This window comes from Stenella coeruleoalba (assembly GCF_951394435.1).
Source record: "Stenella coeruleoalba genome assembly, chromosome: 11".
In the NCBI taxonomy this organism is placed as follows: Eukaryota; Metazoa; Chordata; class Mammalia; order Artiodactyla; family Delphinidae; genus Stenella; species Stenella coeruleoalba.
In genome coordinates, this window is record NC_137157.1 from 6,324,951 (window position 1) to 6,609,932 (window position 284,982).

General features: G+C 48.6%; 3 protein-coding genes and 1 long non-coding RNA gene across 9 annotated transcripts; 3 read left to right on the forward strand and 1 right to left on the reverse strand.

The window, feature by feature from the left end:
• Positions 1-16,980: 16,980 nt before the first annotated feature.
• On the forward strand, positions 16,981-154,955 carry PACSIN2 (protein kinase C and casein kinase substrate in neurons 2). Of its 3 annotated transcripts, XM_079937925.1 has the most exons (12): positions 62,396-62,417; positions 63,889-63,956; positions 115,846-115,984; positions 133,298-133,454; positions 135,505-135,740; positions 137,904-138,059; positions 141,917-142,092; positions 144,143-144,263; positions 147,519-147,640; positions 149,716-149,838; positions 150,281-150,477; positions 154,510-154,955. In XM_079937925.1, exons 3-12 carry the CDS (start codon positions 115,925-115,927, stop codon positions 154,620-154,622), a joined length of 1,461 nt encoding a protein of 486 aa, XP_079794051.1. In that variant the 5' UTR covers positions 62,396-62,417; positions 63,889-63,956; positions 115,846-115,924; the 3' UTR covers positions 154,623-154,955. The 3 variants fall into 3 exon arrangements, with proteins under 3 accessions (XP_079794050.1, XP_079794052.1, XP_079794051.1); XM_079937924.1 differs by lacking the exons at positions 62,396-62,417; positions 63,889-63,956 and adding an exon at positions 16,981-17,103; XM_079937926.1 differs by lacking the exons at positions 62,396-62,417; positions 63,889-63,956; positions 149,716-149,838 and adding an exon at positions 16,981-17,103.
• A 12,403-nt stretch (positions 154,956-167,358) lies between these two features.
• On the forward strand, positions 167,359-222,386 carry ARFGAP3 (ARF GTPase activating protein 3). 3 transcript variants are annotated; one of them, XM_079938560.1, is made up of 16 exons: positions 167,359-167,552; positions 174,282-174,400; positions 181,868-181,940; positions 184,331-184,462; positions 185,540-185,623; positions 188,472-188,559; positions 191,627-191,689; positions 192,986-193,032; positions 193,615-193,757; positions 199,264-199,392; positions 200,298-200,420; positions 205,820-205,951; positions 213,868-213,991; positions 215,227-215,317; positions 219,977-220,098; positions 221,302-222,386. In XM_079938560.1, exons 1-16 carry the CDS (start codon positions 167,484-167,486, stop codon positions 221,317-221,319), a joined length of 1,557 nt encoding a protein of 518 aa, XP_079794686.1. In that variant the 5' UTR covers positions 167,359-167,483; the 3' UTR covers positions 221,320-222,386. The 3 variants fall into 3 exon arrangements, with proteins under 3 accessions (XP_079794686.1, XP_079794687.1, XP_079794685.1); XM_079938561.1 differs by having other exon boundaries at positions 191,627-191,686; XM_079938559.1 differs by lacking the exon at positions 221,302-222,386 and having other exon boundaries at positions 219,977-220,705.
• A 21,824-nt stretch (positions 222,387-244,210) lies between these two features.
• On the forward strand, positions 244,211-268,942 carry A4GALT (alpha 1,4-galactosyltransferase (P1PK blood group)). 2 transcript variants are annotated; one of them, XM_079937421.1, is made up of 5 exons: positions 246,930-247,087; positions 251,333-251,527; positions 256,724-256,884; positions 265,524-265,665; positions 267,083-268,942. In XM_079937421.1, exon 5 carries the CDS (start codon positions 267,126-267,128, stop codon positions 268,188-268,190), a length of 1,065 nt encoding a protein of 354 aa, XP_079793547.1. In that variant the 5' UTR covers positions 246,930-247,087; positions 251,333-251,527; positions 256,724-256,884; positions 265,524-265,665; positions 267,083-267,125; the 3' UTR covers positions 268,191-268,942. The 2 variants fall into 2 exon arrangements, with proteins under 2 accessions (XP_079793548.1, XP_079793547.1); XM_079937422.1 differs by lacking the exons at positions 246,930-247,087; positions 251,333-251,527; positions 256,724-256,884 and adding an exon at positions 244,211-244,256.
• Positions 268,943-279,410: 10,468 nt separating this feature from the next.
• LOC307194847 lies at positions 279,411-283,529 on the reverse strand. The gene is made up of 3 exons (XR_013830645.1): positions 283,453-283,529; positions 282,792-282,919; positions 279,411-279,536 (listed from the first exon to the last, which is right to left on the reverse strand). It is a non-coding gene; the product is annotated as an uncharacterized lncRNA (long non-coding RNA).
• Positions 283,530-284,982: the final 1,453 nt, after the last annotated feature.

Genomic DNA, 284,982 nt, shown 5'->3' on the forward strand with positions numbered 1-284,982 from the left:
GGCCAGTGGGGCCTTGCTGGCCTTGTTCCCAGTGGCCCTCCACACCGGGAGGTTGGAAGCTTGGCCAGGATGGGCCCTGTGGGTGGCAGCAGCAATTTCCTTGGAGCACTTGACACCCACTGAGTAGCCTCCAGTGCCAGCCAGGGCTTTGAACTCGGCCCCTGGGTCTACTTCTGCAGGGGCATCACCTTCAGAACCTCAACCTTGTGGGACACCAATGACCCCAGACTTCTTTGTGGGTATACTGGGTTGAACAGTGTCCCTCCAAAACTCGTGTCCACCCAGAACCTCGGAATGTGACCTTGTTTGGAAATAGGTCTTTGCAGGTATAATTAGTTAAGGGTCTCAAGGTGAAACCGTCTTGGATTTGGGGTGGGCCCTAAATCTCATGACTGGTGTCCCTTTCAGAAGAAGAGAGGACACAGGCACAGAGGACAAGGCCGTGTGAAGACAGAGGCAGACGCCGCCCTGAGCCAAGCAAGCCAGGCGTTGCCGGCTGCCACTTCGAAGAGAGGCGTGAACAGATCCTCCCTTGGAAGGAACCACCCCTGACACCTTGATGTTAGACTCCGGCCTCCAGAATTGTAAGAGAATAAGTTTCTGTTGTTTAATCCAGCCAGTTTGTGGTCATTTTTTCCAGCAGCTCTAGGACACGAACACAGTGGGTGAACAGCAGAGACAGCCCCAAGGAATTGGCCCTCGACCGAAGGGCCGACTGGTGACAGGTGACCACCTGGTTCTCAGGTTTGCTCCACCGCTCCCAGCTCTCAGTCCTGCTCAGACTCCCTACGAAGGCCCTGCAGGCTCGGCAGCGCTGGGCTGGCCACGTCTGTTCTCGGAGAAGAAGCATCACACCCGTGCCTTCTCTCTCCCCAGAGCCCAAGCCTCCGCGACCTCCCCTCCTGAGTTCCCGGGCCTGGCTGTGCTTGTCCCCTGTTCTCTAGTTCCTCTCTCACCTGAGTCAGATGCTTCAGAGAAAGCCCAAGTTTTCTGGGTTTTTCAGCAAATGTGATTGCTATGCTGATGTAGGTTGTGGGTGACCCTCTTGCCTGAAGGACAGCAATGGCTGCGGTGTGGTGTCTCTGCTGGTACAATGGGTCGTGCCTCTGGTGTCTGATTCAGGGCCATTCTCCAAGCTCCTTTTTTTTTTTTTTTTTGCAGTTCGCGGGCCTCTCACTGCTGTGGCCTCTCCCGTTGCGGAGCACAGGCTCCGGATGCGCAGGCTCAGCGGCCATGGCTCACGGGCCCAGCCGCTCCACGGCACGTGGGATATTCCCGGACCGGGACACGAACCCGCGTCCCCTGCATTGGCAGGCGGACTCTCAACCACTGCGCCACCAGGGAAGTCCCACGAGTGCTGAGCTTTGTCCGCTGACATCGTCCCCGAGGAAGAGAAAGCAGTCCCAACAGCCAAGAGCAGGCCTGGTCCCCGCAGCTTGGTGTTCTCCTGTGGAATGTAAATAATCGCACAGACCATCGGCATCAGACCAGGCCAGTGTGTAACTGATCATCAAGGCAGAATCCTTCCATCCTCGTGTCTGAACCTGAATGGCAGCATCAACATTGTCCAAGCCGCAAAATGACCAAGCTTCCCCCCTCCCTGTCCCAGCCACAGGACTGACTTCACCAATCATTGCTCGTACCTGCCCCAGGCTCCACTCCCTGTAGACAAGGTTTACTGAGACACCTGGTTACAGAATCACCTGCCCTTCCTCAGAGCATCCAATCCAGAGCAAAGCCCACCTCCTCAGACCTGTCACCCAGAAGGCACCCAGTGCCCTAAAGTCCCAGGCGCATTCTCCTTCTAGGTAACAAACGATTCACCCACCTTGTTGCCCCGCATGGATGTTCCTGTCCTTTGGCTGAAGAACATAAGACTATGGGAATGTTTAATGATTTAACATGGGGAATTGCACTAGTTTTGACGTGGCTGAGTTTTAAAAAAGACTGAGTCCTTCCCCAAGGTTGGCAGAGGTCCTGTTCAGTCTTAGAAACAGGTAAACACGTTTTTCTCTTCAGTTGGTACTACAGATGCTGTGAGTGGGGAGGGGATAATGAAGGAGTCCCGGCAGCAGCTTGGAGAAGGAAGCTGGCCTGCGGTGTCCCTGCTCAGGAATGCAGCCACCTCCCTTACTGCAAGGTGGGGGGATGGTGGGGGGAGAACCAGGGAGGCCCAGGCACTGGGGTGGGGGGCTGCCGTGTAGTTATTTAACTTTTACAAATTACATTTCCCACAAAGCCTTGAGGGCCTACTAAGTTAAAAACAGACAAACAACAACAACAAAAACCCAGCACCTAATCTGAGAGACACAGAATGCTGCCCAGTCCTTCATGTGCGGGAGGAGGTGACTCCCCAAGGTCACACAGCTGGTGGAAGACAGAGGCTCACTGGAGCCCGGTGCATGTGATTTCCCACCCAGCTCTTTCCAACACAACGTGTTCTTGCCTATGGAAAAGGCAGGGCAACACCAGGTCCCTATGGTAGCAGGACAGTATCCAGGGGTTGAAACTGGAGATTATAAAATCAACAAATATTGATTGTCACTTGCCATTCAGAAGGTTTGGGAAGTTGGAAGATGCGCAAGGGAGACTGCAGGGGGTAACAGAACAAGGACGGAATCAGGTATCAGAAGACCCGCGACCTCTCCCTGCTCTGCTGCTTGTTTGCTGTATGACTCTGAGGTTTGCTTTCTCATCTGCCTGGTGGAGATTATAATCTGTGCCCCGCCTACCTCACAAAGCCATCACGAAGAAGGAAAGACAATGATTGCAAAAGTGCCAAATCAGCATTAGTTAATGTTTTTTGCTGTCACTTGAGTTTTAAGACCTGGTGTCTGCCCTCAAGGAGTTCACAAACCACTTCTTGTAAGAACAGTGAGAAAGACAGACTGAGCCTATACTGTGAGAGAAGTGGCACGAATAATATATGCTCCAGCAGCTGTGCTCTGGGTCGGCTGGGTGATCTGGGGTGGTTTCCTTGAGCTGTGTCTTAAAGAATGAGTGGAAACTGGATGGGAGGCAGGGGAGCAGTGGGGGGTGAATTTCATAAAGAGGATTCAGGACCAAATTATGAAGGATCCTGGATGCCAGGCTAAAGAATCTGGCACTAGGGAGCCATTGAATGTTACTGAGGAGTAGAGTGACAAGGGAGGTCTTCTTAGAGATGAGACTCTGTGGGTGGTTCAGAGGATGATCGAGGCGGGGAGAGGCTGGAGGGAAGCACAGCAAAGAAGAGCTGAGGTTATGGACTAAGGAGGATATTGGGGGTGGGAGGGTTGGTGGAGGAAGTGGCTTGTGCACCCCGGGTTGCAGATCTTTAGAGCCAGGAGCAATTCTCCGTTGACCAGCAGGGGGCGTGTGTGTAAAAGGGGTTTGAGCCTTCGAAGCAGAATTAGGTAAACTTGGCAAAGTTACGTTAACTAAAGTACTTTCCAGGAGCTGTTCAGTGAGATCCTATTATTCATGGCTATGAAATAATATTGTTTCCATGTAACAACTGTGCAGCGAGAAAGTCACTGGTTTACTTCGGTTCCTGAATCTTGTACTCAGAATAAGAATGAAAATAAGTCTGCCGGAGAGCTGGACTGACAGGCAAACTCTTCTCACATACGGTCTGTCCCAGGCACAAACTTCTCCTTAGCATGCGGAATTCCCTGTTTTCACATTAAATCACCCAATACCGAAGGAGCGTTAGCGATTTGATAGCACTGGGTGCTGGGGGCACAGCCCTGAGCAAAACAGGCAAGTCCTTGCTCTGCAGAGTTCAGTCTGAAGGGGAGAGAGATGAGAAAGGAACATTCCCAGAGGTGGGCGAGACCAGAGGGCAGGCTGCTCAAGTGGACCCTTGGAGGGGCCATGAAGGGCCTGGAAAGAGCTGACTGTGACTGGGCAGAGGTTTTGGAGGGGCGGAGGGCAGCGGATAAGAGAGGCTGGCTCTCTGTGTTGTGTCTGGACAGATATTCAGGATTAGGGGAGCCATCTGATCTGCTTGGGGGATGGGAGGGCTGGCTGCTGGGCACAGGTGATTTCTCCTGGTCTGGAAGGAGCTTGATCCCCCAAGTGGGTCTTGGGGACATGTCTGCTACTCGGGTCAGCACAGAAACTGTTGAGGTGAAGGCCCCTTGAAGACGTGTTCCAGAAACAAGCTTCAGAGGCTGAGACTGGGGGCTGTCCGGTCACTTTCTTTCCCTAGTCCTGACCTTTCAGTTCTTCCTTCGATTGCACGGAACACTGCCTGTCTCCTTCCTGTAACTCCACCACTATTTTCAGCCAGAGTTAGAGAGAGTTGGCTGCAACTGAAAGAATTTTAACCTGTAATAGGTCACTCAGGTTACGATGTGGAGAACAGATGGGAGAATGGTCATCCAGACAATAGATGACGGTGTCCTGGAGAAAAAAGTGGTGTTTGGAAGTAGCGTCGACAGGACTTGGTGGGGGAGGATGGGTGAAGAAGGGGAGAGAGACCTCAAGAAGGATGCTCAGCTTTCTGGAAGGAGGTACCATTCATGCAGGGCTCAGGGGAAGATGATGCCTTTAGTTTTAGGGATGTTGAACTTGAGGAATCTTGGGGACACTCCTGTGGGGTGTCACGTTGGCACTTGAGGATCTGAAGTTGGACTGTGATATAGAATCGAGGGCCACTGGCATGGAGCTGGGAACGGATGCTCCAGGAGATTGCCTGAGGGCGGAGGCCACAAGGAACAAGAAGAAGGGGCTGAGAAGGGGCAGTCAGAGAGGAGTGAGGAGCTCGGCTCAGCAGCTCGTGGAAGCCGGGATGTAGGAAAGCGTGACGAGATCTGCGAGGGGTCACAGGAGCTCAGCCCTGAAAGGGGCTCTGGGACTTCACAACCGGGGCCATGGTAGGCCTGGTGAGGTCAGGGTCGTGGCGTGGCAGGGAGATCCCAGAGGAAGTGGACCAGCCGTGGGGATAAGTATTTCAAGTAGGGAGGTGAGGGAGAGGAGAGGAGAGAGAAGGAGGCTGTGAGGTGCTGTGCACCCAACTGAAGATTATAACTTTTAATAGGCTTCATTCATTCATTCATTCTACTGGTATTTACTGGGTGCTCACTGTGTGTCATAGCTGTTTGAGGTCCTGGGGACACTTTGCTAAACAAGGTGGGTCAGTCCCTGTCATCATGGAGCATAAAATCCAGAGGGTGCTAGAGGAGAAATCTTCGTTTTGAACAGTTTTATTGAGGTCTAATTTACACACCATAAACACACTCTTTTTTTTTTTTTTTTTTTTTGCGGTACGCGGGCCTCTCACTGTGTGGCCTCTCCCGTTGCGGAGCACAGGCTCCGGACGCGCAGGCTCAGCAGCCATGGCCCACGGGCCCAGCCACTCCGTGGCATGTGGGATCCTCCCGGACCGACGAACCCACGTCCCCTGCATCGGCAGGCGGACTCTCAACCACTGCGCCACCAGGGAAGCCCCTGTCTCTTAAATTTTAAAGCATAAGTCAGATCATACCTGAGACTTAACGCCCACCAAGAAAACTTCCCTTGTAATTTAGAATAAACTCAAGCTCCAGCCTCATCTCCCCACCGCCCACTCTTGCTCCTTTTGCTGGAGCCACAGAGGCCTCTGAGGGTGCCACGCTCACCACTGCCTCAGGGCCTTTGCACTGGCCTCTACGTGGAATTCTCTTCCCCTTGATCTCTGTGGGGCCGGCTCCATCTCTTCATTTAGGGCACCTTCTCAGAGAAGCTTTCCTGATCATCCTTCCAGCCAAAGTATCTTATCATCTTCTGTGGCTTTCTTCAAAGCATTGATCGCTATCTGAAGTTATCTTAGGTATTTACCTGCTTTGCTACTTTCTCCCCCACAAAACCATCAGCTCCGTGAGGGCAGCACAACCTCTGCTTGACCCGATCCAGAGTATGGCACGCACTTGATGGATGACAGTTGAATGACTGACTGAAGGAGTCTAAGGTGCCTGCTCATTTGTGATGGCCCTCGCCCTCACCTGTGTGGCTCCTGCTGCCCCAGGGTCACTGCCACGCACCCCCAGGCTGAGGTAAGAAAGAACTGGGCGGGCTGGAATTTGTCCTGCGTGGCTGGGGCCCTCAGTGGTCACTGTGTGAAGCACTTCTGGACAGAGTTAGAGCAGCAGACGCTGGCGGCAGTGACAAGCCAGAGCAAGATCAAACAGTGTGTGAGGGGCTTCCCTGGTGGCGCAGTGGTTGAGAGTCCGCCTGCCGATGCAGGGGACATGGGTTCATGCCCCGGTCTGGGAAGATCCCACATGCCGTGGAGCGGCTGGGCCCGTGAGCCATGGCCGCTGAGCCTGCGCGTCCAGAGCCTGTGCTCCGCAACGGGAGAGGCCACAACAGTGAGAGACCCGCGTACCGCAAAAAAAAATAAAGGGGTGGGGGGCAAACAGTGTGTGAGGAATTGTTTAAAATTGGAAGAAATTTAGTCTCAAGAAGAGAAGATTTAGGGGTGACACAAAATATTGAAGGGCCGGGAGTTCCCTGGTGGTCCAGTGGTTAGGACTCATGCTTTCACTACAGTGGCCCGGGTTGAATCCCTGGTTAGGGAACTAAGACCCCACAAGCCATGCGGCATGGCTAAAAATAAAAAATAAATAAAAATTTTTAAAAATTGAGGGGCTATTAGGTGAAGAGGAATAATATGTAGTCAGGGTGTTTCAGAAGGCAGACCCAGGAGCAGGGGGCAGAAGTGGGGCGGTAGGTGTTGGTTTGGTGTAAGGGGGCCCTTTCTTGGTAGCATTGCTCAGGTGCAGAATGGGTCATCTTATGAGCCTCGCATCTCAGGAGGGTACCACTCCCAGGGGTGCGGTAGAGGGCATCCATCATGGGTAAGACTGGCACAGGTGGCTGGTAGGGCCTCTCTGCCTCTGAGCCTCTAGCAGTTCCCTGAGCTGAAGGCATGTGCTGTCCCAATGTTCAGAGGTGACCTAGAACTTTCATCTGGGGCTTAAGGGGAAGAGTCATTTCAGGGCATGGGGAGGAGAGAGAGCAACTTGCCTGTGCCAGCCCAGCACCGCTGGCGGGGAGAGGACGGGCCAAGTTCTAGGACCCTGCGAGCAAATTTTCTGTTCACTTGCTGATTTGTGGAGTATCCCTCTCCCCCTCTGCCCCAGGGGATTTGCCCCACAAGGACAGGGACTTGTCATCTCATTCACCACAGCACTCAGAACAGTGGCCAGTGGATAGTAGGTGCTCAATAAATCTCTGATTTCAAAGCCTGACTCTGGAATCTGAGTCCCGGGAGAACCCTCGTCCACTGACTGTCTGTGTGGGTCCGCACCATCACATCTCTGAGTCTGTTTCCTTGTCTCCAAAGTGTGCATGATGACATGAGGGTGATTGCCATCCTTCCCTGCCAGCTGGGAAGAGGCAGTGGCCGAGCTTGTGCACCTGGGTCTGGGCTGCCCTGGTTGCTGTCCTGCTATTTTTATTTTTAAAATATATTAACTTTATTTGGCCGCACCGTGCAGCATGCAGGATCTTAGTTCCCCGACCAAGGATCGAACCCATGTCCCCTGCATTGGGGAGCATGCAGTCTTAACCACTGGACCGCCAGGGAAGTCCTGCTGTCCTGCTATTTTTAGCAGCAATGATCACAAAGCTTTGTTGTGGGGCTGCCTTCTCTATTCCCACTGTCCCCTGAGCAGCAGCCTCCAGGTCCCACCAGCTGGCTTGCGGAGGAGAGCAGCCCAGCTGGGGAGTGGGAACTGGCAGAGCCCTGGGCTGGGTGAGGGTTGAGTCACAGCCATAAAAACTGGGGTGGGGTGGGGGTCATGGTTACATTACACTCACTTCCTGCCCAGAGGGTGCTGTGTCCCACGCCTCCAGGCGAGTGAGCCCAAACAGAAAGGCTTTGAGAAAGCAAGGAACAGGAGGACAAATGGAAAATTTTAGTGAACTGGCAGCCCAGGAATCCCTTCAGCTTGGGAGCGTTCTTGGAGCCTCAGCTCCCATACCTGGAAAGGCCTGTCATTTGGCCTGGAGCAAGTTTCCTACTTACAGGTACGGCGGAACCTCCAGGCATCCCGCTTCCCAGCCATTCATGCCCCATGCCCACCTCACAGTCCTGCTGTTCCCACAACCTGGCATCCTCCCCTCCCCTCCCCTCCCCCATCTGCTGAAATCCTGCCCATTCCTGAGGCCCAGTTAAACGACCACGTCCTTGAGTCTCTAAACCATCTTCTGACCCAGCACCTGCCACTCTCCTCTGCCGGCCCTTGACTTTTCAGTTCCACACAAGTGAACTCACTCTCACCTCTCACCTCTCTCTCCTCCCACTAAATCATCCTCACCTTTCCCCCCAGCTTGAGTACGGTTCTGGTGGCCTCAAACATTTTCATATAACTCCACCCATATTTATCCAAATTTCTCATAGGTGCTTTTTCTGATCTCACAGTTCTATGACACAAAAGCCTGTAAATACAAAGCTGAAAAAAAATATCACCATTCCTTGGTATTTACCTAAATGAGAACTTATGTCCACACGAAAACCTGCTCAAGAATGTTTATAGCAGTTCTATGCATAATTGCCCAAACTTGGAAGCCACAAAGATGTCCTTCAGTGGCTGAATGGATAAATAAACTGTGGTACATTCTGGCAATGGAATATTATCAGAGATGAAAAGAAATGAGCTATCAAGCCACAGTAAGATGTGGAGGAAACTTATATGCGTATTGCTAAGTAGAGAAGCCACTCTGAAAATGGAACAGACCGTATGACTCCAGCTCTATGACATTCTGGAAAAGGCAAAACTGTGGAAAGGGTAAAAGGATCAGTGGTTGCCAGGGGTTGGGGTGGGGAGAGGGATGAACTGGTGGGGCACGGGGGGATTTCAGGGCAATGGAACTATTCTGTCTGATATAATAAGGATGGACACATGTCACTATGCATTGGTCAAAGTCCAAAGAATGTGCAGCACAAGACATGAAGCCTAATGCAAACTCTGAACTTTAGTGAATGATAGTGTATTAATATTGGTTCCTCAATTATAACAAATGCACCACACTAATATGGACATAAATAATAGGGGAAACTCTTGTGTGTGGGGGGGTGTGGGTAGGTGGGAACTCTGTACTTTCTAATCAGTTTTTCTGTAAACTGAGGGCACATTAGCAGGTGAGCGGGGGACAGCAGAGCAAGGAAGTGGGAGAGGGCGCAGAGACCACAGAGTAAGTGCCTGGAAACAGTGCCTGACATCGGGCCAGGCTCCAAGGCCAGTGCTCAGGGAGGCCCCCAGGCCAGGGGACACTGACGAGTGACAGGGCCTCTGCTCTCCCCGTGCCCTCTCTACTGGGAGACTCAGCGTGGTGTGGGGTAGTGCAAAGGGTATGGCTTTGGAGCCAGACAAGAGCCTATGACCTTGGACAAGTCACTTTACCCCTCCGAGCCTCAGTTTCCCCAAGTGCAAAAAGGACTTGTCGTGAGGAAGCAGGAGTTCTCTTGTATAAAGCACCATCCTGGGGCCTGTCGCCATGGAAGGGGGTCATTTTGGTGGTGAATGTGATTGTTATTGGGGCCTGGAAGAAGCCAGGGCCAGTTCAGCCCCTTGGGCCCTCCGTGGACACCCAGCAGGTGATCTGTCCCAGTAGGTGCAGGGTGAAGGCTGCCTGAACGAGGGAGTAGCGGCAGTCTCCCAGGCCTGGTCCCCGGGAGGCCCTGGCTCGGGGAGCCCACTGTCTGGGCGCCCAACAAGAAGGCTGTGAGCTGCAATGAAGCCAGGCCGGGCTTGACGGGCTGGCTTTCCCCAGAGTCCACATGATACTCCCATCAGCCTCAAAGACTGCATGGGCCGAAATCTGAAACCCAAGCCACGGGCTAGAACCAGTTGCACAGAGAACAGAGTTGTCACAACAGGAAGGGCGTGTCTGAGCCTGCTGGAGGGACAGCAGGAAGCAGCCTCGGCCCTTCGCCCCCCAGCCCCCCGGGAGCTGCCAGGACCCAGACGCCCAGGGGATAGCTCCCGGGAGCGTGCCCTCGGCTGGCCGCCCCTGCCCTTGGTCTCAAACCATAAGGAGGGATGTTTGACTACAGCCTTGAGGAATCTTCCTGTGCTTCACCTCGGGCTGACTGACACCCCTCCGCCCCGCCCCTCACTGCTCCCATTACCTGCCCCTCAGACCCGTCCTTCCAAGTCCTGCCCTGTGAATCTTCCAGAATCTACTCAAACTCTGCTTTTCTCAGGGGCCCTCCGGGACCCCGTCCCCAGAGCACTGCTTGGGCCCCTCAGCATCACTGCTCACAGCCACCTCCTCTGGCCCCCGCCAGCATTACTTGCTGGAAAGTGGGGAATGAGTGGTTTTCATTCATGCCCAGCTCGATACCCGGCGTCACATGTCTGCTGTGTTGGAGGGAAAGGGGGGATTGCTGTGGGGAAGTAAGGAACACAGGAGAAGCAGCCAGGAGACCCCGGTTTGCGAGGGTCTCTGGCCCTGTTGGCTGGAGAACCTCTGGTAACTCGCCTGACTTCCCTGGACTTCCACTTCCTCAACTTAGGAGCAGGGATGGACTCACCTGGTCATCCTTTGGGGTCTCTGGCCTTGATGTTCTGTGGCCCCCAAACAGCCTCCTCCACCAATCTCTCCCACCCACCCCACCCCCTGCCCAATACTGCATTCCAATATGAAATGTCGCCCCTCTGCCTGTTACCCTGCTGACCCCCCATTCTGAACTGCTGTCCATCATTCATGCTCCTGGAGAAGAAAAGGAATAGTCCTTCGTCACACACACTTCTGAGCACCCGCCACACGGCATACACAGCTCCAGTTCAGATGGTTCAAAACCATCCGTGACCTACCCTGGCAGGCTCTGGTGTGGCTCTACCATCTGCTGCCCGGACCCAGAGAGAGGAGGAAGTGGGTGACCATGGGCAGTCCACAGGGCACAGGAATTTCTTGAGCTCAATGTGGAGTTGGCCTCCCCAATCCCCTGCCCACAGTGGGGCTGTCTGGATTGGAAGGTGGTTTCTGACGGATCTCAGACTTGGTCGGAGGCTCCCACAGAGGGAGAAGGGTGCACAGGGAGTCCAGGCGGGGGCAGGAACTGGGCCTGGGAAGAACAGAGGGCTGCGGGAGTGGAAACACAGGCAGCAGGGTGGGGCAGCCGGTGATCTGGAGGGATGGTGCCCACATTCCTTCGTGGAAGATGATGCCAGTGAATCTGGCACTCACTTGGGCTGGAAGTCCACCTTCCCTGGGCCATGCCCACTTTGGGGAGCGGCACCCCGTGGCTCTGCTTCTTGTGGGGCAGGGGGTGCAGGAGAGGGAGAGGGTGCTGCCACGTCCCCTGGGCCCTGCCAGGCCCCTCCCCTGCCTGCTCTCCCCTTTACAGATGAGGAGGTGCTCCCCGCTCCACCTCCTCACTAAGCGGCATGTGGGATTTAGTTCCCCCACCGGGGATCAAACCCCTGCCCCCTTCAGTGGAAGCACAGAGTCTTTTTTTTTTTTTTAATTATTATTTATTTACTTGGTTGCACCGGGTCTTAGTTGTGGCAGGTGGGCTCCTTAGTTGTGGCATTCATGTGGGATCTAGTTCCCTGACCAGGGATCAAACCCGGGCCACCAGGGAAGTCCCAAGGAGGCGCCTGATGGTTTGGGCCGATACCCACATCAGCATCAGTCGGGCGAGCGCCTGCTGTGCGCTGGGCACCAGGCAAAGTCCTTTTCATCCATTAGCATGTTTAGTTCCTCCACCCTCCCAGGCGGGGGTGGTGGTGGTGGTGAGCCGCTGTTCCCCTGTCCAGTTGAGCACATTGAGGCTGGGAAGCGAGGTGACATGTCCAAACCTGTAAACCGAAAACTGCTCTGCAAAAACAAAAACAAAGCAAAAAAAGAACAAGGAACCCCTGAGCCTTTGCCTGAGTCCTAGGTTTCCCTCATTGTTGGCAGGGGGGAAAATTCTTTTTCACAAAAGATAAAACTGGGCCTGTGGCCCTCAGGCCTCTCCTCCTTTCCTCTGACACCAGGAAGCGACCAGGGTGGTGGTCGCTTTAACCAGCGTTGGGGTGGAAGTCTGACCTCCGGCGCTGCTTCTTGTACTACTGCCGTGACAGTAACATGGAGACACATACAATCCCGTGCCCTGGCTGAGGAGGGGTCCCAAGTCCCACCCACCTGGAGGTGCCCACGCCCACCCCAGGTGAGATGTGGACGCCCCCAGGGCAGAGCCCCTGTCCAGCGTTCACAGATGGTGATTCAACAAGTCGGGCACGGACACACGGATGAAGGTCACTCCTGGTCAGAGAACCTTTGGTAATAGCTGGTCTGGGGGCGAAGAGCAGTCCTTGAGGGCTCCCCACTGTCTCCAGCTGTGGTTTCAAAACCCCTTTATGTTTTTAATTGTGGGAGTCTTTCCATGACATCCTACATGTAATCAGTAGCAGCATTTTATTGGTGTCCATTTATTTTATAATGTAAGTATTGGTGTACAACTTCTTTCAAAAGTTCAATTTCATAACATTTACATATTTGTTATAAAATGAACCAATAATAAGAGCAATGTTACTTTTTTGATGAATATACAGTTTGAGATCTTTTTGTTTCGGTTTTGTTTTTATAGATTTTTTTCATTTATTTATTTTTTGGCTGCGTTGGGTCTTTGTTGCTGTGCACGGGCTTTCTCTAGTTGCAGCGAGCAGGGGCTACTCTTCATTGCGATGTGCGGGCTTCTCATTGCGGTGGCTTCTCTTGTTGCGGAGCACGGGCTCTAGGTGCATAGGCTTCAGTAGCTGTGGCACACGGGCTCAGTAGTTGTAGCATACGGGCTTAGTTGCTCCGTGGCATGTGGGATCTTCCCGGACCAGGGCTTGAACCCATGTCCCCTGCATTGGCAGGTGGATTCTTAACCACCGCGCCACCAGGGAGGCCCGACTGTTCCAGTTTTTAAAAACAATTAACTTCAGTATCTAATTTTATTTTGTATCAAGGAAATCTGGATTCACAGGAATAGATGCACATGATAACACTGTAAAACAAAATCTTGCTTTACAATCACAGGATGACCTTCAATTTATCTGATCTGGGAGCCTGAAAAAGGGTAAGATGATACTTTGGATTCAGAATGGAATCAATGTGGTGTTCAGGACCTCCTCATCCTCCTGAAATTCAGGGACTCAAGGAAGGAGTTCCTGAGGGAGTTTATATCTTTATCACATGGTAGAAAATACAATGTATCACATAAAGTCTGGGCATTGCCAGGCCTTCATTCAAAGTTTCAAAACACTCAACTTGAACCTATTTGTCTCATTGTTGATACTTGTTCCACTTTGGCACCAATGGCAACACTGTAACCCGGAACTCCCCAAATGAGCTTTTCCACCTAGTAAAAGTTAGGGTATCTGTCAGTGTCAGGAATAGAGCTTCAAACTGTGTGAGGCATAAGAACCAATTGAGGAACTTGTGGGAAATGGGGTGATCCCAGTGCAGGGCATCCTGGAGATGCCCACTTTGGGAAACGCGATCCAGATGATGTGACCATATCTTGCCGACTTTGGACGGGAGCAGGCTCCAGGCCCAGGGGTCTTGCCCAGTGGTGTTGAGTTGAGCCTGGCGCATGTGAGTGGAGCCGTGTACTCGCTGGTACCATTTTATGTGAGCAGACGCGTGCAGGCAGGCAGGCGTGGAGCAAAACAAAGCAAAGCAAGAAAGCCTGGGGTAATTGCCTCCTAATCAAGGACACATTTACAAGGAATTCAGATCTTTACATGACTTGGCAGAGGAGAGCTTCATTCCAAGGTATATTCAGAAATGTGTTCCTCCGGCCTCAACAATTAACACTTTGATGTCTCTAGACTATTAACAGTTGGTGCAGAGAGCATGTTCTTGGGCCCATGTTCTTTTTTTAATCACAAATTTTTAAAAAGAGCACTTTTACAAAATGCAAACAGGTCCTTGGAAAGCGCTCAACAACCTCTGGCTGTGCCAGCTATGTCCTAAGAGCATCACAGACGTGATCTCAAGAATCCTTGCGGTTTCTCTAAGTGTTAGACTCTGTGATTATACCCATTGTACAGCTGAGAAAACTGAGACCTGGAGTGGCAAAGCAGATTGCCAGCATCACAGGGCTACTCACTGCTCAGCTGCATGCTCCAGCCAAGCAGAACCCTCCTGTCTCCTTGGACAGCAGGATTGCTTGCCTCTGGGCCTTTGCCCTCATCCTTTCCATCCACTTTGGCTCAGTTAAATATCACTGCCTTCAATATCGTCGCCCTCCAGGGATCACTGCGGTCACTCATTGGGGAGGCCTCTTCTAGACTCTACGTCCTTGCTGAGTCTTCCCAGGAGCACAAACAGGACCCAGGTCCGTCCCTCCCTCGATCCACCCCCTCCCTTGCCCTGCACATTCTCTAAACATTGGAAGTACTTGTCGATCAAGTGAATATCTGTAACAGATTTTGACTTTTTTTTTCTTGGAAGACACACGTATATCACTGTACAAGAACTGTATCTGGACGTTTCAAATTTTTTGGAGAATGTTTTGTTCTCTGTGAAAGTATGTTTTAACATCGGCTGTCTGTTTATCCTGGCTGTTTAGTGGGAAATGGCTAATAAAGGACCAGTCAACCTTTGCCCCAGACTCAGGTAATGAGCACATTTTGCAAGAAGAAGGGAGCAAAATGACATTGACAAAGTGTGACCACGTTAACCGCTCAGATACTAAGCACTCACGCCTGCATCCAGAGCTGCTTCCCATGCTTCTACCTGATTTGCCCCATTTACTCCTTGCCACAGTCCTGTGAGGTGAGCTCTGTCATCACCCCCGTGTTACAGATTGGGACACAGAGATGCAGAGAGCTGCAGCGACTTGCCCAAGGCCCCTCAGTGGGGGAGGAGCAGACGCAGGATTGGGCTCCCGGCCTGTTTGGATCTGATGGGAGGAGGCTGGGTGCAACATTGTGAAATGTTTGTGGGGGTCAAAGTTGGGATGCTCACAGCTTGGAAAGGGGAGGTCTCTTTGGAAAAATAGCCTGATAAGCTGCTGGAACAGAGATGAGACTCAAAGAGCTGAGCAAGTGTCAGAGTTCTGGTGAAAGAAATGAGAGGAATTTTGTTTTTGTCTTCAGAAGGAAGGGGAGAGAAAAGAAGGGAGCCAGTGTGCAGAGCCCAGAGCGCTGCCTGGGTCACATAGCCAGGTAGTGACCTCAGAGCCAAGAGGCCAAAAGGGCTCAGGAGGTGTCTCGTGTTGCTAGGCAGTGCCAGGCTGGATGCCTCCCTGTGGGGTTCAGTCTGCAGGAACCCCTGCTAGCCTCACCAGTGGTCGGTGTGAAGGGGGATTATGTGAGTGTGTGCAAATGGAGACGGGGATGATGGCAAGGACCAGCGAACATGTGGGAAAGAGCAGGAGGCTGGAGGCAGAGGTGATGCACTTGTTCAGAAACCATGGGGAGACTCTGGATCTTCAGAGGGCCTGGAAAAGCAGTGCACCTGGAATTTCCCCAGATCTCAGAGGGCTGGGAGACCCCAGCTGATGACTGAGTTCTGCACACATGGTCCAGAGGTGTTTTGGGTGGCAGAGTGGTCCCTGTGGGCTGAGTTCTGGAGAATGGCAGGGAGTTCTTGGCAGTAGCTGGTCCTGGCACAGCATGGTAGTGCTTTTTTAAAATATATATGTCAATTGTATCTCTTTTATTATTATTTTTATCGGAGTATAGTTGATTTACAATGTTGTGTTAATTTCTGCTGTACAACAAAGTGATTCAGTTTTACACATATATACATTCTTTTCCATATTCTTTTCTGTTATGATTTATCACAGGATATTGAATATAGTTCCCTGTGCTATACAGTAGGGCCTTGTTGTTTATCCATCCTATATATAATAGTTTGTATCTGCTAACACCAAACTCCCAATCCATCCCTCCCCCACCTCCCCTCCCCCACCTCTCTTTAGACTGTATGGATCCTTTTTTTTTGTCTTGATTTTATTATTTTTTTAACATCTTTATTGGAGTCTAATTGCTTTACAATGGTGTGTTAGTTTCTGCTGTATAACAAAGTGAATCAGCTATACATATACATATATCCCCATATCTCCTCCCTCTTGCGTCTCCCTCCCACCCTCCCTACCCCACCCCTCTAGGTCACAAAGCAGGTGGTCCCTTTCTTTTTCCTCTTTCTTATTATTATCACAAGCACATTGCAACAGAACAAATACTTAAAAAGGGAAAAACCACTCTGTTTCTGGTCCTTGTGCAAAGGTAGTAGCAGTTTTAGAGTCCCCACCATTTCGTATCTGGCTTTTCCTTTTAACATTTTAGTTTAAGCGTTTTTCCATATTGCTGCACCATCGTCGTGATTATTTTCAAGGTGGTGATGTGGATCCACTTCAGGCCTGGGATCTGGCTGACCCGGTTTCTAATCCTGGCTTTGACATTTATTTATTTACTCCGGCCCCCCCGACAAGTTACCTGGCATCGGTTCCCCAAACCCTCGCGTGGGCTCTGTGAACACGCACGAGCGCGCGCGCGCGCGCACACACACACACACACACACACACACACGCTCTCCGTCTTGCTTAAACTAAGCTGGCTCAAGTGAATCTGAGGAAGCCCTGATGACATTGGCTTCTGTGAGTGCCTTAGGGGAGAAAACTTTCAGAAAGACTACCTTCCCTGAATTCCCAGTTAAGTGCGGTGCGACCCTCCCGCGGCCCCCACCTCTGGGCGCCCGCAAAGCCGAAACACTGACTCCAGGCTGTAAGTCTTGCGGACCTCAGCCTCTGAGCGACTCGGGGAAAGTGACCCCAGCCGCCCTCTCCTCGGTTAAGCAGGCTCTCCCCCTTTGATTGACAAAGGTAGTCGCCAATGACGCCCACGAGAGGTCCCTTTGGCGCGCTAGGGGGCGTGCCGCCTCGTCGCTCCTCTGGCCCAATCAGGGACGCTGAAGGGGCTGTGGGGCGGGGCAGGCTCCCAGCAGCCAATGGCGCGAGCACAGCGGGCGCGGCGGGGGCGGGGCGCTCGGGGCTGGCGGCAGAAGCGGCCGCGGCGGGGCAGGGCAGGGCTGGACAGTGCGGCCAGAGCGAGGGCGGGAGCCGGGCCGGGGCCGGAGCCGGGGCTGAAGACGCGGTCGCGGTCAGAGAAGGGTGCGCGGCGTGTCGGGAGGCGAACAGCGGCCAAGGTGAGGGGCACGCCGCGACGGTTGGGGCGCCGCGGACGGACGCGGGGCGCTGGTCGGCGGCCGGGCCCGCGCCCTGTCAGGCCGCCACGCTGGGGCCGCGCTCCGCGCCCGAGGGCAGCCTCTGGGGCCGCGCCGCCGGCGGGCGAACTTCCTGTCGCTGTGGGAGGGGGTGTGTTCTGGGGCCACCGCGGGCGCCGAGGGGCGTCCGGGGGCCGAGGGGGGCGCCAGAGAGGACGTCGAGGGGCCTCCGGAGGGCGGGTGGGCTGGGCTTGAGGAAAGCTGGGGGCCGAGGGGTGCGGGGTTGGTGCGGGGGCGCCACAGGGGAGAGGACGAGTTCTCGGGTTGAGGGCTTGCTGGAGAGAGAAGTTGGGGAGCGGGGCCCGCGGAGGCAAGAGCGCTGCCGCAGAAGGGGGGACGGACGACTTTAGGAGAGACTTGGGGAGGGGATGCGGGGAAGCCGAGGGGTGCAGGGGTTCCCTGGGGGAAGCGCGGGCGTCTCGGGGAGCCGCGCCGGAGGAGAGGGGGCCCGGTTGGCGCCGGTTAGAGGGCAGGGCTGGGCCCGAGGGTGGCCTGGAGGGGAGGGGGCGGCCAGAGCAGGCGGGACACATATGCGGACGCGCGTATTTGGGGCGCTTTGATGACCGTCCTCCATTTCCTTCCTTCCCACCCTCCCTGTCCCTCTTCTGGCTCTGTGGGGCGGGGGGATGGCAAGCCGTTCTTTGTGAGCGGGTCCTAGGACTGGGGGAACGGGCAGGAGAGGCTGGGGGTGTTTGCCCGGTTGCCCCTCGTAGTTTTCCCAGACTGTCATTTCTAGAAACGTGAGTTTCCAGCCTGCTGGGGCATCCGGAGAGGCCTAGGATTGGAGAGGTAGTGATTTCTGCTGCTGCTCAGTTTCAGTGGCTTGTTGGGTTTCAGCTCCACCTGGGAAGGCTGGTTTTCTTTTCAGAGGAGTTGGTCAGGGGAGCGAGTTGTGCTGTCGCCGGGAGTCCCACACAGCTGCAGCCTTTGAGGATGCTGCTCTCGGGTTGGGTGCCTGAGGGAAGGCGGCCTTCAGGTGGGGTCTGTGCACCATTCCTGGGTCTTGTCTTCTCTCCTTTACCCCAACTGTCCTGTGTTCCTGTGGTTAAGGAGGGTTGGCTGCTCAGAGACTCCAGGGCTACTCATTACACTGTTTACCAAACACACCCTGGCTGTCCTGATGAAAATCAGGAGACCAGCTCAGAGAATTTAAACCTGGGCTACGGGCGGTGAGCTCACACCAATTCCTTCCCTTCTCTGCAGTTCCTTCCTCTTCAGTTATCCCAATATGCTGAAGTTCTGTTTTAACCCAGGGCAAGGGAGCCAACCAGGTGGGCTCAGTTGAATGCCAGCCCTCCCCTTCTTGCACGAAAGTTCTTATTACACTTGATTCACAAGCCTGCCTGCAGCCTCCCCATAGAGGCATTGAATGGGAGCCAGTGCAACTGGGGTTTCTCTTGATTCACATGGGAAACAATAATCTGTGTGCACTTAAACTTAATTCTAGAGTTTCACAGTCTCCTTGGTGAGGTTATGTTAGTTGAGATATGAGACCACTACATCAAAAACTTTCCTGTGGTGTGTTTTTCTTTTGACAATTGTCTTGCAGCTTTAAAGAAACTGGCCATTAGGCTGATGATATTTATTACTTGGGAAAGTAACGTAACACAGAGGAATAGATGAGTGATTAGGTCTGCACTCTTAATTCACTTTTTTGGGGAAGAATAAAAATTCATTTGAATGGAAATATCATTCTTAGCTCATGCTGTTGGGGAACTGAAACTTTATTACTTTTAGTCTCAAATGTATAAGATATAGGTCATAATATTTAAATGATCTAACAGCAGGCATATATAGAAAGCTGTATCTGTTTTTTTTAAAATAAATACTCCATGTCCTTTTTTATAAAGCGTGTTGATTTTTAAAAATTCATTCATTCATTCATTCATTTGTGTCGGATCTTAGTTGGGCGCATGGGCTCAGTTGCCCCGCGGCATGTGGGATCTTAGTTCCCCAACCAGGGATCGAACCCAGGCCCCCTGCATTGGAAGGTGGAGTCTTAACCAATGGACCACCAGGGAAGTCCCAATATCTAGGTTTTGAACATGGCTTGTTGCTGGGAGATAAAGTTGTCTTTCCCAGTCTTGGATGCCCAGTCCAGATCTCTGATGGCCAGGCAATTTCTGGGGTGGGAGATGAGGGGCATTTGTCCTTACATTTTTTCATTTCTTATTATTCACTTGAATAATTATTATTCACTTAAATAATAATAATTATTCACTTAAATAATAATCTGTGCAGACCAAGTTAAGGGCCTGGTGCTCAGGTTTCCTTCTTCTGACCAGGTCACAGTTGATTCCAGGATGTTATGGAATATCAAAAAGGTGGCATAGATTCCTTAATAATAGTAATGGCACCTTGTGTTTAGAGATCATGATAGCTTTTACCAAGTGCTCTCTGGCTACCCTTACCTGGACCTCCCATCTAACTCGGGCCTGCCTTATCTGCCATCAGATTGTACTGGTGACTTTGTGGAGGCCACCCTGTAGATTATTTGGGTAATGACCACATTCACATGAGCGATAGTGCTGGCTCAGTTTTTTTCCAATTAAGATTGTTTGGAAGTGCAGCGGCATACCTGAAGGCAGCGCAGCAGTGCGTTAGTTACGAAGTCAGTCAGTGTGCATTCCACAGGTAGAGACCTTACTTTATGGCCCTGGCATTGATCCTTCGCATACCTGAAAGCATGTCAGTGCCTGAAACCTGGTTCCTGATGGGCCCAGTAGTGGTCCCTGGGATGGCTGTGTAGGAGTGCCTTGAGACTGGTGGTATTCAGACGATTATGCTATGCTGACTGAAGGCAGTGTTAAAAGAAGAATTCTCAGAGTATTCTGCACAATGCAACATTCTTGGCGTATGTGTGGTTCCAATGGTAGCTATTCGAGGGGCAGTGGCCATCTAAGAGCACAAGCTTTGGTATTTTAATTAAAAACACAAAATGACAAAAACTCCTTACTTATGTTATATATTAGCTTGTAGTCATTCCCATGATTGTATGTTTATCTGTTTGCTTAATAAAACAGCATCATGTAGTCTAGTTTTCTTGTTTCCTAGAATAAAATCTTTATTTTCAATATTAAAACATCATCTGAGTGTTTCCTGACATTAGGCACTGAAAGAACAGCATATGAGAATATAGAATGAATAAAATGCTATCTCAACAATCAAAGGCCTCAGCGATCAAAGGCCTCAGAAGCATTAAGAAAAAAAAAAAGGATGGAAATTTTGCTATAACTTTAGAAACCACGTGTGTGGTGGTTTTTGTTTTTTTTTTTAATTTATTTTTGGCCGCGTTGGGTCTTCGTTGCGCGCAGCTTTCTCTAGTTGAGGCGAGTGGGGGCTACACTTCGTTGTGGTGCGCGGGCTTCTCACTGCGGTGGCTTCTCTTTGTTGCGGAGCACAGGCTCTAAGGCGCAGGCTCGGTAGTTGTGGCACAGGGGCTTAGTTGCTCCGCGGCATGTGGGATCTTCCTGGACCAGGGCTCGAACCCGTGTCCCCTACATTGGCAGGTGGATTCTTAACCACTGTGCCACCAGAGAAGCCCCATTTTTAAAAAAATTATTTATTTAGCTATGTGAGCTTTATGTGACTTTTTTCCTCCCTGGAATGTGCGATAGTAGAGGGGGAGGAGCATAGATGGAGACTAGGAACGCTGGGCTCTGTCCAGCCTTTTCCTGACTAACCCTGAGGCCTAGGACAATCACATATCTTATGGTCTCAGTTTTCATGTTTGTAAAAGGAGAGCCTTGGAGGTTCTTAACCTTTTGAGAATCTGATAACAACTATGGACTTCTTCCCAGAAAGCACACTTGTGGACAGCATCAGAGGCCTGGACCCCAGATTAGGAATTCCTGGATCATCCCATCTCTAAGCTCCCTCTCACCTCTGATATTCTGTAATCCTATTTTCCTGGTCTTCTTTGAGCTAATAATAATGATGACTTGTATTTATGGAAGACACGTTCCAAAGCATTTTCACCTCTCATTTTTTGTCCCCAGAATATTTCTGAACAGTGTGGGTGGTGATGGATATTCCTTCTTCTGATGGAGAAAGGGGTACCAGACCTGTCCACCACTTTAGTAGAGTTACACAGCCAGCGGCCTGTGCTGGGACCAGAGTCAGGGCTCCTGGTTGCCAGCTTGGGGTTTTTCCATTAGGTTTTGCTTCCTTGGTGGTTGGTTATGTTTGGCAGTGTAGATATCCCAGAATGTGTCACTTGTAGAGGAAATACTGGTGCATCTGCTGAAAGGACTGTTTTTTTGGTCTGAATTTGGATCACTAAACACCTTTCTGCCTGACTGTCAAAAGGTTACTTATTTTGTTTTTGTTATTTTTTTGTGCCATACTTTTCATAGGGAAACATTTGTGGAACTTGAGCGTTTTGAGCAGAGTTGTTTCATGTTTATTGATTAAAGAGTACATTGAGATGATTACTTTTCAGTTGAGTGGTACTTGAGAAACTTGTGAAATAAATGTTAAGTGAAAATTCCAAACATTTGACTTGTTCTGTCGAATATGTCCTCACAGATGAGACTTTTCCTGCAGCCTGAGAGGCCCCTCCCTGGGCCCAGAGCTGCTGGGTGGGTTTGAGAGTTGGGTGTGGATTGTGCCAATGACCATGACTATCCAACAGTGACTTCTTGTGGCCTTCTGGCCAGATTCTGAATATTTTAGGGACTGTTTTTTTTCAGTTTATTAACAGAATACAGTGTATCAGCTGTATAAAGGGCTTGTGTAAGCAAAAAAATACTAAACTTTAAAGCCTCACAGATGTTAAATGGTTTATTACTGATGAAAAGAATCATCATAATAAAGATGTTCTGAATAATCAGATATGGAGGTAATAGGATGGTATACAGTAGGTACCACTCAAATGTGGTATGTGTGTGTGTCCTCCAGTCTTCCTATTATGTTATGTCTGATACCTGTAAGGAGACTGGCCGACATCATTCACTCTCCAGGCATGGAAAAGGGTATTTGCTCATTTCACAGTGCATTTCTTTAGAGTACTGGAGAGGATGAGGCAGACATGCACAGCCTCACTGACATCGAACATAAAGCGTGATGTCATGTGTCAGCTTCCCTAGGTGAGTTGCTCGCCAGAGAGGCATTGGTGAGGAGATGAGGCTGTTAGAGGCCAAGGCCCACGATGAAGTGTAGACTCCAGGCTGCTGCCACCGTGCAGGGATGGCATCCAGTTAACTACACAACCTGCCTTGAGGTCTGCTAGTATTCACGGGCCCTTCTCTGACCAGGAAACTTGCATCTGTTGGCTCTTTTTTTCCAGAGGCCTGTCTGTGATTTATATATTGATAGAGCGGCAGAGTTGTCAGTAATGAGCTGGGGAACTCCATTAGGCTGCTATGTCGAAGTGCCTGCTTTTTATTTAAAGTTCACTCCTGGGCTGAGTGTTTGGAAGGAGTGTACGCCGATGATGGGAGCTGGGCAAGGTGGGTCGAAGGGAGCCTTCCTGGCCACTGTGTGTGCAGTGCCCCTGACACTTGTCTCTCCTCACAGTTCTGGGATCCCGAGATTCAGGTGACTGTCAGGAGGTGAGCTTAGAAGCGATCCCATCTTTGTGACAGTAGCAGATGGGAGTGTGTACAAAGTAAGGGCAGACAGAGGAGGGTGGATCTGACCGCCCTCAGGACACTGCACAGAAGCTGGCCTTCAGGGAGGTGACTTCGGAGTGGTTTTGCCACTCTCCAGGCGCTCTCCAGGTGGCAGTGACTGGAAGGAGAGGCCCAGGCAGAGGCACGGCATTGTAAAGAACTTGACGGTGTGAAGGGGCTGCTGAGGGTGGAGGAGGGGAAGGCTGGGTGGGCAGACTTCAGGTTGTGTGACCTGCCTTGCAGGCCAAGCTCGGGTTTGGACCTCCTCCTGGAAGATGGAGTTCAATAGGGAGCTGTTTTGGGGTAGTAGACACAGGTTGAAGCTCTGCACAGAAGAGAGAGCGTCGGGTGAGAAGTCAGAAATGCAGATGGGGGAGGGGTGATTCAAGTGGCTTATTTTAACAAAAGTCACTTATGTCCCTGGAGGCTCAAGGATTAGTGTGGAAGTTCTTAGGAAGCAGTGCTAAACTCTGATGAGAGGGGCTTCCACAGTAGGACTGGCGTCAGTCTTAACTCAGTTCCTTTGCCTGAATTTATGTTTTTAGTTGGTAATACAGCAGCTGCCTGGGTTCTGCCTCTCTTTTCATATGGCTTATGCTCACAAATCCATGCAGTTAGTGTGTAACTTCCACCGCCAGTTCCTGCAGAAAAAAGGTAGTATTTGCAGTAAGGTATAGGAAGTAACATGGTTTCAGAGCCACACAGCCCTGGGTTTGAGTGCCAGCGCTACTACTAGGTAACCATGGTCTTCCTTGGCCAAATATTTCAACATCTCCAAAACCAGGATATTGACAGCCCCCTCCTCATACAACTTGGGGAGGGCAGTGTGAGGGAGCGGACCATAGACCCCGAGAGCTCAGCACCTGTCCCTGATTCATGGTGCCAGCGCAGTAACTTCGGTATCGCTCAAAGTGCAGGGTCTACTTGAGTGAATTTGCTAATTAAGAGAAATATACGTTTAAAGGGCTCAAACTGATGTTATATTATCCAATTCTATTGAAAATCCTTCTAAGATGTGTTATTCTTTTCTCAGCCTAAGTGTATTCAGTATACTCGGACCTCTCCTTGGTGACTCAGGGTCACAGGGATGCTGTTGAGGTTGTCGACATGGATGAGGCTTCTGACCCTGCATGGAACACACTCCCATCCCGCCCCTCACAGGGCCTGTCTTGTCTCTTCTTTCCACCTCCAGGCTTCTCTCTGATTCTGTCCCCTTTGTTGGGGTGAAGGCTTGAGGGCGATCTTTTCCTTCCTGGATTTTGAGGGCAGCCCTGCCACACAGAGGCCTTGCTCCCATCTGGGTTGGTGATTTTGTGCTTGAGTTGAATGTTACCTAGGTTATAGAAAGCCTGACCCTTGGTGTTGTGACTAGCCTTAGTGACTCAGAATTGGAAGGAACCATGTGTGATGGTGACAGTAGCTCATACTTAAGTAATGAAAAATTTAAAGGCTTGAAAAAGCAAATTGTAAAGCAATAGGTATACTCATCACAAGTGTAAAATATTAAAACAATATACAGCAACTATAGTTAAGGTTGTAGAAGTACGGAAAGTTTCTCCTTGATTTCCAAACTGTTCCATTGGCCTTTTACTTTTAGAATTAATATTTAAGTAATAACTTGACTCTGTAATTTAAAAAATATATATATGAATGGCTTGATTGTGTAGGCATTTTCAGTTTACCAGGAATTTTCCCATAGTCCTGATTTTGTTTTCAGAACAGCCTTGTTGGTTTGCTCCCCTCTTCATTTTTCAGAGGAGGATAAGAGGGAGGACTGGAGGGTCATTGGTTTTGACTGAGGCTGGCCAGCCAGGACCCCAGGTGGGCCTCAGCCCAAGTCTGTAGCTCTTAGAGATCCTAGTTATGGGGATCTCTGCTGGGGCCTGCAGGGTGGTCTTTCACATATAGAATAAGCTGTGGCTAGTGCTTTGAAGTTTCCTATTGAATAAATGAAATTTTATTATTGTAAAGTGATACCCATAGTTTGTGAACATTTTCATATTTTTAAGTACCATTGTATCCAGTTATGTTGTCGCCAACTGAGCACGCCACGTCTGTGAGTTGTGGTCTTCAGAAGAACCACAGAGCAGGCTCTGCACCCCATGTGGACCTCCAGGCCTGCTGTTGGTGGGTTTTGTAGCTGACTGATTGCTGGAGGATGGAGCGGGCCTACCTGGGTGCTGTTTAGCTTGGACATGACAATGTTTTAATTAAGGAAGCAGTTGTGCCCTCTGCACCAGTGAAGGTAGCCATCAGCTGAGGAGCGAGGGCAGCCAGTGAGGGGGGTAGATCGGGGGCAGGGCATCACCGTCTGGGACAGGCCTCTGGGGCTTTCTGAGGGACCGTACAAGAAGCTTTATGCTCCTGCTCATTTAATTCTTGCAACAAGATAAAGTTCACTTTACACATGAGTAAACCAAAGCTCTGAGAGATGAAGTGACCTTCACAGCGTCACCGGCAGAGCTGACCCTCAGCCTGGCTCTGAAGCCACACTTACCTGCTGTCTTGAATAAGTGTATTCTGAGTCACTTGCCCTCAAATATGAAAAAAATCTTTAAGTTAATCTTCCTTCCCCACTTCTCAGAAACATAGAAAAGAGGCAAGTTATGTGGTCTTTTGTTTAAGACAGGATCTATGCCTACAACTAACTTGATTAAGATAATCCAAAAGTTTGCAATAATTTATGCAGTGGGGAGATAAGGGCAGAAAGGGAGAGGCTTCTAAACAGTCCAGAGCTCCTGGCTTCGGTGGGAATGCTGTTGCCTCGCCTTGGTGTCATATGAGATTGAAAAAGCACTTACTTAGGGGAGGGACTTTCTTGGTGGCGCAGTGGTTAAGAATCCGCCTGGGGACACGGGTTTGAGCCCTTCCGGGGTCCAGGAAGATCCCACATGCCACAGAGCAACTAAGCCCGTGCGCCACAACTACTGAGCCTGTGCTCCAGAGCCCGCAAGCCACAACTACTGAAGCCCGCGCACCTAGAGCCCGTGCTCCACAAGAGAAGCCACCGCAGTGAAGAGTAGCCCCCCGCTCTCCGCAACTAGAGAAAGCCTGCGCAACTAGAGAACTAGAGAAAGCCTTTTGTGTCAAAAGGCTTTTTTTTTGTTTTGTGTTTTTGCTTTCTAGTCTTTTAAAAATTGAAGGTACAACATAGAAAATAGATTTTTTTTAATAAAAAACTTTGTATTTTACTTTGCATATGCATAGGGGTTTTTATGTATCTTAGAAGCAGTAGCTGCCACCTACTGACTACTTTGTTCCATGCTTCAGAAGAAGCAAGAGGCATTGCCTCTGTCTTCACAGCAACACTCAAGACTCTGAGGTTACCAGTTTGAACATGAGGGCCCTGCAGGTAGTGAGATCATGTGCTTAGTCCAAGGTCATTAGTGTTGTAAACAGGGGAGACAATTTGAAGCCTATACTGGCTACATGTGGTTGTCCCCTTCTCGTCAATCTACACTGTCACAATTGTATTCATCAGATTCCCTTAAATATTTTATCAAATATCATGTTTTTATCATTGTCCTTAAAAAGATTTTTAATGGTTATGTAATCCTGTTAATGTTTCTTTACGTACTTTTTTTTTTTTTTGCGGTATGCGGGCCTCTCACTGTTGTGGCCTCTCCCGTTGCGGAGCACAGGCTCCGGACACGCAGGCTTAGCGGCCACGGCTCATGGGCCCAGCCGCTTCGCGGCATGTGGGATCTTCCTGGACCGGGGCACAAACCCGTGTACCCTGCATCGGAAGGCGGACTCTCAACCACTGCGCCACCAGGGAAGCCCTAATTCTGTTAATGTAATGAGGTTAAAACATTCCCCTAATGATGGACATTTTAGGTTATTTCCACTTTTTTTTTTTTTTTTTTGCTATTCTAGATGAATTTGCAGTTTACAATTTCATTTTTCTTTTCTCATTTGTGTAATTAGTTCCTGGGTACAAATTCCCAGAAATAGAAATCTTGGATTAAAGGGTATGAACATCTTAGAGTGTTTTGAAAGCCTACTCCGTTGCTTCTGGGTTTATCTTTCTGATATTTATGGATGAAAAAAATTGAGGGAGTTTTTTTTTTTCTCTTTAAAATGCTTTGGCCTTTAGAACTTCCAAGTATCTGTGAGATAAACTTTTGTGAGGTTTTCTTAAATGAGTCACATTTCCTCCTAAGTTTCTGGATATCATTTTACTTGAATTAGATGTTTTTACTTTCATAAACAAGAAACAGTCTTTGAAAAAGTCCTTACTACTTTCTTTATTGATCACCTGAGCCAATGTTCTGCATTCCCTAGGTTGTAAATGTTTGTGGTTGCATTCCTTCATCAATTCAGCTGTCATGATACTCTGAACCACAGTCTCTCTGAACTTGTTCTTCTTTTCTTTTCCTCACTTGAAATACGCATAGTGGGAAAGACCATGCAAGGTTGTTTCTGCTGGTATCGTCACACATCAGGACAGCCTGGGGGATCTCGAGATCCTTTGGATTTTGCCTGTGTAGCTTCTAGATGCTGCTCTCACGGACATTCCTACCATTGCTAGAGGCAAACATCTCAGAGAAGTACTGGGAGGTTTGTTTGTTTGGCCGCAGTGCGCAGCATGTGGAACTTCCCCGACCAGGGATCGAACACGTGCCCTCAGTACTGGAAGCACGGATTCTTAACCACTGGACCACCAGGGAAGTCCGAGAAGTATTGGGAGGTTTATAGTGTTGGTGCTTACACTTTTTTTTCCTTTTCTTTTCTTTTTTTGTCTTGTTTGTTTTTCTGTTCTGAAGTCACTGTGTCCTTTACCATGTCCCTTCACCATGGGCTGGCTTACTTTTTCACTTTCCACTGTTCCTTAGGTATTCACCTGAAGATTAAGTGGAGTCCTAGTTTCCTGGTGGTTCATTTTCAGGGTTTGCAAAGGAAAAGGTGCTTAGCAGGGACAAGGAGGGCCCCAGGTGGGGAGCAGTGGCCAGCCCTCAACTCTCACCCTCGGGTTCTCTCTCTTGGATTCCTGCTGTGCCTCCATCACACTCCTCCACCCGCAGAAGGCTGCTTCCTCTTTAGTTCTCTGGCCTCATCCTGGGCAAAAACTCCTCTTTTCTTGGTTCCTCTTATCCTAGCTAAGAAAGTCTGACGTTCACAACACAACAAAACAGAAAACATTAGTATGTACTCAGGTAGAAATAAGAGGAACTAATCACAAACAACACAGACGCATAACAAGAGTTTTGTTTCTCAGGCGCAAGTAGGTTTCTGATGCCAGCACTGTAGGGCTAATCTGACTGCATTGGCTCAGCTAGGTGCTGCCTAGCTTCCTGCTTCCCCTCCCCACCTGTTTATTTAGTCAATAAACCCAAATTTTAGAGTAATATTTTGCTCTGTGCTTGGTAATCTGTGTTTTTATCAGAAGTATGGAAATTGTACTTTGCCCTGGTTTCCACAGATGCCTAAACATGTCTGAGTTGGCTGTTGCCTGGGTAAGTGGCTGAGCTGTTGGTTGTGTGTGTGGTGAAGGCTCTGGTAGAGGCTGGGTGGAAGTCCCAAGACATCCTTATGGCTTCTCAGCCAAGCTGGATGGTAACTACCAAGCCCCAGAGGCACACGTTTTTGGCTTCCCCTTTGTCCTTTCCACGTTTCCTGTTTTATTTCCTGAGAAATCTCTGCCCAGTTGCCCCAGCTTGGCAGGGTGTGGCATGTAATGGAATGGGGCTACTTTATTTCAGGACATGGACCTTTGGACCATGAAGCATGATTCCTTAGCAGCCCTTAACCCCAGCTTTATTCTGGGTTGGACAGGTGCACGGTGTTCCATCAAGTTTCTTCTGCTTCTTAGAACTGGGGCCGGTGACTGGAGTCCAGAGGTAGGCCTTACCTGAGAGTCCCACAAAAAAAGGGCCTTGAAGTGGGGCCTGAGGTGGTAGTCCTGGCCATGCGGAAGTCATGGAAAAAAAATAATTTGATTGGATAATTGGAGTGCTGCAGTATGCTTCCTTTTATGAAAACCGAGTGAAGTGATTGGTATAGTACAAGACTTTTTTTATCTTTTGGATTTCTTTCTTTCCTTCTTGCTTTTGCAGGTGTGGGTCTGAAGTTGCTTGATTGGGGGTGGGCTGGGCTGGGCTGTCTCATTGTCTCCCTTTATTTTTAAAAATTTATTTATTTATTTTTGGCTGTGTTGGGTCTTCATTGCTGTGCGCGGGCTTTCTCTAGTTGCAGTGAGCGGGGCTGCTCTTCGTTGTGGTGTGCGGGCTTCTCACAGCGGTGGCTTCTCTTGTGGAGCATGAGCTCTAGGCGCGCGTGCTCAGTAGTTGTGGCTTGTGGGCTCTAGAGCGCAGGCTCAGTAGTTGGGGCGCACGGTCTTGCTCCGCGGCATGTGGGATCTTCCTGGACCGGGGCACGAACCCGTGTCCCCTGCATTGGCAGGTGGACTCTCAACCACTGCGCCACCAGGGAAGCCCCTCATTGTCTCCCTTTAAAGTTCAGACAGGTCACCTTCCTTGAAGTTTTTTTTTTTGCTCCAGAATTGCTATTTTGGACTTGTGCTTTTTGTCTATAACTTCCAGTAGGAACTTCCAGGTTCATGAAATTTAGAAATAGTTGAAAATAACATGCTCTCTTAACTAACAAGTAAAGAGGCAGGGAGAAAAAAAACCCCAAACCTTTAAATCCCTGCCTTACAGAAACTTAATGTTAGTAGTGTGATTGGAAGAGGTGGAGGCCCACTCTTGAGAAGCGAACTCTGTCAGCAACCTACGCCCCACTGCACCCCACCCCGAACTCCTGGGGGGGTGGGTAAGAAGAGGGAACTTTCCCTCCCTGGGGTAGGGGTAGAAGATTTTCAGTATCTACAGGGGCTGCAAAGGCTCCTGCTGTTGATGGGGGGCTGGCTTTTGGTCCCAGGTTGCTCTCCCCTGTAGGAGGGCCTTCTTGGAGCAGTGGGACAAGCCCTGCTGAGTTCTGGTTATGGGCCAGCCTGGTGTTCTGTGCTGCAGGTGTTACGTGGCAAGTTTATCACATCACGAGCTCTGCAGGCAGATTGCCTGGGCTTGAATCCCAGTTCTGCAATTTATGGTGGGTCCCTGGGAAAGTTACTGATCTCTCTGTGCCTCAGTTACCTCACCTCTAAAATGGGGATAATGATAGGATTGGTGTGAGGACTGGATGAATGAGTATGTGTCCTGTACTTGGTTGGGGGAGTGCTGCACTTTAAGAGCCCCATTTAGTGTAGCCATTGTGTGCCTCTGAGCCTCCCAACTGTCCTGCCACGTGGCTCTTTGATTGTCACTTTACAGTTGAGAAAACAGGCTCACAGAAGCTTAATAACTCCTTAGACCCAGATCTGCCTCAAGGTTCTCTCTTCAGTGCACTGGTGGTTCCCCACAGGTACCCTGGTTCTCCAGGACGCTAGGGGATGATTACAAAGGGATGGCTCACTCACAACTATACCCACCAGGCATACTTTGTAGGTGGATTTTTTTTTTTTTACTGTCTCTGTACACAAGCAAAGACACACAGACACACAAAACATTTATATGTTACTGTATAAAAATGATGGCTGTGCTTACAATGAATAAAATACCAACTCATTTTAAAGCTTGAATTTATCGTAGCCATTTGTCATCTTGATTTCCTCAATCATTGAATGCGAAAAGTACTATCATCTAGGGATCTAAGGACCTTGTTAATATTAAAAAAGGGTCCTTTTGGGGGGAGAATTCAGTAGATGTTTATTGTTGCCCTTTTCTTGCCCTGTACATTTTTTTCAAAAAAAAATTTTTTTTAATAAATTTATTTATTTTTGGCTGCATTGGGTCTTCGTTGCTGCGCACAGGCTTTCTCTAGTTGCGGGGAGCCGGGGCTACTCTTCGCTGTGGTGCGCGGGCTCTAGGTGCGCGGGCTTCAGTAGCCGTGGCACACGGGCTCTAGAGCGCAAGCTCAGTAGTTGTTTGCCCTGTACTTTAGTATATGTCTTTCTGTATGTCTGGCATCTGCATGCCTCCTCAAGGATCAGGGCATATTGTGGAGATGGAGTCTCCATTGTGGCTGGGCCGAACTGTGAACTGGAAGCAAGGTTGGGAGCTCAGAATCCATACCAGGTTCAAACAGGAGGAATATCTGAAGTCTCCATGGGAGCAAAGAAGGTACTTACACCTGAGGTGTCTTGAATTCTGCTGGATCCCTCGATTCTCTGAGGCATTGATTCTGGTTCACCCTCACTAGTGTCTCCTAGGGTGCCTTCCTGGGGCAGACTGATACATATATATTTTTAATTTTTATTTTTTTTTAATATTTTATTCTATTTTATTTTATTTTTGGCTGCATCAGGTCTTAGTTGCAGCATGTGGGATCTTTCATTGCAGCACATGTGATCTTTCGTTGCAGCACGCAGGCTTCTCTCTAGTTGTGGCTCGCTTGCTCAGTAATTACTGTGTGCGGGCTTAGTTGCCTCACGTCATGTGGGATCTTAGTTCCTTGACCAGGGATTGAACCCGCGTCCTCTGCATTGGAAGGCAGATTCTTAACCACTGGACCACCAAGGAAGTCCCTATATTTTTTAATTCAACAAATTCCTGCTCCTCTTTAACGTAAGGCTCTAGTTGCAAAGTACATTCCCAAATCCAAACCACAAACTTAAAGGCTGGGGCCTGCCCCTGGCTAAGCTGACAATTGCATGGTGGCAAGCCCCTGAGAGGCCTTCTCTTTTCTAGGAAAGCTCTCCTCTTTGTTAGATTTTGCTCTGCAATGTTACTTCCTTACTCACCTAACCTTGGTCATCGGTGTTCTGATATATGTGCTTGAAACTCAGCACTGTGCTTCTTGACCTTTATTTGGGTCTCAGATCTCCTTCAGAATTTCATGAAAACAGATTCCATCCGCTCCCCGCCCCCACCCGGCAAAATGGACACAAACATTTTTGCATTCACTTCTGACAGGTTCCTAAATCCCCATTCATTTATTGAACAAATATTTGAATTTCTGTCATGTGCCAGACACAGTTCTAGGCACTGGGGTTACAGCAGGAACACAGTAGACCAAGACCATACATTCTAGTCGGGGGAGACAGAATATGGTTAGACAACTCGTGTCCCTTATGGAGGGAAGGTCAGCTTCGGTGGGCTGGAGCATCCAGGCCTCATCCTGCCTGCTTGGGACTAGGCTCTTTGCCAACCTCCCAGTTCACTTCCAACTTTCACCTTCCTGAACTGGCTTTTGACGTCACCATCATTATCACATAGATTTTTAACGATTTAATATTTATTGAGGCGTATTTTGTGCCAGGTGCGCTACTTTTCCATGCATGATTACACTTATTCTTATGACAACTTTGTTTTGCAGGTGGAAAGCTGGCCTTAGAGAGTTTAAGTGACAGGCCTCATAGCTAGGAAGTGTGGTGCTTTTGATCAGTCTGCAGCTTATGATTGTGGAATTCAGCAAGCCAGGCCTGAGGACATCATCAGAAATGGCAACAAAAATTAAGTGTGACCATTTTGTCCTGGACATGTCCATTCTCTGACTGGTTCCTTTAGCGGTCAGAAATTTTTCACCTGTCACATCAAATTGCCTTGCTCAAGGCTGGAAACATGAGTGGAACATGCTTTCAGGCCTCTACATGGTAGACGTTACAGACACTTGAAGTTACCAAATATATATTTACTGTTAGCAAGATTGCATAATTCCATCCTCAGTCCCAAATAACTGCCTTATGAGTGACATTTGAAATGCACATTATTTAGTACTTGGCTAAGGAGATTTATATGCACACTGTTCTTTCCACACCAGACAGTTACTTTCTTGTTTTAATTTTTAAGGCACTACCCAATGAACAGAATAACTTCCTGAAAAGTTGCTTTAAAAAACTTTGTATTCTCTGCAGAGGGTGGAATGAAACAGTATTAGTGATCTTGACTCAGCCCCTGACATAACAGAGTCATTATTCTGACTGGAGGTTTGCAAGCTGCCATCCCCCTGGCATTAACAGCTGTTAGTTCTTTAAATATTTACGTTTAATAACTTTATATCTCTGCTTCCTTCTAAGGCTTGCTGCAACTTCACGTCAAACACAAAACTGCACCTTTGAAGTTATTTTGGAATGTGACTAAATGCCAGGGTGAAGTTTCTCTATAGCCATCTCACATCATGGAGGAACAGTTGGACTGTGGGTCTGGCTCAGTGCTCATTAAATGTTGCAACGTCCAGCTGTCCTTCCTGGGCAGCTGGGTCTGGAGAAGCCCCAAGGATTGGAGGGGGAAGTTGTCCCTTTGTTATGTGACCAAGGTGCGATTGTTGGAAGTTGAGTCCTGAGAGAGTCCGGGAGGCATTCTAAATGGAGTTTCCAGTCTAAAAGGTGAGGCAGGGTTGGAGGAGTCTAGGTTTGAAGCCCAGCCTGTAGGATTTTTGAGCAGGGTGGGTTGGAGAAGGCATCTGTTGTGGCTTCTTTCCCTGGCCTCCCCTTCTAGACCATAATTCCCTGTCCCAGTAACCCCTTACCCAATTGCAAGACCTGTTTGGGCCTCTTCCCTGGCTGTGTCCCACTGGACCGGGTGGACCATGCCATCGTGTACATATGCTTCAGGTTGAGAGGTGGTCAAATGGTGGTTGTGTGCAGGGCGTGTGTGTGTAGATGGGGCTTGGGTGTGCAGGTTAGGGTGTTCCCACAAGTGCACTGGGGGTCCTTGTGGAGCAGGGCACTCACTGCTCTGGATTCATTGTGTATCTGGCTTCTGGAAATAACAAAGTCCATACTTATTTATTGAGTGTGCTTGTCCCATGCCATCTCTGCTGCTTATGGTACCCTGCGGAGCTTGGAGGTGTCCCTCCCTGTCTGATAGCTGGGGCTTGGGGAGGTGGGTTCAACATCAGGCCTCCCCTGCTCAGCTGTTCTTGGCATTAAATCAGGCACACCAGAGGAGGACCGGTTGCATTGTGCCATTTTACCCGAAGTCTCCTTCTAGGACTTGAGGTCTTTTGGATCTTGTTAGCATTCTGGCACAGTATCAGAAGGATTCTAGTTTATATATCATGGTCTTTTTTAGAGCTCATATTTTATTTCCATTTTATCCATGGACTTAAGCCTGGAAGATTCCCAGTGAACAGCTTTAACATTGTCATATATGACTTTTCTTTGCCGCAAAGCACAGATACTCTGGCTCAGGGGTAAACAGCTCTTCTAGAAACAAGTCAGTTCACTTCAGCAGCAGCAAAGCAGCGCTCCAGGAACCTTTCAGGGCACATTCTTCTTGTGACTTCTTGTCCTCCAGGAGGGGCGGGACACAGTGTCTCGGGTCACTGCCCTAGCTGCAGTGTCCCACAGTACACGTGACCATCCCAGTGGCGTTGGAGCTGGAGTGCCGTCCCTCCAGAAGTAGCTCCAGGATGGAGATGGAGACAAGCATGGGGACTGCCTGAGGACTGTGGAGTCCTCAGCATGTCCCCGGCCCAGAGGGTCACAAGAGCTGGTCTGAAACCTTGTTCTCACAGTGTAGTTTTTATATGTTAAGATTAGCAACTGCCTTTTCTTGGGCAGGATTCTTTTAGTATAAGATGGTGACCTTTTATCTTTCAGTTTTTTGTTTCTTTTTTTTGGCTGTGTTATGTCTTCGTTGCTGAGCACGGGCTTTCTCTAGTTGTGTCGAGAGGGGGCTACTCTTCGTTGTGGTGCGCGGGCTTCTCATTGTGGTGGCTTCTCTTGCTGCGGAGCATGGACTTTAGGTGCGCGGGCTTCAGTAGTTGTAGCTCGTGGGCTCTAGAGCTCAGGCTCAGTAGTTGTGGCGCACGGGCTTAGTTGCTCTGCGGCATGTGGGATCTTCCCAGACCAGGGCTCGAACCCGTGTCCCCTGCATTGGCAGGCAGATTCTTAACCACTGTGCCACCAGGGAAGTCCTGTATCTTTTAGTTTTAAAATGTCTTTTCTTTTGGTGTTGTTGATATGAGCTGGTAGTTTTGTTTTGTTTTGTTTTTTTTAATTTATTTATTAATTTTGGCTTTGTTGGGTCTTCATTTCTGTGCGAGGGATTTCTCTAGTTGTGGCAAGCAGGGGCCACTCTTCATTGCTGTGCGCGGGCCTCTCACTATCGCGGCTTCTCTTGTTGCGGAGCACAGGCTCCAGACGCGCAGGATCAGTAGTTGTGGCTCACGGGCCTCGTTGCTCCGCAGCATGTGGGATCCTCCCAGACCAGGGCTTGAACCCGTGTCCCCTGCACTAGTAGGCAGATTCTCAACCACTGCGCCACCAGGGAAGCCTGAGCTGGTAGTTTTTTAAAGAGTATCCTTACTTAACAAAATAAAAAGTTAGCAGCCTTATGTAATTCTCCAAAATTCTAAACAGTTTTATTGACTATAACTGACAGTAAGTTGCACATATTTAAAGTATACAATTTGATAACGTTTGACATATGAACACACCTGTTAAGCCATCACCACACTCAAGATAATGAACATATCTATCACCGCCCCCCCCCCCCCAGTTTCCCTGAGCCACTTTATAGCTTCTCCCACCGGCCCCTCACTACACCCAGGCAACTGTTGGTCTGCCTTCTGTCACTGTAGATTAGTTTGCATTTTCTAGAATTTTATATAAATAGAATCATACAGTGTACACTTGTTTTTTTAGTCTGACTTCTTTCACTCAGCAAAATTATTTTGGGATTCATCCATGTTGTAGCATATATCAATGTTTCATTCTTTTTAATCCAGTGTATGGATATGCCACAGTTTGTTATTCCATTCACCTATTGATGGACATTTGGGCTGTTTGTAGTTTAGGGTTATTACTAATAAAGCTGTTATGAACATTTGTGTACCAGTCTTTGTACAGACTATGTTTTCATAGCTCTTGGGTAGATACTAGAGTCATATGACTTGTTGATATGGTGGTTGTTGGTTTAACTTTTTAAGACACTGCCAAATTATTCTCTATTTCTAAAGTGCTGAACCATGTTACATTTCTCACGAGCAGTGAGTGAGAATTCCAGTTCCTCCATGTCTTTGCCAATACTTGGTATGGTCATCTTTTTAATTTTTGCCGTTTTAGTAGATCTGTAGTGGTGTCTCATTGTGGTTTTAATTTGCATGTCCCTAATGACCAGTGATGTTGAGCATCTTTTCAAGTGCTTGTTTGCTGTCTGTATATCTTCCTTTGTGAACTATCTATTCAAATCGTTTGCCCATTTAAAAAATTGGGTTGTTTATTTTATTAATTAGCTTTGAGATTTCTTCATATATTCTGGATATAAGTCCTTATATATGATTTGCAAATATTTTCTCCCCGTCTGTAGCTTGTCTTCATTCTCTTGACGGTGTGTTTTGAAGAGCAGAAGTTTAAAAAATTTGATGAAGTCAGTTTGTTCTTCTATGGTTTGTGCATTTTTGGTTGGTGTCATAACTAAAATCTTTGCCTAACCAAGGTGACAAATGTTTCCTTGTAGAGATTTTATAGTTTTACATTTAGGTCTGTGATCCATTTTGAGTTATTTTTTGTGTATGGTGTAAGGTATGGATTGAAATTTAGTTTTTGCCTGTGGATGTCCCAATTGTTTCAGTACTGTTTGTTGAAAAGTCCTCCACATTTGAAGCGGGGGGTAGTTTTTAGTTGGTGAAATCCAAAGGTCTGGGAATTGTGGTTCTAGGCACCCTGATTTCTCACCTTTTATGACAGTTTCACATTAGCCTGGCTTTCTCTTTATTTCATGCATGTCTTGAGCCCCTTGATGGAAGAGGTGCTACCACTGGGCAGCATGTGAGTAAGGGACTGGGTGATGCCTGCTGGGATCCCAGGGGGTCTCTTCCTCTGCTCTGGACCTTCCAGATGCCTGGGCACAGAGCCTTTAAGGTCTTTCTGGTGGGTGGGTTCCGGGCAGTGTCTCATTTCCAGAGGTGACTGTGAAGGCCTGCCAGGTACAGAGAGGTGCAGGGACAATAAGCCTTCTGTGCCTGGATGGGTGGGGGTGTGCCCAGGCTGGGGACGTGGCTGCAGTTGAGGAAGGTGGGAGGGGCCGTTCTCTTCTGTGTGGGCTGGCAGCAGTGTGACCTGTCATCAGACTGAGAGAATGTGGCTCCACTCTGGGCTCCTGGTCCGCCTCAGCCCAGCTTTATGACTGTGTGTACAGGGAATGGGTGTTCATTTTTCTTTTCTCTTCAGTCACAAAGGGGTCTGAGAGGCCTCCACCTTTGTACCACTAGCCAGCAGCTTCACAGGGGGCAGTAAAACGTTTGTCCGCTTTTTACCCGTGTGCAGTTCTCTTGGCTCTTATACTGCTGGTATTACTAGTACTAGCACTACTGGTACCATCACCAGCATCTAACAGCAATGGAGCTTTTCCTCTGCTCTAAGCCCTTTACCTGTGTTACCCATTTAGTCCTCACAGCTACCCTATAGGGTGGCTACAGGCCATTTTACAGATGAGGAAACTGAGACACAGAGAAGGCCAGGTGTGAGAAGTCTTTGGGCCATGCTTTCCATCATTCAATGTTGGAGGAGGGATTTTTTTTTTTTTTTTTTGCAGTACGCGGGCCTCTCACTGTTGTGGCCTCTCCCGTTGCGGAGCAGAGGCTCCGGACGCGCAGGCTCAGCCGCCATGGCTCACGGGCCCAGCTGCTCCGCAGCATGTGGGATCTTCCCGGACCGGGGCACGAACCCGTGTCCCCTGCATCGGCAGGTGGATTCTCAATCACTGCGCCACCAAGGAAGCCCAGGAGGGATTTTATTTAACATTTGTCATTAACTCTTAGGAAACAAAATGGAAATAGTGGTTTATGGGCCTCCCTCTTCTAAGTCTTCATTTCCTTATCAGCAGTGGGGAGCAGTTGAACTGTTTAACCAGATTAACATTCTTCTTCTATTTTTTTTTTTTTAACATTTACTTATTTGTTTATTTACTTGGCTGCATCGGGTCTTAGTTGCGGCATGTGGGATCTTTGTTGTGGCACCTGGGCTTCTCTCTAGTTGTGGTGCACGGGCTCCAGAGTGTGTGGGCTCAGTAGTTGCAGAATGCAGGCTCTCTGGTTGTGATGCGTGGGCTCTAGAGCATGCAGGCTTAGTTGCCCCATGACATGTGGGATCTTAGTTCCCTGACCAGGGGTCGAACCTGCGTCCCCTGCATTGGAAGGCAGATTCTCAACCACTGGACCACCAGGGAAGTCCCCAGATTAAAATTCTTTAGTGGCTCCCTGTTGCCATCACAGTAAAATCCAAACTTGTGATCTGGCCATTTCTTACCCCTTCAACCTCATCTCTTGCCACACTGAACTTTGTTTTTCCCTTCTCACATGTGCTTTCCACAGACCCTGTTACATCTGCTGTAAATGCCCTTTCTAACCATCTTTCCCTGCTGAACTCCTACTCATCCTTCAAAATTCAGCTCTAGTTTCACCCCCTTCTCCTTGACCTAAGGTATCCTGCCCCTGGGGCTACAGAGTGCAAGGTCCACACCTGTCCCAGTGCTCCTCATGTATGGTATGATTGACTGACTACCTGCTGGTCTTCTTCCACTGGGCTAGGTGAGGGGGAGGGAAGGGACTGCCTTTTATCTTGGAATTCACAGTTCTTACCTTTGTACTGGCATGTAATAGAAGGCAGACATTTGTGGGATGAACAAATGTGACGTGAATAATATGAGGACCCTTAGTTCTCAGACCTGTTGGTTTGTAATATCATCTATGACTGCAGGCGCCCAGGGCAGCCTTCATGGGGAAAGTGATGTTGATGCATTTAAAAAGGATTATTATTGGGACTTCCCTGGTGGCGCAGTGGTTAAGAATCCACTTGCCAATGCAGGGGACATGTGTTTGATCGATCCCTGGTTCAGGAAGATCCCACATGCCGCTGAGCAACTAAGCCCTTGCTCCACAACTACTGAGCCCATGTGCCGCAACTACTGAAGCCCGCGCGCCTAGAGCCTGTTCTCTGCAACAAGAGAAGCCACTGCAATGAGAAGCCCATGCACCGCAACAAAGAGTAGCCCCCGCTCGCTGCAACTAGAGAAAGCCCTCGTGCAGCAATGAAGACCCAATGCAGCTAAAATTGATTAATTAATTAAAAAAAAAAACATTATTCAGTGATTCCCTTAAATCCTGAGTGAGACTTACATAGATCTTTTTATTTTCCCTCTATGAGAATGAGTTTTCTATTGTGTTAAAAAAATACTATTTCTTTGACCATCTTTTAGATCATAAATTTAAATTTCTACATTTTCCCCCCAGATGCCTGTGATGCCATTGTAATTTTTATGGTAAGCTCAATAAATAATTTTAGAAAATGTTTCTTTGGAATGTTGGGGCCAGCATGGATTGCTTAGAATGGATCAAGTTTCGTTTGGTGTCTCTTTTTTTTTTTTTTTTTTTAAATTTATTATTTATTTATTTTTGGTTGCGTTGGGTCTTCATTGCTGCACACGGGTTTTCTCCAGTTGTGGTGAGTGGGGACTACTTTTCATTGCGGTGGGCGGGCTTCTCATTGCAGTGGCTTCTCTTGTTGCGGAGCTCTAGGCACGCGGGCTTCAGTAGTTGTGGCTCGCGGCTTAGTAGTTGTGGCTCACTGGCTTAGTTGCTCTGCGGCATGTGGGTTCTTCCTGGACAAGGGCTCAAACCCATGTCCCCTGCATTGACAGGCAGATTCTTACCCACTGCGCCACCAGGGAAGTCCCCGTGTCTCTTTTTTTTTTTTTTTTTTGGCAGTATGCGGGCCTCTCACTGTTGTGGCCTCTCCCGTTGCGGAGCACAGGTTCCGGACGCGCAGGCTCAGTGGCCATGGCTTACAGGCCCAGCCGCCCCGGGGCACAAACCCGTGTCCCCTGCATCAGCAGGCAAACTCTCAACCACTGTGCCACCAGGGAAGCCCCCCCCCCCCGTGTCTCTTTTTGAAGGAGAAAGAAGTTTGGCAAGAAATGCTAACTGAACTGTGTTTAGTACAGAGAGCTATTTAGAAGTATTTTGCTGCATTTCACTGCAGTCCACATGCCTGTGACTATGTGGTTTTAGTCCTGAGCTGCTGTAGTTCAAGGAATTTTAGACTTTTGGCTGATGGATCCTGAGGCTGGACTCTCCTGGGTTGTTGAGATACGAACCTTTGAATTAAATTTCCAGTTCATTGCATAATGTATTTTTTGCTTTAATTATTAGGAGGCAGGATTAATCAATCTTACCCGTCTACTTTCACGTTTGTGTGTGTGTGGGGAGGGGGAGGAGGGAGGTAAGGGAAATAGAAGGTTGAGTTGTATCTTTATGAAAATGGGTTTAAGTTTCACTTGGTAGCCATCCACTCCTGCTCTTGGCACATGTCTGACTTCTGAACATGGTACCAGTAGGGGTGTATGCAGTCTTTCCTCCTGAGCTCAGAGTGGGTGGTCTTGAACCACCATGGTGGGTGGCCAGTGAGGTCTGTGAGGGGAAGAGCCAGCTGCGTTTAGGGGTGTTGTTTAGGGGCTTGAGATAGAATTCTCCTCCGTGGAGAGCTAACCAGCCTGAAAGCTAACAGTAGGGATCAGTGTTTCATCCCCTACCGTGTGGGAGGTACTTCACATACATTATATCCAGCCCTCACTGTAGGGGTTCAAGGCTAACACTGTTACCTCCTCTTTACACATAAAGGAAACAGGTTCAGAGAGGGAGCTAAGCTATTTGTTCAGTTTTACCAGCTAGTAGGTGCAGAGCCACGAATTGAAGGCAGGCCGGTCTTGGTCTTTGCCCGTAGCATGGGGCTGGTAGGCATATGGCACCCTTGGGCTCCTTGACACAGCCTCTTCTCTAAGCGTCCGGCCGCAGAGGGCAGTTAAGACAGCCTGGGATGTGAGCGCGCGGCCTCCGCTCACACATAGCTCTGCGCGAGGGTGTCAGTGGTGATGTCTGTCCTGTGTTCCTCTGAATGCTGTGATGTGCGTGGCTCCGTCCTGGTCTGTGTTGGGGGGCAGAGATGTGGACACACCCCAGCCATGGGAAATGTCTCCTCTCATTAACCAAGTATGGAGCGGGTAGCAGACTCCACAGCTGTCAGAGTGGTGTGAGGGGAGAGAGCTGTGGGTGCAGCCAGGAGATGGTAGTCAGGGGAGGCTTCATGGAGACAGTGGAGATGTCTGTATCTCTGTGTGGTGTGGGTATGCATAATTTCCATACAGTAAAATTCGCTTGAGAAATTCAGGGACTTGGATATTATACAGGCATTGGGAATCAACAAAGGTTTTTAAGCAGAAGAGTAGGATAAGATCAGATCTGGGTTTCAGGAAAGTTTTCTGGAATGGCTAGAAAAGGGTAGAGTTTGTATGTAGAGTGGAATGGCTAGAAAAGGGTAGAGTTTGTATGTAGAGAGGCAAATGTTTGATGCAGTAATAACTGCCCCTTCTTAGAGTCTTTGCACATGTGGTTCCTACTTCCTGGACTGTCCTTTGCCTGGATGGCTCTTTCTCATCCTTCTGGTTATAGCACCAAAGCCACCTCCTCAGTGGGCTTTCCCTGACTACTCAGTCTAAATTTGCTCCCTGTCCTGCTATCTCTGTTGCATGTCTGAAGTCATCGTGCTCACACATGGATCTCAGTGCGTGTTAAGTTACCTCCATCCCTCTCTATTAGACCATCACACAAGCAGCGGCCTGTCTGTCCCGTACTCTCTCCTCTCAGAACAGTGCGGGCCTTGGAAGGCCCTGATGAACGTGTGGTGTGAATGAGCAGTTGTGGTGTGAGATCTAAGATGTGGTGGTTTGGAGCTGGTCTGGTGGTAGCATGGCTAGAAAGGGGAGAGAGGCTCCAAGGTCCTTCTTTTAAATTTCGTTTAACCAGCTTAATGCTGCCCTTGGCTTATATTTGTGGATGTTCCAGTTGGGTGGCCACTGCTCTTTCCTAAACAGCTGGGATGTTTGCCAGACTTGCTGACCACTTCTGTGGGCGAGCTTTGTGGCTTATGACAGCGGCATCATTTTGTTTAGTTTGGATGGCTTTTCCTTTCCCATTGAGCAAGTTTTCTTTTGCTAGCTATCATTGTCCTCTTTTAAGTCTCCAGTGTAGCTCCTGGTCTCCCTTTTCATGTTTCTCCCCTGTCTAATGCTTGTTTTTTCTGTATTAATTCTGAGGAAAAGGAAATCAACTTGGAGTTGCCTGACCAGATAATGTAGAACATTTTGAAATTAAAATTCGAGCTTCCTGATTCTGGAATTTTGCGGTGTGCCAGACCCTGAGGCTCAGTCAAGATGACCTTGATGTGTCCTTTGTGCTGGTGGTGTGGGGGTGAGGATGGGTGGCTGGTGGCTCCATATGAACCCTTAATGGACATCAACGCTGCAGTCGGTGAGGGGAGGGTATGGTGGGGTGGAGGTGGGTGGAATGGCTCCAAGTGGAGACAGGGCTGTAGAGTCTGGGGGGAGAAGGTGGGTGTACTCAGCGATTTCTGGGTGGGGATAGGGTGGGGAGCACTTGTCAGGTTTCAAGGTCTTTTTCAGACTTGACCCCTTCATTCAGAATATGATGTGGTGTAGAGGCAGAGGTTAAAACCACCTGAAGCTGTAAGACAGATGTGTGAGTGTGTGTTTGGTGTGGAGTGCGGGGGTGGGGCTGTTCTTTGTGCTGTTCCCTTTCTGTTAGCAAGTGTTTCAAAACCAGGTAGGCCCTTCTGAGGGGTTGGCTGAGGACTGGTTCATGCGGTCAGATGGGGGTGCTGTAGGAAAGGGTAACCTTGCTGAGCCCTGGAACTGGGTCTGGGTGTGGAAGGAAGTGAAGCCAGGGGTGTGTAGAGCCTGGGACCACCATGGAGCCTCCAAGCATGCCCATGTGCTGGCCCCAGGGGGCAGAGTGTGGAGCCCATCAGGAGCAGCCCTGGGAGGAGCCAGCCAGTCTCTGGGGGTGAGCACCCCGCCCTGAGAGGTGTGCAGCTGAAGGAGAGGGTCTCTCTCTAGTCGCGCCATCCCTGCACACTTCCTGATTTCATTTTTTATAGGGAGCATCCGGCTTTCCTGACCTTTGGTTATCAAACAGAAGAAACAAACCAATATATGTCCATCTCTAGGGTTTAATTTAGAATAAGGAAAATTAAGTATTGGCCTCATTTCTGTTTTCCAGCCACTGTCCCTGCCCCACCCCGCTTCTTTTGGGCAAGGACTTGCTTCTTTTGGTGTATTCACAACAGCTTGACTTCAAGATCTCATCGTTATTAAATTGGTGGCATTGTCGGTGAGCCAAGGGGAGGAGGAGACCTCTATCTCCGTAAGGGGGATGTGTTCAGCACTTCCCCAGGCTAAGTTAATCTTGAAATGGTCAAATAGGCCAAAGCTTTGTAATCTTTTGGCACAGGTAAGGTAAGAGAAATTTAATTTCCATTTCCTTCTGGTTTGCTCTGCTCCTTATTCCCAGATGTCCTGAAGCACCAACTGAAGGGAGTGTTTTTTCCACTTGGAGCCATCTCTGCATCAGGTGTAGCTAACCAGCTGTCCTGGGTCAGGCACAAAAGCTCATAGGCATCATGCTTTTGTCCCTGGCAGGTGGGTTTTCACATTATCTCCAGGCTCAATTTGGGGGGGTGGATGAGGGGAGGTGGATGAGTGCCAGGTGGGAGCAAAGTTTTGTTTTTGTTTTATACAGCAGGTCCTTATTAGTTATCCATTTGGGAGCAAAGTTTTATTACGTTAACATATCAACATCAGAGTACCTTCAGGGAAACCTGAGGCTTTTTCTTTTCTTCCTTCCTTCCTTCCTCCCTCCCTCCCTCCCTCCCTCCCTTCCTGCCTTTTCCTCTTTCTCTCTCTCTCTTTCTCTCTTCCTCTCTTTCTCTCTCTCTCTCCCCCCTCCCCCTGTCTCCCCCTCCCCCTCCCCCCTCCTGTCTTTCTTTTGTGCTGGGTCTCGCCTGCTCCTTAGTTGCCGCATGCATGTGGGATCTAGTTCCCTGACCAGGGATCAAACCCAGGCCCTCTGCGTTGGGAGCGTGGAGTCTTAACCACTGCGCCACCAGGGAAGTCCCTTCTTTTATTTATTTTTATTTATTTAATTTCAGTTCATTTCCTCTTTTGGCCACACCGCGCGGCTTGTGGGATCCTAGTTCCCAGACCAGGGAACGAACCCGGGCCCACAGCAGTGAAAGTGCCAAGTCCTAACCCCTGGACGGCCAGGGAATTCCTTGGGGCTTTTTCTTTTAGATTGGAAATTGAGAATTCTGAATTAGATACTTTTTATTAATTTGTCCTGGTCTTAAGCAAATTGTATAGCTGTTCTATTTTCACTGATGGCAGGGAAGAATGTTTTTAATGCCATGCTAAGTGTGGTGCCTCATAGCCTGTGCACAGCTCCTTCAGCTGAGTCTTAGTTTATTTTACATGAGGCAGTGCTGTTCCCAGTACTTGATATGACCCCTGACCAATGGTAGCTTAGCATTTGTCTCATGGGACTGAGACTGGCCAGTAGTCAACTAACTGAAGAAGTTAGGTAAAGCAAGAATCATTAAAAAAATGCATAGTTTAGGCATTTTATTTCTAACTTTAAAAAAAGATTATATTTCATGTGCCAATCTTTCATTGACCTTTTCTTTTACTTTGAATCTGCTGATCAGACTTGTCAGTTTTCTTGCATAAACTATGCCTATAATTTACTGTTTGATATTGGTTTTTGCCTGAAGAGGATTGAGAACTTGGATATGTAAAGCAACCTGAGTCGCTAAATCCTAGATTTTACAAATTTTCACCCAGTCCACTTATCTTACCTGTCTTACCCACACCTATGATTTAGTTAGGGTTTTTAAACTTTTTAAAAATCTTAGCAACTATACACTTATTTCATAGGCTTATACAGTGAGGTGTATATGTATGTATATATATACATTCACATATACACATCCATATATATTTGTAAGTACATATGCATTTATTTATTTAAGATTTAATTTTATTTATTTTTGGCTGTGTTGGGTCTTCATTGCTGTGCGTGGGCTTTCTCTAGTTGTGGTGAATGGGGGCTACTCCTTGCGGTGGCTTCTCTTGTTGTAGAGCACGGGCTCTAGGTGCACAGGCTTCGGTAGTTGTGGCTTGCGGGCTCTAGAGTGCAGGCTCAGTAGCTGTGGTGCACGGCCTTAGGTGCTCTGTGGCATGTGGGATCTTCTCGGACCAGGGCTCAAACCCATGTCCCCTGCATTGGCAGGCGGATTCTTATCTACTGTGCCACCAGGGCAGTCCCTGCAATTTATATGTACAATTGACATAAACAGGTTTGGGGACAAACACTTGTTTAGTACACTGGGCAACATGGGGTTCTGTTTGTCACATGTGGCCAGAATGCCAAGGGGGTCTTTTAGTAAATTAGACAGGGATTCTGTTCTCAGGAAACTTCCAGCCTGGTGGGGGCAATTTCTGTATTTCAGAATCTGTAACACAGTTAAAATGTGGCAGATGCCTTCAGAGACAGCATATACTCCCAGCAGGAAGGGATCAGAGAATTCATGGAGAAGCAGGTATTTGACCTGGGCCATTCATTTCTTTCTGTCTTTAGTTGAATATTTTTCTGTTAGTAGAGATATAAACAGATGTAACTGTCACTGGGCCTTAGGCAGTGGGAAGAATGTCTGAAGCCTTTTGAGGTTTCTATGTCTATCCTTTGTAGAGGCACTTGCTATTTCTCCTAAGTGACAAAGCTTCATAATACCCCTGTTGCTGGGGGTTCCTCAAGAAGGATGGGGTTCCTTTCAGTCAGGAAACAACGTACTGGTCACAGTTCTGTGGTGCTAAGCTAACCTGAGCATAAAAGCACTTCCTTGGGAGACGTTGGGTAAGGTAGCTTCACAGACCCAGGGGGACCCTGCAGAGGAGCTGGGGAGGGGATTGTTTCCAGGGGGTGGGGGATTCCTCAAAGCCCAGTTGGAATGTTGTTGCCAGAAGGAGGAGGAATGGATGCTAGGCAAAGAGCAGCCTGTTGGGAAACGCTTTGTAGAGTGCCCATGAAATGGATAACACATTAACCAAAGGCCAGGATGCATCCTGATAGCAAATGCACTTTTGTATCATCTCCAGTGAGTCCACCTGAGCTTCTAGAGGCAAAAAAACATAGCACATCACCCATAGGAGCTCAAGAAATATGTGATTCTTATGAATTCAAGAAATGTTGCCAGACTGCCTCCCGAAACTTACTGCCCACATGAGCATAGCAGTCTTCCTGAGTTCTGCCCTGTGTGGGTGGGTGAACTCAAGTGAGGAGAAACGGTATCATCTGGAGTGAAGAGCCCAGCTTTGCGGTCAGTCAGCCGGACAGAGGGTGGACTCTTGGCTCTGCCGCTAACTTGATGTGGACCTCGTGCTCTTCTTTGTTGTGTGCAATGACAGCTGTTTGCAATATTCTTTATTAGATTTCTCAAAGTTACAGGTTATTGCATTTTTTGCTATATGCTCATGCCAAGCGAAACAAAAAAGATGTATGCACAGCAAGATGGTAATAAACCTCCAACACCAACAGTCTGAGATGAACCAGCGTTGACCACTTCAGTGTAGCAGAGCCTTCACAACTTCCTCCAGGCTCTCACAAACATCAGTGTGTTTTTAATAAAAGGACTAATACTGTAGGCATCACTCAGCAACTTGCTGTTTTCACTTCCCTTTAGCTGTCACGCTCCTGATTTTAAGCTCTCTGAGAACGAAGATTTAACAAAGTGCTCTGCATGTGGTAGGTGTTTATTGTGGAGTGAATGAATGAATGAATACTATACTCTGGGTATCTCTCCAGGTCAGTAGTTTCTGGAAGTTAGGCCAGATTGAATAGCTTCAGCCTTTTTGTAGGACATACACCAACAGTGTATGAGGACACCATTTACTGGGCATTTCCACCAGCACTGGATGTTTTTTTCCTAATTTGATGGGTAAAATTCATATCCCATTGTTTTTTTTTTTGTTTTTTTTTTTTTGACCAGGGATCAAACCCAGCTGGGAAGTGAAAGCGCCAAGTCCTAACCACTGGACCGCCAGGGAATTCCTTCCCATTGTTAATTTGTACTAGTGAAGTTGAGCATCACTTCACATGTTTATTGGCCACTAGTATTTCTTCTTCTTCTGTGAATTCTATATACATGCTTTTTGTTGCCCCCCCACCCCCCCACCCGGCATTGGATTGTTTTTCTTTTCAGTTTTTAGGAGGTTTTGTATATTGGGCTATAAATCCTTTGTTGTTACTATTGCAGATACAACAATCCCCCTGGCTACTGTTTCTATGATTTGTTTTTCCTTCGTTTAGATGTCTTTTTCCATAAAATTTGAAGATTTTTATGTAGTTAAATATGCTTATCTCTTTATAGTGTTTAGGTTTCCTATTTCCCGTTCCATCTATTATCTAGAGAAAGCTATAGACCAATTTCCTATGTGTGTGTGCATATATATGTTTTTATATATATATATATATATATATATATCTGCAACATTTCTAAATATGTTTCTAAGTAAAACAATAACTTGAATACAGTAGTGTGTTAAAAGATTAATTCTCCATGACCAAGCAAGGTTTATTCCAGAAGTACAAGGGTAGCCTCATGTGAGGAATTGTGTCAGCTGGAGAAAGCTGTGGCCTAGGGCTTAGAGCATATTTTGTATCCCAGTCCTGCCATGTACTACTCTGACTTTGGCCAAATGGTTTAATCTCCCTGAGCTTCAATCTCATCTGTAAAATTAGCAGGATAAGAAGAGTGCCATCGTACAGAGTTGGTGTCAGTACTAAATGGGATATTACATGTAGAGTGGTTAGAGCAGGGCTTGGTGCATAGTAAGTGCTCAATTAAATGTCATGCATAACAATTCAGTACACAAAAAGAAAACCTGCGTTGACTAAATCAGCAGATGGTTGGAAGGCATATAATAAAATTCTGCAGCTAATCCTAATAAAAATCTAAGAAAAATGGTCATAGAACGAGTACAGAAATACTTACCAGAACTCAGCAGTGAGCACGTTAAGTGGCCATTTAATTAAACTCTAGGCTTGACAGGGAGGCCTGCATGCAGTACTCTTCCCTCACATCTGTGGATCCCCAGATGATCCTTTGGACTTGACAGGCTTGCAGGGAGAGGGGCCAGAGGAGCCGCTGTGGCAGTGTCTGTCCAGCCTGAGCTGGCCCTGTGTTTCTCTTCTGTCTGGAGCACATGACCACCTGTTCCTAAGGCCTGCCCTTCCCACTGTACCGTGGGCGTGGCTTCTGCTCTCACTCTGCAGGAACCAGGAATAAATTCCTGGGGTCAAGGGGGGAAGAGGATTGCAAAAAGTAACAAGCCACCTCTAAACGGCCAGGGGAGCAGTTTTGTTGTAGTAGTAGGAGCACTGGGAACCAAGTATGACATCTAGGGCACCGAGGGTCAGCAGCAGGTGGCTTAGCCTGGCAGGTGCACATGGTTCTGTTTTCTCTCTGCAAGGAATTAGCCCAGTCATAATTTCTAACCTTCCCCTTCCTCTTCCGCATGCAAAATAAGTGGACCAATGTTCTCAAAATGAGAGAGGGAGGGAAGGCCTGAATGATCCGAACCCTGGAGGGGTACAGGTCAGATTAGACCTTCCAGACTGGCCTGGAAAGCCTTGGTGGGAGGGGCGGGTCTCAGCATTGGTCTGATTTTAGCCTGGCATTTGTTGAACACCTGTGTTTTTTTCCTTGTGTCTTTCTTTTTTTTTAATATTATTATATATATATATATATATATATAATGTCTAACAGAATGTCTAATTTTATTTATTTAGGGCTGTGTTGGGTCTTCGTTTCTGTGCGAGGGCTTTCTCCAGTTGTGGCAAGTGGGGGGCCACTCTTCATCACGGTGCGCGGGCCTCTCACTATCGCGGCCTCTCTTGTTGCAGAGCACAGGCTCCAGACGCGCAGGTTCAGTAGTTGTGGCTCACGGGCCTAGTTGCTCCGCGGCACGTGGGATCCTCCCAGACCAGGGCTCGAACCCGTGTACCCTGCATTAGCAGGCAGACTCCCAACCACTGCGCCACCAGGGAAGCCCCTCTTGTGTCTTTCTTATAGCACTATTCTTTTTTGCCTCTAGTTTAGAAATGCTTTATTAGCTTAAAATTTATGTAAACAATGGGTGATGGATATGTACGTTTCGAAGCATAATTATAAAAACCTCAAAAGCAGCCTCCCAGCTTGAAACCATTGTGCACCACAGGGAGGCTCTTGGTTGGGGCTTCCTGCCAGGAGCACAGGTATTCCAGGATATTTGATCATTCTCTTGCTTTTTTAAAAAAGAGAACACTTACACACATATATATGTGTCTGTAAATAATATATTCAGTTTTTATGAGCTTTATCAAAAGGGAATCAAGTAATCTGCGAATTTCATTTTTACTGCTGAATAATATTCCACTGTGTATATTGTATTTGGGTTCTCCAGAGAAAGAGAAGCGATAGGATCTATATATGTACAGAAAGAGATTTATTTTGAGGAGTTGGCTCACGTGATTATGGAGACTAGCAAGCCGGTAGTGCAGTTCCAGTTCCCTGCAAAGGCTGGCAGCCTAGGGACCCGGGAGAGTTGATGGTGCAGATGAAGACTGAAGGCTGACAGGTGGAGAATTCCTTCTTACAAAGGGTTGGCTTTTTGGTTCTGTCCAGGCCTTCAAGTGATTGGATTGGGGCTTGCCAACATTTTGGAGGGCAATCTATTTTACCAATCAAAATGTTAATGTTATCAGAAAACACCCTTGCAGAGACACCCAGAATAATGTTTGATGAAATATCTGGGTATTTCATGACACATAAAATGTAACCATCACATGCATAGACCACAATTTATCATCCTCCTGTCAGCAGATATTGGATTGCTTCCATTTTTTTTGACCAGTAGGAGTACTGTGGTTATGAACCTTCTTTGTACAGGTCTCCTGGCGCACTCATTCCTCTAAGGTTTGTATAGGAGTAGACTTGCGGCCTCTGGGGTTGAGTGTGCTCAGCATGCAGAAATACCTCCTCCAGGTTGGGTGCCAGTTTACTCTCCCACCCAACACATGTGTGAATTCCCATTGCTCACATCCTCGCCCAGACGGGCTAATGGTCACGCTGCTTAATCCTACCCACCTAGCGGATGTCAAATGTTATCTCATTCTGGTCTGAACTTACCTGCTTACTGAGGGTGATGAGCCTCTTTCCACATGGGTGTTAACAGTTCATGGGTTCTCTTGGTGACATGCCTGATTAAGGCTTTTCCCATTTTTTCTCTTGGGTTGTCTGTATTTTTCTTATTGATTTGTATGGGTTCTTTATACATTCTGTATACCAGTTGATTTATTGGTTATATGAGGTACAGGAATTGTCTCATAGTTTGTGCATGTCTTTTCACTTTCACTATGTTGTCTTTTGTTAAACATTTAAAATTTCAATGTAGTTGTCTATATTAATCCTTTCTTTTATGATAGGTATTTTTAAGGACTTTTTAAAGGAAATCCTTTTCTGCTGCGAGATCATAAAGGTACTCAGTATTTTCTTTTAACAATTTTAAGTTTTTGCTTTTCCTATTAACCCTTAGTCTTTGTGGAGTAATTTGTAACTGATTTTTGAGTTTGGTGTGAGGTAAAAATCTAGTTTTCTTTTCTTCTGAGTGCATGTTTGATTGAGACAGCCTCACTACTGAGTGGCCCTCCTGAACCTTGGGACTCTACCTCTGTCACTTAGGAAATCTTGAAATATGTGTGGGTCTGTCTTTTTTTCTAAATTAAAATTGTGTGTGTGTGGTAAAATATACATAACATAAAACTGACCATTTTGATAATTTTTAACTGTACAGTTTTGTGGCATTAAGCATCACGCATTCACACTGTCGTGCAGCCACCATCACCAGCCAGCCATCTCCAGAGCTTTTTCATCATCCCAAACTGAATCTCTGTTCCCACTAAACGAAAACTCTCCGTGCCTCTCCTACTGCAGCCTGTGGGTCTGTTTCCGGTCTGTACCTGGTCAATATAAGAAGAGGCAACCCCTCCTTCCTCTATTCTGCTTTTTAATAGAATTATTTTAGTTTTATCTTCCTGATGAGTAAATCACAAGAATGGGGGCTTTGACTTAAACGATCTTTGTATTCCTTGAAAGCACTTAACTTTGTGGTGAGCGTATGGTGGAGCTTAATAAATGCTAATAATTGAGCGTTGGCATTGGGTTTGAGAGAGTTCATAAGTTAAACTCACTCAGGTTCAGACCTATGAGAGAGTGATACAAGAGAGTCAGAATGTGACCAAAACACCACCTTTGTAACAGGTCCAGAGGATATGGTGCACGCAGCAGATGCCGCGCTAGCCGGGGGATGTGCTGACTTGCCCTGACTGTGTTCCAGGCTTTGGCACAGCCTCTGCAAGGGTCAGCTGCATCCGTAGAGCAGACACGCTTGCTCCACATGGCTGCCTTGTGTTGGTCTGGGATGGAGAGAGAAAGAAAAGGGGTGGGAGGGGCTGATCTTTTTACAGTCGAGGAAACTGAGACTCAGAGTGAAATCACTTTGTGAGGCCACAGCTGGTAGGTTGTGACCTGGGATTTGTTCTAGGCTTCGAGTTGAGGTGCACTTCTATTCCTGAGGCTTGGCATTCACACCTGAGCTGTACACGCCCAAGGGCGAAGCTGCCATTTCTCTCATGGATTTTTTTTTTTTTTCCTTTCTTCTTTTGGTATATGCTGTGCCCCTAGGTACTAAGCCCTGTCCTAGGTGCCAAGGAAACGAGGGCAGTGAGACAGGATGGGGAAGGGAGGAGGAGGGGACAGGCACAGACCTAAGACTGGATGGAGTACAACAGCCTGCTTCCGCAGCAGCTCAGAGAGGGGAGCATCCACCCCACCAGCTATCTGGGGAAGGGGGCCACGCCTGGCACTGGTGCGGGGCTTGTCAAACCTACCGGAGCCACAGGCATGTGGCCTGAGAGCTTGCCCATGAACTCTGCAAAACTGACAAATGTGTAAAGTCCAAGGTGTATTTGGAAAGTTTCTAGTTTAAGAAAACATTAAAAAAATGAATGGGGGAACCATATGTAGCCTTTTTCTTAATGTGACGTTAAAGGGTGAAGCCTCAGTGGAGGGCTGTTGAGCAGTGACACTCTTGGCCAGATTCCTAGTTGCATACTTCAGGGCACTGGGGAAGTTTTGACTTGCATTTTGTAAGACTCTCTTCAGTTACTGGATAAGCAGAAATAATGAAGTTGCTCAGGAGGGATTGCCTCATCGATGAGGAACATGGCAGATTGTGTTCATTTTCAAATTGTTACGGAGAACAAGTACAACATTTTTAGATTGTCATCTTATTTTAAGATTATTTTAAAAACATCAGTGCTGGTTTCCTCTCTTTGTCTTTCAGTAATTTTGTTGCAGGGCATTTTGGGCAGGAATATTTCACATAAGTTCTTATTTGGGCTGACGTTCAAGCGCAAGACATGTTTGCTTCTGCGCGAAGGCAGACATCCGGCTGCTCTGCCACGGGTATTTACTTTTGCATTGCTTCCAGCCACAGAAGTCATCTTAAATCTGCTTCAGAATGAATGAAATCCCCACATGCTGTTCATAGTTTGAAAATCCAGAACTGCACTTTCAATTCTAGAATTGTGTCCTATTTCAAATGTAGGATGGTGCTGTTATAAAGAAGCACGTTCAAAGCTATTTAAAAGCACGAGTGAGCACTCGTAGGCTCGGTTGTTCCAAGCGTGGTCTCCAGGTCAGAAAGACTGAAGGTAGAATGCTGCTGCTGCTGCTGCTGCTGCTTCCAGCCCCTCCCTTGTTCAGTGCTGCAACTTCAGGTTTCCTGGTGTACAGTTCTGATCACAGTTCATCTTTTCTCTAGATAAACTACTATTTTAAAAAAATGAATTATTATGTAGTGGTTTGTAATACCGCCTCCTTTTATTGCATTCAGCTTAGTGGTAACCTGCAGCCCCTCAGAGATTGCCGAGTGAATGAAGAGAGGTGCTGGTGCTCTGAGGATGGGCTCGTGGGGAGAGGACCGGGGGGAGGCTGGGGGCAGCTTAGGGTGGTACAAGGAGACTGGGTGGGCGCCTGACCAGCACTGCTCTGGGTGGAGCGGGAGACCAGGCAGGGGCAGCCTCGAGGTTAGGAAGTCACTTCTGGCTGTCAGCCCAGTTCATTATCACAGTCACAGGTTCCCCAGTGGTGTGCTGCCACCAATCACCTGGTGTGGCCGGGGGCCCTGCCTTCATTTCAAGGTGCTTACTTTCTTTGAGACTTTTTAACAAATTGCTTTGTTTCTTTAGGTTTCATCTTCCCAGGCTGAATTTTGAAATGAAAACTACATTGTCACTGACTCCTTCTTCTGAAGGATATAATGAATACTCATTAGCCAGTTAAATTTTTTATATTATTATTTTTGTAATAAACTTTATTTTGGAAACATTTTAGATATACAGTAAAGTTGCAAAGATAAAACAGATTCTTCATGTACCTTTCACCCAGTTTTCCCTAATGTTAACTTAACCTAAACATGACACATTTGTCAGAATTAAGAAATTAACATTGGACAGTGTTATTAAATAAACTACAGGCTTTACTTGGATTTCACTAGTTTTCCTACTGAGGTTCTCGGACTGTTCCAGGATCCAATCCAGGATATCACATTGCATTTAGTCCTCATGGCTTCTTAGTCTCCTCCATCTGTGACGCTTTCTGTCTTTCCTTATTTTTCATGACCTTGACAGTTTTGAAGAGTGCTAGTCAGATATTTTGAGGAGTGGCCGTCAAATTTGGGTTTGCCTGGTGTTTTTCACATTGTTAGACTGGCCTGATGAGTTTGGGTGAAGAATATGCAGAGGTGAAGTGCTGTCCTCATGTATTGTATCAGGGAGTACAGTGACGTCAGCATGGCTTATCACTGCAGAGGTTCACCTTGCAGGCTTAGTAGTTTTTTTTTTTTTTTTGCGGTATGCGGGCCTCTCACTGTTGTGGCCTCTCCCGTTGCGGAGCACAGGCTCTGGACGCACAGGCTCAGCGGCCATGGCTCACGGGCCCAGCCGCTCCGCGGCATGTAGGATCTTCCCGGACCGGGGCATGAACCCGTGTCCCCTGCATCAGCAGGCGGACTCTCAACCACTATGCCACCAGGGAAGCCCCAGGCTTAGTATTTTTATTCCTTGATTTTATACATGTTTTATGTGGCTCTGGTTCCCCACTGGGTTGCTAGTCCTTCAGGCCAATGCCCCTGCTTTTCTTGCTTTGTGCCTCTTCCCAGCGTGAGGATGCGTGCTGTGGACCTGCAGGGTCAAGTAAAGATGTATTTGAGTTGCATGCTTCTGTGAGCATTTAACAATTTTCATAATCATAGGTGGAACAAGATTGGCCATGTGTTGATAATTGTTTAAACTAGGGGTCATTGTTCTAGTCTCTCTTTTTTATATGTTTAACATTTTCGATAAAAAATAAAGAGAAAGGGCTGCCCTGGTGGTGCAGTGGTTAAGAATCCGCCTGCCAACGCAGGGGACATGGGTTTGAGCCCTGGTCTGGGAAGATCCCACATGCCGTGGAGCAACTAAGCCTGTGCGCCACAACTACTGAGCCTGCGCTCTAGAGCCCACGAGCACAACTACTGAGCCCACGTGCCACAGCTACTGAAGCCTGTGCGCCTAGAGCCCGTGCTCCACAACAAGAGAAGCCACCGCAATGAGAAGCTTGTGCACCACAGTGAAGAGTAGCCCTGGCTCACCGCAACTAGGGAAAGCCCGTGCGCAGCAACAAAGACCCCACGCAGCCAAAATAAATAAATTTTAAAAAAAGAGAGAGAAAAACATTTCCAATCTACAGCTATAATGAATCCCAGGTTGTTTTTGATAGTGTAGGTGTTATGATGTTGATTGTTGCCAGAGTTGTTCAGGCTATTACTCATCTTAAATGTATTTGTTTCCTCCTCAAGGCCCGGATATGAAGAAAAACTTGCAGCTAAACCAATGTTAAGTGGTACTGCTAATAACTATGTAATACTATTTCTTAACATCTTTGAAGAAAAAAAATCATTAGTGTGCCATCAGACAATAATTCCAATTAAAATGAGGTTACAAATTAGTTGGAATATATTTATGGAATAGAAAGAAAATCTTGACTATTTATTGTCACACTAATTTACTGCAAAGAACATTTGAATCTAATGAATTTGGATGCAGCCTATTTCTCATATGTGCAGCAATTTGACCTTACAAATTGTGAGTCTGGTCTTTCAGTGAATGTAGTTAGATAAATACTGATTCCATTTAAAGATCCTAGCCCCTCCTCCTGAATCCCAAGGGACTATCTAAGAGGTGGGGCATTGTCAGTGGATTGTGAAGGGTATACTGAGGGAACAAGCACAGCGTGACCCAGGATCTGGATAAACTCGCTATCTTTGTGCTCCCTCAGTTAACCTGCAAACACACAGTCACCGAGTTATGAGTTGTAAAAGTGAACATTGTCATGAGGTATAATAAGCACACTTGGTGGTGTCACACTTTAAGGATCTTGGCTCTGGAAGTTAGTACTAACTTGTGACTGTTTATACAGTTACCCCCAGCCCTACTCCCAGTGTGTAGGTTTGTCTCTTCTTACCTGTTTCAGGCCTTTATGACAGCTTTGTGTGTGTATGTTAATTGAATGCGTTTGGTGGTCACCGATCATGTGAGCTGTCAGAGGCACTGTCCCCTCTTAGGGAAGGGGCAGTCTGGCTGTTGAGAGCCTAAGTCTCGTCCTTGCCTGTGTGTGGATGGCGCTGGGGATGGGGCCTTTCACTTGGTTCTCTTCATCCAGCAGACTAAGACTTGATTATATACCAGATTGTCTCCCTTAGACCTGCCTCTGCATGGAATTAATTCATGTGATGTGGAGGTTTTAAATAACTTCCCCACTGTGGATGAGATCTCTGGCTTGAGGCTGGGGCCAGCACCTGCTGCTTTTCAGTGCGGCTGGAGAGTCTTAACTCTTCCTGGAACTTGTGTTTCTTTATAGAAGTGGTTTGTAAAATCTCAGACTTTATGGAATAAATTTTGTGGAGTGCTCAGGAATCCCGTCCCTCCTCTTTCCCCCAAGAAATATTGCACCATTGGTGAAGCCAGCTGCAGAAGGTGACATGCCCTGCAGGCAGAGGTTTGTCTGTGACCTCCCTGTATCTTCTGCGAGTTGTGGTCCTGAACCCCCTCTCAGTAGTGGGGATCTGGACAGCCCTTTTGAACCCAGCCTTGGCATCATCTGTCTGGTTTTAAAAACTCCTAAAGGAACTCATTTATTTCTTCATTATAAAATCAGTACATGTACTTTGTAAAGTACAAATATAGATTTTGAAAAGAGAAAATCACTGTCAGTACCTAGATGTACACTTCTCCAGATTGTTAAAGTCACACACACAAATGTGATTTTTAAAAACAAACGGGAGTGCTCGCTTCGGCAGCACATATACTAAAATTGGAATGATACAGAGAAGATTAGCATGGCTCCTGTGCAGGGATGACACGCAAATTCGTGAAGCACTCCATATATTTTCAAATCTAATTATGTGCTTCATCCCCCTTGCCTATCAAATGCTGGACATTTTCAATAGCATCTTTGCCTGTAAGATATCAATGAGATTAATCAGTTTTTCTGTCTGATATTTTATCAAATTAGGGCTTTTTGGTATGATTAAAGGATAGCAACTTTAAAAACAAAACGAAGCAAAACAAATGGGGTCATAATATTTAAACTGTTTTGTAACCTGTCCATCTTTAGCTTAGTTTCACACATGAGAGATACATGTCCCTCATCTTAAGATGGGTCACCTGTCACAACTGCAAAGTGACCACTGCCAGGCTGAGTGGCTTGCTTTCTCCCTGTGACTCCTGCCAGGTGCTCAGCCCAGTCAGCCTCTCGGCAGGGTTCCCTCACTTTATCTTCCTTCATGAGACCTTCTGAACCAGCCTGTCCATATCCATACTTCATTCCTTGTGGTCATTGTGAGTTTGTTTCCATTTGGATTGTTATGACATTGATTCATTGATTTTCCGACATTTACTAATTGCCTACTCTCTGAATTTCCTGGGGGTTAACCTTATGCTGCTGCCGCCTGAGTATGTGCCTCCTATGTTTCAGCCCTACTCTTGGAGAGGCCCCTTTGACCCTTCCCTGACTTTAGTTGTGATCAGCATCCTCTGGAGCATCCAGTTCTGTCCTGAGGAGGTGATCTCCATGCTACCATTGAAAAACACACTACGCGTACCTTATCTCACTCAGTCTTCCCAAGCCCTGAGGTGGTTATCGAGGCTGTCTTCATGTTACAGGCCGAGGCACAGGAAGCTTACAGACGTGCCAAGATCCTGCACCTGCTCACCTCTGCCCCTCTCTTGTCATCTGGCCCAACTCAGTACTGCTTTTCTCACGCAGAAGTCTGTGGAGGACCCTATAGGGGACCTGCCTCCAATGGTTACCTGGCCTGTGTCCTCACACGGCAGGATCATGACCCGTGCCAGAGTACGACTGGGAACATTGTGTTAAAAGACTGTTTAGTAGACTTCCATTTTAAATGGTGAAAGTAGAAGAAAAACGTAAAATTTGTAAAACAAGATACACTTCTAAGTTTGTATTATATTTATAATCATATTTCAGACAGAGAATGGAAGCTTTTAGAGGTTAGAGACCATGTCTTTTAAGTTGACTTTCTATAACACTCAACAGTGCCTGCGAGCTTTAGATTCATTCATTTATTAAACACTTAATGTATTCTTATTACATGCCAAATTGAAGTACAGGATTGAAAGTCTTGAGTAAGAGTTCAAATGTTTCCAGTTTCTTGGCACATGGGGTTCTTGATCTTTTCCATCTTTCCCACCTTATGCCTAGCACAGGTCCAAAATGGGGAAGGAGAAAGGAGAAGGTGATGGTAGCATTCTGGAGTTCTTGGGATCACGTTCATTTATTTACATATTTATACCTCTCCTGGTTTCACAAAGGATTTGAGTTGGTTGTTTGGGACTATCAAAAATAGATAAGTAAAAGGTGGCAGAACTGAATTCTTCCTTTGCTATCGCCAAAGCAACAGCAATAAAATAGATGTTTAGTATCTGATAAGGACCTCAGACGTCACCTAGAACGCTCCTACTCAGTGTTTGTGGGACCCAGGACAGCCTCCGCTGTCAGAGGGAACCAAGTGTAGCAGTTCTGCCCATGCACAGCCACTGCTGCGTGACCACAGAGAAGCCACTGCCCCGTCGGCCGTAGTTTCCTCATCTGAAAAATAGGGACAGTACTCCCACCTTGTAGGGTTATCATGAAGTGTGGAATCATTGTATGTAAAGATCCTGGCAAATGTATATAAAATGTCATAAAATAGTCCCTAATTTAATCCTCTATTTGCAGGGTTTCCAGACACAAGTTTATGATGGTATTTTTACTGCTGTGCCGCCAAAATATCAACAGTATAATCATTGTTTAAGCTAAAGACACTTAGTTTGAGGCTTTTCGTTTATTCTGAAGTTGTATGACCCACTTTTTAGTGTTAAAATACCTTTTTAAAATTATTAAAATGCCTTTGAAATGGAATAATGCTAAGTGCTAGGTTTTCTCTTTTCTTAACGTCCTTAGTGGACAAAATAAAGTTGGCAGCCTTATGTTGGGTGATTCTGCCTGTTGACCGAAAAAAAATGCACAACCTAAAAGTTGAGAGTTATGTTTTATTTGGTGGACATTCTGAGAACTTCAAGCCTGGGACACAACTTCTCAGATAACACTGAGAAACTGTTCCAAAGAGGCATGGTGGGGAGCCAGGATATATAGGAGTTTTTGCAACAAAAGACCAGGTAGTCCAAACATCAAAGGGTTACTGTTAATAAAAGAAAACCAGATATCTCAAGTTAAGGAATTTAGCACTTTTTTATGTATGGGAAGATGCAAGAGTCTGGGCTCACTGAAACATTCCTTTGATATGCACCTCAGCTACATGGGGCCAGCATCCTGTGCTTTCTCATCCCGAGTCTCCTCAGGGTTCACCATCGGGGTTGGCTGAGGCAGTTGACTGCTAGATGGTGGGCATCTTGTTTCTATCCTGAGTTTCTTCAGGGCTTGCTGTCGGGCCGCTGTAATGTGGTGGCTTGATGGCTGTAACATCCTTTGTTCACTGATATGGCAGGCAATATTTTAGTTCACATGCCCTTAACGAAAGGCGCTGGTCAGTGAAGTTGGAGCTTTCATATGGTGCCCTGCCCTCTCCCCTGGGGAAGAGGAAGCCATAGCCAGATGCAGAGTGACACAACCCCTTCTTACCTGACTCAGCTCAGGGTCCCCTCTCCTGGGGAGTCTTCCCACATCTCTTCCCAGCCTCCCACCCCCCAACCCCCTTCACTCCTGCTTAGGTCTATTACGTAGCACTTGTCACACTGTGTGGTCCTCTGGGGGGCTTGTCTGTCTACCCTACTAAACTCTAAGCTGCTTAAGGAAAAGTGTGGTGAATTATTTAGCTTGTGACTTCCAGAGTCTAGCAGAGAGAGCGTACGTATAAATAAATGAGGGGGGAAATCACACCAATAAGCCTCTAATAAAACATTAACACAGCATATCTCAACTCTGTTCCTGAAAATACCCCAAAACTCACCACAAACTCTGCGCACCACTCTTTTTTGAATTCAGACCTTCTTCTTTGGGTGTGTTGCCCAAAGAAGGCTCGAGCTGTTCCTGGGACTGGGGGGCAGCGGCAGGAGCTGTATGACATCCTAACCACTGAGATGTTGTGTTAGAAGTCCAGGTGTTGCTTCTCATGCTGGCATTTTATAAAATGCATAAGGAAATAAATTAACATGTTTTTTCCTATCACATTTGGTGCTTTGAAGTTCTTCTTAATTGGGCTTTCTGCTTTAATTAGTCTGGCTTCATATTTTCTTTCTTTCTCTTTTTTTTTTTTAAGCTTTCAGCAAGTGTCAGAGAAGCAAAGAAGCTTATATAAAAGGTCTTAACCTTTTTTTTTTTTTTAACTTTGCCAAAGATAGAACTGGTACTTAGCTTGTCCTGGCACCTTCTTTGATAGAGAATGATAGAAATTTGGCTTTGTTTATTCCTTTTTATGTACATTATGTGAGAAGAGTATTAAAGGTAAGATGGCTCTGTTTATGTCTTGGTTCATGAAAAATATGAAAGGCTAACCAGTAGGGTTCGAACACAGCCACTATCCTCTCCCCAACCAAAAAACAAAAACAACAAAAAGATCAGAAGGTTTTTATATAACCTATTTATGAACATGGTAGGTTTCTAGAATTTAAGATTTACTTATCAATTAAAAAAAAGGAAAATCTAATACCTGTAATTATCGTTATTAGATTTTACTTATTTACTGACTGTCAACCATTGAAACCTGTCACTGAGAGCTGCCATTTCTAAGTTGCTGACTGGCATTATCAAATTTTACTGCAGTGATGATGGAGAGAACTGAGCTAACCTGGTTAGAAAGTGGACCATTCGGGCTCATCAGAATCATTTGTGTGTGTTAGAGGATCAATTATGCTAAGAATTGAGACCTAATAAAATATACTTAGTGCTAACATTACACAGAACTTATTTTATTTGGCCTTTGAACCAGAGGACCTTGAAGTTCAGTTCCTGGTGAATGTCCATCGCTGTTGTACCGCTGATGCGGATGCTGGGAGCAGGAGAAAGTTCTGTTTTTCAAGTTCTGCAGAGGGCTCCTTTCCTCCTCTTCTTCTTTCTTCCTCTCTCCTGTCCTGTCTTCTCCCCCTCCTCCCCCTCCCTTTTCTCTTTACTGAGATATTAATTAACATACAACTGAATGCCCTCATTTAGAGGCTTTGACAAATAGATACTCCTGTGTAGCCACTGTCCTAATCAAGACACAGAACATTTCCATCATTTCAAAACGTTCCTTGTGCCCCCGTGCAGTCAGCCCCCCTGTCCCCAGCCCCAGGCATACATTGATCTGTCACCCTAGGTGAGTTTTTCCTGGGTTAGAATTTCATGTAAAGAGGAGACACACGGTGTGTATCTTTTGCATCTGGCTTCGTTTGCTCACCATGATGTTTCTTTGTTTCCCTCATGTTACTTCTGTCAGTGGCTCATTCCTTTTAAGCGCCAAGTAGTTTTCCACTGCATGTCGATGATGCTGCACACAGCTGTTTTTTGATGTCCTGTATGGAGAAGTGTGGCAGAGAAATCAGGGCTCTGCAGGAGTATATACATAGTCTGTTTGTAATACCCCCTTCCCCCAACTTTTCTTAGCACTTGAGGAAGGCTGAGAGGAAGAGCAAATAAACAAACCGAGATTTTGGGGGTGTCACCTTTTCATCAGAGCCTTGACTCTTGTTAGTCCTTAAGTGGTTTGGCTTCTCAGAACAACACTATTCTGGTGACCCTTAGCTTGTGGCAGCCGATATGATCTTGGTATTTGTCTTTCTGGAGATGGGGGGATGGGCATTCCGAATGGTTTAAGGTCTTGTGACTTAGAGAGGCTCTTCTAGGGCTTTCGCATGATTTGTGCCATCCCTGCTGGCGCTAGGCCGCTTGGCTCTGCATTTAGGGCTTGCTAAGTTCCAAGACATGTGAACCGTGTAGCACATGTAGCATGGGGATGCCAGGCACCCCCGCCTCCCACCCCAGCCTCTGCCTCTGAGTCGTCTGGCTCTTGTCCTGCTCTGTCCTGGCTCAGCTGTTAGCTTTAGCCCAGTTGGGAGGAATAAAGCACAGAACTGCAAGTTGCACTGTTTTATTAACAACCCAATTACTGTGTGCCCATAACCTCTTTAAGAATCACCTTGTGAGACTTCCCTGGCGGTCCAGGGGTTGGGACTCCGCACTTCCACTGCAGGGGGCACGGGTTCAGTCCCTGGTTGGGGAACTAAGATCCCTGTGGTGTGGCCAAAAAACAAACAAAAAAACACAGAAAGAATCACCTTGTAAGAGGCAGTGGTTGCTTAGGGCTGGGGGAAGGCATGGTGGGGTAGGGAGAGGGGCGATAGCTAAAGAGTACAGGGTTTCTTTTTGAGATGATGAAAATGTCCTAAAATTGGGGTGATGGTTGCCATATCTGTGAATATACTAAAAACCATTGAATTGTACACTTTAAATGGCTGCATTGTATGGTATGTGAATTATACCTCAGTAAAGCTGTTTTTTAAAAAAGGGTGGTATTAGAGCAAGGACAGACCAATAGAGGAATGGGGGGAAATTGACATAGAAATTTTACTCTTTCTCCATATGACATGACCTGTTGCTAAATATCCTAGTTTGCTTCACAGCTCTAGTTCCATGGGGGGCATAAGAGTGTGGTAGAAAGAGGATGGGCTTTGACGTATCAGGTGAACCTGAGTTTGGATCCCCATTCTGCCATTATTGGCTGGGTGACCTTGGGCAGGTCACTTAACTTCTCTGTGCTCGTTTCCCCTCTGTAAAAGGCGACTAGTAGTACCTATCTTATGGGATCTTTTAAACGAGCTCGGGATGGGCTTCCCTGGTGGCGCAGTGGCTGAGAGTCCGCTTGCCGATGCAGGGGACACGGGTTCGTGTCCCGGTCCGGGAAGATCCCACATGCCGCGGAGCAACTGGGCCCGTGAGCCATGGCCGCTGAGCCTGCGCGTCCGGAGCCTCTGCTCTGCAACGGCAGACGCCACAACAGTGAGAGGCCCGCATACCGGAAAAAAAAAAAAAAAAAAAAAAAAAAAAACTCGGTAGAGGCAGCCATTTTCACCACGTGACAGTCATATAACAAAGGTATCAGATAGAAGAGGTAGCGTGGTGAGACGCTGTCTGTGAGTTCTGTGAGTTCTGCTAGGTTAACGGCTGTTCACTCGAATCCCCCTGCTGATGTGCCTTGGTAACAATGGCTGAGCTAATGGATGACCCTGGCAGTCTTTAGCTAATTTGCTGGACTCTCTGCTTCAGAATTTTTTTTCTGCCTTAATCCACATGGTTTGAGTAGGTTGGTGGCAAGCTCTTGGAGAACCCACTTGTGTCCCCTGCTTTGTGAAGCCTTCCCACCCTGGGTCCCTGCTCCCTTCACACTGTTCCCTCAACCCTTGGCACACGTTGGTTCTAGCATTTATCAGCTGGTGCCATTTTAATTTATTTACACTTCTGCTGTGCCCATAAACTGTGAGCAATGCAGGGAAGGGACCTTGGCTTTTCAGTCATGGGGCCCCGAGGCCCTAAGCACTGTGCCTGGCACTAATGTTTGTTGAATGAATGCCCAATGGTTTCAAGTCTGGTGACAAACCAGTTTGGAACCAGAAATACCAGTTTAGGCACCGCATGCTAGAAGTTAGCAGGTGAGTTTCCCTGGAGCAGTGTTTCTGTCCCAGCACCACCTCCAGGGGCTGCACCCCTGCCCCAGGATGGGAGAGCTGCCAGAGGGCCAGGAGAGCTTGCCTCCTGCCAGGCATCCACTGGTGAGATGTGGCTGAAGTTACGAGGAGGGAGAAGGTGCCCTGGCCACGCTGGAAAGCTGGTCTTGTTACTTCATAGTGCTACTGCTATCTGCCTTCTTAATTCAGTTCATATACAATTTTTATTAAGCGGCAGCTGTATCCAAGACCCAGTTCTGATTCTTCAGGGAAGCCAAGATGGAGAGGCAGTGTGGTGTAGTGGTTAACAGCTGGGCTTTGGAGGCTGACTGCCTGGGGTTCATTCCTGGCCCTCGCCTTGAACCAGCTCCAGGACACAGGGCAAGTAATATAACTTCTCTGTGCCTCAGTTATCTCACCTGGAAGATGGAGGAGGTAACAGTACTTACCCTCATAGGGTTATTTTCATGATTGACCATAAATAAAGTAAGCACTATATAAATGTTTATTGAGCAGCCTTTGTTTGTTGGATTTAAAAAAAAAATAAAGAGCATGAGGCTCTTAAACCTTGCTATGATTGTCCCTCCCATAACCAAGAGCACTAAGAGGGGCTCTGGGGCAAAGAAGAATTTCCTGTCATGCTAGCTGATAGCAAGAAGAGGTAGACAATCAGCTTGCTTTGCTAGAACAACTCAGGTGTGTATTCCTTCTTAGTGGAAGAAAATACCGCCAGACAAAGGCTTTGGCGACCATATTTTTATGCCGCTTAAACTTAAAGCATGTACTTTGAAAGATAACTGCCATGCCATTGGTTTTAGAAAGCCTGTCTTGGTACTCAGCAAGCCTTTTAACTTGTTGCTCAACTTTTTCCAGCCTTAGTGTCCACCACTGGACAAAATGACCTTTAGGGCCATTAGACCTTCAGTTCCTGATCCTGTCTATCCCACAGCAAACCCTGGGATGAAGTGGCCAGCCTCCCTGCAGATCAGAGGACGCTACTGTGGCGTGTGCACCTCTGTAAGGGTGTAACTGACTTAACTAAGCTGGCGGCAGAGTACGGTGAAGTCTGTGTTGGGTTGACTTCGTGGGGAGGGTGAGGGGAAAGTGGTATCATAATATTCTGAGTAATGTGAATGATTATCACATGTCAAATAATTGAGGCTTTTGTTGATATGGCCTTTGCTTTATTGGTGTTTTTCTATTAAGGAATTTCTAAACCGAGATTTTTTTTTTTAAAGAATCAATTTTATTTATTTATTTTTGATTGCATTGGGTCTTCGTTGCTGTGCGCAGGCTTTCTCTAGTTGTGGTGAGCGGGGGCTCCTCTTCGTTGCGGTGCGCGGGCTTCTCATTGCGGTGGCTTCTCTTGTTGCGGAGCACGAGCTCTAGGCACGTGGGCTTCAGTAGTTGTGGCTTGCAGGCTCTAGAGCACAGGCTCAGTAGTTGTGGCACACGGGCTTAGTTGCTCTGCGGCATGTGGGATCTTCTCTGACCAGGGACGGAACCTCTGCCCCCTGCAGTGGAAGCGCGGAGTCTTAACCACTGGGCCACCAGGAAAGCCCCTTAAAACACTTTTTATTCAGGTGTAAATATATATACATAAAAGTGTGCATATTATACGTGTGTATACCAATGAATTTTCATAAATACACCATACCCATAACAGCTCAAAAACCAGAACACTGCTCAGAAGCATTCCTGGTGACCCCTTGCTGCTCTGTCCCTCTCTGCTCTGCCCTGTCCTGGCCTCGCTCGGCACAGAGTTGTGCCTCCTCTTTATCTAATGGGAATTAATATAGTATGTTCTTGTGGACGCATACATTTGAAAATGAGGAGTTAGGGGGATTTCCCTGGTGGCCCAGTGGTTAAGACTCCGTGCTGTCAATGCAGGGGCCCCAGGTTTGATCCCTGGCCGGGGAACTGGATCCCACATGCATGCTGCAGCTAGGCGTTTGCATGCCACAACTAAGGAGCCCGCGAGCCGCAACTAAAAGGAGCCCACCTGCTACAACTAAGACCTGGCGCAAATACATAAATATTTTTAAAAAAGGAAACCTCTCAACACTTGAAAAATAAATAAAATGAGGAGATAGGATCTCTTCCTCCTCACCTAAAGTTATATTATTATTTTTTTCCTTCACTTTCAGTTCTTTGTAAAACTCTAGGAAGTAAAGTGTTTTTGTGTTGATTTTTACTTCTACGGAATCACACTTGCATATTTGAGTGCCCTAGTTCCTAGGAGGCAGTCACACTGCTGAGACCAGGGTCCCCTGCCTGTGTCCAGCATGAGCCTGTGTCAGGCTTCCCCTGCATCTCCCACTGTCAAGCTGCTTTGCCTTGTGTGTGGAGTCACAGAGAGAAGCCGAGTTTTACATGTAGGGGCAATGGAAGATTATCCCATGCAAGTAAACCCCTGTCACATTAACTCCTGGCTCCTTAGAAACAGAGCATGTCTTTTTTCCCTCCTAAATGGGAGGATCCCAAATACAAGAAGAGACTCTAAGACCATCACATACAGTGTAAGTTAGTTTATATATAAGTTGATTTTGGGGGGTGATATGATTTTCGTTCTCAGTCCTTTTGTCTCTGATTTTCCATGGAATACTGAGATTTCTGTTTGGCTACTTACTGAAAAGACAGCTCTTCTGTGATGGTCCCAGCAGGCTTGCAGAGGTGGTCTGAGAACCTGGTGCCTGTAGGGTGAATGCAGCAGTGTGGGGGAATGGCCTTATCTCGGCTGCAAGGAGTCGGCAGCCAACAGGAAATGATGAAATGTGCTGGGAGAATTCAGCTGGGAGCCGAGGTCAGACATACCAGCAGGGACGGAAGGAGGCAGGTACGGAAGCTGATCTGCAAAGTTAGGCAGTTGAAGCCGCCTTTGACAGGAAAACGTGAGTGTGCTGTTTAGAACATGCATTTCCTTTAAGGGAGACATGCTGAAAGTAAAATTTTCATTGATTTTTTTTTTCACTCCAGAGTGATTGATTTAACAGAACCCTTACCTTTCAAGCACACCTAGTTTTAGAGCTTCTTGATGGAAATGTTCACCCAGTTCAATATCAACTGAACAGTGTGGAGTGTTTTATCCAAAATGCTTTGAGAAAATGTTAGAGTACATGTTTGATTTTCTTGATGAATACATCTTGACCCAAACAAATGAAGGACTATGCTTTATAATTTCTACTCTGGTTTTAGAACATATGTGCATGCTTCATTTCAAAATAGAGGGAATAAATTAAAAACTTAGGCATGTTTTAGACTAGTTTGCATACCTCTGCCTGTATTTTTTTCTTACTGTGTAGCTAAATGAATTACTTGAGTTAACAGTTAATAGAGGGTTGGTTTCTTTTCCCCCTACTGTCAGGCATTCCGTTTATTACATGCTGCAACTTCCTTTCTTAACAGCCACAGCTAATCTACAAACTCACAACTGGGACTTGTGATAGAAAATGAACAAATTAGCTTTTCCAGTTAACTGTAGTTGCTGTTTCATGACCGTGTCTTCCAGAATCCCAGAATTAGCATGCGGCTTGCTCCAAGGCCCCCCTCCGTCTTCCTCCTCAGTCAGTTCTTATTTTTCTTCTCATCTGGACCCTGTGCTCTCATCCCCATCTGACTGCTATCACTGGACACTTTATTTTCATTTTTATTGGATAGCAAAATGTAAAACTTTTATTGTTTCAATAGCTGAGCAGCTTTACGTACATATTTGTTTCTTATCTTGAAGTCGTACTCTGGAATTGAAAAATTTTGGCTCCCTCTTCCTTTCCTTTGTTTATGCAGTACTGTAATTCTAATTAGAAGATTTTTTTAAAAAAATCCCGATATGTGAGTGATTCATCACTATTTATTGGGTTACCTATTGCTGTGAACGTTAGAAAGGCAGTGTCCTCTTTCTGTTCTCCAGAAGGTGCCATGCTGGTACAGTCTATGCCACACACACAAGCATATTTTCTCATTAGGTCATTACCTAGTGTGATGTATGTATTTCTAACACTTTTAAGGTTGCATATTTCCTATTTTCTAGACCTTAATCAGGTTTCCTATCTTCAGACGTTAATCAGCTTTCACCCTTGCTCTTATAATTTAGAACAGGGGTCCCCAACCTTGGGGCCGTGGACCGGTACCGGTACTGGTGTGTGGCCTGTTAGGAACCGGGCTGCACAGCAGGAGGTGAGCGGCAAGAGAGCGAAGCTTCATCTGCTGCTCCCCATCGCTCGAATTACTGCCTGAACCTTCCCCCTCTCGCCTGCCTGTGGAAAAAGTGTCTTCCACGAAACTGGTCCCTGGTGCCAAAAAGGTTGGGGACCGCTGATTTAGAATATCTCAACTTCCTTCTTTCTTCATATATAAGATGTCTTACCTAATTCTAGGTGAACTTTAATGCTGCATTTATGAAAATAATAAACAGGTATCCTAGCTTCAAACTGAAGCATGTCTTATAGGTCTGAGATTTATGCCAGTAGTAAAAATAAGCCCCCCCCCAACTTTCATATATTGTTAGTATTCTGTTTTGCTCAGCCATATAATTCTGTTATTTAGGAGGTGGCATAATTAAAAAGGTGGGACCATGATCTTCAGAGTTGTAATGGCTCTTGGAGTCGTTATAGTCAGGCCCATTCATTAAAAAAAATTTTTTTTTTAATTTTTACTTATTTATTTGGCCCTGCCGTGCAGCATGTGGGAATCTTAGTTCCCTGACCAGGGTTCGAACCTATGTCCCCTGCAGTGGAAGCATGGAGTCCTTTTTTTTTAAACATCTTTATTGGAGTATAATTCTTTACAATGCTGTGTTAGTTTCTGCTGTATAACAAAGTGAATCAGCTATACATATACATATATCCCCATATCTCCTCCCTCTTGCGTCTCCCTCCCACCCTCCCTATCCCACCCCTCTAGGTGGTCACAAAGCACCAAGCTGATCTCCCTGTGCTATGCGACTGCTTCCCGCTAGCTATCTGTTTTACATTCAGTAGTGTATATATGTCCATGCCACTCTCTCACTTCGTCCCAGCTTACCCTTCCCCCTCCCTGTGTCCTCAAGTCCATTCTCTGCGTTTGCGTCTTTATTCCTGTTCTGCCCCTAGGTTCTTCAGAACCATTTTTTTAAGCGTGGAGTCTTAACCACTGGACCACCAGGGAAGTCCCCCTTCATTTTTTTTAAACAAAGGAATTAAGACTGAGAGGTGAAATGCCTTGCTGACTTGTCCAAGGTCACATGGCTTGTTGGTGGCTGAGTGAGTCTGGAACCCAGTTCTCCTGACTTCTGGGCCATTGGCTTTTCCTTTATCTGCTTCCTCCACATGTTATCTCAAGATTAATAGGACTTGGCCAAGACTAGCTTTTTTCTTCTTATGACTCCATTTTCATTTGTTTCATTTTCAAATACTCAGCTTTTATTCAAGAATTTCCCTAAGTGAGCACCATTCGGTATAGGTGTGCAATGAATTACCTCAAGCACAAATTACCTGTCAAACACAGTGAGCATTGACATTTCTCCCTTTGTGAGAGATTTTTCTTAAAAACAAACAGTTCTCTATTTTATAAAGGTTTTCTTGTTTCTCCCCTAAACTAGGTCTTACTCAGTTGTTACTGTTATAAGAAAACCTCATTATACGATTATCTGCTACATGAGAAATCCATACTTGATAAAATCATAACTAATAAAAAAATAGACGAAAGTACTTGATTCTTCTTTGAAAAGAGGATTCTTCAGTTTGTGAAAGGAAAACCCTGAACTCTGTGGGAGCATTTTGGCCCCTAGGAAGGAATACTGACAACTCTATCTTGCTAACTCTCAGTCTGGACTGACAGGGTTTTGGAATAGGATAGACTTTAAAATAATACATTATAATGTAAATAAAAGGGGTAGTGATTTAATTTATAAAAATGAAATTTATCTACAACCTTCCAGAAACATTTAAAAATAGTCTCTCCTAAAAATTGAATTTGAATCCTCTGAAATTCAAGTATGGGAATTAGATGCAAATAGAGGCATGCTGAGAACAGTGAGTGACTGTCCTTAGACCTTGATGTGGCTCCCACTCTGTCCAAAGTCACCTTAAAATGCCTTGGAGACGTTCATAGAATAGCACTTATTTGTATTTTCTGAAGTACTTAGAGTATATGTTGTGGAGAATTCTGAAACAAATATACTACAGGAAAATAGGCATTTTTATAAATATTTTAATTGTACTTGAAATTGCAGTCAATAACGTTATACCTATTTTAATTTATAAAACCTGGGAATGAAGTAGGGTACATGAGCAATGTTTTTTTTTTTTTGTTTTTTGTTTTTTTAACGCTGACTGTGGACGTGCATTCTTGCCTTCTTTGCCTGCAGATGAACAATGCTTTTATGCACTAGGTTGGGACTGTGTCTTCCCTCCTGGTATTCTGGTACCACTTTTTGTCATTGTCCTTGACGAAGCTGCTTTCAGTTGGTGAGCCAGATGACTACATCGGGGGTTAAAGAAAGGGTGAGGAGCCTGCTTCAGGGACTGGCTTAGTTCACTTCTCCCATAATTTAGTTACCTTTGTTCCCCAATTAGCATTTTATATGTCCTGCTATACTTTCAGTACGTGTTAACTATAGAATATTTTAACTGGCTTCCTTTTCTTAATACATATTGGGTTGGCCTTAATAAATATATAATTATATATATGTATATATAAACATAATTAATATATAATAGTCCTAGTCAGTAATAAGTAATATTTGACATTCCTTCTTGCCCCTAGCTTCTGTCCACATTAGTGTAAATTCTGATTGTGCCTGTGAAATTTAAATATGTGAAGGAGGATGTGGTGCTGGCTTTGCTGCAGGCTGAGGAGGACTTTAAAGGCAGCCCCTGAGGCTGCTCTTGGCCCAGAAGTCTCTGAGAGTATGTGAGGTTGGGGTTGTCTGGGCCTTCTTCACTTCCGTCTCTGCTCGAGGCATCTCTCCAGGCCAGCTTCTAGTGGTGGACTTAGAACCTCCGCCAAGGCTTTGAAGAAACTTCTCCTAGTAGCCCAAGTAGATCCCAGGCTCCAGAGGCAGGTAAAGAGGACTGTGTGTGTGCTGGGGGTCAGAGTGGGGGTGAATAGTAACAATGGAAAACATGGGCCATTAATTTGAATGAGTGAGTGAACGAATGAAAGGGTTGCAATGGTCTCCTTCCCACAGAGATTGAAGGCACTATAGTTGTGTTTCACTGGGCTGGTCTAAATGTATTTGCATCTCACAGTTCTGCCTTTATGTCAAGTGGCAGACTAGGTGTCTATTTAACATCTCCAATAGCCTGGGAATCTGGCCTAAATTTTTTTTTCTAATTAGACTGTCATACGTGAATCATAAGACATGAATCTCTATGTGGCCTCACAAAGCACAATGTTGTGTTTTTTGGATAACTTAAAGAATCTAACACAAAGTGTTCTGAATTTGAAATGTGTGACGATGGCCATCACAATAGTATGGGATTTTAAATTTCTTTATGTTAATGGGAAGCCTGTGCTACGAATTTCATACTCAGTCTTGTTTCTCATTGGAATTTGTTCTGCAGTGGAGTCCTTGAGGGAGATCAGGGAGAATGATTTTGCTGGAGACTGCTACTTGACAAGATGTTATTGATGGAACTAACAGGGCTAAAATGTTGACCTTACCAATTTGAATTTTCTTTCATTCTCAAGTTCCTAACATGTATTGGTAGTGCTCATTTAGCAAAATAAATTAAGCACAGGGCAATATGGAGACAATGAAGTGATCTCTTTATGGTTCTTTTCTGGTATGAGCTGACACATAAAGAAAAAATAGCACAGGGCACAGTGGACTTACGACCAAGTATCTGTTGACTTGGAAAACAGAAACATTTTGTTAACTTACCACCTCTGAGCATGTTCAGCTCAGGTTCACTTATTTGTGAGATCTGACCCTTATTGTGCAGGAAGAATGTTACACAACAAGACCACGAGGCCATGCGGAGAAGTGTCAGGACCATTTTTTGAGGAGAAATCGTTGCATATTTAATGTTGACTTCTAAGGCATTAATTTGTCTTAGGCACATCCAGTAGACTTCTGAGGTTGAAGAGTTTGAATTTGGGATGGGTAGAAGTTGTCATAATGATGAAAAGTCATGGTGTGAGACTTATGTAAATTGTGCTTGTTCCATCACCTGACTGCTTTCATTAACAGCTATGCAGGCACCTGAGCGAGCTCTGTACTTATTTCTGACCATCCATTAGGTCACTACGTGGAGGGACAGTCCACCTAAATGCTGGCTGGCTGGATCACTTGCTTCGTTCACTTGTGTGGGCACGCATGCATTCAACTTACCCGCTTGGTGGAGTTTCTTGTGTACTCAGTTTGTGTCAGGCATGATGCTAGTAGGCCCTGGGATCCATGATGGTTAAGACTGAGTTCTTGCCCCTGAGAAGCCCACAGTCCAGACGGATTAAGAGACTTCTAAACTCCAGGGTGATAAGTCTTCTTACAGTGCTACAGGGACCTTATCTGCTGTGAAGAATGGGGGAGGTCGGGGAAAACTTCACAGATTGGTGTGTTTTGGAGAGAGGTTTGTCAGGCAGACAGGAGAAGCAGGGGGAAATATATATGCGAAGACAAGGAGGTCAGAAGGAATATGCTGTGTTTGGGAGTTTGATACGGCTGAACAGTACAGTATATATGTAGCTGGGCTTCAGGTACGTCAAATTTATCTGGCCCAGGCCAGTATTTTTCATCCTAACCCAATTCTTTCTTCTGAATTTTTTCTGTTTCTCTTTGGGGCATCACCACCTACCTTGCCTCCAAAACTAGGAACTTTTAATCCTTATTCCCCCTCTGCCCTTTATTCACAGGTGACTTCATCCTGCCTGTTCTTCTCTTGAATATTACTCCTCTTTCCTGGTCTCCTAACCCTTTCTCTTTCTCCAGTCTCTAACCTCTAGAGCTGCACTGTCCAATATGGTAGCTGGTAACCACGTGTGGCTATTTGTATTAAAATGAATTAAAAGTAGATACAAAAAAGTCAATTCCCTGGTTGTACTAGCTGCATTTCAAGCAAGCACTCAGTAGCTAGTGGCTGCTGTATTGGACAGCCCAGGTCTACAGGCTTGATGGTCTGTTCTCTGCTCTCTGTCTGAGGGAACTTTCTTTCACGGGCCTTTGGATCAGGTCCCTCCCCATAACTTTCCAAATTCCCGGTGTGACTTTCAAGACTCCCAGCCTGGTGGCACTTATCTTGCCTTGTATTCAGCTACTCCCTTTTCTGCTCTCCCACTGTCACATTCTTGATTCTTTCACACCTTTTAACCTTAGTACATGCTGTTCTGTCTTTCTCCAGAGTACCTGCCATTTGCCGTCTGTGCATTCTCCTGCACACTTCAGACCTAGCTCCAGGCTCTCTTCGCTGGCTTTCTTCAGGTTAATCTCCTTCTCGTTGTACTCCAGTACTTGTAATCACACCGTTGTAGGCGCCTGTGAGAGAGCACAGATGGTGCTTATCGTGTGGTGCCATCGTCGTTTGTCTATCGCTCTCTGGCAGGCATACTGGCTAAGCTTTGGAGACAGATAGGCTTAATTTCAAAACTAACCATTTACTTGCCATGTGCCTTTGGGCAAGATATTTAACCTCTGACTCTTGGCTTCTTCTTCTGTACAATGAAGTTTATAATGGTCTTTCCCTCATGTTAAATGAAACCAAATGTGTAGAGCCCCCAGCACTGTACTTAACTAGACAGCTCTCAAGTCATAGCTGAGAGCTGTCATTCTAGACAGACATCTTACTGTCCATCAGCCTTGCTAAAACCATATCATCTACAAATAATGTTTTGATTCTCCTTTTCTAATTCTTATACTTTTTACTTATTTTTCTTATTGCTTTGGCTAGTCCTCCAGTACAATGTGAATAGAAGTGATACTGAATAGATGTAGCCCTTTCTTGTTCCTGTGCCTTCTCTTTGCTACAGTTCTTCTGTGTGTGTGCGTTTGTTTACGTGTGCGCGCGCACGTGTGCCTTTTTGTTTTGATTGAGTTCCATCGTGCTCCTGCTCCCCCACACCCCCATCATTGCATTTGTTTTTCTCTCTTAGCTTGGAAATTAAATTCTGTCTAGTCCTTTAGTGGTTATCCTAGATATCCATTTTTAAGAAAAACATTTAACAAAATCTAAAGTGATGACTTTATGTTTCTCTTGACTAATGGAAGGATTTAAAGCATTTTAACTCCACATCCCCTTCCAACTTGTCCAGTATTTCTTTTCTGAATTTTTTAATTCTATAAATTAGATACTGTGTTTCATAGTGTCAATGCTGTTTAGATTCATCTGTGTATTTACTAGTATATTTACTTACCGTTCTCTCTTGTGCTTCAAGCTTTCCAGCTGAGATAATTTCTTTTTGCCTGAAGTATATCCTTTAAAATTTCCTTTTCTGCAAGGGTTTTTTTGGTGGTATATATTTTGTCTTTCTGAAAATGTCTAGTTCTTAGTTCTTAAAAACTAGTTCTGCTGGGTTTGGAATTCTTGGTTGGCAGTTTTTGTTGCTTAGCATGTTGAATATATCAATTCTCTCTGGCTGCATTTGATCTTTTCTGTACCTTTGAGGTTCTACAATTTTAATTTAATTTGTCTTGGTATGGTTCTCTCTTTCTTTTTAAAGTCTTGCTTGTGTTCATTGGGCTTCCTTGATCTGTGATTTAATGTCTTTCAGCGTTCTGAAAAATTATCTTTAAATATTGCTTCTTCCCCGCTCTTAATGTTATCTCCTTCTGGAACTTCATGAGTTGTAAGTTAGATTTCACTATTTCTTCCAAGTCTATTAATCTTTCTTTTACATTTTCTCTTTTTGTCACCTCAGAGAGAAAGCTGACTTATCTACTTATATTCTAGGGTTTCTTCTTTAAATTTACTTTTTTGGTATCTTTAGATTCTTTTATTATATTTTATAACATAATAAAGTGATGCAATTATACTTTATTCAGTTTTTTTAATTTTTCAGTGAGAGAGTCATTAAGATTCCTCGTCTGCCTTGCTGCTGAAAACACAAGTCTGTTCTGTCATACTGTGTGTTTGTGCCCGAGCCCAGCACATTCCTTGACTCATTCCTTGTAGACGTGTTTATTGTGCACCTGTTATGCATCAGTGGTAGGGATGTAGGAGTGAACAAGACAGAGTCCTTGTTCTTCAGGAGCTTGCGTTCTTGTGACTGGAGACAGTAAATAAGTACACAATTTGGCATGTGGGGCTGAGTGTTATTAACGAAATAATGCAGAGTTAGGGGCTGACATGTCAGAGGAATGGGGAGGGGTTAGGGAAGGCTTTCTTAAGAAGCAGGTGATGTATGAGCAGATATCTGATGGTGTGAGGCAGCAAAGCCTACAGATCCTGGAGGAAGGGTGTTCCTGGTAGAGGGGAAGCAGGGGCGAAGGTAGGCCCAAGCCTGGTGCATTTGGAGACCCAGAGGAAGGTCACTGTGGCTGGCACTGGAGGGAGCCGAGACTGGAGCTGGAAGCTGAGGCCAGATCACATGGGACCTTGCAGCGGGGGAGTGTAGACAAGTGGGACAGGCAGCTGTTGACACATTTTCAGTTTGGTGGCTTGAACTAAAGAAGCTGAGGCAGAGGTGGTGTGAGGTGGCCATGTTCTGCCTCTGTTCCAGGGTGGAGCTTTCTGTGCCCTCGTGGGTGTGGGCGTTGTTTTCAGTCTGTCTCCAGGCTCTCAGAGCAGCTCCTGATTCTCCCCTTGATTGGAGCACCTCATACTCACTCTCAGTGGGCTGCAGGCACCCGGTCTCTCACTCCCTCTTCCAGACTGCTTTTCCGCCTGCCCCCTCCTCCCTCCCACCTGTCAGCCTAATCAGGTGGGACCTTGTCTTATCTTTCCTGCTAGACTGTGGTTCCTGGACTGCAGGACCACCTCTTATTATTGACTTATTTCACTCCCTTCCCCAGCTCTTAGCAAGGTTTCTGGCACTCAGAAAGTTAATGTTTTTAGAATCTTGGGGCAAAAATATACATAATATGATCAAAACATCCTTGTTTTTTTTTTTTTTTTGCGGTACGCGGGCCTCTCACCGTTGTGGCCTCTCCCGTTGCGGAGCACAGGCTCTGGATGCACGGGCTCAGCGGCCATGGCTCACGGCCCAGCCGCTCCGCGGCATGTGGGATCTTCCCGGACCGGGGCACGAACCCGTGTCCCCTGCATCGGCAGGCGGACTCTCAACCACTGTGCCACCAGGGAAGCCCAACATCCTTGTTTTGACAATACCATTTTACTGAGCTTATCAGAATAAATTACATATTTTATTGAAAATGTTAAAAAATTTGGGGCACAGTCTATTCCTTGAGCCAACTAAACTGACAAATGTTTTATTGAGGATGGACTCTCTTTGCCTCTGGGTGTGTGTGCACACGCTTGCGCATGTTTGTGCAAGATCTCTGAGGTATGCCTATGTAGTAATTAGGCATTTTATCATAAACAGAAGTTCCATTAATTTTTCTCCTTTGTAAACTGGTAACTGGAAGTGTTTATTAGGCAGGTAGCATCATTAAAAAAATTTGTATATAGGGCTTCCCTGGTGGTGCAGTGGTTAAGAATCCGCCTGCCAATGCAGGGGATACGGGTTCGATCCCTGGTCCGGGAAGATCCCACGTGCCGCGGAGCAGCTAAGCCCGTGCACCGCAACTACTGAGCCTGCGCTCTAGAGCCCGCAAGCCACAACTATGGAGCCCAGGTGTCACAACTACTGAAGCCTGCATGCCTAGAACTCGTGCTCCGCAACAAGAGAAGTCACCGCAATGAGAAGCCTGCGCGCCGCAAGAGTAGCCCCTGCTCATCGCAACTAGAGAAAGCCTGCGCGCAGCAACGAAGACCCAAGGCAGCCGAAAAAATAAATAAATAAATTTTAGAAGTATATATATATATGGCGGGCTTCCCTGGTGGTGCAGTGGTTGAGAGTCCGCCTGCCGATGCAGGGGATACGGGTTCGTGCCCCGGTCCGGGAAGATCCCACATGCCGCGGAGCGGCTGCACCCGTGAGCCATGGCCACTGAGCCTGCGCGTCCGGAGCCTGTGCTCCGCAACGGGAGAGGCCACAACAGTGAGAGGCCCGCGTACCGCAAAAAAAAAAAAAAACGAAAAACAAAAAGTACATATATATATATATATATATATATATATATATATATATATATATATATGGCTTAACGCTGCAGATTTTTGTTTTGCGTTCCTGGAGTTTTCAGTGACACAAGTGAGGGATGAGCGTGTATGTCCTGCTTGCTCAACTGACATCTGCCCTTGAGGTGGGGCATGGCCAGCGAGACCCAGGGACCAGGAGGAGTTGTACTAGGGACAAGCAGGTAGAGAGGGACATTTGCTGAGTGCCTCGTGTATGCAGGCACTCACATAGAACGTGTCATTTAAATTTCCCATTACTTCCCCCTGAAGTAGGTCAGCCATGTTTATCCTCATTTTACAGGTGAGAAGAATGAGGCTTAGAAGTTAAAACTTGCACCTATCATAGCTACCACTGCTAGTTCAAGCCCTGCTCTCTCTTTCCCCATTTAAGGGAAACTTTATTTAGCTCACTAGCTTTAGATTGTTGCTTGATAAGTGGGTTCCCTGTTCCTTTTTCCAAATTACTGGATAGTCCTTCATGTTATGGGAACTTTTTAAAAAATAAAATCACATTCAAGTTAGAACTCAGCTGTCAGTTTGTCACTCGAGGTCCACACTGGCACTGTGTCCTTCCTTCCCTGGAATAGAATGCTTTGGCTCCAGCTTGTACGTTTGAATGAAATGGAATAGTGTCTTGAGAAAGTGGCCCCATAGTTGAGTGCGTAGATACTTACAAAATACTTAAAAACCAAACCCTTTTGTGGTTTGCATGACCTTTTTTTTTTTTTTTTAACTTCAAAGGCACATATTTACAGCACTGCTTGAGAAGTATTTGAGTAGTTTGTTTCCTGACAGAGCTCTGATGGGTGTGAAGTCTAGTCAGTGGTTTCCTAGCCTTCCCGTGGTGGGCATTTTTCAGGATGTGCTGCTTTTTTTTTTTTTTTTTTTTTTTAGTTTATTGGGCTGTGTCGCATCTTAGTTGCAGCACGTGGGCTCTTAGTTGCAGCACGCAGGGTTCTCTCTAGCTGTGGTGCGCAGGCTCCAGAGCGCGTGGCTCAGTAGTTGCGGCATGAGGGCTTAGTTACCCCGCGGCATGTGGGATCTTAGTTACCCGACCAGGGATTGAACCCACGTCCCCTGCATTGGAAGGCGGATTCTTAACCACTGGACCACTAGGGAAGTCCCCCAGGATGTGCTGCTTTTTACTGCTGTTAGGTGGACAGAGCAGAAGTCACTCTTCTTGCAGCATAATGAAGCACTGAGGCTGGCGACCAGATGGTGTGACCATCGGCACCCTGCCCTTTGTAAATTATCTCTCCTCTTTCCTTAAAAGCCACTTCCCAGGGCTTGACCTCAGGATCTGTGTGACCCTCTATTGCACTGGTTTATCCCACCTTCTCTTTGCCATGCAAGTTCCTCTACTGGAATGCCCTTCCCTACTTCTCCAGCTGATGAATTCCCACTGAAATGTCAGCCCCATGTACCCTTTCAGGACCCTCCTGTTCCCATAGTGTGTTCTTTCCTAGGCCATGGTGCTGTGTTGGAGGAGGTTGTTCAAATGTCCGTCAAGCCTGTGGGAAGGGGAATGCCTCAGTGATGGCGCCTGGCTTGTTTGACTGAAGCTGGCCCATAGTCACCATCACTCCGGAGGCCCCCCACAGTGGCACTGGGCCAGGCCCCAGACAGATTCCATTTGATCTGCACTACCTCTAAGGCAGATTGGATTCCATTTTACAGGTGAGCAGTGTCAATCACAGACCTCTTGAGTTTTTTGCCTGAGGTGATTAGGCCATCAAGGGATCACCCCAGCATGTCTTGTGAAGCATCATAGATGCAGATTTCAGTTCTAGCTGTATACATCCAGGTGTGCCGTGTCCTTTGGTATTGTTCTCTCTTGCCGTGTCTAGTTTTCAGGGCGGGTAAATTTCACCCCTTCAGCCGGGGTACAGCCCCCTTAGAGTGCTCAGTGCTCAGTCAGACTTTGAGAGAGGGAAGAGCCTCGGAAAGTGCTGGTGCTCTGCACAGGAAAAGATGCCGAGGAACTGCCCACAGAGGCCCTTTGTGTGACAGGAAGTCCTGCTTCTAGAAGGGGCCGCCTCAAAGTGGAGGGCTTGAAAGAAGCTGAAGTGGTTGACCTGGGGCCACTCTGACTCATGCGTGTTGTTAATAATGTCCTTTGTCGAATCTTGGGAACCTGCTTTAACAGAGCTTGGAGGGCGGCCCCATAACTGCCTGCTCTCAGTGGTCAGTGTTTCTCTTTCCCTATCACATCTGCCCTTGTTGAATACCCCCATTTTCTTGCCTGAACAAAGGACAACCTCCTGACCCATTCTATATTTTTTCCTTCTACTTTTGCCAGAAGAATCTTTCTGTCTTGTCTGACTTTTCTTTTTTAGTGTTTTTTTAAAATTTATTTATTTATGGCTGTGTTGGGTCCTCATTTCTGTGCGAGGGCCCTCCCTAGTCGCGGCAAGCGGGGGCCACTCCCCATCGCGGTGCGCGGGCCTCTCACCATCGCAGCCTCTCCCGTTGCGGAGCACAGGCTCCGGACGCGCAGGCTCAGCGGCCACGGCTCACGGGCCCAGCTGCTCCGCAGCGCGTGGGATCCTCCCAGACCAGGGCTCGAACCTGTGTTCCCTGCATTGGCAGGCAGACTCCCAACCACTGCGCCACCAGGGAAGCCCCTTTTAGTGTTTAAGTATGTCTCTTGAGTTGGAAAACTTGCAGCTCAAGGAAGAAGTAACCCACTGGGCAAGAGCTTCTCACTGAGACAAGGAATCTTTGGGAAGTGTTTGATAAAGCTTAATAGCTGTCTCTGGCGGTGCTCCTCAAAGATTGGCACAGGGGAGGTGGAGCAGCACAGAGAATTTCAAGGAATAAAGATGAAATGAGGGTGCCCGAATCGACAGCCCAGTTCCCTGCAACTTTCATGCACATCTCTTGTATCTGTGACATCTGTCTCTTGTTATATGCTGTGTTAGGATGTAAGGACATCCTGAAGTGAATGGGGGAGGTAGTGGTGGTGATGAGCCAGTGCGTCCCCAGGTGCTTGCTTCCCAACCCTGACCGCCAGCTGGACATGAGAGACGAGCAGCGAATTTCCAGGAGGGGGTGTGTGTGTGTATGCGTGATGCCACTTGTGTGAAGGCATTCTAAGATTATGTTAGAATAATACTGCTTCAGCCTTGGCAGGCAGCTTTGCATGCTGTGGTGTAACTGGGGCTCCTTGCTGGGTTGACATGGTAGCCAATCAATGAGTACTTGTTCTTCGGAGCTGTAAAATGAGTCTTTGTTGAATGTGACTGCCTGGGCATCATCATAGAATGCTTACATTTTGGGGACAGAAGAAGCCACATCTGTTGAATGTGTTTAATCGTGGCTGGCAGATACTTCCTTGAGATTCTGATGACCACAAGTCATAACCCTTTTCCATTTGGAATGATAGAAAATCAGAGCTGCAAAGACCCTTATCATTTAGCCCACCCCCACATTGTGGAGACAGGAAAACTGGGTGTCAGGAGAGGGAGTGGGACAGATCTGTGAATGACTCCAGCCCCTTCCCCATTCATGCGAAGAAACCTGGGGTGAGTTACTTGGTGGCTCGGCCTTTGTTCGACTACACGTGAAATGGGGCCTATTACAAACTTGCTGTGAGCGTGAGGGGCCTTGTGGAGAATGGCCTGGAGGGTGGTGGGCACACAGCACATTACTGCTGTCACCAAGTCAGAAGCCAGAAGGGACCAGTGACGTGTGCTCAGTCTGGCAGCGGTGTCCCGTGCGCTGACAAGTCCTAGGGCTTTGTTATCTTCCTCTGTTCTTCACTTCTAGACTCAGGCAAACTTTGGGCACTCACCCTGGATTATATTAGCTATGTTACATTGTACTCACATTCAATTTAAACATTTTTTTTACATTGTAAAACTAATTGAAAGGAGTTTCATAGTTTTGCTTTTGAAACTGTTTGGCAGCAAGAAATTAATTCCTCCTCCTCTCATTCACTCCCGCGTTTGTTCAGCAGGAACAGCATGTGTGAAGGCGCAGAAGCTAGAGGAGCGTGGTGCTTGTGTGGAGCTGACTGCAGGTTGTTAACTGGCGGAGGGAGTACAGGGTGACTGGGGACATGGTGTGAATGCTAAACCTGGAGGGGGCAGTGGTTAGAGCTGGGAGGCGCTGCTGGCCACAGTAAGAAGTCTTGGAGGGGTTTCAAGTAGAAGCATAACTTGATCTTCTAAAAGACACACCACCAACCACCATGGTAGCATCATGGAGATAGACAGGAAGGGGGACCAGACTGTTGACTGTGGGATCAGTTAGGCCATTGGCAAACTAGGCAAAAAATGGTAGTGGCCTTATTAAAGGTAGCCATTGTTGTGGGAATTGGCAAAGTAAGATTCAGGAGATACTGAAGAACTAGTGTTGTCAGGTCTTGGAAACTGATTAAATGTAGTGGGGTTGGTAGGGGTTGGGTGTGAGAAGAAAAGGAGTTTCTGGATTGAGCAGCTGGGTGAATGGTGGGACCATTTCCTGATGGAGGAAACCCAAGAATGGGAGTGGGCTCAGGGAAGGTAGGAAGTGGTTTGCAGGGACTGTGTGATAGCTGAGTGGAGGCATCCAGCAGGCAGTCAGATGTGTGGGTCTGGAGTTTGGGGCCAGAGATGCGTATCCAGGGTTATGAGGTTAAAGGTAGTTTGATGTGTGGGAACAGAGGATCTTGCTTAGGTAGAGTGTGCAGCTAGAGAGCAGGGCCTGGGACAGAATCCTGAGGACAGAGGAGGAGAAAAATCAGTAGATGTAGTGTTGTGGATGCCAGGGGTGTGATTGTAGGAGGAGAGAGTGCAGGAGGGGCAGTGAGAAGACCTGAAAGAGCTGAGTGGTTTAACACTGGGGTGGCACCTGACACCAGGAAGGTCTTGGGCTTTCTAGTCTGATCAGTTTTATTAGAAAGATGGGAGAGGGGGACTTCCCTGGTGGTCCAGTGGTTAAGAATCCACCTTCCAATGCAGGAGGTGCGGGTTCGATCCCTGGTGGGGGAGCTAAGATCCCACATGCTGTGGGGCAACTAAGCCCACACGGTGCAGCTACTGAGCCCGCAAGCTCTGGAGCCCCTGCGCCACAACTAGACAGAAGCCCGTGCACCGCAATGAAAGATCCTGTATGCCACAACGAAGATCCTGTGTGCCATAGTTAAGACCCGAGGCAGCCAAATAAATAAATTAATCAATTTTAAAATAAAAGAAAGAAAGATGAGAGAGGAAGCAGTAGGCTGAGAAATGAACGGGTGGGGTGAGAACTGGAGAACTTGAGAGTGGATAGCTCTTGTAAGAAACTTGGCTATGAAGGGAAGAGGGGTGAGCGACCGCTAGAGAGGGTCTGGGAGTCAAGGCTGAAGACGGAGAAAGGGACTGATGGCTGGAGGGGGTCCTGTGGCAGTGGGAAGAGGCAGATGAGGGCTCAGCCTTAGACGGGAGTGTGTATGGAGAGGCCGGCCTGTGGGTGGCAAGAAACAGAGGAGCTTCTGACTGCCCACTTGCCCATGTTCTGTGAAGGGCAGGGAGGTACCAGAGCGAAGGTCTGCAAGAGCTGTTGCGGAGGGCTTGGGAGAGCTGCTGGGAGACCGAAGGCAGACAGCTTGTAACTGCGCAGGAGGCCGAGGGCCATGTGATAGGTAGAGGGCAGAGTTTTCACCAGGCAGGTGTGAAGGAAGAATTCGACTCAAGGGGTTGACGTTGTTAGTTCCAGTGGTGCCCTGAGCGTTGAAGAGGGTTGAAGACAGGTGACACCAGCCAGTCCAGGACAAAGGAGAGAGAGGAGGTGTGGTGACAACTCAGTATTACTTCTCTTGAGCTTTTGGAGAATTTTTTCCCTTACTGTGAATATTAGTCCAAAGGAAGAAACAGGATATTTATAGTTACAGAAGGAGGTTCTATGATTACCGATAGGAATCAATTGAAAGTAGACACTGAAGAGGTCTAAGAAATTGTCCAGGTGTCTGAATGATGAACCTTTACAGTACGTGTCCACACACTATAAAGTGGTTCAGCACATCGGCATCTACAAAACAAGTAAAACTGTTAAACAAGCTCCTCGGAACCTGACCCTGCTTCTCCCACTGCCCAGCACAGACCACGACCTGCCAGCCTCTCCTTGAACTTCACGGTTACCACTTACTGAGGATTCCTTCCTAGTATTCAGAGCTTGGATTTTAGTGAGTTTTTCTTTGTGTAAAGTCATGACCCATCCCCTTGAAACATTAATCCAGCTTTGTTACATGAAGGAAGAATACTACTTCCCTTTTCCTAATTCAAATATACGCATCTTAAAGTGTACACACTGAAGTCATTTTACAGAAATAAGGGGCACTCAACTCCGTCCCCAGAGTCTCCTCCAGACCTTGTCACCCCCGACTTGGTTATTTGTTGGTTCAGACATTCAGTCACTTAGCAAATATTTGAGCGTCTACCTCATGTTAAGCACTGGGGTTACAAAGATGAAAATACATAATCCTTGCCTTTAACACTTGTGTGTAATGAAGGTCTATGTGCTATTTTATTCTGTTTTTTTGCTTATGCCCAATTTTGAATATAAAGTGGTTCCCCACTTGTCTTTTATAATGACTGCATAGTGTCCACTCTGTCAAGTCACCAGTGATTTCTCAGTTTGTGAGCATTTGACTGTCTCCAGTCTTTGGTGTTATAAATATTACTGGGATGAACATTTTGTTCAAGCTATTTTTTCTTTGAATTTATTTGCTTGGGGCTTATTCCCCAGAGTGGGACTGCAGGGTCAGAGGTTGGTAACTGTTATCTGCCTTGTTCTGTGTTTCCAGATTTTTCCATGAAGTCTATTGGCAATGTTCAAGTTCATTCCTATTTTTCCTGTAGCCCCACTGGCATTGTCATTTTAATTTTTCTCATCTTTACAAGTTATTTCCATTTTTAAAGGAAGCTGTGCTTTTTTCCCCACACGTTAATTTGTTGTGTTAGATTTGGCTAGGTTAAGCTGCAGTAACAAGCCAACCCAAAATTTCAGAGGCTTACATAACAAAATGTCTCTTTTGCTTGCTCTGCATGTCCCTTGTGGGGCATTGGGGTACAAGTCCACACAGTCACTCTGGGGCCAGGCTGACTCAGGAGAGCCGCAGTGTGATCCTCCTCAGTGGATGACAGGCAGGCAGGAGAAGGTTGGGGACCTTGCACAGGCTTTTCACTAGTTATGTGGCCTGGCTTAGAGAGAACTTCTGTGAGCGTCCCTGTCTGTGCCCCAGCTGTCTTCTCTCCTGTATATTCATCTTTGACAACTTCTTTTTGCAGTGGAAATGGATCTTCAGTTTCATTTCAGTCTTTAGTATATTTTAGGTAGAAAGATTATCAGCTGTGTCAAATCCATTTTTCTTTGCTTTCTGCATTACACTTTATTGTGCAGATGTTTAAATAATATAAGCTTGGGGCAATCCATCTTTTTCTCTGATATCTTTTGTTTCTTTAATATTACAAATTTATCATTTTCTAAAAGCCAGAGAATAAGCTATTTTCTTTGAGTCGCTTAAAGTAGATTTTTATTTGGCTCCATATGACACTTCAAACTCATCCAAGTATATAACATCAAGTGGTTTTAATCTAAGTTAACTTTGGTCCTTGGTCATACTTTTTTGTTCTGTAACAGTAAAAAACAAAAAACAAAACAAAACACAAAAAAACAAGCAGAACAGTACAACACCCCTTCCTGATAAAAACATTCAGTGAAACAGGAATAGATGGGAACTTCCTCAGCCTGATAAAAGGCATGAATGAAAATTCAGAGGGTTAAAAAAAAAAAAAAAACTCACACGGTTGCAAAGTAAAACACTGAAATGACAATGATGTCTACTCTCACCACTTCTATTCACTGCACTGGAGGCTTGCAAGGGCAGTTAGGCCAGAAAAAGAAATAAAAGGTGTACAGATTGGGAAAGAAAAAGTAAAACCATCTCTGTTCACAGATGACATGATCTTATGTATAGGACATCCTAAGGAATCCACTTAAAACCTATTAGAACTAATATACAGGTTTAGCAAGGTTGTAAGATATAAGATCAATGTACAAAAATAGTAGTATTTCTATGAACTGACAATGAATAATCCAAAAATGAAATTAAGAAAACAGTTTCATTTATAATAACATCAAAAAGAATAAAATGTTTAAGAATAAATTTAACAAAAGAAGTACACAACTTCTGTACTGAAAACTATAAAACATTTTTGAAAGAAATTAATGGTGACCTAAATAAATAGAAAGATATCCCACATCCATGGATTAAAAACATTGTTAATATGGCACTACTCCCCAAATTGATCTACAAATTGAGTGCAACCCCTATCAAAATCCCAGCTTCCTTTTTTTTTTTTTTGGTAGAAATCGACAGGTTGATTCTAAAGTTCACATGGAAATTAAAACGCAAAGTACCCAAAATAGAACAATTTTGAAATAGTAGAACAAAATTGGAGTACTCACACTTCCCAATTTCAAAAAGTCCTACAAATCTACAGTATTCAAGACAGTGTAGGGGAGTTCCCTGGTGGCCTAATGGTTAGGACTCTGGGCTTTCACTGCCATGGCCGGGTTCAGTCCCTGGTTGGGGAACTAAGATCCCATAAGCTGTGCGGTGTGGCCAAAAAAAAAAAGACACTGTGGTATTGGCATATAGGATAGACATATAGATCAATGGGAGAGAATTTAGAGAACAGAACTAAACCCTTAAATTTATGATCACTTGATTTTGGACAAGGATGCCAAGCCAATTCAGTGGGGGAAAGAATAGTCTTTTCAACAAATAGTGCTGGGACAACTTGATATTTACATGTAAAAGAATAAATTTGGACCTCTACTTCACACCACATACAAAACTGATACAATAAATCAGAGACCTAAATGTAAAGAGCTAAATCTATAAAATTCCTAGAAGAAAACAGGCATAAATCTGTCACCTTGGATTAGGCAATAGTTTCTTAGGTATGATACCAAAACACAAACAACAAAAGAAAAAAATAGATAAATTGGACTTTATAAAAATTAAAACATTTGTACTTCAAAGCATGCTATCAATAAAGTGAAAAGAAAGCTTGCAGAATGGGAGAAAATATTTTCAAATCATATCTCTGACAAAGGACTCATACCTAGAATATATAAAGAATTCAGTTAAAACTCACCAATAAAAAGACAAATAACGCAATTTAAAAATGGATGAAGGATCTGAATAGGCATTTCTCCAAAGATGATGTACAAGTAGTCAATAAGTACATGAAAAGATGCTCAACAGCATTAGTCATTAGGGAAATGCAAATTGAAACCACAATGAGATGTGACTTCACACTCCCTGTGATAGTTATAATAAAAAAGACAGACAATAACAAGTGTTGGTGAGTATTTGGAGAAATTGGAACCCTCACACACTGCTGGTGGGGATGTAAAACTGCTTGGAAAACAGTCTCGCTGACTGTTGGAAACAAGTAACTTTGGAAAACAGCTCCTCAAAAGGTTAAACATAGGGTTACCATGTGACCTGGCAGTTCTACACCTAGGTACCTGAAAGAAATGAAAACATATATCCACACAAAGACTTGTACACAAATTCTCATAGCATTATTCATAATAGCCAAAAAGTAGAAAAAACCCAAATGTCCATCAACTTGGTAATGTATAAACAAATTGTGGTTTATTTATACAATGGAATATTACTTAGCAATAAAAGGGAATGAACTACTGATAAGTGCTATAACATGGATGAACCTCGAAAACATCGGGCCAAGTGAAAGAGGCTAGTTGCAAAAGATCACATCGTATGATTCCATTTATATGAAATGTCCAGAATAGGCAGATTCATAGAGACAGAAGTAGATTAGTGGTTGCCAGGCACTGGAGGAGAGGGGAATGGGGGTACAGAGGTTTTTTTGGGGGGTGATGAAATGTTCTAGAATTGACTGTGGTCATGATACACAACTCTAAACACACTAAAAATCATTGTGTACGTGTCAAATGGCTGAATTGTATATGAATTATATTTCAGTAAAGGTGTTGAAAAAATAGCAAAAGTTTCAGGTACTTAAACCATTACCCCTCCCACAACTTCTCCTGGCAAGTAATATCATTCCTTTGCCTTTTCGTGAGATGTGTTCAGGTCTTTTTCACTTGTAGAAACAAAATTTTATTTTTTCTTGAACCTCCTGAACTGTGATTTCCTGGGTTAAACACAAAACCCCACAGTAAGGGAGGAGGAGGAGGAGGGAGGTGTGGCGTGGCTGCCAGCTTGAAGGGGAGGAACTGGGACTGGCGGGTCTCCATCTCCAGGCCATGTTAGTTTCCCTGTCCTTAGTGCAGGGCTCCATTCTGGTGACACCACTTCCTACTGAACTCATTGACCACGGTGACTCAGCTTCTAAGTCTGTGAAAGGACAAGCAGGTATTAAAGAGAGTGTGAACAGTCCCTGGAGCACCACAGGCTCTCTGCTGTAACCTTCATTCTCGCCAACTGTAGGGGCTTATTCAGCAGGAGACACGTAGTGACCCTCTGCCATGTGCAGATTCTGAGATTCAGAGGTGAAGACGACATGGGTTGCCTTGAGCAGATCACAATCTAATTATTACTTCGCAATGCATTTCTTTCCTTTTGATGCATAGAATATAAAAATCTGTATTTTGGAGTAAAATGCTGTCTTAATTGCTGAGTAGTTAAGAAGGAATTTGAGGTTTTAAGCCAGCATTATTTCTTTCCATTTAGTTTTGGTTTTTGTTCTTTAATGGCTATGTAATAATAGTAATAGATAACATTTGTTGGGCTGATCACAGTCATCATCCTGCTCGAGCCTCACCACCCTCTGAGGAGCTTCCCTGCAACAGGCTGCACTAATGCAGCGGGCCAGGGGGAAAAAATTCCAACTTTAGAAATCTACTAATTGGGTCTGGTGCTAGGTGGAGCATTCCCAAATTCAACAGTTTATCAAAGGCCTGGTATATGCAAATCCCACATTTAAAATGCAAGCTCTTCTTCCAATCCAAGAACATGGACGTAGATGTAGAGAATGGACATGTGGACCCAGTGGGGGAAGGGGAGGGTGGGACCAACTGGGAAATTAGGTTTGACATAAATACACTACCATGTGTAAAATAGATAGCTAGTGGGAACCTCAGGGAGCTCAGCTCCGTGCTCTGTGACGACCTAGATGGGTAGGATGGGAGTGGGGTGGGAGGGAGGTCCAAGAGGGAGGGGATATAGGCATACATATAGCTGATTCACTTCATTGTACAGCAGAAACTAACACAACATTGTAAAGCAGTTTTACTCCAATTAAAAAAAAAAAAGCAAGCTCTGTGAAGTCAAAGACTTTATCTTGCTCACGTGATCTCCCCTACCTGAACATAGTAGGTGTACAAGATATGTTAATTGGTAAATAAGCGAATGACCAGAGGGGACTGGCCTCAGTGCAGTGATACTGTTTGTGCAGCAATTTCTAACAGTCCTTCCATCGTCTGAGAGCTAGTCAGGGCAGGGAATGTGTCTCTTTTAGTAGGTGAGGAAACTGAGGCTGGCTGGGAAATGGCTTGTGCAGGTAAAAACCAGAGTGAGCACTAGAGTCCAGGTCTCCTGGCTCTATGGTCTCACTGTACATTCCAGTCCCACCTCAGTCTAAAAACATGGGTATATTTCTCACAACAATATTGCCCTGTGGGGATGTGTCCCATTCCCACTCTGGGGTTGGCTCCTCATAGGGGTTGTGGGGAGGGGAGTAGATTTGAAAATGTGTCATTTTTAAAGTAACTTTCTCTATTTTTAAACCTATGGAGCATCAACTCAGTATTTAGCTTAGGGAAATCTTCAGCCTGAGTCTCCACGTTCCCAGGGTGCTTGCCAACCAGAGGTCTAAAAAAGTATCACTGCAAAGAAGTCCAAGGCTCGGACCTGTCAGCTGACATGTTTCCATTACATAAGAAAAATGAGTTTTGGGGACACATCTAAATTCTGTTTGCTCCAGATCCTCAGTAAATCATGTGGGTGAACCAGCAGCTGATAGGCTGGACTGAGGCCAGGTGACTTGGAGTCTCATCCTACCTTTGCTGCCGATTCTCTGTAACCTGAGACAGTTATTACCCAGAACGTGAAAAGCCATCAGAAAATGACCAGGGAGCTGGCCATCACTTGTTTTCTTTCAGCTATTAGGATGTAAAAGACACGAGGGGCAAAACATAGTCATTTTAAGGGTGACTACATGACTCCAAATCTAGTATTTTTTAATACTGATTTCTTGCACAGAAAATCTGTCACCTTCTCTAACCTTCAAGATCCAACTCAGCACCTCTTCTCTCCCCTTCTCTTCCCTTCACCTTGTGGTCCTGTCTCATTTCTTGAGCACCTGTTTTGGATTATACATAGATAAAGACGACAGGGTCCTTCCCCTGTGGAATCACAAGTAAAGTAGGAGACAGACCTTTGTGAGCCTGTGCAGATGGTGCGTGGCAGGAGGAAACGGCAGAGCCTAAAGGACACCGGGAAATTGCCAAGTGGCCTGTTTGGGGCCATGCATGTTTGTACACCCTCTTCTTGGTGTGGTCCTTGACACACAGTACATACTCAGTGAGCCCTTCTGAAAGAAAGAACTTCCCTAACTGCTTCTGAAGCCAGCTGTGTGATAGAACAGTTTTTAAGATTTGAGTTCATTTCCTGTAAGATAATCGGAAAGGAAAGGTCAAGCCTTTTAACACCTCCTTGCATATCCCAAAGGTAGAGGCTTTTTTAAGCTTCTTCTGCATCTGGGGCTTTACTTTCTTCTTCAGGCCAATTGTAAAAATAAAATAAACAGACACATCTTTCTCTGGATCTACAGAACCCTCTTAATTTTCATTCTCAGGCCTTAGGAATTCACAGCTGAGTATTCACTATTCATATCTTCTGCTGCTTCGTGAGTCCAGAAAACAATTTAGAAACTAAAGTCCTTGTGCAGATCCAGAGTGAGTGAGTTCAAAAGATCTTCTCTAAACTTACCTGAAGTGACTGGTGTGCTTCAAAAACATTTTACATTCTGCTCAGTTTCAATGGCATTGGTTTTTAGGACTGTCAGCTTGAATCTAGCATTCAGCAAGATGGTTTTATTTTACTCTGTGCGTGTATGGGTAGGGGTAGTGAGGAAACGAGCTTGGGAATAGTCTGCTGCACAGAACAGGCAAGACTTCTTACCTCCCGGTCTCGTTCTGAAGTTACTGAGTGGAAGACTGAGCCTTCTGGAGATGGGGGTCCAGGACTGCTCAGTGGGGAGGAGAAGCTGCTCTGGTTCATGTCTGTGCAGCTGGCCCTCCAACAGTGTGGGACCCACAGGGGTGCTGGACTTTTCCTGCTTCTTGGAACTATGTGGCTTCAGCGGAAAGGGCTTGGGGCCCACATCCCCGCTCCTTATCCACAGTGAGCCTTGAGAAAGTCTGGGTCAGGGAGAGCTGAGCTCAGGGATACACAGGGCACGATTGCTGCTGGGCACATGTTTGTTGAATGCTTGCACCCGGAAACCTATTCAGGGAGTTGGGGTAGACATTGTGGTATGACAGAAGTTGAAAGAATGAGGCCATTTTGTTTCATCCTTGGTATTCTTTCAAAACTCATGTATCATTGTTTCTACTGCTGTCTGTGTGGTCTCAGCCACCATCATCCCTCCCTGGGAGATACTAAGGTAGCTGTTTCGCTGTTTCTCAGACATGCCAGACAGGCCTTCCGTGCCATCGTATGTGATCTTCCTTTTGCTGGGGGCCTTCTCCCTAGAGGTCCTCACGGCTCCTCCTTCGCATTTTGTCTCAGATGTCTCCTTTTCAGTGAAACCTGCTCTAGCCACCCTACTTAAAAGTACAGTCTCCTTTCCACGTCCATCCTCATCCTTCTTCCTTGCTTTATTTCCTTGCTTTATTTCTCTGCGTAGCTGCTACTGTGTGATTTATTTTCTTTGTCAGTCATCTGTGGTAGAGCATAAACTCCATGATGGTGGAGAGATTTTTGTCTGCTCCATACCCTGTTAGATTCCCTAGCACATCATGTGACTATGGGTGTGGAAAGAACGGAAAATAAAAGCAGTAGGGTGGATAGATTACCAATGCATTCCCAATGGATGTATTTAAAAATGAACCTCCTTTTGATTGCTGCTTTGATTTATTAAAAAAAATCATCTTTCTTCATTTGTTTTGAAACAAAATGCATAATACACATTTTCACTTAAAACTTGGAGCCAATGCCAGCCCCATCTGTCCTTTGCCTGCATTCCCAGGCTCCCCTTAGCATGTTAGAGTCTATGCAGAACTTAAAGATCACCTACTTTATGAACAGGGAAATCGAAGCCCCAAAGAGCCTTGTGCTGAGACCAAGGTCATTCTGTTCCATCTCACTAAATTTGCACCAGAGCCAGGGAAGGGAACCAACATTTATTGTTTGCCACATAAGAGACAGGCACTTCCTTGCATTATCTAAGCTAATCCTTGTTAAGTCTGCAGGGTGTACATGGTCATCCCCCTTTGTTTTATGAGTGGAAAACCAGAGGCACAGAGCAGTAATGTGATTTGCTTGGTGCACACGACTAGTCAGACCTGGATGGTTGGGCCAGTCCTATTCCCAGCCAGTGTTCTCAGTGACACCCCCCGAAGCCCCTCACGGCATGCACAGGGAATCTCCTCCTCAGCGGTGGTGGGGAGCATCGAGAGCCTGCTGTCCAGACCTGGTGGTGTTTGATGCTGCTGCTGGTCACCTGTGTTTTCATTGGCTCAGTGTGTTCCATTTTCTTGCCGTGAGCACGTTCTCAAGTTGACCTTTGTCTCTGTGGGCAACATTTTCCATGGCTCAAAGCCAGTGTGTGTGGGGCGGTTCTTCTGGGCTTTTGGTAACAAACCAAATTGGAATTGCAGTGATGATGGGACTTGATAAATAATTTATGTTGCAAAAGATTAAAAAATTAGCCCTAAACAAACAAAGTGAATTTTAAGGGATGCCTAAGTACAGTTTCTTCATTGAAACTGTTTATCAGTTGGCAGCAAAGCTGTTTCTCAAACAAGTTTTTCTGGTGCTCTTGACTCCAGACAGAATTGTAGGTGAGTATGTAGTATGTCCAAAACAGGTCTTTGGGCATGTGAAAGAGTGGCATTTTGGTCAGGAGAATAATTACTTTCGTGGGGGATGAAGAGAAGAGACACAGTGAGCAGGGCTGGGGAAGGGGGAACAGGGAGGAGCCAGGCCCTGACTAATGATGAATATGGCACAGACACACCGGGACTCTGAGGTTTCCTGAGAGACGCATTCATTCCCTGGCTCCATTTCTTCCTTCAGTGACTGTCACTGAGCTTCAGGTACTGTGATAGGCACCAGGGTACCCCCAGGAGCTAATAGTCTGGTTGTGGAGATAGAGTTATAGCAGCCAAATAATAGCTCCATGGAGGAATTATACTGGGACGGTGCTAGGCAGAGGGTCGTCGGCATGGTTGTGAGGCTCCTCAGAGAAGATGACACTCACACTGGCGCTTGCAAGATGAGTAGGAGTTGTTGAGGAAGGTCAGTCTCAGGCAGCACTGTGCTGCACATGTGGGGCCCCCAGGCCGGAGACCTGTGGGTTTATTCTCTGTGTGGGCCCAAGAGGGTCCTCTGTGTGAAGCTGCACATTAAAAGGTGTGTATGTGTAGTTAAAGGACATGCAGTGGAGATGGGGGTCCAAGACAGGGAGGTGGGGTGTTCATGCAGGTGAAGAAAGGGAGAACGTGGTCACCCACACACAAAATGCCTTGAAAGGTTGTACATTAATGATAGAAATTGTGCTGCAGTTCTTTACCACATTTACTAGTATTTGAGCACTTCGTATAGCGCACTCTGGGGCCTCGGTTATTTTTGAATTAGTTTGGCTTTTATTAAAAGCCTCAAAAAAGTTCTCTCTTCATGAATGTACATTTCCATACTCCCATCAAACTTTAAAACCTATAAGGTCCTATTCATATCAAGTTGCTCATAAAATTAGAGAAAAATTTCAAAGCTTCTTTAAACTTTCTTTGTCTCACGTTTCTCCAATGGGGAAAATGCCTGGAAGACTGTCAAAGAACTGGCTGTTCTCATAAGTATTTGAGGAGAACAGTGTGAGTCATTGTAGCTTTTTGCTGGTATTTTAGTATCCGGTTTATTTTTAAACAGTTCTGTGCAACTGGAGTTTCTTCCATGGTTTCTGTTACCATGGCTTCATAATATTTCCTCAAATCTGCTTGTTCATACTTTCACACACTTTAGTATCAAATTTACAATTCCTTAGAATTAGAATATCTTATTCATGATATCCAAGAATGTTTTTCCAGCTGCAATAGCATTTTTCTCCAAATTGAAAAAGTTAGCTGTTTTTCCCACTACGGATTTTGGGGAGAGAGAAGGTTTGGTTTTGTGAAGGACCGTGCAGTGAGTAGGGTGGGTAGAGATTATTAGGGGGTGCCCATTGGCCATCTGAGCAGGGGACCAGTGGCGTCTCTCTGGAGCCACTTCCCCTTTAGGTCGCATAGTGAGCGTACAGGATAGACAGGCTGCTGCCACCTTTGCTTGGGAAGTGATGGCACTGGATGTTTTGGTCCAGACATCCAACAGACTTGGTTCTCCTTAAGCACAAGTGTGTGTTTGTTCTCTTGCTCTTATTTGTTCATTCATTTATTTTTGGACTTGATTGAGGCTTCCACTTTGGGAAGGTTTCTTGTTTTAAGATTTGCAGTCAAAAGAAAAACAGTGCTGGTCCTGGCAGTCGCTGGTGAAATTTGCCTTGCTCTCTCTTCCTGGCATTCAGGACTATTCAAGGAGACACTTTTCTGAATTTCACTGCTTTGAGAAATGTGTATTTCTTAAAGGACTGTTCAGGATTTAGAGAAAGTCCCAGAGCAATATGGAATTGTAGAGGTAGTTTGTTTCCAGTCTCTTAAAGTTTTTGACTTCTTCCACTTTTCAGGGATAACCAGGTTTTCCTAGTATCAGACTAGGTTCTGGTCCTGTATCTAAGGCATATATATATATATATATTTTTGCGGTACACGGGCCTCTTACCGCCGTGGCCTCTCCCATTGCGGAGCACAGGCTCCGGACGCGCAGGCTCAGTGGCCATGGCTCACGAGCCCAGCCGCTCCGCGGCATGCAGGACCCTCCCGGATCAGGTCACTAACCCATGTCTCCTGCATTGGCAGGCTGACTCTCAACCACTGCACCACCAGGGAAGCCCCCTAAGGCATATTATAGGGGACTCGTCTGGCCAAACATTTTCAAATTCTACTATAAATATTAATGCTGACTTAATGATAGAGCAATTCCTAATACTTGAGAATTTAAAGTATGTTATCACTGACTGCACCTTTGGTTACTAACACAGCTGCTTCCACTGATTCACAGAGGACCCCTTTTCTAACAACAAAACCAAAATAAAACGTGGTTCTGAGTGCTCTGGAGGCTGCCCAGGAGGCTCCACGTGGGAAGGTCTTCCGACTGAGTGACTGTATACAAGCTGGCCATTATAGAATAATTGACCTTTAAAGAATCAATGAAAAATTAAATTTTGCTTTCAGCTCAAGAAACATTTGTGATTAATAATCTGAAAAACTAGTCTTTTTTCCCTTTCTTATGTAATCCAAGAGATGTCACCATATGGCTTCATGAGTGAAATTACTAACAACAGTATATTATTGTAAAGATCTTACAGATCTCATAGAGGTGATGGTGGTGGGAGGTAGGGCTGGATGAGAGAGGATGGTCAGGGAAGCTCCTTTCAGGATTTTTGGGCAGAGGCTCCTGTGGTGTCAGGGAGCTGGCCACACACTTACCTCAAGGAAGAGCATTCTAAGGAGAGGGAACAGCATGTACAAAGGCTCTGAGGCAGAGATGAGCTTAGTGTGTTGGAGAAACAGCAGGAAGATAATCGTGGCTGAGATAGAACAGGATCAGCCAGTGGGTGAGATCAGCCAAAGTGGCAGGCAAGGGCCAGATCAGGATGGGACCTGTAGCAAAGGTGACGAATTAGGGTTTAGCTCTGAGTGCGACGGGTTTGGAGCAGGGAAGTGACAGGATTTAAGTATTTTTGAAGGTTGTCCTGAGGGGACTAGAAATTGAAAGTGAGGGTAGATTTTCTGTTCTACCTAACATTGGGGTTACTTGGAAAAACATTAAACTTTTGTTCTCATTTTAGCTTTGAAATTTTAGAGTTATTAATACCACCTGTATTCCTAGTGATCTGGGATTCTGTGAAGTTTTCTGGGTTCTTTTTGAGGAGAGGTATTGTGTAAGTAGATGTACTCTGGTTGTTAATAATGATAAAATGATCTCTGCATGATCCTGTCAATTAAAACATGTAATTATTAATACAGTAGTATGTAAAATAGTTCCCAGCCTAGCCAGCAGCTGGACGATTACAAGTTATGAGAAACTCATCAAGTTTAAACCACATGGGGATTTTTGTATAGAAGTGTGATACCAGTTCCTCCTTCCTTCCTCACTGTTCCTGTTTCGGGGTGGGCACCCCACCATGCTGTCTAGATCTCTGAAGCCTGGGTGGCCTGTGCCCCCTCTCTACCCCCATCTTCCCCACCCCACCCTTTCCCCAAGGATTCTTCTGGCTGGGACACCCTGCCCCTGCTCCTGTACACCTGCCTGATTCCCACTGGCTCCTCAGGATTCAGCTTGGCGTCCCCAGGCTGGGAAACTGTCTGCGCTGGACATTCCTATTCCAGCCTTCCTCAGCACCGTGGTGGAGAACAGCCATGTCCACCCTGAACTAAGGTATTTCATCCGCCCAAGAACCCCAAGGAGTAATAGGAAGTATTAGTTTTATTTTCTAGATGAGGAAGAGGTTGAGGCTCAGAGAGGTTAAGTATTTGCCCATGGTTATCTAGCTAGTGTGCGGCAGGGATTCATTCACTGTTCATTCATTCTCTCCTTATTGCCTCGTCATGCTGGGCGCTGTGCCCACCTCTGAAATACACCTGTGAGTGAGGCAGGCGTGGGCTATGTGTCTGTCTCCCCCGCCAGCCACCCTGAGTTGCTTGAGCAGGCACACTTCCAGAACAGGACCCTCCACAGGTGCTCGGTGAATGCTGAATGAATGAATGCGTGAATGCTAACATCCTACCCTTACTGGGGCCTTGGTTGGAGCGCCATCCCATCAGGCCCCCAACCTTTAGTTTAGTCGGAGTTATGCTCGTGTTCCTCCCTTCTCCCTCTCCTTCAGTCTTCCATCGCCCCTGTCTCACCCAGGAGGAAGTGTAGCCTGGCAGCTACTGGGCAGGCTCTGGGGTGCCTGGCCTGGGTTTGAATCCCAGCTCTGCTACTTCCTAGCTCTGTGGCCTTGATCAAGTTATTTAAACACTTTTGTGCCTTGTTTCTTCACCTGTAAAATGAGGGTGATAATAGCTGCCTTGTAGGGCTGTTCTGAGAATGAATGGTGCCTAGCACCTAGGAAGTGCTCAATAAATATTGACTTACTGTTATTTCTGCCATCTAGTGAGGACAGGAACTGTGTCCCATACAACTCCGAGGGCAGTTGTGAACCCCTCACCACTCTTACCATGGTGTCTGCAACTGGTTCAGGGCTTGTAAACGTTGGATGAGGGAAGAAAAGGTGGGAGACAGTACTGGACTGCACGTGACTGTCCAGGTTAGAGTTCCACCCACACTGGTGCGCGTCGGATGGCTGTGGGGCACGTGGATGCCGACCCTGTGAGACCCTTGTGAGGGGCAGGACTGCCTGAACGATGGTCAGCTTTTGGCCCCTTATTTTTCCTGCTCTTTTCTCCTACTGTCCTAGGTTTGGCAGGTTTCCTTGTTTTGTCCTACTTGTTTTCTCCCTTCTACCCATCCTGCTCCCTATCAGTCTTGATGTTTTAGTCCAGTAAGTTATTATATCAGCTCATGTTGCCAGTACCCCTCTTAGCAACAGTAACTGATAACTGAAATGACCCCTCATCACCTACTTTTGCCCAGATGCTATTATGCCTTTGCTGTGTCTGCTGCCGCCTTAGTAGTGATGTTTCTAAGATTATTACTTTCATTTGCTTAATATTTTCATTCTTTTAGTCAGTGAAGCACATGGAAATACATTTAAGTTACAGAAAATATAATATACCAGAAACTTGAATATTCATTCAAATCTGAGTGTTCAAGCTCATCTAACATCTCATTAGAAACCATTACACTATACATTTAGCATCTGTCTCTAAGCTTAGGAATATCAGTAAGAAATAAAATACAGTTACTTCAAGGTTAGATTTACTTTTGTTTTTTAAATTTTTATTTTATATTGGAGTATAGTTGATTTATAATGTTGTGTTAGTTTCAGGTGAACAGCAAAGTGATTCAGTTATACATATACACACATATCTATTCTTTTTCAGTCTTTTCCCATATGGGTTATTAGAGTATTGAGTAGAGTTCCCTGTTCTGTACAGTAGGTCCTTGTTGATTATCTGTTTTATATATAGTAGTGTGTATATGTTAATCCCAACCTCCTAATTTATCCCTCCCCCTACCTTTCCCCTTTGGTAACCATAAGTTTGTTTTCTAAGTCTGTGAGTCTGTTTCTGTTTTGTAAATAAGTTCATTTGCATCATTTTTAAAGATTCCACATGTAAGTGATATCATATGATATTTGTCTGATTTACTTCACTTAGGATGATAAATTTACTTTTGAACCTGAACTGTCAGAAGCTTTCATTTTGTAATTCTTAACTTTTCCCATTGACTCAAACCAGGTTGAGAGATTGGATCATCCAAATCATGGAGGTGTTTTTTTTGTTTTTATCAGTATGCTGTTTATTCTTTTTATATATATATAAATTTATTTTTAAAAATTTATTTGTTTTTGGCTGCGTTGGGTCTTTGTTGCTGTGCAGGCTTTCTCTAGTTGTGTCAAGCAGGGGCTACTCTTTGTTGCGGTGCGCAGGCTGCTCATTACAGTGTCTTCTCTCGTTGCGGAGCATGGGCTCTAGGTGCATGGGCTTCAGTAGTTGTGGCTCGCAGGCTCTAGAGCACAGGCTCAGTAGTTGTGCACAGGCTTAGTTGCTCTACGGCATGTGGGATCTTCCCGGATCAGGGCTCTAACCCGTGTCCCCTGCATTGGCAGGCGGATTCTTAACCACTGTGCCACCAGGGAAGCCCGGAGGTTCTTTTAAAACATTTTAAACTCAGGGACATCTAAGAGTTTGCTTAATCCCACATTCTTTAGGTGAAGGTAGTGGGATGCTGAGAAAATGCCCTAGGTCCCGCAGCTGTTTAGTGGCAAATTTGGAGCGAGTCTTCCAAATTTCGGCCCTGAGAGCCCTTTGTAAGAGTAAAACATGACTTCAGAATCATCAAAAATTAAATTATGTTCAGTGCGGCTTTACCAAGTTCATTTGTTTATTTGAGGTATATGAATATCTGTCTGTAATTTTCTTTAAAAATTGGCATTCCCAGCAAGGTGTACCCAGTGATTCCCTAAACCAGACTGATTAACCACCACCATCGCTGCCTCTTGGGGGGAATTAATTGTGTTCAGGCATTCACAACATCCCACTAAGATTAAAGGACATCGGTCCACCAGGATATCCATGCGTGGATAACAGGTGTCCAGGTAAGGTTGAATGGAGTGAGTCCTGAACACTCTGCAAATGTATACATCAAAGTAATTTTATATTTATAAGTTTCATAAATGTTTATTTACTTGAAGCTTTTTAAAAACAAACAAAAAAACTGCAATCTGATTTCTGTATTTACCAAGTGAGAAGTTAGAAGCTGTGATGAGGCTCATTTGTCCCCACTGCAGCTGAAGTCTCCTTTTCACACGGGCTTATTCTTTTCCCTTTTCTGTCCATTTCTTATTTACGTGTAATATTATTGGTGCTATTTCATCTCCTAAAATATCCTCAGGAACTTCCCTGGTGGCGCAGTGGTTAAGAATCTGCCTGCCGATGCAGGGGGCACGGGTTCGAGCCATGGTCCAGGAAGATCCCACATGCCGCGCAGCAGCTGAGCCCGTGTGCCACAACTACTGAGCCTGTGCTCTAGAGCCCGCGAGCCACAACTACTGAAGCCTGCACGCCTAGGGCCTGTGCTCCACAACAAGAGAAGCCTCCGCAATGAGAAGCCCGTGCACCGCAATGAAGAGTAGCCCCTGCTTGCTGCAATTAAAGAAAGCCTGCGCGCAGCAATGAAAACCCAACGCAGCCAAAGGAGGGAGGGAGGGAGGGAGGGAGGGAGGGGAAGGAAGGAAGGAAGGAAGGAGAGGGAGGGAGGGAAGGAAGGAAGGAAGGAAGAAAGAAAGAAAGAAAGAGAAAGAAAGAAAGAGAAAGAAAGAAAGAGAGAAAAGAAAGAACGAAAGAAAAAGAAAGAAAGAAGGAAGGAAAGGAAGGAAGGAAGAAAGAAAGAAAGAGAAAGGAAAGAAAGAAAGAAAAGAAAAGAAAGAAAGAAATATCCTCAGATTCATTGTGTGAAACAAGTAAGACTCCAAAGGCCAAGGTGTGTTTTGGGGTCATTTTTTCTCTGTACCTCTTAGGGTGTCTTTCTACCCTTTCTCATGGGTGTGTAATCGCCCCCTTAAATGTAGATTGAGGATGTCAGGTTGAACTCTTGCAACAGGCCTCTCACTGTTGTGGCCTCTCCCGTTGCGGAGCACAGGCTCCGGACACGCAGGCTCAGCGATCATGGCTCACGGGCCCAGCCGCTCCGCGGCATGTGGGATCTTCCCGGACCAGGGCACGAACCCGTGTCCCCTGCATCGGCAGGCGGACTCTCAACCACTGCACCACCAGGGAAGCCCTGACCTCTTGCTTTCTAAACTGTATTTGAGAGGTTCACCAAATATCGTTAGAACCTGTGAGCCCAGAGCCCCTAGTGAAGTAACTGGACAGAGTCAGAGTGGGAAACCTTATGTACTGTGACATTCCCCCAGTCTTGGCTCTGACTGGGAAAGACCCAAACCCCCGAGGTGTGACTGTGAGGGCCTGGCGTGGTCGTGCGGGGCCAAGACGCGATGCTGTATAGCTGTTAGGAGTGATGGGGAGATGGCGTGGACAGCAGTGGAGGTGCTCAGGGTGGCTTGTTGGCCATGACTGCAGCACAGACAGACAGTGGATGACAGAAGAAGAAAGGGCTGAGTAATGAGAATGAAGGCTAGCAGAGCAGAGCCCCGCCACGAGGAGCCCTCATTGGTTTTGACGGCCTTGTGGTGACCAAAAGAATAGATATTTGGACTTGAAACTGTCACGGGCTTAGCAGTACAGGGCGCGTTGAATGAGCAAAGCTATGGAAGCCGGGTGGTCACACCTGAGTGGGAACACACCTGCTTTGGAACTGATGCTGTGCTGAACCAAAGCAGCGCCACATTTGATATTGTTGAATAGCTTCCCTGTTTAGAAAATTTTGTTTTTCTTTAACTTAACCCAACATGATTTTTTTCTGTGGGAGGAAGAGGCCCTGTAGTGTTGGCTAAACAAAATAAGATGTGTTTTTTCCCCCCACTCTTTTTGTCTTTTCTTCTGAACTGTGACATTCCAGGGTCTGAGCCATGTTCGTTTTTGGCAGAATGGCTGTGTCCTAATAGAGTTCTTGAAATTCCCCTTCCTCTCACCAGCTCTTACTTCAGTTTGCAGCAGGTAGTTCTGTGCCATCAAGTGGATGCGAATCCTTTACTAGTTTCAGGAGGTGGTTTTCACAGCAGCACCAAGCTTTGTCTGTGAGAGATGCTGACTGTTTTTTTCATCTCTGGAAGTACCTTTGAGTGTGTTCGGCCCACACTGCCCGCCCTTGTAGGTGCTTCTGGAGGACCCTCCCCTCCCCGTCTGGGGCCTGGGACTTGCCCAGTTGTGGCATGTGCTTCCCTTGGAGTGGACAACCTTTAAAACTGAGCATCTCGCAGTGCACAAGCTGCTTTCCATTGTTGAAGTCAATGCACTACACAATGTTCCAGAGATATAAGTCACTTTATTTGCTGATCTCTATCTCTTCCTTTGAGGAATGTTCACTTTTCCAGATGAAATCATTGGCAACAAAATAGTGTGTGCTGGACATTTGAGCCATTAAAAAAAAGCGTTCCTGCTTTGCTAATGGTGCAGAGGAGTGTATTACCTCAGGCCCTACTCCCTGGACACCGGCCGGGTGGGAGGTGGCTTGAGGGCCAGAGAGAAGCAGGAAAGCCCGTCCTTTCTCTGGAGGGACTGAGTGGACGTACAGGAATAGCCTGAGCTGGAGGCAGAGAGGACCCAGGAGCTTTCGGGCGCCCATGGTGGTCAGGCCCCGTGGCTGAGCAGGAGAAGGGCTTCCTGTGTGGCTGCTGGTAGACAGCCGGGACTGGCCACAACCATCCCGCACGGTGGTTACTAAACCGAACTGTGGTTTAGTTTAACATGTGCAGAGTGTTTATAAGAGAGTTCTAACCACTAGAGTTAAAGCATCTTCATAAGTTAAAGCATCTTCATACCTGGGCATAAATGCCCCAGGTATTTTCCATCTGTGGATCTTCAGTCTGTATGAATCAAAACTACCCAGACTTTTCAGTTCAACTTTTCTCCTCCTGAATTCATCCAGCAAGTTTTTACTGAATGACTGGTCTATGGTCTGACTTGAGTTTTGAAAGCATCCCTGTGAAGGGCAGTGGGGGAGCCAGGACACCACTGGGAGATGACTGTGGTTATGCAGTGGAGAGGTGCCGGGCCGGGGGCTTTGGACACCGCTGAAGCGGGGGTGGTCAGTCCTCTCTCGAGGCTGTGGTGCAGTCACGTGGCACAGAGGGCCCCCTCCTTCATTCCAGCACATGCTATTAACAAGACAAAGTAGGGTATTTTTTATTAACTAGTTGCTGTATCCAAAAAGTATTACATGGTGATAGTCAAAATTTTCAAACTGGTTAGAACGAGATGAAATGTGGAAGTCCAACCCCCCCCAAGTCTGAGACCCCACTGGGACTTGCTGTGAGTTGGCACACTTTGGTGGGTACCTAATTGTGTTTTAATACAGTGGGATCAGATTATATCACCGTGCTACAACCCACTGATGCCACTTGATATGAGGGAACACCGATGTGCCGTTCTTTCGTGTCTGTGCACACAGCTCCCCGCCCTCTCTCTCCTCTGGCTACCTGTGTTCCACTCCAGAGGTGTATCGGCACTTGTGACTCTTGATGGACAGTGAGGTGGTTTTCAGTGTCTTATTTTTCTTGCTGTTGAAAACAGGGCCACAGTGAACATCTACCTTTAATCCTTGGGTGAGTTTATCTGTAGGAAAAGTTTTAGAAGAAATAGTTGGGTCAAAGGCTAGGTGTTTCTCTTTGGTTAAATATATCACATGTTGAGAGGCAGCACAGGTACAGATAGGTATGGAACACTATGCATATATATGTGCTTGGTTTTCAATAGCATATCTTACAAGCACTTGAGGCTTGAATTTTTATCTGCTAGCACAGATATAAGATCTGAGTTACCAGGCAGCTCACCAGTGATGCCGACCATTCCTCCCTGGAGTCCTCAGTGGCACCTCAGGCAAGCCTGTGGGCTCCTGCCCTGCTGGGACTGGAACAGTGACCTCTGTTCCCTGGGGCCTCCCTCTGCTGGAAAGGCCCCTCCCCGTCCTTCACACCCCCACTTGCTGTCCACCTTGGGTCCTCCCTACCACTCTACCTTCACAAGTCCTTCCCCCTGTTCTTCCCTCCACTCTCTCATAACGCCTTATTTACCTCCGTTCTAGCCCTTTCCACACTCGTGGCTGTTTTTACTTTACTGTGTGTCAGTCTGCCCTATTAGGACGTCAGGCCCAGGCAGGCAGGGACCGTGTCTGTCTCGTACACTGCTCCAAACCCTGGATTTAGAAGGGTGCCTGGCACATAGTAAGTACTCAAACATCTGTTTGTAGAATGAATGGGTAAATCCCCTCCTTACTTAAGGATTGATCCTCTCCTCACTCCAGGCCAAACAGTGGCTTAGAAGAAATTGTAGTCACTTCTAATGAGTGAAGAATTTCCCACCCTGGGTAATGAAGGAGGAACAAACCTTAGATCCAGTGTGTGCTCACAGCGAGGTCTGCAGGGCAGTACGCCAAGCCAGCGCTGTGTGTGGGCAGCAGTGAGGACGCCTTCCTTCTGTGCTGCCTTTTGCAGTTACAGAGATTAGAGATGGCTTCTCCAAGGCTGACTTTCAGAGAGATGAGCAACATGTGCCTTCTCTCGGAATGTTCTTTCTTTATAGTAATAGCCTTTTGGCCTAATGACCTGTTCTGTTTTTATTTCTTGGAATGAATTAAGGGCATTAAGGGCGAGCTGAATGTACTTATGTAATGTGTACCGTTCTTTACTTGATATATGTGTTATCAGGCCCGGAGGGGAGGAAAGATGTTATGTCAGCTCCCAGCCTGGACCAAGGGCACCCTTGGCAGCCTCTGTTAACCTCTGATACTCTGTGCACCATTTTGGGAATGGCTCTGACTCATGGTGTTTACTTACATCAGTGGCAGAAGTTATTGGAATCCAGAGATCTGGGAACCATTTCCCCCACCTCGGTCATTCCTGGATTCCTGAATGTATTCAGCAAGCATCTTTTGAGGGCCTGCTGTGTTCCCAGGACACACATGAGGGACCACGAATGTGTTTTTCAGGACTGGGAGGGGAAGGAGGAGGGGGGATGATTTGTACATCTTTACACTTAGGATTTTCTTGCTCTCAAGTCTCAAATTTGTTGCTTTTACACCTTCAATGGGCAGAAACACACTGCCCTTACCCCTTGTGCAACTGGAATTTTAAAGTCTCTGAGGGGAGCCTGCCCACTCCACTGATGACCAGCAGTCCCCTGAGTGGCCACAGCAGAGCTGCGCTCCTCCCAGAGGCCTCAGAAAAGGAGGGAGAGGTTGGAAATCCCCACCTGCTATTCACTCACTCAGATCTTTGTTGAGCACCTATTGTGTGCAGCACTGGGGGGCACTAGAGCCGAGTGGTAAGTGAGACACGTGGCAGAGCCTGCAGTCCAGGGTTTCCCCTGCGCCTCCCCGCCTGTGAGACCTCCAGCCTGGCCTCCTCCCTGTCCTTTAACCAGTCTCCTCCTGTTTTATGTGACTGGAAGTTCCTGTGATCTTATCATTTGGTCACTAGCCTCCTCTTTAATCTTGTCATTCTCTTATACACACCAAACATTAAAATGTTTATTTTGGTAATAAGGTTCTTAAAAATTAAAAAAAATTTACTTACTTCCTAATCACTCCTTTTTCATAGCAGCCTGTTCCTGTTTTACGGGTGCAATAACCCTTGACTTTCTTGGAGAATTCTTACCAGCGTTTATAGAATTTCTGTCTTGTTCCCTGAAATACCTGTGTTTTCCCCAGAGATCAATTCAAAGTAAAAGTTGTCCTGCTTATCCTGGTCCTACTCTTTCATGGTTTGGGTTTTTATTTCATTATTATTTATTTAATGGTTGAAGATCCTTGGTTATCAGTTCATGTTCATGAAAGAAGAGGGTTGATTAGGAAGCTGATCTGGGTTTCCCTGTTGGCCTCTGCCTTAAGAGGGAGGATGTCTGCGTTTCTGCAGAGGCTGGGCAAGGCCCCAGGTGGGCCTCCCTGAAGGGTGTCTGGACTTGATGGTCACAAGTGCAGTTTTAAAAATTACTGTGATGATTGCTCCTCAGTCCCCCTCCCCCAGCTCTGTGCTCTGTTCGGCACCCCTGCCCTGCGAAGGCTCGTCCCCACCCTGGCCTCTGGGATGGTTTTCTTAGTTTCCTCCCAGCCCAGACCTGTCTGCTTTCCTCTGGCACATCCTCCCTGCTGCTCTGTTGCTGCACTATTACAGGTTCCTTCTTGTCAACCTAGTGGGCCCTTAGGGGCAGGGAGGGAGAGATGTGTGCACCTCTTTTGAAGTGACTGTTTTAGTGTGATTTGGGGGAGAGAAACAGAGTTGAAGGAAATACATGGGGAACATATTTTCTTGTCTGTTTCTCCTGTTGTGATGGGAAGGGATCAAGAATAACTAAGTATACACTACCTCATCCCAAAAGTTCATTTCAGAGCGGTTGTTTGGGATGCAGATATTTTCCTGTCACCAGGTTAGAGTGTAAAAGCCTGTTTCAGCGTGTTTGGTGCGCAGTGTAGCCCACAAGATAGAATTAGGACCCACGAGCAGGAAGAGTGTCTGACAGGAGTGCTCTCCCTCACGTGCAGTGTGTGTTCTGAGGTAGCGGAACTCATTCAGCATTGTCGTCGAGTACTGTAGTTCAGTTTCTTTAGGGAGAAATAGTCAGTCAACTGCTGGGTGCTAGACAGTCTGAGATATACTACAGAAGAGCCAGACTCAGTACCTGTCCTTGGGAAGAGGAGTACTAACTCACTTGTCTGTCACTTTGCACTTTCCCAAAGCTCTTCCGTACCCGTTATCACCCCTGAGCCTCTTCATACTCGGGAGGGCAGGAGCACCAGTGTTGCCCTTGCCTTCCAGAGGCGGACAGGGCCGTACGGAGGGATGGGGGCCGCGCTCCCAGAGGTGAAGCTAACACTTGTTTTCCACCCATCCTCACGCTGTCTTCTGAGGAACTTCACCTTCCTGTTGAGATGCACCCAATTAATTTTTAAATATACATTTATGTTGTTGGCATTGATAAATGGATCTTAGGAGCATTCAGTACCATTTGGCATTAGCGACCGGCTTGTGCCATAGCAAGTCTTTTAAGACACTGAAAGAATGAAGGAAGCAGAACTAGGAAATGTGCCCAACCTGATCTCCCTTTGAAGCAAAGTCTGCAGGTTCTCTTGTTGTCCTCAGAAGCCTCAGGTTCCCCAACTTACATGTTTCTTTACCCAGAGTGTACTGAAACCAGGTTCATTTTTATGGTTAAAGATGTTTGTGTGTGGAAAAAAAATTCTGAGTAATATTCCCTGACAGGTCAGGGTCTTTGGCCCTTAATAAGACAGCTCTGAGAATCAAGCCCCCTTTCTAGGGAGCAGCCTCCCAGCCAAGCAGGCTTCCCAGAGCTGGGAATGACTCAGGCTGGAGTTGAGGTGTCCTGCTAGGGTTGGGCAATATGGAGTCAGACAGGCTGAGTTGAGTCACGGCCTCGCATTTGCAAGCTGTGGGGCCCCTGGCGAATGGTTTGAATGGTTTGTACCTGGTTGCCTTCCTGTAAAATGGGCACAGTAATCCACTTTTGCAGAGTTTTTGAGGAACAAAAATAATATGTCTAAAGCTGGTGCTAAGATATGCCCGGTATGTGGAAGCTGCTTAGATGTTGGTTTATGCCTATCCTGGGCTCCAGGTGGAGCAACAGAACCACACCTGTTGAAGCAGGCTTGCTTTACTTGACACAGACATGGCTGACTTCAGCCCAGGGAGCCTTCTTTGGGGCCGTCTTTCAGTCATTAGATAGTTACTGAACACCTGAGTGGTGCCATTAGGCAGCTCTTCTAGTTCCTTCCTTGGTGGCCTTGGTTTCACTGTGGGATTGAGCGTGTTCCTGGGGTGCGACCTGGTCTGTAGCTGGTTCCCCCGCAGGAGGGGGGCATACTAAAGTGAACCTGCACACACTAGAACAGAGCACCAGTGTGTGGCTGGACATTCGGGGGCTTTGTTCAGAAATCTTATTTTTCTCTTTGTGTGTAGGCTGTGCCCTGTGCCCTCTCCTCTTACCTTAGACTTATTTGTCTGCAGCTTCAGGCCCCCTATTCACACATGTCCACCCCTATTCCCACCCCACTTCGCACTTTAAGGAGGGAATTAAGTGATGACTGGAAATAAGCTTTGAGGGAAGAGCATGCATTGTGTTGTCTTTGAGTGATGGAACTATGGATAATCTTTCTTCCTGTTCTTCCTTTCTCTCCCAAAATCTCTTCTCTGAGTTTTCTATGGAAAACATGGGTTATTTTTGTTTTTATAAGTTACAAATACATTAAAAGAAAAAACGTCGCAAGTTGATTGGTACATTAAGACCCCATAGCATTGAGTATCACAGTTTTTCTTGTCTTATATAAATTTGTAGAGCAGATATCCTGTGATTTTATATAGATTGTCATCAAGCATTTACTACCAATTTCACTGTAATTACAGTACTAAAAGGGCAAAGAGTATTCTGTTTGTGTTTGACAAATTTAACATTTGAGTATCTCCTGATTTTCCCATTATTCTAGTCTAGTTTAGTTTTTCATTTTTACTTAAAAGAAATTGAGGTCTAGCCTACAAGCTGTTTGTATTCCCAGCACTAGTTCAGTTCTTGAAATTTAGATCTTTATTGAATGCATGAATGAGGCTCCCCAAGAGCAGCTGGTGATGACAGGTTTTCCCTTCTTTCCAGTTTTAAGTTGACACAAGACCAGTGTGTCATTAAGCCACATGTTGCTTTCTGTGCTCTTTTCTTCCAGTGCCCTCCTGACCATCTCTGAGCTCGGCTATCGCTGGTATGACTCAAGAGGTCATGTGGACCCAGGGATAGTGGTTGATCGTGATGCTAGTCAAATCCTGGCCATAAAAGAATGAATCTAACTGTTCATCATGGAGAACAATTCTTGAGTGAGCCCTGAAGGCTGAGAGCTGATTCTGTTACTTTTATAAAATCACCAATCATGGATTTCCAGGGACAGATGAGATTTTCTTGGCCTCTCTTAACCCATCTTGTCAACCCCTCTTGCCCCTCCCCTCTTCCCCTGCTTACAGATAGGAAGCCCTTCTCCTGTGTTCCTAAGCAGAGCCTATTTGCCTGTAAATCCCTTTCTAGCTTTTCCCACATCCTGTGGAGGAAGAGACCTGACTTTGCTTTCTTGATATTTTCATAGCATTTTATTCATAATACCTATAAACTACTAATTATATGTAATGTACTATAATAGGAAGAACTTGAATTTTAGAAGCACAGAACCTGGTTTTGAACCTTGATTTCACAGTTTGTCACCATTTATAATTTTAAGCAAGTTACTTGACCTCTAAGTCTCCCAAGGCATTAGAAATAAAAGCAAAAGCAAAAAAAAAAAAAAAGATGGAACCCACTTACAAGCTTTTGTAGAGCAAAGGAAACCATAAACAAAACAAAAAGACAACCTGCAGACTGGGAGAAAATATTTGCAAATGATGCATCCAGCAAGGGCTTAATTTCCAAAATATACAAACAGCTCATACAACTCAACAACAAAAAACAAAACAACCCAATAGAAAAATCCACAGAAGATCTACATAGACATTTCTCCAAAGAAGGCATACAGATGGCCAACAGGCACATGGAAAGATGCTCAGTGTCGCTAATTATTAGAGACATGCAAATCAAAACTACAATGAGGTACCAGTTAGAATGGCCATCATTAAAAAGTCTACAAATAACAAATGCTGGAGATGGTGTGGAGAAAAGGGAACCCTCCTACACTGTTGATGGGAATGTAAGTTAGTGCAGCCACTATGGAAAACTGTATGGAGATTCCTCAAAAAAACTAAAAACAGGGCTTCCCTGAATGGCGCAGTGGTTGAGAGTCTTCCTGCCGATGCAGGGAACACGGGTTCGTGCCCCGGTCCAGGAAGATCCCACGTGCCGTGGAGTGGCTGGGCCCGTGAGCCATGGCCGCTGAGCCTGCGTGTCCGGAGCCTGTGCTCTGCAACGGGAGAGGCCACAACAGTGAGAGGCCCACGTACCGCAAAAAAAAACACACAAAAAACAAACTAAAAACAGAACTACTATATGATCTAGCAATCCCACTCCTAGACATATATCCAGACAAAACTATAATTCAAAAGATACATGCAGAGACTTCCCTGGTGGTCCAGTGGGTAAGACTCCATGCTCCCAATACAGGGGGCCCGGGTTCGTTCCCTGGTTGGGGAACTAGATCCGTATGCCACAACAAAGGATCCTGCATGCTGCAACTAAGAAAGACCCAGTGCAGCCAAAATAAATAAATACTTTTAAAAAACAAAAACAAGAAAACAAAAGATACATGTACCCCTTAGTTCATAGCAGCACTATTCACAATAGCCAAGACATGGAAGCAACCTACATGTCCATTGACAGATGAATGGATAAAGAAGATGTGGTATATATATTCAATGGAATATTACTTAGCCATAAAAAAGAATGAAATAATGCCACTTGCAGCAACATGGATGGACCTAGAGATTATCATACTAAGTGAAGTAAGTCAGGAGGAGAAAGACATACCATATGATATCACTTATATGTGAAATCTAAAATATGACACAAATGGGGGACTTCCTTGGTGGTCCAGTGGTAAAGAATCCTCCTTCCAATGCAGGGGACACAGGTTCAATCCTCCAATCCCTGATTGGGGAACTAAGATCCCACATGCTGTGGGCAACTAAGCCCGTGTGCCACAACTACTGAGCTTGCGCACCTCAACTGGAGAGCCCGTGTGCCGCAAACTACAGAGCCCATGCACTCTGGAGCCTGTGCGCCGTGACTAGAGAGAAGCCCGTGGGCTGCAACGAAGAGCCTGCACGTCACAACGAAAGATCCCGTGTGCCACAACTAAGACCCAATGCAGCCCAATAAATAAATAATAAATAAATAAAATATTGTAAAAAATAAATTTAAAAAAATAAAATATGACACAAATGAACCTATCTATGAAACAGAAACAGACTCACAGACATAAAGAACAGGCTTGTGGTTGCCACGGGGAGGAGGGATGGATTAGGAGTTTGGGATTAGCACATGCAAACTGTTATTAGAATGGATAAACAACAAGGTCCTACTGTATAGCACAGGGAACTATATTCAATATCCTGTGGTAAACCATAATGGAAAAATATAAAAAAGAATGTATATATATGCATAACTGAATTACTTTGCTGTACAGTAGAAATTAGCACAACATTACAAATCAACTGTACTTCAATAAAAAATATTTTTAAAGTTACTTGACCTTTAGTTTCACATCTGCAAAAAAGAAAATAAAAATGCCTACCTCATGGGACTCTTATGAAAAAATAAATGAGATTGTAGAATATAGCTCTAAAACTGTGCTTAGGGACTTCCCTAGTGGTTCAGTGGGTAAGACTCCGTGCTCCCAATGCAGGGGGCCTGGGTTCGATCCCTGGTCGGGGAACTAGATCCTGCATGCATGCCACAACTAAGACCTGGTGCAGCCTAAATTAAAAAATAAATAGTAAAAACAAAGACAAAAAACACAAAAAACCAAACCAAACAAAAAAACACTGTGCTTAGAAGGAAATTTATAGCTTTAAATGCATACATTAGAAAAGAAAGGCTGAAAATTAGTGAATTAAGCTTTAATTTCCAGAAGTTAGGAAAAGAACAACTTGAACCTAAAGATGGTAGAAGAAAAGAAATAATAAAGGGAAAAAAATCAAGGAAAAAGAAGACAAATATTCAACAGACAGCTGAAAGAAAGCTAAAAGTTGATTCTTTGGGGAATTTCCTGGCAGTCCAGTGGTTACGACTTGGTCCTCCTACTGCTAGGGGCCCGGATTCAATCCCTGATCAGGGAACTAAGATCCCACCAAGCCACCCGGCGTGGCCGGGAAAAAAAAAAAGGTTGATTCTTTGAAAAAAAGAATAATCAATAAACCTTTGATGAGACTGATGAAGAGAAAAGGCACAAAAACCTAATGTCAAGAATGAAAAGGGGGGAAAAAAAAGAATGAAAAGGGGAACATTACTACAGGTCTTTCAGTGTTTAAAATGATCATAAGAGGATAATATAAGCAGCTTTTTGCTAATATATTTGAAAAAATGAATTGGATTCTCTAGAAAACCACAACTTTACAAAATCATCACAAAGAAATAGAAAATATGTGAATAGTCTTCTACTTTTTAACTAGAATCTGTCATTAGGACTGCTTAAAGAAAACTCCAGGCCCAGATTATTTCACTGACAAATTCTGCCAAACATTTAAGGAAAAATAAAGCCAATCTTACACAAACATCCATATGTGATAAAAGATCTTAGTAGAATTGTAGTAGAAGGAATCTTCCTTAACCTGAAAAGTGATATTTTTTTAAAAATCCTATAGCAAACATTATACTTAATGGTGAAATGTTGAATACTTCATCTTTGAGACCAGAAAGGATCTCCACATTTTATTGGAAGTCCTCTCCGGTGCAAAAAAGCAAGGAAAAGAAATAAAAGCCCTAAGAATTGCAAAGGAAGAAATAAAACTGTCATTATTTGAATATGATATGAATGTGTATATAGGTCATCCAAATGAATTTATAATTAGAAATAATAAGTACAAAAAAAGGAAATAAATAGTGCGAAGTTAGTGGATACATGGTAAGTATACAAAAATCAGTTGCTTTATATGTTAGCAATAAACAGTTAAAGTGAAAAAAATTTTTAAATACTATTTATAATATCAATGTCATATTAAATGCTGAGTAGTACACTGACCAAAGGTGTGCGTAAACTCTATAAAAAGAGTACAGATCAATATTGAGAGAAATTAAAGAAGGCCTGAATAAATGAAATGCATTCCACGGATTAGGAGACTCGGTATTGTAAAGATGTCCATTAACTCAGAGTGGTCTGAGGATTCAACGAGATCCTGATCAAAATCCCAGCAGAGCTAGTTGGTTCGTTGGTTGGTTGGAACTGAACAAGGAGATTTTAAGGCGTATATGGAAATGCAGAGGGCCGTGGGACTTCCCTGGTGGTCCAGTGGTTAAGACTCTGTGCTCCCAACGCAGGGGGCCTGGGTTCGATCCCTGGTCAGGGAACTAGAGGCCTCATGCTGCAACTACAAGATTCCCCCATGCCGCAACTAAAGATCCCGCATGCTGTAACTAAAAGATCCCCCGTGCCGCAACTAAGACCCAGTGCAGCTAAATAAATACGTACATGCATACATCCAAGCATAGCCAAGCTGCTCTTGAAGAATAAAGTCGGAGGACTTCTTCTGCTAGATACCAAGAATTCTTATAAGATTGTGGTAATTAAGACAATGTGGTATTGTCACAAGAACAAACAGAATACAGAATAGGGAGCCTACATAAAGATCCACACATCTGTGGACAATGGTGGCACTGCAGAATATGGAAGTAAATAAGCTCTTTTTAACAAATAATGCTGGAAAGTTGGATATCCATATGGAAAAAAATGAAACTTGTATATCATATCACATACAAAAATAATTTCTGGGTATGAAAAGTAAAAACCAACCAGAACAGAACCATTTAAAAGATAATAAAGGTAAATTAATATCTTTATGACCTCAGCATAAGAAAAGACTTCTTAAACAGGACATAAAAAGCACTAACTATAATAGAAAATATTGATGTTAGACTATATTAAAATTAAGAATATTTATGCAACAGATGACACCATTAAGCAATGAAAAGGTAGGACATAGGGCAACGCATACAATTTATACAAGACATTAGTGAGGGAAATCAGATTAAAATCAGTGTTGCAACTCACATGCACATGAAGGCTAAGATCAGCAGACTGTCCGTGAGGACTGGACTTTAGTAGTAACTCATAAAGAAACAGCAGCAAGTGTTTGTTTTTCACATTTTATGTTCTAGAAGATTTGAGCTCAGCACTGAGGTAGTTACTGTCAGTGGTTAAGAGTATGGTTGGTGTGAACCTGCCTTTATTCAGATCTCAACTCCACCACTTGGGCAAGCTCCTTACCCTTTCTGTGACTCAGTATCCCTTTAACAAGGAGCATGTTGCTAACACTTCCCTCAGAGGGTTGTCATTAGGATTAAATGAAGGCCCCAGGACCCCAGGTCACAGCCCATGGCAGGGCCTCCCTCAATGGAAGCTCATCCTAGGCCAGCGCCCTTGCAGATTGCCAGCACATGCAAGGCACTTAGTGCAGTGTCTGGCTCATGAGGATGTCTTCCCAGGCATTAGGTGATGACTGGCCTCCCCATTGCTGAGTGAAGGAGGGCTGGTGATAGTATCAGGGTGGTAGGGGAAGCCTCGTACAAGTGCTTATCCCAGTAGCAACAATCATGGGAAAACAAAAAGCAAATCCAGCCCCAGTCACTGGCATTTCTCACTACCTTTTGGTGGTTTGCTGGTTGGTGATTTTAAGAGCAATGGCTACCACTTCTAGGGTGTCAGATGTATGCCACATGACTTTGATTCCCTGTCTCTAATCTTCCTTCAGTCCTGTGAGGAAAATATTCTCATTCTTATTTTATTGAGGGGCTGACTCTTGGAAGAGGTGCCACTGCTTCCCACATATTAGTGACATTTGAAGTCATGAGAAGGGATGAAACATTGCTGGGAGGTACAGGAAGAGCCTCAAGAATGGACCATGGGGCGTGCCAGTGATGGGGAGAAGGAGAGGGGGTTATCAGAGAGGGAGGAGAGACCAGGATCACTGAGGGTGGTACAGGGTGCTTTGGGAGGGGTGGACGGTTGGGCAGGACCCCTACTGCAGGGCAGGAAAGGGGGACCTTGGGAGATGCTGGTTGAGAATTCCGCTTGGGCGACCGCGGCGGCCTGACCTCAAGCCCCACAGAAATTGGTGTGGCTCTGTGAATGTCAGAGATGAGTTTTCAGGTCAACTGGTGCTTTAATACAGTTGGGTTTTCCTCTGTGGTACAGACCCTGGTCCCCCAGGCCCCTCTTTTTTTTCCTGTCTGCCTTACGGCTGTCATGTGGAGCCGAAGGGAAGAGTGAGGACACTTGGAGCCAAGGGTGTTGACCTAGGACGAGGCTCCCACTGAGGGAGGCCCTGCCATGGGCTGCAACCTGGGATCCTGGGGCCTTCATGCACCATTTTGTCTAACCCTCACTCGAACCTGGTAGAACACAGCTCAGGAAGCTGGGGCTCAGAGAACAGAATGGCTTTCCCATGGTCACCTAGCTCATCAGTGGTAGAGCTCGTGAATCTGAGCTTTCCTGATTGCCACCATCCTAGGCTTTCATCTACATTATCTCACTAACTCTTTGGGCAGGAGATCTTCAGTTCTTCCTCTTACTTTCTTTGTCTACTTGGGGTTTTTTTATGCCTTGCCTCGGTTTCCTCTCTAGGACTTTGAATGTCTTTGCTGACTTCTGACCTCTTAGAGGAGACTAAACAGATCTGCTTTGAGGCTTCAGAAGGAAAGTGTCATCAATTCTGAATTATTACAAGTCAGAAGTGAAGTGGTGGCACGGAGCTTCCAAAAGTCAGTTATTAATATAAATGGAAGGCCTTGCACAGTTTTACAGAAAGAGATTGGCCTTCCTGATTTTGTTTTACTTAGATTATGGCATTTACTTAATGACATCCATATATAAGCTTGGAGAATGTGTAAGTGGGGAGATGGGCAACAAGAGCTGAGAATCTGTGCGGGGGAGCTGGTTCTGCATTAGAAGCAACTCTAAACAACACACACACAGATAGGTGAGCTGACTGCAGTCATTGCACGTTGGGCTGTGGCTACGTGGGGTGCTGGTGGGGTCAGCTTGGCCTTGATCTTGGGAATGTCGCAGTCGCTGAGCACAGTGCTTTGGTGAGAAACAGGTCCTGGACTGACAGGGAAAATTACCAAGTTGCCACTCTGTGACTTGGGCAAAGAAAGATGGACTTTCCTTGTTTCCACTGGTCAGGTGTACACATGCCTCATCTCCAGTGCCCTCTGCAGGTCTGATGTTTCTTGGTTTTGTTACTGGGCAGGGCATCCGTGCCCGGTGATTCAGTTTCTTGCTCCTAGAAGTCTGTGTCTTTTCGTGCTTAGCCTGGTGGCAACCTCTTCTTGGCTCCTGGCACTTAGTAGGCTCTTAATAAATCTTGTGCAGAACTCATCTTCTGTTAGTGTCTAAACCAGGGCTGAACCCAGGCAGAAAATGAATTCCTGAAAATGAGCTTTTCAGGTGTCAAGCTGCTTCTCTGCCCAGAGCAGGCCCCCGATCTCCCTGCACCTGTCCCCTGCAGCTGCTCCCCGGAGCTGGCCAGGCAGCCCAGCCAGTGGCTTGATTTGGCCACTTTGAGACTAGCCTGAGCCGAAAGCCCAGATATTCCCTGAGGAGCCTGGAGCAGAGACCAGCTGCTCTGGGTAGAAAACTTTCTGCTGCTGCAATCATGGACTGAGGTGCTTCTAGGAGGGCCCTGGCTAAGAGCATCAGATTCCACAGGAAGGGAATGCTGTGAAACGTAGCACCAGGGCCCAGGCCAGAGAAGCCTGTCTGGCCTTTATTTATATCCCAGGGATGAAAAGGACACGCTGCCTCTGTGATTATGGAGCAGAGATCCTGCCAGCATGCTGTCTGCAATAGTGCGTGTGTGGCACCCATGCGACTCTGCCTGGTTACAGAGTGCGTGCATTTGGAGTATTTGGCTTCGAGGTACCATAATTTGCTCTTTACTTCAAATTTATTGTCCGTACAGAGCTGTATTCAAGTTTGGAAGCTGTGAAATACATCAGATTAAACCTTTTAATTAGCAATTAGATCTTAGGTTGTAAGATACCTGATTTATTTAAATTTGAGACCATTTTTAGAAAACATCTTGGTATGATAGAGAGAACATCACCTTAACAAACAGGCACAGTTGGTGTCCTGCTGGTCTCCACCATTCGTTGCTTGGGTGACCGTGGACAAGTTACTTAGCCTCCCTTAGCATCAGTTTTCTGAGCTGTAAAGTAGAGATAAAAGTAATGATAGTGATAATAATTACTATCTAATAATAATTACATTATCATTTACTACATAACACTTACTGGAGACCACGTACTGTTCACCCCTGTATGTCCTGCTGCATTTTTACCCTCACAGTAATTCCTTGCAGTATTGTCTCTTTTACAGATAAGGCCACTGAGGCACAGAGAGGTTAGGCACCTTGCCCACTGTTGCCCAGCTAGTGAGTAATGGGTCTGGGATTAGAGCCCAGGCAGCTGGTATTCCTTACTCCGCTTCTAGACTGTCTCACAGGGAATCACGAGGATTAAGTAGGATAACATGTGGGAAAGTACCTAGAACAAAGCAAAGTCTTGCACCTTGTAAGTGTAACAATGTAGATCACTCTGCCTACCCTGCCCTACCTTCTCCCTCCTCTGGCTAAGCTGAGGCTTTGGACTCCTGACTGCGGCAGTTAGGAAAGTTTCAGATCTCTGGCTGTGTGGTCTGAATGCAGGGTGATATATAAGGGAGGGTGGAATCACTTTTTCACCAGGAAGTCAGGGAATCTCATCTGGTTGTGGACGAGTCATTCCATCAACGTGATTTGTGCTTGTGAATATAGCGGGGGGTCCTTCAACTTCTTCCCTCTGGCAAGGGAAATAATCACCCTGTTACCCTTGCTTGGATTTAGAACTTTACTCTTTCTAACTGACCCTCACACAGACTGTGTCAGAATAAACTGGTCTGAATTGGGGCATCAGTGGCTGAAATGAGCCAGTCATGGAAAGGGGGAGACAGCACCCAACACAAGCAAAGCCTGGTGGAAACTCTGTGGAGAGTGGAGTCAGGTGTCGAAGGTGGGTTATTTCCACTCACATTTTACCCCAGGTCCTAGTCCTGTCGGATGGGTAGGACAGGCTGGAACAGAGTGAGCCCCGAGATGCAGGGACTCTGCTTTGGCGTGTTCTCCTCACATGTTCTCTGTCCCCTTCTCCAAAGGATGAGGCCAATTAAGGTTATCAGTCTGTTGATTTAAGCACAGGGACTGTTTGCAGAAAGCTCTTTGAGCTCCTCAGGTAAGATGTTGAAAGGTTTACTTGTTACTGTGAAATACACACACACATGCATATAACACACACGTGTATGTCAGTGCCCAGTTTAGAGTTTATTGACTTTCTCCCACCAAAAGGAGACATTTTAGACTGCTCTGTACTGAAGGCAGTAATGGAAATGGAAGTTGTGAAATGGAGGTGGCTTGCTTTTTTACCTTGGGAATTTAAAACCACAATGATATGTTTTTCTTTTATAGGTTTGTCTACGGATTTTGAGCATCTGAAGCTGACCTCTGAATTTAAGCATTCCCTGCTGCTCCCTCACCCTTTGAAGAGATGTCTGTCACTTATGATGATTCCGTTGGAGTCGAAGTGTCCAGCGACAGCTTCTGGGAGGTAATGCCCATGATTTCTTCTGGATGAATACAGAGACCAAGCCAATCGTGTCTGACACCCCCTCCCTCTTTTGTGGCTGGGATTTGGGGGATGAGATGAACATACCCCGAAACCAGCCAGGCATTTGTGGTCAGATCTAGGTGGCAGCAGGTATGGCTTAGCTCTCAGTGAAGGTGGTAAACTTACCTTGTTAGGAGAGTTGGATTAATGAGAGAGGTTAGAGGTGTTAATTAAGGTCTTGTCAATTTGTCCATTCTCAGAGCTTCCTTTCCACGTTTAGCCTTGATATGACTTGGTGTGACGTACACTAATTACCGGGCTTGGCCTGAGAAGCGGCATTACTTTTGAGTTTTGTATGGAAAAATGGACGGCGGTGATGTGACATCATGTTGGACAGTACAAGCAGGTGGCCAGAGGACTGAACACACTACCCTTGAGCTTGCTGGAGCATCTTCTTGTTAGTCTGTGCCCATGAGGAATTCCTTTCCTAATCAGATTATTTTGTGGTGTGTATGGTTTTTTTTTTGGAGGTTACTCTTCCTGAACCCCACTTACTTCCTGCCTGCTGGTTAAAGCAAAGTCCATGTTTGATAAAACTTCGTTCATATGGCAAAACCCCCAGAACCTTCTCCGCAGCTGTGGGCTTAGTGGAAAGAGCACTGGCTCTGTAGTTGGAAAGATCTGGGTTCTGATCCGAGCTGTGCCATTACTAGTTGTCTGTGTGACCTTGGGCAAGTCGCTTGACTAATCTGAGCTTCAGGGTTTTCATCTCTAAGAGGGAAAATGATACTGGTCTTCGAGGGAGGTTGCCAGGATGAAATAAGAATAGAGACATCGGCGCCATGTGGGTGCTTTCCTGTTACAAAAAGCTCAAGTGCTGCAAAAGATGAGGGTGAGGCCCTGGGTTTGCTGGAAACTAAAACACATTAGTTCTATGAACTTAGATTAATTAGGTGTATAATTTTGTCTGACATCAAATACCATCTGATATTATAAATTTATTTATTTTATTTATTTTTGGCTGCTTTGGGTCTTCATTGGTGCGCACGGGCGTTCTCTAGTTGCGGTGAGCAGGGGCTACTCTTCGTTGCGATGCACGGGCTTCTCATTGTGGTGGCTTCTCTTGTTGCGGAGCATGGGCTCTAGGTGCACAAGCTTCAGTAGTTGTGGCTCACAGGCTCTAGAGCGCAGGCTTAGTAGCTGTGGCGCGTGGGCTTAATTGCTCTGCGGCATGTGAGATCTTCCTGGACCAGGGCTCAAACCCATGTCCCCTGCATTGGCAGGCGGATTCTTAACCACTGCGCCACCAGGGAAGCCCTCCATTTGATATTATAGTCTAACAGAGACAAGTGATCACAGGAGCCCAAGTTTTAAAAAGATGGACTCAAGGGCTTCCCTGGTGGCGCAGTGGTTGGGAGTCTGCCTGCCGATGCAGGGGACGTGGGTTCGTGCCCCGGTCCGGTAGGATCCCACATGCCGCGGAGCGGCTGGGCCCGTGAGCCATGGCTGCTGAGCCTGCGCGTCCGGAGCCTGTACTCCGCAGCGGGAGGGGCCACGACAGTGAGAGGCCCGTGTACCGCAAAAAAAAAAAAAAGAAAAAGGTAGGTGAAAGTTGCCAGTGTGTATTGTCAGCATATATTAAGTAAAGTAGCTTGAACAAGTCCTGTCATTGATGTAAACCCTTAGGCACCCTGTTAAATTCTTAACTGCGATGTCAGTAGACAAGAACATCTCTTGTATGAAGAATCCTAAGGATTCTTCAGGCTCTGCTCATCTTGTGATGCTGTCCCTGAAATTACTCTTCATCTCATATAAATCAGCAGTGCCGCCCTCCTCCTCTGATGGGTGTGCCCTGGATGGCTCAGGCTGAACCGGCCCTGCTCGTCTCTGAGTGACTTAGGCGCACGTTGCCAGGTGCACATCTCCAAGCTGCCAGCAAGTTCCCTCTTTCCCATGGAAGGCCGCTTCTCACTGGTGTGACCCACAGAGCTGTACAATCTAAAGAAAGCCTTGCGGTCTCGAGGTGGAAAAGTCTTTTGTGCTTAATTTTACTCCTTCCCACCAAAAGGTGCTAACTGAAGTGGGTCATTACAGAACCATCTTCTGCATGCTGGCTGTGTGCCTGCACAGGAGGGACATGGCCCTGCCCTCCGGGAGCCTTTGGCTGTGACATTTGGAAGTAAGCTCCCAGAGGGAGGAGACAGATCATTGTTTGAGGTGCTGTAGAATTTGCTGGGGTGCAAGGGGGAGGTAGGGCTCCCCCTAGGGTGGGGGGCAGGAAAGGTAGCATGGAAGATAGGCAGGATCAGTACTTACTAAGCACTCAGATGTTTGCTAGATGAATGAGTGAACAAGTAGTGATCTTGGGAGGAGAGATTACCCACAGGGACATAATATCAGCCAGAAGTATTTAGTGGGCATTTGGAGGGGACACTTTCTGTATCCCCAACACCGTAGTAAACGATTCAGAAGAGAAGAGGGGTGGATATCTGATTCCCACAGTGAAGGTATTGGGAGGAGAAAGGATGGTGGCCTCCATGGAGAGTGAGGGCAATGAGGCCAAGCCACAGCTCTGCTTCTCAGTGTCATGGCGTTCAGAGGAGAGGGGTCTGCTGCTGGCATCACCAGAGAAGATACGTGGGATGGGTGGGGCTGGGCTATGAGTTGGGAGCAGGGACAGCATTCTAGGCCAGAGCAATGTCTGGAGGTTGGAATGAGCATGGCCTTGCAGAGGGCTGAGGATCTTGACCTCTTTGGAGCCAAGGGTCTGTTTTGGAGGTGAGAAGTCATGTGGGATTAGGTAGGTTGAGGCCTAGGGGAGGTGGTTCCCCAAGAGGATGACTCCTTTAGCCACCAGTTGGCTGAAGTTGGAGGCTGGCACATGCTGCGCACAGGCTCCCCAGTGGGGCATGGGTGGCTCGGTCGCTTCTGGCAAGTCCTGGCTCGTGCGGGGAGCCTGCAGGTGTCCCCCGCGTCCTTCACTTCCAGGCCCTCTTTCTGGGTCTCCTCTTTGGCTCTGGGGGCTGGGGTACAGAGAGAGCCTAGGCTGCAGGCCATGGTGCTTTTCAAGTGTTACCAGTGCTTCCTAGGAAGCCTGGCCCCCCTCTGCCCTTCATAGGCTCTGGGAACACGACAGTGGGTTTGGCCCCAGCAGGCCTGAGGGCTGCAGCCTGAATCTCTGAGGGCTCCTGAGGCCAGGCTGGGAGGGCAGACTGCTGATTTCAGGAACTGGGCCCTGCATCTGCCTCATCCCTGAGGCAGGAGCTCTGTTCAGCTGTCAGTGGTACGTGCAATTAGAGCTCAGATCTCCCCGGCTGAAGCCAGACTGGGGCTGGCCTGTACTGCACTCTCTGTGGGCACAAGGAGCCTTTGAGGAGAAGGATATTTTGGAGATGAAGAGGACATAAATATCTTGCTGTAAAATGTTCTGGGAATGTTAGCCCTAAAGAGTTGGCACATGACTAGTATTTGCCCTCTCCTTCAGAGAAGGCTCTCCCTGCAGAGTCCTCTCAGACTCAAGCACTGTGGACACAGCACATCAATGAGAACATCTCCATGTGCATCAGTATTTTGTCTGGAAAGCCATCCGTGTAAAATGGTGTGTACTTTTCCCATCCTTTTAGACCAATTTTGTAGGTAACATATTTAGAAGACGCTGCTGCCCCCTGTTCATGGATTCCATAAAGCCTTATTTGGCACCTGCCACGATCCAGGCCCTGGGCTAAGTCCTGGGGTCCCAAAATGAGTGCACAGTCTTGGGACCCCAGAGCCAACATTTTTAGTGGCGGGCAGTCATGGGCGGTTGGGTGGGTGCCGTGAGTGGAAGCACGAGGTGTATGAAAATAACTGTCACCTTGCCTCTCAGCAGCAGTTGTCCATTCCATGTGTTCTCCAGCCACCTCCCACATACACAGATCTGGATGGACTTCTCTGCATGGCAGCCTTGCTGTGCGTGTGTCAGCCTTATCACTATTCCACAACACTTGGACATAGCTCCCAGCAGGCTGGTGGTTTACCTTTATTTCACTAAAGTTTCTAAATAGAACCATTAATTCATTCTTTCAAGAAAACTAGTATTTGTTGAGCCATGACCAAGCATTAGGGCACTAGCCTCCCCTGTGCCATGTTCCATCTGTTCTCTACCCTGCAACCAGGGTAGCCCATCCAGAAAAGCAAACCTGTGCAACTCCCTGCCCCGGGTAGGAAGCTTCACTTTTCTGCATCACCTTCCAAGTAAAACCGCACTCTTTAGCATGCCTAAGACTTGAGCATGTGCTGGCAGCTGCTGGACACCTGGCCCTTCCTAAGGAGCTCTGCCCTGGGCTCCAGTCAAGCAGAGCCCCCCAGGCTCCTATCCACCAAGAGCTGTCTCCCTGCCTGGGAGGGTAGGGGCTGAGGGCGGTGGTCTTTTCTCCAGCCTGACCTCCATTTCTTTCCCGGGGAGCCCCTCCTCCGGGCAACCTTCCCTGGTCCTCCCTGGCAGGCCTAGGCAGCCTTCCTGCCTGCCTAGCATGCTGTACCATTTGCTTCTCCCTCTAGGCTGTGAACTCCCTAGGGGCAAAGACGTGATTCTTCCCTGGGAATCTGATACTTAGCACAGTGCTTGACACACTAAATGATTGTTGATTGAATGTACAAGTGAATCAGAGAAAGGATAAGGTTTGATGCTGGGTAATAAGATATGCCCTGCTCATAAGAAGCTTACAAACAAATATTTGGAATTAAAATATGTATGCAAATAGCCATAATACTGAACAGAAATCATTATTTCAGTAAACGCCTACAGAGCACCCACCATGTGCCAGGTCCTATTCTAGGCCTTGAAGGTGCAGCATTAATAAACAGACAAAAGTGCCTTTTACATCTGGCAAATCCTGTGAGGATGTGGAAGAGGGCCCTCCCTCCTGAGCGCGTGGACTGTGCTGTGTCATCGGTGGCTCCAGGAGAGCAGTGACTTTCGCTGCCCCTTGTACCCCATGCATGGGTGTGTACGCACTGCCAGGTCATGGAGCTGTGTGCCCATAAGCTCTGTGCTATGGTCTGGGTACTCTCTGTGGGAATGTTAACCCACAACAAGAAGTTTAGCAATGAAAACCAGTGATAGCGGCTAGCATTTATTGCACACTTGCTCTGTGCCAGGCACCTACTCTGCTTTACGTGGGGGCGCTCAGTCCTCTCGACTGCCTCTGCGATTGTGAGCTCCACTTTACAGGTGGGGCAGCTGAGGCTCGGGTGGTTTGATGGTGCTAGCAGTGGGTGGAGCTGGGATTTGGGCCCAAGCACCTGCTCTCTAGAACTGCTCTCCTGCCTCTGCTCTCAGCTTCCTGGGAGCTCCTTATAGTAGAGAGGTATTCCTTTGCAGTGACTGCCACGTACTTAGATGCCTCTGCTTCGGCGTGAGGAAGTAGCGTCCTGTCTGGGTTCAGGCCTGGTGCCAGCGTTTCTTAGTGTGTGACCCTGAGGACTCAGGGAAGAGAAGTAACCTGCTCACTGTCCTAGGCGCGAACATGGCATTGCTAATTCCTACTTCCCAGGATGGTTGTGAGAATTATAGATAACACCCGCAGCGCCAGGGTCCGAATGGCTCCGAGCCCGAGTGGTCTCAAAGCGTCACCTCTTCACGTGTGAGCGCCGCACCCGTGGAGACAGGCAAAGACGGGCGAATCAGGTGGCCTTTCACCTGGTCCATGCAGACTTGCCCCTCCCCTGCCTAAATGCCGTTGTTCTAGATGCCAGCTAGCGAGCTGCTCAGCTCTGGCCTTGAGAGACTCAAACACTCAAGATGTTTTGCTGTCAAGCTTATTCTCTGAAGATAGATTTTTATTTTCTCTCTTGATTTCAGTGATGTCAAAGTAACTTTTGTAAGCCCTGTAGGAGAAAACGTTTTCCATTTCTACTCAGTAACAAATAGAAATGCATGCTTTTAGAACTGGAGAAGTCTTGGGCGCTCAGTTAGCCTGTGGTGGCCTGGCTGCACTGAGACACCTTTATACCAATGTGTGGGTGTGGACGGTGGGCCTGGTGCTGAGGACCCAGGCATGGCGATGGGGCGGAGGCGCTCGTGTCCTGTGGCGGAGGGTTTTCTTTTTTAACGGGAGTCAGGAAGTTCAACCAGGGAGCAGGGGGAGGGACGGGGTGCTGTGGAAGCAGCAAGCTGGGGAGGGGGTGGACATGGTGGAAGCGGGGTGCTCCCTGGAGGAAGTGCTATTTATTCCCACTTTTCCAATCTGATGATTTCCACACTAGGTCTTTTGGCTTTTTACCCCGGGGGGTTCACCGATTTCAGAAACCTCTCTAACCATCCCTGCCTCCTTTCACTGTTAGAGTTTCTGCCAAAAGCGGCTTGGTCTTCAGCGAGCCCTTACTTAACAGAGCCGGAACTTATCTCACCGTCAGGGTTGGCGGCAGCCCTTAGAGCGAGGAGGTGCCACTCATGCAGCACCTACTGGAGCATGAGGGGGAATAAGAGGGGCAGCGACCTGGTCACCAGGCAGCCGTATGCTCAGGCTGCTTCCCGGACGCCTGGCTGAAGCATGAGTGTGTGCACGTACCCTCATGCCGGGGAGACTGGGCGCTCCAGGGCAGGGTCTTCGGGGTGGTGGCTCACAGGTGGGGCATGTGCTGTGCTCAGGAACAAGTCCCCAGGCGTCGCTGGGCCTTTATCCTGACATCTGAGCAACGTGTGCCGAGAGGGCAGAGCACGGTGAGCCTGGCTGACCAGTCTTGAGGAGGAGTTCAGGTCTAAAATAACTTTGTTTAAACACATCCTTCCTCTGTATGTTATTATCTGTTCTGCTTTGAGTTAGATCTGAGAACTGGAATTTCTCACTTTCCATTTCATCCATTTTTCAGCTTGTCATTTTGAACATTTAGATTAAAGATTGATAATGCAGTTATTTTTAACATTGTTGAAGTTTGGGATTTGTGCTTTAAAACTCTCAAACAGCAAGGGTGATGAGCCACAATTTCTTCACCCTCCTACTTGATGAATACAAATTCTAGGAACAGGGGATAGGGCTGGTAAGTGTTGGGGATGAGATCTGAAAACCAGGAGTTGGGACTGAGGCCCGAGGCAGTGACAGGACTAGTTTGGGTCAGCACACAGGTCAGGCTCAAGGTGGCTGGAAACTGAGGCTGTACGTAAACAGCAGCAGCAGCAGGCCAGCAAGGAGCCTTGATGTCTAACGCTCTTGGGGCCCTGCCAGGTAAACTGCATTGCCCTGTTTCCAGTATGGGGAGCCCGGTGAGGTCAGGTTCAGGGGAGCACTGAAGTGAGGAGATCCTAGACCTTCTGTTCCAGTGCAGGACAGATTGGGAGCCCAGATGGTGGGTGAGCTGGAAGGTAGGTTGGAGAACTGGAAGTGGAATCCTGTAGAAACGAGGACTGCCAGAGCACAGTTTGAGAGCAAGGCAACGAGTTCATGGTTCCCCAAGGATACGCCTTACTCCTTGGTCCTTTCAAGCACATCACAGATTTTACAACCTTAAGATCGATTGTGACCCCTTTTTTGGAAAGGGAGGTTCAGAGTAGGGGTTGGGATGGATTGAAGAAGGGTGCCTGAGACGGGAGGCCCTGCTGGTGTGTACGGATATGGCCTCTGCTGTGCACTCTGCAGGGAATGCAGGTGGGGAAGTAGTGGCACTGAAAGGCCCAGTCCTGCAGCCGTCTCGGCCTCCCTGGACATGGCGGGACGTGGAGATAAACTGACTGGGAACTGGAATTTCACTGAAAGCCGTGCAAGTGCAATGAAGGAACTGCGAGGCTCTCCTGCTGGTTTGTGCTTGGCAAAAGTGTTAGTTGCTCACTTGTCATCTGTGGAGTTAATATCTGATGATGTGCTGAGAGGTGATCCTTTTTAGCTTTTGTGGGGAGAGCTCAAGGGACTCATTGGATTAAGAACTCAATAAATAAAGGATCGTGACTTACTTCATTGCCTGTGCCTCTAGCTGGGCACTCAGCAACTTCTCAGTCCCCTCCTGTCTACATGGAACGGAATCTCTGCTCCCAGCATCATTTGGGCATTGAGAAGATATTACAGGGTGCCCTCTGTGTGCCTGGCATGGTGGATGGAGAAGAATAAAGGCACAGTCCTTGCCCTCAAAACCCATGTGTTACCACATTTTGCATGTGACAGCAGACATCGCGGCAAAAGTAACAGGGAGGGATGAGCTGCTGGGGAGGGGGTACCTTCATGGAGGGGGTGGCAGCGCGTATAGCTCGTGCTCTGTGGGCCTCAACATGCTGCCTCGAGCCTTCAGAAAGTGGCCTTGCCCCAGAGGTCCCTTGGCTCTTACCTCAAACATCGTTTCCTCCAGGCAGTCCCAATCTCCTGGAGTGTTCCTTCCAGGAATTGCCACCGTCTGTAACTGTTACTTGACCGAAGTCCCACAAAGGTAGGGATGATGACAGTTTGTTCACCATTGCATCCCTAGTCCCTTTCATAGTCCTTGGCACGCAGTAGGTGTTCACCCCGTATTTGTGAGTGGCAAGAGGCTGTTGCCAGACCCTCAAAAACTGAGAGTTGGGAGTGCTTCGGGAGGTCGCCAGCCATGTAGCCAGCCAGATACCTGGAATTGTGGAGGTCTCTTGGAGGTCACCTAATCCTGTCCCTTCTCTTCATTTTGTGTCTGGAGGGACAAGATGAAGAAATGGCAGGTCTTGGGGCTTCCCTGGTGGTGCAGTGGTTGAGAGACTGCCTGCCGATGCAGGGGACACGGGTTCGTGCCCCGGTCCAGGAAGACCCCACATGCCGCGGAGCGGCTGGGCCCGTGAGCCATGGCCGCTGAGCCTGCGTGTCCGGAGCCTGTGCTCCGCCACAACAGTGAGAGGCCCGCGTACCGCAAAAAAAAGGAAATGGCAGGTCTTGTCAAGTGATGGCTGCCCCACGCTAAGAGCACATCTGACTGGGAAGAAACCCACCCTATGCTGTGAACTTACCAGTGCATACATCCTCACAGAATCCACCGTACAACTGAAGGGATAGAAGCGCAGGCAGAGAGACCTGGTCATTTCTTTCAGGGCAGGACCAGCTCTTTGCTGCTCCCCTCGTGAGCAGGGGTAGAGGGAAGGTGGCCTCATCAGAGAGGGCCAGGGGCTGATGGCCACCTCTTCAGGCTTGTCTTTCATCCTTATCTTTCAGGCTGATTGAGAAGCTCCTGGAGCCTCTGGGCATACTGTAGCAGCTTTGGACAGAATGTTGGTCTCTGACTGTGTGCACGTGCCTAGAAGGGCACCACCAGTGGCTTTTCTTTCTTGTCCAATCAGCTTGGCACAGCTGGCTCACTCTTGGACCTGCCTCTCCAGGGTGTAGAGGGAGCAGCTCTGGTGCTTGGGACTTCAGAGTCACAGGTTAAAGAGCATGAGCGTTCTGAGAGTAAAATCAAGGTCATGTTTGTCAAGCGGTCTTAGTTTACAGGTTTGGGGGTCCTGGCATGAGCCTCACCGGCACCAAGAGGAATCAGGGGGATTCAGGAGTGGGGTTCATATACTGCGTCACAGTCTTGAACTCTGTGGCCTTTCCTGGAACCTGCAGGGCTGGTTGGAAACATACACATCACCTGATATGGACCCGTTAAGTCTTCATTCTACATGCTCTCTATTCTCAGCCTGAGGAAGGTTCTAGAAGGTGGGGTCTGCCTCCTTTTGGCTGCATGATTATGGGTGACTTTGCCTCTTCAAACCTGTTTCCTATTCTGTAAAATCCTCCTGCCTGGGATCATCACAGGATTAAATGAGGTTGCATGTAGAGCTGTGAGCACTCTGCCTGGCAAAGGGTAGGTGTGCTCTATTATGATGCTGCCACTGATGGAAAAACTCTGTGTGCGACGCCTGTTACCAAGAGGTTTGCAGTCCAGCTGGGGCAGGGAGGCTAACATGCACACTTGTGACCCATGTGGAACAAGCTACGACTGTGGGGCATGGGGACAGTGTTTGGAAGGGCCCTCGTGGCCCCCAAGTGGACCAGCCAGCAGGACCCCGTGGTGGGGAATTGGTGTCGCCTGTCTGCTAGTGTAGGCGATCCAGGCCCGCCCCCTTGGTGGTCCGGCAGGGATGGCAGGCGGTGTCAGGGTAGCCTCTGTGGGGAAGACCAGCTGAGCCTTAGCAGAGAGCTGAAACTGGGGCAGGTAGGACGGGACTCGTTCAGCACCACCTCCTTCTCCATTTCTTTCCCTGCTTTTGGCACCTAATCCCTCCCCCTTTCTAATATTATGGCTTTTGTGAGCATGTGTTGTAAACTGTACCCTTGCTTCACGTGCAGCTATTTTTAATTTGCATCAAGGCATCCTGTGCCCTGCCGTTCTGTTTCTTTTTCTCCTCTCTGCACTGTGTGTGAGGTCTGTTCCATTGCGGTGTCTACACAGTCCTGCACTTTCTTCTTGCTGCCACACTGGGGTGCCCCCCACATTCACCCATGCTTTCCCCAAGGAGGAGACCGACCCCTACGTGCCCTGTGACCTGAGCCAACATATCTATGGGGATAAAACTCCGGAGCCATGTGGCTGGGTCCTCCTAGGGCATGTGTATGCTTAGTGACTTAATTACTGCCTGGCTGTCACAGGCTTGCCCCAGGCTGGTTTCCGCCATTGTATTCAGAAGCGGTCCTGTGTGCCCAGCTCCGCCCCACACTTGGCATTTCCCGCTCTCTACAGTGTGCCAGTCTGTACAGGTAAAGAGCTACCTTGCTGCTCTCATGGGCAGTCCCACAGTGTGAGCATCTCACTCAGGCCTTTAGCCCCATGGACTTCCACTTCTCTCTGAAGTTACCACTTCATACCTTTGCCCGTGTTCCCCGGGGGTGTCTCTTTCATGTTGATATGTAGGATTTCCTGGGATATTCCAGATTTTAGTCCCTTGTCAATTTGGACAATTTAGACAGATTAGTAGACAGTATTTGAATCTGTTAGCTTTGTCCATGATATTGGTTTCTGAAGAGAAATCCATAATTTTTGAAGTAATAAAATTTATTTGGACACGCACACACGCGCGCGTGCACACACACACACACACACACACACACACGGATGTGTGTGTGCGTAACCTTATGGCTTTTACTTTTGAAATTTTGTTTAAGGAATCCTGCCCTGCCCTAAGTCACAAAGATATTTGCCGACATTTTCTTCGAGTCGCTTTATGGTTTTACCTTTCACATTTTTATTGAGTGCCTGACGAGACGCAGTGAGTGGAAGGCAGTTGAGAAAGAGCGGTGAAGAAAGACAAAGGTGCTGCGGCACCATCGGAAGGCGTGTGGGGGTGGTGTCCTGTGTGCTGCGGGCTCTGGTCTGCCCAGGCCCAGGACGGTGGGCAGTGAGGCCGTCTGGGGGTGGCATGGGCAGAGGGGCTGGCTGGGGGAGGGCAGGGTGGTCCGGGCCGCAGGCCTAGGAGCACCATCTGTGTTGTGCATCAAGTCAGCAGTGAGACAGCCAGAAGCTCACTGGGGTTCCTGGGGACATCCAAAGTCCACAGGGATTCTTTGTGATGTTGAGATGAGCCACTGGAGGGAAGAGGTTCATGCCTCAGGGCCAAGGCAGCACAGGGCGGGAGAGCGTGAGCTCTGGGTGTTCCTGCCTGGTTCACTTCTCACTTGGGCCACTGGTTACCCTGGGACTTTGGTTGTAATCACGCAATTTGTCTGCGAGATGGGCTCGATGGTCACCGACCAAAGAGAAGGGTAAAAGGAATAACATGGAAGATGTACGTGAGATGACCCTATAGGTCCTCTGACCTGAGCCCGCAGTTCACACAGGTAATGGTAACTGAGCTGGCACTGGGGCCAACAGGTGGGAGGAGCTGCACGTCCGCATTCGCACTCCCTCTCATCCACCTGGGATCCCAGGGGTCCCACTGACCTGCGGAGACCCTCCAGCTTTCCTGTTGCCTTTGGCCACTGTGTTCCACAGAATGGAGTTGGCCAAGGTAAGTAGGCTGTAACGTCGGAGAAGGAAACATTCTCCAGTGTCCTTGTGAAAGGCAGTTCCAGACTGTTTACACCCAGAGGATAAATGAGGAACTGGTGCGACCTGTTTGAACAGTCCTTCCCAGCACCCCTGTAATTATAAACCCGCTGGTTTTTAGGCAGAGCCCACTGTCTCTGCTCTGATTCCTGATTACGCAGTTTCTGCCAGGGGATGTCTGCAACTCCAGCCCCAGACTCGTCTTAGCTGACTGAAACCAAGACTTGTGTGATGCTGGATTCTCAGGGCCTGGGGCAGAGGAAAGCCAGAGGAATGATGAGAGCCAGACTCACAGGCAGCCGGGAGGACGGCAGGCAGCAAGGGGCCTCTGGGCCCAGGTGAAGGGCACTGAGGGTAGAAGGGGGTAGGGCGACCCAGATTCCCGGGAGGACGGCAGGACCGGTCGGGCTCCTGGTGAGCCTAAGGCAGGCCTTTTGGTGATTGGGTGGAGGGAGGCGGGAGACTGGTTTCTGGAGGACTCTGGAAGGAGGAGGACTCCGCTCTCTCCGCCTGATAGGTCCAGCCTGCAGGAACCCCCCCTCCCCCCGCAACCCTGAGGTGCCTGGAAGTTGGGATTCTGCTACCTCTGTGCCGCCCCCATGTGCCACCTGGAGGACAGCGCACTTCCTTTTTCCTGCTTTCCTGCTCTCCTCCCCACTGCTGTGCCCCAGAGTCAGCAGGCTACTCATACCTCCCCTCCAGGGGCTTCACCTTCCTGAACCCCACCGTTCCCTGAGCACAGCACCCTTTCGGATGAAGGCCTGACCCTCAAGATTTTTCACCGTCTGACTGACCCCACCTCGCACACCACTTGCTGTACCCAGTGCCCAGCTCAGTCTCTAGTCACCCCCTGCATTCTGTGGTCCACGTTCTTTTCCTGGTGGACTTCTCCCGGAGCCAGGTCTCCATGCTGTCACACCTTCTTCATTTTGCCAACATTGTCTCTGCCAGGAATCATTTCCCTCACCTCACCTTTAATCCGTCCACTTGTCCTTGAAAATTCAGTCTGGTTGTTGCCTCTAGTATACCTGCCCCACCCCTCACCCTTCCTTAGGCCAGGTGGGTTCCTGAGGGGAGAGTAGGGGTATCCCCCCCTTGCACCCAGGCACTTGCATGTTGAACATCTGTCTTTAGCACCTTGGTATCTGAGGGGGTGAGTCTGAATCTAGAGGAAGTTAGGAACATAGATGGCTTCAGACCTAGTTTCTAAAATGGGCATTTTATGAACAAATCAATTGATAATCAGGATTGGAAGAGAGCTTGTTTATTTTCAATTCCTACCTAAAGTTATCTGTCATTTGGCCATCTCAAAACAAGCTAGTATTTTGAGAAGCAAGGGAGAAGCTTTTTAATTACAAAACTGATAGAGCAGAAATAGCTAACCATGTATGTCCTGACTTTAATGTATTATCAGTTTATCATATATTTGAAATTAATTTTTCTTGTTGCATTTTACAAAACAGTCATTATACCTCAATTTTAAAAAAGAGAACACACTCTACCAAAGAAGACACATGGATGGCAAATAGGAACAAGAAAAGATGCCCAGTATCATTAGACACTAAGAAAATGCAATTAAAATCACAATGAGATGTTGCTACATACTAAATGGCTAAAATAATTTTTTTTAAAAACCTGATAATACCAAGTGCTAGTGAGAATGCAGAGCAATTAAAACTCTCATACACCGCTGATGGGAATACAAAGTGGTCCAGCCACTTTGTCTTATAAAGTTAGACATACACTTACCATATAGCAATTCCACTTCTAGGTATTTACCCAAGAGAAATGAAGACATATGTCCACACAAAGACCTATAGGAATTGTTGATATCTTCTTTATTTATAATTGCCCCAAACCCAAAACAATCCAAATGTCCTTAAACAGGATGAAAGGGTAAACAAATTGTGGTGTGTCCAACTTAGCAATAAAATGGAGTGAACTACTGGTACAGGCAACAACGTGGATCGGTCTCGAAAGCACTGTGGTAAGTGACGGAGCCTGTCACAAAAGCCAGGCTGCATACAGTGTGATTCTACTTATCCTGGACATCGTGAGAACGGGACAAAAATCAGATTAGTGGTTGCCAGGGGCTGTGTGGGAGAAGATTGACTGCAAGAGGGTGCAAGGGAACTCTGTGGCGAGGTAGAAGTATTCTGTCCCTTGATATGGTGATGGTTATACACAGTATACATTCATCTGAACTCATCTAAGTTTATACCTGTAAAGGGTGATTTTTATTTTATGTTGACTGTGTCTTATTTTAGAAACACACAGTGGCTCTGCTGTTAGGATGACCGTCAGCGCCCTGCTCATCGAGTGGGAAATCCACAGTGCTCTGCTGCTGTGTGGTTTATGGAGATGGAAACAGTGAAACCTGATGAGTGTCCCCACGTGTGGGCTGAAGTGATGGTCTGTCACAAGCCCATATGTAGCCTTTCACTGAGCAAAGGACAGCAAGGCCGATGTTGCTGGAGCATCTCAGTGCCTGTTGTCACGAGCACTCCCCTTTCCCCTTGGCCCTGGCATTTAAACCTAAAACACGTGCTTCCAGGAACAACCTTCATATTCCTTGCTGCTTTTCAGATTTCAAGAGTTGTCATTTAAATATGAACAGTATCGAGGGAGGGAGATGAAAGAGGGAAGAGATATGGGAACATATCTATATGTATAACTGATTCACTTTGTTATAAAGCAGAAACTAACACACCATTGTAAAGCAATTATACTCCAATAAAGATGTAAATAAATAAATAAATAAGAACAGTATCTATTTGTCGTGAGGTGGATGGACCTAGAGTCCGTCATACAGAGTGAAGTAAGCCAGAAAGAGAAAAATAAATACTGTATGCTAACACATATATATATGGAATCTAAAAAAAAAAGTGGTTCTGAAGAACCTAGAGGCAGGGCAGGAATAAAGATGCAGACATAGAGAATGGACTTGAGGACACGGGGAGGGGGAAGGGTAAGCTGGGACGAAGTGAGAGTGGCATGGACATATATACACTACCAAATGTAAAATAGATAGCTAGTGGGAAGCAGCCGCATAGCACAGGGAGATCAGGTCGGTGCTTTGTGACCACCTAGAGGGGTGGGATAGGGAGGGTGGGGGACGCAAGAGGGAGGAGATATGGGGATATATGTATATGTATAGCTGATTCACTTTGTTATAAAGCAGAAACTAACACACCATTGTAAAGCAATTATACTCCAATAAAGATGTTAAATAAATAAATGAAGCAAATAAATAAATAAGAACAGTATCTATGGTACGTGTTGATGGGCTGTACCAATGTGTACCTTGTTAAGAAATACCCTTTTCTTTTCCCTAAATCTTTTTACAAGCGTTTTGAAAATCAGGCAGGCAGGTTTCTGAAGAGCCAACATATTTTAATATTGATTGCCAGTATGAATATTATTGGTAACAGTGGGATGAAAACCAGATCTACATCGTGGTTTCCTGTCGGCTGTCAAGTCTGTATTGAGCTGTGATTATCTTAGCTCTTCTTGCCACCAGCTCAGCAATACTGAGTTGTGTTTTGTTGGTTATTTTTTTCATCCTGCTGTAAATTTGAAAATGACAGTAAGGCCCTATTTTAAGGGAAGTGAACATGTGATGTCACTTCTAATTGGTTGTGAAATGCTTGCTTTCTCCTTCCTAAAAAGGGGCTGCTGAAGGATGGAGTTGAAAACTCAGGTTCACCTTCTGTGTTTTGGTGAGCTGCTGACCTGCTCTCCTTGCTGGGGGTAGCAGCCAGGCCACGCCTCGGAGGGAGGGGTCTGTGGAGGAAACGATGACTGATCGTGGGGCCTGAGAGCTGTTTGTGCACTTCAGCAAGACTGCTGGAAATCATACCAGACCTCTGGAGAAGCCCACCCAGACTACCTGCCTTCCAGGGATCCTCGCTGTTCCCATGGGAGTGGGGTCATCTCAGCCTGTCCAGAGCTCTGGCCTCAGGGACAGCCCTTCCTGGAGGGACCACAGTCCCCTTTTCTCCCGATGCCCATCTCCATGTGTTCTGTCTCTTTGCAAGGTCTTCCTGCCACTCCACTGTAGCCTCTTCTTCACCTGGCTAACTCAGCACAAGATGGGAGGGACTCAGGCAGTTTGAACTGTTCATAAGTCAGGGTTAAACAGGCTACGTGGCAGAGAGAGGACTGTACCCTTTTCTGTAGAAGTGGGAACTAGTCCTCCATGTTCTCCAGGAGCTTCCAGATTGACTCTAAATGGAGATGAAATATGAGAGTGATTAGCCAGGCAGAGACATTTAGAAACGGAAAAACTGACAAAAAGGTGACTACAGTTTTTGAAGACAGTTGGGAGGAAAGGGTTGAAAATACAGTCGATCATTTTTCTGTCATATTTCCTCCAAGTGCTCCAGTGTCAGCTACATGGTATCCTTTCTAATCAGCAGGTCAATGAATGGAACATATGGAACACTTGGATTTTTCACTCCAAATTAGCCGCTAATATTTTCTCAATTACTCTTTTCAGTTACTCTTTTATTATTTATAATTTAGATAAGCTAACTCTCCTCTCATATGTGAGATAAAGTAATTAAGCCTCACCTTGGCTCTCGTCAAAGCAGATAAGAGTGTGAGCTTTGCCATCGAGACTCCTACCTGGAACCATTTGAAAACCTGCTTTCAGCTGCAGCCCAGCCTCTAGGACTGCGACTATGGGATCTTAGAAAACAATGTAACTTCCCTGAGCCTTGGTTTCCTCATCTTAAGATGGGGACAGTTATTCCTACTCATTAGGGCAGTGGCAGTTTTTGGGGTGTAAAACACCTACTGTGGTGCCTGGCATGTGCTCAGAAAGTGGGAAATAGTGTTTGTTGCTCTAATTGGGAAGTAATAATAAGGTAGCATGTGGTGACATCTCAGCAGTAGGCGCCTGAAACCTGCTTATTCCAGTAATGCTCAAAAGGCCTTTAGCCAGGAGTCTATAATGCTAATTATAAAATCATTTTAATCTGAGTTACTAAAAAATTATTTTTCTGTTTTTGTTGTTTTTCATCTTTCTAGTTAGACATTACCCACTCTGGGAAGCTGCGTGAGATGCCCTCTGGGTGCCCTCAGCCGCTCGCTTCCCTACATCAGAGCCCTTCCCACTCTGACCTGTCTCCCTCCCTGAACCACGGGTCAGAGCATGGACGCCGGCCGCATGGACATTGAGAAGCTCCGAATCACTGTTTTGCGTGTTTCTGCTAGTGATAAAAACGGGGAGCTGGTCATGTAGCAATGCAGGGTGCCTTTGAAACAGGAGTGGGGCATGAGCACCCAAGAGCCGGGCTGGCGTGGAAGCCGTTTCTGCAGCCGCGGCCCCAGGCCTCACAGCGGGACTCTGTTTCCTAGGTCGGGAACTACAAGCGGACCGTGAAGCGGATCGAGGATGGCCACCGCCTGTGCAGCGACCTCATGAACTGCCTGCACGAGCGGGCACGCATCGAGAAGGCGTATGCGCAGCAGCTCACCGAGTGGGCCCGGCGCTGGAGGCAGCTTGTGGACAAGGGTAGGGAGGCCACCGCACGGGGCGTCTCAGCCCCAGGCGCCCAGGGCGTCTCAGCTCCAGGCGCCCAGGGCAAATTGTCAACCCTTTCTGAGCCAGTTTCCTCTCTTGGAAGATAGGGGCAGGAGTTTGTCTCACAGTTTCGGGGGGCTGTGATTCGTCACCAGCAGCATAGCCTGCATGAGCTTTCCTCCCCTTTCCTGGGGACACAGGACTCCTGTTCTCGAACAGCATCCAAGACTCCCGTGGCAGCTTGTTGTCCAGAGGACGTGCTGCGCTTGCCGAGTTAACAAGGAGCAGCTCCTTCAGGGCCCAGCCTTGAGTAGGCTCCTATCCAGTCAAAGGCCTTGCTGCTCAAGCACCGTGGTTTCTGACACTCAGGCTGTTTATTTGTAAGCTTGGCCAAGTAGTAAGTCAGATAAGACTAGATGGTGACATCTGGCAGGCTTTCTAATACTGAATTTTAACAGGAATAACTACAGGTGTCGTATGATGCAGGCTTTGCCTCCCCTCCCTCCCTAGCAAAAACTCAGAAGATTCTAGAGCTTGGTGACAACGCTGCTGTGGATATGGATTGTGCTCAGAATGCACTTCCCAGCGGTAGAGGGGGAGCTCGATTGATTACAGGATTTCCTGGGACAGAAGTGGGTTAGCGGGGGTTTCTCAGGGTATGTTTTGGGGCAGACTCTTCCACCATGACTAACTGTCCTCAGGGGAGCCGACCACGGGAAACCAGGCTAGGGCGAGGGACCCCCAGGCGACCTCAGTTGGGTCTAGACCAGCTGCCTGTCTTTCACCTGTTGCTGAAACGGGTTTTCTGTGGAGCTTAGCACAGTGCCATGGTACAGAGTGGGTGCCAGGGAGTGGGGTAGCCATGCTTGGGTGAGGAGTGACTGGGAATGAGCCAGCTCCTTCAGGAAGCAGTAGCTGTTGTTATTTTATTTCCATCTGCCTGAATCCCCTCTTTCAGGATCCAGCTGTCAGCGCCGTCCATTCTGTTGATTCAGAACCTGAGGTTCACTTTGATTCAGAACCCGCTCACTTTGTGGATCTTTGTTGATTCAGAACCCGCTCACTTTGTGGATCCTGCCACAAGACCTAGGCAGGACAGGGAGCTGCTCGTTTTGTAGACATGAGGGATTAGAGGTTCAGAGGGGCTAATGTTCTATGTTTATTCGTACACGCACACGCACACACACACACACTCACCCACCCGCACACACTCACCCACACACCACACGTCTCTGTGTCATTACCCAGCTCCAACAGTCATTGACCCCCGGGAGCGCCTTGAGGGCAGGTGCTGGGTCTTCCCATTTCCGTCCTCAGCTTCTGTCATAGCCCATCTCTCCCTCCATCACCTCACTCAACAAAATGACGGGCCACATTAGGAGTTTTCTTCCTGAGAACAGTGAGTGGGGTGACCCAGGCACCCCCACAGTGCTATCTAGAGAATTCTGTCTGGGCCAGAGTACATTCCTGTCTCCTCCTCTCCTCCCCCAGGACAGGGCTTCCATTCTGCTGAGGAGACAGTCCTTCATTCAACAAGCAGTTCCCAGGGTCCTGCTCTGCATGGAATGAATGGGCCTTGGGAGAACGTGTGGTCCAGTGGAGGGGGAGCCAGGGGCCAGCAGGAGCCAGTGCGGGTGGGCTCCGAGTGGCCTGGCAGAGAGGTCAGCTCATTCCAGAAGGCCCTCCTTCTCTAGCCAACCTTAAGCAAATCAAAACTTCCAAGATGAGGAAACTTGAGTTTTTCAAGAGCTCAGTGACTTTACAGAAAGGAAATGTGTGTAATCCTCCAGTTTCCCTAACAAAATAACAGATCCAGCTTCAGTTCCTTATTCTTTCTTCATCCCAGGAACTGAAAAAGGAACAGCGCTGAGAGAAAAATATCTGAAACAACCAAAAGGAAACCTCTCAGCCGGGCAGCCAGCCTGCCGGCCTAAAACCCCATCCCAACAGCTGAGGGAGGTTAACAGAGGAAATCCCCTCCCCCAGGGCCTGTCTGGGCCCCACAGTGCCGAGTAACCCACCAGCTTCTCTCCTGTGCCAGGGCCTCAGTACGGGACGGTGGAGAAGGCCTGGGTGGCCGTCATGTCCGAGGCAGAGAAGGTGAGCGAGCTGCACCTGGAGGTGAAGGCCTCGCTGATGAATGAGGACTTCGAGAAGATCAAGAACTGGCAGAAGGAGGCCTTTCACAAGCAAATGATGGGAGGTTTTAAGGAGACCAAAGAAGCCGAAGATGGCTTTCGGAAGGCACAGAAGCCCTGGGCCAAGAAGCTGAAAGAGGTGCATCTCTCCTGCAGGCCCCTGCCTGGCCCCCACAGCCTGCTTCTCGCTGGCCAGGCCTCCCACCTGCAGCGCCCCCTCCTGCACTCCCAGGGGTTCCTGCCTCAGCTTTAGGCACAGAATGCTGCAGCTGGTAGCCAAAGGCCCGCGCTCAGGCCCGAAGCCTGTGGTGCCTAACGTTTACCCATGTTCAAGACTCTGAGTGCTTTATGTGCCTCCTTTACATAATCCGTATCAACCCATTTCCCAGTCTTGGAAACAGGATGAGAACCACACACAGGGCGTAGAGCTCAAAACCCAAACTCTCTGTCTCCTTTTTTTTTCCCCCAATAACTCCATGTCATGAACCTTCTGGTCTATCAAGAATATTAAATCGATGCAAACTATTACATTTAGAATGGATAAACACCAAGGTCCTACTGTATAGCAGAGGGAACTATATCCAATCTCCTGGGGTAAACCATAATGGAAAAGAATATTAAAAAAATAACGTGTATCTGTGTAAAACTGAGTCACTTTGCTGTACAACAGAGATTGGAACAACATTGTAAATCAACTATACTTCAAAAAACAAAAGTTAAAAAAAATTAAATCCACAGTTGCCAAAGGTTATCTGAGGTTAAACTATTGTAGAACAGTGCTTCTTAAATTTAAGCAAGCTTGCTAAAACCCAGATTCCCAGGCCCCACCTCCAGATATAATGATTCAGTAGGTCCGAAGTGGGGCCTATGGGACTTTCCTGGTGGTCCAGTGGTTAGGACTCCGTGCTTACATTGATGAGGACCTGGGTTCGATCCCTGGTCGGGGAACTAAGATCCCGCATGCCACGTGGCACCATCAAAAAAAAAAAGTGGGGCCTATTAATGCTCAGTTCTAATGATCTCCCAAGTGATGCCACGCCCACTGGTCTAAGGACTACATTTTGAATAGCACAGTTTCAGAAGACCTGTTGGTAGCACTCAGGAGCTAGTAAGTAATATCCTAGATGGAAAACCCTAGCTCTTAACCACTAACGGTGCCTCCCACAGCCCTGGGAAATTGTCTATTACAGAGACTTAAAAGTCCATTTGGACTAGTAAAAAGGATAATTTTAAATTGTTCTTTCTCTTGTATGGGTTTTTCTCTCAAATTTGCAATGATACTGATATTCATTTTTGTAAAAGTAGCAAATGGAAACCATTGAGTCTCACCCAGCCTTGGCTTGCTGGAGGCTGTCATACCTACCCCCCAGCCTTCAGCACACGAGGACCTGCAGCCTGGTCTGCCCAGGCTCAGGGTGGACATGCCACTTCCCTCCAACCCTACTCCTGCCACTGGCTTTTCTCAGGAGCTGCACTGCCTTCCTCCTTCTCAGAATCACCCGGAACAGACCTCCGTCTTCAGGTTGTAGCAACGGACTTCCCTTCTCTGCTCTGTGCCTTGGCTTTTGTCACGTCTCCTTTCTCTTCCTTCTTGTCTCTGGTCCCATTTGTAATGACACTATCTCCCTCATGAGGCAGTGGCTACAAACTCATCTTTCTTCTCTAGAATGAAGTCTGTGACTTTGGCTCAAGTAAGAAGTGTCTATTAAATTACATATATACACACACATCCATATCTCTATATATACGTGTGTGCGTGTGGAGTGTGCCCATAACCCTGCCTCCCAGCATTACACTCCTCTTGCGTTGGGTTTCCAGCTGCCTGCCGGCTCTTGCCTCAGATCCACACCTCCATCACATTCTTGCTCCATGTCATGTGCGTGGTTTTCTCTAACCGTTCCATGTACCACTCTGCCAGCCCAGACCCGCCCAGTGCACCTGCCTCTCCTCCCTGCTTTATTCTCCTCCTTGGCACTTGCCACCTTCTAGTTTACTCTGTACTTGAACTGTTTCTTGGGGTTGCCTCTCCCAGCTAGACGGTAAGCTCCATGAGAGCCCAGGCTCTTTGACTGGCACTGTACCCCTATTGCCTACATGTTTCCTGACAGCAAAGCAGGCGCTCCATCAATAGTTGCTGAATGAACTCCTCTGTTTTACTTGTTGTAATTAATACTGAATATACAGCTTTGTACCTGCTCTTTCCTCTCCTCTTGAGAGCACAAGCACTTCCCACAGTCTGTGTAACCTCTAGCGAGGATTTTGAACTTTAAACGTGGTGTTCAGGAACTCATTCTCCCTGTAGGTGGAAGCAGCAAAGAAAGCCTACCACGCGGCGTGCAAAGAGGAGAAGCTGGCAATATCACGAGAGACCAACAGCAAAGCGGACCCGTCCCTCAACCCTGAACAGCTTAAGAAATTGCAAGACAAAGTAGAAAAATGCAAGCAAGATGTTCTTAAGGTAAATTGTGCACTTTTCTTTACATATTGAGAGCACACGCCTCACCCGTTCACACATCTGGCATGCAGTGTACCTTTGTCGCTGCTTGGTCGGATGCTCGGACAGACGGCTGCCTCAATGAAACACATTCCTGCCCTCGAGGTCACGCCTTACCTTACCAGAGCCATTAGTGCCCACCTCAGGGCCAGGGCAGACCCGAGTTCTGGGCAGGCAGGGGCAACGGGTGACTCCTGTGCGTGGGGGACAGGGCAGTGGGGCAGTGGGAGGGAAGAGCTTGTGCAGGACACGAGTTGTGGATGTCAGCAGCGGGGAGCTGATGGGTGCACTGGTTCAGAGGGTTATGAGGACCAGACGGCCTTGCAACGCAGGAAAAGTAAGGCGCTTGGGATGTTGCGGCAGGGAGCCACCGGGAGAAGGTTCGAGAGCCTGGGAGGGGAGGGTTGACGTGAGCAAGGCTCTGGGCCTGTGTCCTCGGCTCCCAGCTTGGCCCCCAGCCCCACCCTCCTCCTTTGCTCTGTTCTAAGGGCTGGGCGGCCGGAGACTGCCCCTGTCAAGGGCCTGCCCTGCTGCAGTGTTCACGGAAGAGAGTCCCAGCCTGGATTTGGAGAAAGAGGTGATGTTAGAGGGGAGGTGTGCTTCAGGAATAGGTCGTGGCCCCGAAAGGGGAAACAGGAGTCCCAAGCTGATGTGTTACTACCTGCCCACCTTTTCAGGCCTCAGATGAGCATCACTGAGCCCCAGGGAATTAGGTGGTGTCATCTCTGTTTTGTGACGTAGGAAACGGAGGAACCTCGGAGAGGTTCAGTCAGGTGCCACCCAGTGATGTGAGCGTGGGAGAGCCCGTGCCCTCTCCAGTGCTCTGTCCTCGCATAGCAAGGAGGGTGGGAGACGGGGGTTCATTGCTCAGAGCGAGTGTCAGAATCCCTCTGATTCTCTAAGACTGGGCCTGAGCCAGGAATCTGGGGTTGTGGAGCAGCCTGGGGGCCTCCTCCGTGGGATCAGGTGAGGAACCTGGGACCGCCTGCTGAGTGTGGGGGGCACCTGGACTCAAGGAACACAGGCTGGGGGGACTCTAGGGGCTGCCTTCATCAGGTACACAAGGAATTGGGTGCCCAGGAAAGTGCCTAGAGGAGAGATGAGGCATCTCCATACCCAGATGTGTGTGTGTGAAAGAGAGAGTGATGCATGCCTTTCATGTTTTACAGCCACCCAGAACAGACTCCACCAAACTGATACACTGGCAGAACAAACCCAGGGCCTGAGGTCAGACGTAAGGCACGTGTCAGGATGACCAGGGCACTTGGTAGAGGGTTCCCTCCCTGCCTCTGTGGTCTGGCCAGTGACCTCGGGGCACGATGGTCCGTGTAGGCTGAGAGCTGGCCTGGAGAGGAGGGCAACTCACTCCCGCTGCCCTTCTTAGCAGTTTCTAAAAACCAGCACTAACTGGCTGCACACGTCCTTCTGTGTTTCTTATTGGCCAGGCAGTGACTGCATCTTGCAGCATCCATCAGAAAGGAACCTCTCATGTTCTGTGCTAAGTGTCACAGTCCACGTGAGGGTGAGGGTTGCCTCTCATTTCACTCCATGAATATTTATTGGGAACTTTCTCTGTGCTAGCAGTTCCCCGAATGACGATGACCAATGACCGTGCTCTCTACCTGGCCTGTGCTGGGACGGGGCTGCTCGTGAGCACAGGCCGGGTGAAGCCCACCCCCACCCCGCCACCAGGGGTCCAGGGAGGTTACCGAATGGTGGAGGATCCCAAGAAGGGGTTGCTCTGTGTCACTCTGATGGCACCACTGGTGTTTGAACCCACAGCTGCTTGCCTCTGGCCTCTGAGCTCAAGCTGCTGCGAGGCGCCTCGCACGTATAGGCGTGGGCAGTGGATGATGATGCATGACCAGAGCAGCTGTGGAGCCGTGCTCCTGCTGGGGAGGCCCAGACTCTGGCAGGGATGACCTCTTTCTGGGGTCATAGAGGACCCAAGCCCAGCCAAGGCAGGAGGCTTAGAAGAGAACAAGGAACCAAAGATAGCAGGCGAGGGGTGAGGGGCAGAGGTGGGGACTCCGGGGGTGGGCAGGCCTGCTCTCTGGAGGTTGGGGAAGGCTTCAAGAAGAGGGTCTCTTTGGAGCATAAAGGGGAGTCTTCCAGGGCATGAGTCAGAGAAAGTCGTCTGGGAGAGGAGCAGGGGAGGTGGCGAGTAGACTTGGATCCCAAATGGGGGCAGAGAAGCTGCTCTAGAGGTGGCAGGGGCCGGGCCCTGAGGCCAGGACTTGATCTTAAAAGCACGGGGTCCTGCAAAAGCTCAGGGGGGGTTCATTCCTTCCTCAGAAGGCCCCACGCTGTCGTCAGGAACAGAAAAGCAAAGTTCCTAGGTGGCCAGCCCATCCATCCGTGATCAACCCCCATTTTTCAGGGTCTTGATAGTGGAAAAGGCTTGTGATAAATGAGCGGCCCCAGCCCTGCCATCCCTAACTTTACCTTAGGAGGCTACCATCACTTTGATGGTCCCACCAACTATCAAAACCATGTCGGGGTGGGGGGACTTCCCTGGTGGTCCAGTGGCTAAGAGTCTGCGCTCCCAATACAGGGGGCCTGGGTTTAATCCGTGGTCAGCGAACTAGATCCCACAGGCCACAACTAAAAAGATCCCACATACCACAACTAAAAAAAGATCCCACATGCCGCAACTAAGATCCCATGGGCCACAATTAAGACCCGGTGCGGCCAAATAAATAAATAAATATTTTTTAAAAAAAACAAAAAAAACCATGTGGGGCGCAGGGAAGACTGCATGGGTTTACTGACCCCGGGCACATCCCTGCGAGGTAAACGTGCTAACTTTAGCCATGACTCTTAGGCTAAAGACATGACACGCTGTCCCTAGACACCCTTGAGAATAGGTCATACCTATACTCATATTTTCTTCCTGGTAAAACCCCTTCTTGAGGACAGTCTGGGGAGGAACAGCTGTGTTGGGGATGTCTTGGGCTGGAGGAAAGGGGACTAGGACTCTTTTGAATGCCTTGGTGTCGCTTGGTGTCCTTGTCTGTCACCTCATTTGAGTATCAGGATACTGTGACGTAGAAGTACTTCGTTTTCTGAGAAGGAAAGCGAGGTTCCCAGAAAACGAGCAGCACAGGCTTTGGCCACGGGTTTGTCTGGCGCTCGGAGCCTTGTGATCTTGCCTTTAAGGTAACTGTCGAGCCACTGCTGCTGTGGGCAAGATCTGAGGCTCAGCCCTTCCCCGTGGGAGAGAGGACACGGGCGAGTGACGTGGGGCTCGAGGCCACACACACTGGGCTCCAAGTGACTGCCTCTTCCCCAGTGGCTACCTGTTTGGGTCTTACTCCAGCTGAGAGCCCTGGCAGATGCCAGGAGTGTGATTTGCATTTCAGAAGTGGAGGGGCTGGGACTTGAACTTGGAACTCTGTCAGACTCTGGAGCTTGTTCTCTTTGGGTTTTGAAATCTGGGGCGGCTGGGGGACGGAGCAGCTTTCCCCAAGGGCGACATTGGTGGTGGGGAGAGCATCCAAGATGAGCCTGGGGGGGCCTGGCGTGTGGAGTGCAGAGGGCTGTTTCACAGCCAGATTGGGTGGGTGCCCCTCAGGAGCAGAGGTGGGGCGTGAGTCCTCTGGGCAGGAGCTTGCGGAGCAAAGGAAATAGATCGGGTGCTTCTTGGATGTGGGGTCGCCTGAGGAGTAGTCTAGATGCTGATGGATTCAGAAGTGGTGGAGGGGGACAAGGGCCGGGTGATGGACAGGGAGGTGCAGAGCTGGGCTCGCTCGCTCTCGGTCAGAGGCAAGTGGGCTGAGTGGAAGTTAGTCTTCAACTCGTGTGCCTGGACTTTCTCGTAGACCAAAGAGAAGTACGAGAAATCCCTGAAGGAGCTGGGCCAGGGCACACCGCAGTACATGGAGGGCATGGAGCAGGTGTTTGAGCAGTGCCAGCAGTTTGAGGAGAAGCGCCTGCGCTTCTTCCGGGAAGTTCTGCTGGAGGTTCAGAAGCACCTAGACCTGTCGAACGTGGCCAGGTAAGTGTCCCTTAGCTGAAAAGCACATCCCAGGGAAGTCAGTGGAAAGTTGCTTTGGAATAAAGATCGGTTGCTGCTCTCCAGCCTTGGGGTGGCAGTGCTTGTCAGAAGGTCTTAAGTTCCCCTGTCCAGGGAGGGCCCTTTGGCCAAGCCTGCCTGTGGCCATGCAGTGTCCTGCTGCCTGGGACAACTGCTCCCTGGCCTGAGTCGGATGGCCGCCTGCCACTCTCTGCCAGCTCTGGGTGCAGTCCTCTGCATCTGGGCAGGAAGGGAGGGCCGCGGCTTGGACCCACCACAGTTGCACGTTTGAAATCAACCCGGGAGCAAGTCGAGCAGTTCCGGGGCTGGCACACCCTGCCCCCGGGATGGCCTTTCTTTGAGGACCTTTACGAGGTCTTTTCAATCCAGAGCAGCTGGCTGCCAGCTTGTTCCTTGACTTCCAGTGGTTCTGGGCCTCAGGCAGCACAGACCCTCAGAGACTCGGTTCTGAAAGGAGACGTGGAGGCTGTGATATTCCTTCCATACTTTCCTTGTCTTTGGTCCCATGACACCTTCGTCAGGGCAGAGGCCTGTGCTAACCCTGGACCTAGACTTCTGTCATCCACATAGCAGAGCCATTTAGAAATGATTCACAAGTTAAAGCTTGTCGTGAATAGGAAATTACATTCCTTTTGTCTCCTTCTAATAGGAAAAACATCAAAAGCAACAGTTATTCAGCTCCTCTGCCAACAACTAATGGATCCTTATGAGTGTCTGTGAAGGAGGGGTATTATTCCCCATCTTGCTGATGAGGGAGCAGGCTGGCGTGGTTAAGGGACTTGCCCAAGGCTGCACCGCTGGCTGGGGCAGGGCTGGGGCTGCCAGGCTCTTCTGCGGGTGGAGTAACTCCCATCGTGTGAGGGCTTGTCGTCGGTTGATGTGCCTTGCTTCCCTTAGTCCTGCAAGCCACCCTGGGGAGGAGATGGTGTAGTGGTGTTCTAGGGCTGCCGTAATGAAACACCCAAACCTGGGCAGCCACAGCAGCAGAGATTTCTTCTCTTGCGCTTCTGCAGTCAAGGTGTCAGCGGGGCCTCACTCCCTCTGATGGCTCTGCTGTAGGGGAGGACTCTTCCTTGCCTCTTCCAGCTTTTGGTGTTTGGGGTCAATCCTTGGCCTTCCTTGACTTGTAGACAAGACACATCACTCCAGTCACATGGCCGTCTTCTGTGTCTTCACATTGTCTTCCCTCTGTCTCTGTACCCAAATTTCCCCCTTTTTATAAAAAGGTGGTTTTTTAATTTACAGATTACCTCTGTAAAGATCCTATTTCCCAATAAGGTCCCATTCCGTAGTACCGGGGCCTAGGACTCCAACATTATCTTTTTTGGAAGACACAGTTTACCCCATAACAGGTGGTATTATGCACACTCAGCGGAGGAAGACACTGAGGCCAGGCCCAGAGAGGGTAACTGACTTGCTAGCCATACAGCCTAGAAGTGAAAACACCAGGACCCGCAGTGGTCATACTCCTATCTGACATGGTCAGCTTCCTAGGGAGGCGAGCTGCTCTGAGCGGTCAAGCAGAAGCAGGAGTCCCCCCAGGTGGCTCGTGGGGTGTGCAGCCACCACAGCACTGGCCAATCTTCGTTTACTGTTTTTGCACAGCTGCGTGTAAACCTTCCTGCTTTTTTGAAGGGATGAGGGGGAGCTTTCTGACACTGAATTCTGGACCTGGTTAAATGGGACCACACAGATTGGTGGCCCATGTGGCCCAGATGCCAGCACCTTTTGTATTATCTGACACAGAGCAAAGCCAGGTTGTTGCCACCTGGTTTGATTTGTCAGAAGCTGAAGCTATGGCTTCCACGCCATGGTTGTTGTTTGTCCGATTCTGTGTGCATCACGGCCAGATGACCGTCCAGCTGAGCCAGGGCAAGGGTCTGATCTGCCCTGTGAAGTCGACTCTCGTGCGGCTGCAGACCATGGCGCCAGCTCTAGGCAGGCCCTGGGCGAGGCTGAGGGCTGGCCTTCCCGTCCTTCGAAAAGAGTCACGCTTCTGTCTCTGATTTAGCTACAAAAACATTTACCGAGACCTGGAGCAGAGCATCAAAGTTGCCGACGCGGTGGAGGACCTGAGGTGGTTCAGAGCCAACCACGGGCCAGGCATGTCCATGAACTGGCCACAGTTTGAGGTAAGAGGAGGCTCTACCTGTGACCTGTTGGCCTGGGAGGGGCCTAGGCTCACAGGGTCGAGTCATACACCGTTCTTTCTCCATCCAACTCAGAGCTGGCCTGTGCCCTGTTTATGTGGCAGCCTTTACACATGGCAACCCTAGAAACCAAGTGGATGTTTAATGTTCTGGGGGCTTCAGGATTACCAAAGGGCCTTCTGAATCCCTGGTGAAGATGCAATTATGTTCTTTGTAATTGAGAACTTTGATGGTCACTTGTTGACCATCTGGCATTCCCTTCGTGGTGAGTCCCAGGAGTTGCAGGAGTTACAGTTCCCTGCTCAACCCTGCGAGATGGCCAGGGAAGGAGTGGCCACAGTGCATTCCAGGCCTGGTGGGCCAAGAGCACCAGCTTAGCAGCCTCTGGTCCAGGACAAGAGGGGAGCATGGTCTCAGTGTGTAGCTGTTTTTACCCTTCACATGAGGGCTTTTCCTTATCTTCTTATATAAATTCAACCAACTTTGGTGTAGGATTAACTTTCTTCTTTTCCCATTTTCATGGGTCCAAGCTGTCCAGTATCTTTACATGCAAAATTCAAGGGCCTGGGGATCTCAAGGCTCTTCCAGCCCTAGAATTGGGTCCCCAGGCCCCACCTGGCCTCCTGTTGATAGCAGAGAAGGCAGTGGCCACAAGTCCCACCACCCTGTTCTCTGAGGGAAAGGATTCTCCCCACCTCGTGGCGAAGCAGGGGCTGGGAAGGGCCCCACAGTGCCATGGCTGCTGCCTCCCCTGGGGAGGATGCTGGAGGCAGCCCCCTCTGCCTTGGGCTCCAACCACCTGGCCCCACTGACTCGGTAGCGGCTGGAGTCCAGGCTGCACTCAGATCCTGCCTCAGCACTTACTAGCTGTGGGATGCTGAGCAAGTCATCTGCCCTTTTTGTGACTCAGTTTTCCCATGTGTAAAACAGGGATGACAACAGCCCCTATCTTCTTGGAGGCTGGAGGTTCAGTGACCTGGTCCATACTGGGTATTGCCCCTGGGCCCACCACACAGAAGCTTGTTTGGCCCCGTCCCGGCCTATAGTTTTTTCAGTCCGCATCCCTGTGCCTCTGTTTTCTGGAGTTTCTCAAGAAAGCTTCTCCAGATGACAGTGTGGGTCCCTGGAGCTGAGCATTCCCACTGCACTGCCTTTAGGACACCGGCTCCCAACAGGGACCAAGAGCAGAGGCCCAGGGCCTTCCCAGGTGGAAGTGGACCTAGAGGAGACAGCACAGCCCGACTTCTCCTCCCCCTAGTGATGGCACACGGGCAAGAAGCGAGTTGGTGATGGGACTTGTGCACACACCTGGATTCTCCTCTGTGGGGAGTGTTTGCTGCTCTCAGGAGAGGCTCAGGAAACCCTCTGTGACATGTACCCCCTCCAACCCCCAGGTCCCTTAGGGTTGTTCGTCCCTACCCAGAGAACAGAATGGTCTGGAAAGGAAGACTTGACAGGCAGTCTTGCTGGGGTGGGTGTCCTGGCCAGAGCCCATGGTGGCCCTTCTCTCTGTGGGTCCCACGGGCCGGGAACCCATGCCTGCATGTGTTGCATGCTTGCAGCTCTTACAGGATCATGCTTCCTTTCTCTAATGAAATTATTTGTTTTTATTTTCCATGCCACAAGGATGAAGTAAGTTCCTATTTTATGGCTAACTTATTGAATTCCAAACCTCTTGCAGTGTGTGTTCAGCCCAGGTGTGTCTGTGTGTGGCATCTGCAGCCTGATTCTGACAGGTTAAAGAACCGTGGCCACAGTGTAGCCCAGGCTGTTTTGTTGTCCAAGTTAATAGCGGACCCTTCCCTTCAGAGTTGGCCTGGTGTTGATCACATCGGCCCTTGGAAGCCACCCCATTAGGACGGATTTATATTTCAAAAGGTCCTATTTGCAGGGCAGAAATAGAGACACAGACGTAGAGAACAAACATATGGACACCAAGGGGGGAAAGTGGGGGGCGGGTGGTGGTGGTGGTGGTGGTGGTATGAATTGGGAGATTGGGATTGACATATATACACTAATATGTATAAAATAGATGACTAATAAGAACCTGCTGTGTAAAAAATAAATAAAATTCAAAAAACATTTTTTAAAAAGGTCACTATGGGGATTCTGAGTTCCAGTTGAGTTCTCAGTCAGCTTATTTCAGTTAAGAAAATAATTAACAAATAAATAGGTGACTTAAGTTTGGGGTTGAGGGCCTAGGTCTGCCACCAACTCTGCATGGGCAAGTCACTTTTCTTTGTGGGCGTTGGTTTCCTCATCTGACAAATTGGCAGGTTAGACTTGAATGTTTCTAAGGTGGCTTCTAGCCTTGAAATTCCATAACTACACATGAGCAAAGCTCATGACTCAAAGCACAGCTCAAAGTCATCCCAAATATTAATTCAGATAAAGCTGTTGGATAATGGGTAGAAATGGGGCAGGGGGAGAGTTCATTAAATGTGCACACATGCTTTTCTCCCAGTGTTTTCAGTGCAGTTGATAAAAGCCTGTTCACGTGCTGGGAAAATAGTGACCCTCTGGGGAGGCAAACACTGCTTGGCTTTGTTAGCTAGCCCCCAGCACGCTGCTCAGATGGGGGAGGACGTTCTGGGCAGGGAAGGGCACTGCTCCTTGGAGACTTGAGTGGCTGGGTTGCCCCTGCAGTGATGCGGGAGCTCCCCTGGGCCCCTGATTTTGTTTGCACCCAGGGCCCATTTCCCACACTGCAGGCTTGCTCAGGCCCCCATGCCCAGCTCTCTTGCCCTGCTGACGGTTCAGGGCACGGATGAGAGAGTCTTCAGCACTGAATGCCAAGCCCCTCGGAGGGTGGGCTCTGTCTCCTTTGGAAGCGCGAGGAAACCTGGCGAGGCCTCTGGCTGCTGCTGCGGGCCTGAGGGGGTCCGGAAGCTGAGTGCCACAGGGACAGGGGTTGGATGGGGAGGCTCCCTGGGACTGGAATGCAGGATCCCCGAGTGTCGGCTCCAGTCTTCTTATCATCCATCCGTCCCTGCAGGCTGGGCCTGGTGCTGACCTCCAGGCCCCCTGAGGAGTCCACACTTTGCACAGTGAGGAGGGGTCAGTGGTAGGTGTCATGAGCCCGGGGTCTGCTGGGTAACAAGGGAGAGCAGAGGCAGCAAGGGTAGATGCCACTAACTGTGCGGGGCAGGCCACTGGCTCACTGGCCGGTGTTTTAGACTGATGTGGCCTCAAACAAATGAAATTCCTGATTTCTCTCCCTCGGCACCCGTTGCTCAGGAGTGGTCTGCAGACCTGAATCGAACTCTCAGCCGGAGAGAGAAGAAGAAGACTGCTGATGGTGTGACCCTGACGGGCATCAACCAGACCGGGGACCAGGCTCTGCAGAACAAGCCCAGCAGGTGGGCACTGGGGCGGCCTCAATCCCTGGAAAGGTCCCCTTGGTCCTCTGCATGGGCTGGGACGCCCCCACCTGGAACACCAGGAGACTCCCCAATGGGGCCTCGCAGGGAGCCCCAGGGCCATCTTTCCAGACACTCCCGGGCTGCCTGCCCTCTGCTGGGCAGTGGCCCAAGGTCATCTCTGGAGAGAATCATCAGTCCACCTGGTGCCAGAGCTGCAGAAAGATCCAGAGGGGGGCCTTTGCCACAAATGTGCTTTGGGCCCCAAATGAGGGGAAGAACTTATGTTAGGTGCTGGTCATTATGTGTCCCCAGTGGTGCACACGGGCAGGTGGAGGTCACTGTCGGTGGGGTCCTTCAAGAGGGTTCAGGTGTCCTGGCCAGGTTTGTACTTACTTCCCGTGCCGTATGCAGGTGCCTGATTCGGGGGTGGGGCATTGTCAAGTGCCCCCTTTTTCAAATTACCTCTTTGCTGAGAGCACTGGTTATTTCTGACCTCATTGTTTGCTAAAACTGAGTTTGGATCAAAGAGGTGGCACTGAGGTCCTTTAGAACCTCCTGGAAAGTGTGTGCCAGGTGAGGCCACAGAGTTCCCAGCAGATAGTGTTGCTGTCCTCTGCAGAGCTGAGGCTGCCCTGCAGGCCCTGGGCCCAGAGGCCTCCACGGAATGCTGGGTGATAACACACCTCAGGCTCGTGGCTTCCTAGGAACAGTCAGCGCAGGTTCCGCAGGCCTTTCTGTAGCCCTGGGCACTGAAGCCCCTGCCCAGTCTCCCTGGGCTGACATGGCCACTTGTCATTCAGCTGCTGTGCCACCATCTGGGCAGGTGGGCCTGATTAAGTGACTGCAGCAGTGAGCACCGTGCCAGGGGTCAGGCCAGCACCTGTGTGACTATGGGCGGGGTGGGGCGGCCTAGGCTGGCCAGGGCTGCTGCACAAATTCAGCTGCCCAGCACCAACCCCCTTTCAGGTCAGCTGGAGAAAGGTGCCGAAGAGGGAGGAGGGCCTGGTGGTCTTAGACATGTGGCCCGGATGTAGGCAGCAGGCAGGCATAGGCCCAGTGCCTCTTGCCTGGCCTGAAACCAGTGAGGCAGTTGCCGGCCACTTGGGGTCACTCTGGTGGCATTTGAAGCATTTCCTTGCCTACCCTCCCCCTCTCTGACTGAGCCATCCCCCCAGCACTTTGTGGGCCCGCTCCGTGCCGCCCTGGCTTGGGAGGTGGTGCTGGCATGGGGAGCCCTGCCCTGCAGCTCAGTGGTGCGGTTCTTCAGCTCAGAGTTCTACAGTGGGGTGCGTGGGCTCTCGGGGGCCTGTCTTATCTCTACCGTCTTGTTCTACGCTCTGCATTTCATCACCTGGCTGTCAGCACTCAGGCCAGGCTGGGGTCAAATTTCTCTCTGGTCCCCTCTGGGCCTGGCACACAGTAGGCAGTTGATACAGTTAAGCAGATGGATTTTCCCTCTCTGGAGCACAAAAGGGGTCCTTTCTTCCCAGAAAGGGCTATTCAGCAGGCTTTGCTTCCGATTTTGGAAGTTGCAGACCCAGAAGAACCAGGGCGGAGGCTGTTGGGCCCTTTTGTAGTCAGAAGGAGAGGGTACGCTGCTCTGTGGGGTCTGGAGAGCTCCGGGAGCCTCCCTCCTGCTCTCGGCAGGGCTCTGAGCCTCCCCGGCTGTCACCCTCGCCAGGCTGAGCCCCACAGGCTGGCGGCTGCCAACTCTCAGCAGAGAGCCAGGTGGGGCGGACTATGGAGAGAACCCCTGAGCCCAGAAGCACTTTGCTCCAGCGAAAGCCTGTGCCCACCTCAGGGCTCCTGTTCAGGATAGACTGTGTTCAGACACAAGGAGGGCAAAGGGAAACCTTGTTCTCTCTTAGACACTTAAAGCGCAATTAACAGCCAAAGCGTTGCCAAGTGTTTTGCTAAAACAGGCTTTCTGCGCAAACAACATATTCCTCCTATTTGACGGGGAGCCGATTTGTCCCTTCAAACCCTGGCCCTGTGATCCTGCAGCTGGGAGCACCCGGGACCTTGGGGGCCACCGAGTTGGGGTCCCCTGAAAGCTCTCTCTCTCCCCGTAGCGACTTTAGTGTCCCGAGCAACAGCGCACGGTCAGCGCAGTCACTGTCCAGCTACAACCCCTTCGAGGACGAGGACGACACGGGGAGCACCGTCAGTGAGAAGGAGGACATTAAGGCCAAAAAGTTGGTGAACAAACGTTTCCCTCTGGTTTCCACCTCGCTCCTTTGTCTCTCCTCTCTGTCCAGGGTCTCACCCCCTCGGCACTCAAAGCAATGCATGAGGCCTGCAGGAGGTGGCCCGGCTGCCAGCTGGTGGACGGTCTCTGGCTTCTCGATCTCTTAGGGAGGGAGGCACCAATTAACAAGCTGTGGTTGCTTTTTCTCTGCCCTCTGTTAACCCATGTCAAGGTCCCGGCACACCAGCACAGGAAGATGGGCATGCCGGGCGGCCCCGCAGGGAGCCTGCCCACGCAGGGCTGCTGAGGGGGCTGTGATCCTGCAGAAGGGGTCCCAGCCCAGCCCCAGGGCTCCCTCGGCTGCCTGGGCGGGGACCAAGGCTCCAGGCAGGGCTTCAGGCCTCTGCCAACCCCATGCTCAGGGCCCTTGGGTCAACCCTTTCTTGCAGTGTGAGCAGCTACGAGAAGACCCAGAGCTACCCCACGGACTGGTCAGACGATGAGTCTAACAACCCGTTCTCCTCCACGGACGCCAACGGGGACTCAAATCCATTTGACGAGGACACACCCTCGGGGACGGAAGTGCGGGTCCGGGCCCTTTACGACTACGAAGGGCAGGAGCACGATGAGCTGAGCTTCAAGGCTGGTAGGTGGCCCTCCCGGCTGGCATCTGGGGCGAGTGCTTCCAGCCTGCTGGGGGAGGTTGTTGTTTTTTAAGTCTGCTAAAATTTCCTGCTAGTTTCATTTGTGTGTTCGCCAATCCACCCCCCATTTTAAAAGTAGCAGATGGGGCTTCCCTGGTGGCGCGGTGGTTGAGAATCCGCCTGCCAATGCAGGGGACAAGGGTTCAAGCCCTGGTCCGGGAAGATCCCACATGTTGTGGAGCAACTAAGCCCGTGCGCCACAGCTACAGAAGCCTGCTTGCCTAGAGTCCATGCTCCGCAACAAGAGAAGCCACCGCAATGAAGAGTAGCCCCCACTCTCCGCAGCTAGAGAAAGCACGCACGCAGCAAGGAAGACCCAATGCAGCCAAAAATAAATAAATAATTAAAATAAATAAATTTAAAAAAAAAGGTAGCAGATGCTCAACACCAAAGCTTAGAAGACAGCGAGGTGCCCATGTGCCTTTGCCCAAGATGCTGCCTCAGCAGGGCTAAGGCCTGTGCACAGGAGATACTGATCACCAGGCTCTCTGGAAGCAGCTGCCCTATGGGTCCCCAAGGGAAGCCTTTCTCCAGAGGCCCACAGCTGGCAGAGGAGCCCAGACCCCAGAATAGCAGGCAGCATGTCCGTGGGGCTGCAGAGCCTCATCTTGGGGCAGTGCTTTTCACACTCTTCCTGCAGCCATGCTGTGTGCACACCTACCACCAACACACCTTTGCTGCCAGTAGCTGAAACCCCGGTTTTATAGACCAGTCTGGATCCTGATTGTATGAGCTCTGTGGGTGGAGATTTTCTGTCCTGTCCTTTTTTTTTTTTTAATGCTGGTTGTAGTTCACCAAATGGGTTGCAGCCCTCCAGTTGAAGAGCACTACCTTAGCGCCTGTCCAGAGACGCTTGATCGGCCTGTGCCAAGTGGGCCCAAAGGGAGCCAAGTTCCTTCCTTCTGCCTTGCCCCTCCTCAAAGCCAGCCCAAATTCAGCATCCATCCCTCCAGGGCAGGGGCTGTGCTGGGCCCTGACTCAACCAGCACAGGCTAAAGTGTGCCCTCCATGCTCCATCTCTGGGACGGACCCTCGCTTCTGACCCCACCCCACACCGGCTGGGGCTGTGTCCGGAAGCCCTTCTCTCTGCACTCAGCAGGCCGGCCAGCTCTCCCCAGACACTCGACCCCAGGGTTGGTCATTGGGTGCCTCTGGCTGGTTGTAGAAAGTTCTTTTCTTTTTTTTTTTTTTTTAATTTATTTAATTTATTTATTTTTGGCCGCGCTGGGTCTTCGTTGCTGTGCGCAGGCTTTCTCTAGTTTTGGTGAGCCAGGGCTACTCTTCATTGTGGTGCACAGGCTTCTCATTGCGGTGGCTTCTCTTGTTGCGGAGGACGGGCTCTAGGTGCGTGGGCTTCAGTAGTTGTGGCACTTGGGCTCAGTAGTTGTGGCTTGCGGGCTTAGTTGCTCCACAGCATGTGGGATCTTCCCAGACCAGGGCTCGAATCCATGTCCCCTGCATTGGCAGGCGGATTCTTAACCACTGCACCACCAGGGAAGCCCTGGATGTAGAAAGTTCTTACGTGTCTTTTTTTTTTTTTTTTTCTGTACGCGGGCCTCTCACTGTTGTGGCCTCTCCCGTTGTGTAGCACAGGCTCCGGACGCACAGGCTTAGCGGCCATGGCTCACGGGCCTAGACGCTCCGCGGCATGTGGTATCTTCCGGACCGGGGCACGAACCCGTGTCCCCTGCATCAGCAGGCAGACTCTCAACCACGGTGCCACCAGGGAAGCCCCTCTTACGTGTCTTTAAACACCTTTGTTGAGTTTTCTTTTCTTTTCTTTTTTTTTGGTGGGGTGGGGGGGTGTGCCTTGAAACTTGCGGGATCTTAGTTCCCTGATCAGGGATCGAACCCACACCCCCTGTAGTGGAAGGGTAGAGTCCCAACCCCTGGACCGCCAGGGAATTACCTCGAGTTTTCTGACATCTTTGGTTGGGGTTGTTTCCCCCCTGCTTTGTTTGTTGATTGATTGATTTTTAATTTCTCGTTCTTTCTAAATCTTTCTTTTTCTCATTTGGCCCCACTGTAGAGCTTGTGGGATCTTAGTTCCCTGACCAGGGATTGAACCTGGTCCCCGGCAGTGAAAGCGCCAAGTCCTAACCACTGGACTGCCAGGGAATTCCCTCTAAATTTTACCTATTGGATTAGTCAGCAGTTTTATAGATTTAAAATGTTTCCTTCTGTTCCCAGTGAATTACCAAAAGCAAACTGAAATGAATGTTTCTAGTCACTGGTTTACATTTCCACAACTTGGAAGGTTCCTATTAGTTTTGTCTGTTTTCTGTGTTATTTTTCTTTTCCCCGACGTGACATTAGTTCCCGGCCCATACTGCTTCCTCTGTCTTAAGCACGCTCTGGCCGCTCTCCACTTCTCTGGGCCTTGGGAGCCTGCAGAGTCTTTACTTGGTGCACTTTTCACCACGTGACAGCATAATAGAGCTGGTGCCCCGTCGGCTCCGGGCAGCCTCGCTCATCAGGGCCTGATGGGAGAAACACCAGTCGTCAGTGTCGCCCCTGCCAGGGGCCCACGGGGGCACCTGGGGGTGGGCGAAGATGAGGTTTACCGCTCAGCACGCCACACCTCGGCCCCCTGCATTCGCTCCTGACGTTGCCAAGCCAGACTTGCATGAGCACGGGTGCTGACAGAAGCGGGTCAGGTGCACAGCAGCGGGCAGAGCCATCTCGCTCATGGGAGTAATGGCAGCCCCCGTTTACCGAATGCTCGCTACGTGGACCCAGGGCCCTTTTGTGTTTTAACACTTAGTCCTCACAGTGCCCCCCCCACCCTTCCCCCGGTCCACAGATGAGGCAGCTAGCTCCAAGGATGGGGCCTTGGCCAGGTCTCCCAGCAGCCCAGGTATTGGCCCCCCAGGCATCTGGATCAGTATTGCTGCTACACGAAATAAGGAGTCAGGGAAATGTTGCTAAACAAGGCTTAATTGCCTGAGGGAAAAAAATGCAACTGACCCTGAAAAATGGACCAAAATGCCAACAGGAAATACAAAGCTGCAAAGTGACCAATAAGGACAGGCCTCAGCTGGCCTGTCTTCTGCCAGTCCCCACAGCCATCTCTGCAGGGTGGTCACCGGCCAGAGCTCCTTCCTGTCCCCTGGTCTGGGCTGCTCTGTCTGTCCTGAACAGGAAAATGCCACGCCTGGACCTCCCTCCACCTCAGCCCTGACCACACCTTTGGTCCTTGTCCCCTGGCCTGTCTCCTTGAGGAACCAGGGCTCCATCTGTCCCTCTCTCGTGTCTGTATCTCCTTCACCACCCAGGGCCTTGGTGTGATGTAGAGGTTCCTTCATGCTTGAACAAACAAAAGATAAATCAAACTGCACTAACACAGAGCCATGGGGAGATTCCAGAACCGTGCCGACACTCTCAGTGTTGGGAGGGGTTGATTTCCTTAAGTCAGAGGACAAATGTTGTGAGCTAGCTGCTGGGGATAGAATAATGGGTCCCCAACGCTCCCACAGCCTGCAGTCTAGACACACATTAAATGAAGGCACCAAGACCATGGCAACGAGTGCTGGAGGAGATACAAGAAGATCAGGCGGGCCAGGGCCCAGGGGAAGGAAGGATGGCAGTACAGGGCTGTGAGGGAGGTGGCACAGACCCTGTGAAAGGATTCCTCTGACCTGGCCTGGGACAGTCAGGGAGGCAAAAGTCCTGCAGCGTTTAATTCTGCAGTCTCTGTGGGAGCCCCGCTGGCAACTGAGAACAGCTTGCTTTAGGATCACTGTGTGAAAGACCTGGGTCTTTAGATCTCTCAGAGGCCCCCATGACTAAACACGAAACCTCAGATGCAACTTGATAGAGAAAGAGCCAGGCCCTCGGGCCACGTTGCCCCCAGGAGAATGCCTGCCCCTCCCACCCAAGTTAGGGACCCTCTGTGGGCCCAGGGTGGGGGCTAAAACATGAGGGTGATTCTCTGACCCTGTGGTCACCAAGACCGCTTCCTTTCTGTCTTGCAGGGGATGAGCTGACCAAGATAGAGGATGAGGATGAGCAGGGCTGGTGCAAGGGACGGTTGGACAACGGACAGGTTGGCCTGTACCCAGCGAATTACGTCGAGGCGATCCAGTGACGGGCTGGTGGGCTGGCTGGCGGAGGGGTGGAGGTGGAGGTCCCAGGGGCTCTGTTAGCCATTGGCCCCGGGCTCTGGTGCCTCCAGCCAGCTGTGTGGGCATCCACTCCTTTTCCTGCAAAAGATGATGGTTCCATTGCTCTTGGCTTCATGGTGTCTCTTGAAGGCAGACAAGCTGGTCCTTTTACCTGGGACTCGGCACCCTTTCCACAGTGCAAATGGAGAGATCTGAGCACAGGAAGATGCAGTACAACAGAAATCGCCGGGACCCTCCCCTGCCCCCGCTCCCCCACTCGCTGTGTGTTGGCTTATCATGGATCTGTATATTCTTGACCTTGTCTTTCCTCCTCTCCTCCAAGTCCATGGTAATGGTGGGTTACACTGATTCTGGTTCCACTGATTACTTTCTCTGACGAGTCCCATCACCTGCAACTTAGATGAACAAACTTACATACCATTTTCTGAGGGAGGACTTTGAGGTTTTTAATTTAAAGGCTGTGTACAGTTACTTTTTTATATACATGTTCCTCCATTCATTTATACTTAAATTATGGCATAGATGGGTGTACACCAGTCTTAAGGAAATATCTCTATTTCCATGTCGTACTGTTAATCAACCATGCCACTGCCTGGGGCAAGCTGCGAGAGCCAGTAGCTCATCTGGACAGACAATGTTTGAGACAAGAGGTTGCAGTAGAAAGATGGGAACACATGGCTGGATTCCTGTTGTGAATGCTGTCCACATTCGGGGCATCCAAATGTGACTTTCGCAAATAACCTTATGTAGAACTCTCTAAAGTCACCATATTTAAAAACTGTTTTCACTCTGTGCTTAAAACTTCACTCATGCAAATTAACAATTTTATCAGTGATTTGAAAGGTTAAAAAATAAGAAGACTAACTTTTCAAGTGAATGCATCTATAGCTAAGATGCTTTATGTTAGACTGTCATGTCTTGGTGTATATCTGTATATATTATTTGATATTCAGAGAATCTAAAGAGCTCGTCTACTGTGTTAATGAGATTTAACAGCTTTTGACAGTGGGTTTAATTTGTAAACTGCTTAAAGACCGTGGCATTTGGGCACAGGCCTGGCTGGTCAGCTGAGACCCTCCGGGCTCGGGCCCTGGGCCTCTCTGAAGTGGAGCCTGCTGTAGGGAAGTCTGTCCTCACTGGCTAGCTGTGGGTCCAACTTCTAACTAGCCTTAGTCCTTTCTGTAGCAGAACACTGTACAAACCTCCCGTGTCTTTCCAGCAGTTGAAGATTTCACTGTCATCTGTATTCCTCGTGAGCAAACAAAAGCTGGGTCTCACCCCCCTAGCACAAGGGTCTCTTCTCAGTATCCTTAGTCATCAGGGAGCAGGCGTGCTGGGGCCGGAAGCTACACTGTAATCATGGGGCAGGGGAGGGAGGGATAACCTTTATTTTGTGTAACTCAGACATTGGAGAAGTGGCTGCTGCCATCACAAGCTATGCATTTTATTCAATGTTTCCAGTGAGCTTGATGTCTTGCTTGGAAAATGGATGTGTGTCTGTCTGTCATGAACACTTACCAGCAGAAATCCTCATTCCTTTGCTACAGATGTACCAAAAATTGTCACGTCTTTTCAGTTTAGGTGTTTCTTTAAACGCATAGTATTTTAGGAAAAAAATCAATAAACAGTTGATCTCGTGAGTATGACAGTCTCTGTGCTGTGCGTGTGCCGCATGCTGTCATCAGCTGGTGGACGTGTCTTCACTGGCGTTTATGCACCAGCTCTGGAGCCAGGCAAGATCCCAGGTACAAGACCACTGCCCAGGGGGCCGTGTCCCTGTCCCACTGCCCCTGCCAAGCTAGAGGTTGGGGAGTTGAGGCACCGGAGCCCCTTGCAGTTCTTCTCTCCCCCAAACTTGCCGCTGTGTGGCCTAGGCTCCCCCTGTGTGGGCAGCAGGCCTCCCTGCCCACTCCCCAAGGCCCAAATAGCAGGACCAGCCCAGAGACCACTCATCACCCGAGCTTCCCTCAACGTATTTCCTGAGCACCCGCTGTGCACTGAGCCCTCTCTACTTATCTGCAAGGAACATGCCCATCTCCAAACACGCTGTGAGTGAGATGAGTCTCCCCGTTTCCATTTTACAGAGAAAGAAGCAGAGGCTCCAAGAGCCAGGCTCACCCCAGGAGTCCCCGCTGGCCTGTGGCACCGAGTAAGATCCCTGAAGAGCCCTCCACCCTCACCCTCGGGGTGACCGGAGTCGGAAGGAGGCCAGGGCAAGGCGGGAAAGGAGAGGTGTGAGGGCTGCTGGACTCACTGACGTCGGTCAGGCTGCCAGAGAAGCGCCCCATCTGGGCACCAGGCCCTCACAGGGGTGCAGGAGTGAGGGGGTAGCCGCCACGGCAGGTTAACTTTGCCAGCTCATTAAGGGCCAAGGATGAATCTGTCATCTGCCACCTGGTCTGATGGTGATGGGGCCCCCGCTCTCCACTTCTGAGGAGAAGCTGGAGCCCATCGCAGCTGCCTGCTGCCCAGGGCAGTCACCAGCTTCTGCCTCGCCAGCCCCAGGCTCCTCCGAGAGACAAGCTGGGCCAGAGCAGAAGGGAGGGGTCAGAGCAGGCACCCAGTCCCGTCTCCTGAGCTGGGCCTGCTGGGCTTTTGGTGAGCTCGTGTACTGTGATGCCAGTGCATGGGGGAGGCTGGAGTCACCCCACTTTGCAGAAGACACAGAAGGTCTGGAAATTCAAGTCCAGTGACTTGCCCAAGGTCCTGTGACCGAACCGTGATTCAAACCCACATCTGCAGGACTCTCGAGGGCAAGCCCGTCCTCGCTTTCTCCACTGGCGGATAAAGAACAAGGTGGGTAAGCAGGAGGAACCCTCAAAAGTCAGGCCGAAACAGCCGCTGCTCGGCGAGGCCCTTTTCTCAGTTTCCTGTATCCTCAGAGCTCCTGCGAGGAAGCCTGAAGGGCCCACACTGCCCACCTATCCTCTCCCGGCCCGGCCCTCGGGGTGAGCCTGTAAGCCTTAACTCGCTCCTAGGCCTCATCTTCTCAGGCAAGTGTGATACCTGCCTCCCGGGTGGGGGTTAGGATAAAGGGGTGAAAGGCCACAGGTGCTCGGGAGATGATAACTTTTGCCATGATTATGCGTGACACCTCACCCTCCTGGTCCCCGGTCAGGACCCTCTGGCATCCTTGGCTGCCCCTCCCATGCCCTCCATGCTGGGCCACTGAGCCCTCTTTGCCTCTCTGTCCTTCCCCACCCCCATAGCCACTGCCTGGGCCAAGCTGCCCCTTCTCCCCCTGGATCACTGCTGCATCCACACCACCCGCAGGGGTCCCCAGGGCTCTCAGCAGCCCACCCCACCCCACTTCCCTCAGTGGGGCGGGGGGTGGAGTACTTCCTCCTCTCCAAGCCCCCCAGTAATGACCAGAGGGCAAGTGACCTATGGCCTAGTGACCTGGGCAGGGATCTGATGCCACAGTATGAGCTAAAACACTGGGTCTTCTGGAGTCCCTGCACATGGAGGACAGGGCTGGCCTCGGTGTCCCAGGCTTCCCTGCAGGGCCCTTACCCACCTAAACACAGGCAGGCCAGTCCCCTTGCCCGGCCTGGCCTTCTCTGGGTGGCCTGTGGATCTGGGCTGTGCCAATGCCTCAAGTCCTAGGGGGCAGGCTTGGGGGGCCGCTTGCCATCCATGGGATAGGGGTGTGGGAAGCTGAGGGGCCCCTCCTTGTTCCTGGGGAAACTGAGGCCAAGTGAGGGTCAGGAGTGATGTGCCTGTGGCCACAGAGCAAGTGGCTGGAGTAGCTGAGCCAGGTCTGACCCCTAATAGCCCCTCCTGGCAGGCAGTTGCCTCCCTCCCTCCCTATTTTCTGTTCCTGGGTTGTATTCATTCATCAAGCAGTTCTTGAGCACCTACTGTGTGCAAGACTCGGTGGTGCCAGGACAGACATGAGGAAGGGCCCATGTTTGCCTTCAGGGGACTCCAGAGATCAGGGAGAGACGGAGTCACTGTGATAACTGGCCGCAGTGGCCGGAGATGAGGGGGCAGGATGGTCTCCTGAGTGTGCGTGGTGGATTCTGGAGGTCAGCCTACAAGTCTCAGGAAATTTGGACAAACAGGGCCTCCCAACCCGGCTCCAAGACCCTAAGGGGTGGGCACTATGGGGTCCTTGAGCTGTTTCCCCCACTTCCAGCGGGAAGTGTCCCCACCTGGGTAGAGGTCAGGCTGGGCTGTGGGCAGCCTGGGGGGACCTCCACCCCTGTGGGCCCTGAAGCCCAAGCAGGTGCCTGAGCCTCTCTGAGCTGGGTGTCCAGAAGCGGGAGAACTTGCCAGGTCGGGGCCCTGCTCTCAAGGTGTCCTGGAAACTGCCTCTCATCCCCCCCCACCCCTTCTCACAGCCCCAGCTCTCTCCAGGGTGGCAGCTGCCCTCTCTGCGCCTCTCTGCACCCCTGCCCAGACACCGGCAGGAGGTGTGTGCCCCTTTCCGGGCCTTAGTTTTCCCTTAGACGGGCCCGCAGTGACCTCCGGGCTGGACCTCTGTGGTCTCTGGAGGGAGCGAGCAGAAGGGCCGAGCCACAGCGCCTCAATGGACAGACCTGGGCCCCCCTGGTGGAGAGGCCTGGGCCCCCCTGGTGGAGAGGCCTGGGCCCGGCATAGAAGCAGCTCTGCTGCCCGGGGAAGGACAGACCCAGGTTGAGGTATGAGACTCATGCCCCACCAGGCAGGGCCACTGCCAAGCACAGGGTCAGAGGAGCCAGGCTGACCCTGGCACTCTTGGGGGACAGGCAGCTTCTCAGCCTGCTGTTTCCAACCAGCCTTGGGCTAAACATGTATCAGCTACATGCCAGGCCCTGTGCTGAGCACCTTTCCCTGCAAAGGATCATAGAAATCTCCTCACGATGTATGAGCACCATTTTATAGATGAGGAAACAAACGAGAGAGCTTGAGTGACTTACATCGGGCCACACAGCAAGTCAGGGTAGAGGTGGGGTTTGAACTCCGATGCCCAACTCCAGACAGCAGATGCTGTTGTCTAAACTGCTGGTTCTCAAACATCTAGAGGGCTTGTTACAACCCAGCTTGCTGGGCCACATTCCCGAGTTTCTGAGTCACCAGGTTGGGGGGTGAGGCCCAGGGCTTGCACATCTAACAAGTCCCCAGCTGACGCTGACCCAGGACCACCCTCTGAGCAAGTCAGAGCTGCCCCAAATACCAGCAATTCCGTGTCCTCCTGGATTTGTTCATATAACCAGCAGATGCTCCTAACCCAGCTCTGGGGACCCAGAGACTGATCAACCACAGTCTGGGCTGAGGAGGTGGGCACACTAAGGACAAAGAGAGCCCAGGGAGCAAGGGACACAGGCCAATGTGACCTCCCATCCCTGGCAAGGGGCAGGGAGGGTTAGGAGGCAGCCACGTAGTAGAGGGAGAGCTGCCTCATGAGGGTCGGATGGGCACCTTGTTGTGAAAATGGTCTCACCCCCAAACACCATCCTAACTCAAGCCAGTAATAACCAAAGTATGCAGACCCCAGATGGAGACTCCGGACTTTCCCCAGCCAGAGGCTGGGCGGGAATGCTTCCTCCAAGCCATATATTCATGCATCTCTGAAACTGTACAGAAGAAGTCTGGGTTTTCCACACCAAAACCTGACACAATATTTTTTTCTTCTCTGAAAATTAATGAGTCTTACAAAGGTGTAAAAATGAAGCCAGTGGTTAAGAGCATGGACTGTGAGGCCATATTCTCTGCACTCAAACTTGGCCCCAATTGTGGGGCCTCACTTAGCTATGTTACCTTGAGCAAAATACTTAATTTCTCCGAGGCTTGGTTTGCTCATCTATAAAATGGCAATGATAGTAAACATTTGTATTTCACTCTGAGCCAGACCCTGCTCTAAACTCTTTAACATTTATTAATATTTAACAAAGCAGCCCTATGAACTAGGTAAATATTATTATTCCTATTTCTATAGGTAAGGAACCTGAGGCACAGAGAGGGTAGGTAAGTTGCCCAAGGTACCATACCATACAGCCAAGCTAGCTAGGTTCAGACGTGGGTAGTGCAGTGCAGTCCCTGCCCACTAGGCTGTGCTGTTGGACAACGAGGTCGCCTGCCTCAGAGGGCGAGGATGTGCCTGCCCCCAGTGGCGCTCATTAACATACCTACCAGAATGGGAGTTACCGCATTTCCGAGACGAGCGCCTCAGTGCCACTACGGGCACATCTTCTTGCTTAAACAGCAAGCTCCTTGGTGCAGACACTGCACCTTAATCTTCTCTCTCGCCCCAGTGCTTTGGAGCGAAATTGAAAAGAAAAAATGAAATCAATTTTGGGCCACCCAGTAAAACTCAGATTGGACTCTTTTAGACCTCTTCAAATCCTCTGTGGAAAAGACTAGGAAATGAAGGAAGGAAGGAACAGATGAACAAATGAACTGCATAAATAACATCACTGTCTGAGGAAAGGATAAGTAACACTGGCCGTCAGCGGGCTAAAGCCCTGACGTGCAGCATGGCAACCGAAGGCCACAGAAACCCGAGTGCCTGGCCAAGAGGTCTGAGAACAAACAGCCCCGAGCCGGATGGCATTTGATCAACAAGGTGAAACTGACTGCAAGCGAACTGTGTGCAGCTCATTGGCCACTTCCTGGTCAAGATTAGCCAGGCTGCTCCTGCCCCTCTATAATAGTTTTCAAATAACAATGTTAATGACCACTCAGTAGTTGTAAAAGGAACAAAGGTTCAGATGAAAACTTGGAAACTAAGCAAAAGTATTCAGAAAAACATTAAAGTCCCAACATCCAGAGGTAATACTGCTGACATTCTGGTGCATTTTTTCTAGTCTTTTTTCTATACATACACATGTGCCCATGTTTCATTGCCCTTATCATTAATGTGTGTGTTTTTTACAAAATTGGGATCATACTCTAAACGTAGTTTGGTACCCTGCTTCATTCTCTTAATATTTGATCATGAGCATTTTCTCCTGTCCCTAAATATGCTTCCACTAAAAATGTTTAATGACATTCCATGTGTGAGAAATCTTATATTGCTGAGCACGTCTTTGTTTCCCATCTTTTTTTTATTTTTTAAGGTATAATTTACATACAGTAAAATGCACCCTGTTTAGTGTATAATTTGACAAATGCACATACGTCATGTAACCACCACCACAAACAAGATAGAGAACTGTCCCCTCACTCTCCAGATTTCTGCCTGGTCCTCTGTAATCAACCCCTCCTTGTATTTCCAGCCCCTGGAAACCACTGATCGGTCTTGTTTCCACAGTTTTGCCTTTTCCAGAATGTCATGTGAATGGAATCATACAATATGTAGCTTTTTGAAATTGTCTTATCTTTCACTTCACATAATTCGTCTGAGATCCATCCACGTGGTTTCACGGATCAGTTTGTTACTACTTATTGTGGGTAGTTTACATTGAATGCATTTACCATGGTTTGTTAGTCCAAGTGAAGGATATTTGGGTTGTTTCTAGTTTTTGATTACAAATAAATGTGTTCTAAACATACAAGTACAGGTTTTGTGTAAACATAATTTTTCATTTCACTATCCAATTATTTTTTATAATATTGTAATGTTGCAAATGTCACAGTAATGAGGATTCTAAATCTTTTATCCCATTAAAGGCGGTAATGGCATCAGCTTAAATTTCTTTTTTTTTTTAAATAAATTTATTTATTTTATTTTTGGCTGAGTTGGGTCTTCGTTGCTATGCGCGGGCTTTCTCTAGTTGTGGCGAGTGGGGGCTACTCTTCGTTGCAGTACACGGGCTTCTTGTCACAATGGCTTCTCTTGTTGTGGAGCACAGGCTCTAGGCCTGCGGGCTTCAGTAGTTGTGGCTCATGGGCTCTAGAGCACAGGCTCAATAGTTGTGGCGCACGGGCTTAGTTGCTCTGCAGCACGTGGGATCTTCCCGGACCAGGGCTCAAATTCGTGTCCCCTGCATTGGCAGGCGGATTCTTAACCACTGCGCCACCAGGGAAGTCCTAAATTTCTACTTTTAAAAGATCAATCAAGGGGCTTCCCTGGTGGCGCAGTGGTTAAGAATCCGCCTGCCAATGCAGGGGACACGGGTTCGAGCCCTGGTCCAGGAAGATCCCACGTGCCGCGGAACAACTAAGCCCGTGCGCCACAACTACTGAGCCTATGCTCTAGAGCCTATGAGCCACAACTATGAGCCCACGTGCCACAACTACTGAAGCCCACGCACCTAAAGTCCATGCTCTGCAGCAAGAGAAGCCACCGCAATGAGAAGCCTGCGCACCACAATGAAGAGTAGCCCCCACTTGCCACAACTAGAGAAAGCCTGCGTGCAGCAATGAAGACCCAACCCAGCCAAAAATAAATAAATAAAATAAATAAATTGATTAAAAAAAATCAATCAAGGTGAATTCCCTGGCAGTCCAGGAGCTGGGACTCCACGCTTCCACACAGGGGGCACGGGTTCGATCCCTGGTCAGGGAACTAAGATCCCGCAAGCCACACAACGCAGCCAAATAAACGGGGGCGGAGAGGGCATTTGTGAATTTCCAGAAGTGTGAAGCCAAGCAGGACTCCGCAGGGCCCTCCTGGGTACAAAAGCCCCTCTGTGTCCCCTGTCTCTTGTTTGTGAAAAATGGCTTTAGTCTCCCAGAACTTCCCTGAGTTCCAAAGACCAGACTCAAGCAGCTACTAATCAAGGAAGTGAGGAAATGTAGAAACAAAGGAAAAGCAGTCAAGAAACTAGTTCATCGATAGAGCAGAGTCTTGGTTCATCCTCATAACAACTGTCAGAACAATCTGATGCATCTTTGAGTTGTTCTGCAGAAACTAAGACCCCATGCAGGTGGAGGTTGTTGACTACATGCTGACCCCAAGCACATTGACCCCAGACTGGTTGGAACCAGAAGGTTCCTGAAATATCACCCTGTTAACTCACCACCAACCAATCAGAAGAAAGCCCACGAGCTGAAACCCTCACCCCAATGTTGCCTTTAAAACCCATTCCCTGAAAACCATCGAGGAGTTTGGGTCTTGGAGCATGAGCTGCCCATTCTCCTTGCTTGGTGCCTGCAATAAACAATGTGCTTTCCTTCACCACAACCCAGTGTCAGTAAACTGGCTTTGTTGTGCAGCGGGCAAGCAGACCCAAGTTCAGTTTGGTGACAAGTGCACTGCCTGAGCATGTACGGATTGGTGGAAGTCAGATAAGACTGGGAATTCCGTGGTGGCCCAGTGGGTAAGACTCCGCGCTCCCAATGCAGATCCCTGGTCGGGGAACTAGATCCCGCATGTATGCCACAACTAAGAAGCCCGCATGCTGCAACTAAAAGATCCTGCAGGCCGCAACTAAAGATCCCATGTGCTGCAACTAAGACCTGGCACAGCCAAAATAAATTGATTAATTAATTTTTTAAAAAAAGCAGATAAGGTTGCTCATGAGTCCATGAGCTCATTTTCAAAAGTATCTGACCTGTACAGAAATGGCATGTCTGAGATAGTGTTCACTTTGTAAGTTGCCTGCCATTCCAGTTCTACAAGGATCAAGCCAATAGCCACTGCAGTCACCCACTGACAGTGTACCTGAGGGGAATTCAGGATGGTGAAAAACAGGAATCATTCTGTCCTTTGGATACTGGCCCTGAGATAGTTAAGATACACAACTAAGGAAAAATTTCAGTAACCCCAGATTCTTGTTATCTTCCCATACAGAGAAAAGCACTAAAATCATTAACTTGAGATGTCTGTTTTTGTGATTCCCAGTAATCTTTTGACGTTCAACTACATGTTTTTTTCCAGCCCCCCTCCCCAATTCATATATATCCTGGCTCCTCCCTCACCTCTTTGGAACAGTACATCAAGGCTATCTGAAAGGCTGTCTCCTGGGTTAGAGTCCTCAGGAAGACACTGAATAAATTCAACTCAGCTCTTACATTGTGTGTGTGTGTTGTTGTTTTTTTAAGTCAGCAATTTGTTTTCTTTTCAGCACTAACTAAAGTCCACCAGGGCAAGGATGAGATCTGTGCTTATTCTAACTTTGTGATTCATCATATGACTATGTAAACATGTCTGGTTTTTCCTAGAGTGGCACTTGGCTTTCAGCAAGCTCCTGTCCGACTGGATGGACTAAATAAACTAAATGTTGTCTCACTTGGCCAGAGCCACACCAGGATATCCCCATAAGACACAGATGGCAAGGACAGTACCCAGAGGGCGACGTGGGCCTGCCTGTTGGCTGGGCCCTTCTTTCGAAGCTCTTCTGTGTTCTATTATGCTCAGAGCTGAAGCAATGAATTTCTGCCTACCCTCCTTTGAGAGCAAGAGGATTTCCTATCCTCTTCAGGATGTGGTATTACTAGATTTTGCTTCTACTCCTGGCAGCAATGGAGCTTTGCTTGCAGCCTGAGGGAGAGTGAATTTCCTGCTTCTGCTTTCTAAGAGACAAGGGAAGCGGGTGGGGTTTTGTGCCCACCCCCCAAAAGTTGGGTGCCTGCCCTACCAAGGGGTTTCTCTCTGATGTCAGAGATCTCTGTCTCCATCTTTCTCATGAAGAAAGATTTCTGATGGAGGTTTATGGAAAAGAGCTTGTGAATGAATGTAAACTCTTCTTGTTTCTGAGGCTTCTAGCTATTCCAAATTGACATGCTAGCCCATGCTTGGCCTCTAAGAATTCATTAAAATTTTAACTGATTTCCTCTTGCCCACTTGTATGGCAGCCACCTCTTTCCCCTGTGCTTTGCCAAAGGTGAAAGAGCTCTTTGTTCCAAGTGTGTTTGGAGAGGCTAGGCTCTCTTTGGAATTCAGTTTACTTGGTTGCTTTGCTCTCAGCTCTCTGATGGGCTCAAGAGAAGTTATGATTTTAAAGGTTATCCAGCCTTTTCTCATTATTATGTTAGGAGTGACGTTCTTTGCAGCTTTCTACATTCTAAGCCCATTCCACGCATACTTACTGAATGCATACTATGTGCCAGGCTTTGTTCTAGGTGCTGGGGATAGAGAGATATAGATATAGATATATAGATATAGATATAGATATAGATATAGATATATATATATATATAGAGAGAGAGAGAGAGAGAGATGCAATACATCTGATCTCAAAAAGTTTATATTCAGCTGAGGGGAGTATTACACATTATGGCCTTAGGTGATAATAAGTTCTATGAAGAACGCTTAAGCAGATGATAGAAAAGAGAAAGATGGGTGTACAAATGGTATTTTTTTTTGGGTGTGTGTGTCCCCTTATGCCCCAACTAGTGTAGATACTGTCTACACTTCATTGCACTTTTTTTCTTCTTCTCAGGGATCTCTATACTGGAGACTGGAGTAGACAATATCCTGAATCTGATATATAACTTGGTAAGAAGATTTCAACTCCAAATAGTAAATGGGACCATCATTCCCATTCCCATCAGAAAGCACAGGACTCATAAACATGCCAGGTATTCTGTGTAGGGTCAAACCCGTACCTAGGGACACAAAGTACAGGGGTATGTGTATATATATATATATTTATTTATTTATTTATTTATATAATTTTTTTTTTTTCCCAGTACGCGGGCCTCTCACTGCTGTGGCCTCTCCCGCTGCGGAGCACAGGCTCCGGACGCGCAGGCTCAGCGGCCATGGCTCACGGGCCCAGCCGCTCCGCGGCATGTGGGATCTCCCCGGACCGGGCCATGAACCTGTGTCCCCTGCATCAGCAGGTAGGCTCTCAACCACTGCGCCACCAGGGAAGCCCGGTATGTATATACTTTGACTCAGTACAAGGCAGAACTTTCAGTCACAGCTGAAACTTACTGTAAAAGTAACTTACTGTTCTGGAAGGTAATACATTTCCCTTCCTTGGAATAGTTCCAACCCTGCAAGCTTCCAACTTCCCTGAGGGCATCTAACCAGACAGGTTGAAAGACCACTGCCAAAGCCTTTCCCAGGGCTTCACTGGGAAGCTGCTCTCCTGTACTGCTCAGCACTGATTCCGCATCTCTCACCCCACTGCACAGAGGAGCAAACCCAGCTTTAGAGACGTGATCTGACCAAGGTCACAGAGCTGGGAAGGAGCTGGCTGGAGTGAGCTTGGAGCCAAGGTGTTGCATTTGACTCCAAAACCTGTTATCCTTCTCCTGACCCGCGGAACCTCACTAGGTGGCTCCACACCCACTAAGGCAAAACAGGCACCGTTCTCCAAGCGTTTAAACCCTCCAGCTAGAAGGGTAGGAAAGGGCCAGCTTCTTTTCTTGTCTATATTCATCTGATTTGACTGAGCGCCTTTTGCCTCAGAAGAACTGCTGACTCTCTCACTGACATAACCCAAACTGATCCTTTTCGCCATAGGACGCCTCCCACCAGGGCTCAGGCGACTAGCGAAAATCCGGCTCCTGTACTGAGTCCTCGGGTGTGGGGAGCCGGCGGGGAGGCCCTTGCCCCGCAAGTTTCCTCCTTTGCCACTTGGAGTGACAGGTTCTGCCGCTCTCACGGGGAGGAGGTGAGAGGACCTTGTCTGAGGAAGCAGTCCGTCAGCCGAAGCGGCGGTGGCTCGACCAGCCGTGCGCGCAGGTACAAACCCAACCCGGACCGAGCTTCGCCACTTACTGCCGGGAGTGGAGGCCCGGCGGAGACCTGGAGGAAGCGCGCGAGCCTCCTGCGTAGGAACCGGGGCGGGGCCTGAGTGGGAGGAGCCAGTGGCACTGTTAAGCGAGGGCCACTGGGGAGAGTGGCGCGTGCGCTCCGGCAGTGGGCGGGGACATCGAGAGGCCCGGTCTGATCGTCACGGGCAGCCCCGCCCTTCGGCTATCGTCTACCTCCCGGAGGCGGCAACCGCTCCTACTCTGCCCTTCCCGGTTGGCGGGGCCAGCTGCGCCTCGTTTCTTTGGTGACCATGGGGGACCCCAGCAAGCAGGACATCCTGACCATCTTCAAGCGCCTCCGGTCGGTGCCCACCAACAAGGTAACGGCCGCCGGGCGTGTTCAGGCTTGCTTGGCATCCCTGCCGGACCCTGCGGGAGGCCCCTGCGGCGCCAGTGGCCGCGGCCGCGGGAGGAGGAGTCGGCCCGGCCTGTGACACGTCGCACTGTGCGGCCGCAGCGGCTGGGCCTCGCCTGGGTCCGGACTGTGCGCCGCCCCGCAGCTTCAGCAAGGGAGGGGCGGGGTAGGGGGCGCACCCCAGGGTCCGAGGCAGGGCGGGCACCTGGGAGTCCTGGGGGCGGGAGGCGAGAGCATCTGGGGGTCCCGGGGGCGGACCCTTGTGGGCTCCTAACACCGGACCGGGGAACTTACGGGGGTCGGAGGCGGCTTTTGGTGGGGGCGGAGTGGACACGAGTTCCTGAGAGAGCGGGGGGCGAGCTCGGGGGCCCGAGGGAGGGCTAGGGGGCGTACCCGCGGCTCCTGCGACTGGGGGCGGAGACCACAGGCCACCTATGACCCAGCCGGGAAGCATGCGCCGGGCCAGAAACTCCAGCTGGTAGCGCTGGGCGCTCGGGGAAACTCGGCTCGCCACCTCCCTGCCTCCGAGCTCACCTCTGAAGCTCCTCAGGGAAGCTGTGTCCTCTGGTGGCAGCCTCAGTTTCCCTGTCTGATAAAGCTGCTAAGTGATCACTGCTAAGTGGCTTCGCGCTCTTGTCTCTTGCTAAGAAAGCCCACCACAGACCCCTTTCCCTTCCTTCCCTTTTGCCTCTCTCTTTGGAGATGGGGGTTTTCCTTTTTTTTTTATCTCCAGAGACTGTCCCTTCCCCCCACCCATGACTCTTAACAACTTTTCGCTACTGGCTGGAGATGTGGTGACACATCGGGCTAAAGTGACACCCTCTGCTGAGGATCACAGGTCAGAGTGGAACCTGGACAGTGCAAAGGGCCGTCGTGTCAGCATGGACTCTGTGTGCCATGACATGATGGCATAGAAAGAAAGTCCCAGAGTTTTACAAAACTTAGATGTCTTTGTTTTAGGTCTAGGTGGAGGGGAGCCCATGTTTTTACAGCCTAAGAGAAGTGAGCAAGGAAACAGTTTATAGGAGTTGATATCTGATGAACGTAGGAAAGTCAGGAGGGGAAAGAGTTTCCAGGAATTCTCCAGTGCCGATTTCTTTGCTATTTTCTTGCCTTTCGAATTTAGGTTAATCTGTTTATAAAGAGGGGTTGATGTAAACTAGACCAGATTAGTATCTGCAGTTAGCAGTGTAGAAACTATACATTTTTTGGTCTGCTTTATCTCAGAAACCCAACATATATTCTCTTTGACTGAATTCATCAAAAGATGTCCCTTTTAAATTAGAAGTCAGTGTCTTTATACCAAGAACACTTTTGAGGGACATGTGTGGGCTTGCTTGTAAATTGTTATCCAGACCCTGGGACTTCCTGTCACCTTGGGCAGGTTACTTGACTACTTTGTACCTTATTTTCCTCATCTGAAAATGAGACATGAGCTAGATCTAATTCAGAGAGTTATTGTGAGGATTAAATGAGAAAATCCAAGAAAAGCACTTAGAGCAGTACCTGTATATACTGGCCCTCAATACATGTCAGCAATTTTTTGTTGTTATTATTATTTTAATTATGAACAACACACTTGTAGAAAATTTTATATTCTGTAGTAGGATTCATAAAAGCATCGAGCAAAAATATTTTCTGGTAGTGTTCCACAGTCTTGTGCTACATTTCTTTTTTTTTTTCTTTTTTTGCTGTACGCGGGCCTCTCACTGTTGTGGCCTCTCCCGTTGCGGAGCACAGGCTCCGGACGTGCAGGCTCAGCGGCCATGGCTCACGGGCCCAGCCGCTCTGCGGCATGTGGGATCTTCCCGGACCGGGGCACAAACCCGTGTCTCCTGCATCAGCAGGCGGACTCTCAACCACTGCGCCACCAGGGAAGCCCTGTGCTACATTTCTTGATTAAGACTTTTTATTTGATTGTTAATAAGAAACCATTATCTAAGCAAAGATGAAAACTAGTTTTAATGATGTGGAAGAGTTAATAAGCATTTTTAAAGTGAGATGGTTAAAAAGAGCTCTAAGACACACAAGACAGGAAAGTACTTAAAGAAAAACACCTCAGTTTGCTTTTAGAATGTGGTGTCCAGTTCTCCCTCTCATGTATGATGGCTCTTTACTCTGGATCAAAGGTTTTAACTCAAAGGGCCAGTTTTCTAGTTTGTGAAATCCTCCCTTGTCTCAGCTCTTCCCTTAGTGTTATATTGATTGTTTGAGTTATTCAGCAAATATTCATTCAGCAAATACCAGTTAAGCACCTGCAGCATGCCGGGCACTGCAGAGCACTGAGGATGTACTGATGGAAAAAGAGACAGGCTCCTGCCTTCAGGAAGCATACGGTCTGTCTAGTGCCTGGAGGACAGATAAAGGGCTGCCTGGCGGGGTAAGAGGCAGTGTAGTGAAGGGGTGACGAGTACACTCCGGGGCAGACTGCCCGGGGTCCAGTCTCTGTGATGCCATGTCTTAGCTATGACACTTAACTTCATGTGTCCTTAGTTTTCTCTAACACGGGGATGAAAACTGGCGCTATATACTCTGCAGGGAACTTGAAATGTGCAAAGTGAACATGCAGGGCCCTTGTTTCAAAAGTACTAAGAATTTCAAGATGAGACAGCAGAGCATTAACCACCTATGGGCGCTTCTGTGTGCGGTGTCCTGTGTGACTGCGTCGATCACACACAGGCCCGGAAGCTGGCCCAGGTGGGCATAAGAACAGTACCTTCTTATAGGGTTGTTATCAAGATTCTGTTGGCCAACAGCAGTGCCTGACATGGAGCAAACACTCAATATTAGCTGTGATTTCTATAGTAATTATTCTGACCATGTAGCAAAACAAATTGTTCGTCCCAAACTACTTTTTATCACCATAAGAACTGATACTCTGCTTAGAAAACCATATCTCCACTTGCCCATCAAAACAAAATGGAGTCCCTGCTCCAGCAGAGAGCCAGACTTGGATTTCGAACTGCCCTCTGACCTCAGATCCCACGGGGCCCAGTCTCAGCTCGTGAGCTCTTCTACCACCTGTATTTGCATTTGGTGCCTGCTTTGTGCCAGGCTCAGTGCTCAGCGCTCAGCTCAGGTGAACAAGGCCCCAGCCCTCACAGAGCTGCATTCTGCAATTCCTCATCTGTTTTTTTTTTTTCAGGAGAAAGAAGGATTATTTATTTATTTTTGGCTGCCTTGGGTCTTCCTTTGCCGCGTGCAGGTTTTCTCTAGTTGTGGCGAGTGGTGCATGGGCTTCCCATTGCGGTGGCTTCTCTTGTTGCAGAGCACGGGCTCTAGGCACGCGGGCTTCAGTAGTTGTGGCACGTGGGCTCAGTAGTTGCGGCTCGCGGGCTCTAGCATGCAGGCTCAGTAGCTGTGGCGCACGGGCTTAGTTGCTCCGCGGCAATGTGGGATCTTCCCGGACCAGGGCTCGAACCCGTGTCTCCTGCATTGTGGAATGGATTCTTAACCACTGCACCACCAGGGGAGTCCAGAAATGGATTTATTTAGAGAGATACATATTCTGTAGGCTGAACATGGTCTGTCTCAAAAGGCGAGAACGGCCTTGGGAGAAACACACTCCAGACAAGAGTGCGGGCCGTCTCGGAAGGCGAGAGGCCTGCAATTCCTCATCTTAGTTGGTGGGTCAGGAGGATTCTGAGGCCACTTGTTAGAAGCCCCGCTGCTGTCTTTTCGTAACCAGCCTTGCGACCACCTTGGGAGTGATTCTCAGACTTGCCTGCTCTGGGCTGTGTGCGCCCAACCTCTGGGTCGTGTCCCTGCACAGGGCCATTTCCTGCACAGGCTTTTGCCCCTTCTGCCCTTTTAGACTCTATTCTTGACATCCCACATGCCACTTGGGCCCTGTCTAGAAAACTTTTTGCATCCTGTCCTTGCTTACTAAGGTTCAACATTATAACTAGTTGTCTTGCCCGCTGGGACTGCTAGACTGGGCTCCACGCGGGCTGACTCTTCCCAGGCCACTTTTGTACGTGCACTCTGTGTGTGTCGGGGGCGTACTGATAGTGACAGCTGCTAGCTAAGTGAGTGAGGGATCACAGTGTCCTCTTGCAGAGGGGCGGCACCTTTGGCAGAGTCAGGCCCACTGTTTGGCATCCCAGGGGTGGGCATTCCTTACTCTCATGGCTGTTACCACAGGGCATCTTCATTTCCGTGCCCTTTACTCCCACTTCAGTGGCCTGTCCGGGGCGGGGGTAGGGGGAGATGGGGAGACTCAGCAAGCATTCGTGGAGTCAGTGCCGCCATCCACTTCTTAATACCTCAGCCTCTGCCACAGTGCCTGGCACGTAGCAGGCAGTCAGTAAACACTGGAGTGAATGCCTGGTGCCTCTCGTGTCAACTGTCAGCCCTCTAATCCTGCCTGCTTATTGTGAACCTGTCACCATGAGGGGCTTTGGAAAATCCACGCGTGTTTTCACGCTTGTATTGCCCTCAAAAGGCCAGAAGCGAGCTTGCTTTCCTTTTTTTTTTTGGCCACACTGCATGGTATGTGGGATCTTAGTTCCCTGACCAGGGTTTGAACCGCTCCCCCCTGCATTGGAAGCGTGGTGTCTTAACCACTGGACTGCCAGGGAAGTCCCCAGATCTTTCTTGGTTTTAGTTGAGACAACCTTCACATAGGTGGCTCTGCCTATAAAGCATACCTAAAAGATGGGGGCTTTTAAAAAACCTCCTATTCGTGGAATTTTTTTTTTTGCAATATGCGGGCCTCTCACTGTTGTGGCCTCTCCCACTGCGGAGCACAGGCTCCGGACACGCAGGCTCAGCGGCCATGGCTCACGGGCCCAGCCGCTCCGCGGCGTGTGGGATCCTCCCGGACTGGGGCACGAACCCGCATCCCCTGCGTTGGCAGGCGGACTCTCAACCACTGCGCCACCAGGGAAACATATTCTTGGAATTTTTACCACTCTGTTGTGCTGATGTTAATTAATTACAAATATTAATTCCGTGACAAGCACTGTGTATTTTAAAGTACTTTTGTGTCCTGTTATCAGATGAAGAATGTTTGACTTCAGTGTTGAGGGGGCTGGTGCTAATTTTTGAGCTGGTAATAAGTTTTATACGTTGTTCATTTGACTAACATGTATTTCCTGAATGCTTTGTATGGGTAGATCACTATTTTTCAGGCTCTGTGGGAGATGAAAAAACACACAGAAAACATTTATTGAGCGTTAGCCACGTCCGAGCTCTGTGCAGATGCAGGCGGAAGGCAAGGTGAGGGAAGGGCCCCCAACGCTGCAGGAGCTCCGAGCTGTGCAGGAGGGGGCCCACTCCTTGGACGTGAGCTGTGTGTCTGAGTAATAACAGTGACCTGGACAGAGTGGAAGGGGCAGAGGTCATGAAGGACACGGCATTTCACGCAGGAACAGCTCTCTCTATTAGCATCTATTGTGGAGCTCAGCATCTTAAAACAACAAACACAAGTTGTCTCACACAGGTTCTGAGGGCCAGGAATCTGGGGGTGGCTCAGTTAGCTAAAATATAGTTTTATTTTTTCTGGAAAACAATTCAAAACAAGTCTATTATTTGTGGAATTTTTAACTGTCCTGTTGTCCTGGCTCTAATTACTCATAAGTATTCATTTCCACAACAAGCACTGTGTATTCTAAAGTACGTTTGTGCTCCTGTTATCAGGTGAGGAATGTTGACTTTAGTCAGTGCTGAGGAAGGAAGGCTCAGGGCTTCTCAGGAGGCTGGGGCCCCCACTCCAAGCTCACTCACGTGGTGGTCAGCCGGCCTCCGCTCCTCACTGGCTGTTGGACTAAAGGCCTCAGTTCCTCTCCACGTGGCTCTCCCCACTGGGCGACCCAGTGTCCTCAAGACATGGCACCTGGCGTCCCCCAGAGCCAGTGATCTGGGGGGAGAGCAAGAGAGAGAAAGGAAGCCCCAGGGTCTTTTATGACCTCACCCCGGAAGGGACGCGCCAGCACTTCTGCCATATCATTGGTCACACGGGCCTCCTGGGCAAATCGAGGGTGGGGATTACATGAGGGGGTCAGTACCTGGAGGGCAGGATCCAGGGGAGCATCCAGGGGGCTCTCCTCCTCTGGCTGGGGAGAGGAGAAATGTGCACAGACGCCTGACATTTGGTAGAGCCACTGCCCAGGGGACAGTAAGGCCTTGGGCCTTTCCTGCAGGGGACATCGCTGTCTAGCGTTCATGCATGTGAGTGGCAGGAACCCTGTCGATGCTTCATGCATGAGTCATGTTTGAGGCAATAAACACATCTAAGCTCTCTTCACTACGCATACTACGTACTGTTATAATAGATATACAAAAATATATAACATATAATTAATGCATTATATTAATAGTCTATTGATATATAATTATATAATACAGTAACATTATAATAATAAAAGAAATAGAAATTTGAGGTTTAAAAAAAAATCTAGGTGAGATATTTTTCTAATAACCAGTTTGTTTATCTATTATTCTTTTTTTTTTTTTTTTTTTGCTGTACTGTGCAGCTTGTGGGATCTTAGTTCCCCCACCAGGGATTGAACCTGGGCTCTGGCAGTGAAAATGCTGAGTCCTAACCACTGGACTGCCAGGGAATTCCCTCTAATAATCAGTTTGAATTGTAAAGATTAAGCAGCTTTGAAGCCACATCCTGTACTGTCCTATAGGGTGGCTCATTTGGCTGATAAGAATCGACGAATAACTGAATTTTGAAATTTTCTTTCAGGTGTGTTTTGACTGCGGTGCCAAGAATCCCAGCTGGGCCAGCATCACTTATGGGGTGTTCCTGTGCATCGACTGCTCGGGGTCACACCGGTCGCTTGGTGTCCACCTGAGTTTTATTCGGTAAGGGGAACTTTCCTCACTGGGGGTGGGAGTGATTACCTCGTTACGTGGGTCTCTCTCCCCTTTTCCTTTATGTTTGCTTTGACGTCAAGTAAAATGAGAGGTTGATTATGAGTCATGGAGATTTAAATCTTGTGTAATTGAGTAAACTCGGAAAATGAATTATTTTCTACTTGGTGGCTGTGCTGTAGAGCTTGGTGTGAGAGGAAGCAGTGTTGAAGCCACAGTCAGAACAGAAGCCTTGAGGCAGCATCTCCTTTTCCTTTCTTGTCTCTGATAATTAGCAGCACACAGGAGTCTTGCTCTGACGCCTCCTGGGGGAAGGGGTCTCTGTTGCTCCTCCAGGTGGACAGTCACTGCAGGTGGCGGGAGACCCTCGTCAGATCAGGGCTGCGCCCCCAGCAAAATCCGGCAGCTCAGCCTCCAACGACACTTAGAGCAGAGCCCGAGGGAATGATTTTTGCATGAATTTCAGTGGCAGTTTCAAATGTTTGCAATGTGAAAGACGTGGGCTGCCTGGACCCCTCTGGCTAGTCCCTATCTCTGCTCTGACCTCTTGGTAGTAGCCTTTCTGGGGCCTTTGTGGCCATCAGAGAAAGATGCCCCCTCTGGACACAGTCCCACAGTCCAGTAGGAGGCTGGAAGTACAGGGGCACCTCTGAGCAGTCGTGGCTCAGATCTCTGTACGGCTGGCCTCCCCAGGTCAGCTCACCTGTTTCCCTGCCAGTTCTTTTTCCAGGGAAGGAGCCAGCTAGGCAGGCAGGCTGTTTGAAATCATGGCAAGCAGTTTTATTTTATATTATGACTTAAGGAATACTGATACTACAGTGTGATTACCATAAAGAGCATTTGTTCCTGTAGGGTAAAATCTATGATAATTTGTAACGAGATATTTTGTATCCTGGCGCAAAAACTATACAGTAATAATAACAACATAACTTTCTTTTTTTTTAAACATATATTTGGCTGCATTGGGTCTTCGTTGCGGCGCGCGGGCTTCTCGTTGCAGTGGCTTGTCTTGTTGTGGAGCACGGGCTCTAGGTGCACAGGCTCAGTAGTTGTGGCGCACAGGTTTAGTTGCTCCGCGGCATGTGGGATCTTCCTGGACCAGGGCTCGAACCCGTGTCCCCTGCATTGGCAGGCAGATTCATAACCACTGTGCCACCAGGGAAGTCCCCATAACTTTCTTTTTAATGGATTAACTGAAGAAAACTTTATGTACTTGAGTTCTTTTTTTCAGAAATCAGTTTATCAAAGCAAAATGGGCTAAATGTTATTATAGCCATAGAACTCCATAGGTCATGATTTAGAAAAGGGAATTCTCTTGGGTGTTCTTACTACTTCCAGAATATCTGTCAGTTTCCTGTCTTCTTTTCTTTTTTCTTAGATGCTGGACCCAGGATATTTTTAATACACTCTCCTGACCTTGTCTCTTTTTGAAATGTGGAGGGATTTGGTTGCCAGGGCAAGTTTATTCTTCATGTACTTTTTCCCCCAGGTCAGTTGTCCCCAGTTAGCACGTGGTGACCCACTCTGTCCAGAGGTCGCGATGCCTAGACTGAGGCGATGCGTAGTGTGTTGTCTTCCTTTCTCTCTCACTGTGCTCTTTCCCTCTTCCTCTCTGCGAGGTCCCACCCATCAGAACCTGGCCCTCCCTTTTCCTCACCACTACAGCACAACACCAGCTTAAACCGTTCCAGGAAATCAGGTGGTTTTCTGACGTGTTCCCCAGCTGAGGGAAGGGCTGCCTGAGAGCCTGATGAGGCTGGACAGCAGGGCCTGTTTGGGATGTTGCAGGTTTAATCACTACCCTTTTAAAAAGTTAGATAAATATAACTGTATGAATCATGATGCTTATAAATGATTCAAGAACAACTGTTTAAAAAAAAAATCACTGTACATATAACCCAAGGGCAACAGTCTAGGATTTGGGCAGGAGAAAGTCAAGGATGATGAGGGTGCTAAGGATTTTCTTTTCATGAGGCGGAGGGCTGCTCTTTAAACATTTTTTATTGATTAAAAAATTTACAGGGCTTCCCTGGTGGCGCAGTGGTTGAGAGTCCGCCTGCCGATGCAGGGGACACGGGTTCGTGCCCCGGTCCGGGAGGATCCCACGTGCCGCGGAGCGGCTGGGCCTGTGAGCCATGGCCGCTGAGCCTGCGCGTCCAGAGCCTGTGCTCCGCAACGGGAGAGGCCACAGCAGTGAGAGGCCCGCGTACCGCAAAAAAAAAAATTTACAAACATTAGTTCACTGGGGAAAAAAATCCAAACAGTCCCAGAGTATATAAAGTAGGAAGTGAAAGTCCCTGCTCTAGAACCCCCTGCCCCTCTCCTTCCTCTCCCCGTGCTAGCTGGCTGCACACACACGTGCACACACACACACACAAACACACACAGAGTCCCATTTCCCAGGCATGAACATATTAACAGTTTGGCATGGGTGGAATGTTTATTTAAAAGGAGGTTTTGTGATTTTTTAGTTTTTTTTTAATTAATTAATTTATTTTTGGCTGCGTTGGGTCTTCGTTGCTGCACGCGGTCTTTCTCTAGTTGCAGTGAACGGGGGCCGCTCTTCATTGCGGTGCGTGGGCTTCTCATTGCGGTGGCTTCTCTTGTTGCAGAACATGGGCTCTACGCGCGTGGGCTTCAGTAGTTGTGGCACACGGGCTCAGTAGTTGTGGCACAGGGGCTTAGTTGCTCCGCGGCATGTGGGATCTTCCCGGACCAGGGCTTGAACCCGTGTCCTCTGCATTGGCAGGTGGACTCTCAACCACTGCTCCACCAGGGAAGTCCGGAGGTTTTGTTTTGTTTTGTTTTTAAGTAGAATTTCAAGTCAACGAGTTTACAAAGGGAAAAAAATTTTTAGACTACGGCTTTTGCCAAGCAAAAAGGAAAAGACAGGTTAGGCATCTGCGGAAATGGCAAACTGCGCTGGGAACTGACTGCAGAGTGGACCTGATGGTCTGGCCTCTTCCCACCCTCCAGGCCTTGGAGCTCTTCGCCCAGTGCCTGTGACGCTGAGTGTCCCAGTGCTCCTCTCTCTGGCTCTGTTTATTCTCAAGTTCACCATTAAGTATGTCATGGGGTGTGACAAGTGCAGGGGGTCTCACCCTTGTCACTGTTGGTGGGCTGGGGGTACAAATACAACATAAATAAGAAGATAAACTATAAAGAACATTGATAGAAACAGAGCATGGTGTCTACTTCTGGTTGGAAAATTAGGCAAAGTGTAAAGGAGGAGGTCACATTTGCAGTGAACTTCGAAGGTCTGGTGAGATTTTGATAACGGAGACAAGGTAGGGAAAAAGGAGGGCCGCACTCAGACTTTACGAGAAGATATAGAGGTGGGAAAAAGTGAACTGTTTAGTAGCTAGTTTTTATATGCATAGGAAAATGAGGAGAAATAAGATTCAAAGGGGAAGATCTGCGTGGCCTTGGGAGGGCCAGTCTGGGAGCTTAAACTTTATAGTCCTGAGGCCCTTGGGGGGGTACACGTGGGAAGGGAAGGCTGACGTGAGCCTGGGTGCAGTAGGCACCCCAGAGATTCACAAGGCAGTGCTAGGTGGGTGGTAGGTGTGAGGATGCTGCAGCTTGGCTGCTGGGGGTCTGAATCCCGTTGCCATCCCTAGCTGTTGGTAAGGTGAGCATGTTCCTTACCTCTCTGTGTCTCAGTTTCCTTCCCTTAAAAGTGGAGATGAGAAGGCTTATACTCATCTTAGGGCTTTGGGAGGAGTGAGCAAATGAACTCACATGAATCCTGGCACGTGGCCAGACCCCAGCTTGTTATTTTCGTTTTGTAATTTTTTAATAAATTTATTTATTTTATTTATTTATTTTAAATAAATACCAGTGCTCCCTGGCAACAGTGAGAAGCCCGCGTACCACAAAAAAAAAAAAAAACCAACTAAAATTAGAATTAACATATGACCCAACAATCCAACTGCTGGGCATATACCCAGAGAAAACCATAATTCAGAAAGACACATGGGGACTTCCCTGGTGGCATATGGTTAAGAATCCGCCTGCCAATGCAGGGGACACAGGTTCGAGCCTTGGTCCAGGAAGATCCCACATGCTGCAGAGCAACTGAGCCCGTGCACCACAACTACTGAGCCTGTGAGCCACAACTACTGAGCCCGTGTGCCACAACTACTGAAGCCCATGTGCCTAGAGCCTGTGCTCCGCAACAAGAGAAGCCACTGCAATGAGAAGCCCACGCACCACAACAAAGGGTAGCCCCCGCTCGCTGCAACTAAAGAAAGCCCGAGCACAGCAACAAAGACCCAACACAGCCAAAAAAAAAAGGCACATGCACCCTAACGTTCACTGCCGCACTATTTACAATAGCCAGGACATGGAAGCAACCTAAATGTCCATCAACAGAGGAATGGATAAAGAAGATGTGGTACATATATACAATGGAATATTACTTAGCCATAAAAAGGAATGAAATTGTGTCATTTGTAGAGACATAAATGGACCTAGAGACTGATACAGAGTGAAATAAGTCAGAAAGAGAAAAACAAATATCGTATATTAACACATATATGTGGAATCTAGGAAAATGGTATAGATGATCTTATTTGCAAAGCAGAAATAGAGACACAGACATAGAGAACAAACGTATGGACACCAAGGGGGGAAAGGGGGTGGTGGGATGAATTGGGAGATTGGGATTGACATATATAAACTATTGATACTATGTATAAAATAGATAACTAATGAGAACCTACTGTATAACTCAGGGAACTCTACTCAATGCTCTGTGGTGACCTAAATGGAAAGGAAATCCAAAAAAAGAGGGGAGGGACTTCCCTGGTGGCTCAGTGGTTTAGAACCTGCCTGCCAATGCAGGGGACACGGGTTCGGTCTCTGGTCCGGGAAGATCCCACATTCCACGGAGCAAGTAAGCCCGTGTGCCACAACTACTGAGCCCACGTACCACAACTACTGAAGCCTGCGTGCCTAGAGCCCGTGCTCCGCAACAAGGGAAGCCATGGCAATGAGAAGCCCATGCACTGCAATGAAGAGTAGCCCTGCTCGCCACAACTAGAGAAAGCCCCCACGCAGCAACGAAGACCCAACGCAGTCAAAAATAAATAAATAAATAAAATAAATTTTTTAAAAAAGGGGATATATGTATACGAATAGCTGATTCACTTTACTGTACAGTAGGAACTAACACAGCATTGTAATAAACTATATTCCAGTAAAAATTAGTTTAAAAAATGTTGTAAGGCAGATTAGCAAATTTGAGTACGTATATCCTCAATTTTAGGACTTTTAAAAATGTTGGGGCTTCCCTGGTGGTAGGGGCTTCCCTGGTGGCGCAGTGGTTGAGAATCTGCCTGCCGATGCTGGGGACGTGGGTTCATTCCCTGGTCCGGGAGGATCCCACATGCCGCGGAGCGGCTGGGCCCGTGAGCCATGGCTGCTGGGCCTGCGCGTCTGGAGCCTGTGCTCCGCAACAGGAGAGGCCACAACAGTGAGAGGCCCGCGTACCGCAAAAAAAATAAAAATAAAAGTTTAAAGTCAGCCCACATTCAGGTACCTATTATGTTCCTGTGCTAGGAGTTGAGAGAAAAATGTGGGACACTCCTGTCCTCTGGAACTTGCCGGTTATAACAGTGTGACAGCGTCACCACGATGATGGTAATGATGGTGGTGATGAGAATTTTAGCCATGTGGTGTTTACCATGAGCCAGGCACCTTTCAGATATTAGCTTTTTTAATTTCTATGAGAGCAAAATGGATAATACTGTAATTATCCCTACTTTACAGATGAGGAAAGTAAGGTGCAGAGAGGTTAAGTAATTTCTCCAAGGCCGTACAACTCATAATGGCAGAGTTGAGATTTGCACTTTCAGGCTGCCTCCAGAGACTGTGCTGTTAGCTGCCACCCTGTGACCAAGGAGGGTGGGGATGGCACCTAACTCAACTTGAAAATGTGGTGACTAAGCAAGATCTTTCAGGGAAAGGATTTCAGAGCAAGCTATCTAACTTAGTCACCTTGCTTGGTAATCAAATTCTAAAAAGAGATTTTTCTTTTTTTTTTTTTTTTGCGGTATGCGGTACTCTCGCTGCTGTGGCCTCTCCCGTTGCGGAGCACAGGCTCCAGACACGCAGGCTCAGCGGCCATGGCCCACAGGTCCAGCCGCCCCGCGGCATGTGGGATCCCCCTGGACCGGGGCACGAACCCGTGTCTCCTGCATCGGCAGGTGGACTCTCAACCACTGCGCCACCAGGGAAGCCCTAAAAAGAGACTTTTTTGTCTTTATAAGAAATCTGTTTCTTATAAAGTATGGTTTAATTTTTACTTTTTATATATTACCATGAAGGCGCTTTGTCCTATGTATATGTAATAATAATATGTATTAGTATTATTATTAATCTTATGGTAGCTATTGGCTTCAAAATAACATCCTAGTATTTACGAAAGTTAAATGATACCAATAGGCAGAGAAATAAGAGAAATAGGAACGGCAGCATAAAAGACATTTTTTGGTGAATCTAAAGCTTCTTTTCTTTCTACCTTGCCCATTTTGTAAAGGGTGTTCAACCTATACCCATTTTATTTTATTTTATTTTATTTTGAGATACGCGGGCCTCTCACTGTTGTGGCCTCTCCCATTGTGGAGCACAGGCTCCGGACGCGCAGGCTCCGCAGCCATAGCTCACGGGCCCAGCCGCTCCGCGGCATGTGGGATCTTCCCGGACCGGGGCACGAACCCGTGTCCCCTGCATTAGCAGGCGGACTCTCAACCACTGCGCCACCAGGGAAGCCCAACCTATACCCATTTTAAAATGTCCACATTCCTTTCCAGTTAGTGTGGGACAAGCTAGTGTTGAATATGGGTTAGCCTTGCCTTTTGCTCATGTCTGTGGATTCAGTAGAAAGATTTCTAATATTGTCGCGCAGTCATATCTTGCTTTACGGTGATCACTTGGTGAATTACTTTTGTTAGGGACTACAATTATTGCCTTTTTCTTGCTCTGATTTGATCTTAGGTTATAGGTAAGTAGGGCATAAGGTGTCGGTGGGGGATAGGAGGCACTTGCAGTTTTCACTTAAGCAGCACTAAAACCTGAGTTTCCTCCGCTCCCTGGTGGTGGTGATGTTGAGTGACCTTGAGACTCCCTTCTACTTGATGGTAAGACTGTGAGCACCCTCCAGGCTCCTGTTAGGGGTCACACTGGACAAATCGATAGCCAACCTTAAAAAAATCCAAACAGTACATCTATTTTTTGGAGCCTTGGCTTCTAGGAAGGGTGAGAGGGGCCAGGAGTGGCTTGTGCCAACTATTGTGCACCCTGGAGTCCTAGCACCCTGGAAGCCTGTGTCACTGTTAACGCAAACTTAGAATTCTTCAGGATCCGGAAGATCGAGGAAAGCTTATCCTCAGAAGTTTAGTGGCTTGATTATGGGGAAGAACAGTATTAACATTTAAGAATATTTTTTCCATTTAGATCTACAGAGTTGGATTCTAACTGGTCTTGGTTTCAATTGCGATGCATGCAAGTTGGAGGAAATGCTACTGCAGTAAGTTCATTTCAGACTTGTCGTTTTCTTCTTGTATAAATATGTGTTGCACTAGTGAAGAAGTTTAACGTTTCCATGTAAGAGTTTGGGAGGCCCTGTCGGACCTCGGGAAGACATGGGCTTAGGAGCTGGACGACCCAGCTCGCTTGTTTATCCAGAAATCTATTCAAAACCTAATAAACACGAAGCTCTGGGCTAGGATACAGTGATGAACAAGACAGATGAGACCCCGCCCTTACAGGCAGAGACAGAGAGCAAGTAAAGCAGTAAATAAACAAAGTAAAAGGTGGTGGTAAGTGATTTGAAGAAAATTAAACCAGGAAGTGATGGCATAGAGGAATTGGGAGACTTCTTTGTGATAATACAGTTCTTTAGTATCTGAGGGTGACTTTTGTACTCAGATGGAATGCTTCTAGCTTCTTTTACCTGAATTTTATTTAATTTATTAAATCTACAGATTAAAGAACCTGTTTTCCAAATCTTCAATTACAGTTTATAAATATCATGTATCAATTTATAAACTTAGTAATTTCTGTGTAAAAAATAACTTTTTAAGTGTTCAATTAATTTATAATTTTAAAAGAGCAAATTTCCTTAACCCCATTTACAAACCTAGTTAAGGATCCTCACACATTTTAAACTTCATTTACAAATTCAGTATATCTGATTTCTAGAACGCTAAACTGTCAGCCTTATAAATCTAGCCAGCAAAATCATCCTTTATATAAAATACCATCGTGTTTTTATGCCAAAATGATATAGGTTGAGTAAATAGAATTCCCTTAGACGTACCATTAAACATTCAAAGTATTGGAAATCAAATTTGTCTACATTTCAAATAAAAATTATGTCTAGCATCAATTAAATATTTAAAATTAAAACAGTAAATCTAAAATAGTAGTCTTCAAAATACCCAGACTCCCCTGGACCAGCGTATCTCAGCGTTTTTTCATTATTGTTCCTTAAGCAGGAAAATTGAATTAATAGATGAACTTATTTTAAATCTAAGTTGGATTTAGTTTTCCCTAGTGAGAGAAATTAAATACTAAGGAATATGATTTTGTCAGGTAAGGGTGATCTTTGGAAGGCTACAAACCATTGTAATAACTAAGATTATTTTTTTTCCCACTTTCCAGGAAACCATTTTTGCCCCTGTTGAGAATGCGTGCCTTAAGTATTTCAAGCATGTTACTAGAAACCCATACCCATTTTCGTTATGTCCACAAACTTGTTCCTCAACTTAATACTGTGGGCTTGATAGTATCTGTCCTTGTTAGTTTTATAAAACTAAAACTAAAACTAAACCCTCCTAGGCTGCAGAGTCCCCCACCAACTCCAGAGAGCGGCTTCCTCGTCTCAGCCAGTGGAGATGGGGCGGATGGGGTGAGGCAGGTCAGTCAGTGGTCCTTCAGCTCAAGCAGTGGGATTGAAACCATCCTGCCTGGGTTTGAGTGCCAGCTCTGCCCCTCGCTTGTCTGTGTGACGTTGAGCAAGTTGTTGAAACTCTCTGCTTCAGTTTCCCTGAGAGTCTGGCCACGAGGATTTGACGGGATGGTGCCCACAAAGGACCAGACAAGACCTAGTACATGTGGGTGCTCCCTACTGTTACTCATCCCATTGAGTTAATAAGAGGATCCCTCATGCAGGCTTTTAGAGCACCTGCTTCAATTAAGATATGAATACTGTAATTCATTGTCTGTACATAGATCAGAGGTGGTTGAAAGCAGTGTCCTCTAATTGTCTAAACATCTGTTTCATCACCTTGCCTATGCTGTGGTCTCCGCTGATGAAGAAATAGTGCTCGACAAGGAGGTTAGCGTGGCTCCTGACTCGTCAAAAATTCCAATGTAGGGAGCCCCCTGGTGGCCTAGTGGTTAGGATCCCGGGCTTTCACTGCTGTGACCCGGGTTCAGTCCCTGATCGGGGAACTGAGATCCCACACGCTGCACAGCAGAGCCAAAAAAAAAAAATCATCTCATATAGATACAAAGAAAAAAAGAAAAAAAATTCCAGTTTAGTGGAATCTACACTAAAGTGGGTTCCTCAAATTAAAAGTAGTCCCGAGTGGAAAGCGTTCCCCCAAATAGCACTCAGGATGATGGAGGTGGCTTAGTGGAGCAGGAGGTGGCTTAGTGGAGCAAGGAAGGGCCAGTTATTTTGTCTTGTGAGGCACGTCTCATGTCCACTTGTACCAGAATGTTAATGTTACATCTGTGGAAGGTATTACCCCTTTTACAAGGAAAAATTTTATAAAAATTTTTCATGGTTTAAATTATTTTGGTTTTCACTAGTATTTTCAAAAAAGTCCTTCATAGCATGCAGTAACGTTTTTGATCACCACGTTAGATTTAATGCAGCGATGCTGTTAACCCGCCTACTTTCCTTTGCAGTCTTCCTTTTTCCATCAACACGGGTGTGACACCAACGACACCAATGCCAAGTACAACAGTCGCGCTGCCCAGCTTTATAGGGAGAGAATCAAGGTGCTGGCCTCCCAGGCAACCCGGAAGCACGGCACTGACGTAAGCACAGCGGGTTGTGGGGGGGGGGGGGTCTCTTTCAGAGGAACATTTGTTTCAGTAGAAAAAGTAGTTTTTACCCCAAACAGTAAAACTCGCTAGCCGGCTTCTCTTACAAGGAAGCAGCGTGTAGTGGATTCTTACTATTCACGGTCCTGCTTGGTAAGTTTGCTTTGAACACTGCACGAGAGTCCTGCAGCACCACCTTTGTCAGCTGATCAACACTAACCTTATTTTACCTGTGTTTCTGTTTAAAGACACCTTCTTTAGTGTGTATTGTTGACTCACTGACACTGAGCTGGCGGCCGGGGGCATCGCGGCTCGAGCTGAATGACGCTCAGCTAACTGCATCCCTGTGCTTAGGAACGCGAGGTGGCGCTTCAGCACCGTGCTCGGGACCATTGTAAACAATGGGTCCACCAACAAAAAGCACGAAAATGTGGAAAGCGTGTCAGTAAACAGCCCGCAAAAGGGACCCGTGTTTACAGCAGGAGCCGAAACAAGGAAGCAGAACGTCGCCTTGTTCCACCTCAGCTGGGAACGTGCACCTGGGGTGACAGATTCTCTGCTGCTCTGCGTGTGTCCGTGCAAGACGGCAGATTTGGGGTCACAAGTCAATTGTAGCATGTAGACAAATTCGCAGACGTGGAATCCACAAATGATGGGGGTTGACTGTACTTTGGAACCCGCCCTTAGACGTGAAGCCCTGGCTCTTTGCTTTTCCACAAATGATGGGGGTTGACTGTACTTTGGAACCCGCCCTTAGACGTGAAGCCCTGGCTCTTTGCTTTTCCACAAATGGTGGGGGTTGACTGTACTTTGGAACCCGCCCTTAGACGTGAAGCCCTGGCTCTTTCCTTTCCGGAAATGGCTTGGGGAGTTGGCGATTGCCTTCCACAGGGTCTGGTGGCAGAAGTTACTGGATTGATGTGTTACTAAAATGTGCTCAGGGGCCCTGACTTTACAATAATGGAAAGTACAAATCTTTAGCAGACAGGCCTCCAGAAAGGGAGTGAAGAGCATTAAATAAACACTTTGAAGCAAGTGAAATGCTGAGCGCTGCATGTGTTTTTGTTCCAGCTGTGGCTTGATAGCTGTGTGGTTCCACCTTTGTCCCCTCCACCAAAGGAGGAAGATTTTTTTGCCTCTCACGCTTCTCCTGAGGTATGTGTTACGCTTCACGTAATTTTCATGTGTGCTTCTAAGGCATAACTAAAGTTATCAGCAGTAAAGTTATAAAGGGCATATATTTTAAATGTTTCAGTTAGGATGTAGGCTAAGCTGCTGTAGCAAACAGCCCTGAAATGCAGTCAGGCCTGGAATAAGGTAGGAGTTCATTTCCCACCAGCAGTGCAGAGGTGGGCCGTCCAGGGCTGACCGGGTATGGATTTTGCTCTTCTCACTGTGCGGCTCCTCCCTCAGGGTGCAGAGTGGCTGCTCCAGTTCATGACCTTTCCCAGCCAGCGGGAGGAGGACAGACATTCGGGAAAGCAAGCGCCCCATCCTTTTACAATCTAGAGGTAGCACACGTCACTTCTGCTCATAGCCTGCTGGCTAGAATTCAGTCCCGTGCCCTATACCCAGCTTCGAGGGAGGCTTGAGGACGTCTTACTAGGGGTCTCCCCAGTGCAGTTCAGAGCTTTGGAACTGACAAAAGATGAAGACAGTTTTTTGTGTTTTTGGGGGGTTTTTTTTTGGTTTTTTTGCAGTACACGGGCCTCTCACTGTTGTGGCCTCTCCCATTGCGGAGCACAGGCTCCGGACGCGCAGGCTCAGCGGCCATGGCTCACGGGCCCAGCCGCTCCGCGGCATGTGGGATCTTCCCGGACCGGGGCACGAACCCATGTCCCCTGCATCGGCAGGCGGACTCTCAACCACTGCGCCACCAGGGAAGCCCGTTGTTGTTGCTTTTTTAACCCAGATTTTAAGAGTGGTTTGAATCTCATTGTCCCTATTTAGCTGTGTACGTAGAACATATCTCAAGGCTATTGTGAGAATGAAATGCGTTAACACAGGTAAAAGTAGCTGGTACCCAGAGCAGAGGAAGCCTTCAACAAGTGCCGTTTCATTAACCTCATCTTCGTATTCCGATAGGAGTAGTAACGACAATCCATGGTCCCTCTGTGCATTTTCCCCAGTCGCTTAGATCAGGGACGTGAGGCCTGCAAAGCCTGAAGTATTTACTAACTGGCCCTTTAAGGAAATGTACGCGGCCCCTGCTTATAGCCCCAGATGTTCTGTTAGCTGCCCTGCATCTTCCAGTCCCGATGGGGAGGGGCCCCCGTTTGCTTAACTGCTACTCAGTCCTTTCACTGATTTTCAAGAAAAAGTTATGTAAAGTTGTATACCTTGCTGAACCTTGATTTTTTTTTGCTATTATAATTTGCACATTATGTACATGTTATCTTTGACAGAATCAGTAGTTACCAGAAATAGTTATCAAAAAAGATGGGAACAGAAAACAAAAGAGAAGCGTGTGCTGTCATGATCTGCTGCTACTGTTTAATATAGAACTAGATACAGAATATCCATGATTAGTAGCTGAGAAATGTTAGCAATAGAAATGATGGGCTAAAAAGAGGAGAGAGATGAACAGTTTGGTGTGGATTAGAGTTGGAGATATTAGTATGAATTCATGTTCATTTTAGTGTCTCTCTGTCTTTATGTATCTGTATGCACACGCACACACACATACACATGATGGAGAACTAATTGCAGATACGTGTGTACACACGGGTTAGTACACACAGATATATGACCTAGCTCTGTCCACTGAGAGGCCTAGAGACAGTGACACCCCAGGACAACAGGCACACCCAGCACCCACACCTTGGTTTCTAAATGCTGTTTTCCAATGGAAGGACCCAGGGCTGCCTTTGGAGAGATGGCCGATTCTAGGACTGGGACTGCTGCGGCAGATAAGCCTGGAGCGCCCTACGGTGCTAGAAGAAAGGAAGTGCTAGGAGGCCGGGCAGGGGGAATGGACGAGGACATGTCTGAAGGACTCGGGAACCAACCTGGAAGAGGTGCCGGTGGTCAGAGCTGGAACGATTTGAACAACAAAATAATGATAGTATTGGACTATAATCCAAAGAATAAATAAATATCCATACTAATATAAGTGGATGATTGCATAAAGAAATGGAGGGAAAGGACAGTCTTCCTTACAGAAAATTCCAAACCATGCATATACCTCTCCACCCTTCTGGAGGTGGGGCTCAACCCCCCTCCCCTTGCATGTGGACTGGACTTAGTGACGCTTCCCAGGACTAGAGGATGGAAAGGGGAAACCGGTAACTTTACAGGGAAAAGACTGCCAGGTGCCAAACTAACCAAGTGAAAAAGATTGGCATCACTAGTGCACAGTCGTGTTGACATGAGGCACTGAGGGGGCACCTCCTCTCTGCTGTTCTTCCCCCAGACCTAGTCTAATCACAAGAAAACATCAGACAAACTCAAAGTGAGGGGCATTCTACAAAATACCTATCAGTACCCTTCAAAAGTTTCAAGGTCCTGAAAAACAAGGAAAGACTGAGAAACTGTCACAAAGCAGAGCAGACTGCGGAGACGTGACGAATGCAGCGTGGGGTCCTGGCTGGGTCCTGGAACAGAAAAGAGACCCTGGTGGGAAAACTGGTGAAACCCAAATAAAGTCTGGAGTTTAGTGAATACCGTACCAGTGATGACTCTTCGCTTTGACAAATGTACCCTGGGTATTTTAACATCAGAGGAAGCTGGGTGAAGAGTCTATAGAAGCTTTTATCTTTGCAACTTTTGTGTAAGTCTGAAATTATTGCGTAATAAAATTTTTATTTAAAGAAAAGGAGGAGAAATAAGGAATTTGAGCATGGAAACGGAGACTTAAGAACAGGTATATTTTAATATCTTATCCTTCCTTCCCACTAATCCAGGTAGGAAGGTGACTGTTTAAATTACTAGGTTTTTCCCCTGTTATTTGTTTTTTATGACTTTTCTTGCTTAGCTGGTAACGACTTTTCTCCCCTTGCTTCAGGTGAGCGGCACAGGGTGGACATCAGCACAACCAGAACCATCTTCTTTAACACCAGGGAACGTGGACGCTCCTCCAGCAAACAATGAAGGTAGTGCTGAGACCCGCCCTGTAGTGCTGTCCTGTGCTTCACTGGCATCTGTGGAACTACTAGAAAATGAGAATCTTGCATTTGCTAGGGAAAGATGCCCATGGTCAGTTATAAAGTGGGGAGAAAAGATTACTGAACACAGAATATGATCTCATTTTTATAAAAAAGAGAACCCAAATCACACACACAGTTAACACCAAATTGTTCACTGGAGAATGAAATTACTGAGGATTTTTACTTTCAACTTGCTACAGTTTGGGGTTTTTTTAAAATTTCATTTTATTTTATTGATTTTTGGCTGCGTTGGGTCTTTGTTGCTGCGCGCGGGCTCTCTCTAGTTGCAGCGAGTGGGGGTTGCTCTTCGTTGCGGTGCACGGGCTTCTCATTGCGGTGGCTTCTCTTGTTGTGGAGCACTGGCTCTAGGCACGCGGGCTTCAGTAGTTGTGTCACGTAGGCTCAGTAGTTGTGGCACACGGGCTCTAGAACAAAGGCTCAGTAGTTGTGGCTCCCGGGCTTCAGTAGTTGTGGCTTGCAGGCTCACTAGTTGTGGCGCACGGGCTTAGTTGCTCCGCGGCACGTGGGATCTTCCCGGACCAGGGATCGAACCTGTGTCCCCTGCATTGGCAGATGGATTCCTAACCGCTGCACCATCAGGGAAGCCCCCTAATGTGAATATTCTAACTCTTACAATTTATTAGCGTAAAACACCTTCTGAGATTGAAGGTTACCTGCCACGGGAGGTTTAGTAACCTCTGAAGTTCAGATGTCTCCGTTTGTTTACTAACAGAAAGCTAAGGGAACTGAATGCAGACCAAGATGTTTTCTTGGAAATCTCTCAGAAGCTGCGTCCCTAGCTGATGAATTTCCCCTAAAAGGTTTTACTGTTTGGAATCCTGCCTCCTTTTGCACCTGCAACAACACTTTCCTCTCTCTTCTCCATCTAGAACTTTTCTTAAGCTGTGGTTAGTTAGGGAGACTTGTCGTCTCAAGGCTTAACCCAGAATTTCATGTGTTAGCATCGGTTGCAAGGTACAGTCTCAATTAAATGTAAGGGTCACGCAGTGAAAATGAGAGAACAGAAGAATTTTAACAAATAGAATATGGGGCCTGCAATGCTCTGCTTCTGTGTTGTTATTCACTGCTGTTCCTACAGTGCCCGGAGCAGTTCCTGGCCCAGAGTAAGTAATCAATAAATGTAGAATCAGTTCTCTTTCTACAAATTGGCATTATTCTCACTCATTCTGCTTTTGCCTATTTAAATGCCTTAACTAGAGTTTACCTTTTAAAAAATGTATAAAAATAAAATACTTGAGTTTACTGTAAACCACTGTTGGGCCTGCTATTTTTTTTAGAATAGCTTTATTGAGATATAATTTGCACGCCATAAGAGTCACCCTTTAAAGTATGCAATTCAGTGGTTTCTAGGATATTCACAAGGTTGTGCTACCATCAGTACTATCTAATTTCAGAACATTTTCAGCAGCCCAGAGAGAAACCCCTACCCACTAATAGTCACTCTCCATTCTTTCCTTGTCCCAGCCCCTGGCAACCACTAGCCCGCTTTCTGTCTCTAAGGATCTGCCTAGTCTGGACATTTCATATATATGGAATCATACTCTGTGTGGTCTTTTGTGACTGGCTTCTTGTGCTTAGCATAATGTTTTCAAGGTTCATCCATGTTGTAGCATGTATCAGTATTTCATTTCTTTTTATGGCCAAATGATAGGCCACTGCATGGATATATTACACGTTGTTTATCCATTTTTAACGTAATAAATAAAATTAAGTTAAAATAACATTTTTAAAATAAAAATTTTAATACAGTTCCTAACCAGAATCGTTTTGTTTAGATCAACTAGCAAACAGAGCAGATTTCTCGGCAACTGAAAATTTAGGTTTCTGTCACTGATATAACTGGTATTAGAATTTCCAAATGTTAACATATATTGGGTGTATAGTCCACATATGTACTTGGTATCTCAGAACAGTTTACTTTATAAAGCATTTTTTAAAATTAATTAATTTATTTATTTTTGGCTGCATTGAGTCTTTGTTGCTGCGCGCGGGCTTTCTCTAGTTGCAGCGAGCGGGGGCTACTCTTCGTTGCGGTGCGCGGGCTTCTCATTGCGGTGGCTTCTCTTGTTGCGGAGCATGGGCTCAGTAGTTGTGGCACTCGGGCTCAGTAGTTGTGGCTCGCGGGCTCTAGAGCGCAGGTGCATGGGCTTAGTTGCTCCGTGGCATGTGGGATCTTCCCAGACAAGGCTCGAACCCGTGTCCCCTGCATTGGCAGGCGGATTCTTTTTCTTTTTCTTTTTTTTTGAATTTTTGAATTTTATTTATTTTTTTATACAGCAGGTTCTTGTCAGTCATCCATTTTATACATATTAGTGTATACATGTCAATCCCAATCTCCCAGTTCATCCCACCACCACCACCACCACGCCCTGGCCCCCCACTTTCCCCCCTTGGTGTCCATACGTTTGTTCTCTACATCTGTGTCTCTATTTCTGCCCTGCAAACCAGAGGCGGATTCTTAACTACTGGACCACCAAGGAAGTCCCTCAGAAGAGTTTACTTTAAAACACCAGTCCATGGGACTTCCCTGGTGACGCAGTGGCTAAGACTCCGTGCTCCCAATGCAGAGGGCCCGGGTTCCATCCCTGGTCAGGGAGCTAGATGCCACATGCGTGCCTCAACTAAGAGTTCTCATGCCACACCTAAGGAGCCCACATGCCGCAACTAAGACCCATCGCAACCAAATAAATAAATAAATAAATAAAGTAAAATAAAACACTGGACCATAAGGTAGAATTCCAAATGATATTAATTAGGGAGACCAATAACATTTTTATTCTACAAAGCAACTGGATACAAAATATACTTCTGTTTTAATGGACTTTTAAAATTCTTAAAATGATAAAATAGAATATGGAGCTAAAAAGAAAAGGCAGTCATTGACAGAATTGGATAAGATTCGTAGTACTGAGCAAGTTGAGTGTATTATATATTCAAAAGCACATTTGATGAGTCTATATTCTGCGTTAATATCAATATTTTCAACTTTCAGGTGGACCAGAACAAGGACCAAGTGTGGAAGGTCTTAATGCACCAACAAAGGCTGCTCTAGGTGGTATGTGTTACCCTGTATTGGGATTTAGAGAGTGAGATTAACTAAGAAAATAATGAATCCTGTCTTTACATTCTGCCTAGAACTCCAAATGTAATGAGATTTATTTAAGCAGAAATGCCCTTCTGTTTCGGCCAGCTTGGTGACTGTGAAATGCAGCAGCCTCTGTACCCGGCGAAGGTTGCTCTTGATGCTTTTCATTTGCTGGTTTATGTCCCAGCATAAGCAGAGGTCAGAACAGCCAAGTCATTCCTAGCTACTCAAGAACTCTTAGCATTTGCTTGTCTTTCTGATTTTATTGTAGATGAACTTCATTTCTAATTTTTCATTATCGGGGAAATACAATCTGAAATTAGTGCATATTACAGTGTATTAATTGGACAGCAACTGCTTTGGTGAAAAATAACTAAACTATTAGAAATGTTCCAGATATTTTCGTCATGTATTTATAATAGACTTGTAGGAGATTGGGAGCAGATTATGTGACTACCGCAGTACAAATCTAAAAGAAAGTGATGAAAAGGAGGATTTCCATGGATGGCTTTTTCATACTTGAAATGTAGTGAGTTTATTCCCTCATTAGGACTAAAAGTTTTAATCTTTGTTGTTTGTGGTTTTATGCTGTCTTTTTCCTGTTAAAGCACATTCTCACTTTGTAAGAAAATAATTTTTAGTCTTACTGGGTCTCTTTTACATAATTCTAAACACAGAATATGTAATCTATGATTAAAATTTACCCAGAAAACAATTTTTAAGAAACTTTATCTAAAAGCATCATATATTTTTGTGCAATTTAGGATGTAATGCTACCAAAATAATAGAGTGTTTTATATTTCTTATTGGTTAATATGATAACATGAATCAGAGTGGAAGGCGCTTCCCTGCTTTAGTTGTATACATAATGCCTGGCTAACTTTCTGCTTTAAAACAATTTTGAAATTTGTTGAAGAGCAGAGATTAATAGGAGGGTTTGTTCTAATGTAATATGAAATGCTCCTGAAGAAAATAGTGAATGGGGCAAACTCAGTCTCTTTATTTCTCTTCAGTGGGGTGTCCCAAGAACATATGTAATCTCTGAGTTTGGATACTACGTGGAAATACTGAGGACTCTATTTTGATAAAGCTCTGTTCATGTAAAGCACACTCGTATACTTCTGGATGACAAACTAATGTGGAAAATGTTATAGTCTCTTAAATAATAAAATACAGTATCTTAGAATTTTAAAAAATACACTGAAAATATACACTGAAATTATATATTTCCATTGGTCTGACTTTCTACTTTTTATTTTTTGACAGAGGTTTCCTCTATCATAAAAAAGAAACCAAATCACGCTAAAAGAGGAGTGAGTATTATGTATAAAATATCTGATAGTTCAGCTCTAAAATGGCTCATGCACTCAGAAAAGCCACGTTTGTCATTTTCCTTTTATTTTGAGCCATATCATAATGAATGTGGCTTTGATAAAGAGCTTGTTTTGTTCAATGAGGGGATGTTATACTTAGTGAAGATTTTCTAGAACGAGTGTTTAACATTTCTCTGTCAATGACAAAATTCTGAAAAAAATCAACAGAGGCTCCCTGGGAGTTTCTGTCATGGTTACGGTTCTGAAAGCAGTGCTGTCTGGTGAGGCCGGGCGGGTTGTCATTGGTTGAATGTTGCGATGCCGTGATTCCTTTCAGAGCCCCTGCTCTGGAGGCAGGTGCGGGCTTTGAGTCCCGACCTCATCACTTGCCGGCTGTGGGATCTTGGTTGAGTCACTTAACTGGCAGGAGCTTCAGGTCCTCATCCATCACCCGGGGATGGAGACAGTGCTGGCCTCATAGAGTCGTGAGGACCAAGTAATAACCCTCGATAAATGTTAGCTTTTGTTGCAAACGTTTTCAAACAGTTTGGGTAGAATGTAATCTTATACTGTATCTTCTAGCTTGGGGCCAAAAAAGGAAGTTTGGGAGCCCAGAAACTGACGAATACGTGCTTTAATGAAATTGAAAAGCAAGCCCAAGCCGTAGATAAAATGAAGGAACAGGAAGACCTTCTGGCCAGGGCGGCACCTAAGGAAGAATCGATGTAAGTTTGATTGGGTCATAGTAATATGTTTCTGAGATATGCTTTCCAAATGCCATTTATTCTTACATATGTGTGTGAGGAGGATAATGCAAAATTCAGTTTTATGATAACGAAAACTGCATGGACGTGTAGGTTAGAAGGGGAGAGACCAGGGGAGAAGGAGGCAGTCGCCATTTCCGGTTGAAGCTGTGCAGACAGGATTGGGATGGGGTCGCGGGGAGGGAGAGACAGAAGCGCTCAGGAGGTGCTTACGCGGGAAGGACGCTCAGCATCGTCCGTCATCAGGGAAATGCAAGTCAGAGCCCCAGGAAGATGCCACTTCGCTCAAGGTAGCTGTAATCAAGAAGACAGACAGCAAGTGCTGGCAAGAATGCAGAGAAACGGGAGCCCTCGTGCTTTGCTGGTGGTAGTTACCACATGACCCAGCAGTTCCACCCCTCAGTATATTCTCAGAGAAATTAAAATAGGCCCGTGTAGCCACACCAGAACTTGTACATGTGTTCATAGCAGCATTAATCCCTATAGCCAAAAAGGAGAAATACCACAAATGTCCATCAGGTAGGGAATGGATAAACAAAACGTGTATGTCCGTACAATAAAATATTATTCGGCCATAAAAAGGAATAAAGTACTGACACGTGCCGCAGCATGGATAAATCTTAAAATGTTTATGCTAACAAAGAAACTGGACACAGAAGACCGCATATTGTATGATCCCTTAGAAATGGAATGTCCAAATTAGGCAAATCCAGAGACAGAAGGCAGACTAGTGGTTGCCAGGGGCTGGGGGCAGGGGAGAGAACGCGGTGTGACCGCTAATGGGCGGGGGTTTCTTCTGGGGGTGATGAAAATGTTCTGGAATTAGATAGTGCTGACGGTGGCAGCCTTGTGAATATGCTCAACTGAACTGTGTACTTTAGAAAGGGGGATTTTATGGTATGTGAACTATATCTCAGTAGTGAAAAAAGGTGTTTATAAGGTGAAGCCCCGTTGAACTGGGTGACTAAGTTCTAATTGTGTGATGGAAGGTTGTGGGTATGGTGGCATCTGCAGAGCTTTTGAGGCTGGATCTTGAAGGAGTCTCAGAGTCAGACTTGGCACGGGGCCGGGGGAGAAGGAAGAGCCTAAGAGAATGAAGAAGAGGGAATCCAGGCGGTGGCACTGGGGTCCTTCCTGGATTGGGGACGTTGCAATGATGCTGGGGATCGCCCTGAAGTCAGGCGGGCAGTTTTACATCACATCTGAGGGGAGTGCTGTGAAGAAGGGGTGTGCTTTGGAAAGTGCGTTTGGTGGCGATATCCAGGACAGAAGGAACGGGAAAAAACTGGAGGCCAGTAGGCCAGACTGGAGACTTGTTTTAGGTAGATACTTAAGGTTCCTGGGAGGTTTTCATTTGTGTTGAGAACAGAAGGGACACATGGCCATCTGGAAAGTGCCCGTGACTGGGCATAGAGGATGGTAAGGAGAGAAGAGAGGAAAGGCGACTTGGAGTCCTGTTTTGTATGCATGTTTATTTTATTTATATGGTGTTTTCTCTTACTTTCACGTGCATCTGTTTTAGCTTGAGTTAATTACTACAGGCTGCCTAACGAAGAAAATACTTTATGAGGTTGTTGTGCGGATTCCTTTAGTTAATTCTCATTAAAGTGCATCGAACAGTGCCTGGCACATAGTAAGTGCTCAACCAGTGTCATTTCTTGCTATTGATGCTCAGAGGACCATACGATAAGCCGGATAATTTGAAATTGCTAGTTATTCCTCACTGTCCTTTAACTCACAGAACGTAGGGGGCAGCACTAAACTGTATTTGGGTAAAGTGTGACCTGAAATGCTCTTTGTGAGGTTTGCTCTGAGTTCTCACAGACTTCACTTTGATGTCTCTCTGACTTAGCTAGGCTTTTTGACACTGGGCAAGGGGGAAGGTTAAATCTGAGTATGGTTGGGACTTCCCTGGTGGCGAAGTGGTTAGGAGTCCACCTGCCAGTGCAGTGGACACGGGTTCGAGCCCTGGTCCGGGAAGATCCCACATGCCGCGGAGCAACTAAGCCCGTGCGCCACAACTACTGGGCCTGCGCTCTAGAGCCCGTGAGACACAACTACTGAAGCCCGCGCGCCTAGAGCCCGTGCTCCGCAACAAGAGAAGCCACCGCAATGAGAAGCCCGCGCACCGCAACAAAGAGTAGCCCCCGCTCACCACAACTAGAGAGAGCCCACGCACAGCAACGAAGACCCAATGCAGCCAAAAATAAATAAATAAAAAAAATTTAAGAAAATAGTTTAAAAAAAATATGAGTATGTTTGAAAGCAGGCTCTGTCCAGATTGCTTGTGCCTGAGGTTTTCCCAGAGAATGTGTGAAATCCCCGCCTGATCAGAACAGGAGACGTGGAATACAGGAAGCAGCAGCTCCCTTCCTGTAGGTCAGGTGGACAGAAACTAGCATGTTACTACTAGAAACAACACCAGCCTCAACGTGTCTCTTTCATTAGGACCATTCAGTACAGCATAAAAGCAAAGATGCAGATCATGAGGTATTTATGAACTGGACTTGGGAACCTAGTTTGACCCCTTTCATGGCCTTGTTCAGAACAGCTGCACCACCATGCCCTAATCACCGTCCTGCCGCTCAGACACATCACAGCTCAGTTTCACCAAACTAGCGCTGTGCCAGCTATGAGGAAGTGCCCAAGCTTGATGTTAGTCTTCTGCAAGTTCACTTTTTTTTTTTTTTTTCGCGGTACGCGGGCCTCTCACTGCTGTGGCCTCTCCCGTTGCGGAGCACAGGCTCCGGACGCGCAGGCTCAGCGGCCACGGCTCACGGGCCCAGCCGCTCCGCGGCATATGGGATCTTCCCGGACCGGGGCACGAACCCATGTCCCCTGCATCGGCAGGCGGACTCTCAACCACCGCGCTACCAGGGAAGCCCTGCAAGTTCATTGTTTTAATGGCTATAAATAAAGTTACTTCAGTTCAATCAGCTCTCAGGAGCGGTATCGTTTCTTGTGTTGTCGGACCACGAAACTAAACGATCCATGCAGTAGCCTGAGCCTCGCCTGGCGGCCTCTGGGCCCATCCTCAGAGGCGTCTGTGTGCGCAGTTGGTAGAAAGAGTAGGAAGATACAGTGGTGCCGCTGGAGCTGCTCTCTTGCTGACCTGAGTGTCTGGCCAGCCCTCCCCTGAGCTGAGCTGGTACTGGAAGGGCTTCTGCGGGTCTGAGAAGCTTGGAGTCCTGGCTTCCTTATTCCATTAGTGCTTCCAGGGCCCGGCTGTTAAAAGTGCACACTTTTAAAGGAGGATAGACCCAATCGTACGTCAAGTACCCCAAGAAGGAAAACTTCCCCATCTCATACCATCCCTATCCATTCATCTCCAGAAGACTCTGTTACCACAGTTCTACTGATTTTAAACAGATCTATTGTTTTCCTCCAAAATTTATACTTGAAAGAGTATATTATATTTTCCAAGTAATAAAGTGGGTATGTTACCATTACCTGATCTGTAGGAATAATAGTAAAGAAAACCAACTGCCAGATGAAAACAAAACAGAAATCCTGCTTGACTCACAGCAAAAGCAAGGTGATTTTTTCCTAGTAAGAAATTCTGTCGTCATTCCCTTTTACTACAGAGAAATGTATTTATATCATTATGGAATTTATACAGTGCCTTTCTTACAAGGAATTCGTGACGTTTTACACAATTTTATAAAATGGATGGTAGCTTAGAAATCCTGATAAGGTAGGTATATCATTTTTCAAGGCCCTGAAATTTTGTTGCTATTTTACTAATATGATAATTTACTCTTGTAATTGTTAATATAGGCCTGGTTTTCTTTATGAAAAATTAAGTATTTATAGCATGTTTGGAAATCTGAGAGTGAGAGACAGCGTTTCGTTCGTCATTTCTCACCTGGGTGCATTATTTGTCACAAATATTTGAGAGATAGGCGGTGAGTATCCGGCTGGTGGTGCAGAGGAAACTATTGGCTGAGAAATGACAACTCCGATTTTTTTTTTCTTTTTTTTTTTTTAGTTTTTATCGGAGTGTAGTTGGTTTACAATGTTGTGTTAGTTTTAGGTGTACAGCAAAGTGAATCAGTTATACATATACATCTATCCACTCTTGTTTAGATTCTTTTCCCATATAGGCCATTACAGAGTATTGAGTAGAGTTCCCTGTGCTCTACAGTAGGTCCTTATTCGTTATCTATTTTATATATAGTACTGTGTATACGTCAATCCCAGTCTCCCAGTTTATCCCTCCCTGCTCCTTAACCCCTGGTAACCGTAAGTTTGTTTTTTACATCTGTAACTCTATTTCTGTTTTGTAGATAAGTTCATTTGTACCCTTTTTTTAGATTCCACGTATAAGCTATATCATATGATATTTGTCTTTCTCTGTCTGACTTACTTCACTCAGTATGACAATTTCTAGCTCCATCCATGTTGCTGCAAATGGCATTATTTTGTTCTTTTTTATGGCTGAATAGTATTCCATTGTGTGTGTGTGTGTGTGTGTGTGTGTGTGTGTGTGTGTGTGTATACATCTTCTCTATCTATTCCTCTGTTGATGGACATTTAGGTTGCTTCCATGCCCTGGCTATTGTAAATAGTGCTTCAATGAACGTTGGGGTGCATGTATCTTTTCAAATTATGGTTTTCTCCAAATATATGCCCAGAAGTGGTATTACTGGAGATAACTCCATTTTAAATGCTCTCAGAGCCTGATTACATAAAGAGACCCTACAGGAAATTTTCTTGTAAACTGAAGAACCCTTTTGCAGTGAAGTAATCCCTTCTTAATTTATCTATTTGTTAAGTCAAATTTGTATATATATATATATATATATATATATATATATATTTTTTTTTTTTTTTTTTTTTTTTTTTTTTTTTTTTTGCGGTATGTGGGCATCTCACTGCTGTGGCCTCTCCCGTTGCGGAGCACAGGCTCCGGACGCGCAGGCTCAGCGGCCATGGCTCACGGGCCCATCTGCTCTGCGGCATGTGGGATCTTCCTGGACCAGGGCACGAACCCGTGTCCCCTGCATTGGCAGGTGGAGTCTCAACCACTGCGCCACCAGGGAAGCCCTTGTATATATTTTTTATCTTAAACCAGAGCAGACCAACGAGACTAACCTTGTACTTTTGATATGTAATGTTGAAGTATAGTAAAATATTGGTCCAAGTAAGAAATTCTGCTTTTTACTATCCTTTAGAGAGATAATTTCAGTATACATCACGTTATGACATGATAATAAGTGATATAAACTAGAACAGCAATGTAAGTCCAGCAGCAACCAAAAAGTATCTGTAAACTCATTCAGAGTTTCTTGAGCATCTACTGAAAAAAGACCTTTACCCCCCAAAAAATGCCAACTTGCCTTCATAATCGTTAATTATGGAAAGCAGCATGAAGCTGCAAGTAGAGTGGTATGTTTACTGTTCTTCGTAGTTTAACTCAAGAACAAGAATTAAAGCTAAGTTAAGGAGCATTTGGTTTTTCTGGCAGTGTGTCGTCATTACGATTAGCCTATAAAGATCTTAATATTCAGATGAAGAAAGATGAAAAGATGAACATGAGTGGCAAAAAGAAGGTGGAATCAGAGAGACTTGGCATGGGATTTGGAAACTGCAGAAGGTATGTAAGACTCTGCTTTCTTGGATTTCAGAATTTAAACTAGTTTGCTAATCATGAACGGATTTTCCTTGTTAATTTCAACTTCAGAACTGTTTTCTCATTACTCACTTTCTTCAGTTGTTTTGCTTTGCTCTAATGCAGTCCGCCCGCAGCCCTCTGTACCCACAGGTTCTGCATTTGCAGATTCAACCAACTGGGGATTGAAAATGTTTGGGGGGGGGGGATTCCAGAAAGTTCTAAAAAGCAAAACTTGAATTTGCTGCATATACCACTCTTAGGGGCAACTATTTACATAGTATTTACATTGTATTTGCAATTATTTACGTAGCATTTACATTGTCTTAGGTGTTATTAGTAATCTAGAGATGATTTAAAGTACAAAGGAATACTGTGGATTTTTTTTATCTGCTGGGGTCCTGGAAGCAATCCCCCTCAGAAGCCGAGGGACAGCGGTGTTCACTATAGCATGAAAAATTCCAAATTTGATTCTTAGGTAAAAGGAAATCAGTCTGACTTGTCATTAAGTGGATGCCATAAACATAACTGATATATGTGACTGTATTTTGTATAATTAGTTACAGGCCTCACTAAAGTCCGGTATTTTTCAATGCTTACACCAAAACAATATTTTTTTATTGCTCATGTTTTTAACCCCACTAGTAAGTATATTTTTATTGAGAGTGTAAATTAAAACATTCATGGGAATTCCCTGGCGGTCCAGAGGTTAGGACCCCACACTTCTGCTGCTGGGGGCCCGCGGATCGATCCCCGGTCAGGGAACTAAGATCCCAGAAGCTGCGCGGCGAGGCCAAAAAAAAAAAAAAAAGATTCGTTCTTTGGTGAACACGCAAGTGTCCTCGTGAACTAATATTATTCTTTTCTATTTTATTCTCTATTTTCTCCAGTGGTATTTCACATTCAGTGACTTCAGATTTGCAGACCATTGAACAGGAAACGCCAATCCCAGCGAAACCAAGAAAAAAGTATAGCGACGACAGTGATGACTTGCATTTTACTTCCAGCTCAAGGTAACCTGGTAGAAATCATCTTTAAAGTGTCTTTTTGAAAAGCAGTGATCACTATGGACTCACGAGTTTATTTGCGTTAGGAACAAACACAAATCAGTGTACTTCATTGTTTTTAAAAGCTTTGGCTGGAGTCAAGGACGTCCTTTGGAAAAAAATCGGGGTAACCCCCTTTAGTGGATGATGTTTGCTAATACTGAAATGTTTGATAATAAAATCTGCACCCCGGAGTTAAAATTAGAGGTGGGAAAGTTGTATTTATCTAAAATGTGAAATTGGAGAAACATGCAGAATCCCAAAGGTGTATGTTACGCTGTTCAGTCTTATTCCAACAGTTGGAATATTTCACAGCTGCGCCTTCAGCAGCTTCTTTTGTTTTCAGGATACCAGCTTCTGGAGTCTCCAGTTGGCAGGATAGACTATTAAATAAACGCTCTTTGTGTGTGCATTTTTATGAATGTAAAACCCTGTTGCTTTCAGAGGGGCGTCCCGGGATAAAGCCTAGGCCCCGTCCTTCAGCGCTCCCCATCCGACGGGGACAAGTTGCCTAACTCCAGCGTGAAGCTGACCATGGAGAGGCCGTGGTTCAGGTTCAAGCCACTGCAGAGGCCGAAAACAAGTTTAACTTGAATTGACTCACTCTGTGCGGTACCTGATCAGCACAGGGCGGCCTGCTTCACAGGCACCAAGTAAACTTGGGGTGTCAGGAGGTGGGCACCAGCTGGGAAGCTGGGCGACCTGGACTCGAACCCTGGCCCTGCCACTTACTGACTGTGTGATCTGGGCTGAGCTCTGTAACGTCCCTGTGCTACAGCTTCTTCATCTGTAAGTTAGGGACACCAGCAGTGCCAACCTTTCAGGGTGTGCGAGGGTTAAATGAGTTAATACAGAGCGCTGGGAATAGTGCTGTCATGTTTAGCTGCTACTATTATATAGAAACTCAGTTCAGGAGATGTGTGACTCAGTCTAAACGTTTAATTACCATTGTTAGATACTTAAATTAACCTCATTGAGGGCCACCTTCAAGTTTGGAGTTCGGGGAAATTGAATGTGTGCCCATCAGTAATGGGCGGTCCTTACAAGGAGACGCCATCACTCACTCACATCTCAAAGGGCATTACTGTTGTCTGGCAATTACACAGGCTTGAAGCGTTTTCATATACATAACAGATATAAATATATGTTAACTAATTAGAATCTAATCCTGAAATTCTGTAGTCTCCTGTCAAAGTTCATAGGTAAGGAACTGTAATACAGAGAACTATCTTTAAATCATTCTGCTAGCATAGCTTCACATTACTTCAAGTCCAGATATTTAACCCCCAGAAAAGTTAGTAGTTTAGAGGTGTTCCCTGGCAGTGCTTTCAGAGACAGGGTGGTTTGATGTTTGCTGCTTGTGAGTAACCTGTATAACATACTGGGTTTCAGGTTACTTAGAGGTAACTTCCAAATCATGCCTTTTAAAGTATTTAAATACATTTTCTACAGGCTAAAATTAAATGTCTAACTTGATTTGAAGGCTGCATGTGTGTCGGATGTGCACACTAGATGAGAGGAGGATGTGTCCGGGTCAAGAAAACTCCCAGTGGTGCAGGGTCTACACTCGCCTGCTTGGCTTCTCCACAAAGCCTTTTTGATTATTTCACTTCTCATTACAACTCCTATGCAGAGGAGAGCATAGGCAAGTAAAGGCAGTAGGTTTCCAGCTCCATGAGTGCTGCCGCTTGGTCACAGGGTTGGAAGGAGAGGTGGCTGCGGGTGAGGACGGGCCCTGGGGGGCAGCTGGGGAGCCTTGCTCCTGGGGGGCTTCCTCTGCCCGTTGGGAGCTTTAGGAATCCTGTTGGCCTCCCTCTCCAAAAGCTTAGTCAAAAGACTTAGCCCTAAAGGCCTTCGTTGCTATGGAACAATTATTTATGGTTTGAAACCGGGGAGCAGATGGCGTTTTTATGTTGACCGCACTTACTGGATTCCTGCCAGAGACCTTGGTGTGTTGTTTATCATCACCTGCAGGTTGTCTAATGGGAACGTAAACGCCTCTGCTGGTCCTCCTTATGGTAGCTACTATTGGTAGAACAATACTTACTTTGGCAAATGAAGTCAAATAAACACGGACTCTCGGAAAGCAGGCGTATTCCATGAAGAGCTCTCATTGCTTCCAAATAATTCATTAGCCCATTAGAGCTTGAATATTATGAATTATGAAAGAGTACTGTTTCTATTAAAAATAAGACCAACCATATCTTGGGGATTTGTTTTTTTGTTTGTTTTTTTGAGTTCCATTGTTTCCAGGATATAAACAATGTAATTATATATTGAGTACCAAATAATGAAACTAGAACAACTTGTTCAGCCTTATAAAGCCAGTGTGGCCTTCAGTGGAACAGACAGTTGTCTATAGCTGTAAATCAGATATGTGCTATTAGGGTGCTCTTATCAAGGGATTGTAAGGAATGTTTTCAGGTTGGGTGAAGACAGACTGGGAGGGCGAAAATAAAAATGAAATGTATTAAGAACAAGGATCTAGAAATCAAAACATTAGAAAGTCAATAAAGATTTGGAGATCCGGGGCAGCTGTTGTGTTTCCGAGGAGAGACAGGTGCCCCACAGCCATTGGTGGATGCCCGTCCTCCACCGCATCCTCCCTGGTGCATCGGGAGGCCCTCCCGCACTGCGTACACCATGTAGGAGCACGGGGAGCCTCGCTGGTGAGTGGTGGGAAGGGCACCCTCCCCGCCGCAGTGCAGAGAATACGACGTGACGGGCTCCTGCTCATCAGTAGGACCCTAGCAGAATGGCTTTCTCTCTCCTGATTTTTTAATTGTCCAGTCATTAAAAAAAAAAAAAAAAATCCGATGGCCCTACATTCCAGGATAAGCACTTTGGCTTATCGGAATGAAGAATATTCCCTTAGAGTGGTACTAAATTCAAAAAGTCCTGAGTACCAGTGCCTCAGAGTTGTGAAGGGCCTGGAAGTTCCACCCACCTCCATCCAGTGCTCACCCCCACCCCACCACAGAGCCCTCCAGGAGACAACGCAGCCCCTTAGCACTCCTTCCCCTCCCCTCCCTTCTACCCCTTCCCTCCCTCCTCCCCTCCCTCCTCCCCTCCCTCCTCCCCTCCCCTCCCCCCCTCCCCCTCCCCCTCCCTCCCTCCCTCCTCCCCCTCCCCTCCCTCCTCCCCTCCCTCCTCCCCCTCCCCCCTCCCCTCCTCCCCCTCCCTCCTCCCCTCCTCCCCCTCCTCCCCTCCCCCTCCCCCTCCCTCCTCCCCTCCCTCCTCCCCCTCCTCCCCTCCCTCCTCCCCCTCCTCCCCCTCCCTCCTCCCCTCCCCTCCCTCCTCCCTCTCCTCTCCCTTCTCCCCCTCCCCCTCCTCCTCCCCCTCCTCTCCCTTCTCCCCCTCCCCCTCCTCCTCCCCCTCCTCTCCCTTCTCCCCCTCCCCCTCCTCCTCCTCCCCTCCTCCTCCCCCTCCTCCCCCTCCCCTCCCTCCTCCCCTCCCTCCTCCCCTCCCTCCTCCCCTCCCTCCTCCCCTCCCTCCTCCCCTCCCCTCCCTCCTCCCCCTCCTCCTCCTCCAGGCAGCCTTTCAGTCCAACAGCAGCTCCATGAGAAACACTGCCCTATGCTTACATATCTCCCTGGGTTTCTGAGCTCAGATCAGTCAACCTCATAAGGGCAGGGTCTGAGTATGTCTCCTTGCCCAGTATCCTCACCCAGCAAGTGCCTGGCTCCTCATAGGTGCTTATTAAGTAGTTTTAAAATTCCTTATTGAATCGGTCCTAATTCTTTCACTTGGTCCCTTAGAAATATGTCCGTCAGATATTTGAAGGTAACTTTCCAGGCCAACAAGTGGATTCCATCTTTCAAACCTTCTTTCTCAGACGTGACTTCGAGCCTCTTCGTTGTTCTGGTCTCTTCTCTGAACAGGGATTGGTTGTCTCTGTTCTCTGAGCAGAGCCCAGTGGCTCAGGCTCATCCGCTGATCAGCCGCAGGGAGAGCCTGGTCAGTTTCTAGCTGAAATCCAGATACGCTTTGAACACTGCGTGTTTTCCTTCCTGGAGAGAGAGGGCTAGTGTAACCAGCTTTGTTCTTAATGACCTCCTTGCCAGAGAATGCAGAAACCACATTCGGAAATTCTGCCTTTTTTCTATTATTCATATGAAGTCATACCATCTGCTTCAAACGGCAGGTTTATGCCCCCTCCTTTTTCTGGTTTTTTTCCTGCGAGAATAAAAGAGTATATTGAGTCTTTTCCCCCGCCCCCCATCTTAGCTCATGAACTCCTTATGCCCTCGGGGCTTGGCCCTCACCTTGTTTCCTGTGTGCTTCCATTCTTACTCTCTGCAGAAACCTTGGTGACATTTTTGAAGCCTCTGTGTTCTCTTCCTTCATCCTTCCTTTCCTCAGGCCCAAGCATTGGGATCCGCGTCTCTCTTCTGAACTTCGGGAACCACCTTTATAAGGAGTGCATGCCTGGCCGGGTTGTTTTCCGCCCTAAGCGGTCCTGAACTCTGAGGTGGCACACGGTCACTTTCCACTGCGGCTCTGGCACGTCCGCCTCACCTGTCAATCTCTGTCCTGTTCCAGGCAAACCCTGCTGCTCTTGGTCAAAGGTTTTTCTCCCACCACTCAGGACCAAAAGCTGTCCCTGAGCCTTGCTCTCTCAGCGATGCCCTGCTCAGTGACGCTCAGCTAATGAAAGTGTAAACCCACCCAGAAGGCCAGCAGCTCCCCTGAGATGCTTACAGACAAAGCTCACGTCAAGCTCCAGACTGAAGAGCATCTCGGGGCGGTGGTCCCGTGACAGCGATTCCAGGAGGAGGCTTGTCAGCGTCACTTACACTGAGGGCTGCTTGCTGTTAGGGATGGTGCCTTATACCGTGGCTGACGTGGCCGGATTGCCAACAAAGAGCTCCTCGGATGGGCTCGAAGCATTATTTGTGACTAACCTATAGTGGGGTAGCACTCAAAGACGTCATGCGCTGTTGGGATAAGCTAGGTTACGCTGCAGTGAGAAATACTCCCCCCCCACCCCCCCCACCCCGATCTTTAGGGCTTAACACAATGATGGTTTGTCTCTCATTCGCTAAAGTCAGCTGAGGGTACAGGTGATTGTCCAGCTTACCTGTCCTTCTGGTGGAATCTTGATTGTCCAGGTGGATGGTGGTTTCACCTGCCCGAGGCTGAAGCACCTGGAAAACCCGACCTCTTCCATGCGGCGAGGGAAGAGAAGGCTGGGCACCTGAAAGGCCTTGGAAATGACTCGCCTTATGTCTGCTCCTGTTGCACTGGCCAGATCACATGGCTGCCCCCAACTCCGAAGAGGCCGGGAAGGGCGGTCCCCATGCACCGGATGTGAGTGGACATCGGTCAGGTCCTCCAAAGTCACTGTTCTGCTCTCTCTCATACAGGTACTTTGACGAGCCAGTGGAGTTAAGGAGCAGTTCTTTTTCTAGCTGGGATGACAGTTCGGATTCCTTTTGGAAAAAAGAGACCGTCAAAGACACTGACATCATTCTAAAAACCACAGGCTACACAGACAGGTATGAATACCAGAGCAGTGGGATTGTAAATAGTGACTCTATGCATCTCTAGGGAAATTCTCTAACACTAGTAAATGATTTTGTTGTACTATTTCAAGAATATTCTTTGTATCCTGGTCTGTATTCTGACCTCACAGTTTTTCCTTTCCCAGAATGTCATATAATTGGAGGCATGCAGTAACCAGCCCTGTTAGACAGGCTTCTTTGACTTTTCGTAGTGCACTTGAGATTCATTCATGTTGCTGTGTTCCTCCCTCTTTATTTTTGAGTCTGTTTATCCATTTACCTGTCAAAGAACTGTCTCCAGTTTTGGGTGATTATGAATGAAGGGCTGTATAATGTATCGTCCAAACCAGGGAACTCTTTATAGAGTGCAGGGGGACAATGCTAGTATGTTGGGACAACAGGTGTGACCTGGGATTGTCCTCGGTGACTGGAATGTACCGTCATCCTACTCATTTTGTATCCTGCGTAATGTGGAGCAGTGTCTTACGTGCATGACAATGTATTCAGTATTTACTAATTGATCCGTGGAACTGAAGAGTGAAATAACAGGCCTATTTTTTTTTTTTTTCGGTACACGGGCCTCTCACTGCTGTGGCCCCTCCCGTTGCGGAGCACAGGCTCCGGACGCGCAGGCTCAGCGGCCATGGCTCACGGGTGCAGCCGCTCCGCGGCATGTGGGATCTTCCCGGACCGGGGCACGAACCCGCGTCCCCTGCATCGGCAGGCGGACTCTCAACCACTGCGCCACCAAGGAAGCCCAACAGGCCTATTTTAAATAGCAAAATTCATTCAAATGTTGTGGGGTTTGGATATTTATTCATTTTTCTAATTAGAATATCCAGCCTTTTCAAAGTGGCCTAAAATCCTTTTACCAAATTACTGCCGTTGGCTTTCTAAAAAGCGAAATGGCATGTGCACACATTATAAATGAGAAGTGCGTTTGCCGTACCCCAAATCAGCTTGACCTGTTTTTGTTCTTTGTGCTGAGAACATTTTAGCTCTACTCTCTTCCCACAGTTCAAGTGACACTACAGGATTATTAACTATGATCACCATGCTGTACGTCAGATCCCCAGAACTTATTCATCTGATAAATGAAAGTTTGTACCCTTTGACCAACATCTGCCCCCATCTCCCTGGGAACCGCTATTCTGCTCTCTGTTTCTTTGAGTTCAACTTCTTCTTTTTTAGATTCTGCATCCAAGTGAGGACATACAGTATTTGTCTTTCTCTGGCTTCCTCCAGGTTCATCCATGTTGTCACAAATGGCAGGATTTCCTTCTTTCTTTTTTATAGCAGAATATTATCCCATTGTATATCATATACTACATTTTCTCTATCCGTTCACCCATTGACGGATACTTAGGCTGCTTCCATATCTTGCCTATTGTGAATAATGCGGCCATGCACACGGGGCTGCAGAGATCTCTTCATGATACTGACTTTGTTTCCTTCAGACATATATACCCAGAAGTGGGATCATATGGTAGTTCTATTTTTAATTTTTTTATGAACTCCCACACTGCTTTCCATGTGACTATACTAATTTCCATTCCCACCAGTGGTATACAAAGGTTCCCTTTTCTCCAGTCCTCACCATCGCTTATCTCATGTCTTCTTGACAATAGCCATCCTAACAGGTGTGAGGGGGTATATCTCACTGTGGTTTTGATTTCCATTTCTCTGATGATCACTGATGTTGAACACCTTTTCATATACCTGTTGGCCTTAAACTTCCCTCTTAGTACTGCTTTTGCTATATCCCATAAGTGTTTCCATTTTTATTTGTTTTAAGATATCCTTTTTTTCTTTTTTCTTTTAAATTGAAGTAAAGTTGATTTACAATATTGTGTTAGTTTCTGGTGTACAGGAAAGTGATTCAGATAGATAGATAGATGCAACTGAATATGTAAGTATATATATATATATATATTCTTTTTCATATCCTTTTCCATTATAAGTTATTATAAGGTATTGAGTGTAGTTCGCTGCGCTTTATAGTAGGACCATGTTGTTTATCTATTTTATTTTATTTTTTAGAAAATTGGTGAGATTTTTTTTTTAATTTATTTTATTTATTTATTTCTGGCTGCATTTGGTCTTCATTGCTGTGTGTGGGCTTTCTCTAGTTGCGGTGAGCAGGGGCTACTCTTCGTTGCGGTGCGTGGGCTTCTCACTGAGGTGGCTTCTCTTGTTGCAGAGCACGAGCTCTAGGTGCACGGGCTTCAGTAGTTGTGGCACGTGGGCTCAGTAGTTGTGGCTCACGGGCTCTAGAGCGCAGGCTCAGTAGTTGTGACGCACGGGCTTAGTTGCTTCGCAGCATGTGGGATCTTCCTGGACCAGGGCTCAAACCCGTATCCCCTGCATTGGCAGGCGGATTCTTAACCACTGTGCCACCAGGGAAGCCCTCTATTTTACATTGATATGTAGTAGTGGTATCTGTTAATCCCAAACTCCTAATTTATCCCTTCCCCCAGCTTTCCCCTTTGGTAACCTTAAATTTGTTTTCTTTTTTAGTGAGTCTGTTTGTTTTGTAAATAAGTTCATTTGTATCATCTTTTTTAGATTCCACGTGTAAGTGATATCATATGAAATTTGGCTTTCTCTGTCTGACTTTCTTCACTTAATATGATAATCTCCAGGTCCATCCATGTTGCTGCAGATGGCATATTTCATCCTTTTTTATGGCTGAGTAGTATTCCATTGCATACATATGAACCACATCTTCTTTATCCATTCATCTGTCAATGGACATTTAGGTTGCTTCCACGTCTTGGCTATTGTAAATAGTGCTGCTATGAACACTGGGGTGCATGTATCTTTTAGAATTAGAGTTTTTGTCTTTTCTGTATATATGCCCAGGAGTAGGATTGCTGGATCATGTGGTAGCTCTATTTTTAGTTTTTTAAGGAACCTCCATACTGTTCTCCATAGTGGCTGCACCAACTTACATTCCCATCAACAGTGAAGGAGGGTTCCTTTTTCTCAACACCCTCCAGCAATTATTATTTGTAGACTTTTTGGTGATGGCCATCCTGACCAGTGTGAGGTGATACCTCATTGTAGTTTTGATTTGCGTTTCTCTAGCAATTAGTGATGCTGAGCATCTGTGGATGTGCCTGTTGGCCATCTGTATGTCTTCTTTGGAGAAATGTCTATTTCTGCTCATTTTTTGATTGGGTCGTTTGTGGGTTTTTTTGATATCGAGCCGTAGGAGCTGTTTTGCATATTTTGGAAATTAAGCCCTTGTTGGTCGCATCACTTGTAAATATTTTCTCCCATTCTGTGGGTGGTCTTTTCATTTTGTTTATAGTTTCATTTACTGTACAAAAGCTTATAAGTTTGATTAGGTCCCATTTGTTTACTTTCGCTTTTATTTCTTTTGCCTTGGGAGACTGACCTAAGAAAACATTGGTACAATTTATGTCAGAATGTTTTGCCTATGTTCTCTTCTAGGAGTTTTTCGGTGTCATGTCTTATATTTAAACCTTTAAGCCATTTTGAGTTTATTTTTGTGTATGGTGTGAGGGAATGTTCTACTCCATTGATTTACAGCATCCAGCTTTCCCAACACCACTTGCTGAAGAGACTGTCTTTTCTCCATTGTATATTCTTGGCTCCTTTGTTGAAGATTGTGTTTGCAGATATCCTTTAATTCCCCTTTTGGTCTCTTCTCGGACCTGTTGGTTGCTCAGGCGTGTGCTGTTTAATTTCCACCTATTTGTGGAGTTTTCACTTTTCCTCCTGTTATTGATTTCTACTTTCATACTCCTGTGGTTGGAAAAGATACTTAACGTGATTTCAACCTTCTTAAATTTCTTAAGACCTAAATATCATTCAGATTTGTGTGTGACTTAGCCCGTGATTCATCCTGGAGAATGTTCTGTGTGTGCTTGAGAATGTGTGTTCCGCTGCTATAGGATGGAACGTCCTGAATATGTCTTTTGTTCCATTTGGTTCAAGTCCAGTTTTCCTTATTGATTTTCTGTCTGGATGATCTGTCCATCGTTGAAAGTGGGATATTAAAGTCCTCTATTATTATTGCAGTACTGTCTATTTCTCCCTTCAGATCTGTTAATATTTGCTTATTATATTTAGGTGTTCCTGTGTTGGGTGCATAAATATTTGCCGTTGTTATATCCTCTTGATGAATTGACCCTTTAATCATTCTATAAAGACCTTTGTCTCTTGTTACAGTTTGTGACTTAAAGTCGGTTTTGTCTGATATGAGTATGGCTCTCCCTGCTCTCTTTTGGTTTCCATCTGCATGGAATAGCTTTTTCCATCTCTTTACTTGCAGCCTATGTGTGTCCCTAAAGCTGAAGTGAGTCTCCTACAGGCAGTATATAGTTGTATCTTGTTTTTGTTTTTGTTTTTTCTTAATCCATTCAGACACTCTGTGTCTTTTGATTGGAGAATTTAATTTGTTTGCATTTAAAATAATTGTTGCGGGCTTCCCTGGTGGCGCAGCGGTTGAGAGTCCGCCTGCCGATGCAGGGGACACGGGTTTGTGCCCCGGTCCGGGAAGATCCCACATGCCGCGGAGCAGCTGGGCCCGTGAGCCATGGCCGCTGAGCCTGCGCATCCGGAGCCTGTGCTCCGCAACGGGAGAGGCCACAACAGTGAGAGGCCCGCGTACCGCAAAAAAAAAAAAAAAAAATTGTTGATAGTTCAGGGTGTACTATTGCCATGTCTCGTTGACTGTCTCTTGGCTGTTTCTGTAGCTCTTCTATTTGCTGCTTCCTCTCTTGGCTGTTTCTGTAGCTCTTCTATTTGCTGCTTCCTCTCTTGGCTGTTTCTGTAGCTCTTCTATTTGCTGCTTCCTCTCTTGCTGTCTTCCTTTGTGATTGGATGATTTTCCATAGTGGTATGTTTTGATTCCTTTCTCTTTTCCTTTTGTGTTTCTACTATAGGTTTTTGCTTTGTGATTACCATGAGGCTTACATAAAACATCTTACAGTTATAGCAGTCTATTTTAAGCTAATAACAATTTAACTTAGATTGCATACAAAATCTCTACTCTTTTACTCTCCTTCCCTACATTTTATGTTTTTTATGTCATAATTTACATCTTTTTATATGTGTATCCACTAATAAATTACTGTAGCTATCGTCGTTTTTACCGCTTTTGTCTTTTAACCTTTACACTAGAGTTAAGTGATTTATACACCACTATTACAGTATTAGAGTGTTCTGAATTTGGCTATATGCTTACCTTCACCAGTGAGTTTTATACTTTCCTATGTTTTCATGTTACTGATTAGCATCCTTTCATTTTAGCTTGAAGAGCTCCTTCTAGCATTTCTTGTAGGACAAGTCTGGTGGCTGGCAGTTGTGTTTGTGTTTGTTTTTCCAGCAGTTTGAATATATCATCCCACTATATTCTGGCCGTCAGGATTTCTGCAGAGAAATCTGCTTATAGCCTTACAGGGCTTCCATTTTATAGAATGAGTTTCTTTCTCTTGCTGCTATCAAAATTCTCTCTTTGTCTTTGATTTTTGACAGTTTTATTATATATTTCTTGGTGAAGATTTCTTTGGGTTGAATCTGTTTGGGGACCTATGAGCTCCATGTATCTGGATGTCCACATCTCTCTCCAGATTTGGGAAGTTTTTAGAGATTATTTCTTTAAATAAGCTTTCCGCCCCTTTCTTCCTCTCTTCTCCTGGGACTCCCACAATGCATGAATTGTGTTCTTGATGGTGTCCCATAATTGACATAGGCTTCTTTGCTCTTTTTCTTGTTTTCTTTCTTCTCTTCTGACTGGATAATTTCAAATGGGTTGTCTTCAAGTTCACAGATTCTTTCTTCTGCTTCAGTGGTCTGCAACCTTTTTGGCTCCAGGGACCAGTTTCGTGGAAGACAATTTTTCCACGGCCCGGGATTCGGGGGTGGGGGGTGGTTTCAGGATGGTTCAAGCGCATTACCTTTATTGTGTACTTTATTCCTATTATTATTACATTATAATATATAATGAAATAATTATACAACTCACCATAATGCAGAATCAGTGGGAGCCCTGAGCTTGGTTTCACTTGCCACTCACTGACAGGTTTTGTTTTGTTTTTCAAATTTATTTATTTTACCTATTTACTTATTTATTTTTTACTTTTGGCTGCATTTGGTCTTCACTGCCACGTGCCAGCCCTCTTCCAATTGTGGCGAGCAGGGCCACTCTTCACTGCAGTGCACAGGCCTCTCAACACAGCGGCCTCTCTTGTTGCAGAGTATGGGCTCCAGGTACGTGGGCCTCAGTAGCTGTGACCCGTGGGCTCCAGAGTGCAGGCTCAGCAGTTGTGGCACACGGGCCCAGATGCTCCACGGCACACGGGATCCTCCCAGACCAGGGCTCAAACCAGTGTCCCCTGCACTGGCAGGCGGACCCTCAACCACTGTTGCCACCAGGGAAGTTCCCACTGACAGGGTTTTGATGAGTCTGCAAGCAATTGACTTATTATGGTTTCTGTGCAGTCAGACCTCCCTGCTAATGATAATGTGTATTTGCAGCCGCTCCCCAGCGCAAGCATCACCACCTCAGCTCTACCTCAGATCATCAGGAATTAGATTCTCATAAGGAACGCACAACCTAGATCCCTCCCACGTGCAGTTCTGGTTCGAACCTACTGGGTTCATGCTCCTATGCGAATCTAATGCCGCCGCTGATCTGACAGGAGGCGGAGCTCAGACGGTAATGTGAGCGATGGGAAGCGGTTATGATTTCTGTCTCTGTGTTGAACTTCTCATTTTATCTGTGTATTATTTCCCTGATTTTATTGAGGTGTCTGTGTTCTTGTAGGTTGATGAGCTTCCTTAAAACAATTATTCTGAATTCTTTGTCAGGCAATTCTTTGGGATCAGTTACTGGAAAATTATTGTTTCCCTTGGTGGTATCATGTTTCCTTGGTTTTTCATGTTCCTTGGAGTCTTGTGTTGCTGTCTTTGCATTTGAAGGAGCCATCGCCTCCTCCAGTCTTTAGTGCCTGGCTTTGGGTGAGAAATGCCTTCAGTAGTCAGCCCTGCTGGAGATGCGGAGGCTTACTCAGACCTTTGCTATGGATGCACTCACTCCACACTTCTTATTCCTCTTGGGGGTGACATCTCAGGATGGTATGTCTTTTCTCAGTCCCACAGAGCAGGGCCAGGTGCTGAGAGCCTCCTGCTTGCTCTCCCCAGGGTGGTGCCCTGAAATGCTCGGGTTGCTGTGCCCTCTGTGAATCCCAGAGTTGGGCTGACTTTTGCACATGCTCACTTTCTGTCTGCAAAGGCTTGCCCTCACCATCCGCAGGGGCATGTGCAGGGAGCCAGCTGTGGGGCCAAAGGTGCATGGGTGAGGCATGCAGAGCGTTGGAGGGCCAGTTGGGGGCTCCCCAGGCAAAGCGTATCCAGTGGTTTGTGAGCAGGCCTCCTCGTGGAGTTCGGGAAGTGGTTAGTGGAATGCACACAGCTTTGATGAGTTCTGAGCCCTGGCTGCTCTGCTTCCAGCCTCCGCAGCCCCTAAGCTGTGTCAGTCACCTCAGTATCCTGGGTGGGATGAGAAAGAAAGAGGCACCCTTGGCAATGTCCCACACAGCTGGGGAGACCAGGCACCCGCTCACCACCCTCTCACCTTCCCCCGTGGGAGAAATTGCAGGCCCCGTGGATCCCTCTTGGCACTGAGCTGTGCTGCCTTGGAGGAGGAGTGACATGGGCCCAGTGAAACTATTCCTCTTACCCTCTTTAATGCATCCAGTCTCGGATTTTTTGCTCCAGCAGTGTGCTGGACCCTCTCTGCCGGACTCCTGGACTCCCACAAAGGCATTCTCATCTGTGGGTGATTGTCAAAACCAGTGTTCTCTAAGGGGTAATGGGAGAAAACTCCTATTTCATCATCTTACTGACGTCATTCCTGTTTTGGCTGTTGCTAACTGTAGACCTACTGCTCGCCGCAAGCCAGACTATGAGCCAGTTGAAAATACAGATGAGGCCCAGAAGAAGTTTGGCAACGTCAAAGCCATTTCCTCAGATATGTACTTTGGAAGACAAGCCAAAGCTGACGTAAGTGCCCAGGGAGTTTCTGTGTGGTCCCCACAGAGCAGGAAGCCAGCAGGGCCAGGGGAGGTGTGGGAGGAGGTGCTGGATGCTGAGTGAGATGGAGTCAGGCTGCAAGGGACCCCTGTCCCCAGAGTGCTGGAGCAGGACTCGAGCCCAGGTCTTTCTGACTAATCGCCCCACTTTGCCGCTCCAGCTAGAGGAGTGATGGGAAGGCAGGGACAGTGTCTCATCTTTCTCTCATTCCTTTCTCAGTGCTTTGAATAGCCATCCATTCGATACCTTTTGAGTAAATTTCAGGAGATTTTTGATACACCTGTAATTTACTTAGCAATTTTTTAACCATAGTTAAATGAAGTATACAGATAGATTCTCGAGGGTAGGTATATTTATTTTCAGAAAAGAGATTATTGCCTCTTTTCTCAGAAATGTTAATGAGCTTATCTTAGCGGAGTCTGGCTAAGCAGTAAGACTCAAATGGAAATGAGGAGCTTAAAGGTTTCCTTTTAATTGTGAAGCACTAATGTGCTTACGCAAAACTCTTAGAGATACGTGTTATTACTAGGCTTCCTGCACGATACAGAGAATAATTATTTCCTAAAGTACCGATTTTATTTTGTAGCAGTAGAAATTCCACTAGCTTTTTTTTTTTTTTTTTTTTGCACGGTACGCGGGCCTCTCAGTGTTGTGGCCTCTCCCGTTGCGGAGCACAGGCTCCGGACACGCAGGCCCAGTGGCCATGGCTCATGGGCCCAGCCGCTCCGCGGCACGTGGGATCCTCCCGGACCGGGACACGAACCCATGTCCCCTGTATCGGCAGGCGGACTCCCAACCACTGCGCCACCAGGGAAGCCCTCCACTAGCATTTTGAGTGTATTTAGAGTTGCCACTTGGCTATTCTCCACCCACTAAAATCTGCCTTGTTTTAAAGTTGACAACATTCAAGTTCAGTTAGGAAATCACCTAAGGCTATTGGGAGAGAGCTTCTTGGAGTGGCCTTTCCTGGCAGCTGGGTGAGAGCAGCACATGACAGAGCTGTCACTGTCACTCTCCCTCTGGGTTCCCCTCCACTGACCGTTGTTGGCCGTGGCATTGTGCGTTCACCTGTCTGCTTGTGACCCGCAGGACGTGAGCGTCATGCCGGCCCCCAGCCCAGCCGTGATAGCTCCTCGGTGATTCTTTCTGCAGAATTGCTCATGGTGTTTGGAGCCTAATGTTTCTTTCCTCCTGGTCTTGTCTAGTATGAAACCAGGGCTCGGCTGGAGAGGCTTTCGGCAAGTTCCTCCATCAGTTCTGCTGACCTGTTTGATGAGCAGAGGAAGCAGACGGCAGGTAATGAGGCTGGTCTCCACCGTGTCTGCGGCATGAATACATTTCCTCTGGACAGGGCTTTGTACTTTACCAGGATTGTTAGCGGCCATTATTTGATGCTCCTATGGCCTCTGTAAGTCAGGCAGAGCAGAAGTTATTATTCCAGGCTTTGCATGTGAAGAGACCAAGTCATGGAATTTAAGCGACGTCCCCAAAGTTACCCGGCATGTCATCTCCCTGAACCATCGTCACGGGCGGTGGGGTGCCTAGCATGGTGTGAACCTGGTGTCTGGCTCATGTGGTGTCACAGCCTTGGAGGGGACAGCCCTGGGCTTCCGTGTGACAGGACCCACTCCCTAACTGTGAGACCTGGGGGATTTCAGGTCACCTTCAGCCTCGGTCTCCTCCTCTGTAAAATGGGTGGGTAATATCCATACCTACCTCACCAGTTTGTACTCAGGCTGAAATGAGGTCCTTTATGTAAAGTGTCACCTCGGGGTCTGGCACATGGCAGGCCCTCCCAGGCCCCTCCCGGACGCCAGGGGTAGTCAGAGCAGATGGAACAGGTGAGTCCACCAGCCTCCGCCTCCCAGGGGAGACAGAATGGGGCTTTGGAGCCAGGCAGGTGGAGAGGAGGGTCCAGACCCCGATGAGGAGATGTCTGGGCCCCCCCCAGGGAGTAAGCCTCAGCACACAGGCCCGTCACGGGCGTCCAGAACCAAGCGCCTCTCTGCTTGTCCCTCTGACCCTGAGCCATAGGAAAGCCGTGTTCCAGTCCCAGTCAGCCCCAAGTCAGGCCTCGGGGGTAAGGGGAGGTCCACATGTCCCCCTTATGTCACGGCCGACATTCAAGGAGCAGGGTCCTCTGCGGTCATTTCAGGAGCCCACTCGTCAGCAGGAGCACCCAAGCGGGGGGGGGGATCTCCAAGGCCTTCAAGGCCCGGGACCACCTGCACCCCTCGTCTCCCGTCCTGGAGGAGCTGGGCGTGGGCATGGAGGGACCCCACGCGGGCGGCCGCTGGGCCTTGCAGCCACAGAGAACAACTGTTTTCTGAGCCCAGAGAGAAACAGCCCCAACAGAGAAGGTCATGGGGGAGACCCGAATGCCTGGGGCCTTCCGTGTTGGGGTTTGGGGGCGTTTCAAGAGCCACCGTGGCCCCCGGGGTGAAGCGGGCGCTGCCCGGCTGCTGTGCTGCAGTGAGAGGGAGGGTTCTAGCCAGGTGGGTGGACCAGAGACCTGCGGGACACAGGCCCGGTGCGCGGCCCCTGGGCAGGGAGCGTCCTAGGCCGCCCTCTGGCCTCCAGCAGGAGCAGCTGCTTTCTGACGGGCCGTTTCCTGCACTGGGCCTGGGTTGGGGCAGGTGTGGCTCACGGACTTGTGTTCTCATATGCGAACTTTCGGTGTCCTGGCCTCTTGTCAGGGCATTTCCTTGTGCGGCCGCCCCTGGCAGAGGGGTGCTCGGCTTCTGTGGAGGCCTCCCAGGGTCCCGCCTCTGCCCCCCGTGGGTCAGTGCTGGGCTACCTCATGGGCGCCCTGGCACAGGGGCAGGGCAGTCCAGAGAACCTAACAGGTTGAATCTCACCCCTGGCCGTGTTTGTTTTTGTAATTCAAGTTACTGGAAGTTTCACTCTGAAACATTATTGTTTGTTTAAAAAAACCTTTCAGGGCTTCCCTGGTGGCGCAGTGGTTGAGAGTCCGCCTGCCGATGCAGGGGACACGGGTTCGCGCCCTGGTCCGGGAAGATCCCACATGCCGCGGAGCGGCTGGGGCCGTGAGCCATGGTCGCTGAGCCTGTGCGTCCGGAGCAACGGGAGAGGCCACAGCAGTGAGAGGCCCGCGTACCGCAAAAAAAAAAAAAAAAAAACAACCTTTCAGAGATCAAATGAGCAGCATTTCCAATTGTTGAAGGAAGGCTGCAGCCAGCGATGACGTTTACCTTCCTGTCCCCTTTCAGAGAACAAAGGTCCGTTGATTTTTTTTTGGCCCTCTGTGGGTCCCAGACAGGCTCCTGTCCTGGGGACTCGCAGCCCTGATAGGACCATCCTGGGGTGCGAGGCTGCCCAGGGACCCTCAGCCCCTCCCCAGCGGCCAGTGGTCCTGCTTGCAGCACCTGCCCTCCCTCCCCCTCCCTCCTCCATCCCAAACCCAGATGGTTCAGACCACGATTACCCTCATTCTGCATCTCTCATCAGATGCCTTTAATAACTGCTCTATGTGCAAGCGCACTGAACACTGATCATTAAATATTTACTTTTTATTTAGAGTGCATTTCAGCAAAGAGCAAAAGCTGGTTTTAAGAGAGTATTCTGTGTTCCTTATCTTAAATGTTTCCCCATCCGTGAAATATCAGTGCCACTAGGTAGATCACCTTTATAATTTCTTCAGGGTTAAGGGGAAGATTTCTCCAAATTAGAAATGCCTCCTGGTACTTCCTGGGGGCGCGCTTTAACCCTGGCTTTGCTCCGAGGCCGCTCCTTTCCACGGTCTGGGAGGGAGTAGATGGGGAGCACACGTAAGCATCCACAGCTGGCACAGTGCCCGTCCCTGCCGTCACTCCAGAGCAGGGTCAGTTGGGGGACGGGGGACGGCCATCGCTGGGCACTGCCTCCGAGGGAGCCACTCAGGCTCAGAGGGAACCAGATGACAGAGCAGAGGTGGCTTTGTTCTTTGTTGAGAGCAGTGTCGGAACAGAAGAAGCTGGAAACCCAGCTTGCCCCTCTGGTGCATTTCTTTCCAAAACCTGGTCCTGATCATTTGAGTCTGAACGGGGCCACCCGGGAAGCCCAGGGCGCTGCGGACGGACACCTCTGTCCGGGCTCGGGGCGCACTGCCCAGGGTCGTAGGGGCTCCTGGCGCGTTTGCTGTTGTCCCTGGGTCTCGAGGCTCCCTGGAGGCACCTCGGCCACTCTCTCCTTTCCTCCTGGCTCAGGCCCGGGGTCCAGGAGCCTGGCCTCTTTGGGCCTGTCGGCCTCCAAAGCACTGACTTCAGTCGGCCGTCGGGCGGTTTTGTTTGGTGATTTGCTGAGCATATCTGTCACACGTCACAGCTGTGCGGTGCTGTCGCCAACCAGGTTCAGTTACACAAACCGGAGTCTTGTCAACCTGAGCAAAAAGAAGGGGCGTCTGTGCGCCCGAGTGGAGCAGCCACCGCAGCGCTTTGCCTCCACGTTAAACCTCCTGCCTCAGCTGTGCTCCCTCCTTTCTCAGCGTTTCTCGAGTTGGAAGCCTGTAAGTGGAGGCGCTTCTGCTGAGGTCACGTCCGCTGACCTCTGGGGCACAGCCCCCTCGCCGCTCTGGACCTCGCCACGCCATGGAGCAGCTGTGACTGGCCCTTTGCGCCCAGGATGTCACACTAGCTCTTCATTTCCTCTCAGATTCATCTTACCGGCTGGTAGCACCCACCGTGCTGGGCTTTGAACCCAAGTCCCGTCACTGGGCTGGGCTAGGCTGTCGCTCTGTCATTGGCAAAGGGCTACAAGACTCTAAAATGTCACGAGGGGCAGAGAGGAGAAGCAGCCGCACCTGTGGCCCCTCCCCGAGTGCTGGGCACGGGATGTCGCTGTGGGAAGACACACTGTCTCTCCGGGGTGGCGTCCGTGCCGGAGGGTAAATGCGTGCCTCCTATTTGGTTCTTGGAAAGGGACCTGGCTTCTGCTGCTGCTTAAGGGGCAGGCGGGTGTAGAGTGACCTGCGGAGCCGAGGGGCAGCTGGGCTGGCTCCCTGGAGGCTCTGCAGGGTTGGCGTTCTCTCACAAAGTCTCTGAGCCCCTCCGGCACCTTTTCACAGCTGTGTGACAAAAGTGCGCCACAGAAGCCCATCTGTCAGCTCTAGGGACCCCTTTATGTGTGACACCTCTGATGCGCTTCACCGGTGTGCAGTATGCTGCTGTGCTGGGACAACCAAAACTTCAGCAGCAGAAACCCAGCCGACAGCGGCCTCGGGGAGGGGGAGGGGTCGGCCGGCCCTGCTGAGTCCGCAGACAGCCCCACCCACCCCTCTGCCTTTCCTCCTGGGGTGAGCGTCCTCCCGCACTGCCAGAGGCTTCCGCCTTCCCTCCTTGAGGAGGGAGTGGGAGGGGGACAGCCCTAGTCACAGACAGCTACAGCGTCGCCTCGCCCCCACCAGTAACCCCAGAGCAAGCAAACGGCTCCCCTCCCTTGAGAATGCGGGAATCCAGGAAGGCTCTGATTGGCTAGGTCTGGGTCACGTGCCCATGCGTGGTTTCGGGGGCTGGGGGAGAGACCTCCCGCAGAGGAGGAGGGCTTGTACCAAAAGGGGGAAGAGATGCTGAGTCCGAAAAACCCACAGATGTCCGCCCATCTGCCATTGACTGAGTACTTCTCTGTCAGGTCTTGTGTTAAGTGCCTGGAGGAAACGGGCCCAGAGAGGGTAAGGAACCTCTCCAAAGGCACACAGCTTGGAAGTGGCAGTGCCAGTATTTGAACCCGTGGTGGTCTTAAGACCTAGTGCTGCATCTTCTCTCACCGTGGGGTCTTGCAGCTGCTTCATGGTAGGGCTGGCGCTGAAACCCACCGCAGGCTCCTTTTCCCTTAACCACAGCTGCTGCTTATGGGCAGCTGGAGGGGAGGGGAGCCGAGTTCTCCAAAGCCATCGGGTCCCTGGGCACTGGCTGTGCCATCCCTGCGGTAGTGACGAGCCAGTGTCTGCTCTGTGTGCAGGAAACTACAACCTCACGAGCATGCTGCCCACGGCCCCCGACATGGCCCAGTTTAAGCAGGGAGTGAGATCCGTTGCTGGAAAGCTCTCCGTCTTTGCTAACGGAGTCATGACTTCGATTCAGGTTAGTGAAACGGGGATGACGTTAACTGAGTTTGATGGTGGGTTCATAGTTTTGAAAATGAGATTCGGACCACTCTTCAACTGCTGGAAAGTCAGATTTTATATTATTGATTTATATGTTTGCTACAGTGTAACCCAGGACACCATGAAAACCAGAAATTATAATTTCATATTTGTTTAAATTTTCTAAGTTATGACTCTAGAGGAATTGTTACAGGAATTGTCATGATCATGACCTACTCTTTTCCTCTATTGAAACAGAAATATTAAGAAGAAAATAAAAAATTACCCATAACCCCACCTCCCAGGGCAGACTTCCGTTAACATTTGGCTTATTCTATGTTGATTCTAGGTTTCTGTGCAGATACCTGTTTAAAATTTGTAAAGGATTATATTGTGTCTGTGGTTTTGCACCCTCTTTTTCCTTCATGATGTTTTGTTATGAGCACTTCCGTGTAGTTAAAAAGTCTTCAGAAACCACATTCTGTTGAGGGAAAATAGATGTAATTTATTTAAATATTCCCCGAGTTGGATATTTAGATTGTATTTCAGTCTTTTAAATGAGGCAGGAGTGGAACGTGCTCACGTATAATGCTTTAAGGCCGGCTCTGATTATACGAAGGCGACTTTGTGAACCTTCTTGCTTACCTCCCGTTATTTTAGGACGCTATTGATAACGTGAAACATGGCTGTAGGGAGTAGGACCTAATCGACGTGGACTCTGCTGCCGCTAAAGGGGGCTCCCGGGTTGGGGAGGTGCCCCCACTGTGGAGAGCTCCGCGGCCCTGGGGCTCCTGCTGTGGGTGACACAACCTTTGGTTAGAATTCGCAGAGCTCTTTCGCATCCCTTAGGGCAGCCGAGCCCACACAGTCCTTCCGCGGAGGTGACATCCCTATTTTTTATAAGTGATCATCCCCAGTTTATGGATTGAAAAACAGAGGCACAGAGAGTTTAAGGTGCTCCTGCAAGATCCCTCCGCTGAACCAGAATTTCAGGGTTCCTCTGTCCCCCCATCACACCTGCCCCCTGGAGGGCTCACCATGGGGCCCTGCACCCCTCACCGTCCTTCCCACAGCCCAGGGGCCGCAGCGCAGGCGCCAGGAGCTCCCGGTTCCCACTTCCTCGGGTGCGGGTTCCCGTCGCTGCGGCACCCGTTTTGGTGACGCTGATAGTCGTAAACTTTCGTGTTGGTTCTTTCTGTAGGATCGCTATGGTTCTTAATACTGACGTTGCGATATGTATTTCCTGGAGAAATTCCTCTTTAAATGAACCAGTGACCACATCACAGACTGCAGTGAAGACCAGCCAGTTTTGTGGATTGTTTTGCTACTTTTTCACAGGGTATACATACATTCCTGATTTTTAATATTTCTTTTGAGAAATTGTTATTTTTGGTGTAGTAGAAGCTTCCCTGCGATTTCTGTTTTGCGTGACTTCCTGCACACACCTTCCTTCTGGCATATCCGTGCACACCCCTGCTTAATTTCCTTGGACTCTTTGGTTCCAACAGCTGGGGGTCTGGAAACAAGGGCTCCTCCACCTCTCCTCGGGGGCGGGGGTGGGGGGGGTCTCAGTGCTGTGAGGCTCATGGGCTAAGGGTTACCAGCATCAGCTGATACGAGGAGGGCCTGGAGAAACAAAATTCACGACATATATTTCATTAAAAAGGGAGCAAAGAATAAAAACAAAAGACCAAAAATGGCTGGTGTCTAATTTGAGATTGCTTCGTTTATATTTCCACATGTTAAGGTGATTTCAAAATCATGTTTAAAGGCGTCTGTCCCTTTGAAATTGTTTATTTTGGATGATCGATAAATTTAAAAATAATTTTCAGTGAGTGCTTTTAACAGCCTAAGCTTCTGCACTGCCAAGCAAATTAATCTTTTGACAAGGCGTTGCTGTTTGAATTTATGAGAAATGTAAGATGAGAACTCCCTAAGTGCATTTATAAATCGATATAGTGTACAGAAGTAAAAATGAATAAGGTAAGAAGACACACCCACAGAAAATATTCCAGTACATGGGAAAATAATCATTGTAATTGGGTAGTTTTCTTAACATTTTTTATCTTAATCTTGGTTTTCAAAAAATTACAGAATGTGTACAAATGAATAAAAGAAAAATAATTTGGCTGTGTTTTAGACAGCATTAGAATATATTGTTCAGCACATTAAAATATATTTGAAATTTGATGAACCAGAAATGTGGTTTCAACTGAATATTTTGTGAATTTTTCTTAAAAGCTCAAATTTGTAGACTTCTAAATATAATAAACAGTTGTGGCAGATCGTGTTGCCTACTTTTTTTTTTAACGAAAGCTTTCTTGATGAATCATAAATCAGGGCTCGTGGTGTAACATTGGTGCGCACTTGATTAGCTCGTAATTCCAGATGGATCTGTTTTTAGTGTGTGTGTGAGGCCTGAGGTGCAGCTGTCCTGAACTGAGGTGTTGTCCGTAGCGCCGGAGCAGGGCGGGAGCCCTTGTTGGAAGTGAGGTCACCTCCGCTGACCTCTGGGGCACAGCTCCCTCGCCACTCCCTCGCAGAGTGGCATCTTTCAAGCCCAAAACGCTGCTCTAACAAGGTGCCACAGCCCAGGCAGCCTAAACGGTGGAATGTACTTTCTCACAGTCCTGGAGGCGAGAAGTGCAGGCTCAGGGTGGCTTTGGAAGGGACTCTTTCCCGGGCTTGCAGACACCTGCCTTCTCTTCTGTGTCTCATCCGGCCTTTCCTTGGAGAGAGCCAGAGGTCCCTCTGTTGTCTCTTCCCCTTATTATAAGGGCACAGTCCTGTGGGATCTGGGCCCCTTTAACCTTAATTATCTCCTTAAAGGCCCCATCTCCAAATGCAGTCATGTTGAACTTTAGGGGGACACAGTTCCGTCCATAACAGTGTCCATGAGACGCTCCCACACTGAGTTAGCCCTGCTCCAGGCTGGGGCCTGGGCTCAGTCCACCTGCAGGAAAACCTCTGAGCAGGTTATGTTCCCATTTTACAGAGGGAGCGAGTGAGACTCAGTGAAAGGTCCTACCCCCGACGCTGAATGTGGCCTTGCTTTTCTCCATCATTGAACTTCTTCACACGAAGGGCCTCTGGACCGCAGGGCCGGGGCTGGCAGGAGCCCCATCTGGGTGGGCTCGCCCCACCTCACAGCACTACCCGCCCCATGGTGTTTTGTTTCGTAATCAATTTGCATGAGTTCTTCAAATAGTAAAGATGTTAGTTAATAATTGTTCTAACAAATCACATTTGGGATCTATTGATTAAAAAAGAAAATGGCGGGCTTCCCTGGTGGCGCAGCGGTTAAGAATCCGCCTGCCAATCCAGGGGACACGGGTTCAAGCCCTGGTCCGGGAAGACCCCACATACCGCGGAGCAACTAAGCCTGTGCGCCACAACTATGGAGCCTGCACTCTGGAGCCCGCGAGCCACAACTACTGAGCCTGCGTGCCGCAACTACTGAAGCCCGGCTGCCTGGAGCCCATGCTCCCCAACAAGAGAAGCCACTGCAATGAGAAGCCCGCGCACCGCAACGAAGAGTAGCCCCCGCTCGCCACAACTAGAGAAAGCCCGCGCGCAGCAACGAAGACCCAATGCAGCCAAAAATAAATTATAATTTTTAAAAAAAGAAAGTAAATGGTGATATGACAGTCCAAGGACCTGAAGGAAACTGGCCGAGACTGGGCTGTAGGGTTAAGCAGTGGTGCTTTGAAAAAGACATTTATTATGCTTTTGTTCTTGAGAGCAAAGCCAGTGAGGGCCAGGAATTTCTGTGCAATTGGGAAAAGCAAAGGGAGAGAAAGGGGAAGGGGAACGGGATGTTTTACCAGAACAAGCTCTCTGTGAAAATGCAGCATTTTCTGATCACCTTAAAGAGCTGTTGGGAATGTAGGTGCTGCCTGGAGGGGGCTTTCCCAGTGAGCTTGAGCACAACAGTGAGACCATGGGGCTCCCAAGGGGGTGGGGAGCCTGGGGGGCCTGGGTGGTGCTGGGGGCCCGAGCAGAGCCTACCCGAAGGCCTCAGACGGACGCCAGGACTCCGGCCAGACTCCCCCCTCCCACTTGCTCACAGGCAGTTTGAGGCTTCAGGACACCTGTGTCCTTCTCGCCTCTGGACGCTCAACCTGAACACCTGGCTCCAATGTGACTCTCCCCCAAATCGTGCCACGCCACCTCGGGAACCCGGGGTCTGCTCGCTGGCCCCTTCCAGCTGTCAGCGCCTCCCCCAGACCTCCACTGTGCCGGGCCCCTCTCGGACCTGGGCCGGCCTCCTGGGTGCTGGCCAGCGTGCCCCTCCTCCCACCTAAGGCCCCATCCTCAGGTCTTCTTCCTTCTCAGTGACCCCGATCCCCCTTCTAGAGATTGCAGCCCTCCCCCAGACACTTCTGATGCCCCAAGTCCTGCTCTCCTTTCGCCTTTTCCCGTAGTTCCCTCCCTCGTCCTGTTTATTGCTTGTGTCTTCCCAGCACTGGTAGAACACAAGCGCCCTGAGGACAGGGTTGTTGGTCCATCTGGTTCACGGGTTCTGCCAGTGCCTAGAACCGTGGCTGGAACACATTTTGAGGGAAGGGATTCCGTCTTCCCAGCCCCGCCCTGCAGAGGGTGTTGTGCTAGCTTGACAGGAGATGCTGCAGCAGGAGCTGGGCCGGGCCTCAGGCAGGACACTGGGGCTCGAACCCTGGACAGACTTAACCCGGCACCACTAACCCTGTGCCGCAGTCCTTCTTTTAGGCACATTTTCCAGCCATCTCTTTCACCACCACTCGTTTTGGTTTGTTCATAACACTTTCCCTGCCCACACCCCCAAGAGCCCGGCGGGCCCACTGCCATAAAAAGCAGGTTGCTAAGGTGGGCAGACGGGTGACAACCGCCCAGGACACACGGTGGGCAATGGCAGTGGCATAAGAGGATTCGGGAAGCCCGGCGTCAGGGTCTGGGTCTGCCACTGGGACTCAGGGTGACCGTGACCTCCCAGGGTCAGACCTTGAGACCCCAGCCCTCCCCCAGCGGTGCTCCTGCACTCAGGATGTGGTGTCACTGACCTTCCTCCCAGACCCGAAAACTGCTGTGCTCTCTGTGGCTACGTGGCTCAGACACCCTTGTTTGCACTGAGTCACGTGATCCATTTACAAAGCCACCTGTGCTCTCTCCCATCCCTTCCATTCTGGGTCCATTTTCCTCTATTTGTAGTTCTTATCATTCTGCCCGCCCAGGTCATTTGTCTCGCTGAAAACAACAGTGCAGTGGCAGGAGCGCCAGCCATGGGCCCGGCCTGGACAGATGGATGGACAGACGGACAGAGACACCGGGGGTATCTCTGACCACACAGGCTCCTCCCCTGGCCGCCACCCTCTGGGCTGGTCCCTCTCCGGGGCTGAGGCGCCGGGTCATGGGGGCCCCCTGCCTGCTGCGTGTCCCAGCTTTGCCCTGAGGATTTGGTGCTGACTCCTCACGCCTGGGTCACCCTTTTCCTGCCCCCATCCCCACCCTGCTGCCCTGCACCAGACATGAGCTCAGTCTTCTGAGCGCCCAGTTCCTCTCTTGCACTCTCTGACCATCCTGTCGGCTGGGTCACTGCGCCCTCGTCTGCCCCGCACGCCACGGGTGTGGGCCCTGGCCTCCCTTTCAGCGGCGCAGACGGCCCCGGGCTGCACGTGGGGCTCAGGCACCCAGGGCCCCGCCTGAGTTTAGGTGAACCCTGCCGGGCATTTGAGTCAACCCTCCTCCCTCACACCGGCCCCTGCGACCCCTCGCCTCCCCAACGCACCCGCACCTGGTCCTCCAAGGACCACCGGGGCCTTGGTGAGAGCCACCTGCCAGGCCCCTGCCCTGCTGCTCTGGCCGCCCTGCCGCCGCTCCCACCTTCCGCGTGCGGAGAGCTAGTGCAGAGCCTCCTTCCCATGTGTGCCCAACCCCATGGCCTCCACCCGAGCTGGCCCCAGCTGGCCCCGGCCGGGGGGACCCTGCAGCCCCGGGGGCCCCTCCTCCAGCTGCTCGCTTACACACAGAGGCCCTGCTGTCCCCCCAGCTCGCGCCCCCCGCCAGCTCCCTCAGAGTGGTCCACAGACCCCTCGGGTCGCCCCCCTGTCGGCCCCCCGCGGGCCCAGGGGCAGCCAGGCTCTGTCTCTCCTCCGGGCCTTTCCCCAGCGGCAGCCTCTGCTGGGAATAACCCTCACGGGTGGTGGTTAAGAGCTCGTTCAGGAGGTTAACAGGCTACGAGGGGCGATGACAGTTTCACCGCTTCATCGTCCAAATGGGGAGGAGAGCAGGGCCCACCACCTCGCGGTGGGAGGAACGATGGGAGGAACCACAGCAAGTGCATGAGGCGCCTAGTGGGGCCCCCCTGCACACAGTAGGCCTGCGGCTTGGGCCCTTGGGTGAGGCCCCCGAAGGTAGATAAGGCATCCCTGCCTTTCTTCACGGAGAAAGCACGGAGGCATGGAGTGTGCCCAGGATGTGCTCAGGTCACATGGGTAAATGCGGGTATGGGGGGGTGCCAGCCTGGGGTCCCCCTCTGCGGGGCGGCCTCACTGAAGTGGTCTCAGTCCTTCCTTCACTGAAGCACCCGCCGTGTGCTCTCAGCACACACCCGAGTGACCATCACCCAGCACCCAGCAGGCTCCCTGTGCCCCTTCTGTCCCTGTTCAGGCCTCTGTCCTGCCCCTCCCCGAGTTCCTCAGGCTTTGGAGGGGAGGCTGAGAGAGGCCCGACCTGGCTTCAGTGTAGTAAGTATAGGGGCGGAAAAATTCTTTTTCCTTCTACCCTCCTAGGTTCTCTGGCTATAGAATTAGACTGACTAAAGGCAGATTAACAAGAGAAAAGCAAACACAAGTGTGTTAACACGTGTATCGCACATACACATGGGAGCACCCGTGGTTAGGACCAAGGTTTCTATAGCATCTTTTTTTTTTTTTAATAAATTTATTTTATTTATTTATTTTTGGCTATGTTGGGTCTTGGTTATGCGCGCAGGCTTTCTCTGGTTGTGGCGAGCGGAGGCTACTCTTCGTTGAGCTGTGGAGGCTTTTCATTGCAGTGGCTTCTCTTGTTGCGGAGCACGGGCTCTAGGCGGGCGGGCTTCAGTAGTTGTGGCGCGAGGGCTTAGTTGCTTCGCGGCATGTGGGATCTTCCCGGACCAGGGCTCGAACCCGTGTCCCCTGCATTGGCAGGCAGATTCTTAACCACTGCACCACCAGGGAAGTCCTGGATTAGTGTTTGATCGAATAGCTGGGCTATAGCCCAGCCACATTGACATAAGACTGACCATCGCAGGTTCCAGTCAACCCCGATGGCCTATCGAATTTTCCAGTTTAGTAGCAATGAAGAATCGGGAACCACCATGATCTAAGGCTTGATATGCATCGTAAATCTGGGGAAAAATGCATTTAGGAAAAGCTGTCAACCCGTCAGCTTTCTCCTGGGGACAGGATCTGGAGTTGGTTTTTAAATTATTACGGTTTCTTTTTTAAAAAAGTAAGTTCTCGAATTAAGCATTCCATGACTACAAAGATACACACAGCAGACTGGATTTTCACAAGTGATGCCCCCATAAAACCAGCACCAGAAAGTCTCCTTGGGCCCCTTCCCAGTCACTGTCTCCCATCGTGAGGTCTTCTCAAACCGCAGTCAGCACTGCTTGCTCTGTTCCTTTTTGCGGGTCTGCATTTTCTCACTCAACATTGTATTGGTGGCTTTGTCCACGCGGTTGTTGTGATTTGCTCATTTTCAGCGCTACTTTTCCATTTTGTGAATACACCACGGGTGTGTTTCCGTTCTCTTGTTGAGACTTCTGAGTTGTTTCTGGTTGGGGGTTATTATGAATGAAGCTGCTATGAACGTTCAGGTATGAGATTGGGGGGGGGAACATCTGTGCACTTTCTGTCGTATGTACCTAGGGGTGGAACTGCTAGGTCACAGGGTGTGTGTCTTCGGAAGATATTGCCAAAATGTTTTCCAAAGAGGCTGTAACCATCGGCACGCTCACCAGCAGCGTGGGTGTCCCAGTTCCTCCCCCTCCACAGTCTCGCCGGCAGTGAGTGGCATCTGTCTTTTCACTCGAAACCTGCTGGCAGGTGAACAGTGCTCTGATATCGCAACACACCTTTAACCTCATTCCTTGATGACTAACACATCTGCACGTCCACGCTTGTATTACTGACCTTTTCCAGATCCTCTTCTGTGAAGTCATTCGCTCCTGTTTTGATCTTTATCATATTGATTTGTAGGAGTTTCCTATATATTCTAGATACAGGCCTTTTTCATAAATTTATATTGCAAATATCTTTTTTCTTAATTTATTTATTTATTTTTGGCTTTGCCGGGTCTTTTTTGCTGCATGTGGGCTTTCTCTAGTTGCAGCGAGCAGGGTAGCGCTAGTCTTTGTTGCGGGGCGCGGGCTTCTCATTGCAGTGGCTTCTCTTGTTGCGGAGAACTGGCTTTAGTTGTGTGAGCTTCAGTAGTTTGGCACACGGGCTCAGTAGTTGTGGCTCACAGGCTTAGTTGCTCTGCAGCATGTGAGATCTTCCTGGACCAGGGATCAAACCTGTGTCCCCTGCACTGGCAGGCGGATTCTTAACCACTGTGCCACCAGGGAAGTTCTGTGTTGCAAATATCTTTTCCCACTCTGTCTGTTACCTTTTTCTCTCTCTTAATGAACAGAAATTCTTAAGTTTAGTGTAGCCTAATTTATCAATCATTTCATTTATGGTTAGCGCTTTTTGTGTCCTCTTCAAGAAGGCTTTGCATAACCCAATAAAGATATACCCTTGTTTTCTTCTAGAAGTTTTGTTCGCTTTTCTCATTGCTTGATTCTCAATACACTGGGAGTTGATTTTTATGTATGGTATTGGTGTTACCAAATTCAGGTTTGGCTTCTCGTTGCTCAAGAATCCAATACTGATGGGACTTCCCTGGTGGTCCAGTGGTTAAGAATCTGAGCTTCCAGTGCAGGGGGCATGTGTTTGATCCCTGGTTGGGGAACTAAGATCCCACATGCCACACGGGCACAGCCCCCCCACAAAAAAAAGAAGAAAGAATCCAATACTTAGAGACAAGTGTTGCGTAAAAGGAAAGAAAGCTTTATTGAGGAAACTTGGAATACTGGGGAGAAGGTGAAGTCATGTCCCAAAGAACTAACTACCCTTTGTTGATCAAGGGGCAAGAGTTTTTTTTGTTTCGTTTTGTTTTTTAAATAGTTTTATTTATTTGGTTGTGCTGGGTCTTAGTTGCGGCAGGCGGGCTTCTTAGTTGTGGCATGCAAACTCTTAGTTGCGGCATTCATGTGGCATCTAGTTCCCTGACCAGGGATCCAACCTGGGCCCCCTGCATTGGGAGTGCGGAGTCTTAACCACTGTGCCACCAGGGAAGTCCCGAGGGGCAAGAGTTTTTAAAGGGGAATTTCAGGGGTGCATAGGCAGGGGTGTAAGGAGGCTACATGCAGAACAGCACAGTTAGCTCTGAAAATCATCTTAAAATTGGTCGTATGGTAGTCTGATCAGGGTCATCTTGATTATTTTAAATACAGTTAATCTTGAGTTCCAAGGTCGGTCTGTTCTCATTTCCTTGAGGCCAGTTCCCTGAATTGTGTAAGATGGAGCAGCTCATGTCATGGCTACAGCCTGGTCATCACGTAGTTAACTCCTTCCACCTGGTGGGGGTTTCAGTGCCTATAAAAGAGCGCAAAGGATGCGGCTCAGAATATTATCTAAAGCTCTTGAGGAGGAACTAAAGGTCCTTGACTTTGTTTAATGACTAAACTATTATTATTTTGTCTTGTTTGACTATTTTTCTTTGCTTCTGTATTTTTTCATTTTTCTGATTAAATGTATTGTTTGATTAAAGTTTTTCTACAGACAAGAGGCAGGCAGAGGACTTTGCAGGGGTGGTTCTGTCCTAGGAAGGCCCCATAGGGTCCTGCTCCCTTGTATGGGGAATGGTGTTGAAACTCACTTATATCCACATGGATATCCCATTGACTCAACACCATTTATTAAAGCCGTATGTTATTGTTACTATTGTTAGTTTTTGAACTCTTACATGTTATTTCTCTTATTTCAACAATTGTGAGGGCTTCCCTGGTGGCGTGGTGGTTAAGAATCCTCCTGCCAATGCAGGGGACACGGGTTCAAGCCCTAGTCCAGGAAGATGCCACATGCCATGGAGCAACTAAGCCCATGAGCCACAACTACTGAGCCTGCGTGCCGCAACTACTGAAACCCACGCACCTAGAGCCCGTGCTCCACAACAAGAGAAGACACGGCAATGAGAAGCCCACGCACTGCAACGAAGAGTAGCCTCTGCTCGCCACAACTAGAGAAAGCCCGCGCGCAGCAACGGAGACCCGGTGCAGCCGAACGTAAACAAATAAAAATAAATAAATAAATTTATTAAAAAAACACACACACAATTGCGCATCTTCTTAAAATTTTCCTTAAAACTGAAGGACCACACCTGTGCTGGAAGGACAAGCAGGGGCCAGGCAGCCGCTCCCCTGAAATCGGCCCCATTTGCTGAGCCCTGTGGTGTGGCTGGCCCTACCCGGGCCTTGCCTATGATTCACTATCATCCCCATTCTGCTGGGGAGGAGACTGAGGCCCGGGAGCCAGGGGACTTGCCCACAGCACACAGGTCGTGCTCACACGGTAGAGCTGGAATTTGAATCGAGACACATCCAGCTCCATGGCTGTTTTGAAGGAGAATGGTGATGACAACGACGAGCATTTGAGGTGACTGTACAGTTCTCAGAGCATCCTGCAACCAGAGAGGAGCTGTGACTCTGGTCCATTGCTCCTGGCTGGCTCCGGCTGGAGGACAGGGTCTCGGAGCCCAAAGAGAAAGGCAAACCCACCTGAGGAGGGGACATATTTCAGGGTGGCTGTAGCTGAGACATTCCTGGGGCTTCCTGGAGGAGATGCAGACAGGGTTTGGAGGGTAGGGGTAGTGGTGGTAAGAGAGCCTCCCTGGAACTCACCCAGAAGACCGAAGGCGCTTCGGAAATGGCAGGAGTCTGCCTCGATGATTTCTTCCTCTTACTCAGAAAAATACCACATCAGGCCAGGAAAACCCAGCCATGGATCCTGGAGACATAATTGGTATTTAATCCGCTTGTCTTATCCATTTGGAGAGTGGAACAGCAAGGGAATCTGCCAGAACTGGAGCCAGATGCCCAGATAATATGGTTAGGGCCAAAGCTGTGTGGACAGACAGCCTGACAAGTGTCCTGGGAGGATGAGTGAGTGAGGCCACGGACCACAGAAGCACAAGCCCTCGTGGCGAGAGGGTTACCCTGTCCACCTCCATGGTGCCCTCCCTGCCCAGGCCCCCAGGTAGCCGGTACTTCACTCTGAACCTGGGAGGGAAGGATGAATATTATTTCTAGTTTGAGGATGAGGAAACTGACGCTCTGAATGGCCCACAGTCTCCTGGAGGATGAACAGCTGGGTGACACCCAAGGAAGCCCAAGGCGGGTGGACCATGGGGTGTGTGGTGGGGAGTCTGGTGTGGCCTCCGGCCCCTTCCTCCTCTGGCCTAGAGGGACTGGGGGCCCCTGGCGTTTCTGCCCCTCCTCTCTCCCCTTGCCCCGCAGGGGGACCCAGGGACAATGGCTCTCAATGCCGCCTGAGTACGAGGAACGCCTGTCACCCCCTCCCACATGTGTCTGTGATACGAAGGACAATTTAAAGTCCTCTCTTGGTTCCTAAATGGTTGGCACATTCTGGGCAGCAACTGTCCTGCTTTTCTGGGGAACCATTTTTAAGTCGATTAGGGGACTTTTTCTTTCTTTTTTTTTTTTTTTGGCCATGCCTCGTGGCCTGCGGGACCCCAGTTCCCCCAGGGATTGAAGCCGGGTCATGGCAGTGAAAGCCCGGAATCCTAACCACTAGACCACCAGGGAACTCCTCAGGGGACTATTTTTATATCCTGTTCGGCTTTACTACAAATAACAGGTCTTAAAGCGGGGTAGCCAGAGAGAGAAAGTTAGATCCCACCCAGGCGCAGCCTCATCCTGCCGACTTGTGAGACAGCCAGAGCCCCGTGGAGCTGTGGGCCCAGCCTCAGGCCCCCCACAAAGACTAACCGGGCTCTGAGCTCGGGCGGCAGGGCGGGGGCCAGCGGGTGTGCACAGCTGGCATGGCCCTCGCTCTCCACTCACCCTGGCCTCGCCCTTTGGGAGGCCTCACCTCCACGGGAGCAATTTTTCTAGTGAAATGTTGGCCGTGGGGGACCTTGCCTTGGCCCTGCTGTGTCTGGGCCCAGTGCCTAAGGATGAAGGTTAAGAAGAAGGCCTGGCTCTTGGCTTTCTCAGAGCCCCGGGGTCCTGGGGCCCAGCTCCAAAGCCCGACTCAGCCCCGGCTGCCGGCCCCTTGCTGGCTGCGGTCCCCCTTCTCTTCCTCCGGTCCCACCTCGCAAGGCTCGGGGAGGGCGAAGCGACCTGGTCATCACGCTCCCTCCCCGGGTGTGTTCCTGATTTTGCCTTTTGTTTGGGGAACAGAGGCCCAGAAGGCCCTGGAGCCGAGCCAGCCCCGCGGTGGGTGCTCAGAGGACGGGCAGCCAGAGCTCTGGCTGATGGGAAAGCAGAACCCACGGGGCTGTAGTTTATAACGATGAAATGAAGTTCCAGTAATACAGCAAGATGAGAAAAATTTAAATATAAACCTTTTCTTTGTCCGTTTGGGCCTCCTCCCTCCCCTGTACATTGTGTGTCTGCCTTAATCAGACCTTCTTAGGAGAAAACATTCCTTCTTAATCTCACCAAAGGTCAAAACCCCTTAGGAGACAACCTTCCTTAAGCTTGTAAGAGGCCACGATGACCTATGACTTGCCTTCCACACGTAGTTCTGGAGTGTGTAAACTGTCAGTAACATGTCATTTGACGTTGTCATTTGACGTATAACCCTTTGTCTCAAATACTTATGTCGCTGTTCCTTGACCTCTCACGGGCAGAGCAGTCCTCAGAGCTTTCTGAAGGACTGTCTCCTGGGTTATAATCCTCAGGTTGGCTCGAACAAAATTTTCCATTTGTGTCTTAGATCGACTATTGCTTAATTTTTCATCAACAGTCGTGAGGAAGGACCTGGGCCCAGGCTGAGGCCACTGGTCATTGGCCAACCGTGGACCTACACTCAGGGTGACGAGAGGCCTGGCTGGATCCATGCCTAGCCTTTAACAGGGGCAGTTGGGCACCTGGAGAAACCACCCAGCAAGATGGGGCATGCTGGGGACACATCCGTCATCCCAAAAAGTGGGGGTGGGGGGGGCGGGCAGGACCTTCGGTGCCCAGGACGCTCACCATCATGCTTGGTCCCGATGCCACCTCCACACACACAGGGGACCTGGAAATAACAGTTGCAGGGACACTTGGGCAGCCCTCAGGTGCCATCAGGCCGCATCTGAGCTTTACAAGATGATCCCATCTTGTTAAGAACAATTACTACGAGGGACATACTCTAAGGAAGCAAAGAAGCAATACAAGCTCTACCTTGTGCTGAGCTCCTGCTGTGAGCAGGTGTTCCCGTCCACCCCGAGAGTGCGCTGTGCAGCAGTAATTACGCTTGTTTCTGCTTCAGAGAGATGACGTGTTCCACCCAAGGTCCCACGGGGACGGTGGGGCCCGGTGGACACTGGAAGGAAACGCAGGCCAGACATTCTTCCCACAGCCAAGCCCCAGCCTACGAGAACTCAGGAGAGCACAGGGTAGGAAGGGAGATGTTTTAAGCCCCACAGGAGGGCTCAGGACCCTCACCCACGGAAGAATCCAAACCTCGCTCCAGGGTGAGCTGCACCCTGCGCGGCCATGGCTTTTCCTGCTGCTGGGGCAGGGATCCTCCTTCCATCTTCAAGAGGAAAAAGCTGAGGCCCAGAGAAGGCCAGGGGCTTAGCCAGGACCACACAGGCTCAGTGGCTGACCCAGGCGTCCTGAGGCTGAGGACAGAGAGCCTGCAGGAACGGGCCCAGCCAGGCCTGGTGACCAGGCAGTGATGCAGGGGCACCACGACCTGGCTCGTGGGGTGGTGAGGGCCAGCCACCGGGCCCACGAGGCTGGGGAGGGTGGGGAGCAGCTCTCAGGAGAGGAAGGGGCTGGGGGAGCAGAAGAGTGGCAAGTCCCTGAAAGTCGAAGCCCACGTCCTGCCCAGCTGTGAAGCCAGGGGAGCTGACTTTGACTGGGGCAGCAGCACGGTGTGTGCAGGGGCCACGGGAGCTCAGAGGAGGTGTCTGAACTTTGCAGTTTCGTGAAAATGACATCAAATGGGACCCTGTGGGGCTCCCGGGAACAGAGGCCTTTTTTGTCCCCCATTTCTTTTTTTTTTTTTTTTTTTTGCGGTACGCGGGCCTCTCACTGTTGTGGCCTCTCCCGTTGCAGAGCACAGGCTCCGGACGCGCAGGCTCAGCGGCCATGGCTCACGGGCCCAGCCGCTCCGCGGCATGTGGGATCTTCCCAGACCGGGGCACGAACTGCATCGGCAGGCGGACTCTGAACCACTGCGCCACCAGGGAAGCCCTATTTGTAGCCTTTTAAATGATGGCCATCCTGACCAGTGTGTGGTGGTACCTCATTGTAGTTTTGATTTGCATTTCTCTAATAATTAGTAATGTTGAGGATCTTTTCATGTGCCTGTTGGCCATTTGTATGTCTTCTTTGGAGAAATGTCTAGTTAGGTCTTCTGCCGATTGTTTTGATTGGGTTGTTTGTTTTTTGGATATTGAGCTGTATGAACTGTATAGTTGCCCTTTCTTATAATGTCTTCATCTGGTTTTGGTATTAGGGTAATGCTGACCTCATAGAATGTTAGGAAAGTGTCTCCTTTGCTTCTGTGTCATTTCTTCTTCAAATGTTTGGTAGAATCCACCAGCGAAACGATCTGGGCCTGGTGCTTTCTGTTTTGGAAGGTTATGAAGGAGAAACATTCTATAATCTTATAAGTAAATCTTCATGGCTGCTGTCATTGTTTTCTTCTTTTTCAATAAATTTATTTATTTATTTATGGCTGTGTTGGGCTGCGCGCGGGCTTTCTCTAGTTGCAGCGAGAGGGGGCTGCTCTTCGTTTGCAGTATGCAGGCTTCTCATTGCAGTGGCTTCTCTTGTTCTGGAGCATGGACTTCAGTAGTTGTGGCACATGGGCTTAGTTGCTCCACGGCATGTGGGATCTTCCCGGACCAGGGATCGAACCCATGTCCCCTGAATTGGCAGGTGGATTCTTAACCACTGCGCCACCAGGGAAGTCTGCTGTCATTTTTTTCAGTGGGCCGGAGTCCCCGGGCTGTGAATTTCAGAGGAGCTTATTAGCCTTTTTTTTCTTTCCTATGTAGGATCAGAAATCCAGAGTGGATGGAATTGACTAATTTCCCTTTCCCAGGTGGGATAAGGCGCTAGGAAGGTCCTTTCCCTTAAGGGCTGGCCTTGTTACCGAAGGGGTTCAGGATATCCCCCCAAACATGCCACTGTGGCACGTTATTTTGACTTCAAAGCACTTGAGAAACAGCATAGGGATGAAGGGCACACTCTGACTTTCCTTTTCTTTCTGAAAGCAGGAGATAAAATTTCCACATGAAAGGTGCCCTCTCTGTACTAGGAGGAAATAACATTCCTATCACCAGAGGGAGGGAGGTAAGGCCAAGAGATATCCATACAAACAGGCTTTGTTTCAATAACTCTTATCTCCCTATAGACCTCCCATGTAACTTAGTTACTTGTCCACAATTGCTAACCCCAATTGTTTTTTTTTAAATTAATTTATTTATTTATGGTTTTGGCTGTGTTGCTGCGCGCGGGCTTTCTCTAGGCGTGCAGGCTTCAGTAGTTGTGGCACACGGGCTCAGTAGTTGTGGCTCGCAGGCTCTAGAGCACAAACTCAGTGGTTGTGGCGCACAGGTTTAGTTGCTCCGCGGCATGTGGGATCTTCCCGGACCAGGGATCAAACCTGTGTCCCCTGCATTGGCAGGGGGATTCTTAACCACTGCGCCACCAGGGAAGTCCCAGCTAACCCTAACTGTTAATTCACTTGGGTCTCAGTCACTTCTCTGGGTCTTTGTTTTTGTGGTGAGGGCTCCCACTTATACGTAAATAAAGTCCGTATGCTTTTCTGCTGTTAATCTCTTTTATGTCAGTCCCAGCTGGAAACCCTAAGAGGGTAGAGAACAATTTTTATTGCCCTTACATTACAGAGAACAGAATGCTCATGATGTATTTCCAAATAATTGGTTTCCCCTCTCCCTGCCCAAAGCGTGAAAGTTTGGGGTCCCCTTACGTTTTTAACTCTCAGGCTAATCTACGCTGGAGTCCCCGGCAATTGTCACCCGCCGTATGAGTGTCCTGCCAGCGCTGGCTCTAGCTGTGGGCTTCTGCTCTGCCTCCACCTCTCGCTCCAGTTTTCAGGCCACTGATTTGGCCTGTGACCTCAGTTCTCTGAGGGATCTGAGAAGAGTTATTGATTTTCAGTTTGTTCAGATTTTTTTCTTTTTGGGAGAATGGGAGTGATGACTTTCAAGTTCTTTACGTGCTGGACCGGAAACTGGAAGTTCTCATTATTTTTAAGAGAAAAAAAAACCCCACCCTGATAGTGGACATCTGGCGACTCTCCTGATGGGTTTTTGAACACTGGTGCCCCTCAGAGCTCTGTCCAGGTGTCCATCACTCTGAGCCAATGACCTCCAGCTGTGTATCTCCAGCTCAGATCTGTGTTTGGAGATCCAGCTCCAATGCCCGTCTGCCTTTGACCGCCCACCTGGCTGGCCCAGGTGCCTCAAATGCATATCACACACACATAACTTGAATTCACCATCTTTTCCCCCAAAACTAACCCACAGCCCAGGTGTCCTGTCTCAAGTGACTGGCATCCAGGTGCCCAAGCTTCCTTCTAGACGCTTGCCTCTCTCCCCACCCCACAGTACCCGTCAGCCAGGGTTTCATGGAGTTTGCAGGGGGCTGGTTCACCCACAGCCAGCCCCCGGCAGCTGTCTTAGAGCCCTCAGCATCTCTTCCGTGGGTTGTCTCAGTGGCCTCCTCGTCGGGCCCTCTCAGCCATCCTCTACTGCTTCCCACTGCCAGCAGGGAGATCTTCCCCCCAAACGTTCACTTGTGTCCCTCTCCTACATGCAAACCACCACTGGCCTCCAAGCGTATGCAGGGTAAACTCTGTTTCTCCCAGGTGACAACACAAGGTCAGGTGACCACACAAGGTCAGGTGACCCTTGTACCCGCTCTGTCCTGCAACTAGAATCCCTTCTGCACTCCTAGCATTCTTCTCTTGTAAACCATTTGCTTCCTTTCAAGGATAGACCACTTGCTCACTTTTTGTGAGACTTAAGCAGACAGGTAGAATGTTCTAGGTGAAGGCAACACTTGTCCACCCGCCCACCCCCGACCCATCCTGCCAGGCTCAGCTCAGAAGTCATCTTCTCCAGGAGGCTGTCTCTACGTCCGAGAATTGGGTGAGCTGCAATGGTGTGCTGGCTAATGTTTAACCACTTGCTTTGCAGGAAGGAAGCCCTGATTTGTAGCATTTGCCAACTTCCGTGGCGTAAATTCTCCCAGCGTAGCCAATTTCATGCTACCAGTGTGATGTCACTTAACATGAGTTGGGCAGAGATGGCCACCATCGGCTCTCTCCAGCTGACATGAGTCAGCTCAAGCACATAACAGGTGGTGGAGCCTCCTCTGGGCTCACATCACACCATGGATATCCCTCCATTGAAGTATGGCTCACAAGGAAATGCTAAGAACAAGCAAAACTCTGGTGACCCAACAGAAGGATGGAGTGAAAGGCTTAGCTCTAGTCTGCACCCAGTGCCTTCCTGGCTGTGTGACCTGAAGTAAGTGACCAAGCCTCTCTGAGCCTCAGATTTGTCATCTACAAAATGGTCAAAATAATATGTTCTTCCTAAGCTTGCACAGAAATTAAATAAATGTAAACACTTTAAAATCCTGTTAAGAAATTAGAGGGTCAGTCAAGGAGTTGGGAAGGACATTCTTAGGCTGAGGAGACCAGAGAAGCAACAGGGAAGGGATGTTTCTTCTTGGTTGGAGCAAACCTGTGAATCCTAGGCCGGAAGGCAGTGGAGAAGTCCAGGAAGGTGGCCTTTGGAGGCAATGTGAAAGAGCTGGACCTCATCCTTAGCCCTGGCAGCTTCGGGAAGTTCCAAAAGAAAAATTAGATGAGGAATCTTAGAAGCAGGGGACCATTCCGGAGCTGCCGGTGCAGGAGCACAGGGCTGGCCAGGCAAAAGCCTTTTCAGAGGCAGGGGTGGATGCAGTGAGAGAGGAAGGGGTTGAAGGCAGTGTTGTTTGTTTTTTTCTCCAGAGATGGGGTGAAAGCCTTGGGCATCTTAATTACCAAGCTCAGGAGGCAAGAGGCTCACTAAGCATCATGGGAAATTCCCTGATCCAGCCAAGAATAGCAGAAGAGCCCTGTCCTAGGGAAAATGATTTGATGAAAGAAAGCAGCATCTATTGCATTGGCTCTGGAGAAGGACTTAACGTCATTTGGGTCAAAAGACCCCTCCCTCCTGGCTCCTCCGTGGCCCTCTGCCCATTCTGTTTGGCAAGACTCAAAACCCTTGTGTAATCTAGGACCTTGGTACTCAAAGAGTGGGCCTGGGACCACTGCCAGCCGCAGCAGCACCTGGGAGCCTCTTAGAAATGCAGAGTCACAGGCCCCAGCTCAGACCTGTAGCGTCAAAATCTGCATTCTAACCAGTCCCCCGGGACTGGTGTGCACAGTAAAGCTTGAGAAGTGCCGGCTTAGGCTCCGAAAGGCAGGCCCTGGTCTGCCTTGTATTTCTAGGACCTTAACATTGCGAGTTGTCAGAAGGCACCGAGTGATGGATTGATGGCTAGCTGAGGGCTGCTGTAAGGAGACAGAAAGGAGAAGGCGTGTTTGGGAGAGTGAGAAGGTGAAATTGGCAGGATTGGTGGTTGATTGGGTAAGGGAGTGGGAGAGATGAGGGCCCAGGAGCGTTGATGCTGCCATTTCAGGAGGTAGCTCTGGACACCTGCAACCCCTCTGCGGGCTGGACAAGGTTTCAGCTTTGGAAAGAGGCCAGGGTGGAATGGAGGCCAGGCCACAGGTACAGGAGACACATGGGGAATGTGCACGGCAAGGAGAGAGGGGGCCGGCAAAGGGCCTGAGGACTCCTGTGTGCGGCACGGGTAGGTTGAGAAGGAAGAGTCCACTAGAGGATGACCAGTCAGAGGGTCAGGAGGCCAAGGGCACAGAGAGTTCATGGTCAACTGTCAGATGCCACCAGGAGAATCAGAGAGGCAGCCTATAAACCGCCGCTGCATTTGCTGACAGAGCTGTTGCTATCAAGACATCTCAGTCCCTAGAACTATGTGGACCCTAGAGCTCTTCTACCTCATAAATAAAACTTAAAAATCCAATTTTTCTTGAGTATTCCAACCTTGATTACAAACTTGAATAAGTAAATCCCTGTCAATTTAAACTGCAATTACAGATTTCTTATGGCTGCATCCAAGAACAACACTGTCATAACATTTATACTTAAAACTCTTGTAAAACGTCAAGACAGTGAGCATCACTTCCAACTTGGCTTTTATTTCTTCTTAGGGATTTTGCTGTATTTGTTGTGGTTTCTCCCTGGGGCTTTGTTGATGGAATTTGGATACCCTCTCATGTTTGTGATAATCTCCCAAGATAAGCTGAGGTCACTGCATCTGTATGTTTGACCTTGGTCCTTGGCTAGGAAACAGGGCTTTACTGTCTCTCCTGGGGTGACACTTGGCTAGCTAATCATTGTGGACATTTTCTGTGAACGCTCCTTCTCCTGGACAGCCGAGGGTGACCCCACACTGCGTACCTGAAGGAGCCTCATCAACCCGGTGGTCCTGTGAGACCACCACAAGTCAGCCTTTCCTTTCATGGTGCAGTTTCTGCCTGCCCCCAGCCTCCAGCCCAGGGCTGTGAGTTTACTCTTTTCTGATTACACAGCTAAAGCAAACATGTCTCTCTAATTAGTTAACACCAATAAAAGAGACAAGATAGATACACAGACTAACACATCCCAACTTAATAAGTTCCATAAAAATTCAAACAAGTCCTATGGCTGTCGTCTTTCCTACACTGCAACCCTCTCTGAAGGCATCATGGTAACGTTTCACTTTTGAGTATCGTTATAGCCACGGCCTTTCACAGAGTGAATTTATTCAAATGAACTATCTTTCCATTAACAACTTCTGATGCCTGTATTGTTGTGGGTTGGCCAGCACTGGGGGAGACTTTTGATGGTTCCATCATCTTTCCCCTGCTTTCCTGGTATTTCTGAGGGTGGCCTTACTTCCTGGCCACAACAGGACATTCTGGACTGTCCCCCACTCCAAATTTTTTTTTAGTGTTCCGAGGAACCCTGTTTTCCTTTGGTGAAGAAGGTCTTAGAAACCAAAGTCTGGGCACTGGGGTGTCCCTGAGACTTGGGGGTGGCAGTCCAAAGGTTGCTGTGGCTTTGGGCCTCTCTTGGAGAAACAAAGCTGGAAGTACTGGTATTTTTAAGGTTTTAAGTTTACACTCAATTCTTTCAGTCCGTTGTTTTGTTAACAAAGGTTAACAATACTGTTGTTTATCCTATATTGATGGGATTTGGCCACAGTCAGGCCGCTATGACACTGGCAAAAGCCTCCATTCCCAGTAGGGGACAGGAAGCAGATGACAACAGGCAAGGGGACCTAGGAAGGGAAGGATCAGAAGCGACACGTGGCGGTGACTCTTTGGAGAAACCTGGTTGAAGGCGGGAGAGAACTGGAGGTGATGGGGTGAAAGCGGGGACTTTGCTTTACTGTTTTCTTATCTTTTTCATGAAAATGGGAGAGGTTCCATCTTGCTTATAGGTGGAGCAGAAAGTGCTATAGTGAAAATTGTATCAATTAGGATTCTTCTTTGCACAGGGAAAAAGAATCCAGCTCATCTGGTTAAACCAAACTTTATAATGGGGAAGCCGAGGGCCAGTCAGATCAAGCCCAGAGGGCCACAGAGGCTCCAGTGATGTCAAGTTCCGCTGCATGTGTCTTGGCCTCCCTGGGGGATGGGCTGTGTTCTGAGATGGGTCGTCCCTTCATCTGGTGGTGGCGAGGCACCGTAAAGCTCTGGTCTACACAATCCCCACTCCTCGTCCAGAACAGAGGGTACACCCAGTGCCCACACAGAAGAAAGAGGATACCCTTCCCTCCCAGAGTTCAACAAGAGTCCCTGGTGGCCAGGCTGTGCTTCCCAGGCAGCACTTTACAGATGGGTAAACTGAGGCCAGAGCAGGGCTGGCACCTGGGTGCTTCCATCCCCGTTATCGCCTCCCCCGAAACTGCCCCGACAGCCAGGCCAGGTCAGCCTAGAAGGGCTTTGGCCCCAGAGTCTGACAAGCGCTCCAATTCTAGTCTCTGCCCGTCTAACATATTGGCTCTGTGAGTTCGGGCCAGTTCCCATCTCAGCGTCAGACTCCTCACCTGTAAATGAGGCTGATGACAGCATGATCTCAGGATTGTTGTGAGATTAATTAAGCTGCAAGGAGGCAGATTCCCCGGGGATATCTGAGCACAGCCCAAGAGATGGCTCCCAGAAGAAAGCCATTGCCTTCTCAATTCTGGATTTGTTTTTTATTTCTTTAAGGTCTCTGCTCAGGTCCAGGGGCAGGTCTCTGCTAGGTGCTGGCCTGTCTTTACTGCCTCTGTATATCTTGTGAATCTCACTTCCTCACAGGGAGAAAGCAGGAGCGGGTTCAGCCCTTCGATAGGCCATGGGGTCCCCAGAGCCTTAGAGCATTTGCTTTATTCTCATTTTTACTGTTTCCTTCTATTCTAGGCTAGTGGTAGTGGTGCCTCCTCCAGGCAGTAATATAAAGTTTCCTTTTAAAATATATTTATTGGAATGAAAAAGCCAATATACAGAAAAAGTATTGTGAATATTACCAGCGGTGAAAGGGTACAGGTTTATCCATTCCACACATGTTGGTTGGGTGCCCAGTTACTGTTCCAGACACCATTCCAGGAGGGAGTCATACCAGTGAACAGGTCAGCAGGAAGCCCCTGCCCTGTGGAGCTCACATTCTAGGGCAGGGGATTGGCAATAAAATAAATGCCTAAGAGAAATGCGAAGCAGGTCACATGGTGATGCTGATAGGTGTACGGGGGCGGGGCGTGGGGGGAAATCGAGGAGGGAAGGCATCAGGGTGTGAATGGAGGTCAGGGAAGCCTCAGAGAGAACCTGAAGGAAGTGACAGAAGTAGCTAAGCAGGTATGTAGTCAAGGCTGTTCCAGGCAGAGGAGTGGAAAGAACAAAGGCCCTGGAGTGGGTGGGAGCCAGCAGGGAGGCCAGTGTGGCTGGGCAGGGTCTGGCTGATGGAAAAGAAGGGGATGTGGTCAGAGGGCAGAGGTGGGGCTTCTGAGCTCAATGAGGAACCACTGGAGGGGGTGGGGCGGAGGAGGGATGTGATCTGGACCTAGTTCTACCATCACCTCTCTGGCTGCCGTTTGGACAGGGGTTTGGGGGAGGCAGGGATAGAGTGAGAAGAGGTCTCCGCACTCAGCCTGTGGAGGGGCTGCTGGCTTGGACAAGAGGGTGGGGTGAGGAATGTCCGATTCTGGGTATATTTTCAAGGTGGAGCAGATGGGATTTGCTCTTGGAGTGGATGTGGGGTATGCAGATTGTGGGCAGAGAGAGGAATCCAGGTTTAGGGCCTGAGTACCTAGAACGTGGAGTTTTCGTTAACTGAGATGGGGTAGATGCAGGAGGACGGTTTTGGGGGAGATCAGGACGTTGGACGGCGTGAGATAAGGGAGGTCTCCAGCACACAGTTAGATATGTGAGTTTAGGCAGAGGTCCAGGCTGCAGGCCACATTTGGTGCCATCCGCAGCTAGAAGCCTCCAAAGCCACAGGTTGGGGTGACATTTAGAAGTTGGGGGGGCTGCTACAAAAGAGAATGGGGGGTCACCAAGGAGGAAGAGGAGAACCAGGCAATGTGGTGTCTGGGAAGCCAAGAGAGGAAGGTGCATGAGAGGGGAGGAAGTGGGCAGCAGTGAGAAATACTGCTGGAGGGACCAGCAAGACAAGGACAGAGACTCAGCACTGCACCCAGCAACATGAACATCACTGGGGCCCCCAAATGACAGATCTGGGGATTAGTGGGGAGAGGGGCAAGAGCCTGATTACATGGGTTTTAAAGGAGAATGGGGGAGAGAGACTGCAGACAGCCTGGAGAAACAACCCTTGGAGGACTTTTGCTGTAAAGGGAAGGGGAAAATGAGGCAACCGTAGCTGGAGGGGGCAGAGGGGGTTCGTAAGAGTGTTTTGTTCTTGTTGTTTTTCCTCTCTGGTTTTAGTTTTAGGATAGGAGAAGTAACAGCGTGTGAACTGACAGGAATGATTGAGGAGAGGGGAGAGAGGACAGAATCACTGGATCAGTGTTGGCTTGAAGGGTGGGATCTTGTGGACAAGTGGAGGGGGCTTCCGGGCCAGCTGGGCCAGTTCAGCCTGGTCCCCACAGGGAAGGGGAGGTTGGGCGCCATCTCAGGAGGTGGACGGATGGGTGGTGGAAGCTGGTGGGAATTTTCTTCTGAGTCGTTCATTCAACGGCACATACTGAGGCACAGTACTGTTCCCGGCGCTGGGATGCAGACTGTTCCCGTGGCCTGGGCGCTGGCGAGGAGGAAGTGAAGACAACACAGCAAGTGTGCAGTGGACCAGGAGGAGAGTGAGGGGCGAAAGGACAGAGCGGCGAAGGTAAAACACTGCGGGATGCAGGCAAAACGTTTAGCACGGGTCACGCTGTGAGGAGGTACAGTAGCGTCAGGCGGGCCCGAGTTCAAATACCGATACTGCCCCTTCTCAGCTGTTTGAAGTTGAGTTACTTAACCGCTCTGAGCCTTGTTTTTCTCACCTGTTAAATAGGGGAAATGGGATTATAAGCCCATAGAACAGGCAGCAGGGAGGCACGGCGAGCGCACCATACCTGCTGGCCCGCGGCTTGGTGATGGTGCAGCCCTGGGCGCCGGGAGCGGTGAAGATGCAAGGGACCCCCTCAGGGGCGGGGCGGGGCTGACCACGCCCCGGGCCTGAGGGGCGGTGCTCCCGCCCGCCGGGCTCTGGGCACTTCCCTCCCACCGCCTCGCCGACGGCCCGCTGGGACCAGTTGGCCGCCTCCCGGAGCCACGGGAGCCTGAGGTATGAGGGGCTCTGCGGAGGGTGCAGCTGGGCGGGCTCCGGGACACTGACCTGGGGGCTCCCCGGGCACAGGTGGGGAGGAGCGCTCCGAGAAGGAAGGGGAAGGGACAGGGGCTGCGGAGGGGTGGGGAGGGCTCGGCCGCCGCCCGCCCGGGCCACCTGTCCCGGAGGGACCCTTGTGTGCGCACCGACTGGGCGCCCTGGTCCCCCGGCCGCCGCCTCCATCCCAGCTGCGCCCCAAGTTGAGCGCTGCGGCTGGGCCAGGAGCCCGGCCCGCGGAGGGAGGGCGCACCCCGCCCGGGAGCCCTCCGGGCAGCGCCGCCCGGCCCGGGGTCCCTCGGCGGGAGAGAGGGCCCGCGGGGGCGAGAAGCCCGGGTCCGAGTGCGGGCTCCGCCGGCCCGCGCTGCATCCTTGGTCGAGTCACGCCGCTCTGTCTGGGGGCACGGAATCGCCCCGGGAGGCCTCACCGCCCGCTGCGCTCGCCCCTGGCCCGGCAGGAGGCGCCGCTGGGGAGAGGGGTGGGGAGGGGCCGTCTGAAGGGAGACTGCAGGGGATGCGAGGCGTCCCCCCGGGCCTTTAGGGATGTTGAGGCTTTGGACCGCCGACAAGGGGGAAGGGCTCTCCAGATGGAGGGGCGGCCTGGGTAGGATCCGGGAAGCGGGGAAAGTTGGGCGTAAGCGCTCGCTCTCAGGGATCCGGAACCTCAGACCACTCCCTCTTTCGGGCATGCTTTTCTCCCTCCCTCTCCTCCAGATGGGAAACATTGAGTCCCAGTGGGAGCAGTGGTGTGCTTGGGCGAGGCTCTGGCTCGGAGGTCCAGTCGCAGAGTCCACTCCCCTTCGTGCTAGGGGAGTCCCCTGGCCTCAGTTTCCGTATCTGACACCTGCGGGTAGAAGTTCCCACCTCCTCGTCAGACTCAGCTAAGCCTCTAGCTCTGAGAGGGTTAAAAGCCACCCTTCTCTCAGAAGGACACCCTTTCGGTCTCCCCCAAATGCTGAGTGATTGACCGCTCTGTGGAGGCCCCTTGGGGTCTCTGAAATCGATCTGTGCCCTCCTTCAACAAACACCCGGGAACACCTGGTATGCTCCGGCTCTGGCGCTCCCCCCGCCCCTGCCTCCACTCCAGCTGTCCAAGGACTTCCCCTTTGTTACCTGCTCCCAATGAAGGAGTCGTCGTCCTGCTCAGGGTGACAAAGCAAGGCCCAGGCTAGCGGGGACTACCCCCTCAGTGCCCACAGCCAGATCCCCTAGGGGAGTCCCCAGATCAGGCCCAAATAAAAACAGGAAAAAAAGAAAAGGAGGGTCGAGATGGAACCCTCTCAGTTGTTCATTTTCCTCCCACACATGTTTCTAGTGCCTCTGGTGCCTGTCCCTCCTTGTCTGCTAGGGTCACGCGATAGATACCAGAGGACAAACACTGAAGTGGAAATTCTGTAAAATGTGTTTTGCTTCCCTGTACCCATCGAAGCCCTATAGCTGCCTAGGCTAGTGGACTTGCTCCTGCTGTGTGCAAGGGTCCCAGGTCCCCAGTGTGTGCAGGGTTGGCAGAATCTTTCAAGGTGACTTACTTGGAACATCAGAAAGTTGTGACTCACCACATTACCTAATCAGCCCCAGCCAGCAGCTCCCAAACCCACGCGGTCATGGCGGTCCAGATCTTCAAGGACCCGGGGCAGCAGGGGATGCAGGTCCCCTCGGGTCTGAGTTGGTACCAGGGCAGAGCGAGACAAGGTGGCTGCCAGGGACATTCTTAACAAGAAGGGGTGGATGAGAAAAGGGAAGCTTGACGTGTGAAAACGGCTCTTCCCCACCACAGCTCGCCCACCCCGCAGCTGCTGCACCTCCAGGTGGGTAGAGGGGATGGTTCCACCTTTGACCTGGCTACCCAGGCTGTGCTCAGGCAGTGCTCTCTGGAATGCACTTCCTTCCAGCCAGGCGCCTCTTAGGTGTGCCCTCACCTCCCGTTGAGCCTTACCCCTTCTCTCCAGATTGGAAGCTCCTGGAGGGAGGAAGCTTGCCTGAAGCCCGGTGCCTGGCCTGACACACAGTAGGCATTCACTACACTTTCCTTGAATGAATTAAAGAAGTAGGGAAAAAATTCCGCATTCACATCACTTGGATATAACTATTGTTAAAAGTTGCCCTTTTTGCCAGACTTCTTAAAAAACACATTGGTACATATTTGAGTGTCTTGTTTATACAAACATCTCAAATGCCTCACCTGTCTCAAATTATTTTTTTATATTTTTCAGTGCTTAGATATTGTTACATCTTATTTAGTTAATGGACCTCATTTGACATTTAGGTTTTGTTGGTTTTTTAAAAATATTTGGCTCTTTTAGATGTTACATTGAGTTCATATATAAATTTATACATTGCCAGATTTTTTTCTGGAAAGGGAATTACTTGGTAGTCACTGGATATGAACCTCTAGGATGGTTATACCTAGAACCAGCAGGCTCTCCAAAGGGACTGTACCATTGCCCACTTCCTTAGGCTATGAGTGTGCGTTTCTTGTTATTTCCTGGAAATGAAATTACTGGGTGAAAGAGTATGAACATCTAGGATTTTTGTGTGTTTCTTACTCATTTGTTTGAGTTCATCAATGAGATGTTTACCCCTTGTCTGGTCTCTTTGCGGCAAAGATCTTCTCCCAGGTTGTCATTCGGCTTCTGTTTTTGCTGCTGATGGCGTGTGTATTTGAGCAGCACTTTTTATTTTACTTTATCTGTGTGTGTGCTTTTCAATAAGGTAGACTTGACTGCACTTATTAGCTGATGGGAAAGAGCCAGAAGAAGGAGTGGCTGCAGCCCCTGGAGAAGGAGGGGCAGGTCGGTAGAATGAGGTCCCAGAGGACGCAGGAGGTGGGAGGGGTCTGGTCCAGAGGGATCTTCTGAGCTGATGAGGACAGGAGGTGGGAGGGAGGGGGCTGGGAGGACATCTTATGAGTCGGCTCAGATCTTCCTAGAGAAGGAGGTAGAAAAAGCATCAGTGGAGAGAGGGTTCTGCACCCGAGGTCCCCAGCTCCCTGTTGCTGTTTGCCCCCCCCCCATTCCCTTGAGTCCTCCCTGCTTCCCTGGGAGGTAGCAGGTGTTATCACCCCCACTGACAAACTCCAGAGGGAGGGGAAGTGCCTTGCTTAGGGTCAGTCAGCTGATGAATGGCAGGGCTGGATTCAAAGAAGGCTCTGCCTGCACTAACCACATGCCCTTGAGAATCGCTTTCCTCTCCGAGCCTCCATCTCTAGTAGATATCGGGAAGCGGTACCCATCTTACTCTGTCTGGTGCTTGGTGAGTGAGCGTCCCTTCCTCCCCTGTCTACCTCTGTTTGTCTTCTCTCTGGAAAGACCCCAGTGAGTCCAGGGGCTTCCAGCTCCACAGGGCTGGCCACAGGGCTAGGAGGGCCCCTTCCCCTTCCCTTCCTTGTGGGTGCCTGCACAGTCACCCCTGCGCCCACACTCTCACCCAGCAGGAGCACACAGCCTTCTGGATGTCACACCTGTGCAAAGTCTGAGTTGCTGGGTGAACGTGAGAAAATGGGAAAAGAGATCTTTACGTTCTGTGAGCAGGCTCGATTTGAAAGCACAGAAGCCATTGTCCCAGATACTGATACGGAGCCCAGAGAGGCACCCCTCCCCTCCCAGTTGTCTGAAGTCTTCAATTGCTTCTTCCCACAGGCCTCCAAGGCAATCGCCTGAGTTGAGGGCAGGCTTCCATGAACTGAGCCCCCCTCTAGGTGCCAGACGCTTTGTTACCTGGTCTTTTTAAACCCTCTCAGCCATCCTGTGCTGTCAGCCCCATTTTACAGATGAGGGAACTGAGACTCAGACTCAAGCGCCTCTTCTTTACCACAGTGAGATCTGAGCCCCTGGCCGTGGTGCAGCCCCAGGTGAACTGGGCTCCTTTCACCTGGCAGAGGGTGTTTGAATCCCAGCTGTGCTTTGTTTCCAACTCAAGCTGTAATTGATTATAAGAGGACCTGCCTGGCAGCTAATTGGGAGGATTAAACGAGTTACTGAAGGAAAACTGCTTTGACCTTTGGCTGTGCATGGTAAGCCCTCAGGAAATATACACTCTTGTTATTATTAAACCACATAGCTCCATGCCTGACCGGGAGCTTTTAAAAAATGTTAACTCAGCCACGCCCATCCCTTCCTGCAGTGAGAGGATAGGAAGGTGGGCACGCCCTGACACCGGACAGAACTTGGACATTTTAAAACCCTTCCGGAGACAAGTGAATGATCTGTATCTAAAACATTAAATTACATTTCCTTTGACCCAAGCAGCTCATTTCTAGGAGCCAGTCCTATAGAGGTAATTAAGGATGTGTTCAAATATGTAAGTGCCAAGAAACTCACCACAGAGTTGTCTATAAAAGCAAAAGGAAAGAAGCCACATTTCCAGTAGTCAAAGTAGTCAAGATGGGATACAGATGGTGAGATACAACGTAGCCCTGGAAAGTTAGGGCATGGAGCTGTGTTTACTGACATAATGGGAAGGCATAGCATATATTTCCAAACAGTTGGTTCGTGCCCGGGTCCGGGAGGGTCCCGCTTGCCGCGGGGCAGCTGAGCCCGGGAGCCATGGCCGCTGGGCCTGTGCGTCCAGAGCCTGAGCTTCGCGGCGGGAGAGGCCGCAGCGGTGAGAGGCCTGCGTACCGCAAAAAAAAAAAAAAGAAAGAAAAAAAAGAAGTGGGTCTGGTTATGTAACTACTTCCACCACCACCTAGTTTTAGAAGACAGGGGCCCCACATATTTTTAAGTGAAAAATAAAACCAGGTGTAAAACAGTGGGTGTAATAGGATCACTTTTTGTGCGTCTCCTGTCCACAGCTCTGTGTAAACATTGCTCCGTGTGAGTGGAGGCATCAGAAAAGGACTAGAAAGGGTATAACCAAAATGCTGACATGTCATGTGCCCACACCTCAAGTCTTCAAGATAAAGAGCAAAGCAGGAGGTGTCACTGCAGGCTGGTGACTGGACATCCGCTGCACCCCCACCATGTGCACGCGCGCGCGCACACACACACCCACACACACACACACCCACACACACACACACACACACACTCACACTCTAGAAAGACTGGAAGCCCCACCCCCTGTGATCCCACCGTTGGCGAAGTGTCTGTGCATGCGTGCTGTGGAAATACAGAGGCAGTACCCAAAGGTATGAAGAGAACCGGGACGGCAATTGTGGCGGATTCTTGGCAAATGGCTCTCATCTTACCTATGATGGTTAGGAGGTTGCCGGGCAGGGGAAGGTGGAGGGACATTTTGGGAAGAGGGAGGAGCATGTTTCAGAAACTTGGAATTCCCAGTTTGAGCAATAGAGAGGAGTTGGTTTTCCTTCCAAGGTTTTGCCATCGTTTTCAAAGGCATTAAGGGTACCAGATGGCTCTCCTGTATCCCTCACCACTCAACCAGTCATCACGCATTTGTGGTGCGTCTGCTATGTGCCAGGCCCTCCCTAATTTAATGTCATTTACAGTCTCAGGCAGGGTGAGCCACATCTGGCTCATTGCCCACTTTCCTCTGATCCCAGTTCACTCCAAGGCCAAATTCACCCTGGCCCCTCCCCAGAGGACTTACCCACCCGCGGGCTCTGAAGGTCTGCCGCTGGTCTAGGCTGTGGGCGAAGCACAGGGTTTGGAGTGAGGGCTGCTTACACACATGCTCCTTTGGAAGGTAGCCACGAGCTCCTACTGTGTGCTGGTGTGTGCAGCACCGGCGACCCAGCCCACGGGCCCCAGTGAGAGCTGTGCCAAAATCCAGGTAGCTTCCTGGAGGTGGTGGCTCTACTCAACCTAGGTCAGGAGAGACCGAGGAAGGAAGGCCTGAGACTGGGGAGCAGACACTCCTGGGTGGGTGCAAATCCTGCCTCCCACCTTTACTAGCCGGGTAGCCCCTTTCCTCTGTACCTTAGTTTTGTCGTTTGTAAAAGGGGCCACTGTGGTGGACATGAAGACACAGGACGAGCGGTGCTTGGTAGGGTGCCTGACAAGCGGCGTGTTCTTGGCAAGTGGCAAACTTCCTACCTCTTCTGCTCCGGAAGTTCCTGGGCAGGGGAGTGGGGAGGGACATTTTGGGAAGAGGGAAGAGCACGTTGCAGAAGCCTGGAATTCCCAGAGCCTGATGGTTTGAGCAAAATGGCAGATGCCAGCTTGGCTGGTCTGGAGGTCGTGGGCCTGGAGAGGGGCAGCGCTGAGGGGAAGTGCCTGCAAGGTCTCGGTATTGTGGGGTCTGTAGACCTTCTTGGGGCTGAGACAGGAAGCCAGGGAGGAGGCTGGGGTAGTGGGTCCCCCGACAGAGACAGAGAGACGACGGGGAGAGCTGAGCTGGGCTGTGGCCACGGCACTGACGGGGCAGGGAGAGGCCTGGGGGAATCTGTTCAGAGAAGCTCTCCCCCTCCTTTCCTGTCTACGCTCCCTCTCCCCTGGATTATCACAAGAGTCCCATAACTGCTTTCTTGTTGCCGCACGTCCCCTGGGCTTTAGTCTTAAAAAGCACCCAGATCGTAAAGATTTCTTTAATACATGAGTCACACTAGGGAATTCCCTGGCGGTCCAGTGGTTAGGACTCCGCGCTCTCACTGCCAAGGGCCTGGGTTCAATCCCTGGTCAGGGAACTAGGAGCCCACAAGCCGCAGGGTGCCGCAAAAAAAAAAAAAAAAAAAAAGGCATGAGTCACTATAACCCTTTCCTCCTCAAAATCTCCCAACGGCAGCCCCTCCCTCAAGGGCCCCCCCCATGGCCCAGTGTCCCCTTGTCCTTCTGGCCTCCTCTCCTGGTGCCCTCATCCTCCCACCTTGCTACTCGGGCAGCACCTCAGGCGCACATGCCTCGGGGCCTTTGCACTCACTGATTTTCCTCCCTGGACACGCGTTCCCCAGACATCCATACAGTGTGTGCCTCGCCTCCTCTGGTCTCTGCACAAATGTCAGCTTTTCAGAGAGGTCATCCCTAACCATTCTGCAGAAAGTGGCACCCCAGCCCCCAGTCTTCCCAGTCCAGTTTCCCTGAGAGCAAATGTGTGGGTGTCCAGATTCATGGTGTCTTATACCTCCCTGAACTGCGCAGAAAGTGACTCCATCCTGCTCGTGAGAAGCTGGCCCCAGGCGGCCTGACCTTCAGCCCAGGGAGGGAGGGATGGCCGCGGGGAAGAGAGGAGGTCAGAGACTTGGAGGCAGCCATACCTGAAGCAAACCCTACTCCCCCTCCCCCGTTTACTAGCCTTGCTGAGCTGGGAAGGTCACCTTTTCTCTCCTGGGACAGGTGAGTACTCAGGTACTTCAATATTAAGGGACACAGCCTCTGACCTTATTTTGTACCCTCAGATGGAGAGGCAGAACGTACCAATTACACTTTCCAGCAGTTGTAATCTGCACCTGCTCATGGTTTCCAGTTTGCAGATGCCACTCCCCTAGGTTGGTTACCTCATTCGATCCTGGCTTTCTGGGCAGTTTAGGGATCATTTACTCATTCTTTCAAAAAATATGTATTAAGCACCTATTACATGCTAGGGTCTGTGCTGGCCATGTGGGACCAGACTAATGAGTAGAAGTGGCCTTGGTCCCTGCCCGCTGGGAGCAGACATTGTTTTTCATGGTGTCAGTGTCACTGAGTAATCAGTCCCTTCAAGAAAGACCTTGGGTGGTTTCTAAGCGTTTGCAGTTGCAAACAAACCTGTGACCAACACAAATATCACTTATCCGTAGGATAAATTCACAGACTGGGATGGCGTGGTGAAAGGGTACGTGTATGTTTAACTTTGTTTTTTTAATTTTATTTATTTTTCTATGTGTTGGGTCTTTGTTGCTGCACGCGGGCTTTCTCTCGTTATGGCGAGTGGGGGCTACTCTTCGTTGCGGTGCGCGGGCTTCTCGTTGCGGTGGCTTCTCTTGTCGTGGAGCACGGGCTCTAGGCGCGTGGGCTTCAGTAGTTGCAGCATGTGGGCTCTAGAGCGCAGGCTCAGTAGTTGTGGCGCACGGGCTTAGTTGCTCCGAGGCATGTGGGATCTTCCTGGACCAGGGATTGAGCCTGTGTCCCTTGCATTGGCAGGCGGATTCTTAACCACTGCGCCACCAGGGAAGTCCCACATGTATGTGTAATTTTGATAGGTGTTGTTCACTTGCCCTCCGCCCCTGAAACAGGACCGTTTGGCTTGCCTGCCAGCACTGTGCAGGGGATGGGGGGCGGCCTGTTTCCTCACAGCCTTGGCAGAAAAATGTGTTGTCAAAGGTTTGGATTCATGCACATCTTATTTGCTGAGTGTTCTGACTTGCATTTCTCTTACTTACAAAAAGCTCCCCTGTCTTGCTTACCTGTTTAAGCATCATTGTGTGTGTGTGTGTGTGTGTGTGTGTGTGTGTGAACTGTCCTTGGCCCATTTTCTTTTGAATTGTTGGGTTTTTTTCTCCTTGATTTGTGGGATCTCTTTATAACAGAAAAATTAGACTTCTGGGATCTGAGGGACACAAAAGTCATTCCCAAGTTGTCACTTGTATTTTTGACTTTCTTGGTATTTGGCGAAAGGTTTGGGGAAGTTTTTTTTTTTTTTTTTTTTTTCCCAAGGAGTCAAGTTTATCCTTTTTTTTTTTTTTATGGCTTTTGGATTTCGCACATAATTAAGAAAACCTTTCCAACTCTAAGGTTATAAAGGAATTCACCCATGTTTTGTTCGAAACATTTATTATTTTATATTTGGGGTTTATCCTAGGGCACATTCTGAGGTATGAATTCATCTGGTTCTTTTTCCCCAGTGGCTTCTCTGCTTGCCCAACACCTGTATTAAAAGATCCATTTTTGCTTTACTGATTGGAAACACTGCCTTTACTGGGTATGCAAGTGCCATGTTATTGGGATGGCCAAAATTTCATTCGGGGTTTTCTGTAACATCTTATGGAAAACCTGAACGAACTTTTTGGCCAATCCAGTATTTCTGTGATTTCTTTTGTTTCATTTGCCCTGTCTGTTCATATGCTGAGACTAGGTTGTTTTAATTATTGGTACTTTGTGTTTTAATGTCTCTCATAAAAGGCCAGTCCTTCCTCATGTGTCCCTCCTCAGAGTTTTCCTGTAGGTTCTTGCTTGTTTGTTTTTCTAGATGAATTTTAGAGTCAACTTGTTGAATTCCAGAATCGCGTGCAATTTATAAATTGGCTTAGAGAAAATCGACATTTTTATGAAGCTGAATCTTCTATCCAAACACATAGTGCAACTTTCCACTTGTTCAACTTTATTTTGTGTTGTCAGCGGCTTTAAAATTTTGCTCACGTAAATTTTGAACATCTTTTGTTAAGTTTAACCCTGAGTATTGTGGTGGCTGTAGGTGGGAGTCATTTCTTTCATTATATCTTCTGCTTCTGTCTGCTTGTGTGTGTGTGTGTGTGTGTGTGTGTGTGTGTGTGTGTCCTACCACCTTACAGTATTCTTTTGTTAGTAGTAGTTTTTCAATAGTTTCTCTTGATTTTTCCAGGTATACAGCAGTATCATATAAAAATAATAATTGTTTCAACTTTTTCTTTTCAGGTTTGCTTTTTGTTTTTTTTCCTATTCAGTTTTTATAGCTCTAATTTCTTTCTCTTGTCAAATTGCTTTGATGAAAACCTCCAGTGCCCGTGATGGTGCTGGGCACCTTTGTTTTTCTCCTGTCTTCAACAGGAGTTCCCTCATGTGTGAAGCTGGGTACTCATACCCCCCTATGAAGCTGGCTCTTGGCTTTGATGGTGATATATATACTTTTGTTAAGGAAGTATCCATTGATTCCTAATTTATCCAGAAAGAGTGTTGGAAATTTTATCAAATTTTTTTAGCATTTCTGGGGATGACAGTATGATTTTTCTCCTTAGATCTATGGAATAGGATGAATTATATTAATGATATCCTAATATGGAACCACCCTTGCATTCCAAGAATAAACCCCACTTGGTTTTGTTTTGTTTTTATAAATTTATTTATTGTATTTATTTTTGGCTGTGTTGGGTCTTTGTTGCTGTGCGCTGGCTTTCTCTAGTTGCGGAGAGCAGGGGCTACTCTTCGTTGTGGTGTGTGGGCTTCTCATTGTGGTAGCTTCTCTTGTTTCAGAGCACGGGCTCTAGGTACATGGGCTTTGGTAGTTGCAGCACGCGGGCTCAGTAGCAGTGGCTCGCGGGGCTCTAGAGCGCAGACTCAGTAATTGTGGCGCACGGGCTTAGTTGCTCCGCGGAATGTGGGATCTTCCCAGACCAGGGCTCGAACCCATGTGCCCTGCACTGGCAGGCAGATTCTTAACCACCGCACCACCAGGGAAGACCCCGCACTTGGTTTTGATGTTTCATTCTTTTGATGTGCTGCTGAATTCTATTTGCTTGTCTTAGGATCTTTACAATAATATTCATAAGCAATATCGGTCAGTAGGGTATCTTGTGCAATCTTTGTGAGGTTTTGGTGTCTATGTTATACTTCAAAATTTTTTTTAAGTGTTCCTTCATATATTTTGCTATTTAACACTTTTGAAAGCATTGGAATTTTCTGTTATTTAAGTTTGTAAAATTCCTCTCTAAAAATGTCCTGCCCGGTTGCTTTTGTTTCTTAATGATCTTGTGTAATTCTATTTCTTATGTGAAAGTTGGCCTGTCCAGACGATCTGTTCCAGGCACAGGCTTGACTTATTACATTTGTCTAAAAATTATTTTTTTCTGGTTTTAAATTTTATTTGCAAAGTACTATCTTATGATTTAAAAAAAAGTTTTCCTCTGCTTCTTTGGTTACTCTCCCATTTGGCATGTCTCAGTTTGCATTGGGTGCTCTCTCATCCCTTTCACTTTCTGTTTTCCTTAATTCGGTTAATGGTGATTTATATATTTTATTGAATTTTTTCCAAAGAGCCAGTTTTGGGCCCTATTTCTTAGTTCCACTGCTTATCTGCTTCCTAACTTTTTCTACTGTAATCTTTCTTTCCTTATTCTTTCTGTTTATTTTGTGGTTCTTTTTCTAACATTTTTAGCCTGGTGCTTTCTTTCTTTCTTTTAAACTGTCCTGTTTTACTTGTCACATGTATTGGAGGCTGTAAATATTCTTTTGAGTATTTCTGCAGCTGTATCGTATAGATTCAGATTCATGATATTTTGATTATGGTTGTTTTCTAGAAAGCCTATAAATTCAGTTTGTATTTTCCCTTTTGACTGAAGAATTGTCCAAGAGAGGTTTTTTTTTTAAATTTCCTGACTTTTAAATTAATTTCTAGTCATTCTGCCTTGTGATGATAAAATGTCTGCATTTTTTATGTTTAGGGGTGTTGCTAAGGTTTTCAATTTTCATAAATATTCCATCAGCTCTTGAAAAGAAAGTGAATCGAGAGTTTGATACAGAGTAGTACCTTCTGATTATTTTGTAGGTCTTCTGAATTCTTATTTGTGTTTCTTGGGCTGAGAGAGGTGAATTAAAGTCTGTTATTAGTGTGTTTCAGTCTAGTTCTTCTGATATCCCTGTAGTTTCTTCTTCCTGAAAATTGCTGCAGTGTTTTTGGTGCATATTGTAAATGATACCACTTAGCATTATAAATGGCCCTTCTTTGTCCCATTCAGTGATGTGTGGCTTTAGCTCCCATTGTCAGATACTAAGATTATGGCCCCAGCTTTGTTTTTGTTTCTATGTGTCTTTAAACCTTTGCTCATTCTTTTACTTGTAACCTTCTAAATCACGTTTTTTGATGTTTGTCTCTCAAGTACAGGATAGAGTTTGGTTTTGCTTGAGATCTAAACTAAAAATCTTTTTCTGTGTAAAGATAAGTGAGTTAAATCTATTTATATTTATTGATATGACTGATGTCTGTTATCTTTTTCCCGTGCTGTGAGCAGTATGTGTGTATGTGTCTTTGTGCATGTGGGAGGGCTATATTCTTTATTCTTTGACTGTGTGGTCTGTTTTCTTTGATTTAAAAATAAATAGTCTGATATTTAGGAACGCTTGTATTTTTGTTCTAGTGGCTGCATTTATATTTATCCTTTATATAATACTCTTAGGGACTTCCCTGGTGGTCCAGTGGTTGAGAATCCGCCTTCCAATGCAGGGGACGTGGGTTCAATCCATGGTCAGGGATCCCACATGCCGCGGGGCAACTAAGCCCATGCACCGCAACTACGGAGCCTGCACACCACAACTAGAGAGCCCACGTGCCGCAACTACAGAGCTCATATGCTCTGGAGCCCATGTGCCACAGCTAGAGAGAAGACTGCGCGTTGCAAAGAGCCTGCCTGCCGGAACAAAAGATCCCACATGCTGCAACTAAGACCCAATGCAGCCAAAAGATTAAAAAAAAAAAAAAAAAAAAAAGTCTTGTTCCTTCTTTCTTTAGATAGTATCTATTATTTGTCTTCTATGAACAACATTAAATTTAACTTGTTTCTTCATCCTCTCCTTTCTCTTGTCACTCCCGTGTTTCAGCTGATACTGTATTGAGTGAGTAAGGCATATATTGTTTCCATCCAGTGCCTCTGGAAGCTCTCAGTCAGGTGGTGTTCATGACAGTTACCACTTCCTGCACATGCAGTGACATGACAACCTGAAGAGGTGTCCACAGCTCAGAAGAAAATTCTGGAGACAAGAGTGAAGCACTCTTTTAAGAGGTGCTGTATCACCCACACTTGATGGTAAGTGTGGCCAGAGATTAATATATGGTTGTCCCTTGGTATCCACGCAGGGAATTGGTTCTAGGACCCTCACAGCTACCCAAATCCTCAGATGCTCAAGTCCATTGTGTAAACTGGACTTGATGGTACCATGTGGGAAAACACAGACATCAGTGACACCGAGTTGAAGTCATTCAGAAGATTCAGGTCTTACGTGTGGTGAAGTTTCAGGAACACCCTACTAAATTTATTTCACTTATTTTCCTTCTTATGTGTGCACAGGTGTGATAGGTGATTTAAAAATATGACTAAGAGACTTCCCTGGCGGTCCAGTGGTTAAGACTCTGCCCTTCCAATGCAAGGATGCAGGGAGTGAGGGTTTGATCCCTGGCCAGGGAACTAGGATCCCACGTGCTGTGCGGTGCAGCCAAAAATGAAAAAAACAAACGCTAAAAAATCTGACTAAAACGTTCTTGCAAAAGAAAAATTCTACATAATAAGAAAGCAAAGTAACATTGCTTAATTGGCAGCATTTTAATTTCTTAGTGTTATGTGACATAATGATGTATCTTGTTGGATGCAATATAATTGGGTAGTGTTACCCTTCTCACTGTCACCTTTGTACTTTAAATATGCTTAAACTGTTACTAGTTTAGCTCTTACACCTGGCAGTTAAAGATAAGGCAACCACTGAGCTTGTTCTACTCTCTACCTTCTTTCTGCCTGCCCTACCAACTTTTTTAGTTGTATCATTTTTACATTGCCTGACTGGATAACATTGTCATTCCATTATGTCATCCTTATTCCTACCATCTCTTTTTTGGAGGGGTTGCTAAAGTTATTCCAATCACCATTTGGTTGGCTGTGCTTATTCCTCAGTTTTCCTCATAATACATTATTGCCTAAGTCCTTATATTTTGAAACTATTGGTGTGTAACCTTTATGTTATTTTACTATTTGTTTAACATCTTTATTGGAGTATGATTGCTTTACAATGTTCTGTTAGTTTCTGCTGTATAACAAAGTGAATCAGCTATACGTACACATATATCCCCATATTCCCTCCCTCTTGCGTCTCCCTTCTGCCCTTTTTATCCCACCCCTCTAGGTGGTCACAAAGCACCGAGCTGATCTCCCTGTGCTATGCGCTGCTTCCCACTAGCTATTTTTTTTACCTTTGGTAGTGCATATATTTCACTGTTACTCTCTTACTTCGTCCCAGCTTACCCTTCTCCCTCCCCGTGTCCTCAAGTCCATTCTCTATGTCTGCGTCTTTATTCCTGTCCTGCCCCTAGGTTCATCAGTACCATTTTTTTTTTTTAGATTCCATATATATATATGTTAGCATACGGTATTTGTTTTTCTCTTTCTGACTGACTTCACTCTGTATGACAGACTCTAGGTCCATCCACCTCACTACAAATAACTCAATTTTGTTTCTTTTTATGGCTGAGTAATATTCCATTGTATATACGTGCCACATCTTTATCCATTCATCTGTCAATGGACACTTAGGTTGCTTCCATGTCCTGGCTATTGCAAATAGTGCTGCAGTGAACATTGTGGTACATGACTCTTTTTGAATTATGGTTTTCTCAGGGTATATACCCAGTAGTGGGATTGCTGAGTCATATGGTAGTTCTGTTTTTAGTTTTTTAAGGAACGTCCATACTGTTCTCCATAGTGGCTGTTGGTTGCGCCAGGTCTTAGTTGCAGCAGGTGGGTTCCTTAGTTGCGGCTCGCTGGCTCCTTAGTTGTGGCATGCGAACTCTTAGTTGAGGCATGCATGTGGGATCTAGTTCCCTGACCAGGGATGGAACCCGGACGCCCTGCACTGGGAGCGTGGAGTCTTAACCACTGCGCCACCAGGGAAGTCCCTCTAACCTTTGTATTAAAGAACAGCTTGGCTGTACACTCAGCCCTCCATATCTGTGGATTCCACATTCACAGATTCAACCAACTGTGGGTAGAAAATATTAAAAGGAAAAGAAATTCTAGGACATTCCAAAAAGCAAAACTTGAATTTGCTGCACACATGCAACTATTTATGTAGCATGTCTATCAGTTCTCACCTATCATCCTCATATCTCTTTTTTAAATTTTTATTTGCTTATTTATTTATTTTTGGCTGCGTTGGGTCTTCGTTGCTGTGCACAGGCTTTCTCTAGCTGCGGCAAGTGGGGCTACTCTTCGTTGCGGTGCGTGGGCTTCTCGTTGTGGTGGCTTCTCGTCGTGGAGCGCGGGCTCTAGGTGCTTGGGCTTCAGTAGTTGGGGCACGAGGACTCAGTAATTGTGGTGCATGGGCTTAGTTGCTCCGTGGCATGTGGGATCTTCCAGGACCAGGGCTTGAACCCGTGTCCCCTGCATTGGCAGGCGGATTCTCAACCACTGCGCCACCAGGGAAGTCCCCATCCTCATATCTTGCCATCTCTCTTTCTGTCCATTTCTTCTCCAGTTCTTGTATTTCTGCTTTCTGGTCTTTCTTCAAGCCGGAATTACTCTTCTCAAGGTTTTTATTTTGACTGTTTTAAATCCTGCTGCAATTTTCAATTAGAATTTTTATTTGTTTTGTGGCAATATTTGTATAGTGAATCTTCTTTATACATGAGGGAACATCAGTGTTCCTTTCCCTCTTCACTCACGTAGCTTATTTGTATGGATGTTGTGTTTATGCCTTTAACAATTTTTTTTTCTCTCTATTTGAATGAGTTGAATTTTCCTGGACTAGCAACTAACAGGAGGTTTTGGTGGAAATTGGGAGAGAGGCCAGGATTGTTCTCTAGATTTCTCTGCTGAAAGGCTCCCTCCTCTGTTTTTACATGAATGGATTATTCCTTTAAAATATGGCCTTTGTCTGCATCCACTCTTCTGTTGCCTCTCAGAACCCAACCTGATTCAAGAGGCTACTGCCGGGGACTTCCCTGGAGGTCCAGTGGTTAAGACTCTGTACTTACACTGCAGGGGGCATGGGTTCGATCCCTGGTCTGGGAACTAAGATGCCACATGCAGCATGGCATGGCCAAAAAAATAATAAAATAAAAAAATAAAATAAAACTGCCATTATTTAAAGAAAAGAGGCCACTGCCTCCAACCTTGAACCCCCCTGGTTCATTAAGCCCCCAGCTCCTGTCTTATTCATCTTCCTTTTGTTTATTTATCTACCTTTTTGGCTGAGCCGGGTCTTAGTTGCAGCACACGGGATCCATAGCTGCGGCATGTGGGGTCTAGTTCCCTGACCAGGGATCGAACCTGGGCCCCCTGCATTGGGAGCTCGGATTCTTAGCCACTGGACCACCAGGGAAGTCTCCCTCTTCCTTTATTTCTGCAATCTTGCGCTACTGGGCGCCCCCTGCACCCCGTTCTTCCCCCCACCCCCCCCGCTCACTGCTGTATCTGCTGGCCTCACGTGCTTTGTGCCACACTTACATGTAACTTGGAGTTGAGGGGTTTTTCCTGCTCCTGATTTCCCTAATGCTGTAGCTTGTGTTTTATTTTTTCTTTGCCCTGTCGCTCTGTCTGACATCAGTAGAAGAGGGAAGATTCAGAACTAAGAATCTGCCTTATTCCTATTGGAAAAAGAGGTCTCCGCCTCTCTAATTTTTCTGTTTGTATATCCCCCAAAGAGCAAGCCATTGTCTGCTTGATTTCTGACTTTGGAATACCTTACAGGCTTTGGAGGGGGAACATTTTATAACCTCTGCTCTGAAAACAGCCACTTTTTTTTTTTTAATAAGTTTATTTATTTTATTTTATTTTTATTTTTGGCTGCGTTGGGTCCTCGTTGCTGCACACGGGCCCTCTCTAGCTGCCACGAGCGGGGCCTACTCTTCGCTGCAGTGCGTGGGCTTCCCATTGCAGTGGCTTCTCTCGTTGTGGAGCACAGGCTCTAGTTATGCAGGCTTCAGTAGTTGCGGCACGCAGGCTCAGTAGTTGTGGCTCGCAGGCTCTAGAGCACAGGCTCAGTAGTTGTGGCACACGGGCTTAGCTGCTCTGCAGCATGTGGGATCTTCCCGGACCAGGGCTCGAACCCGTATCCCCTGCATTGGCAGGTGGATTCCCAACCACTGCGCCACCAGGGAAGCCCCAAAACAGCCACTTTTACAAGGATCACTGACATCTAGTAACTGTCACTCTTAATTCTTGAGCAGAAATCATTTATTTATGCCCTGAAAGAGCGGGGGTAGACAGGACAGCAGACCCTTCAAGTAGGGTTTGGAAGCTCTAAGTATTGATTTTTCACACCCAGGAGGGTCTGAGTTCTAAGACCAAAGAGCCCACCCCCCTCAGCTTCGCAGATGAAAAGGACATGGGGCAGGCACAGGCCAAGGCCACATAGCCAATTAGTGGCAGAACAGAAGCTGTCAGGAGGGACCTGGGTTTGAATTCTATGCTCCATTTCCTGGCCCGGTGACCTTCCCCTGGATACCTCAATGTATAGCCTCGGGTATCTTATCAAAATGTTAACTTATCAAGGAAGTTGATCAGCACATGCCCTGTGTCCCCACCATTAGAACGTTTGGTTAGCTTTGTTCTCCCCTCCTCATTGTGCAGAAGGAATCTGAGGCCCAGAAAGGGAAAGTAATTTGCCTAAGGTCACACAGCAAATTCAGCAGGGTTGGGTAGACCTGGAAGCAGACTCCAGCCCCAGTGCCACTAGCCATGGTCCCTTGGACAAGTCACCTAAATTTTCTGAAAGTTAAACAGGGGAGCGGGGGCTGCGATTAGCTGGAATAATAGCTGCGCCCCTCACTGGTGGTCAGGCTGAACTGAGAAACACACTGACCCCAGCTAAAGCCGGGCCAGGGCCTCCTGACCCCGTGAGATGCTTCCTCATCGAGCAGAAGGATGCAGCAGGCTCCCTGTCTCCTCTGTCACCCACTGCATCCCCCCTGGGTCCCCAGCCCCAAACCTCCCAGTACATAATTAATCCTGGTTTCTTCTGCTTGGCATGGGGCACAGGTGCCAGCTGGGGCCTTCGTGTCCCTCGCTCGGGGAGCAGCTTACTTGGGGCGAGGGGAGAGACAGCTGTCCCTCCAGGTCCTTTCCGTCCTGTCAACCTGGTCTCTGGCCCCTGTCCCTCTCTGTGTCTTTCCATTGCAACTCTGCCCCCGATGTGGTGTCGTGGGATCAGGGACCAAACAAAGGCATCCCAGGGTTGGCTGAGAGGGAGAGAGATGGAGGGAGAGACAGACAGACAGACCTGGAGGGGCAGCAGGGAGAGGAAGAGGTGGGAGGGACCGAGAGAGAGACCAGGGACAGAAAGCAGGAAGAGAGGTCGAGACGGGGTGGGGTTAGGGCACTGATTAATTGCTGATTGATTGACTGATTGGAGAAATCTTCAGAAGGTGTGATCATTTGCTTTGAGGCTCTCCTTTCCTCTCAGGTTGGGGTCCGCCCTCCATTTCAGAGGACAGGGTCCCATCAGCTGCTATCTCCTCAGTCCTGTGGGCCTCCAGGAAGAGAAGGACCCTCTGGCAGTGCCTCCTCTGCCCTTCCTATGCATATCTGCCCACAGGCTTTGGTTTCCAAACCGCCCCCCGCCCCCCAACCAATAGCAGAACCAGCAAGGTCCAAGTGCAGGTAGAAGTGCACGCAGTACCTAGGGCAGACACTGCGCGCCCCTTCCACCGATGAGGAAACTGAGGCCCCTGGCATTACGTGACCTGTCCCAGAAGTAGAGGACAGGCAGTTGCCTGCATCCCCTGAGGCCACATCCAGAGCTGGTTCCCGGCCTCTAGGGCCCGTGGGAGGGAAACACTGGAGAATTCACAACCCCGATATCCAGTCGCACGTGTGCTGGTGTGAGAGCTGAGTTCTAGTCCCGCCTCGGCTGTGATTCTGTGTGGGTTTGAGCATATCTGAGCCTCAATTTCACCCCCTCTCGCATGAGAGGTTGGGCAGGTTGTCTCTAGTTTGGGATAGCTCGTGGCTCCTAAACCCAGTTACTGCCAGAGGGCTTCTGTCTTGTGTTCACTTGGTCCTATGCACGTGCTCTCCCGGTGAGCAGGTCACCAGCATCCATGGCACCTTCTAATCTCCGAAGGTAGAGGGTGGGGCCGGGCACTGTGGCTGGCAGAACACGACACAGGCAGTAGCCAGACCTGAATCACGGGGCCACCCCAGAGTTGGGAGTGGACTCTGTGGGGCAGGGGTGGTTCCCCAAAGGAAATTGGGGTGCTGTTATCAGAAGTGGGAATGAGGACTTCCCTGGCGGTCCAGTGGTTAAGACTTTGCCTTCCAAGGCAGGGGGTGCGGGTTCGATCCCTGGTTGGGGAGCTAAGATCCCACATGCCTCCCGGCCAAAAAACCGGAACATAAAACAGAAGCAATATTGTAACAAATTCAGTAAAGACTTTAAAAATGGTCCACATCAAAAAAAAAAAAAAAAAAGAAAAAGAAAAACTTAAAAAAAAAAAAGAAGTGGGACTGGATGGTGGGCAAGCAAAACCAGCAGACCGCCTCCCCGTCTCCCCTGGGAACCCCAGTTACACGTGACTTACAGCCCTTTTCTCCTGCCCTGGGCGGGACACAGGAGCCCACCTAGGGTCAGGGGTGGAGCGCCCCTGCTGTGGGGCAGAGGTGGGTGCAGGCCATGAAGGGGTGATGAGCGCCCAGTACGGGAGCCTTTTCTAGGCGCCTGAGCCTGGCCCCTGTGCTCCCAAAGTGGGGTCCACAGAGCTGGTGCCAAGGGCCAGGTCAACAGGGCTCTGGCCAGACCTTTAGCCCTCTGTCTCCACCAGCCATGCCCTTACTTCCAGCCTGAGATGGATCACAGGGGATCTTGATGACAGGGAGTCACAGAAGGAGTTAGAGCAGAGATGTGACCACAGTTCTGTGCTAACTGGGAATGCCTCCCCAGTGCAGGGCTAGAAGTGGTAAGCAGGGAGACAGGACGTGGCAGGAACATGCCAGGCTCAACTGACAAAGGCCAGGACTTGGGCTGCAGCTGGGAGGCCCATTTAGGGGACCAGGAGAATGCTTTGGGCCTGAGGTCACACGGGTATTGGGCTGCGGCCAACTTAGCCCCATACACAGTTTCTATTCCCGGGTCTTGGGCTCCAGCACCAAATACGGTGCTGCTGGCGTCTGTCCCCCTCAACCACGGTCGGCCAGGGCTCCCGCCTCCCTGACAGCCTGCTACTGCCCACACACTGGCAGAGCCAGGTCACTCCTGCGCTGTGCACTCATCGGTGTGGTTCATAGTGGATTAAAAATACTCAGGACCGAAATAGCCTCTCTCCCTGCAGGGGAAAACCAGGGCCAGGGGAACACAAGGTTCTTGGTTTACATCATGGCTCTGCCACTCACGACCCTGGCTGCGGGATCCCAGGCAGCTCACCCTCCCTGTGACCCGCAGTTTCCTCACTCACATGCTTACTGGCTCATTTCATGACTCGCTGATTCGCTAACTCATGCATTTTTTCATTCATTAATTCTCTGATCACTCGTAGATCTGCTCACTCCTTCGTTCACTCACTTGGTCCACACGCTGAGACACTCACTCAATATTTATTTACTACATACCAAGACCCAGGCACTATTCTGGAGGCTAAACAAAACACACCAAACACAAAAAACTACCTGTCCTCATAAGGTTATGTTCCAAATAAATAACCCAAACAAACAAGTACAAAAACGTACGGTATGTTAGTATAAGTACTAGGGAGAATAAACTAAAGGGAGAGGCTATGAAGTGGTGGGGGAGCTGGAGTCTTGGAGGGGCTGGGGAGGGCCCGTGGGAAGATGATTCTTGAGTGAAGACCAAAGGGAGGTGAAGGAATGAGCCGTGTGAACACCTGCAGGAAGAGCGTTCCAAGCAGAGGGAACGGCAGGTGCGGAGGCCCTGGGACAGCAGCGTGGGGGGATGGGTTTGAAAGAGCAAGGAGGCCAGGCGGTGATGGGGAGAGAAGTGGGTGTGAGGTCAGGGTATGGGGACACGCAGCACCTCGTGGCCTGGGCCTCCCACGTCACTCAGGGTCTGAGCAGAGGAGCTACCTGGCCGGACTTGTGGGTTTTTTTATTTTTTTTGTTTTTTGTTTTCTTTTTGTGGTATGCGGGCCTCTCGCTGCTGTGGCCTCTCCCGTTGCGGAGCACAGGCTCCGGACGCGCAGGCTCAGCGGCCATGGCTCACGGGCACAGCTGCTCCGCCGCATGTGGGGTCTCTTCCCGGATCGGGGCACGAACCCATGTCCCCTGCGCTGGCAGGCGGACTCTCAACCACTGCGCCACCAGGGAAGCCCCGGACTCGTGTTTTTAAAGCGGCCCTCTGGCTGCTGAGTGAGTGAATCAGACAGCGAGTCCGTTTCCTGTGTGGCTGCTGTGTCCCAGGCACTGAGCCGGGTCCTGGGGAGAGAGGTGTGCAGGCCCCCACGGCGCTCATGGAGGCCCATCTGGCTAATTCCCTTCTCGTCCAGCCACCTTCTCCCGCTCTGCTGGTCCCTGTGCTCCATTCAGCCATCATCTAGTTTATTGTCCTTGTCTCTCTCCAAATGGTCTCCCCTTAGGCTGAGCGCTCCTCCAGGGCAGGGCTGCACCTAATCTCTTCTCACAAGCATGTTCCCTAAGGCGCCGAGGGGCCCAGAGAGTGGAGGAATCAATGAACAGCGGAGCCGCAGGCCCAGCCTGCCCGGCCTCACTCTGTCTCTCGCCATCTTTTGCAGATGGATTTGCGGGCATGGAGAGCGTGTGGAAGGACCGAGTCCTTGTTGGCAGAGGAGGTTGGCTGCTGAGCCAGGGCGTGTCTCCAGGAGGCCTTCCAGGCTGCCTGGATCCCCACCTCGCCACCATGGGCCGGCCAGGCTGGTCAGTTTCCAGCCCATGACGTGGTCACGGTTCCCTGCCGCAGCCATGGGGAGCAAGTCGCGGGCTCCCGGCACCACCCTCGGGCCGCAAGACGCCTCTGTCCTGGGAGGGGTTGACTCCAGCCCCCCTGGGCCCCCAGGCTGCACCCAGTCCCCCACCGCTTTGCACCCAAGCTTTCTGGCCTCTGAAGGGGAAACTGTGCAGCTGTCCCCTGGGGTTACAGTAAATGGCGGCCAGGACTCTCTTAATAGCAAGCACTGTCCAGGTCAGTGTGTACTGAGTCCCCAGGTGCCAGGAGCATTCACACGGTGGCAAGCTCTGTCTGCCGGGCAGGATGGCGTAGTGGAGAGAACACAGACTTTGGAGCCAGGCGGCCTGGGTTCAAACCCCGCCCTGCCACTTGCTGGCCAGAGGAGTCTGCATGAGTTACCAGACTTCCGTGCCTCAGTTTCCTCACCACAGGGTGGCTGCGAGTGTCTAATGAGTTAATATGTGTGAAATGCTGAGAAGGTTGCCTGACACGTGCATGGTGGGTAGTCAGTATTCACTGAATGAATGAATATAACCCTCGCTCCAGTATTACCGTCTTGCTGCTGGTTCAGGCAGACCTGGGGCCCCTCATGTCCCAGGCATTCACACAGTCCCACCGCAAGCCTCTCTTGTTCCTCCCGGCCTCTTGCAAGGCGCCCAAGAGTGTTCCTGCTCCTGGCCAGCAGCAGCCTGGGCATCACGAGAGAATGAGAGTCCAAGGGCAGTGGCACTAGTCAAGTCACAGACTATATATAGCACAACCTCCCTGTCCCTTTCCCTCTAGGCAGGGGCTGGGGAAGCCAGGGGCCCAGGACACCCCGTCTTGTCTTGCCCAAGGGCTTCGGGACCCGGCCAGCATGCCCACGTGCCTAGGGTCCACCCGGCCTGCGCCTGAGCGAGCTTGGCTGCCAGCACCCAGGCCCCCCAGAGCCCCAGGCCTCCTGCTAAAAGTCCCTGTGGCTGCTGGCATTTCTTCCTCTTGGACCAGCTCTAGGCCCGGCTGGTGGAACTGAATGGGACCGAGAGGTGCACGCACTGGGCCTCAGATCATAGGCTACCAGCCTGGTAGTTCAAAGGGGACAGGCCTTGCCAGGCCGAGAGGCCAGACCCTGCCCTGGGCCCACGTTGGCCGCACGTCGTAGGTGGTGCTGGCCCAGCCCTTGGGGAGCTCACAGGTATGTCACAGAGTGAAAGGGACCCTGCTCAGACCTCAGTCCGTGGCCCGCTGCCCCCATTTTACAGATGAGGACGGAGGTGGGGCTCTGACCACCTGGCAGGCCCGTGGGCTCTGGAAGCCGGCGTCGGCTGTGGCTGGGTTTGTAGGAAGTGTCTTTCTTGGGTCAGGGGTGCCAGTGGCCTGCCCGAATGCGGTGCTCGTCTCTTACAGACCAGCCGGTTCCTGCTGGAGTCTCCTGATATCATCTGGGGAGATGACGTCCAGGCCCCCCGACTGCCTGCTGCAGCTGCTTCGGGGTGCCCAGAGGCAGTGGGTCTGCACCCTGTTCATCATCGGCTTCAAGTGCATGTTTTTGGTCTCCGTCATGGTCTACTGGCACATTGTGGGGGAGCCCGGGGACCAAGGACAGTTCTCTAACCTGCCTGCTGACATACCCTGCCCGCGCTTGGCCCCGCACACACCGCCCTCCGGCACCCCACCTCCCGGCAACATCTTCTTCCTGGAGACTTCTGACCGGACGGACCCCAGCTTCCTGTTCATGTGCTCCGTGGAGTCCGCAGCCAGGGCCCAGCCTGAGTCCCGGGTGGCGGTCCTGATGAAGGGGCTGCCCGGCAGGAACGCCTCCCTGCCCCGGCACCTGGGCCTCTCGCTTCTGGGCTGCTTCCCCAACGTCCAGATGCTCCCGCTGGACCTGGAGGAGCTGTTTCGGGACACGCCCCTGGCAGCCTGGTACACGGCCCTGCAGCAGCGGTGGGAGCCCTACGTGCTGCCTGTGCTCTCCGATGCCTCCAGGATTGCGCTCATGTGGAAGTTTGGAGGCATCTACCTGGACACGGACTTCATCGTCCTCAAGAACCTGGGGAACCTGACCAACGCGCTGGGCACCCAGTCCCGCTATGTCCTCAACGGCGCCTTCCTGGCCTTCGAGCGCCACCACGAGTTCATGGCGCTGTGCATGCGTGACTTCGTGGCCCACTACAACGGCTGGATCTGGGGCCACCAGGGCCCGCAGCTGCTCACGCGGGTCTTCAAGAAGTGGTGCTCCATCCGCAGCCTGGGCGAGAGCCACACCTGCCGCGGCGTCACCACCCTGCCCTACGAGGCGTTCTACCCCATCCCCTGGCAGAACTGGAAGAAGTACTTCGAAGACGTCAGCCCCGAGGAGCTGTCCCGGCTGCTCAATGCCACCTACGCTGTCCACGTGTGGAACAAGAAGAGCCAGGGCACGCGCTTCAAGGCCACGTCCAGGGCACTGCTGGCCCAGCTCCACGCCCGCTACTGCCCCACGACGCACAAGGTCATGAAGCTTTACTTGTGAGGGGCCTGCCTGCCTGGCTCCCTCTCTGCGCCCGGCGTTCTGAAGGAAAGGGCTTGGCCCCCCTTCCTGGGGAGACCGGAGCTGCTGCAGCGCGGGATCTGGGGCAGGCAGCAGGGAGGACGGGGAACTGTCGGCCCAAGAGCTGTTACTGGAAGGCGTGCTGCTCCCTTCAAGCTAGCGGGAGGCTGGTGGGGTCTTGCAGACAGCGGGCAAGCCTGGCAAGTGTGAAAGCATCTTCCAGGGCAGCGCGGGAAGCAGGCAGGCTGGGGCTGAAGTGCCCACGAGGGGAGCACAGAGAAGCCCAAGGAAAGGGGCTGGGAAGGACGGAGAGGAGGCCGCTTGTGGGGTAGCCGGGATGCACACCCAGCTTCGTGAGCCCAAGTGGGGGCTGCTTCTGGGGTTTGGGTTTCTTTTCCAGGGGGGCCGAGGCCGGCAGAGCCGGCCTGGGGAGCTCTTTGGGGGAGGGCCTGCCTGCCCACCTCATCCTTCTTTCCAGAAATGTTGCAGGAGTGACATGTGCCAGCTGCCCACTCACAGGCAGGGGCCCTGGAGTTCTTGTGGCTCAGGAAAAGCATTTTAAAGGAAACACCCCCTACCCGGCCCGCGATAAACACAATAAAAGTGAGAATAATAAATACAGTAAAGGTGACTCACCCTGCGGCTGAGGAGGCAGCTGGGGCTGCGGCGGTGGGGGGGGGGGGGGGGGACGTGCGTGAGGTCACGCAGCCTGCCTAGGTCGGGGGGCCCGGGGACCTGGCCACTGGGCAGGCTCACAGCCGCGGTGCGGGAGAGCGACTGCGGTAGGGAATGGGAGAAGCCTGCTTCCCGCCTCACTTTTCAGGGCTCACAGACAGCCTCAGTCAGGCCTCATGCCCACCCCCACCCCATCATGAGCCTGAACCTGTTCTAAACTGAGCCAAATAAGGAGCCCACCACCAGCCTGGGGGCACGAACCTCCCAGCTTAGAGGAGGCCCAGGCAGGGCCCCACGACGCACAAGGCCCTGAAGCTTTGCCGGGAGCTGCTGCTGGCGGAATCCAGAGGCCTCTAACCACCTCCCCGGGGGCGGGGAGTGGGGGGTGGGGGGTGTGAGGCCTCTGGGATCTCTCCTGCCTCACCCTGGCTGTCTGGCTGAGAACCTAGGAGAGACAGAAGTACCATGCTGGCAGCCCCAGGGATGGGCAGAGGAAAATCTGCTCCTTGCAGGGTGAGGCCCCAGCTGGTCTGTGTTGAGGACGGAAGCTGCCTGTAAGAGCTGGATATTCCGCCGGGCTGGAGAGACCCTCCCTGTAGGAAGCTAGGATGGGGGATGCTGTCAGGAACTCTGGGGCTCAGCGGGCTGCTCTGTGGCAGCCGAGCGGGAGGTGTTCAGAGGCCTCTGGATTCTGCCAGCAGAAGGTCTCGGGCAGGACTGCCCTGGTGGCGCAGTGGTTAAGAATCCGCTTGCCGGGCTTCCCTGGTGGCGCGGTGGTTGAGAGTCCGCCTGCCGATGCAGGGGACACGGGTTCGTGCCCCGGTCCGGAAGGATCCCACATGCCGCGGAGCGGCTGGGCCCCTGAGCCATGGACGCTGAGCCTGCGCGTCCGGAGCCTGTGCTCCGCAACGGGAGAGGCCACAGCAGTGAGAGGCCCGCGTACCGCAAAAAAAAAAAAAAAAAATATGCTTGCCAACCCAGGGGACACGGGTTTGAGCCCTGGCTCGGGAAGATCACACATGCCACAGAGCAACTAAGCCTATGCGCCACAACTACTGAGCCCTGCGCTCTAGAGACCACGAGACACAACTACTGAGCCCGCGCGCCACGACTACTGAAGCTTGCGCGCCTAGAGCCTATGCTCCGCAACAAGAGAAGCCACGACAATGAGAAGCCCGCGCACCACAACAAAGACCCAGCACAGCCAAAAAAATAATAAAATTAATTAATTAATTATTTTAAAAAGGTCTTGGGCAGCCTGGTAGGGAGGTGAGATCCATGGCTTTAGGGGTATTCAAGAGCAGGTAATGTTTTTGATGAAAACCATGAATACTGTGTCAGTTATTTCTCCAACCGCAACATCACCTCACCTATCTTTTAAAATTTTTTTAGAATGAGTAGGTTTTACTTTAATAATACAAACAATCTCTCTCTCTCTCTCTCTCTCTCTCTCTCTCTCTCTCTCTCTCTCTATATATATATATAGTCGAGCAAGTGGGATGACCTCTTAGTGTGAAACATTGTTTTTGTTTGTTTTTTTTAATAAATGTATTTATTTTTGGCTGCATTGGGTCTTCGTTGCTGTGCTCGGGCTTTCTCTAATTGCGGCGAGCGGGGGCTACTCTTTGCGGTGCACAGGCTTCTCATTGCGGTAGCTTCTCTTGTTGCAGAGCACAGGCTCTAGGTGCACGGGCTTCAGTAGTTGCAGCATGCGGGCACAGTAGTTGTGGCTCGAGGGCTCTAGAGCACAGGCTCAGGAGTTGTGGCTCACGGGCTTAGTTGTTCCACGGCATGTCAGATATTCCCGGACCAGGGCTCAAACCCATGTCCCCTGCATTGGCAGGCGGATTCTTAACCACTGTGCCACCAGGGAAGTCCCGAAGCATTGTTTAGTCACTTGGCCATCATATCACGAGTGCCTACTAAGTGGTCACGTACAGAGATGAAACAGACATGTCACTCCCTCACCCTAAACTCTTCCATGGCTCCCTGTTGCCTAGAGAACAAAGCCGAACTCCTGGGCCCAGCATTCAAGACCCTCCATAATCTGGCCCAGCCTCTCTCTCCAGCCTTGAGCATTGCCTTCCATTGGCATTAAACCACATTCTTGACTCCCGTCCCCACCCTAATGGCCATGTGTTGGTGTTCTCTATGCTGCTTGCCTGCAGTGCCTTCCAAGCACCTTCACCAACAAACTCCTGTTCTTTTCCATAAGGCTGAGGTCCCCTCTAGGAAGCCTTCCCTGACTGCCCCCTCCTCCAGCCCCACAGCTTTCAGGCATCCTCCATGACCATTGGAGTCTTGGCTCGTCCCTCCAAAGGTGTGAAGGGCAGAGCCATGTCAAGCCTCTCTCAGGGTCTTTCCTGAGGTTGGGCTCAGGCTCATGGCAGGGGGACATCCATGTGGCTTTGCAGAGGCCTCAAGAAGTTCCCATGAGTCCATGCAGAGCTGAGGGCCCAGAGGGACCAGCTCTGTACCCCTCTCTCTGGGAGCATCAGTTAGGGATCCCTGGACCCTCGGCCACCCTGGACACCTTCTAACCCAAAGAATCAGGCCGGGCCAGAGCAGCTTCAGCCAGCTCTGCAGGAGTGCAGGTGTACAGGCCTTCTCAGAGGACCCCACCCTGGCATGGTGGTCAGGGCCCTCCAAGGATGGGAGAACGCTCAGATGTTCCTGGCATCCTTGTCTCCGAGAAGGTGGGCAGGGAGGGACAGAGAGGGGACGCAGAGGTTTGGGGTTGACTTTTCTTCTCTTTCTCATTCTAGTAAGGACCCTCCATGCATTGGCCAGGATGGTTGTGGGCTGTACCTCGCTGAGCCCTCCCCTCACTAAGGCTGCCCCACACCCAGCCTCTTAATGCAGCAAGCTCTACACCAGGCAGGATCCACCAGCCAGAAATAACAGGAGCATCCTCGAGGGTGGGTACAGGCGGAGCCGAGGTAACAGGAGAAAGGCTGATTCATCTCCAGGCTGTGAGGCCAGATGGTGCCCCTTGCTGCCCTCACCCCCTAGCCTGGAGGCCCCCAGCCTCGCCTGTCCTGGTGCTGTGTTCTGGTACCTCCTCTGGGCTGGGAGGAACCGTCCTAATGCCCAGGGCAGGGCAGGGCAGGGGGGCCCAAAGGTCACCCTTCCCTGCTTCCTGGCCCTGGCCAGAGCTGTACCTGTGGCCTCTTTTGCAAAGAGGAGACAGACGGTACCCACTCCTAGCCTGCTTGTGACGATCACATGAGCCAGCACAGCGCCTTGGCATGGAGCACGTTATATACAACACACGTCCGTTTCTACGTGGGGAAACAGGCTCAGCCAGTGCTGTGATTTGAACCCAGGCCTGGGCTGTCCTAAGGAAAGAGCTCGGGGCAGGAAGGAGGCTGGCTGGGGGGCTAGAGAGGGCTCTAGTGCCAGCCTGGGGCGGGAGCTTGTAATCCTCACCACCTCCTTTGTGCAACGCCCACGGACCGGAGCCCAGAGCCCTCCCTGGGCCCCTCTGCCTGGACCAGACACCCTGTGCTTCCTTCTGCCCCATCCCAAGTTCACAGTCAGCCTGATGCCTGGCAGCCTCAGGCTGCCCACCCCACGCCCCACCCCCACCTTTGGAGTAGGACCGGAACATTTGTTGGGCATTTGTTCTTAAGTTCTGGGAAAGGAGAAGGAAGGGAGGGGCGGGCTTCGGGGAAGGCTGCCCTGGGGACAGTAATCAGATCCTGGGAACCATGTGATTTGTTTCTGGCAGATGTGTTTACAGATGTTTTTGTCCGGAGGCTGGGGAAGAAGATGAGGACCCATTCCTTTATTGGGGGGCAGCAAGTGGCGCAGCAGGAGCACAAGGCAGGTTTGCTATCAGTTATTTAATGAACCTTCCCGGCTGGCCAGGCACAGGCGAGCAAGGCAGTAGCTTTTCCAGCAGCTCTGGGGTGGGGGAATGATTCCCCCTTGCTGCTGTATCAATATTCAGCTTCTTGTTTACATGTTCAGTTGGAATGTCCTCTATCTGAGAACGAGGATGAGGTAACTTAGGACCATATTCCTGGAAGTCTGGTTTCATGGTTTACTTATTCCTAAATCTGTTTGTCCTAAAGTGGACCAGCCAGTGCAAGGCATGCTGGGAAGTTTGCTGTGAGGTGGAGGGGTCAGGACTGGACACGGCTTCGGGGCCTGACAACTGACTGTGGACTCAAGTGTGATGTAGGCTCTGCGGTGGGGTGTGGGGAGGGCATCCACCTCCCTGGGCCGGAAGCAGCAGCGGGAGGGAACCAAGGTGGTGGGTGGGACTGAACTCAGTGGGGCGGGGGGAGGAGACACCCCCAAACAGGAAGACGTTCCTTGTAGCCACATAGTCCACCGTCAGTGAAAATCAGAACACAGCCCCAGCCCCCATCAACTTCCAAGGAGAGAAAATGCAGAGAGGAGGTCCTGGCTGCTAGAAACAACTCAGGTGGCTGGAATCAGGAGGGCCTTTATTATCCCACATGATATATTGGCTAAGGTACTCGGGAAGCTGCTGGTAACAAAAAGACCCCAAAGTGAAGTCACTTAAATAAGGTAGAAGACTGTTTCTCTCTCACATCACAGCCCCAAGGTGAGTGCCCCAAGGTGAGTGCCCCAAGGTGAGTGCTCCAATGGGACCACTGTCATCTCCAGGATGGGGCTTCCAAAGGGCTCCAGCTGCTGCTGTTTTTCAGCGAGTGAGAAGAGGGGAAGAGAGTGCCCAAGGCAAACATCTTTAAGAAGAGGATCCAGAATTTGCAATGGGATGTTCTGCTCACATCCCATCAGCCCGGACTCAGTCACATGGCCACACTCAGCTGCCCAAGGATGCTTGGAAGTGTAGTCTGCAACTGCGGGGGCGGGGGGGCAGCACATGTCCAGCTAAAACTCAGTAGGTTCTATTACTAAAAGGATGACAGGAAGAATGGACACTAGAGGACCGTTAACAGTGCCTGCCACAGGCAACAAGGAGTCTGGTGATAGGGTACCTCTAGGGTTGATTAATTCAGTAGCTCACCAACGTATTCATGTCTTCAGGGATCCAGTGTATTGACTTTTAGTCTCAGGCTGGTCCCCTCGTGGCCTCAAGATGGCTGCCAGTACTACAGCATCACACCCTTAGGCACTAATACAAAAAGGCAGAAAAGAGAATGTTCCTCCCTTGTGTCTATGAAAACTTTCTCAGAAGCCCCCTTCTCCAACTGACTTCCCCTAACTCTCCTTGGCCAGAATAGCATCATGTGTCCATTCCTGCTCCAATTACTAGCAAAGGCAGTGGAATGACCAGGATTGGCTTGGGTCGATTGAGAATAACCCCCCAGGGCATGTGATAGTTGTATGTCATTTCATTTATAAGAACTTAGAGGTAGGTCTGCAGCTGAGATGGCCTTGCAGAGCTGTCCTGAGCTGGGGCAAGGAGCTGGATCCTCACAGGTCACATTGATCAGTCTCTGGATACAGGCTGTCTCTGGAAGAAGAAATGACCTTGGATGAGCCAGTTTCTTCAGCCCAGGCAAATGCTGCTCCCCTGGTGTTGCTGCCTCAGGAGCTTGGAGAAAGGATCCCACTGAGCCAGCCTCAGGCCTCTGAGGATGAGGTGACAGTCAGCTGGTGCCAGAGTCTCTGAGAGGGTGGGATGCAGAGTGTGGAAAAAAATCTAAAACTGGGACTAAGTGCCAATGCTGCCTGAAGAGCCCAGAAACGAACCCTTACACTTATGGTCAATTGATTTTTTTCTAAGACGATTCAATGGGGAAAAAATAGTTTTTTCAACATATGGTGCTAGAAAACTGGATATCCACATGCAAAAGAATGAAGTTGGACCCCCCTTCTCACACCATATATGAAACCCAATTCAAAATGTATCAAAGATCTCAATGTAAGAGCTGAAACCGTAAAACTCTTAGAAGAAAACAGAGGATTTATTCGTTACAATTTTGGATTAGGCAATGGTTTCTTAAACATGACACCAAAAGCACAAATAACTAAAGAAAAAAATAGTTAAATTGGACTTCATTAAAATTAAAATTTGGAGGGAATTCCCTGGCAGTCCAGTGGTTCGGGCTCTGCACTTTCACTGCCAAGGGCCAGGGTTCAACCTCTGGTCAGGGAACTAAAATCCCGCAGGCCGCACAGCGCAGCCAAAAAAAATAAAAAAACTTAAGTGTTTTTTTTTAATGTTTCAAAGGACACCATCAAGACAGTGAAAAGAGAACCCACAGAATGGAATCAATGATTTATCAATCGTATATCTGATAAGGGACTTAATACCTGGAATATATAAAGAATTCTTACAACAAAAAAATTTAAAAATGGACAGTGGATTTGAAAGGCATTTCTCCAGGAAAGATATACAATGACCAAAAAGCACGTTAAAAGATGTTCAACAGGGCTTTCCTGGTGGCACAGTGGTTGAGAGTTCGCCTGCCGATGCAGGGGACACGGGTTCGTGCCCCGGTCTGGGAAGATCCCAAATGCCGCGGAGCGGCTGGGCCCGTGAGCCATGGCCGCTGAGCCTGCGCGTCCGGAGCCTGTGCTCCACAGCGGGAGAGGCCACAGCAGTGAGAGGGCTGCGTACCGCAAAAAAAAACAAAAAAAAAAGATGTTCAACATCATTAATCACCAAAGCCACAGTGAGACACCACTTCACACCCACTAAGATGGCTATAATCAGAAAGACGGACAATGACAAGTGTCAGAGAGATGTCATACATTGCTGGGGGAACGTAAAAACGGTGCAGCGGCTTTGGAAAACAGTCTGTCAATGCCTCAAACAGCTAAGCATAGAGTTACCGCATGACCCAGAAATTCCCTTCCCAGTTATACACCCAAGAGAACTGAAAACACATATCCACGTAAAAATATGTACGTGGATGTTCATAGCAGTACTATTATTATAGCCAAAGGCTTTAACAACCCACATATCCATCAGCTGATGCATGGTTATAGCCATACAATGGAATATTATGCAGCAATAAAAGGGAGTGGGGTGCTGACACGTGCTACAACATGGGTGAACCTTGAAAACATGCTGAGTGAAAAAAGCCAGACAGAAAAAGCCACATATCATATGATTCCATTTATATGGAGTGTCCAGAACAGGCAAATCCAAAGAGACAGAAAGTAGATGAGTGGCTGCCAGGGGCTGAGGGAGGAGGGAATGGGAGTGACCGCTGATAGGAATGGCAGCTCTTTTTGGAATGATGGAAATGTTCTAAAATTAGTGATGACGGTTGCCTAATTCTGTGAATATACTAAAAAAAAAAATCACTGGGCAAATGTTATGGTGATAATAATAATATTATTTTAAATATATAATTTAGATTTTATATATTATATATATATTTACTTTAGTTATTTATTTTGGTCCCATGGATAAGGGGCCTAACACGGTCCCCTGGCAGTCCCAGCTTCCAATTCAGTGGAACCATTGTTCTGTCCACTGTTGGAAGCATTTCCCCTTGCAAGTTTCAGGAACAGGAAACAAAAATTCCATGAGTGGTTACTGGGTGTAGTCATGATTCCTCACTGTGTGTTCTGTTGCGGGATATGCTGGCCTCTGATTCAGCACATACGCTTTATCCTCTAAGTGAGGACCCCATTTTTCAGGGGTTGCCTCCCAACTAGGGACATACCTTGAGTCTTCAGTAGGTCACGCCCCATATTCTTGGACCAGCTGTTTCTGGGTGGTGAAGTACCTTAGAGACAATAGCTTAATAAAGGCTCACTCTGCCCTGGAGGATCCCTTGCTGGGTTGTGGCTGAAGTGTGCCCAGCTGTGCTCTCCAATGCTGCTGAGAAGGGCCCGTGGCAGAGGAAGGGCAGGGGGAGCAGCAGCTTTGACCCCAGCTTGGTCTAAAGCCACGAGATGTGACGCCCACCCCACTCCCAGCTGAAATTTTCAGGAAGAGTTCATTTTACTGGAGTCTGGGAGGAAACGACAAGGATTGAGTAGTGAAGGCTGAGAGAGAGATCATTTTACCACCAAGATCCTGCAAGATAATATTCAAAGTGAAAATAATGAGGACTTCCCTGGTGGTCCAGTGGCTAAGGCTCCGCACTCCCAATGCAGGGGGCCCGGCTTCGATCCCTGGTCAGGGAACTAGATCCCACATGCTGCAACTAAACATCCTACGTGCTGCAACTAAACATCCCGCATGCCGCAACTAAAGTTCTATAAAAAATGAAATAAATTAATTAAAAAGAAAAAAGAGGGCTTCCCTGGTGGCGCAGCGGTTGAGAATCTGCCTGCCAATGCAGGGGACACGGGTTCGAGCTCGGGTCCGGGAAGATCCCACATGCCGCGGAGCAACTAAGCCAGTGCGCCACAACTACTGAGCCTGCGCTCTAGAGCCCGCGAGCCACAACTACTGAGCCCACGCACCGCAACTACTGAAGCCTGCGCACCTAGAACCCATGCTCCGCAACAAGAGAAGCCACAGCAACGAGAAGCCCGCACACCGCAAGAAGAGTAGCCCCCGCTCACTGCAACTAGAGAAAGCCCGCGCACAGCAACAAAGACCCAATGCAGCCAAAAATAAATAAATAAATAATTTTTAAAAAAATGGTTGAAAGGATACATTTTATGTTATGTATATTTTACCACAACCAATTTTTTGTTTTTGCTTTGTCTTTTTTTTGGGCCACGCCACGCGGCATGCAAGATCTTAGTTCCCCGACCAGGGATGGAACCCGCGCCCCCTGCAATGGAAGCACAGATTCTTAACCACTGGACAGCCAGGGTAGTCCCCACAATTAATTTTTGTAAATCATAATAAAAAGGAGATGGGAAATGTGAGGCAAGGTCAGGAAGCACTATGGCGAAGTCAGTGGCTGAACTTGAAAGCCATGCAAAAGATGTGTGTCAAGTTTGTGCTTAAAAGATAGAAATCCCGGGCTTCCCTGGTGGCGCAGCGGTTGAGAGTCCGCCTGCCGATGCAGGGGACACGGGTTCGTGCCCCGGTCCGGGAAAATCCCACATGCCGTGGAGCGGCTGGGCCCGTGAGCCATGGCCGCTGAGCCTGTGCATCCGGAGCCTGTGCTCTGCAACGGGAGAGGCCACAACAGTGAGAGGCCCGCATACCGCAAAAAAAAAAAGGATAGAAGTCCTGAACCTAAATTTCCTCAAATTTCAGGGAAATCGAAGCACCTCCTTATTTGCCTTTAGCAATCCACTGTTTTAATAGCAGCATGGAACTCTCTTATAACAAAACCTTTCTTGGTTTGAAAGAACACAGCTGACTCCAGTGAATAATTTTCTATTAAATGGAGGAGGGGTGATGATGATGACGATGGTGATGATTCATTTTCCAGCCCTTATTCTCAGCCAGGCACTCTCATAAGCACTTTATACATGTTAACTCATCTAATCCTCACACTCACCCTTTGAGGAAGGGTGTATATTGACCCCACTTTGCAAGATCTGGAAGCACCTTCTAAGTCAGGATAATTCATTTGTAGTCAATGCCATTTTTACATTGGTCTTTAACCAATTTCCACTTCCTCCATGTTTGGCCAGTCTGACTCCTGACAAACCATGCCAGGTGTGCCCGTCCGGATACAAGCACCCCATCAGAAAGAGGCCAGCATGGGGACTGTGCCCCTGGAAACAGCTACCTGGCTTCCCTGCCCTCAGACCTCTGTCCTCAGCCGATGCTGCCCTGTCACCCTCTCCTCCATTTCTGCCACTGCCTGAGCCTCGCCATGGCTAGGGCTCCAGGCTCCATGCCCTGGTAACCCCACCTCCCCTCTCACTTCTGATGTCATCTCCGGTAAGCCCTGGGCCTCCCCATTCTGTTCCCTGTCCCAGGAAAGTCTCTACATGCCCAAAAACCTCAGACAAGCCAAATATACCTGAATATTTCTTCACCAGGAAACTCCACATCCTAACCACGCTGGATAAAAAAGCTTTTTTTTTTTTTTTAAATCAGAGTTCATAAAACCCCCGATGACTCTGCGATGTTTTGGTAGAGAAAAAAACAAACAAAAAGCAACATTTCACAAAATGGATTTCTGGCCATTGCAAAATGATGATAAACTGTCCCAACTTCCCAGAAAGACTGAAAGGAAGATTCATCTGCAATCAGCTTCTTACTTTCCATTTGGGTTTTAAATGCAATCCCACCCCCAGTTTGATTACAGAAATTCAGAACTGAGATTGAGGGAGAATATTCACACGAAGAAGAAAAAGAGATGAGCATCCAACGCAGAGCCAAGAAACTGCTGGAAGCCCTCAGCCCAGCCCAACCCTTTCCCATCACAAAGCCACAGAATTTCAGGACTGGGAGGAACTGTAGACCTACCGGCCCAGCTGTTACATCCCTGGATAAGCACTTGCCCTTCCATTTGGATTGTCTATAAATTACTGTACAATCTGAGATGTGGAAACAAACACTGAAATTAACAATGACTTAAAGAAGGTAGAATTTTAGTTCTCTCTTAGGTAAGAGGCCAGAGGTGTGGCGGGGGGGGGGGCGGTCAGGGCTCAAGGATTTAGCTGCTCCCCAAAGTCATTCAAACACCTCAGGCTTCTGCTGCCCTGTCTGTCCCTCCACACTCAGCTTTCATCTCATGGTCCAAAGCAGTCGCTCCAGCTCCGGCCATTGCACCCATAGTCAGCCAGCAGACCTGACCCAGAGATCACTCCCATCACTTCTGTTCTGAAGGGGAGCTGGGGAAAAAAAAAAAAAAAGCAGTTGTTATTTGGGAAGCCAGGTGCCCAGCTAAAATGTCTACTGCTACATAAGATAGAGAAATAGGTATTGGGGAGGGACTGGCCACGTCTGCCGCAGAGGGCTCCTAGGGGAAAATGCAAGTCATTCTGTGGCACAAATTTCCAGAATGAGTTGTGCTGAAACATAATGAATGTCACATTTTGTTTTATTTGGAACTCGCTAGCATCTTGGGCACAGTTCCACTTTGTTGTTAATGTCAAAATTGCATCTCAAGAAAAACTGTAATGACTAGTGGACTTTGCTGCTAGTTCAGAGGGTGGGCTCTGGAGGCAGACTGCTCAGGTTTGATTCTGGGCCCTCTTCCTACAAGCCAAATGGCTTTGGGCAAATTACCTACCTGTTTGTGACTCAGTTTACACATCTGTAAAATGGGGATAATCATTGTTCCTGCCTTACTTGACTGTTGTGAGATTGCATGTGGGAGTACCCAGCACCATACTGGGGACATAGGAAAAGCTTGATAAATGCTAGTTGTGGTAGTTAGTCTCCAAAGATGACTCCAAACAACCCCTACCCTCTCTGTACACATATGCCCCTCCTCCATCAAGATGTGGAGCTTACCTGTAACCCCTTGAGTCTGGGTTGGGACTAGGACCCAGTGGAAGTGACGGCCACTCTGGGCCTGACCTTTAAGGAAACAGGCAGCTTTCACTTCCTCCCTCTTGGAACCCAGATGCCATGCTGTGAGGAAGCCCAAGCAGCTGCATGGATAGGCCCACATGGAAGGCAACTAGGCTCCCAGCTCACCCACAGTCTCCACTGAGATCCCAGCCTTGTGAGTGAGCCATCTGGGAAGTGGATCTTCCAGGTAGTCAGCTATCCCAGCTGATGCCATGTGCAGCTGAGAGATGATCCTGCCGAGCCTATGCAATTGCAAACTGTGAGCAAAGAAATGACTGTTGTTTTAAGCTACTAAATTTGGGGGGGGGGTGTGTTTTTATGCAGTGATAGATGACCAGAAGGCAATTTGATATGTAGAAGTAGGATGCTATTGAAATAAAAACTTTAGGGACTTCCCTGGTGGCGTAGTAGTTAAGAATCTGCCTGCCAACGCAGGGGACATAGGTTCGATCCCTGGTACGGGAAGATCCCACATGCCCTGGAGCAACTAAGCCCGTGCGCCACAACTACTGAGCCTGCGCTCTAGAGCCCGAGAGCCACAACTACTGAGCCTGAATGCCACAACTACTGAAGCCTGTGCACCTAGAGCCCATGCTCCACAACAAGAGAAGCCACTGCAATGAGAAGCCCGCGCACCTCAATGAAGAGTAGCCCCTGCTCGCCACAACTAGAGAAAGCCCGTGTGCAGCAATGAAGACCCAATGCAGCCAAAATTAATTAATTAATTAATTTAATTAAATTAAAACTTTAAATGTGTGGCATTAGTTTGGGAACCAGATGGCAGGAAGGGCCTAGAGGAAACTGTGAAAGCTTAAAGAAGAGTGAGAGAGTGCTATTGGATGATGAAGAAACTAGGACCCCAGTTATGTAGCTGAAGTGGGATAAAAGCAGACGCTTGTTTTAATCCCCTCCTATTCACCTCTTTGGTGAGAGAGGGATCCCCCACCTGAAGGTGGTGGCAATGGCTGAAAACACAACACCCAACACTGGACAGATGAGACAGCAATCTGTTTATGCATCATATATACTCACAGCCCAGGGAAAGAGGACACTGCACACCATGCAGACCCACACCTAACTTGCCCTCAGGAACAGTGTGAACAACCAGGGGCAGGGAAGCCAGGCTCTGTAGTATCAAGAGGGTGAGGTGCCTCTGGTTCCCATGGGCGGACGTGATGGGGTTTGTTGGTATAATTCCTCGGGCTGCCAGGAGGCTGAAACCCGCTTCACAGGGATAAGCAGGAATTGTACCAGGTCCGTGGGACAAGGTGGGTTGTTTAGCTAGGGGACCTTATCCACGGGAGCAGAGTTCCTGTGCAGGGGACTTGCTGTCAGGCCATTTGAGGTTGTCCCAATTTCACCAGAAGTCAAGGCTGTACATAATACGGGGCCTAAATTTTAGTCTTTATACCACAGTGCTTAGCAAAACCGGTGGCTGTGGTGATGTGAAAGATAGAAAAAGTGTCCAGTGACCATGTAGGTCTGGTTAAAGTGACTACCAGGCAGAATGTTGAAAATGCCCGGTATCCTCTTCAAACTATTATGTATTTCATTTCTTTAGGAATGAGGTTGTCAGGATGAACATTTGCAAAACAATCTTGGCTGTCTTTGAGCCGAGGACAGAGCCTGGCGTGCTGCTTATCTGCCTTATTATTTGAACGAATGCATTCTGGTGCCTCTGTCCTGCCACAGGTCCTGTGTCAGTTTCAGCAAGTTCTTCACCTGCAAATAGTCTGCTTCTGTGAACAGTTTATTTAAGCAGAGCAAGTGACTGGAGCAATAAGCAGGGCACCTGGGGAGCCGAGATGACCAAAAGGTACCAGAAGGTAGTTTTTCCCAGGCAAAGTTAATTTTTTCTGCTTCAACTGCCATAATATTGTTTCCCAGAGGAAACGGTCAGTGATGTCAAATAGGGGACGCAGAGGGCTCAGGGGCTGGTCGCTCTGAGGTTCCTCCAGGGAGCCAGTGGGCATGCAGGAAGTGGGCAGGTGAGGCTGCCACAGGTCCAGTTCACTATGCAGGTTTTCTCACCCACGTTTTCTTGTTTAAGTCACACACCCACCTTACTAAGTTGTCATAAACATTCCCATTTTAGAGATGAGGTTATTGAGGCTCAGAGAGGTCATCAAGATTTGAACTCCTGTCTCTCTGGGAATAAAACTCATGCTCTTTCAACGACACCAGGGAGTCCCAAGCTGTCTCCCAAAGACCCTGCCCTGTGACTACCCAGGGGACCCACCAGAGTCCCCGATCTCAGATAGGAATGAAAACAGACTACGTGGCAGATCCCATCCTTTGCGTGTTACAGTGCACAAACCTGCAAAGCTCATCTGTGTCAATGAGCAGGGGGTGGGGTGTGGACACCCCCAGACCCCACTCGGACTTGGGCCAGACCCTCTCTTCACAGGGCACTTTTGCAGTGTCACTCATTCAACTATATCGTGGACTACCACGCACCAGTCCCTGCCTGGGGCCGGACTGCCTGGGCCTGAATCACATGCAGCTGTGTGATGCTGAGTAGGTGGCCTCAGTTTCCTCATCTGTGGAATGGTGGTAATACAGACACCTACCTCCCAGAGTGGTCGGAAGGAATGGATGATTTAAGGTGTATTGCACGGTGTCAGGCATATAGCAAGCACTCTCCTTTCGTTATCATCATCATCATCTGATGAATAGATGAATGGAATTCATTGTAAAACTGTAAGATAGACAGGAAAGGCTATAATTAACCCCGTTTTATAGGTGAGAAAATTGAAGCTCAGAGGCATTAAAAAGGTTGCAGAGACAGAATGGGTACAATTATTCTTATTTTACAGATGAGGAAACTGAGGCTCAGGGAGATAAGTAACAAGTTCAAGGTCAAAGTCAGTGTCAAAGGCAGGCCTAAATGCTCTGGCCCAGGCTCCCCCTCTGCCCTCAGTAATATCCCCCTCTTTGGAATTCTGCACTAACACAGCAGGATTTCACAGAGGGCACAGGTAGCCCTCGTCATCAATGGCCAAGAGGACAGTGGCCTGAGATGGTGTAGGTCCTGCAGTAGCTTGTATCTTCCAGCCAAATCTGCCCGTGGCCTCACCCGTTCAGGTCTCACCTGCTCAGGTGCTGCAGGAAGTCCCCTGGAAAATGTTGGCTCAGGAATCCCCCTCCCCCTCTCCCACTGGGCTCAGCACCTGTGCCTGCCCAGGTGGATGGAGACAGGGGGGCTGGACTTGGAGACCCGCAGTACCTCACCCTCAGCTGGCTGGATCAGAGGGCCCTGGCGCTCTGCCTGAATTGCACCATTATTGCTTCCTTTGGGTTTAAGGTGGTATGTAGCCGGAACTTCCTCACGAAGCAGAAATTACCCTGAGGGGAGACAATTAAGAGTTCTTAAAGAAAGGGAGGGGCTGGGTGTGTTTCTCGATTTTTAGTGAAAGGAAGTAATTTGTTTTGAAGGGAGGGTAGTGGAAAGGGATGGAAGAAAGTTCCAGAGTGTGGAAGTTGGAGGGGGCGTTGACTGGCACTTATGAGAGGTTTGGGGGAGACTGCTGTTAAGAAGCGCTCACGTGGATTAAGCATGTTCTTTTGCTAGGCTCTGTCCTCAGCCCAGACCTGCGCGACCTCATTGAACCCGCCAGGTGGAGACGCCTAGCGTTGAGCCCTCCACACGGCCCGCCCCGCGGACGCCAACTCGGCCTCCATTCAAGCGCTTCATCCAACAACCTCTGGAGCCCCTGGGGCGCAGGAGAACTGGAGGGACAGGGCTAGAAATGCTGAGTGCAGCGGGGAATAAACCGGAGAAACGAAGGCGAGGGAAGGAGCTGGAGACACAGAGGATTATCGTGAGCGCTGGAGGCTCGGTGCTGCCGCCTTGAGGCTGCGCGGGGGACCCAGACGGAGGGCCCGGAGGCTCCAGGGGACACCCGCCGCCCCCCGGGGAGTCTGCGGGCGCCCTCGACCACAGCCACGGGGGTGGGGACGCAGGTCTCGGCAGGCGGACCCCCGACCCCTCACCAGAGCCCCGGCCGGCCTCTCCCACCCTGGGTTTTCGGCGCTCCCAGCATCCCCAGCTCTCCCACCTCCGGGCGCTTGTTCCAGCTGTGCCCTCTGCCTGAAACACTTCCTCCATGCATTAAGCTCCTCGTCCTCCCAGGCCTCCCCAGGCAGCCCCCCTGGCCGTGAACCCCGCCCCTGGCCAGAATTTCTGCTCCTGCCTCCAGTTTCCCCGGAGCCCCACAGCCCTCGGGTACAGCGTCCTCTCCTCCCCACCGAGGGGTCCGCAGGGCTCCGATGGACAGACGCCGAATGAACTGGAGTATCTGGAGCAGCGGAGACGCAGGGCGTGGTGGATAAGCGCCAGCGGACTCGCACACCCGCCTCCCAGGGCCGGCTACGTGGCTGAAGGGACAGCAGACCTGGCGCGGGCGCAGGGAGCCTTTTCCTGGCCCGAGGGCGCCCCCTGGGGGCCGGAGCCTCCCAGCAGGTACGTTCCCTGGCTCGGCGCGCCCCCGCGTCTGATCCTCGACCCCCGGCGCCTCTGAGAGCCTCCCCCCACCTCTCCCCAGGGTCCTCCTGGTTTGGGAGGACCGACTGTATCGATAGATCTGTGAGTCAGAGGGTGCGCCTCCTCTATGAATACCCGCGCGACGAGAAGGAGCGGGCGGGAGGGCAGATCCGAATCAGCACCGACCCGGCCTTTCGCCCCGGACTCCCGCCCCGGACTCCCCCTCCTCTGGGTGACACGCGCACACTGTGCGCACACACGCACGCTCCGGGTGCACA

What these genes read in the sequence shown, in the direction of transcription:
- PACSIN2 (XM_079937924.1), top strand. Translation starts at nt 115,925, where the DNA reads ATGTCTGTCACTTATGATGATTCCGTTGGAGTCGAAGTGTCCAGCGAC. An exon ending in CCAGCGACAGCTTCTGGGAG is followed by an intron (nt 115,985 to 133,297) that starts GTAATGCCCATG and finishes TCTGTTTCCTAG; the next exon opens with GTCGGGAACTACAAGCGGAC. An exon ending in TGAACTGGCCACAGTTTGAG is followed by an intron (nt 144,264 to 147,518) that starts GTAAGAGGAGGC and finishes CCCGTTGCTCAG; the next exon opens with GAGTGGTCTGCAGACCTGAA.
- A4GALT (XM_079937422.1), top strand. Translation starts at nt 267,126, where the DNA reads ATGACGTCCAGGCCCCCCGACTGCCTGCTGCAGCTGCTTCGGGGTGCC.
- ARFGAP3 (XM_079938559.1), top strand. Translation starts at nt 167,484, where the DNA reads ATGGGGGACCCCAGCAAGCAGGACATCCTGACCATCTTCAAGCGCCTC. An exon ending in GTCCACCTGAGTTTTATTCG is followed by an intron (nt 174,401 to 181,867) that starts GTAAGGGGAACT and finishes TTTTCCATTTAG; the next exon opens with ATCTACAGAGTTGGATTCTA. An exon ending in CCCGGAAGCACGGCACTGAC is followed by an intron (nt 184,463 to 185,539) that starts GTAAGCACAGCG and finishes TTTTTGTTCCAG; the next exon opens with CTGTGGCTTGATAGCTGTGT.